Here is a 288,358-nt window from a genome sequence, read left to right on the forward strand (position 1 = left end):
AAAATTAAGTCAGTGATGCAAAGGAAATACTTAGTTTATGAAAATGGATGTAATGTACTAATAGAACCACATGGGAAGGCATCTGTGGTAGGAAAAGTATATAAAGACATAGAGTTAACTTCAGAAGATTATAATGTACAAGGCCTTAATAAAGTAAAAGCACAGAATATTAAAAGAGTAGGGTAGAGTAAAGATGTACTTAGAATCACAACTCATTCATTTATTCAACAGATAAATGTTGAAGGCCCTGGGAATATATGGATAAACAAGACAGCCTTGGTTCATACTTTCATGCCAGTTATAGTTCAATCCATTATAAAGTAAAAAAAAAAAAGATATATATTGAAAAGAAAATGTAATATGTAATGCCTAGCTTGTTATCTAATTATCGGATGTATAACTTATGATTCATGGTATATCCATATATGAGACAAAGATACAATTAGAAAAATCTTATTAGGAGTATCCTTCTTAAATATATTAAATATTTTCCTAACCCAGTGTTTTAGTCTTTTGTTGTTGTTGTCTTGCTGTTACTAAAAGACCTGACCAGAACAATTGTAGAAGACAGGAAAATTTATTTGGGGACACATGGTTTTAGATGTCTCAATCCATAGACAGCTGCTCCATTCCTTGGGGCTACAGGTGCCACTGATCATCAGGACAGAAGAGTGTGATGGAGGGAACTGGCTCACATGATGATCAGGAAGCTGAGAGAGAGAGAGAGACTCCACTCACCATATACAAAATATATACCCCAAAGGCATGCACCAAATAACACCTCCTCCAGCCACACAATACCTGCCTTCAGTTACTACTCAGTTAATACCATCAGGCGTTTAATTTAATGATTGGATTAAGAATCTCATAGCCCTATCATTTCTCCTCTGAAACTCCTTTAGATTGTCTCTATTTTTTCTCTTTATATTGAACCTGTTTCAAGGGATTACATTAAGATATTTAGCCCCTATCTTGGCTTATCTCTGTCAATTCTTGCAACATTTCCCAGAAGATATTTCATATTTCTGGAATTTCTTAATCTTGGGGGTCTCCACTGTACCTTTGGCTTCCTATTCACATCTACATCCATTGCCCAGTCAGAGCAGCCCACAGGGACTTCAACCCTGCTGGACTTTGTCTGGCCTCCCAGGCCTTTATTTGAAATCTCAGAGGAAGTCTCTGTGACCCTCTAATTCCTGCACATAGTAAAATTTTTAGCACCAAAGCTAATGAAAACATTAACTATACATTAAACAAAACAAGGAATACCTATAAATAAATATTTATTTGCCTTCTCAGGTATTTGTCATCTAGGAACTGAAAAAAAATGTACATATACAAACAACATCAAGCATAATCTGTTACTTCACATTATGTGTTGCCGCAGTTTGGGCTGGGCACAGAATCACAAGCCACTCAAGCAGGAACAAAACTTTATTTTGAAAAAGCCGCCGATAATCTCTAGGCGCCGGCAAGCCAACCCGGTCCTCCCACGCGGGCGTCTGCCGGAACTGCGCGTTCCCCGGAACCGGGGGTCCCCCCCCCGGACCTCCCCCGGAATTCCCTCCTACTATCCTTCCCCAACCAATGGGAACTCTCCATGAGTCCCGTAACATGAGTCTGGTAGCAGGCCAAGGTGAACAGCGGGAGTCCAATTTCCATATGAATGTAAATCTTAACATAATCATATCTCAGTGGCTAGCTGGCGTCACTTTACAACCAAAGGTGCCATACATCGTATATTTGCTTGTGGCTCCTAGCATCTGCCCCCTTCTGTTTAATTAAGCAACAAGCAATGTGGCTAGGGACCGTGCCTGGTAGGTTGTCCAATTTAACATATGGTTCTTACCCGTCATGGGAGAACTGACATTTAGGCATCAGCTTCCTGTCTTAGGTTGAATCCACTGTAATCAGATCAACCCGTCACTGACTACCGGTCCAGCATTCAGCCATGCTTGTGGATAGGCCTATGTACCAGTGGGGGGGTGAAGTTCTTGCCTCACCTCTGTTGGCCCCCAAATTTAGACCATCACTAGTAGAAGGGAGGAGGATACAGAAATGCCACGACACCAAGCCAATTGATGGCTCCTTTGGAAAAATTGCGTCACTGGTGACACCATCAGCAAAGATATGCCAGTATTACCACAATAAACATGGGGTGAGCTGGCAAGGAAATTGCATCACTGGTGACACCATCAGCAAAGACATGCCAGCAGTACCACAATTCGGTGCACCAGATGATATTTCACAATGTATGTAACTGATATATAGTCCAGGCAAGTTCTGCAAGCAGTTCAAATTGGAGGAGTCTATCAATATGTCCATTTTCTCCCAAAGTAAATCAAGTCCTTGATTGAGCATTACTTGTTGAGTTATATTCATTGATGCATCAGTTTATACAGTTTACTGTGATAGCTATCATAGAAGCTGTAGTTTGGTTTTATCTCAGTCTTCACCGGAATTGGGATGGAGATGGAAATTCTGGCAATGATGCTAAAGAGACATTATCCTGAACAGAATTATTAAATATAATGAAAAGGAAAGGTGAAAGTAAACAAAAAGATCTGTTAAACTTCTTTAAAAACAATCCTTAACAGCTGTTTACCTAATTTAAATTAGTAAACAAACAGATCTGTTAACCATCTTTAAAAACAATCATTAACAGCTGTTCACCTAATTTAAATTAAACCATATAAATCACGTGAATAAAGAAAAAATTCGGATCCATTTTTTCATGAGCGCTCCTCATATAAGAAATATGGACATACACACATACAGACATACAACACAAAACAGAAGTGTGCACACAACATACAACACATAAGACAATAGTAAATAAAGGCCTTGTAACTATACCTAGGTGAAATCTCCATTGCAATGTTTAAAAACTCCACAGTCAAAAAAAATAAAACACAGTCAAAAAATAAAACTGATCAGAAAAACATTAACCTAGGTTTGTATGAGCTTTAAAATAGAACTTTATGATGTGGGAAAAATGCAATAATAAAATAGATATTGAGAAAAAAAAAAAAAACACCTTGGTTAATCACTGTCGCAGATGTAAGAATAGCCAAGCTGGAACTCTGGATGTCAGCTGTTATGGATTTGAGTCAAATCATCTTCTTTTTCTGTAGAAATTGTTTTAGTTAATCTCTCTGGAATCCAAATCGGTTGCTGTTCATCCTGTGGGAAAACACAGACAGCGCCCCGATTCCAGACTATCACTGGATCCGGGCCTTTCCATTGTCCTGTTAGAATATCTTTCCAAAGTACCTTAGGCTTATGTACATTTTTTGGGTACAAATGTCTTTCCGCAGCACTAAGTCCCGATGAATCCAAATTTAAAAAGTTTAGAGTAAAAAGGGTTATTTTAAGTTTATCTTTGGGGGATATATATCCCTTTCCAATTCCCTCCTTTTGTTTTAATAAGTACATTTTAATAGTTTGATGAGCTCTTTCAACTATGCCTTGTCCTTGTGGATTGTATGGAATTCCTGTTATGTGAGTAATGCCAAATGATGAGCAAAATTGTTTAAAAGAGGTGGAAGTATAACCAGGACCATTGTCCGTTTTTAACTGTTTTGGAACGCCCACAGTGGCAAAATTTTGTAAGCAATGAGCTATAACATCTTTAGTTTTTTCTCCGGCATGAAGGGAGCCCATCAAAAATCCGGAAGAAGTATCAACTGTAACATGTAAATATTTTAATTTTCCAAATTCTGGCAAGGGTGTGACGTCCATCTGCAAAATATGGTTAGGTATCAGTCCTCTAGGATTGACTCCAAGATTAACTTGTGGTAAAAATGTCACACAATTTTGACATTGTTTTATTATATGTCTGGCTTATTCTTTAGTTATTTTAAAATGCTCTTGTAAAGTATTAGCATTGACATGGAATCTTTTATGAAAATTTATAGCTTCTTCTACTGTGGAGAAAATATGTATGTCATGTGTAGATTTATCTGCTAGTTCATTGCCCATACTAAGGGCTCCAGGCAATCCTGTATGTGCCCTGATATGTCCTATAAAGAATGGATCTTTTCGGTCCCAGATTAGACTTTGTATAGCGGAAAACAAAGAGAAAACAGTAGAAGAAGGTGAAATCCTACCAGCATCTTCAAGGGATACTATAGCATTAACTACATACTGACTATCAGAAAATAAATTAAATACAGAATCTTTAAACATCATGAAAGCTTGTAATACTGCATTAAGCTCTACCTTTTGAGCTGATTGTTTGGGTACTAAAAATGTAAAAGTTTGATCAGGAGTAACTACTGCTGCTGTACCATTGTTTGACCCATCAGTGAATATATTTGGAGCATTTATGATAGGGGTTTTTCTTGTCATTTTTGGAAAAATTACAGGATGCAATGACCAAAAAGACAACAAAGGATTAGATGGTAAGTGATTATCAAATGAAACACTAGTTTTACACATGATTATTGCCCAAGTATTTAACTCATTAGCTAACTCATCAATTTGATCCATAGTATATGGAGTAATAATTTTATTGGGAGAAATCCCAAACACTCCCTTTGCTGCTTTTATTCCTTTGAGTATTAATTGTCCTACAGCCTCAGGATATCTAGTAAGAATAGTGTTAGGAGAATAAGATAAATGTATCCACAATAATGGACCTTCCTGCCAAAATACTCCTGTAGGAATATTTTTTGTTGGTAGTACAATAAATAATAAAGGCAAACTTATATCAATTCTATCCAAATGCATATTTTCCATATATGTTTCAATGATTTTTAATGTTTTTCTTGCTTCAGGCGTTAATATGCGGGATGAATTTGGATCTGATGGACCTTTTAGAATGTCAAATAAAGGTCCTAACTCTCCTGTTGGTATGCCTAGATAAGGCCTTATCCAATTTATGTCTCCCAATAACTTTTGAAAGTCATTAAGTGATTTGAGTTGATCTACTCATATTTGAATTTTTGGTGGACGGACCATGGTTGAGGATAATAGAACTCCTAAATAATTAATTGGAAGATTTAATTGTACTTTATCTATTGCTATCTCTAGATTATAATTTTTCAATAAGTTTTGTAAGTGTGGCATAACATTCTAGTAATGTGTTTTTATCTTTATGTGCCAATAGCACATCATCCATATAGTGAAATATTTGTAGTTCAGGATTTTGATTTCTAAGTGGCTGGATTGCTTTATTAACATAAATTTGACACATAGTTGGGCTGTTAGCCATCCCTTGAGGGAGTACTTTCCATTCATATCTCTCATCAGGACCTTCATGATTCAGTGCAGGGATAGTAAATGCAAAATGTGGACTATCCTTGGGATGAATTGGAATTGAAAAGAAACAATCTTTAATATCTATAGCTAAAACATGCCAGGTTTTTGGTAAAGCAGACAATTGAGGAATCCCTGATTGAGCAGGTCCCATAATAACCATCTCATTATTAATGGCTCTTAAATCTTGTAATAATCTCCATTTACCAGATTTCTTTTTAATGACAAAAATGGGAGTATTATGGGGGGATACGGAAGGTTGTATATGTCTTTCCGCTAATTGTTGTCTGACCAAGTCATGGGCTACTTGTATCTTTTCTTTAGTCAGGGGCCACTGAGGAACCCACACTGGTCTTTCTGATTTCCAAGTAATTTTGATTGTCTCAGTGGCCCTTTCTGAAAACCCAATTCATGTCTATTTATTTCTTGATCTATTTGAATAGGTGCTGTCATACCTTGTTCTTGTTCTCTTAATCTTTTTTCTTTCCTAAAGCCTTGTTTAGCCCTAGTAGTGGGTGCATTAGGATTGATGTTATTTGTTAATGTCAATCCTAATTGATCTAGGACATCTCGTCCCCATAAATTTACAGGAAGATGATCCAATACATAGGGCTGTATAGTTCCTTCACATCCTTCAGGATCCCTCCAATCTAATACCATTGCGCTTCTATCGGGATTAGTCGCCACTCCTAGGCCTCGAAGCGTTTGAGTGGCTTGTTGTAATGGCCAATGTTTTGGCCATTCTTGACGAGAGATGACACTAAGGTCAGCTCCTGTGTCCAGCAGCCCATTAAAGTCATGTCCTTGAATATTTAATTTTAGCATTGGGCGAGAATCTAAATTTAAAGACAGCATAGCCCAATCTACACCTGTGGAGCCTAATCCCTTGGAACCTCTTTCTGCATTACAACTGGAAAATTTATCATGCAGGCTGGGTATTATTAATAACTGTGCTATTCTCTCTCCTGGTGAAATTACTGATATACCTCTTGGAGAACTAGCTATAATTTTTATTTCACCCTCATAATCGGGATCAATTACCCCAGGACTTATCATAAGTCCTTTTAGTGTAGAAGAACTGCGTCCCAATAATAAGCCTACTGTTCCCTGGGGAAGAGGTCCTTTTACTCCTGTGGGAATGATTTGAACTCCCATCTCTGGAGTTAGTACTGCTCTGGCAGAGGAGCAGATGTCCAGCTCTAGTTTGTCTGATGAGGGATTTAATGAATAATGCGTCCTGGGCACTACCTTGATGGTGCTGTTGGGTTCCTCCATTGCCCCATATATTTGTGGTTTTGGGCCCCGGGACATTGGGCCCTCTAGTCCGTTTTTTGGCAATGGAGCCTGATACCTTTCTCCACGATATCGTGGGTAAACACTTGGTCCTTGTCCGTTTTTTGATAATGGAATACCCTCTATGGTGGTTTGAGAATGGCATTCATTAGGCCAATGTTTCCCTCTATGGCATTGTGGGCAAATACCCGGTATTCTATTCCTTTGATACCCAGCTTTGTTAAACCCTCCTCTTATGGGGCAACTCCTTTTAAAATGTCCTGTTTGATTACAATTATAGCATGTTTTTGGCCTGGCATCTAAAGCCTGTTGTACTGCTGCTAAGACTTGCCCTTGTTCATTAATGTCTCTACATAATTTAATATATGTGTTTAAATCTTCATGTCTCCATGGTCTAATGACCTCTCTGCAGCAACAATTTGCTTGGTCATTAGCCAGTTGTTTTATAAATGGCATTACCTGTTCTGTATTACCAAATATCCTAGAGGCTGACTGAATAAGTCTATCTACAAATTCAGCGTAAGGTTCATTAGTTCCTTGTATTACCTTAGATAATTGACCTTGTAAGTCTCCATTCCCCTGTAAAGTTTTCCATGCCCTAACTGCATCTACAGCAATTTGTGCGTATACGCCAGGGTCATATTCAATTTGCTGTCTTTGACCCTCATAAGGTCCCTTTCCCAATAGCATATCTATATTTCTTTGAGGGTAACCAGCTTCTGCATTTTGCCTAGCTGTCTCCATGCAAAATTCCTCATTGGCAACTTTCCATAACAAATATTGTCCTCCGTTTAGCACAGATCGACACATGTTAGCCCAATCTGCTGGTGTCATGTCCAAGTTGGTAACAGATTCGACCATGCTTATTGTGAAGGGAGCTTGCGGCCCATAGGTTGTTACAGCCTCCTTTAATTGCTTTATTGTTTTGAAATCTAAAGCAGGGTGAATTCCTTGCCCTCCTGCCTGCTCAAGTACAGGGCATGCTAATCTTTGGGGTTCTGCCTCAGAATTCCGTCCATCAACTACCGGAGTTGAGGGCTGTGCAGCGGTAGATGGAGCTGTTGGTTGAATTACGCCCTCTGGTGATAGAACGGAGTTAGTAGCAACCTCCTGTTGTAATTCTCCACCTGATGGCTGCTTTTCCTCTAAGTTTGCTTTCTTTAAATTTTCCTCTGTCTGACTAGCTTGAGAGACCTTCTCTTTTGCTTGAACTAGCGTTTTTTCTACCATAGTTTGGATTTCTAACAATTTACTTAACAGTTTTTCGGTTTGTTTTTTACTGGATTCTAATCTACTATAAAGGTAACGTAACCCAATAAGATAGGATAAAACAAAGCTGAAACAGAATGAAACAAAAACGGAGCAGAGAATGGTTGTATCGATTTTCTCTTTCTCAGGGCCGAATAACTTCAAACCTTGAGCCAACCATTTTTCCCAGTTCGCCTGAGAAAATTCTAGGGCTAGGGAGCTCGAAATAAAAACAAAATAAATCAAAACAAGAACACATTGTTTTTTGAGATGGTCACCCATCTTGTCGCCTTCCCTCAGGGGCGAGCAATTTTACTCACCTCTAAGCTTCAGGCGTTCCCCGTACGGGCCGCCAAATGCCGCAGTTTTGGCTGGGCACAGAATCACGAGCCACTCAAGCAGGAACAAAACTTTATTTTGAAAAAGCTGCCGATACTCTCTAGGCGCCGGCAAGCCAACCCGGTCCTCCCACGCGGGCGTCTGCCGGAACTGCGCGTTCCCCGGAACCGGGGGTCCCCCCGGACCTCCCCCGGAATTCCCTCCTACTATCCTTCCCCAACCAATGGGAACTCTCCATGAGTCCCGTAACATGAGTCTGGTAGCAGGCCAAGGTGAACAGCGGGAGTCCAATTTCCATATGAATGTAAATCTTAACATAATCATATCTCAGTGGCTAGCTGGCGTCACTTTTCAACCAAAGGTGCCATACATTGTATATTTGCTTGTGGCTCCTAGCAATGTGTGATACAAGAAACTGATTAAACATACTTATTTTCACTTCAAGTCTTGTTGGTGGTGGTTGTGATGGTGGTACTTGAAGGGAAAATCAAGTTTTTTTAACCCAGAAGGCAAAGACATCCAAGCAAAACAATAAATCATAATCTTACCACATGTAAGTGAATATTCAATAAAATCAGAGTTTCCAATTTAACTTTATATGAAAAGTATCATGATTTGTATCTGAAAGTGACTTCAAGAATTTCTACTGGCCTCATACCCAATTTTTTACTATGTTAAGCACAAAACACTAAAATAATATATCCATTCAAATGTCAGAATATTGCTCCCAGTTTTTGGAATTGACTAAACCTTTTCAGTTTAGAGCCTATAGCAGTTAAATATTTCTTGTTAGGTTACAAAATAATCCAGAAAATGAAAGACCTTCCATGAATTCTTGTAATAAATAATAGGAAACTATATAGATTTCACTGTTATTCATGACTAAGGGCTATTTGTTATTAGTGTATTAATTGTGGCATTAATTGTTATTAGTGTATTAATTTAGAGGATTCTAAAAGTTGTTATCCATACACTAAAATTAGTGTTACTAAAGTTTTCTAAAATCTCTAAACCAATATTCTTTCAATATTCCTGGATCCACTTGGACTAGTACTTCCAAATCATATGACTCAGAGGAAGGACTTCAGTGTATATGTGCCTTTTTAAAAGTCAGCCATAGGTCTCTACTTTTTCTGTTCATCTTGAAGGTGTTTTAAGAGATTACATTAAGATTTTTTTGCTTTTAACTTTTTTTCTGTAGTATTTTATGTGCTACAAATTATCTTGCTATTTTCAATCAAGGAAATTATCACTATTCTTTTGTTTTCGTTTACTTGTTTACCCATGTTTAAGGTACAGAATGTTATCTTTGGGTTTATCTGCATAAGCAGATCATGGTCAAAAGCAGCGCTTCTGGAGTGTAAAAAATTTTGTGCAAATGATAGAGATTTCCCTACAAACTATGCCCTCTAATATTTATTATAGAAAAACTTGGCACCCAGTAGTGTCTGCTGTAGAATATGAGTTCTTGGGAAGTTTGCTATTTGCTTGCAGTTATTACCAATCTCAAATTCAAGGATATTTCTTCATAGTAAAAGCCACTAGAGTATACTGTTAGGAACTGTGTCATTACTCTTTGCAGCTTTTTAAAGGATAAATTAGATTACTTTACTCCATGTCAACCCTTTCCAAAGCCCCTCAATGAGTTTTCTTCACAATGAGTATAATGTCTGAAACTCTTGCAAATGCTTGACAAAGTTTAATGTGCCCTGAAACGAGGTGACTCTTAGACTTAGCTCACCATCTACCACTCTTCTGCCTGATTTTCTCTATTCCAACCATACTAGGCTTTTAATCCACAAAACATTTTTGTGCCTTAGGATCAATGACCTTGTAGTCCTATAAGCACTTGTCTTTTATCTTTACATGGCTTGCCTCCAACTTGTTGGGCCAAGACTGCAAAGTTCTGTCTTACAAAAGACCTTGCTGACCTCCATAGAACGAGTACCTTCCCTGTCATATTTTACCCCAACATTCTATTTGCCTTTTCAACATAGTTTAGTTTACTACTTGATTAGATAATGATGTATATTTGTGTTTTCTTTCTCACCGAAGTGTAACCTCCTTAGGGCAGGATCTTTCCTGTATTCAGTACAGTGCCCAGAACCAAGAATACACTCATGAAGCCTAAGCTCAATAAAGGAAGAAATATAGCTTCTGGCATAATGCATACATCTGTAGAATAGTGAAAAATTAAATCTTCTTCTGTCTATTGTTGGAAGCATTCACAGGACCTTTCCATTGTCCCTCATGTTTTACTTAAAAAGCACCTTACTCCTAAAATCATCTTATCTAATTCTTATTAATACCGCTCCCAGATTAGTCCCTATTATTAAATGCAAATGGATTTAATGAGCAGCATTTCTGAGAAGAAAGTGATTCACTCTTACCCAGATCCTTCTGAAAAACATTATGCTATTTATTATTTATTTATTTTTAGTCCATCTTATTCTATACTTTCTTTCTTGAAGGTCAGATTGGTCTCTTTTTAAAAGTATCCTCAATTCCTGCTATCAATACTTCTAAGAGTGTGGTTCCATTTTAATATCAGCTCATGTGAATATCAAATGAGTGTGCATAAGCTTCTCCCACAGCAGAGTTTTGACATTAAGAAAATTAAAATATGCCCTAATCATAGAATGTTTTAACTGTTGTCTGACATTTTAAAGGATTTTCTCATGAATTTCAGAATAGATTATACTCCTGCCTGGCTTCTTGGTTGTAAAAAAAATAATCTTCTAAGTGATTTAAACTTTATTTCTAATTTATAACAGGAAAAGCATGAAAGAAGGTGGGGAAAGAAGCGAGGGAGACAGAGAGAAAAAGAGAGAGAGCCAGATATGTTTATTTAATAGAAAATCTTTATGAAAAAAGCTTTCTTTGTCCATTTGTCTTTTTGTCTCACAGGAGGCCTAAATTTTTCTTTCTAATATGAAATCACATATAGCTTGTTATTACAATTAATGTAAGAGTCCAGCAGGGATATAATAGACTTATTTTAACAGGCACATACTTAGCTCTTTTATAAAGAGCACCAAAGAGAAGAAACTCCTAATTATTTTTTATATCTCTGTAAGAAGCCAGGTACTTAATTATCTTTAGGGCTCTTTTTAATGGGTTGGGGGATTCATATTTTAAACACATTTCTCTGACCAGTGCCAAATAAGACTATTTAAATCTCTAAGTAATGTTTGCTATTTAAAGATCCTAAGCATACATTTCACATACATTTTTTATGTTTTAACATGAGCCTAGGTTTTCCCATCTTATTTACTCAAGATAAATGTATTCCTTATATTCAACATATGGGACCGGAATGGCTTTTGCATAGTTTTTAAAGGGATTGCTCTCTAATCTTTACATTCAAGCTCATATATTCTAGCAGTTCTACAAAATTTGAAGTTTCCAGACCACTATGTGGCCCTTCTTCTGTACCTATTTACACAAAGCATTCTATTCTGTTATGACTTCCAATAAGTATTTATTGAGCATTCATTATTTGCTAGACACTATTTATGATATTTGATGCATATGGCTAATAAAAAATAGTCACTGCTTTTCTCTATATTAAAGTCTTAGGGGTAGGAGACAAATATATTTAAAAATAATGAAAATAATAAATAAATAAATGGTATTGTATGTTAGCTGGTACTAAATACTATAAACTAAATCATGGAAAGGGAGAACAATATCACATAGAGGTGTTTTTTGACGTATTGGGAGGTGGCATCCATTAGCACTGAGTGGCACAGAAGAAAATGATTGAAGAAAATGTAAAAAATGTAAACAAAAGCAGAAAGGACATCATGTCCAAAGATCCTGAGGAATCCTACTTTTACTTTCCTATATAAGGAAAAATAGAGCCCCATCTGAAAGCAAGGAAGCAGTGAGGCAAGGTGGGGGAGCCACGATCAGAGGCTTTGAAAAGAAGCAGTCTGGGAAGAATTTTAGAGCCAAGAGTTTAAGCATTAGTCGAGTTGCTATGCCGAGATTGGAGGCAAAAGTGGAAGCAGGCTATGAAGATGATCTAAGGTGAAAGATGTTGATACCCCAAGCCAGCCTCATAGCAAGATGGCAGCTTCTTTTCCCCTTACAGTCAAACGCAATTTCTCTAATTACTATTCATCCCTTGAGATTCTGCTCTTTCTCATCTGCTTTGCAAAACCTTTTCTGATACTAACACATTAAACCAACATAAATACAAATGGTTTAGTTACTCATTCTGCAAACTTTCATCTTGTCATGTCTTTATCTACTCAAAGTGCAATTTGTTAGAATTTGTTATTTATTTCCCTTCATTTGAATATGATCTCCTGAAAATCAGTTCTTTCTTGTATGTTTTCCTCAACAAAATATTTTTTAAATGTAATAGTTTAAATTAATGTTTGCATTATGCCTTCAATATCCTAATCAGAAATTATATGATGAAAAATTCTTGACAATCATTGATGTATGTTTATTTTTTTAAGAAACCACACTAGTGTGACATATCATTTTTTCTTGGATTACCTCAATTGACCAAATATTAGAATGCCAGTATAAACCTATATAGAATACTTTATTTACCAAGCAAATCATCAACTGTTGTGTTCTTGCCTTTTAACATTATTTTTTCAAATGGCATCTCCTAGAAAGTTTGTAAAATTCTTCAGCATTTCAACTTTATTTCTTATGAAATTCATAATGACAATGACTTGTTTGGCATAATTGAATAATATAAAAATGTAGCAACATACTAAAAGTACTTTAACAATAAGATAAATATCTTTTCTGTTTTAAGAAAACTATATATCACTTAACATTTTAATTTACTTCTAATAAAATTGCATGCATACTTTCCTAGGATATATATGGTGAAAGTAGGAGGGTAGGGAATGTGTATTGTATATGTATGCATGTGCATATACAATATGTTTGTTGTATTTACATGAATGTCATATTATTTGTGAATATTTATGTAAATATGTATAAATATAGTTTGCCTAATGATTTCTGTGTCAAGCTGGAAAGAAATTCTACAAAAATTTAACAAACTGGCTTTTAATTACCACATATTTTATTAATCTTATGTCATGTTAGAAACTAGGGTCCCTCTTTCATTCACCCCTAAGAGGGACCCTAATTTCATTTTTACAAAAGAATTGTCATCTGGATAAAATTGAAATAGTTCTTTAAACAACAAATGCCAATTTTTCAAATACCTAAAAATTTATTTCACAAATTATACTTGCAATAGTTTGTACAAAGGAATTTGTGATTAAGTACTCAAATGACATTTGCAAATAAATTCCTACAGCATACTGTTAATTCTATATTTGAATTCTTTTTTTTTTCTTTTTTGGTACTGGGGATTAAACTCAGGGGCACTTGACCACTGAGACAATCCCCATCCCTATTTTGTACTTTATTTAGAGACAGAGTTTCACTGAGTTGCTTAGCATCTCGCCACTGCTGAGGCTGGCTTTGAACTTGCCATTCTTCTGTCTCAGCCTCATGAACTGCTTGGATTACAGGCATGTGCCACCATGACTTGCTGGTTTAATTCTTAAAATAAGAACAATTTCAGGTTCTGTTTTGGAGTGTTGTATGCTTTATGTAAGAAAATTCTTGGAAAGTGCTAGAAACAGCATCTGAAATATAGTAAGAGTTCAGGAAATTTGAGTGGCCAAATTTAACAATAAATTTTCATTTTTTTGTAGCCCTTTTTAGATAAACTTCTTATATTGAATTTTTTTCAAAAACACTTTTATATTAATTACCATTAAGATTTATATATTTAGTATCAAGTATAGGTATACAATTACCAGCTATGCACATTTCTAAATCTGGTTATGGCTAAAAATGATGCTGCTATACTGATAGGTGTCTATTCATAGTTAATATGAACCTCAAGTAGATTATAATGCTGCTAGACAACTAAACTCCCTAGTTCCTTCACCTATCTGCCTAGCAAAGATTTTATAAGTTGCAATCACATCTGTCCACTTATCTTCATACACACCTCTCTCTGTAAATATGTACAATACCTTCTTTCTTTCTGAGGACCTGTTCATGCTCTGGTTAGGACCACTCCTATATCTGTACACTTGATCACAATCTCTCTAACTGAATCTAGAAAAATACTCTCCCATAGTGTTACCTCAAAATTTCTTAGTCAAGAATTTCTTTCTTACTAACATGACATTATATATCACTTTTCATAGCTTAAGCAAATCGTCCAGCAAATGCCAAAATTCTTTTCATCTCTTTGGAGAAAAATACTGGGAAAGAATTATTTATATTTAGTATCTCCAGTTTCTAGCCTCTTAATCTTTCTTAAACTTTCTTAGATTACTTTTCCCTCCCAACTGCTCAGAAGTAACATCACTTTGATGATATTCAAGCTCTTTCTCAGGGTTCATCTTATTTAATATATTAACAATAATTTACATGTTATTTAACTCCCTCTCTCTTGGTCTTCCTTCTACATTCTGGCTATTCCTCTTAGTTTCCTTTACTGATTCTATATTATCTTCCCAACTTCTAACTATGGGAATTCCCCATCTCTGTATCTCTGCCTCTCCTTTACTATCTACTCTTTTTCTAAGTCTGTTATACAGCTCTGTAATTTTAAACCTTACATATAGGCATAAATGCACAGGTGGATATTAGATATAGATATGTAGGTGATAATAGATGATAGATAATATATAATGAATGAATAGATAGGTAGATATATGGGTAAATTCATATCTCCAGGTGAGACTGTTCCATTGAACTTGATGCATTTATCAAAAAGCCTATATGACAACTTCACTTGGATATTTAATAAGAATCTCAGATCTAACACTCCTAAAATTGATACCTTGTTACTCTATATCAAGATGTTTCTCAAGCCACTCAGTGAGATCCTGTCTCAAAATTTAAAAAAAAAAATATAAACGTCTAGGGAAGTAACACAGTGGTAAGGCACCCTAGGTTCAATCCCCAGTACCAAATAAATAAATAAACCTCATGTTTCTTTTATAGACTTTGGCATCTTAATTAATGGAAAAACCTATCCTCCTTATAGTTCATTGGGCAAAAATCTTGATATCTTTCTTCTCATCCCTCTTATTTCATGGTTAACACCAACTCATTAGTAAATATCATTTGAACCAGCACCAAAATATATCTATCACATACTCATTTCTCATTATCTCCACTGACATCATTTTGGTCCAAGTCACTGTGATCTTACAACTCTTTTATTGCATTAGCTTCAGACAAATCTCCTTGGTTTTTCTTGCCTGTGCCCTCAACACTGCAGTCAGAAATTTTCCAACTGCTTTTATTGTAGCATAATTGACATGAAAATTTACAAATATTTAAAGTCTTCATTTTGATGAGACATGACATATGTATACAGCCTGAAACTATCACTGTAATCAATGGAAGAATCCTTTTCAGACATAAATCACATTCCTTCTATGCTTTCCTATTACATACAGTAAAATTTGGAATCCATTTGAGCCTATTAGGCACTTCGTGATCTGGCCTATTATATCCAATATTTACTATCTTATTCTAGTGCTCTTCCTGTCTTCCACACACTTCTAAGAGTGTGGTCTCAGATCCTTCCTCAGACACAGTCAGGAACACCTCATTCACTCACACCCAATTCCCTTGATATCCCAATTCCTGGAGCATTATTTCCCCCAACTAGAGACTGGAAAGCTTATCTCTCAGTTCCCTCACATCATACAAAGCACCTTCTTACTAATGCCTTCCATGACCTCCAAACTAAGATTTAACAGGCCAACTCATTCCCTGTTTTATGTTTACCCTTAATATTTATCACCATCTATCTTATGACACATTCACTATATTCAATAATTCTCTGTACATTTCTACTACCATATATACTACTCTCATATAGTTTATAATTGCTATTTATTCTATATAACTGGCAGTTCTAACTTTGGAATATAAGGTCCATGGTCTTTTGTAGGTTTTGCTCACTGCGTTATCTGCTGTGCCTTGAATTGAATGTAGCTCACAGGAAGCTCTCCGTCAGTGTGCACTAATGAACTGAACACATATCCCGTAATGTGTGGAGTATTGAATATTATTTCCTTACATGTATTAATAACTATGATACATAGTCTCGATTGTGTTTATTGTTTTATTCTTCTCTATTACTTTCCTGATAATAACCTTTGTCTTGGATTTTATGGGCAGCTTTCCCTGCCTACCACTGCTATAAGCCCCTCTTTGTCATGCTGCTTTTTTCTTCCTCTTTGTTTTATTTCATGCCCCTATATGACTACTGTCCTCAACTGCTATTAAAAACAAGAGTGGGATGAATGGCACACAGCTCTGTCAATAACTCTATATTCATCAAACATCCTAATTATTATGCCATATTGAATATTGGGGACAATTAGAAAATAATCCTTAAGATTTACTACATAATGGCCTTTCCATAATTTGAATCCCATTGTTCTTGAATTACTAATTCTGCACAGAATTTTTGTCAATTCAAAATATATAACATAATTTTAGAACATTTTGGACCACTTTCAAAATCTGCTTTCATTGCTTTGCCTTATGTTGAGGTTCCCTGATTTCAAGCAAATAAATGTTGTAACTCAGAAATTATTTTATAAACTTTCCTAATGTTCCTTAATATATTGAATATTAAATATTCACTTTATGTAATTTATGAGCTGTGAGAAGACGTCATGACACAGTGGACTTTCATTTGGAATTTCATTAAAGTCTAATGGTACTTGTACATGGGCAATACCCCAACTGCAGCCCTTCCTATTATTGGAATGGATGTAAATCAATGGTTAAGACCTTTTACTGTTCTCATTTTGGAGCATCTGTGAAATAGTAAAGTTCACGATAGGCATTTGGAAAATGGTAGGCCATTCCATGGGACTTTCTTTCTTTTTTTTTATTACATTTCACAATTTTACGTCTGAGCTGTTTTACAGTTTATTTGCATGTTCTATAGTCAGAAGACATAATAATTTCCTAAAAACAATTTTCCTGCATCAGAAATGATAAAATGTCTGAAATATTGAAATATTGGCATTTGGTTATTAAGAAGATCTACATGAAACAATTGTAAAGTGGTATATCCAAAAGAGAAGTAGAGTACAAACAATGTGTCTAAGAGGCTAATTTAAATTTAAAAAAAAATGTGTATTACATGTCACGATTTATTTTGCATTTAAAATACACCATCTTATTTTCTACCAAAGAAGTAAGTAGTAAAATAAGAATAAATTATATTACAGTCTGTCTTTGTCAGTTGTAACTGTGGGAAAGAAGCATGAATAGAAGCAGAGGAGACAATACATTAGAGATAAATGCAAATAGAATTCCAAAAGCCTCCCACAGTTAGAAAATATCAGAAAAAAATTCTACAATGAATGTTTCTTCTACCTATTCATTGGAAAGAGCAGGAAGTCTATATGTTTCTGGAATAAAAATACTTATATTTGAGATCTGTTTTTTAAAAATCTCCAAGAAAATTCATTGATGTGGTTTTTGTTTTATTCTGTTAAACCCCAAATCAGAATATTATTTATAATCTATTTAATGCATATATATTTTGGCATGCTGTTGTATTCCTTTCTGCTTATTTGCTGTGTTACGATATATTAAGCCTTCACAGGAGGTCTGATCTTGAACTTTCATACTTCAAAATTGTAGAGTCAAATTAACCTCGTTTATTCATGAAATACCAGCCTCAATTATGACAGAAAAAAGACTCGTGCAGAAAGTTGTTTCCAAAAGTGAGGTCAATTATATAACAATACTTTTAATATCAGGATGTCCAGTTGGGGCCCAGGTCTGAACAAAGAATTAAGCAGGACACACACAAATAACAGGCAAAGTACAGACTTATTAAAGGTGAAGATGGAACTAACACTCCCTTAGGTAGAGCAGAGCAGAGTGGGCTAAGCAAGAGACAGGGGCTCATGACCTAGTCTCAAGAAATTAGTGTCTTATATGCTGAGCTGTGAGTGAGGTAATGTCTTCCCTATATAGACCTGATTGAACACCTTACCCCATTTATCCCATACCTGATTAGAATATTATCCAATTTTCCCCCATTAGTTATTTCAGAAAACATAATTAGAATACTGCCCACTTTATCCCCACTGTTCAAATTTTTGGCAGGAGTTGTCATGGTGATAAGTCCTCAGTGGTGGGAGTTGTAATAGTAACAGGACTTACTGTAAACAGGGACATGCGTCCTCTATCTTGTTCTCCAGCAGCATCCTTCTTGTACTCTGTCTCCACCATCTTGGTATCCCTAAACTCCTACCTAACAATACCTAAAAATATGAAAGCACTTTTGGAGCTAGGTAAGAGAAGTTTTGCAGAATTGGGAAAAGCAGGTCACAATAAGCTCATAATGTTGTACATGAAGCATTGTGTGTTATGGTTTAGATATGAGGTGTTCCGAAAATTCTCACGTGAGAAAATGGAAGAGGGCTGGGGTTGTGGCTCAGTGGTAGAGCACTCGCCTAGCAAGTGAGAGGTCCTGGGTTCCATCCTCAGCATCATATAAAAATAAATAAATAAAGGTACCATGTCCAACTATAATTAAAAAAAATAAGTAAATAATTTTTTTTAAATGGAGGAATGTTCAGAGGTAAATGATAAGATTAGGAAAGGTGTAACCTAATCAGTGGATTGATCCATAGATATTGATTAACTGGGTAGTACTTATAGTTGGTAGTGTGTGGCTGGAGGAAGTAGGACTATGGGGATATAATTTGGGGGTTTATATTTTGTGCCATGAGAAGAACTTTCTGCCTGGTTTCTGATTGTGATATCCTGAACTTCATTCTTCATTGACACCCTTCCACCATCATGTTCTATCTTACCTCAGACTCAGAGCTATGGAGTACACAGACCATGGAATGAACCTTGAAACTATGAGCCCAAATCACCTTTTTTGTATTCTCTGTGTTTTTCTGGGTCTTTTGGTGACAGCAATGAAAAAGCTGATTAAAGCAATGAGTGATTCTGCTGAGTGCTCAGAAGAGAAGGAAACCAATGAAGTTATTTCTGATGGAAATGAGGATTCTAATAGAAATTAAGGTCATTCTTATTACACCATCACAATAAACTTACTGCCTTAAAAGCATGCCTAAAGCACAATGGAATGTCAAATTTTAGATCAACGAACTGGGCTTTTCATAAGCTTGATGCCCAGAGCTGCCTCAGAAAGAGATTTTCTAGTTAAGTGCTAGTTTGTCCAACCATAGTTCAAGTAGTTCCAGGCATGATTTGTACTGAAATAAGCAGCCTGTGAGGCTAGACAGAAGTTTGCTGAAGGGATAGAGCTACAGCAGAGTTTGCACCAGAAGAGTGGCTAGTGTAGCTAAAGGAATACTGTATAGCTAGGACCCTACAATAGAGTCACCTGCAGTGTGCAAACCAGCCTGGGAGTGAAGCTATGGAAATTTTTACTGAAGGGATGAAAACACTGCAGAACCCCCCCCCCCCCCATTATGCCACAGTCTGGCTGGGCACAAATCACAAGCCACTCAAGCAGGAACAAAATTTATTTCTGGGGCTGGGGATGTGGCTCAAGCGGTAGCACGCTCGCCTGGCATGCGTGCGGCCCGGGTTCGATCCTCAGCACCACATACCAACAAAGATGTTGTGTCCGCCGAGAACTAAAAAATAAATATTAAAAATATTCTCTCTCTCTCTCTCTCTCTCTCTCTCTCTCTCTCTCTCTCCTCTCTCACTCTCTCTTTAAAAAAAAAAATTATTTCTGAACTCCACCAGCACACTCCACACACGCGGCTCCTTCAGGAACCATCAACCGGAAACCCTCCCTGTGAGAGCTCAACCAGAACTCAACGGGAACTCTGCGAGAACTCAAAAGTCATCATCTTAATGGCTTGCTGCGTCACCTCTCAACCACTACTTCTGGCAAAAATGCCATGCGTCATCCTGACTCGGCTGTGGCCCTCAACATCATTAGAAAGTGTAAAGGAGTTCTGGGACTGGGACAACCACTCTTGAGGCTCCAGGAAGGCAGAAAAGCATATAATGCCAGTCTGAGAAAGTAGAAGACACCATCATGCGAGGCCAGTTCATGAAAGCAGTGAGATGGTCTATGACCAGCAAATCCATGGGTACCACTCCCTACTGTACCATAAATAGTATGCTGCACTTGGAGCTTTAAAGCTTAGTGTCTTCCCTCCAGGGTTTTGGTCTTTCTGGTGGCTGTGACTCCTTTCTTTTTGCATATGTCTAGGAATTTCTACCCTGGACCTATCCCAACATTATATCTTGAAAGTAAATAAGTTGATAGCTTGCAGTTTGGATTCTAGAGGCTCAAAGCTGGAGTTCACTTTCAGTCTCAGAAGAGATTTTGAACTTGGACTTTTCAGCAATGTTAGAACAAATTAATACTTGAGACTACTGGAGATGGAATGAATGTTTTGCTTAAAGATGTTGGTGGCCAGGGCTGGGGTTATGGCTCAGAAATACAGCACTCGCCTAGCATGTGCAAGGCCCTGGGTTCAATTCTCAGCATCACATAAAAATAAATAAATAAATAAATAAAAGATGTTGGTTACCAAGAGTGGAATGCTATGGTTTGGATGTGACTGAAATGTGTCTCCCAAAGGTTCATGTGGTGATGATGAGAGGCAGTGAATATTTAAGAGGTTGGGCCTACTGGAAGGTAACTAAATCATAGGAAGCACTGTCCCTGGAGGGGTTAATGCTGGGTTTATGAAAAGATTAGTTCTCATAAAAATAGGGTGTTATAAAGGGAAGCCTATCTCAAACTTGTATTTCTTCTCATGCAGCTATTTTCTATTTCTTGATCATGTTGTAATATAGCCAAGAGGGCTTTCACTAGAAACCAGACAAATGTAGTCATCTGATCCTGGAACTTCATCCTTTAAAATTGTGATTTGAATAAAACTCTTTTCTTTTTAAAGTATTCAGCCTCAGGTATTTTCCTATAGCAACAGAAATGTATTAACATATCCTCCCACAAAGAATAATTTTTACTTTTTAAAAATGTTTTTTATCACGCTAGAAATGTAGGGATGTAGCTTAGTGGGTAAGTGCTTGCCTATTATGCATGAGGCTCTGGTTTAATTCCCTGTACTGAAAAAAAAAATGCTTTTTATCCAAAGTATAATCTCATACTTATTAACCAAATAAACACACATAAAAACATTTTTGCAGCATTGTTCTACCTTTTAGTGATAACTAAATTTGGTTTAGCCTAGTCAGAGTCATAAATAAAAAAAAAAGCAACAGAATTTAAGTTGAAAGACAAAATTTATCTAAATATTTCATTAGACCATAATAGACTATGACAAAATATTTGCACAGTCAAGTGAAGTTGGTGAATGTCTTCTATGTGAATTTTCCTCAGATGGTTTATCTATAATTTGTTTTTGCATATTTGTACTACTAAATAATTATGTGTATATATGTTTATGTGCATGTATGTGTATGTATGTGTGTATCTCAAAAATCAGTTGACATAGACAAGCTTCCATAATGCATCCATGGATTCCACATTTGTTATTTCATATACAGCAAACTGGAGAAAACTCAGTCTCTCTTTAGCAGTTAAACAGAAATCCCCTCTGATTTGCTCAAAGCAGTAGCTTTAGGGAACAAAAACTCTTGGTAAGCTTTCAACAGTATTACAAAATTAATAAGATTTCTGACAGTTCTCTGACCATTTTATTCTTTTAATATTTTGATTCAACTATCTAGTTTGAACTATATGAGAACCAGCCAAATAACTTTAATCTCAGGTAATAATCTTTCATTGGAGCCAAACTGGAGTCAGTCATTTGGAGAGATTGAATCTGTCATAATACTGGGCTGCCTTCTTATCAACAAGCCATTTCTTTTAATAGGAGTAGAATCTTAAAATGGATGGAAGCAAATTAAATGAGGTTTATCTGTACTTCCTTCACAATGCTCTTGTGCCATCTTCATTTAGGGAAGATTTCAAAGAGAAAGCAAACAGAATGTGTGTCTGAAGGAAGTAATTAAATCCTCAATTTGACGACAACCATTTATTTGTAATGGTAGCAATTCCAAACTTGATTAATAGTAGGATCTCCTTCTGGTAATTTAACATTCTGCCAAATTTCCTAAAATTGAGGTGCTTATAAAAGAATCCACACATATACCTTCAAAGCTTTAAAAAGAATCTCTCAAGACTTCAAGACTGAGGTGGAAGTAAATAGTTTTATAACTGTAATGTTTCTATGTGTTGGAAGAACAGTAGGATGGCTGGGGTTTGCCTTTTCAATGACAATGAGGGCTGTTCAACACTTTCCCTTTTCCATGTGACTCCTCCCTCTGAGAATACACATCCTACACCTGAATATCAGGAAAAACCGTCTTGATCACATTGTTCAGTCAGAACATGCAAGCAGATACTAGCAGCCTAGAAAAATACAAATATCTGACCTTTGGCTTTAGACCACATCTTAACCTTCTTAGGCTTCTTAATAGGTTTTAAATTGTGTGCCTTCACAATACTTTTATACTAATTAATAAATTTAGTCTTGATAATGACACAAATCCATATTGGAATCCATATTTTAATATAATCTTCATAGAAAAGAGCAGTAATAGAAAAGCACAGAAAGTGGGGCCTCCTGGCACCCATATATAATCCCAGTGGCTCTCGAGGCTGAGGCAGAAGGATCACAAGTTCAAAGCCAGTCTCAGCAAAAGCAAGGCTCTAAGCAACTCAGTAAGACCCTGTCTCTAAATAAAATAGGGCTGGGGATGTGGCTCAGTGGTTGAGTGCCCCTGAGTTCAATCCTCAGTATCGACCCCCACCCTCCCCAAAAAGCACAGAAAGCAGAAAGAGAAAAAAGTAAAATATGAGTGTATAACATATAGAAACAAAGAATAAAGCACACAAAGGGAAGAAAACAAACAAACAAACAAATCAAGAACACATAGTGTAAAAGAATATTGTTCCCAGCATTGACTTTTGTTTCCCTTGAAAAAACAAGAAGTGTAGGTTGTCTAACTCTGACCTATACTGTTGATTTTTACAGTTATGGATGTTATATGATATTTTTCTGATTACAAAGAGTTTCTCTGACTATAAATTCAGCTTCTAAATATTATCTGCGGGTGTTAATGAATTATCACTCTCCTAGTAAAATTATTAAAAAATAATAAATTCAAGGAAGAAAATACTGACACAGAATTTTAGCTACACAAAGCATATATTTTGACATAAACATGTTTGTATAAATACTTTCAAAATAGTTGCTGTAAACTCATGAATATATATTCTATGAATATGGGCTTGCTGTACATTAACAAATATACCTTATTTCTTCTTTTATGATTAAAGGGTAGGCATTTAAATATCTCACCTAATGGCCACCTTCAAAGAGATGTATTTGTTTAAATAAGAATTTAGATATGTAAGAACTGAAATATATACTTTAAAATAAAATTACAGAAAATAAAATCACCAAATATTTAATGTGAGGGAAAATGCCTGATAATCATCATCATTATTCCAATTTTTTGCTTTCAGGTAGCTATGTGGAACTAAGAAAGGAATTAGCTTGTCTGGGATCATGATGTTCTTTCCCTATCTCCAAAATACAATTTTGTATCTGCTTAGTTAACTCTTACTTATCTATACTAACGGAGAAATATATTTCTGTAGATAACATAATTGTTATGTATTCTGATAGGATGTCTCCACATCATCAAAGCTTCAGCTAGAAATAAAGTGAAAGAGGACATTGGAGTTAACCATTGAATTCACACATTTCCTTTCATCTTTTGATACTTGATCTATTTTATTAAATCCATGGAAAACAATGACTTTTCCAGAGAACCAAATGTTATTTTCTTTACAAACAACCAAAAATAATTTTTTAAATAATATTTTTCAAGAATAAAAGGAATCAGATAGTAAAGAAATATGTAATTTAATTGTTTTTATTTCAATTTTTAAAAAATAAGAAATTATGAAGATATTGCAAAAAAATGTTTGCATTCATTTGAGATGAATTTGCTAAAACTATACCTCATAAACGTCTGTATTTCCTACATACAAGCACATTTTTTATGTAACCATAATATAATCCTCAATATAAACAAATTATACTACTATTGCCAATTATTTATAATAGATTTCCTATACTTAAAAAGTCCTCAAACATTGTGACTGTAAACAAATGTATTTCACAATTTCTCTTGATCAGAAATTTGGACATGGCTTTTTGGGTTATGCAGTAGGGTTTACAAGCAATGTCACCCCTCTGTCTGTGATCTCATCTAATGACTCAACTGAGGTGAGCCTTGGGACAGGTTCACTCAATAGGGTGTCGGTAGGATTCAATTGTTCAGAGGTTGCTTGACTGAGGAACTCAATTCCCCACTGACTGTTGCTCAGAGGCTTCCCACACATCATTACACAGAGAATTATTCCATTCCATAGAGCTGTTGGCAACATGGCAGCAACTTTCCATCAAAGTGAGAAAATGAGAGAATAATACAATGTGGGATAAGACAGAAGTGCCTTTCTCTTGTAAATCAAATTTTAGGAGAGGAATTCTACCACTTTTCCAATGTATCATATTTAAAGCTGCTAACTCTAACATCTACTAACTATAATAACTGTAGCTGCTAAATATAATATCCAGTTATAAAATTTAATCCTTGGATTTTTAAATTTTTTTAATTCTACTTTGTTATATATGACAGCAGAATTCATTACAATTCATATTACACATATAGAGCATGATTTTTAATATATCTATATGATATATGAAATGTATACGTTTGAAAAATATACTTTTGTATACAAAGTATATTCACAGCATTCATGTCTTCATACATGTACTCTGGATAATGAAATCAATCTCATTCCACCATCATTTCTAACCCCATGCCCCCACCCTTCCCCTCCCACTCCTTTGCCTTATCTAGAGTTTGTCTATTCTTCCCATGCTCCCCCTCCTTAGCCCACTATGAATCAGTCTCCTTATATCAGATAAAACATTTGGCATTTGTTTTTGGGGGATTGGCTAACTTCACTTAACATTATCTTCTCCAATGCCATCCATTTACCTGCAAATGCCATAATTTTATTCTCTTTTATTGCTGAGTAAAATTCCATTATGTATATATACCACATTTTTTTATCGATTCTTCTTTTGAAGGACATCTAGGTTGTTTCCACAGCTTAGCTATTGTGAATTGTGCTCGTATAAATTTTGATGTGTCTGTGTCCCTGTAGTATGCTGTTTTTAAGTCCTTTGGGTATAGACTAAGGAGAGGGATAGCTTGGAAAAATGGTGGTTCCATTCCCAAATTTCCAAGGAATCTCCATATTGCTTTCCATTTTGGCTGCACCAATTTGCAGTCCCACCAGCAATGTATTAGTGTACCTTTTTCCCCACATCCTCACCAACATTTATTATTGTTTGTCTTCATAATAGCTGCCATTGTGAATGGAGTGAGAGGAAATCTTAGAGTAGTTTTGATTTGCATTTTTCTAATTGCTAGAGATGTTGAACTTTTTTCATATATTTGTTGATTAATTGTATATCCTCTTCTGAGAAGTGTCTGTTCAGTTCCTTGGCCCATTTATTGATTGGGTTTGTTTGTTTGTTTATTTATTTAGGTGTTTAGCTTTTTGAGTTCTTTATATGCCCTAGAGATTAGTGCTCTATCTATTGTGCAAGTGGTAAAAATGTGCTCACAAGCTCTAGACTCTCTATTCACCTTACTGATTTTTTTCTTTTGCTGAGAATAAAGTTTTTAGTTTGAATACATCCCATTTATTGATTCTTGGTTTTAATTCTTGTGCTATAGGAATCTTATTAAGGAAGTTGGGGCCTAATCCAACATGATGTAAGATTAGGGCCTACTTTTTCTTCTATTAGAGTTTCTGGTTTAATTACTAGGTCTTTGATCCACTTTGAGTTGAATTTTATGCATGGTGAGATATAGGATATAGGGGTTTAATTTTATTTTTTGCATATGGATTTCCAGTTTTCCCAGCACCATTTGTTGAAGAGACTTTCTTTTTTAAAATCTTAATTATATTGTTTCTACTAAAATCTTTCCATTAACCTTTTTTTTTAGAGAGAGGGGGGAGGGAGGGAGAGAGAGAGAATTTTTTAATATTTATGCTTTAGTTTTCAGTGGACACAACATCTTTGTTTGTATGTGGTGCTGAGGATCGAACCCGGGCACACACATGCCAGGCGAGCACGCTACTGCTTGAGCCACATCCCCAGCCCCCATTAACCTTTATTCATTGCATTTAAATGGTTCCTTATCTTCTTTAGTCAGTACCATGTCTTCAATCTTGATTTTCACAATCTTGACACTTTTGAGGCTTATATGACAATTATTTTTAATACTATCCATCCATTTGTGTTTATCTAATATTTTTCACTACAAGAGTTTTGTTATGCATTTTTGGCAGGAATATCACAAGAGTAATGGTATATTCTTTTGTACTATTTCTGTCAATTGGATTGCCATAAAATTTTTCCCATTATTGATGATATTCACTGGGATCATTTAAGTTGTATTAGAGACACTTCTCCATTATTCTACCACTTTGTAATAAATGTATTTTTTTAAAATATTTTTTAGTTGTAGATGAACACAATACCTTTATTTATTTTTAATGGTACTGAGGTTTGAATTCAGTGCCTTACATATGCAAGGCAGGTGCTTTACCACTGAGCCACAACCCCAGCCCCAGTAATAAATATTAACAAGAATTTTGTAGAGAACTATTTTGAATCTATAAAAATATCTCTTTCCTCATCAGACTCTCAATTTATTTATTTACTTATTTATATCTGTATAGACTCCTGATTTCCTCTTGTATTCAATGTAAAATAACAAGTTATTGTTACTACTATTAGGAAACTCACATTATACTATTTGGCCACTGGGAACTGAATAAAACCTACTTTAGTATTATTTAGATGTCCTTTTGTTCTGTAAACACTGTTTATTTTGAGTAAAGCAAAATCTTCCAGGCTTATCTTGCACATTTCTTGATATAGTCTTATAATCAGCAAATTATGCAGTAAGTCTTGGTTTTCTTACCCATGAGAACTCATTATTATTAAGATGTAATTTTTCCCAAATCTTCTGAAATATAAGATTTTGTTTGTGTTGGATACAGACACATACACACACACAGACACACAAACACACACGCACATACACACAGAAACACGTATGTGTGTTCATATGTATTCTACAAAGACATATATCCAAAAAATGTATTTATCTAACAAATATGTATGAAAATATGTAACACCATAGTTGTTTTCTAATTTTTTTAATCTTTTTATGATAGAACTTTCTTAGTAAGAGATAAGATTTTTGTTATCCTTATAATATTTGACTATTTGATCAGTTTACCCAGATATAATGAATGACCCATTTCCTTTGTCATCTCTCTCCATGTGGATAGTCCTATCACATCACTTGGATTCAGATATCTTATGTAAGATGATATGGTATGGATATGTTTTGAATGTGTCCCACAAAGATTGATGAGCTGTGAGCTTGGTCTTAATATGGTCCCGTTTGTTACAGGGCATGCACCTTTCTGTGAAAGTGAGACAGTGCAAAGTTCCTGATTCTTGCAAAATAACAGGCATACATTTATTGGAAGGGACAGACCATTTTTATTACATTCTGGCATAGATATTATCTATATTTTTCACATGTTCTTTCAATGATTTTGTGGCTGAATTTAAAGGTGATGTACTAATTTGGAGGAAATTTCAAGGCAGCACAGCATTCAGTCAGTGTTGTGGATAGGGTTAATAGCTTTTATCTAGGTTTACTGTGATAGTGAGGAGCAGAAAGAAAAGTTGGAGTACAACTGGGTCAACTGCCCACCACTAAACCCAGATTTGGCTTCCTGTTCTTCAGTGAAGCACTCTAAGTCTGCCACTGCTACAGCCATGGTTCAAGTAGATAAAGATAATACTCATGACACTGTTCCAAAAGAAGAAAGTGACAGGCTTGGGCAACCATATGGTGCTGATGTATGAGCTAGGAGACTATGACAAATTCCTGCAATATTTCAAAGGAAAGTCTGCAAAGCCAGGCAGAGGTATGCCAAAGGGGTGGAACTATTGCACAGATTCTTCATTAAAATGCCTAGAAAAACTCTGGAAATAAGACCACTGCTCTTAAGATCTTCAAAATATAGAACTATGAAATGCCAAGTTAGAAAAGCAGCAGGTCCTCATATGCAAATCCAACCAATAAGAGCAGCAATATGGGCTGTGCCAAGCACTTTGAGTGTTGGAGCTCCCCAAGACTGTGGGAGTGCATCTCCCTCCACAGTGTACACAGGATGAAGGACTTAAAGACTGAGGAGTTGATATCTGCCCTACTGTGTTTATATACTCCCCCAATTTATCCCTTTCCGAATAGGTGTATCTATCCTATCTATGTCTTACCATTTTTATCTTGGAAGCAGACTTCTTCTATTTTATTGGAAAGGCTCTTAGATAGAAGGAATTTTGCCCTTAGTTTCAGGTTTAAATTTGGATTTGGACTTCTGTATGATGCTGAAATGAGCTAAGACTTTGGAACTATTGGAGAAGGAATGTTTCTACTTTGCACTGGGAGAAGGACATGAATCTTGGGGGACAGGGGTGATTGGAATATCCCCCAAGGTTTTATATGATAGAAATTTGGTCCCCAGTATGGTAGCATTGATGTAGTGGAAACTTGGGTCTTTGGAACACTGCCATGGAGAAGTCCCCTCAGAAGAAACTAAGCTGGTATCATTGAGTGAGCTAGTTCTCATAGGAGCTAGTTATCTTAAAGTAAGATCACCCTATGCCCTTTGCCCCTATAGCACACAACCACTTTCCTTTCTGCTTGTTCTCAATATTGTGAGGTAGCCAGAAAGGCCCTCACCTGGAGCTGGAAAAGATGGGGCTGCTCAGTCTTGTAACTTCAGGCTCCAAAACTGGCCTTCCAAATAAACTTCCTTATTTGAAAAGTTCCAGGCCTCATACTTTCTGTTATAGTAACACAAAACAGACAAAGACATCTTATTAACACTCTTTGTGATTGCTTGCCTCAAACTGTTTGAGGTCTAAATTTCCGTGATGGGTTGGTACATGGACAGTTTCCTTGCTCTGCTTTGAACTCTTTTCTCCTATTCCAGACCACAACACTTGGACACTCTTCTTACTTAGGTTAGACTCTGACATCCACACATAATTCTCTCTGTGAGTCGTGTAACACACAATTTGGAGTTTCTAACACATCACACAGCCTCATCAATGGATGAATGACATTTTTATTCTGTTTGAGCTCTGACTCTTTATGCTGGTCCAAAGCCTCTTTCTTATCACAATCCAAGATCTGAACATGCCACAATTTGCCTCCCCTCTCTGATGAGGTTATGACATTGTATGATAGGCCACTGACCACATACACAGGACTTTATGCACTGTTCTTGTACTCCAGCATCCCAGAACACGTCCCCTCCCCATGCATAAATCTTCCTCACTCTCCCTGGGTATGATGCCTGCAGCCAGGCTGTCTCCTCTTCCTGCTCTGCCTGATTTCGCACACAGCTGCCTACACCTCTGCATGAACATTCTTTCCTCATTCTTTAAGCTCCTGCAGCCTGCTCTTAATTTTTCACTCCTAAGTCATGGACATCTATCTAGTTTTGTTTTTACAAAGTTTCTAGGACTGAGTTGCTCAGGAAGTAAAAGGGAAAAAAAAAGAAAAAGAAAGGCAAGAAAAAAAGACAATCAAGATATTTTTAGTACTATATTTTGTTAGAAAAAAAGACATAAAACCCAGTGATATCACTTAGAAAAGAGGGTCCCCAGAGTACATAAATTTGTAAATAAATAGTGCAGGGAGACATTATTCAAAAGAATTAAATGTTGAGTTTTAAATATTTTTTGTGAGTAAATGCAGATTAAAGTAAAATCCTATAACATTTAAGACTTGTAAGGGAACCTATGGAGAAAATTTTCTGTGAATGTCTCTCTATGATAAGTGATTCCCTGGAGCAATGCTAGTGAATATATTACAAATTATAAATTGACACAAAATATGATTTCAAATAGTTTTTATTTCAAAATTCTCAAGAAGACACAGATATTGTTACAAGATGTTGTACTGCAATTAACTGACTCCAAGGCATGAATTTAACAACTGCCCAATTTCTACACATTACCTACAACAATAAAAAGTCAATGATATATATAGTTTTCTAATCATTTGGATTATAAAATTATTATATTAACTAAATACAATAAATATGGATAATTTATTAAAATTCTCATGTAAACTTACCTTAAATGGTAGCATTTGCTTATGATTTTGTTTGTAGATTAGACAAAAACAGATAATAAATAGGCAAATTTTGTGTGATTATAATAGTAAACAAATCTGTAAGATTTTGCACTAATTTGTGTTTTCCTTTCAAGTGATTATTTCTACCCAACTTGTATCACTTCCTAAATATGCTAATATACCTAGTATCTTTTCTTGTGCCATTTGATTTATACTTTAAATTAATTCAATAAATCATGAGATTTAATATCTGAGTTTGGCCAGGGCCTTTCTGTTCCATGATTGTTGTAATATCACATCCATTACTTGTCTTGGAGGTTATCATTGATTCTATCATGCTAATTTCCTGTGTGTCATACCAGAGTCCCACTACCATCTCTGATAACACTATTTATTTGCTTACCTCTGTGTTGGTTAAGTGAAAGCTAGTGCATAGTCTTAAGAGCATTCTCCCTCCTCAGATTGATACAAATAATTTAGCAAGCTTAAAAAAGGAGTTGGTGGGGACTATGTGATTGGGAAGAAGGTTCAAAAATTAACAGTGAAGTCGTTTAAAAATTTAGGTTTAGTTTTCTTATATTGTAAATTTAGACAACAAAGCTAAAACTGAAAATGAGAGAAGAAATTTCTTAATTAAGGAATACATATGACACTGGTAACCGTGACTATATTGGAAGTTTTATTTCAAATTTATTCTAATCATTTATTATGTTTGTTTCAGTAGGGGGAAAAGGCCTTTATAACAACAAAAATTTCCCTTTTACATAGTTGTTTGATGTAAGTCCAATGATATTTTTGTACATCTGGAAGACTTTGCAAATTTCTAGTATCAAAAGTCAATTCTCTTTCTTTCTTTCTTTCTTTCTTTCTTTCTTTCTTTCTTTCTTTCTTTCTTTCTTTCTTTCTTTTTTCACCCTTTCTTGGTGGCATTACAACAACTCATGGAGCAAAATGGAGGTTTCTTTCTATGTTATCTGAGTCCTGCTTGTGAGGCTACAGGAACACCTATGATAGTTTCTATTAAGGATCCCCTGAAATGAAGTATAGAGCTATATTGGATCAAAAGAAGCAGGTATCATGTGTGAGCTATTTCTTGGTCAAAGAAGTCCCAATCACCATGTAAAGGAAAAGAAAAAAAGCAATTAGTGTCAAGCAATGAGACTATGCAATGTAACAAAAATGATAGATGAAAGCCATAAGCTGAAATTAAGGATCATATCATGAAGCATATTTGATGTTAACCTTGGAGGCAGCTAGAGGATATGATCTGTCAAGGAAGTTATCCATAAGGTTTCACTTGAATCACCACCTGTGTTAGTCAGCCCAGACTGCAATAACAAAATGCTTTAGACTCTGTGACTTAAACAATAAAAATTGATTTCTCACAGTTCGCACTCAATGATCAAAGTTGCAGAAAGATGAGCTTCATTATGGGGTCTCTGGGTTTGCAGGCAGCCCCTATCTTTCTATGTGATCACACGCCCTGTCCTTGGTGCATACACACTCATTCTCTTCCTCTTCTATAAGGTCAGATCCTAAGGATTAGCCCACCCTTCTGCTCCCCCTACTTATGACCTCTTTCAACACTAAGTACCTCTCACAACTCTATCACTAGATATAGTCTTATTGGAGTTTAGACCTCCAAATATGAATTAGTGTTGGGTGACAGTTCAGACCATAGTGCCATATGAGGGAAGAAAGGGTATACTATGAAAGATTTGACCAAAAAAATATTCTAGGGGTAAAAATTACAAAGGTAAGAACTTAGGGCTATGAATCAGCTAAGTATGTTCCATGGATAGGAAGACAGCCAGCTGTGGCTAGAGAAGAAAAATAATAGGGAAAAAAATTGCAAGGGGGTAATACTAAAACATGACCCATCCTTGATTATTCTGGGACAAGTTGTGTGGTTATCAGTATATTTGTATCTTATTCTAGATTGAAGAAGAAATGGGTGGGTTTGATTTAATCTAAGTTACTAGTTTCTGTTTGTTAAATTACTTTGTTTTCTTTGGGGAAATATTTCTCTTAATAGAGTCAGAAAAGCTGCAGAGAATACTAAGAAATCAGAATCGGACTTTTGTATTTGTGGTTAATATTCTTCTACAAATAAATTTTTCCTGGTAATGCATCTTCTGAAATGTGTTTGAACTGAAAATTTACTATAGAAATATAATAACTAGTGTTATCTAGGAATTCATATAGTTATGTAATTTTTTATATGATAACAACTATGTAGCTTGGGGCTAGGTGTCTGTGAATTCATTGTGACAGATACATCAATGTTTTGGGCACCTTCCAACCATATGAATTTTCTGTTAAGTAGCTACATAGGTAGAGCATGTTTAGTATATTAATAGATATGGGCACAACATTCAATAAAAATTCCTCAATTTTAAGTGCAGAGGACTGACTTTGGAGAGAGTATAGGGTCTATAAACCTTCTGTATTTCCTCACTTCCCTAAAGAAATTTGGAATGGTTCTTAACAGGTTCTTCCTTCCAAACACAAAGTAGTAGACTTTGATAATAAATCTCTGAAATCTGTGGTGGTTTTTCTAAAGATAGGTTCAACATCACGCTTCAGTTTGGCTATATAAGAAGAGAATACAGCAGACAAATGAATGTGTTCTATGATGAGAAAGCACAAATAACACGCCTGATTCTCTTGTATTGAAAAGCTAAGAAAAATGGATTTGACCTTCATCTGCCATTCTTTGGTCAGGAACTTGTAAGATGGTTCAGGTCAGATTCTGTGAAAATGGTGAGGACTGAACCCATCTGAGGAAACTAGTGCAATGTAACCATTTAGGAAGCACTCAGAAGATGCAGTCACATCTCCACAGGAACCACAAAGACCAAGGTGGATGCTTTCCAGTCCATCATGTGGGTTTATGAGGACCTCTGTACCGCACACTAATCAAAGACTTAGCCACAAAGTCTATCCCCACTGGAAACATCAAGAAAAGACAATGACCCTGCCTACATGGCTTTTCTGTCACTCAGAAAGTAAATGGTATTCATTACTAGTATTGAAGAACACAAAATGACCTAGATTAGTAGAATAGGATATCTTCTTTCCCTTTTCCATTTCCTCTCAGTGAGATACAAGAAAAAAGTTCTGCAAAAATGGAAAAAAATCAAGAGAATAAACAGCCCCTTCATGGTAGAACCATGTTTCATCTATATAGGGGTAAGAGTGATTGAAAAAAGTGAATGTGAAATTGAAATTTGACTGCACTGAATTCAGATCCAAATTACCTTTAAGAAAGTGGAGTCAAACTGAATTGCATTAAAAGAACTTATTTCTCACCAGCAAAATAGATTTGACATAGCACAGTTATTAATAATTATGAGAAAAACATAAAACATTATATATATATATATATATATATATATATATATATTTCCAATTGGTTGGAACATCTCCATGAATTCAGTTAGAAGAAATTACTAAAATTTGGTTCATTAAATACTAATTGCCCTCCTCATCTTAAGGGCAGCCCTCTGTATTTATCATATTCATCTATTGTGAAATGGCTTTAAGGTATACTGTTGACCTACTTTTGACAGAAATGAACTAACTTAAAAGAAAATAAGTTATTACAGAGAAAAAATGCAGTTTAAAAAGCTTTTGCCTGCTTGTTGAGCAGAAACACAATTGCTCAGTAAGAGGACTTGACGGTTACCATTTAGCCCTCTTGTGGCAGGCAAATCCTTCTGCTCTTGAAAGATTGCGATTCAATTTCTTACACTTCTCTGACATCAGTCACTACAGACACAATGGTGACAACTCCTAGCTCTAAAGGTCCAAAGGAAAGGGGTAATATCTTTTAATCGTTCCTTCTTTCAAAGAGCAGAGCTGTAAGCGGAGGAGGGGAGGCAGAAGGAACAACATAGGGCATTGACATGCAGCTCACACTGCTCTATCAGTAGACTGTAATGCACAAAATCCATCACACAGAAACCTGAAGGCACCTCACCAGGACTGGTCCCTATTAAGTAAGTCCACGTCTTTCAGGAGAGACATAATCAAGAACTCATTAAAGATGCAAAAGTACAACAAGCACACCATCATTTAGATCAAAACAACATAAAGAAAAAATATTGAAAATTAAATAAAAAAACATTTTGAAGTGTTTTACCAAATTTCCTCATTAAACCAATTTGATTTGGGGTTATTTCAATTACAGTTAAAAAACAAACAAAAAAAAAAAAACTAAAGACAGGAAAAAATACATAAAAGAAATCTAACTGCAAGACAAACACTGCTATCTGAAACTTGTAGCTGTGCCAATGAAGCTAAAGAGCATCCAGATCTAACAATGGTTTAGAACATTTATTTTAGGATTCTGAATTACTCCATAATTAAGGCACTAACTCTTGCCAATTCTTTAATGTAATCATATATCCTGAATTTCCTAAAAACTCAGATAAATGCATAAAGACCTACAATGTGTCATTACCAACATTGTCATATTTTATTTCCATAGATCATATTAGCAAGTTCATCATTCCACTAATTATAAATACATTCATTAACTATTCCAAAAAAACTATTCTCAACAATGAGAAGATTAATCTTCTCATTGTTATTAATATCAACAATGGCTACAAGGAAACTTGGATAACTTTCTATATAAAGTAGCTTACAGTTTCTAAACAAAAGAATTAAAGCCCTAGATAGTACCAAAAAATGTTAAATAACAAGATGAGGAGTGAGAAGTGATAGGAAAGATCATTGGGGAGAAAACAAATAAGATTGAATGACTTCCCAGAGTCCATTCAGATTCCTAAAGAAATTGTTTTCAAGGTAATCTTTGGGAAGCAAACTCTGGTAATTTCCTCCGTGTTTTCTGTGACTGCACTCTTCATGTACTAAAGAAAATTTCACCTACTCCAGATGATTTGGGTCAATTAGGTGTTATAAGTTATTTTCTTATTTTCTCCAAATGCCTCAATCCTTCTGACATCCCAACCTTCCGTACCTCTTCTCTCACCTATTTCTAACTGATAAATTCTCTTATTTTTTTCAGTCTAGAGATTCCCCAGGTTTGAACATACAATGTATTCCCAATGCCCTTTCCAAAACTTAGTAAAGAGGAACTATTACTTTCATACTCCCTGATATGATTGCTCTCTGCATGAAGTCACAAATTGTATTAGATTTTGTTGTTGTATAACATTAGATTGTAATGCTTCCCGTGTTCACACATACCTTACTTCAAAGGTGGGATTTCCAGGGACACTAGTTTTCAGTTAATTTATTTTATATGTGCATGAGGGCATCTGTGTGCACCTTCATACTGTTAAAAGGTTAAAATAACTTTAGCTTTTATGTTATATATTATACATAAATGTTTCTAAGAAATAGAACTCTTCTTATAACTTCAGGTGTTCTTTCCAAAACAAAAATGTCAATTAATACACTGCTCAAATCTCATTATGTGGTTAAAAAAATCATATTAAATGCATGCTAATTTCCCTAACTTGCTTTTTTACACATTCAACATCAAAATCTTTTGCTTACATTTATAAATGCTAAAATTATTAGCATTAAATTTTGCAGTTTCCTCAAATAACCTCCAAGTATTTCTTCTTCTCTTTAATAGTTAACATTCCTAAAACAATAATGTTTTGCTGGATTATATTATTTATTAATTATCCAACAAAAAAATCTGCCACTTTGTCTAGCATACATAAGGCCATACACAGAAAAAAACTGTGGCTTATTTTGATCCAGATATTAGATGAGTAATGAGGATACAAAGACAATAAAGATAAAATTTCTACCCTTAACAAGATTAAATTTAGTGAAAAAGTCTCATGAATACCTTATGGTAACTCTTTGAGATATTAATCTGTCTTTTCTCTTGGCACTTGTGAGAAATCTCCATTTGATATAATGCATGTCAGATTACCAAAACCTCAATGATATGAGAAAAAAAAATCTATTTACCATCTCACAGTTTCTGTTGGTCAGAAGTCTGGACATACTGTAGCTGAGATTTTTGGTTAGAATTTCACAAGGGTAAAATCAACTGATCAACCAAGTCATGTTCTCATCTGGAGCTCAGTGTTCTTTTCCAAACTCACTGATTACTGTCAGAATTTATTTCCTTGAAGCTCTGGGGTAAAAATTCATGTTTTCTTGCTAGCCATAGGCTGAAAGTCACTCTCAGATCACACAGACTGCCCACAATTGCCTCTTCTGAGGCCCTCCTTAGAACAAGATCATTTTCTCATTCAAGGTAAACAAAAGAGCAGTTGAGATAAATTAAAAATGTCCATGCTTTCCCCTTTCTTTGACTTCTAGACCATCTTTTAAGAAGTTTCATGTGCTTATACCACTCCCATCCATATCCAATGGGAAGAAGAAATTATGCAAGTTGCTCACTAAGGAAACACTTCTGTTACATTTCCGAGATCAAATATCATGCCATTATGTATGAAAACAGGAAAAAATTATACCTCAACTTGTTAGTGGTTCTAATAAAGGTATGCATAACACACTTGGGAGTACAGAAAGAGGTCTGCTACATAAGAATGAAGCTGGACCTTTTCTCTAAGAAAAAAATAATAATTCTTAGTTTTAAAGATAATAGAGAAAAGAAGAATTCATGGTGGAAGTGGAAGTAGTGAAGTGAGGAAAGGAGTCCAGTTTCCTTACATTTACAGATCTAGATAAAAGGGTTCAAAAAGATGTAGTAGAAAGTCACAGACAAATGCAAAATAGAACTGAATTTTCATGTTTATCAGCTTTTCACAGAAAACTATCCAGAGATAAAATCTACATAAACACATTCCCTTTAACTACATTTTTGAAAAATAATTTGCTTTCTGAGATTTTGAAAGGTTGAAGTTTGAAGGCTTTCAAGTATTTCTTATTAATATGTACCAGTGGGAGAAATTGTCTTATCAATAAACATGTTAATTGGGCTTAGTTGACAGTTGAGAGAGAAAGTTATATAATAGGGGTCACAAACTCAAAAGCCTACAGAGGCCATGCTGTTAACATAAATGAGAGAAAAAACCTAAATCCAAGCACAATGCAAAAGAGCCTGGAGGAGCCTCTGAACTGGGGACCACCTAACCTTTCTAGAGGGGCAGATTCTACTCAGTCCTTGCCAATTACTGACAAGTGGGAAAGCAAAGTTAGCAGAGCTAGGGTTCCTAATTGCTTCTTAGAAAAGCTGCAAATCTAGATTTAAGCATCAGCATTGGGTTGTTGGTTTTCTTTTTAATGCTTTTATATTACAAGCATAGGCAACAAGTCTAAGGGCTGTAAAAGGCTCAGATTCTGCTATAAGTGATATGTGGTTGTATATTATGATATCATATTCATGATTTGGGGTGATAGAAGAGTTTGGGGTAGGGTGAGAAAAGGGGAAGTAGCTTTAGAGAGAGATTGATCAAGAAAAAGGATAGAACAAGAAGTTAACTTTCCAGGCTCTACAAAGCAGGTCTGATGTTGGACCTGCTAAGAAAAAAATTAAAAAAAAATGTTTATCAGACCTTTCAATTTGACCCAAGCTTTCTTCACCAATTTGTCAAAGGATCACATAGCAATTCTGTAGCATAAATGATAGTTAAAACTATTATTCAGTCTCTGATTAAATCTAAACACAGTAATTTCCAATGTGCTTTTGAGGAGCAATCTCTGTCTCTGAAAAGTCTAGGGCTGGGGGTGTATGCATCATAATTGTTTAAATGCCTAGCATTCATTGTGTGGGTAAATGTGCCTGTGTGCTTCTGTGAGATCAATCCCACATGCATGTTTATCTTTGGTTATTAAATTCTCAAATATCTGGCAAATTTTGATCTTCTGCTTATATAAATTTACATAATACACAGCTATGCTATTTACTATGTTGTCATTATCGTCATCACTGGGACAAAGCAAATAATATATATATTTTTTTATTTTATTGTTGGTTGTTCAAAACATTACATAGTTCTTAATATACCATATTTCACAGATTGATTCAAGTGGGTTATGAACTCCCATTTTTACCCCGTATACAGATTGCTGTGTCACATCAGTTACATTTCCATTGATTTACAAATTGCCTTTCTAGTGACTGATGTATTCTGCTGTCTATCCCATTCTCCACTATCCCCCCTCCCCTCCCCTCCCCTCCCCTCCCCTTCTCTCTCTCCACCCCCTCTACTATAAATTGTTTCTTCCACTTATATAATTTTTCTCCTACCCCTCCTTTCCTCTTATATGTAATTGTGTATAACCCTGAGGCTCACCTTCCAATTCCATGCAATTTCCCTTCTCTCTCCCTTTCCCTTCCGCCTATCATCCCTGTTTAATGTTAATCTTCTTCTCAAGCTCTTCGTCTCTACCCTGTCCTTGGTTACTCCCCTTATATCAAAGAAGACATTTGGCATTTGTTTTTTAAGGATTGGCTAGCTTCGCTTAGCATAATCTGCTCTAATGCCATCCATTTCCCTCCAAATTCTATGATTTTGTCATTTCTTATTGCAGAGTAATACTCCATTGTGTATAAATGCCACATTTTTTTAATCCATTCATCTATTGAAGGGCTTCTAGGTTGGTTCCACAATCTTGCTATCGTGAATTGTGCTGCTATGAACATCGATGTAGCAGTGTCCCTGTAGCATGCTCTTGTTAGGTCTTTAGGGAATAGACCGAGAAGGGGAATAGCTGGGTCAAATGGTGGTTCCATTCCCAGCTTTCCAAGAAATCTCCATACTGCTTTCCAAATTGGCTGCACCATTTTGCAGTCCCACCAACAATGAACAAGTGTACCCATTTCCCCGCATCCTCGCCAGCACTTGTTGTCGTTGGACTTCTTAATGGCTGCCAATCTTACTGGAGTGAGATGGTATCTTAGGGTGGTTTTGATTTGCATTTCTCTGACTGCTAGCGATGTTGAGCATTTTTTCATGTACTTGTTAATTGATTGTATGTCCTCCTCTGAGAAGTGTCTGTTCAGGTCCTTGGTCCATTTGTTGATTGGGTTATTTGTTATCTTATTATCTAATTTTTTGAGTTCTTTGTATACTCTGGATACTAGGGCTCTATATGAAGTGTGTGGAGTAAAGATTTGTTCCCAGGATGTAGGCTCCATGTTTATATCTCTTATTGTTTCTTTTGTTGAGAGAAAACTTTTTTAGTTTGAGTAAGTCCCATTTGTTGATTCTAGTTGTTAACTCTTGCGCTATGATAGGTGTCCTACAATATGTTGCCTACAGGAGACACATTTGATAGGAAAAGACATACATAGACTGAAGGTGAAAAGCTGGGAAAAATCATTCCACTCATATGGACTGCAGAAACAAGCAGGAGTGTCCATACTCATATCAAACAAAATAGATTTCAAGCCAAAGTTAATCAAAAAGGATAAAGAGGGACACTGCATACTGCTCAAGGGAACCATACACCAACAAGACATAACAATCATAAATATATATGCCCCAAACAATGGTGCAGCTACGTTCATCAAGCAAACTCTTCTCAAGTGCAAGAGTCTAATAGACCACCATACAATAATCATGCGAGACTTCAACACACCTCTCTCACCACTGGACAGATCTTCCAAACAAAAGTTAAATAAGGAAACTATAGAACTCAACAACACAATTAACAACCTAGACTTAATCGACATATATAGAATATACCACCCAACATCAAGTAGTTACACTTTTTTCTCAGCAGCACATGGATCCTTCACAAAAATAGATCATATATTATGTCACAGGGCAACTCTTAGACAATATAAAGGAGTAGAAATAATACCATGCATCTTATCTGATCATAATGGAATGAAACTGAAAATCAACGTTTAAAAGAAGGAAGGAAAAATCATGCATCACTTGGAGAATGAATAATAGGTTACTGAATGATCAATGGGTTATAGAAGACATTAAGGAGGAAATTAAAAACTTCTTAGAGTTAAATGAAATCACAGACACAACATATCGGAATCTATGGGACACATTGAAAGCAGTTTTAAGAGGAAAATTCATCGCTTGGAGCGCATTCCTTAAAAAAAGAAAAAACCAACAAATAAACGATCTCATATATCATCTCAAAATCCTAGAAAAAGAAGAGCAAAACAACAGCAAAAGAAGTAGAAGGCAAGAAATAATTAAAATCAGAGCTGAAATTAATGAAATCGAAAAAAAAGAAACAATTGAAAAAATTGACAAAACCAAAAGTTGGTTCTTTGAAAAAATAAATAAAATCGACAGACCCTTAGCCATGCTAACGAAGAGAAGAAGCGAGAGAACCCAAATTACTAGCATACCGGATGAAAAAGGCAATATCACAACAGACACTTCAGAAATACAGAAGATAATCAGAACTTACTTTGAATCCTTATACTCCAATAAAATAGAAGATAGTGAAGGCATCGATAAATTTCTTAAGTCATATGATCTGCCCAGATTGAGTCAGGAAGATACAGACAGCCTAAACAGACCAATAACAATAGAGGAAGAAGAAACCATCAAAAGACTACCAACTAAGAAAAGCCCAGGACCGGACGGGTATACAGCAGAGTTTTACAAAACCTTTAAAGAGGAACTAACACCAATACTTTTCAAGCTATTTCAGGAAATAGAAAAAGAGGGAGAACTTCCAAAGACATTCTACGAGGCCAACATCACCCTGATACCTATACCAGACAGAGACACTTCAAAGAAAGAAAACTACAGACCAATATCTCTAATGAACCTAGATGCAAAAATCCTCAATAAAATTCTGGCGAATCGGATTCAAAATCATATCAAAAAAATTATACACCATGATCAAGTAGGATTCATCCCTGGGATGCAAGGCTGGTTCAATATACGGAAATCAATAAATGTTATTCACCACATCAATAGACTTAAAAATAAGAACCATATGATCATCTCGATAGATGCAGAAAAAGCATTCAACAAAGTACAGCATCCCTTTATGTTCAAAACTCTAGAAAAATTAGGGATAACAGGATCATACCTCAACATTGTAAAAGCAATCTATGATAAGCCACAGGCCAGTATCATTCTGAATGGAGAAAAATTGAAGGCATTCCCTCTAAGATCTGGTACAAGACAGGGATGCCCTCTCTCACCACTTCTGTTCAACATAGTCCTCGAAACACTGGCCAGAGCAATTAGACAGATGAAAGAAATTAAAGGCATAAAAATAGGAAAAGAAGAACTTAAATTATCACTATTTGCAGACGATATGATTCTATACCTAACAGACCCAAAAGGGTCTACAAAGAAACTATTAGAGTTAATAAATGAATTCAGCAAAGTGGCAGGATATAAAATCAACACGCATAAATCAAATGCATTCCTGTATATCAGCGACAAATCCTCTGAAACGGAAATGAGGACAACTACTCCATTCACAATATCCCCCCAAAAAATAAAATACTTGGGAATCAACCTAACAAAAGAGGTGAAAGACCTATACAATGAAAACTACAGAACCCTAAAGAGAGATATAGAAATAATATATTTTTTAATTAGAGTAAACTGTGATAGCAGAGTAAAAAAAATTCTATTTCTTTTCTTGTTACAAAGTCATAGAATTGTTTACCTGATTAAAAATAATTCTATAAATTTTAGGCATTAATTTTTTCTTTATGATACTTTATGTCACACTTTTCAGGAAAGTCAGAAAAAGATGATTTCAGAGCTTTCAGGTGCAATACTTGAGAAGACAACATTTGGAGAGTTCCACTTCAGTCACAGAACTTTCTCTCCTTCAAATAAGCCATCTTGCCCTCTACTGCAACTTTACTGCTGCTCCTGGCTTGGATGATGTTCAAATCCTGCCTACTTTACTGCTTTCTTCTCTGGCACCAAATGCTTATGCTTGTAACTGGTAGGTAAGAAAGCAGTCTATTCACCAACATTTTTTAGACAATACTAATTTAATAAAGAATATTTTAAGTATAAAGGGTAGTCTGATGCTGTGGAACTGATTTTGTTAGTGTGTCTTATTTGGGGCAGAGGGAATATTAAAAAGGAAATGATGGGCTGGGGTTGTAGCTAGTAGTAGAATGGGTCCCTCGCACTTGGAAGGCACGGGGTTCGATCCTCAGCACCACATAAAACTAAAACAAAGGTATTGTGTCCATGTACAACTGAAAAAAAAATGAAAAAAAGGAAATGGCTATAAAAGTGACATTTTAATATTAAAATGTTTTAAATAAAGAAATATAAGAAATAAGTTCCTTAAATTAGGTTATTAAAGTTTCTGAGATGAATATTTTTCAAAATATGGAATTTGGACAATTGAAGAGAGACAAAGAGACTCTTGTCTTTAAGAGGAGCCAGGGTTGTGGAGCAACTCAGCTCTTACCTATGTTCAGTGTTTTTTCTTGTCATTTCTTTTTTCTGTTCTTTCTTTTTTTTTTTTTTTGTATGAGGGATTGAACCCATGGGGTGCTTAACCACTTAGCCACACCCCAGCCCTTTTTGTATTTTATTCACAGACAAGGTCTCATTGAGATTCTTAGGGCCTCACTAAATTGTAGAGGCTGGGTTTGAATTCATGACTCTCCTTCCTCAGCCTCTTAAGCCACTGGCATTACAGGCCTGTACCACCTCGCCTGGCAGAAATGATACACCGATAGTTTTGCTGAGGATATAAAAGATGATTTGCTAAGCTTAAAGAGTCTGATAGAAACTGCAGCCCTGAGCAATGATTGCCCTCAGCTATTTCACATCCATCTTACCTGTACAAAAATCCCTGCTCCAGCCAGCACATTCATATCAGTGAAACTAACTTTGGTCACCATAATCTCAAGAGAATCATTTTAATTCCCAATTATGCCAGAAATGACCTCCTGGCCATCCTTTTCTACCTCAGGTCATTCAGTCTAACTGGCCTCAGGCACTAGCCAGCCCTATCTCTTTTAGTTTCTGCTTTTTTCTGATCCCCTAAGATTTTTATCTTATTTTAGTGTGTGGTCTTCTCTTCTTTTTTTAAAAATAACATATCTATTACTGCTATATGCTAAGAGAAAAGGGAAATATTAAAGTTCATTTTAACAGCATCAGTACTAAAAGTTTTATATGTCTTTATGACAAAAAAAAAATCATTTCTTCTATTCTTGTCTTGGAAATTTAAGAACATATCAAGTATGTATGCCTTTCATTTATTAACTATATGTAAGATAGCTCCAGGGAAAATGATCTGTTAAATCTGGGCTCAATTTATAAATAAAAGAATTTGAGGGGCTGGGGATGTGGCTCAAGCGGTTATGCGCTCACCTGGCATGTGCAGGGCACTGGGTTTGATCCTCAGCACCACATAAAAAAATAAAATAAAATAAAGATGTTGTGTCCACTGAAAACTGAAAAATAAATATTAAAAAATTCTCTCTCTCTCTTCTCTCTCTCTCTTTAAAAAAATAAAAATAAAAAAAGAATTTGAACATAGCATGCGGTATTACATATAATACTAAAAATACCAAATTCCACTATGAAGTTTATTTCCACAATATTAATAGAATTACAATTCAGTGTTAGCCATTTAAAAAATTAAAAATGCCCTCTCGCAAATCTACTGTTGCATTAGACTCTTCCTTAATAAAAGAATCCTGTACAGTGTTGGATATCAATGTACTCAGGTAGAAAACTATACCTACAGGCACCCTTGCAAGTCATGGGGGTCACGTGACATAGTTCTAAGAGATGTGACTGCCTGTAAGGCTTCTGGGAAGGCTACTTTTTACCCTGATAAAAGAAAGAGACTCAGGAGCCACCTTTCCCATTTACCCTTTCCCTTCTTTATTTGTGATACATGTCTTGATGCCTGTAGTGTAGCTACCATCTTATGACCATGGGAATAAAAGAGACAGGCTAAGAATAATGGAGAAGAAAGATTAAAGGAGTCTGGGACTCTGAGCAGCAATTCTGGCTGATAATACTTACCTTCCAACTACTTATAACATGAAAAAGACAAACGTAATTACCTATTTGTACCACTATGCCTTTTTCTGTCAGATTTCTTCTCCCAGAAGCTGAACTCTGTCCTAGTTGGCCTATGCCTTTATTGTGGTCCAATACAATAGAGCCAAGCTTTCATTCAATACCCTTTCTTTATGTGCAGTTTATATATACCATGACCAGAGTATCAATTATATATACAGTCATTCCTCAGTGTCATTGAAGAATTGGTTTCAGGATCCCTAAGGGTACCAAAATCTGCAGATGCTCAAGTTCCTTATATAAAATGCATAATTTGTGTATAATCTATACACAGCACACCATTTGCAGTTGGCTGAATCTGCAAAAGTAAAACCCATAGATATGGAGGGCTGACTCTGTAATTACCATTACTATTAAAATAATCAAACATACCTAACTATTTTGGGGGAGGTACCGAGAATTGAACTCAACCACTGAGCCACATCCCCAGCCCTATTTTCTATTTTGTTTACAGACTGAGTCTCACTGAGATGCTTAGTGTTTCATGGTTGTTGAGGCTGGGTAAAACTCATGATCCTCCTGTCTCAGCCTCCAGAGTCACTGTGATTACAGACCTGTGCCACTGCATCCAGCCATACCTAACTTTTATAAATAGGGTATTCAGAACATAGCTCCAAGTAATTACAGAGAAAAACTATCTTCATGAATGTAGGTGCTTTTTTGCCTCTTACAACGTGGTATCAGAGAACTAAGTACCTATTCTTCCCTAGGTATCTTATGAAGCTTACATTAAATTGGAAATTGATCCCTAATGACCTTCTTACACTTTATAATTCCAACTCAGTTCCTGATTCCACAAAGCCCTTTATAATAGTTGGTACTGAGATTGGTCCAAAAAAGCAGGTGAAAAGATGGAGTTTTTGAGATGAATGCTTTACCACCTGGCAGGCCATGAGGACCCCATGACTGGTGAGAGATGGAGCAGAAGCAGCTTCTGGCTCGATGGAGCAATCCAATTGTTAAAATTTTCATCAGTGACAAATTGGGAGGGTATTCTTATGGAAGAGAGGGTACTTGTTTACCTGAGGTGTTAGATGCTTGAAATGTATCAAAAATATAATGCTGGAAGGCTATAGTATGAATAGCTTTTTCTGAGTACTGCTGGTGCTATACCATAGACTATCAGAAAATGGGTATGAGGAATTAAAAAACAGGCTGTAAAAACCACACCTGAAAGCCAGAGGCCATGTTGGTCATACACAAAAGAATGTTATCTATTTTAGTGAGAGGACAGAATACAGAGATACCAACTATACAAAACTGGATTGGAAATAGTTTATTTTTTTTTTAACTTTGGAGCACTCTACCAAAAGGTAATATTTAACAGCATGGCAAAATCTCCTGGGAATGATGTTAATGGATGAGAAGGTGGCTCCTAGATGTGTTGGGAGAAAAAAAGGATGTTTCATTTCACAGAATGAATTGAAAAGGCAGAATTGTCATGGCAAACTATAAGGGATGGGATTTATAACTTTGGGAAATCAGGTGTTTTGAAAGTATACCCTATATTCGGTCAGAGACATTGCATAATTATGACCTACTGAAAGTACCAGAGACCAGAGACCATAGTATTTACCCAGATCATGAGAAGTGTTGTTAGAGAGGCAGCAGTATCAATTACTCAGTTTAGTGGTGTGTTTCCTCTGTAATCTAGGGCTGGTGGCGAACATGATGATCAACTGTCCTACTTTTAGCACTAAAATCTCAATAAATCCCTCAGGTCTGGAAAAATTCAGACAACCGGTTACCCGAGTGGATACTAAAGACTTTAAAAGAACTCAGATTAAAGTTAGCTCTGGGTTGGTAAAAGCCTGAAACAACAGAAACCAAATGAACCATTTTACTTTTAGAAGCTAGGAAGTGCAATCACAATCATTGCAACAAACTACATGGTGAAAATGTCTGCTAAAAAGTTCTGACCCACAGAGATGCGTGAAGATGTTAGAAAACTACAGTGTTCCTTGAGGCAAAATAGATAGGGAGCTGTCATGGGTAACATCCAGCAGGAAAAGGAAGAAGAAGAAGAACAACAACAACAACACAATGAATGAATGATTAGGTGGTTGAGAGCTGTCCTGCAATAAAATGTTATATCATTTGGTTTTTACAGTTGAGTTATTTGAACATCAGGGAATCCATCAATTTATGAGGTAGTTGGGTCCTCAGGAGGAAAGTTTTTAACACAATATGGCAAGTATAAAAGGTTCTGATTCATATAATAATTTTCTAATAGGGATATATAGCCATTTATACAGAGAACTGTGCACTAAGGAAAAGGCAAAATATCCGGACATTGTTAAGAGTGATGGTCCCTGTGTCTGAGGGGAGACTGAGAGCCCAAGATCTGCCATACCACCTGCACAGAGGGATATATATGTATGAGGTCTCCTGACAAAGGTGTATCTTACAGTGTATCCCCTCTTCGACACTTTTTTGGCACCAGGGATTGAATCCAGGGATATTTAAAAACTGAGCCTCATCCCTAGCCTGTTTTTTGTTTTTATGATTTTGATACAGGGTTCACTAAGTTGCTTAGAGCCTCCCTTGTTAATGAGGCAGACTTTGATCCTGTGATCCTCCTTCCTCAGCTTTCCAAGCCACTGGGAATCCCCTTTGTTTTTTAAGACACCTGGTGGTACTTTCCAGGATCTCTCAAAGAATTAATTGTAACAGACATTCTTAGCAATGGGCACAACCCCCACAGTGGACTCTTCCTCTGGAAGGCAAAAGCTATCATAACAGATAAAGTCAAGTGGAAGCCTTTGTATTACTCACATATACCCAAGATGGTAAATCAAAGATAGTAAGTCAAAAGTACTATTATATCCTGGCAACAAGTTTTAGCACAAGTTAGTATCACCCTTAAGGCTACAAAGGACTTATGAATGGAGTCCTTTTTCATGCCTATATTTGATTCTCCAATGTGACCACTGCAGAAACTGATGAACCATGGAGGATGACCACAGACTATTACCAATCCAACCAGGTTGTTGCCTCGACTCCAGCCATTGTTCTAGATGTACTTTTCTTACAACAGGTAAAGAATCTTCAGACACATAGAATAGAATCATTGATTTGGCCACTGAATTCCCATCATTATAAGAAAAGAGTATTAATTTTTGAGCAGTCATGTGAAACAGGCAATAATACACATTTTCAATTTTCCCTAAGGCTGAGCTAATTTTCTGCCCTCTGATATCATATGGTACAATGGGATCCGGGATATCTGAATCTCTCTTAGAAGATCAAATTAATTTTACACTGATGATATTGTGTTGACTGATTAGGATGAGCAAGAATTGAACAGACTGAATGTCAAGACTCACAAGCTCTAGACCCAGGGAAATTAGTCCTCTTAAACCCTATAATCTGTCATTTTCATAAAATGTTTAAGGATGCAGTGTTCAGGAGCAAGGCAAGACACAATCTTCAAAGTAAAAGACAAATTATTGCACCTTGCACTACCTACCAGGAAGAAGGAAGCATCCTTTGCAAGAGTCTGGAGAAGCAACTTAAATTTTAGGACTATCTGTCCTGTTCACCACTCTATCTTCTCAGACTAGAACATCTCTAGCTGCATAGTAGGTATCAAACAATTCTGTTGTTGGTGTTGAAGACATAGATGAATTAATAAAATTTTCTTGAACATGTTCACATCTTTACATTACCAAAGCCATCACTTTAATCCAAATAACTTCCATGTCACCTCCACTACTAACATGTTCTTTTATCCAGGGTCCTTCTTCCTTTATTTCTTCCACATTTTCTATATTTCTTCCAGTAACCCAAGTTACTGACTCCCCCCTTTCAAAACTTTCAAAGTCTTTCTCCTCTCCCTGGTGTTCTGAAAACACACCTCTAACATATGCTATAAAGCCCCAGATAGTCATATTTCTACCTGTTTCTCCAGCCTCATCTTCTCTGTTCCTTATTCTATATTAGTGATTTTCATTTCAGTTCCTGTAAAACACAAGTTCCCACCTGTCAAAACATTTTGTTTCTTAATCAGCCTGTTAACCTCTAATTTGGTTACCTTTCACAAATATTTTCTAATAATTCCCATTAATATAGTTCATTTTCTGAGAAATCCTGAAATACATATAATTTTTTGCATTTTTAAGCTAACACTACTGAATTTTATAGATCATCATGTCTTTCATTATGGAATATCTATGAATATCTCGTTAAAAATTAAAACCTGTGTTCCATTTTTATCTACAGGTCCACACAATTTTCAGTATTATTCAGGATGGAAGAATGTGAATATGATCACATAAAGCCACTTAGAGATCATATCCACTGGATATTTAGAATATGTTTGCTATTCTGATCAGACATCCATCATAAATCTATGTATGTCAGTATAATGAAAAAAGGACTGAAAAGGCATATGTACAAAAAATGCTTATAATGAACTTTTGGGGAAATTTAACTCACATACATTTTTCCTTTTTTTTTTTTTTGTTTGTTTGTGGTACTAGGAATTGAAACCAGGACTATTCTGTCATGAAGCTATATCTCCAGTCCATCTTATATTTTATTTTGAGACAGAGCCTTTCTAAGTTGCTCAGGTTAGCCTTGAACTTATGGTCCTCCTGCCTCAGCCTCTCACATAGCTGGGATTTGAGGTGTGTGTCACCTGGGCCATACAGTTTTCCCTCATTTTCATTACAAATTCTCCTAAAGCCTATTTTGGCATCTTGGCTTCTTCGTTATTTAGCATTGATGTCTTCTCTTTAGGCCCTGAGTCCCTGGAGAATGTAGTGTAGATTTGGATTCCTCAGAGTGACTGAAATCAAGTAAAGAATTATTGATAGTATTGATAAAGTTCAAAACCAAAACTTGGTGCTGACATTTGTGGAAAACTGTTTCCAATATACATGGCGGTTAAAGCTTTTCTATTTTTGGCAGAGGCAAATCATGACATGGTACTTGATGCTCAAAGGAGTTATACATTTTTGCCCTTTAATAGGCTATGAAGGACAGGAAACCCAAGTTTTGAAAACCTTTTCCACTGTAACTAGATTATTATATTTTGATAAACATAATTATTTGTTTATTGAATAATTATTTATTATCTCTGATAAATTATTGTTATTTCTTTGTTAAGAATATTCACAGCAAAGCATCACAGTGTTCATAGTAAAATGAGGCATGAGTAGTGACTTGTGTGTTCTTTGAATCCTTCAATAATTATGAATACTTTTATTTATTATCTCTTTAATCTCCTTTACTTCCTCACACTTTACAACTATTTTCTCTCCTGCATCATTGTCCATTCAAATATTTGAATATTTATCAAGATCTCTTCATGTCATACTGAACATGCTCTATATTCTTCCACAGTAGTCCCGTAGCCATGTATGGTCTTCATTCCTTTCATACACTTAACTTCTTAGCTAAAGATTCACTTACCTAATTGGAGGGGGCAAAAGTACTCATGGTCACAAAGAATCTAGGTTGACAGGTTACAACTCCAATAGTATGACTGAAGTGAGTAAAAAATGGGCCAAAGCAGAAGCACACACTTTTTCTCACATTAGTAAATCTTATTTTTATAACTGATACACATTGGATAAGTACAACTTAGAGTCACATAAGTATTAATATTTTATTACATAAGGGAGTTTCCTTTAGAAGTACTCATTACTTTTAGTAAAGGCTGTGAGATAATTAATTTTGAGGATTTTTAAAAAATTTGTGTAAATCTCAGTACATTTTAAACAAGCTACATAATCAAGTTCAAGAATTAACACTGTGGTCATGATTAAAAACTGCTCAGAATTTGCACTATGAATTGAGGGATTCCTTCCTCTCCTCTGTCTTCCCTTTCCCTGGTCTATCATCTGGAAGAAACAGAAGAGACATCAGGACTAACACTAGGCACACACTGGGGTGGTGGGAGAGACACACCTGCACAGGTGTTTCTACTTAGCTGGCTTTTCAGCTACTGTTTAAATCCAGCCTCACCTATGAATGGGTGGTCAGGAGCTCTGGCTCTGCTGTCTCACTCAGAATCAACCACTCATTTTGAAGGACATTCAGTGATTGTTCTGTCTCTGACATATGAGAAAAGCTTAGGAAATCTTTCCAGGAAGACCCTTGAGTGGGAAGACAAGCAGCTTCATGAAACTAAATAATGTCTGTGTTTCAAGTTAAGCAACTGACCCTCACCCCACATAAAGAAAAGAAGTTCTGGGCCAATGTGATGGAGCACACCTGTACTCCCATTGGCTCGGGAGGCTGTGGCAGGACGATTGTAAATTCAAAGGTGGCCTCAGCAATTTAAGAAGAACCTAAGTAACTTATGAGACCCTGTCTCAAATAAAAAGGGCTGAAGATGTGGCTCAGTGGTTGCATGCCCCTGGTTTCAATTCCTGGTTCCAAAATAAATGAAGTGAAATAAAATAAAATGAAATAAAATAAAATAAAGAAGTTTTGGATATACCTGCAGATGTTGCCAATGAGCAAACTCCAAAGGAAAGGTGACCAATTCCTTTAGTATCAGCATCACTCCTTATATTCCAAAAGTGGTCCTTGGAGACTTTCACATTTTTGTTGATTGATCTAATTTTTACACAGATGTCCTTTCTCTAGTGTCTTTTTCAATTTTTCTCTTTCAGTTTGAAGACCCTTCATTTAATTCTTTCATTGTAAAACAAAACAATTGATTGTAGCTCTTTCCCCAAGGTAAGAACTAAGAGAACATGACGGACACATGTTTCTAATCCTTTCTTAACCTCATCAGTCCTGACCTACTGTCCTCGATCTTGGATCTTGTTGCACAGGAAGTGGATGAATGGGAAAGAAAAGCAAGACTTTATTTTCATATTCCGCAGTATGGACAAAAGTAAACACTTCAACTATAATCGCTCTTACACTTTCTGGGCACAATTCCTATTTGTAAATCATCTCATCTACATTTTTATCATTCTTAGAACAACATATTCTAGGAAGTCTAATTTTCAAGGTAACATAATTTCTACTTCGTTTAGTATTCACAATGTTCATGAATATACCTGTCTTTTCAGTCTTTATAAACCAGAAGTCAAAATAAAATATTTAATCAAATACAAATTAAACTAAAATAATATAAAATAACTTATCCCACTGTATTAAAAATATAGCTGGCAATTTGTTCAAATTTGGGAGGCTTCTTTTTCCTTCCAGCTATTTTAACTGAAATATCTTGGTAATTAAAAATTATATCACCCAAATAATGAATAAATCATTCATTCTTCAGGGTGTATTTCTCCTCTCTTTAAGTGCCAATATGATGGAATAATTTTGAAATTGGTTTTCTTAACACCTATCTGAAAGGAAATATTAATTAGGCTAAAATGGACAATTTCTATGTTAATGACAAGGAACTTAATGTTCTCTATTTCAGAGGTGTTTGTAATGGACTCTTGGAGTCTGGTCATACAGTCAGAGACCTCTAGAAAGACTTACATTAGAAGTTCATACTGGCCAGGTCAGATGGCATACTCCTGTAGTCACAGTGACTTAGGCTTAAGGAGGCTTGGGCAAAGAGGATCATAGATTCAAGACCAGCCTTAGCAACTTAGTGAGAACCTTAGGAGTTTAGCAAAAGCCTGTCTAGAAAATAAATAAATAAGTAAATCCATCCTGTGTGACTTCACTTGTAAGAAATTTTAAATCAGTCAAATTTAAATTAAAAGGAATGTTCTCTATTCACTAACTCTCTTAAGAATAATTGGATTTCTCACAGAAAAACAGAACTGATGACTGAACACACTAACATTGACAATTTACTGAGTATAGTGCTGGTGGTACAAATTACACTGCACTGTTAATAGTGTCCATATTCTCATTTTCATATGAAAATGGCCTTCGTCATAATTAAGTTGCCCCGTAGATGTATGTTTGTGTGATTGTGTTCAGCTTTCTATTATCTTTCTTTCATCTGCTTGTTTATCCTCTGCCTTGAACTCCTGTAACACAAGTTCTCATACTCTGTTCTTCAAAAGCTTCCTAACTATTTTGTCCTTTTTTATTTCTGAATGTTTTACAAACTACTTCTCAAGGATGTTCATGTAAGCTTCACTTATACTACCCCAAGTGCTCATCAGTAACAGAAAGGATAAACTGCAGTATACCTATAGGATGAACTACTACCCAGAACAACAACAAGATAAAGTCACAACATTCATTAATCTCCAATCTTCCAGTATGAACTGGAAACAACAACAAAACTTAGTTTAAAATGTATACCCTGTATCATTCAGTTTGTATAAAGTTTAAGATGTGTCAAAGTACAATTATGGTGGAAAATCAAAATTGGTTATCTTGGGGGGAATAGGGTATGACTTACATTAGGCAATGTTTTATATCTTGTATGAATTTAGTTCTATCCAGTTATGTATATATTTGTCAAAACCCACTGAATGTTCAATTAAAGATTTGGATAAATCATTAGGTATCAGCTTTTCCTAAATAAAAATGTTCATATAAATGAACTCCAGTTAGTAAATTCATGCTAGCTATTTAGGAGAAATAATGCAATGTGTAATTTATTTTCAGATGCATCAAAACAGGATAGAATGGTGACTAGACTGAGAAATGTTTGGATACTTATGTGACTAAACATATATTAATAATAGAATCTAGGTGGTATAAATATGGGTTCCCAATAAAATTCAAATTTAAATTTTTAAAAATGTTTATAATAAACATTGGAAAAGTATTTCGATTTTCTATATATAACTGTAATAGTTTTGGTTAGGTTTAGTGGTTTCTCTAGAAATTTGCCTGTTCCTTAAATTTATAAATACCCTGAGTCATGCATTGAGAAACTCATAATTCCAGGATTTCCAGGAAAAGCGGTTTATACTGCAAAATTATAATTTTGTTACAGCTTTAACTTTCATAATCATCTTGTAAGCTTCTGAAATTATCATAAAGCATATGAAGTGTTTGTTACTTAAAATGCCTTAAAATATTTTATATAAATTGTAGAACAATTACTATTATAAGTGGTATTTAAACTCTAATTCCAAATTCTTGGACACTGAAAATTCTTTCAATTAAAGGTAAAGCCAGTTCTGGTGCTTCATTCCTGTTCATTCCTGTTATTCCAGAGACTCAAGAGGGTAAAGGGAAAGGAGCTAAAAACATGCAATGGAGAAAGGATAGCATCTTCAACAAATGGTGTTGGGAAAACTGGAAATCCATATGCAACAAAATGAAACTGAATCCCCTACTCTCGCCATGCACAAAAGTCAACTCAAAGTGGATAAAGGAGCTAGATATCAAATTAGAGTCTCTCCGTCTGATAGAAGAAAAAGTTGGCTCCGATCTGCAGATTGTGGGGACGGGCTCAAAATTCCTTAACAGGACACCCATAGCACAAGAGTTAATAACAAGAATCAACAAATGGGACTTTCTTAAACTGAAAAGTTTTTTCTCAGCAAGAGAAACAATAAGAGAGGTAAATAGGGAGCCCACATCATGGGAACAAATTTTTACTCCTCACACTTCAGATAGAGCCCTAATATCCAGAGTATACAAAGAACTCAAAAAATTAGACAATAAGAAAACAAATAACCCAATCAACAAATGGGCCAAGGACATGAACAAACACTTCACAGAGCAGGACATACAATCAATCAACAAGTACATGAAAAAATTCTCACCATCTCTAGCAGTCAAGGAAATTCAAATCAAAACCACCCTAAGATACCACCTCACCCCAGTAAGATTGGCAGCCATGACGAAGTCAAACAACAAGGAGTGCTGGCGAGGATATGGGGAAAAGGGTACTCTTGTACACTGCTGGTGGGACTGCAAACGGGTGCGGCCAATTTGGAAAGCAGTTTGGAGATTCCTGGGAAAGCTGGGAATGGAACCACCATTTGACCCAGCTATTGCCCTTCTCAGACTATTTCCTGAAGACCTTAAAAGAGCACACTACAGGGATACTGCCACATCGATGTTCATAGCAGCACAATTCACAATTGCCAGACTGTGGAATCAACCCAGATGCCCTTCAATAGATGAATGGATAAAAAAAATGTGGCATTTATACACCATGGAGTATTACGCAGCACTAAAAAATGACAAAATCACAGAATTTGCAGGGAAATGGATGGCACTAGAGCAGATTATTCTTAGTGAAGCTAGCCAATCCCTAAAAAACAAATACCAAATGTCTTCTTTGATATAATGAGAGCAACTAAGAACAGAACAGGGAGGAAGAGCAGGAAGAAAAGTTTAACATTAAACAGAGACATGAGGCGGGAGGGAAAGGGAAAAAAAAAAAGGAAATCACATGGAAATGGAGGGAGACCCTCATTGTTTTACAAAATTATATATAAGAGGTTATGAGGGGAATGGGATAACAAACATGGAGGGAAATGAATTACAGTAGATGGGGTAGAGAGAGAAGATGCGAGGGGAGGGGAGGGGGGATAGTAGAGGATAGGAAAGGTAGCAGAATACAACAGTCACTAATATGGCAGTATGTAAAAATGTGATGTGTAACCGATGTGATTCTGCAATCTGTATTTGGGGTAAAATGGGAGTTCATAACCCACTTGATTCTAATGTATGAAATATGATTTGTCAAGAGCTTTGTAATGTTGTGAACATCCAATAAAAAAAAAAAGAGGGTAAAGGGGTAAGGATGCAAGTTGGAGGCCAGCTTTATTATTTTACCAAGACCCCTAGCAACTTAGTGAGATTCTGTCACAATAATAAAAGATCAAAAGGACTTAGGATGTATCTTGGTGGTAAAGTGTCCCTGGATTCAGTCCCTAAAATACACACACACACACACACACACACACACACACGTACACAAAATAAGGTAAGTATTTGAGAAGCAGAAACATAAAATACCTTTAAATTTGGAATAGCCATAATTTATTTACTTTTGTGATCGCTAGTTGTGATCAAGATTCAATTTTTAAATTGTAAAGTAAACCCAAATATAAAATTATATTAACAGTAATATGTGCTTAAAGATTTAATATACAAATAAATGTTTCCTTGATGCTTAAATCAAGTCTTTGAGAGTTCTTATATTTAAGATTTTTTAAAGTGGACATTCATCACACAAAATAACCTATTAAAAAAGATTTTTCATCAAGAGCCTAAATGTAATTGAACTTTATGTAGGATGGAAGATACATTTTTGTTTTCTGCTTGTTTTTAGTCTTATAAAAATCAACAGAAAGATACACTGCAGATATTTTATTCCAATTTAAGGAGTAAACTTTTCTCAAATATTCATATTTTTAGATATTTTAATATGTAGTGTAGAAAATATTTGTGAGTTATTAAACATCTATTTTTCTTACTAAGTCACAAAATAGGGATGGTGGAAATAAGAATGAAACATTTGAGTAACTAGAAGATTACACTTAAAATTTCTAAAAATAGCAACCAAATAGTTATTTTTGTCTATGTCGCATGATGCCTGAAACTAGGAACTGGTGATATTTTCTATTACATATTATAATGAAAGTTTTCTTTAATTTAACATAAAAGATCATATTTACAGCAAAATCATTAATAACACCTTATATTGGAGACTTCAATATATTACAAGATTTAAAAACCAAATTTATGATGCCTTAAAACTTATAGATGGATTCTTTGTTTAATGTTAGAGCAATTTATATATTTTTATTTGTTGCAAACTGAAAATTAATTCATGTATTATGTACATAATAAAGTTATTTACAGAAATTCCTTATTTCATTGAGAACCTGATTATGTAGATAATAAAATATGTTGTTATTTTTTGAGCATCTAAAAAACATTTATTGATAAGAATTTGATTCAACAATATGGTTTTGGTGTTCTCTAAAATGTGAGAGTTTTGTTGGTATTGCTTTGTAATATTTCTGGTAAGGGGAAAAGGTTACCCAATGACTAGCATAGATGTGGTCAGAGATGACTAAGGCAGTAGCTTATTGATGGAAAAATTAGCTGTATCTGAGTGGTGACTAAAAATACAGAGTTTAACTAAGGAGACAATTTTATATACAAATCATTAAAACTAAAATCATTTTTATATCATGTTAGTATTTTTGAGATTGTAAACACTAGTGAGTGAATTTTTCCTAAAGAAGTAGAGGGTCCTATTACAAGTAATTATCATCAATTAGCCCTTATTCTGAAACAGAAAAGCAGAATTCACTTTCATATATTAGAGGTGGAAAAAGCTGAATCTTAGTATTTTAAAAGTAATTATTCTGATTCTAATAAATTTAGCCTTCTTCTGGTAAAATCTATAGAAACATAAATTATGAATCTTTAAATATATGCTGGTGATTGGATAATGAAGCATGATAATTCACCAAGTTAAATTTTAACTTGAAAGAGTACGTATCTTCAGCATAAATGTAAGTTTAAAAAAAAAAAAAAACAACTCTTCTAATGCAAGCTGTACTCAAGCTGGAAAGTAGGCTTAGATTTCCAAAGACAGCTCTTACTCATTCCTATTTACAGTAGAAAGTGTTATCTGTATTAGAAAATTTAAAATAGTATTTTAAAATTAATTACAAACTCAAGTAAAAATGAAGTTCTGAGGGTTCAGAAATATTTTAGTTTTATTTGAATATAATATTTATATGTGTATTTTCATATAATGTTATTTAAGTAGATATTACATAGAGTGTGGAGCACAGATTATGCATATGTAAACAGATTGACAATGAACGTGAAGAATTATTTAGTTCTTTAAAGTCTTAAAGTGTATTGAAAATATCCCAACTCATATATTGGTCAATTACATTTGAAAATAAAAGGGTCTTATTTTTAAAACTTAGGTAGCAATGTTTTCAGAGCAAAGTGCCATTATTTTTTAATTTTTATTTTTGTTGTTGTTGTTGTTGTTGTTTAAGGTTTCTTACACAGTATTTAGAGTAAACTCACATACCTGATGCCTAGCGGATGGTGGGCATCAGGAATTTAAATGGCAACATTGAAAACAAAGGACATGCTGGCTCTGACAAGTTGGAAACAAAAGACAACATCTGCTTCTAGTATTTTTCAGTTCCATTTACTCTTTTGTTAATATAATCCTTTACAATATTCATCTCCTTCTAGAAATAGCTTTCACTTGGAATCATTTGCATATTTTCAGGCACAGTCAACACTTTTTACTATTTTTATTCTAAGCATCCTTACTGACACAATGTTCAGTGTGTTACTGTTGTCTTCTAACTGAACAAGTTTACTGGATTAATTTATTCTCCTAATATGCAGTAAGAATGATCCATTCAATACACCATAGAGAAGTTTCATTCTAAAAAAATACTCATTTTTTCCTCTCAGTTTCTACCCATCATCTATTCTCACCATGCCTTGTGAAAACCTCTTCTTTTAATTTTCAGTTTGTCTCCTGAATGGAACCATTGCCTTTACTTCTCTGCTGTCACTCATGTTAAGTTGCTTCTTTTCTCATAATAAACTGTATTAATTGCCTTGTAACTCAATCTTTTCCCTTTTCTAGTCTATCAAATACAGGGCAGGCATATTGGTCTTCTTAAAATATTTTTTTATCACATCACTCCATCTTCATAGATCTTTCTACAAAAAAAGATGATGACGATTTTTTTACTGAATATTTAATTTCTATCACATTGAATAAGTGATTTTCTATATTTTATTCATGCAATCAAAATTTGTTATGATACAATGATGAATTCTGGCTCTTCAAGTTGGAAACAAACAAACAAAGAGACCAGCTGTTTTTCACATTTTTACCATGTACCAAGAGAGACAAATGTATGTAGCATTAATTTTTAGGTTACAGGGCTAGTCCGATAATATAAGTAAATTATTTATGTCTGAAAAAATAGTGAAATATAAAAATATTTAAGTTATAGTTTGGAGACATAGCTAAGTGTTAGAGAGCATGCACAGGATCCACGTTTTAATCCCCAGTAATGGAAAAACATTGAATTAGATTTGTATTTTTACAGTTGGATTATTACATTTTACTAATTCCCTATAAATTACTTAAGTAGCAACTATCCTTTTCCATTCCTTCCTTTAATATACTAACACTTTACTATTAATCACGTCTTCCTTAAACTGGGATAATATTTTCTCCTCTGCCTCTGTGAAAATCACTTCTCCTTCCCCATTTTGTAAACTTGGCAATGGAACTTATACTCACCAACTTCATAGACCCTTGCATTTAATGAATTCTTAATGAAAGATGATTACATTTTCAGAACATAAAATGAGTTCTCTGTGGTTTTAATTTGCATATCTTTTACCAGAATATTTTTTATATGTTTTTATTCTCCCTAAGTATTTTCTTTTTTGAAAGACAAAAATAATTTCTTTATATTGTTTGTCTATTCTTCTTTATTATATCTTCTTATTATTTAGCAATATGGATGCAAAATCTTTGTTAACTATGTATTATCTCTGCATTGGTTTTCCCAACTTCACAAATTTTGGAGTAGTGTTAGAGAATCAGAAGTTCTATTTATTTTATCAGTGTTTTATTTCTTACCTTCTATCTCTTTAAATACTTCTCCCTCATTTTCTTTATTATCTAATTCTGAAATTCTGATTTAATATATGTTTATTCCATATGTTTCAGAATTAGTCTTTGAAATTTTAATCTCATCTTTATCTTTTTTATTTGGAATATTTATTAGATCTATTTTCAAGTCTATGCTTTCCTTTTTTCATCTTTGTTGAATTCCTATTTAGTTTTTGTTAATTTTTAAATTTTAGTGTTTCAATCACTAATAATTCCCTGATCTGAGTTAAGAGGAATAAGTACATTCTGGCCTGTATCTTTTACTAAATACACTTATTAAATGTGGTCTTACACAGAGCTACATTACAAACATAAGAAATAAAGCATAGTAGATACATCAGAAAATACCAGAGTTCAAAGAACGACTAAAGTTGCATAATAATATTAGAAAAAGGGAAAGGTAGAAAGAGAAGAGAGAAAATAAATAAATAAATGATAAATACTGACTCTTCCTGATAGAAAGTATCACCACCAATTTGATGAGAGGACAAATTAGAAAATAATACCACCCTCAGTATAACATTGAAAGCATAAATAGGGATTCTAGTAAGGGTCCAGATTGAGGGAGGGCACTAAATACCTTCAATAAAACAGGAGTCAATAATCTGAGCTGCAAAAACATAAAGATTAATATTTACAAAATGCTTGGAAAGAAGAGTTTATTCTCCATCATTTTACATCTAGTTATCATTTATCAATTTACCATGAAATCCATCTTTGCAGAGATGCACTCTAAGGACAATATTAAAGACAAGACTAAAAATTCAAATGTATCAGAACAACAAAATATGCATAAAGAAATATGAAAACAGAAAATGAATTGAGCAATGAACTTTGTATAGATAAATCTAAATTGGCAATTATAAAATATTAGTAACATGGTAATATGTTTGAAATCTCAATGAATATTGACAAAGTGACCTGGTATATATAAAAAATATCTGAATAAGTATTTTTGATATAGAAGAAACATAATTCAAGAGAAACTATAATAATGAGCTGAAACTAAAAATAGAGCAATAAAATTAGAAAGTTAAATACAAGTAAAGGGTCATGAGAAAAATCACATGCCATTAGACTGGGGCTAGGGGAAAAATGCAGAAAATAGTCCTATTAAAATAAAATATTACCAAAAGAGTTAATGTAAGATTACCACTAGGATGGGAGTCTTGAGGAGATTTCCCAAAAGGAAATCCCAAAAGGGACATCAACCTCTACTTGAGCCATAAGGGTCCTTGACATTGCCACAGAGAGAAATTTGAGAGTGATTCCAAGTGGGACACAGTTGGAGTTTATTGAGAAAAAGAAAAAGTGCAGAGACAGGGTAGAATGCAGGCAATGGAGAGGAACATGCAAGCTGTATCTTAGCTATGCGAATGTATCCACATAAGATCACTAGTACCAAGACTTGATCTAAGAGGGTGTCTTTAGTTCTCCTTTGTGTTGGTAACAGAACAAAGACCATCACCAAGACAGGGTGTCATTGACATGCAGACCATCACTGTGAAGGGGAACAGGGGATTTTCTTCCTTATTTTTGATTCATTCTCTTTTTTTGACCACAGTACTATATTGGTGTAGATGTGAATAAGGTCTAATATTTGATTTAGTAGCAATGTCCGTGATCAATATATATAAAAGTGACTTTAAAATATGGACTTTAAATTCAATTCACTATTGTATTACCCCTCTGCCGCAGTCTGGCTGCAGCAAAATAACTGGGGGGTGACGAACAATTTGTGTACATTGATACAGCAGGAGTGGGAGCCGTTTATTGTAGGACTGGAGGGGTATTTATATATTCCACACAGCTTATCTAATTAACATAAACTAGATACAGCCAGCCGTCAACCAATAAGGAATCTCCACACTTAATGGCTCGCTGGCATTACTTCATAAATCACTCCCTCTGGCAAAATGCTAGGCGCCATCCTGACTTGTTTACAGACTCTAACACCCCTCATATCTCATTTCTACCCATTCTTATGTCTTCCATCCTACCTCAAGATTTTAAACAGAAGTTGCATATAGAGATAATAAAGATTTTAAACAGAAGTTGCATATAGAGATACTAAAGAAAATGAAAATAAAGAGAAAGAAACAAGGCAGGAATTAATAAAATTGAAAATAAATTTCATGTTCAATGAAGAGTGATATATCTAAAAAAATTTATGCAGATACTATATTCAAACTTCTATACTAAAAGTACTACACTTTATGTCTAAAGTCTACAAATGTAACCCAGAGAAAGAAAGTGAGATGTTTATATTTACCAAACAATTTAATTGAAAGAATCAGGCTTGCATCCAATAAGTCATCAACAACATTGCTAGCTACAGGGTGGTGAAATAATAGACTAGAGGGATCAAATGACTAAAGGATGTCTAAAAGCTGCAAATATTGAAACACAACAGTGTCTGTGCAGGAAAAACAGAACAAGGAAATGGTGGAACGAGAAAACAGTACCAAAAAGAACTTCTGACTTTATATAGCTCACATTTCTCCAAATGAGTAATATTCTTGTTGGATGCTGTATTTTCGATAGAAGAAACATAATTCAAGAGAAAATATAATAATGAATGGGAACTTGTTGAATCATGACAATGTTACCCTGGATGTGGTTGAGGTACAAAAGGCAGAAGGGCTGAATAAAAATAATCTCACCAGTATGTACATTTCAGTTTTCAGGGTATTTCTGTGGCAGCAGATGATATAGTTACATTGTAAAATAACCAACAATTGTCTTTCACATTATTTCGGAGAATATCATATATAAACCCAAACACAAAACATTCACCCCAAGACTAATACCAGCCTAAAACATAGCTGTGACTTCACTCTTCCACCAATAACACAGTGCACTGAATCCCAGTTAATTTAGTATTTATTTCAAATAAATCAATGCATAATTTATGTAAAAATCACAAAAGCAAGTAAAGAAAAACTATCTTAGAGGATAAAAAACATAAAAAAAATTGAGAAGATGTAATAAAATCATAAATTTTATACATTGTAATACAATTTAGTTAAATAGAAATATAAAAATCTGACAGCAGAAAAAGCAACATCTTAGAACAGATGACAAACACAAGGAGGTAAATACATGGTGTATTTTCTCAGAAGTATGAGACAAATGAAATAACTCACACAAATGAAACTGAAATTAGAACAAAATTTAAAAATTGAGATTATTGAAAATAAAGTTCATTTCTCAACACATAGCTATCTTAAGATACAGATAAAATTATTAAATGGATGAAGGAGAAACTGAGGGATACATGTAAGGAATATGCATACACAGAAAAGTCAAAGAAGAAAGCAAAACAACAGAATGGAACAACACCGAAGCAAAAGTAAAGAAAGGCAAAGAAAGAGATGAGAATCATTCCGGAAGAGAGGAGTGGTTGATCCATCTAGCCTTAGGTTTCTTTATGGTAATAATGCTTGAAGACAGGAGAGCATTATTTTAAAAAATTTCAACGAACAAGTATATTTGTGTGCTATGGTTTAAAAGTGAAGAGTCCTCTAAAAGCTCTTGTTAATGTAAGAATATTCAGAGGTAAAATGATTGTGCTATGGGTACTGTAGCCTTATCAGTCTGCTCTGGGTTGAGAGGATTAACCGGGTGGTGACTTTGGGCAGGTGGAACTTGACTGCAGGAGGTGAGTCACTGAGGTTCTGAATTGGAAGGGTCGTCCTTCCTGCAGCCTGTCCTCCCACCCCCCTCTTTTTACCTCTGATGGACCCTTCCGGACCTCTAAAACCCTGAGTCCCAAATAAAATTTCCCTCCTCTAAGTTGTTCTTTTCAGTTATTTTTGTTACTGCAATGAAATGTTGACCAAAACACTATCACATACTCTATAACCAAACTATCCTTCTAGCTTAAAATCGAGAGAAAAACAGTGTCAGATATGCAAGAATTCAGTAATGTTGTTCTCATTGAAATGTGTTGAGATTATTACCACAGGAAAAATTTTCGGAGGATTAGTGAAATGTAAGAATACACCAAAGCAAAGAATTATTGATAAGAGCTAACTGTATTCAAAAATAAAACTAAGGGGTAGGGCTCTGTGGGGATTGGGACAGGAGAATAGAGAATCCTGTGTTTAATCTCAATACCAAAAAAAAAAAAAAAAAAAAGCTGAGGGCTAGAGAGACTGGCTAAAATAAGGACATTACTTTAAGAAAGGCCAAGCATAAATCACGAAAAAGAAGACATGTTCAATACCTACTCCCAAAAGGTATAACATTCACCAAAAATCACCTTATAAATTTAACATGATCTGAATAAAAGCATGGACAGTTTTGGAGGTGAGACAGTAGCAAAACAAACTGAAAAAAAAAATTGTTTGAACATCCTAAAACTCGTTAAAAGAAAGGATAAAGGGGAAAGCTTTTCTATTAGTTACAAAGCCTCAACAATTTCAAAAACATCTTAATGGCATATGAATAAACCAGTAGGTCCAAGGAGCAGAGCTGAAAGTCCATAAAAAGCAAATATATATTCTAGCCATTTATATTCAATATATATACCTCAAGTCATTGAAGAAGATGGAATGTTCAATAAATTGTGCTGAGATATTTCATTAGAAGACTGAGGTAAAGTTAAGTACCATATCAATCATCTATGACAGCAGGATATATTCGAAATGGATCAAAATCTTAAATATAAAATACTTCATACAATACTAGAAGAGACCATGCTGGAAAAAAATATTTACAAGCATTATAACCACAAACTTATTTCTCTGACTTTTCTATGTCTACACATTTAAGTAAATGGATGGGTTATTGAGACAGGTTGAAGAAACTAGGGGTGCTGGCCACAAGATATCTGAGAAAACTAGTATCTTGGCATCCACAAGACATTCCAGGGTGCTATAACATTTGGAAAGCTCATTTTGTACTGAACTGAACTTTTGTACTGACTTCCTACTAGTACCTCACTAGAAAAAAGAAAAGAAAAGGAACTTGAATGTATATTTTATAGAAGACTGAATTCACTGTATTTCAGGACAAGAATTAAGATTAAAGATTTTCAATTTATTAACTAATATATTTGCAACTTTCAAAAAAGAGAAGAATTTTAAAAGGTACATCTAATTAAGATTTGAAGAAATCAGCAAGCTGAAAAATGTATGATATAGGATGTTAACATTGAGATTAACATCAATTTGATTTTCTAAATTCAAATATGCCACATATTAATCATATGAGTAGAGACATTTCTGAAAATTGTCTATGCTTTAGTTTTACATTGGTAAATTCCGTTGGTAAATTGGTACATACCTCACAGCGATTTTGTAAATATTTACTAAAATGATATATACAGAGTGCTAAATGAGTACCTAATCAACGAACATAACCTAAAAGTAGTAATGAAACCAATGTTTCATACAAAAAAAAATGAAACAAAATCCTATGAATCATAATAAAACTGTCCTATAGCTCTTCCCAGATTAGAATATAGAGCCTTCAATGTATTCCTTAATTAAATAAAGAAACTTAGAGTCACCTTTATTTATGCATATTTGGAATTAAATATTTAAGTATACTTGAAATGTTGGCCTGATCCTTTGTCAAAGCTCTAACCTACCAATTTACTCCTTACAAATCAGCTTATTTTATTTCTATAGTGAAAGTATTATGAATAAGGTTTCCACTGTAATGTGTGGATATTGTTTTCTTGCATGAAAATTAGAACAATTTTACTATAAATAATTTAACCTTTGTGAATGTGGAAAAGAATATAGAATACCAAGTCTCATTTGTGAGAAGTGTGCATTAACCTATACCATATTGAAATGTTATTTATTTATATCTGCTACTTAAATTGAATGTTATGCACTTACTATATTTTAATTTTTATTCCTTAAAATTGTTATATATATGATGTTATAAATTAAAATATTTAAATTAAAGAAATAAAATGAGAATTAAATTACCTAAAAATTTGGTAATCTATAGAATTATATCTTGATATTTTACCATATATACTTTCATAGTGTTTTCTTCTATGTGTAAGATCGATAAAGAGATAGAGATTATTTTTAAGGTGAAGTATTGCTTTGTTGTTCAGACTGGCCTAGAATCTGTGATCTTCCTGCCTCAGTCTCTCAAGTAGCTGGGATCAAAGATACACATTTCTATGGATGGATTTAATATTTTTAAATGCATAAAGCCTGATGAAATACCCACCTACAATATAACTTCAGCAATTTATCAGATCTTTTCAAAGAACTTTTAATATCCCATTATTTTCTCCTTTTATTTTTATTATAATTCTCAATATAAAAATCATTTAAAAACCCCATTAAGATCATTTTGTTTGATCTGATGTTAATTTAGACACCATCATAGGCATAACTAAGAAGGCCCCAAGATCTCTGATTCATATATACATATATATATATATATATATATATATATATATATATATATATATATACACCTTGTACATGTTTCTTCACTAAGTGGGTCTTATGAATATCCCTTGTTTAATAAGTGCCTTAATTATTCTGTATAAATCTCCTTTGCAGCACATGGGAAACAGTATCTCCTTCTGACCCTGAGGAAGCCACCTGCCATGTTGTAGAGATGACCATGTTGCAAGGAGGAACAGGCGGCCTCTAGGAGTTAAGAACTTGGGTTTTATAGGAGCAAGGATGTGAATTCCATCACCAATCAGTAAGCTTGGAGGAGGATCTAGGGTTCCATTTATGAGACTGAAGCTTGAGTTAAGTCTAAGGAGAACCTGAGCAGTGACCTTCAGAGAAGGGTACATAACTTTGAGAAATCATGTACCAAATCTGGAATTAGAAAATCTAAGTTTGCTTTCCCATACTATGCACTAGGCAAGTGAAAGTCATTTAATTTCTGTGAGACTTCTTTTTCTTCTCTGAAAAATGGAAGTAATAAAATCTACTTACATATACCTTTTAGAAGCATTGAATCAGATCAAATTCATGCAAAAGTAATTTAAATAATATAAAATTCACAGAATAATATATTACAATGAAGAGTTTTGAAAAAATCAAGAGAAAAAATATACTCAAAATAAAGTAAGACCATATGTTATTTTTAATCTGCTTTCTTCCAACTAACTAAAACATGCACATATCATTTAACATAAAGGATTTAATTTTTATTCTTTAAATTTTATTCAGTTATTATAAGTTCCATATGTGATTTTATGACTTCTTATATTTTAACTTGCAAGAATGAGGTATATCAAGTTATATAGGATAATTTGATTCCTGAATCCTGATTACATTAGGGAATTATCTAAAGTTGGACTTTGATAGTAAAATATGAATTGATTTAATCATTTCACACATGAGTTACAAAAACATTTTATTATATATTTTCAAATTATTCAAAAACATTATTCACAAAACTGTAAATGTTCAAATATAAATATCAGCATGTCCTACCATTAAGTTTTATAAATCATGTATTATACAAAAAAATGGGGAATGCAAAAATTACCTGAATGAACTAGAATTGTCGATTTTATTTCACATATATGATGCTATTATAATTTTAAGCATGAATAAATTTGAAGAGACTAACTATAGCATTCTTGTTGAAAAAAAAACTAATCAAATGAATACCAATTTGTGATATTCTAGGAGGCACTATGTTCTAAAAAGGCAAAACTTACATAGCAGATGGCATTTTTTACACCTTTATTTTATTTCTTTATTTTTATGTGGTGCTGAGTATTGAAACCAGTGCCTCACACATGCTAGGCCAGCACTCCACCACTGAGCCATAACCCCAGCCCCATCAGATGGCATTTTGACCACAGAAAAGCAAATAAACAATCACTATAATAATATTGTGACATATATATTCTGAGTAAATACTGAAATTCTTATTAAAAGGATAGAGAATAGTCACTGAGTTAAATAGCTGAAGGCAGATATGGCATTTCTCCAAGAAATATTGTTGTAGATGAGAAGAAATATTGAAGCAGGGACCTAGAGGTCTAATTTCTTTTAATTTAGTTCCCCTCAAGAAAGCAGAGCAATGATTCTAATTTATAGCAATAACCTCTTATATGATTAGCTAATGGTAGATAACTCAGGAGGGTATATAGTTGTTTATGATGCAGATGTGAAACAGAATGAAAAACAGCAAACTTCACAGCCTGTGATGCAAGTTATTCTTAAAACATATTTCTACTATCATTAAATTGTCCTTTTAATATTTGCATATAGAGATTAATTTACAAGAATTAACTGCTACTGGAGTTAAACTATTATTAAAGCTGAAAATTATCTCTCATTAGAAAAAATACCAATAGAATTGTATAAGTAGAATAAAAAGTGTCAATCAAATTATGAAAGGAAATATGGGTACCTTACTGTAGGGTTACCATGCAGCTTGTTGAGTCACATAGATCTCTCATTAAATAAATAAATAACAAGCCCAAAATCCAACCTGAAGGCAGTGCTACTGAATTAGCATTTTTGAGGACAAAGACTAAGCAAACTGTATGAATTCATTGCTGAGTCATAATACGATGGAGAGCTGCCCCCTCAAAGTGGCTCAGACATATGGAAGAACTTATGTGAGCAAGTATATTTGATGTGTTTGTCAAATGAGATTTTGATATTTTTAGCTGCAACAAAATCCACTCTTAACTAAAACATACAGTTAACATTGTATAATTGAAGTAAAATCTCAATTTTTTAAGATAACTGTTTTGATGTGTTTTCTTGAATTTTCTTTCTCACTAGAGGAAGGGTTAAACTGAATTACCTTTGTTAACATGCAAAGCTAACCATTGAATCACTGTGCCACCAAGTAGTCCATATCTTCCTGTGGCTACTGATATCATTTTACCTATTTTCAGTGTCTTCAGTATCTGTACTGTGCTTTATGTCTTCACTGAAAGTGAGAAAGTCAAGGGACAATGATAGCAGGGAGTAGTAGAACTTTGTGCACATGTAGGAATAAATATTGAATTCCCAATATATACCTTTTGCTTCAAATATACTTCTGAAAACTGTTAAGGTGTGATAATTTCATTTTGCTTCCCTCCAACCTGAGGTGCAAGGGGCCTTTATGGGTGGCATAGACTTACAGAGATTTTCTCTGTTCTCTTCCTCATTCATGTCCTCCTTAAATTTATTCTTGCTTCTGTGAAATGTGTTTAGTACCAAGTGTTCAATCATACTTTCTTCCAAAATCTCACTTTTCTCATTAGAAGAGCAGTAACAGAGGGAAGTGAGAGATGTTTCTGTCTTATATATTTGAATTTTTGTAAAATATGATCACTAATTTTGAAAATAACTCTTTTTAGATACATACAAATTTTGTAAGTGAGAAATTATAGCTGTGCCAAATTTTAACCTCTTCAAATTTGAACAGATCAGTCTCTGAATGTCAAAAAAGAACTAGACAAATACATCTAAAGATACTTACAATACTTATGTTTATTATTTCTGTGACATATTGTAAATTATATTTTACATTTCTCTGTCATTTTTCCAAAATATCAAGTCAATTTTATTATGCTCCTAGAGGTAATAATATGCTGTTATCAGTTTAATTTATAATTGTGAATTTTCCAAATTGCCCTTTTCCACATTTTTAATAAATTTATTTTTTAGTCATATTAAAGATTATTATGAACAGTCTGTTTGGAAACTCCATGAGCTTTTGGGGGTTTTGTCATCCAAGGGGTTTCACTCTGGTTTTGTTAATGATTGTGCTATTGTGGCAGATATAGAATGTCTTCCTCTATGAAAGTTTTATCTTCTTCAGAAAAACATCCCCTCCAATCCCTTGCCTTGAAAAGGAGTCATGAGGATTAGGGAAATACTATACCTAGATGGAAGCATTTTGAGAGCATAGCAGCAAAGAAAAACATAATTGTGCATCATTTCTACCTTTCACAAAACCCCTAGCTTTTAAGCCCAGACATACCCATATTCTGTGTATAAAGGAGGACCAAAATCCTTTGGACCACACTTCTAATCAATCAATCCAATCCCCAGAGAATGAACTTCTGAATTTGAGGGTGAAGGAAGAGGTAAGGTGATGTCTTAGCTGCAAGAAAGCAGAGACTTTGGGTTCCAGTCACTCTACATAAAGATATTCAGTTAATGCTACCATGTCTCAGCTCTGTGCCTGATTTCAGTATTCTACGGAACCTGGTATCTCCAGTGACTTGAGGTTATGTGGGCAAATTGGATTGCTTATATCCTGTGTCTACCTCAATAGAAACTATTTTCAAGTTTCACAAAGCTAATCATCCCTTTCCTGCTTTCAAAAATTATTGAAAACTGCCCCTCACATTGTATCATAATTCATACTCTCAGTTCATGTGAATAAATATCTTTTTTTGCCATTTTATTTGTGTTTGTGGAGAACTAAAATAAAGAGGATGATCAATCTCATATGGTATGGGAATCTCAGCTATTTTCATTTATTACTTTTATTTTAGAAAAGAATTCCATTCATTCAGTTGATTTTACACTTTCTCTAGGAGATAAGGAATTTTAGCAAAATTGAAATGTTTTTCTAATTATCTTTATTTTTTTTTTTTATATCAGGTGAATCTTTGCTTCTATCTCCTATTAGTTGTACATTTATCTAACTTTATAATTTTTTCTCAAACAAATTTTTAATTTAACCTTAGTGCTACAATAAGCTGGAATTTATTTTAATATATTAAGAAATAGCAATTTGAATTTATGACTTCATATTCAATGATTTACAGAATAATCTATATACACCTGATAAAAAATTTTGGCCTAAAATATGTATATACTATCAAGATATCTTGTTGATTATCTAAAGTACACAAAATATGCTTACATTCTCTAAGTGTCTTTAAAAATAGATTTTCCCTCAGATTCTGTGATTGAAAGTTAATTTACATGACTTTCTTTTTTATGTTGATAAATAATAATAAAGTTATTTTAATGATTAAAATTTGAAGATAAAATATATTGAAATTTTAATATAGTGTTATACTCAACAGCCTTTTGGCACTGTGACAAAACACCTGAGAAAAACAAGTTAAAGAAGGAAAGATTTATTTTGACTCACAGTTTCAGAGGATTAAATCATGGTCAGCCTGCTTCACTGTTTTGGGTCTGAGGTAAGCCAGAACATCATGTTGAAATGGAATGTTTGAGGACAGCAATTCATATCATGGCAGTGAGGATCAGAGCCAGAACAAGAAACACTCTTCCAGGGCATGGCCCTAGTTCCCTATTTCCTTCAATTCAGATCTACCTCCTAAAGTTTCTACCACCTCCCAATAATGACATCAGCTATGAGCTCCTCAATGGATTAATCCCTCATTAATTGGAACCCTCATGATCCAATCACTGGCCAAGAGCACCACCCATTAACACTGTGGCATTGGAGACCAAAGCTTAAACACATGAGTCTCTGGGGGATATTCCAGATCCAAAACATGTTAACTTTTCTAGTATAGTGCTTGGCATGGTGGTAAACGCCTGTAATACCAACTACTCGCAGGCAGAAATGCAGGCAGGAGGATGACAAGATTGAGGCCAATCTGAACACAATTTTTATTTACTGCCATCAATATACTATCAATACCTAACTTATTTGGAATAATATTGCCCCCCACAAATGTATTTTTAAATGGGCTGTCTTGTTCAGTATACGTTATGTGTTTAATAAATATTAGATAAATGAAAAACTTAAAAAAGAAAATAATAGTGAATGATAATTGAATAAATAAAGATAAAGAGATATTTTCTTTTCTCTCTCAGTCTATTTATTTTTCAGTAGAGAGAACAAAGTATCCCTCAAAAAGACTAGGATTATTGAACACATATAGAAAGGGGATTTATACAGTAGCAATATTTTTTAAGGAGTTAGAAGGAAAGAAAAAACAACATTTTAGCAAGCTCATATAAGGAGTCAGCTTGACCCACATTTCAAAAAGAAAATCTGTTTGTAAAAGAATAAACATGTGCAAAAGTTTTAAAACCAGACTCTGCTTGATGAAATGTAGCTCCAGAGTAATAAGTCTCTGATAACAAGGCATGGGAATATAAGAATTTAAATGTATAATATAGAACTTAAATTTATTCATGTAAAATTTTACAGACACACTCAAAAGTGTTTTTATAATACCCTAATAGGGTGTCTAATCTAGAAATTTCACCATTAGGTATATATAGAACAGAAATACCTGTCTAAGTCTACACTGCAACATAGGAAAATGTCCATCTACTGTGAGATATATAAACTAATTGTACATACTCACACAATAGAATACTACATACTACTGAGAATAAATAGATACTAAAAGCAATATAAATGAAAATCACAACTGGATTATTGAGCAACATAGCTAGACAGAAAAGGGATAATTCCATTTATATATAATCTATGAGACAGAATTGCTACATAATCAAGAGTCAAAATAGAACTACCATTGTAAAGATAGTGATTATGATTTGAGAGTGTAAAGGTTAATTTTATGTACCAAATTGATTGGGCCATTGGATGCTTAGATATCTAAGTAAATGTATTTCTGGGTGTGTCCACATGTTTTTCTTCAAGAAATATTTGAAATAAGTTGCCATTTAAATGTTTGGACTGGATAATACAGATGGTCAACATCTAATACAAGTGAGGATTTGATTGGAAACAAAAGGCAGAGGAATTTGGTTTAGAAATCTCTTTACCTGACTGCTTGAGCAGAACCATAGATTTTCTACCCTTGGCACTCTTCTTTCTCAGGCATTCAGATTTAGAATAGAATCTACACCACCTGTTTCTCAGGTCTGTAAACTAGATTATTATTATTATTCCTGGGTCTCAAGTTTATAGATGTATAGATGGAAGAAATGTGATTTCTTATATCTCCCCTACCTCCACCACCTCTTTTTCTCTTTCTCTGAAGAATACTGATTAATACAGAAAAAAAGAACAATGGGCCCTTCTGGAATGTAGGACAGGTTCTATTTATTCATATGAGTTTTGGTTTCACAGATGTGTTCAATTAATGAAAATTATAATGTATGAATTTTGCATTTTTCATGCTATTCTACAGTAAAACTTTTCAAGTCTAGATATTCATGATGTTTAGCGACATAACATGGAAATAAACAAAAGGCCATAGTTTTAACTGTTATAAAAAGAAAAACATATCTGAATACACTCATTTAAATAAATACACAGACTTTAAACTTGAGTGATGAATGTCTCAGAGTAACATGAGATCAACTAAATGAATTGTTGCTTTTTTCCACTTATTTACCAAATCAGGTTTATAATTCTTTTTACCCTTCATAATTAGCTCAATTTTTACATAAGTAGCTAGAATAATATGGGAACATATGTTTAGATATAATCCTTCTCTTTCCTTAAACATGTATATTGTTTTTCTATACTTGTTTCTCAGAACCTCTGTGCCATCGTGTACTCTAGAGCACAACACTAGAACAGAAAAACAAATACACACACATACACACACACACACACACACACAGAGAGAGAGAGAGAGAGAGAGAGAGAGAGAGAGAGAGAATTTTTGACTTTTGAGTTCAGAAGCCACTGATCCAGAAGTCCATTCTAAAAATCACAAGATATGATAGAGTAAAGGGAGTCACCATGGAGGGTTACTGATGAGATGGGTGTTCAGTTTATCATTCACTGAGCACTATTTTGTTCTCTGCCATGAAGTCCTGTGAAAATAAAAGATGAGTTGCCATTCTTTAGTCCTTCTGGGTAGACCATGTAAATGCTAGCAACTGCCAGCTAGCCAGAAGTCATCAGTCCCTTCAGAACTCCCCCTATCTGACCCAGCCTATGCAATTGGCTTTGCTCAGAACCTTTAAATACTGAATCTGGAGGATGCAGCTCAATTCACCTGTGCAGTTGATGACAACATAAAAGTAAGCCCCTGACAAAATATTACTACAAATAGCTCAGGACTTGTTAGAACAGGAAGAAAACAGAAAGACATCTTGCATATAACTGAATTTTATAAAATATAATTATATATAATATGTGATTAATATATATCAATATATTATCTATAAGTTATAAATATGTATGAATGAAACATCACCAGTTCAGTATGTCTTTCAGGGTTCTACAGATGGTGAATATGATTAAATGATATAATTTTTGTAGCTATCCAGCTCACACAATTGTATATAAATTACAAAAGTAGAATATTTATTTCAACATATTGAAAACTTTGGAAAAAGTAGAATAATTTAATTGATATCAGAGCTTATATCTCTATATAATCATTAATTGACACATCATGCACACTTGATGCATGCTTATTAAATAAGTGAATAAAGAAAAGAAATGAAAAAGAATGAAAAATTAGCTTCTTATCATATTTTTCACAAAGCCACATATAATTATTAGGCTTTTGAGACATGCATTGCATGCTAGGAGATTTGCAGATATGCTATGAGGAATTTACCCTTGTGATGTATTATTACATTACTAAGGCATTTCAAAGCAAATTTAATTTTGATTACCGTACTCACCCAGAAAATAAGGGATAAATGGTGGAAGCTAATGAGTTCAGAGTTTCCATTCAGAATTTTAATAAATGTAAAGAAACTTCTGGGATTGAGCGATTATATTAAACGTTTCATGAAGGAAAATTCTGTTCTGGTGTAGAGAGCCTTGCAGTTCTTTCTCTGGGACTTTTAAAGTAAAAATTATGCTGAGAAACCCACTTGTAACAATGTCACTTGAAATAGTTTCTCTTACATTAAGTCTTCTAAGGTCCCAGGCTAATAAAAAAACAATTGCACTGTTTTGCCATTCTTTGGTTTTTAAACTAGTATAACACACAAGAGATTGTGGAACCAGAGGAAGCATTTTAACTACAATGCACAGGGTAAGTTTTTTAGTGAAAACATAAATCTTGTTATGATATTTCAAGATTTCGTAATAGTATAGTTACGTCTTCTAGAATATTCAAATAGTGGAATGGTTAAAGATAATAATTTTTTTCCCAGAAGAAACATTTTTAAAGGCTTTCTTATTCTTTCAACTTTCATAGATTTCTTTCTTCCCCACTAAGTGTCTTGCACTTCTAACTTTGCCTTGGCATCAGTTTTTCCTATCCTCTGCATGACCCAACTAAATCGGGAGGAAATGTGATAGACTTCACATTTATACATTCTTTGATTCACTTATGGTGTTGAACATATAGATATGGAATTGCCACAAGTAGTAAAAAATGAATAGAATTTGGCATGGAGAAAAATAAATGGTGTTGGACTGGGAAAGGATGGCAACTCGTGGTACAGGTCTTATTCAAACAAATAGGAAGTTCTTGAACAAAAACTTACCAATAGAGAATTTAACGCTGAGTTAAAATGAGCCAGCCCCAGGACTCCACTACACTAGCCCATTGGCTGGGCTCTTCTTAGAAGCATGAAGTTTGGCTCAAATACTTAAGTGCATCCTGTAGATGACAACACATAGAAATAAGTGGAATTCCATGGAGTTGAAGAACAGGCTATATTTAGAAGGAAGATAAAAGTGAGCCAATCCCATGGCTGCCATACCTCCAGGCTAAAAGGTGTCTGTAACTTTGATAATATGTTAAAGTCCTTTCAATATGAACTAAAAAAAAAATAGAAAGAAGTTTACCACATCTGAAATAAACAAGGATTTTTCATACATATGAAAATATTTACTAGAAACATGAATCTTGTTATGAAGTTTCAAGATTTTGTAAAATCTTCTAGAATAATCAAATAGTAGAATTTTTAAAGGCAATAAAGTATTTTTCTAGTAAACCATAGTTTTGTTTTTCCAGAAGAAACGTTTTTAAAGGTTTTCCTCCTCTTTCAACATATGTGTGTGTGTTTGTATAATATATACATTGATAATATGTATATACATATATATATATATGTAAAAGGGAAGCAAGGGATATATATATATATATATATATATATATATATATATATATATATATATATATATATATATATATAAAACAATGTTCCAAATGAGTATTCAAATACACAGTACTTGAATTTTCAAGATTGTTTATTTTTATAATTTGCAATTGATGAAAAACCACAAAAGAGGTACAAAACTTGAAAGGACCTCACTGATGTTGTTTCACAAACTGGGTTGGAGTCTGTCTAAATCACTGTCACAGACCAAACACACATCTGAGCAATGTGTCCCTGAAATATTGAGCTTCACCTGAGAGTCATTGTGTTGATGCAACACATAATACTATTCTTAATCAGTCTGTTCTTAAAGATAAGTAGGTAATTGCCTATAAACAAGACAGAGTACACATGAGCCAGACTTTCTCCCCAACATGAAACAGAAGTTGGACAAAATCCAACAGGAGACTGGGTACAGAATTGTAGTCAATTAATATAATGGAATACTTTTAGGGCACAAAAACAAAAAAAAAATCAATATACACAACAACAAGGATGATTTTATAATATTTATGCTGAGACAAAGAAGTTGTCTACAAAATAGTACCTACTGTATGATTTCATGTACACAATGGTTTGCAACACTCAAACTTAGTCCAGAATGATAGAAACCAGAGGAAATGTTGTATTTGGTGAAGAAAAGGATTGCATGTAAAAGGGAAGCAAGGGACTTCTAATCCTTGATAGATGTGTAGATTATTCAAGTGTATGCATTTGTCAAAAATCAAACTATATATTTAGTATCATTTATGCATTTCAATGGATAAAAATTATACCTCAATTTAAAAACCTGCTTCCAAAATCATCTATTGAATTCCCCGAGAATAGCATTTAAACATTTCACTTTTAATAATAACCATTTTTGTGTAGCACCTAAAATGTTGAATTATTAGGATTATCTGCAATTTTAACTTTAATGTACCATAATAGCACTGACTCCAAAAATTATCTCTGTGTGAATAGTGTCTGTGTTTTATTTCAAATTAACATTTATTATGTAAGTCCAAAAGTATTTCACTATCTGGAATAATGATATTAAAATAATTGTTGATATACATGCAGAATTATTTATCTTTGAGTTACTTGAGTTAATTTTTATTGAGATAGATATTTCTTTAAATATTCTTTAATTGTTCTACCTTTGTTCCTTCTAACTCCTCCCTCTTAATAGCCATTAAAACACTTAAAACTATTTTGAAAACTGAAATGAATGATATACCACTAATAATAACAAAAGGTTATGCCTAGAGACTGGATGACTTCCTAAGAACTCACTGATCAAATGGATGTACAGGAAAACACCACCATAGGCAGGTCGAGAAAACACAGCATCTATGTGCAAATTGAATATCTGTCTTGTGGACAGATTATAGAATTTTCAGAAAAGCAGAGAGCACTGCTAGGTGAATTTAAAATGGCAGTTCTCTTCCTGCTAAATGAAAGGAAGGGTCTCCATTGACAAATGAAACTTTCTGAGAATGAGATCAAGGCTCCAATATTTGCTTGGTAAACACTAAAACTCATTTGTAAAAAGTATGATAATTCTACCAAAAATGCAGAAGTGAAGACATTTACATTGGGTATTGCAGAAATAATTGGACTCCTATGAAGTTTTGGTTTTGTCTGAAATAGATACTTTAACTTTGTAGAAGAGATTCCCTGCAACTAAATTTACAGCTGCTTAAACCATTTGAGCTTTCCAAAAATAAATTGAGACTGCCATGTCCTGAACTACTTTCCTCAACCATGTCCTTCCACCATGATGTTTTGCCTTACCTCAGGCCCAGAACTTTGGAGCCAGCCAAAAATGAACTGAACCTCTGATACCATGAGTGAAAACAAACTTCCCTGCCACTACATTGTTCTTGTCAGGTCTTACACTCTCAGTGATGCAAAAATGAATAAAACAGATTGCAAATTTTTTTTATCTTTTCTACTTCTATTTTTTTCTTTGTTTTTCTGAATATACAGATAGTATGATCAGAAGAATCAGGAAGATCTTGTGCAAGTATTACTATTACATGCCTTCTGGGTGAAGCAGTACAAGTGAAAGCACACATATGTGAGGTGGGGTGTTCTACAATTAATTTTAGAAGACTTGTTAAGGAGGTGTTATCACAGCTAGTCATATCTATATTAACAAAGGCTATCTGAAAACTTATTGGATGATTCAGATCTCAATTATGATTGATGTTTTACCATACTTGTTCTCATGCATCTAGTACTATAAAATTTATTATTAAAGATACCAGAAATAAGGCATTTGGAAACCCTAAAGATGCAAACAATTATCTGGTGCAATGGAAGGAATGAAAAAAGAGCAGTATTTAACTTCCTCCTTCAGTCTCACAGTGTCCTGAGAATTTGGGCTGTGATTGACAGTTGCTTGCATCACGGACTTACGGAATGTGTAACACTTTACACTAAGGTGAATGAAGGCCTTGTGGAGGATGCTGTATTTTATTACAAGAAAAATCTGAACATATACTACCTAATTGTTTTTATTATATGTTATATAATCTGTAATTGATGAAATGCAGCTGTACCTCACCAAAAGAAAATGGGTCACAGTCCAGTGACCTATATGACTAAAAAATTTCCAAAGTTGAAGAGAATGCCTAACTGTTGTCTTCTAGAAGCTGCAATAGTCTATGCCAAATTTAAACTTACTTCTTAGGAATTATAGGAAACTGTCTGAGGATCATGAGAAAGGATTGAATTTAAGTAAACTTTCTTGATATTTAGGAAAACCCTGTGACAAGAAGATAGAAATGATGGTTGCTGGAAGTAAGCATATATGGGGGTAAGACAATCTAAATGGAATGAGAAGAGTATTGATGGCAAGCATCGGTCTACCAGTCTTCCAAGATCTAGAGAGTGGTTCTTTCTAGTCATGGAGCTCAAATGCAATTCATCATCATGGACTATTAATTTTATTTCTTAAATATTCCTCCAATATCTCTAGTTTCTCCCCACTACCTATCGTGTTCTATGTAGTAGAGGATATCACATCTTAATTGAACTCCTGCAATATGCTCATGATTGGTCTTTTCTCAATCAGTTTCCAAACTTTAGCCAGAAAACAAGGTTTCCAAGGGCTGATCATGTCATCCCTTTGTGCCTCCATTTCATCTTCTTTTCCTCCCTCTATTTAAAAGTTTTCTAGTGTTCTCTTACTCCTAGGTACTCTTAGTGATGATATTCCCAACCTCAGGATAGAGCTATCCTATCCACCAGTTCATTGTTTCTTTTATCCTGTTTTTCAGGAGAAGGTCAGCTACTCAACTGAAGACTTTTACTTCAATGATGCTTTAGTCTGCTACAGCTGCTATAACAAAATTACACTGACTGGTAGCTTAAACTATAGAATTTTTTTCATAATTCTGAACGACTGAAGTTCAAAATTAAGTTGTCCACAGATTAGGTTTCTCTAAAGGATTCCCTGCTTGCAGACTCTGCCTTCTCTCTACGCACTATAAAAAATTTTCTCTATGTAGGCATCTCTTATACTCTCTTCCTTTTCTTCAGAAGACACAAGACCTATTGAACTGAGCTTCAACTTTATGGTCTCATTTAATTATAAGGTTATTGAGGCCCAATCTCCAAATATATCTATATATGTGTCAGGACTTAAACTTATGAATTTTTAAGGGATGATATTCAGACCATAGTAGGTAATGCTACAAGTTGGATCTGAAATGGTTGACAAAAGGCCCAAATGTTAAAGGCTTTGTTGGTGATGTTTTGGGAGGTAGTGTGAATCTTCAGGAGCTAAAACCTAGAGACAATAAATTAGGTCATGTCAGGACTGTCTGCAAAGAGGATATTGGGGATCCAACCTCTCTTTTCTCTCTATTCTCTCTGTTTCCTGGCAACCATATAGTGAGCAGGCTTCCTTTGCCCTGTACTCCCTCCATGATGTACTGTAACACCGCAGGCCAAAAATAGCAGAACCAAGTAACCATGACTAAAATCTGTAAAATAAAACTTCTTCCTTTAACATTATTATCTCAAGTATTTTGGCACAGTCATGGAAATCTGAAAAGCTAAGACCCTGTCATGCATTTATTGATAAAGTAGCCTAACAATCTCCCAAATCCCTATCTGGTTACTTTAGCCCCCCCCCAAAAAAAAAACTAAGCAGAGTGTCAAATTGGAGTTTAGTTCGTTAAAAAAAAATATGATGGATCCTCATCACCATTTCTCATCCTTATAAAATCAGGTTGTTTCTAGTTGACCTAGGATCTATCCTATCTCTTCTAATAGCCCTGGCTTCATTTTCAGGAAGATAGATCACCAGTTGACTATCAATGCCGCAGCCTGGCTGGCTGGGCAAAATAACCAGGGGGTGACGAACAATTTGTGTACATTGATACAGCAGGAGTGGGAGCCGTTTATTGTAGGACAGGAGGGGTATATATACATTCCACACAGCTTATCTTAATTAACATAAACTAGATACAGCAGTCAACCAATAAGGAATCTCCACACTTAATGGCTCGCTGGCACCACCTCACAAACCACTCCCCCTGGCAAAATGCCAGGCACCATCCTGACTTGTTTACATACTCTAACATATCAACATATGTAAATCACTTGTTATATATGTACAATGGCATTCTGTAATTATTAAAAATTTATAAAAGTTTGATGTTGCCAATCCTTAGATTATAGCACTTGTTCTTTACATTTAAAATAATGTTATTTGGGAGATTTTATTTATCATGTGTATAAACTAGGAAATTTTGGGAGAAATAAATGACATTCTCAAACATTTTCTGCATTTTCTAGTATACTTTTATGTAATTTTCTATTGCTTTGCTTTTCTAGTTAGAATTTAACTTTTTGCAAGAAAATTTGTAGCTTTATGATATCCTTCAGTGCCATTTAGCAAAATTCTATAAAATGTTAATGAAATAATTAGTAAAAATACCTATTAAGAATTAAAGACCATGATTATTTTAAGTTACAATTTCAAATATTTTAATTGCAAATATAATTTGGTTACTGCCAATGTTGAAACCCTCTCATATAATATTTCAAGGAGATGTTTTATTATTTGATTTGATAGAAAAAGGACACAAACATAGCTGTCTAGTGTTAGTAAAGCAATTTAAAACTTTTCTCATTCTCTTGACTCTGCAGTATAGCTTGAGCAAGGATTGCTATTTCCAATTTTACAGAAGATGTAACTGAGGCTCTTGGGGAAGGAAGTAAACAAACTTCTCAATATTATGTTGGAAATAAGGGGTAAGGTCCCTATTCAAACATGAGTTTTCTGGCTCCAAATCTACACTTGTCACCAGAATTTGAAACATAGATGTTGAAACAAAGGTCTCTTGGAACCTCAAGAAAAAGGATAGATGAGTACTTTTTTGTTGATTCAATAAAACATACTGAAAATAAAAATCTATAGAGAGTAATATTTGACTTAAAAAGTCAGCATTTGAATGTATTTCAGAGAGGAGAAAAACTTGACTAATACATTTGCATGGCTTTACAAACATTAAGTAATGGGAAACACATTTAAATTTGAACCATTTGGAAGTTAAATATTTTTGGAAATCTAGATGTCTGAGCACTATTGTCCTCTTATACCCAGAATTGCTTTGACTAATATTTAAACATGGTTAAGCACCTATTATGTCAGATGCTACCATAGTTGGAGAAACAAACAAGCAAACAAACATTCCAGTAGGGCCAGCACAAATTATGATTTTAGATAATAAAAAAAAAACCTAAGGAAAACAAAATGAAGTGTATAAAGAAGAATAAAAAGGGAGTACCTCTGGAATTTCTAGTTTATTATTTGATAACTGCTGCACCCCTCCCCTGACTCAGGCAATGGCAAGGCCATACTGAGGTGGATGTCACAAGGCGTCTTTCCTCTGGAGGAGCTCAGTATGTTTCTGGGAATGGGCTGGTTTGTTTTTGTATTCCTTTAATAAGTAGAGTTGCGATTTCTCATATGACCATTATGTATGAAGGAAAAAATTAAAATCTAGAGAAGAATAATTAATGTTAAGAAGACAGATTAGTGCTTAGTACTGGGCAACTTGTTCTTGTTCCTGTGCACAATGGTTTGGTGCTCTTGCTCTTGTTTGATTAAAATTAGTAGCCTCTCTTTTCAAGTTAACCACTTGCCATAATCGTGGTGCCAATTCTAGTCAGGTAAGTCAAGAAAGAATAGTCAAGGTATAGGCCAATAGTCTGGGACATTTCTAACTATTATTAAAAGCGAACTAAGCAGAAATAGCTCAAAGCAAAACACGAACTGAAAGTAAAAACGCTTGCTTATGCATAAGCCAAGATACATTCTTCTTGTAGCTACGTAATATTTTGTTTTTTTGAATAATGATTCCTGTTTTGTAACCACAAAGTACTGTGAGCCTGCCAAAATGAAAAGTATATATGATCAACTTCACAAGTAAAGATTGGGATTCAGCACCTTCACTTTTGTGTCTGTGTTGTTTCTCCACCCCCTTCGCAGACTCCTCACCATCCATCTCCTAAGACCCCCTGTTGGAGCTGGACTCCGACAGATAACTATGTAAACATAATTTTTTATTGGCTTAAACAGATTTCTTATTTAACTAGTCTAAGTAAAATTCTCAAAACCCCCTATTTTGGCATATAACATCAAAAATCTCTCTTACACTGGAAATAAGCAATAGCAACTTGGAAACACTGTTTAAGTATATCAAATTATTTAGCCAGTTGTCTAGCAAAACACAGAATAATACAGAAAAGTAGGTGTTTTTGATTAGGAAATGTCTAAACACTAATAAGGAAACAATGAATCACTTGGCATTTGTTGATAGTGCCATACAAATGGAATAAGAAAAAATAGTGCCACCTTTCTCTTATAAAATTATTTTTGAACCAGAAAGCTGAGTCCCTTTCTAGAAGTCCAGCCTGCATAAGCATGTAGATTTATCATGGCATCCTCAAATGCTCTTTTAAACTCTGTGGCATAGGTTATGTAAAATAGCACATTTATTAATGTTTCTATTTAAGCTTGTCACATCATTGTTTAACATTTTACAAAACAGAAAAAGTCAAAAATAGTGTGTTATTCAAACCACTGGGTATTTCATTGTCATTGAATTGTTTACCTAAAGTCATGCATAGTACATGATGAGGTGTACAGTAAAGAAAAAGTAAATTATCTCTAGGGATTATTGTAAATCAAAATTGTTTGCATTTTGCCCAGAAATCGCTAGTTTGAGGAAAATGTTAGCATTCTGAAGGAAATGGTGCATAAAATATTTTATGAATCTGGTATTCACTATTTAATCTAACTCATGGGGAAAAATTAAGGCATTAAACAGACTGAAGGTATGTGATTGTCATTTTTACTAGGATAAAAGCAATTAAGGCATTTTTAATGAACGACTTAATCAGACACACATAATTATAAATATTTCAGAGAAAAAAGTACAAAACTGAAGTTTTTATAATGAAAATAATGATCCTTTTAAGCTATAATCAAAAATTTTAGAAGATTCAGCAAAGAATTTCTTAAAGGGATAACTCTAATCTCTAATTTAGTAAGAACAATTAACTCCTACAAACAGTTCTAGTGAATAAATAATTTCAGAATATATATATATATATATATATATATTTTAAATGAAGTAGTTTTCCCCTAAAGAAAAAGATAGAAAATACATTAATTTACATACTTTAAAATGGCAGATCACATGAAATTTTTGGAAAATTTCATAATGCATTTTATGGATTTCTACATGATCACAATGAGAATATAGGTGTTGGAAAAGTATTATTTTATGGTCCACATGTGTAAAAAGTAAAAATATTTTCAAAAAAAGCAATTACATATATATCATGAAAACTAAAATTAAAACCTGAAACTCACAAGAGTATTACTCTTGTTGCCAATAATATTATTAAAGAAAAAATAATAAATGAAAACCCATGTGATGTTAAACAATTGTCTTTTTATTTCTTTATAATACTATGAAAACATAGGGAAAATATGTGAAGAGAAACTCCAATGTTGACTATGAACCTGAGGGAAAAAATTAAATCAATGTTTTCTGTATTGAGTAAGTTTCTTATTTTCATTTCAATGAAAACAAATAACTTTGTGGGTAGTAACACAGCTCAAATAAACACCAAATGTAATTTGGATGAAATAGATTTCAGGAATTTAGAGGTTTCACATCCTCTCAGTTTTGTAAGTGGAAAAATCAGAGTGTGATATACCTAGCTCCGTTCATAAGACAATTTGTTACAGTCACACTAGAAATAAATGAATCTCGTTTTATGTGAATGTTTCCAATGTCTTTGAGTTTTACAGGTGTAAATACATTGTTAGGATTTGGGTTGGAGAAATTATTGTAATGAGATTAAATTTTTAAGATATGGATTTCAATATAATCTTATTTTAGGGCAGAATGCACTAAGAACTTTACCAGTTGCTTATTGGTATATAATTTAAACAATTTCTCTGAATAAATTTGGAGAGAAGTGTAAAAACAAACCAATACAAACATTCAGAAATGGATTGGAAACAAATGCATACTCTGAAGATTTGGGGTTATGCAATGTGTTGAACTTAGAAAAATAATCAGTAATGGAGGAGAAAACGACTAAGGTGTTCAGAACACAGTAAAATCACACCTGATAAAATTTCCAGGAAAAAAAAATAGCAAAGTAGGAATGAAAGAAAACATTTTGAGGAGTTGGCATCTGGGGATATACCCTGAATGAAACCCACATGGGAAGATAAGCCACACATAACAAACATGAAAGTATTATTACTGTGTTCAAAGACACATACATGTATATGTGTACATAAGTAATTATTATGTTTAAATGCATGTATGTATTTGTCTGTGTTTCTATCTCTTAACCTCTTTTAACTTGTAGTTATCTGTTTTACAGAAAACATAAAAGGCTATTCATACAGAGATACCAAAATACTTAAAATGTAGGAAGTAATGCCAGTCACATTAGTTTGGACTAAGAAATGTATAGGTGTATCATCGATTTATAAGTACATAGTTATATTTTCATAATGCATCTATAAATATCAAATGCTCTTGTAAAATTCCATAACGTTTTATAAAATAATATTTTTTCAATTAACGTTATTGTACTCTTACTTTTCAGAGGAGTAAATTTCTCTTATAAATAAAATTCAGATCATTACTGAACAATGACCTTACTTGCTTTAAGCTACTTAATTCCTCACTGGAAGTGATTTAAAAGCACAAATATATAAAGCTTGACAGGAATGAATAAATAAGAAAAATCATGTTGTCCATGTTCTCCTTGCTTAAACAAATGAAATCACATTAAAAAGAATGTAATATAAGAATAGGCTGTTCTCTGAAAAAAAAAAATCTAGAAAGGATGGAGTCTTCTGCTGTAATGATGGTGGTTATATGTTTGTATGAGCTTTTGGTTTGTTTAGTCCTGGAATGAAGATTCTCAAATTTACAATTTACTTCCTTAGTCCCAAAAGACTATTTTTAAAAGAGAATTTTCCTAGATTATGGTGTCCAGGAGACTCATCACACACACATACACACACATAAATGAGGACATAGGACATGCATTTGTCAGCATGCAAAGCTACATCAAGTTACCTCCATGTTTGTTGTCCTTGCTATGGTTTGGATATGGTCTGAGTGTGTTCCCCAGGTATTGAAAGCTCTATCCCCAGTGTGTTGGTATGGTATGAGAGGTGTTGAAACTTATAAGTGGTGAGGTCTAGAGCAAGGTCCTTAGGTCATGGGGTACCACCCTTGGAATAAAATATTGCTCTTCTGCAGTGACCTCATGTGAGAGAAAATTGTTACAAAGCCATAGCATGACCTTTGAATAACTCTCTTTCTGTCTAGCCTCTTGATCTCTTGTACATGCTCCTGCCCTTATGATGCCATCTGCTGTTTGACTCTTGCCAAAGGCCAAACATATGGAGCCACCACATGTTGGACTTCCAGCCTCTAAAACTGTTAGCTAAAGTGCCCTCTTCTCTGTGTAAAGTAGCCTGCCTAAGATATTCCATTATGGTAGCACAAAACAAACTGCAATATAATGTAAACTTCCTAAGGTTACTTACATTGAAACTTCTTGAAGTATCTTTTTTATTTTGCTTCAATATAAAGATTAATTTGGATTATATGTTCTATGTTTTACACTAGAATTAGATTTTAGAATTCAGGGTTATTTTGATTAAATCACAATAAATCATAAACATAAAAAAGCTTGCCATTTTACCTACTAGATTGACATGGGGTCACACAGAAATCAACAAAGCAGAGATTTTCAGAGTATTACAGTGATTCCTCAAATTACTACTAAGAGATTCAGCAGACATAATAGTTCCCTCTGAGTTTTGATATAATTTACTCCATAATCTTGACCTTGAATAGCTTACTTGTTTTTTTTCTTATTTCATAGTTTTCTCAATAAATTAAAAAGAAAAGAATAAATGGAAAAAGGATTACTAAGTCTTATCATTCTATAACATTATGGAGGGCATTAAGAAACTGAGTTGGTAGCACTATTTGCTGATGATATGATTCTATACCTAGAAGACCCAAAAAAACTCTACCAAGAAACTTCTAGAACTAGTAAATGAATTCAGCAAAGTGTCAGGATATAAAATAACACCCATAAATCAAATTTATTCCTGTATATCAGAGAAAAATCCTCTGAAAAGAAATGAGGAAAACTACCCCATTCACATTATCCTTAAAAAAATAAAATACTTGGGAATCAGCTTTTACAAAAGAGGTGAAAGATCTATACAATGAAAACTATAGAACCCTAAAGAGAAAAATAGAAGAAGACCTTAGAAGATGGAAAGATCTACCTTTCTCATGGATAGGCAGAATTAATATTATTAAAATGACCATATTACCAAAAGCACTATACAGATTCAATGCAATTCTGATCAAAATCACATTGGCATTCCTCAAAGAAATAGAAAAAGCAATTATGGAATTCATCTGGAAAAATAAGAGACCCAGACTAGCTACAGAAATTCTAAGCAGGAAGAGTGAAACAGGTGATATCTCTATACCAGATCTTAAACTATACTACAGAGCAATAGTAACAAAAACAGCATGGTACTGGCATCAAAACAGGCTGGTTATCCAATGGTACAGGATAGAGGACACAGAGACTAACCCACAAAACTACAACCAGCTTATATTAGACAAAGGTGCTAAAAGCATGCACTGGAGAAAGGATAGCATCTTCAACAAATGGTGCTGGGAAAACTGGAAATCCATATGCAACAAAATGAAATTGAATCCCTATCTCTCACCATGCACAAAAGTTAACTCAAAATGGGTCAAGGATCTAGGACTTAAACCAGAGATCCTGCATCAAATTGAAGAAAAAGTAGGCCCTAATCTCCAACATGTGGGGCTAGGCCCCAATTTCCTTAATAAGACACCTATAGCACAAGAATTAAAACCGAGAATCAACAAATGGGATGAATTCAAACTAAAAAGTTTTTTTTTTTTTTCTCAGCAAGAGAAATAATATGTGAGGTGAATAGGGAGCCTACATCCTGGTAACAAATTTTTACCCCTCACACATCAGATAGAACTCTAATCTCTAGAGTGTACAAAGAACTCAAAAAGCTAAACACCAAAATAAATAAATAAATAAATGATCCAATAAAAAAAAATGGGCCAAGGACCTGAACAGACACTTTTCAGAAGGGGATATACAATCAATCAACAAATATATGAAAAAAATGCTTATCATCTCTAGCAATCAGAGAAATGCAAATTAAAACTACTCTAAGATACCATCTCACTCCAGTAAGAATGGCAGCCATTATGAAGACAAACAACAACAAGTGCTGGAGAGGATGCAGGGAAAAAGGTACACTCATGCACTGCTGGTGAGACTGCAAATTGGTGCAGCCAATTTGGAAAGCACTACGGAGATTCCTTGGAAATCTGGGAATGGAACCACCATTTGACCCAGCTATTCCTATTCTCAGATTTTACCCAAAAGACCTAAAAACAGCATACTACAGGGACACAACCACATCAATTTTTATAGCAGCACAATTCACAATAGCTAGGTTGTGGAGCCAATCTAGATACCCTTCAATGGATGAATGGACAAAAAAAATGTGGCATATATACACAATGGAATATTACTCAGCACTAAAAAATAATAAGATCATGGCATTTGCAGGGAAATGGATGGCATTAAAGCAGATTATGCTAAGTGAAGTTAGCCAATCCCCAAAAAAACAAATGCCAAATGTCTTCTCTGATATAAGGGAGGTGACTCAAAATGGGGAAGAGAGGAAGAGTATGAGAAGAAGATTAACCTCTACATAGGGAAGAGGGGTGGGAGGGAAAGGGAGGGAGAAAGGGAATTGCATGGATGGTGGAAGGAGACCCTCATTGTTATACAAAATACATGTATGAAAATGTGAGAAAAAAAAAGAATAGCATTACCCTAGATTAGGTAGAGAGAAGTGATGGCGGGGGTGGGGAGATAGGAAGGATAGTAGAATGAAACAGACATTATTATTACTGTGTGTATATATGTGACTGCATGAGCAATGTGATTCTGCAACCTGTATACTCAGAAAAATGAGAAATTATATCCCATCTGATTCAAATGTATGATATGTCAAGGTCATTGTACTGTCATGTGTAAGTAATTAAAACAAATAAAAATAATTTTTTTAAAAAAAGAAACTGAGTTGGAACTCATCATGCCTTTTACAGAAAAACTCTGTGAAGACTTGGTATGTCCTGTTTTATCCATGGAATTTTCCCTTTGCTGTTGTTTTGGGACTCTTTTGAGCATAGATCTGCATGATTAGCAATTTGTTTGGTACATGGGTGATTTCTGGAATCACTAGACTTCCTATTTGTAAGTCAATATAAGTAAATGTGACCTTCAGGTCTTAGGAGATGAAAAGAGACAGCCTTAAAGTTAATTCACTGTGTCACCTAACCTCTTTCCCCTTCAGGTAGAAAAAGATATTGAGTCTCACATCTCAGTGAATTTAAATGTGTGACAAATAAATGACTTTTTGCATAACACCAAATGCATTTTCAATGGAACTTTAATTCTACTAAATTTAAGTAATATTGTATGCTCCAAAAAGAACTTTTTGATAAAGAACAGATTGAATATATGAAATTAATATGATTATACACAGGCACAAACTTGAAGAATATGTATCATTACTGAGATGATTTTTGAATAAAATCCTTATCACATCAAGCAGTAATGAGGCATGACATTTAATCCTCAACTATTTAAAAAGCACCTCAAAACTGAAACATAGTGATATCTTTGACAAAATTATATATGAGGGAAAAGGTGATACTAAGTATATATAAGTGATTTATTTATGCTGACCCAGTCAATCTATCCTTTTCTAATGTACACTATCAAATTGCTACCGAATTTGATCTTCATTAGATATGTTAGCATTAGCAATTTGGATAAATAGAAGGGAGGGATTAGTTAGTCTCCACAGAATACATTGTAATAATGCAATAAGCAGGTAATGAAATTCTAATAGAAATGCACGTTATTCTAATGTATGTAGGTAATAATAGAAATTAAAAATTAAAAATTAATTATCATGGCTTAAGGAATTACACATACCAGTACTTTTTACATAGTATCCTTGATTTGAAGAAGGTAATTCAGAAAGCATAATGTGCCTTTTACATAATTTAAAGAGTATATGTTAGGTAAAATATTTTGATGATATAGTGATGAAAATGATTGTACATGGAGCACAATTGCACTAAGAACATTTGGATGCATCAACACAATTTATTATAAATACAAATCCTTGGTTGAGTTTTCACTCTTTCTCTTTCATAATGAGAAAACCCATGCTCAAAGAAATCTGTTATTTATCAAGATCATAGAGCAAGTTTAAAATTAAGCCAGGATTTAAAATCAAATTATACCTGCTCTAGGTTCTCTTTCCACTAAGCAACACTGCTTATAAACTTAAGTTTTATTTATAGGAACTTTTGTCATTAAATCAGAAATTCATACAGATAGTTATGAATTTCACTAGTTATCAAAAAAAGTAAACTGCAGCTTGAAATTAGACTCTTGTTTAAATCTTACTGTGTTATTTGATATATTGTATTTTGATTTCTGAACATCTTAGTCATGTCATTCTTTTTGTAGGAATAGGTAGTCCAACTTCATATGAAGTTGGCTACTTTTTGTAAGTTACAATAAGGAAAATTGCCTAAGTCTATATATGATATAAAGAGTAATTACTTATCAAGTTATTTCCTAAACACATTTTTGTCAACCTAAATCTTCTAATTTTTATTCCTTAGCTTACATAATACTGTGTATCTCTCCATATGGTCCACTTAAAAGTAATTATTCATGTATATTAAAATAATCACTTTGAATAATTCAGAGGTCGATATTTTCAAATAATAATCCAGTAATACTCTTGAGATAACAGTATAGCTGAAATTACTGATACATACACGTTTGGTCAATTGAGTAGATTGTCTCAATAAACAAAAGGAAAGATAGAGTTCTCCAATCTTTAAATCACAAATGATCTGTGGAAATGGGTTATTTTGTTTCATTGTGTTTTATTTTCCCTGAGAAAACTGATTGGTTGAAAGGCATTAAGGAGGGCAGTTTGCCCTTGGACAGATTGTATTAGGGAGAGTAATTCCAGGATGTGTTTCCTAAGAAAGTGTTGATTTTAGCCAGAAAGTAAATGTGACATGCTCTTTGGCTAGACATAAAGTTTGCTATCATCCTCTGAAGGTCAATTCCATTTAATCTAGACCTGAACCACGGCCCTGACTATAATTTGTCCAAGTATGTAGTTTTGGTGGAAGACCAAACTTCCCATAGCATTCTCCCAAATGCCCAACCCACTAAGTAGATTTTTTTCTTTTTTCAGAAGATAGGACTCCCTGAGTTAAGATGCACAGGTTAATCACCCAATTCAAAACTTACTTAAGACATCCTATAAAGAGATTTTAAATCATATTACTAGTGGGTATTTTATTAGCACCAACTGATTTTTTGCCTTGCATCTAATACTGCTGTAATCCACAGGCAAGTCCTGAGGAATAAAGCACTGGTTAACATTTTTATCAGAGATTACCTCCTGTTTTTATATTCAGACCCAAGACATATATATCTCATTGTAACAAGTTTCACCCAGTTTTTATAAATGTATATAAGTTAATATGCTAGCAAAACCTTTAGTAACATTCCAGACAAAATTGTTAGAATATAAGAATAACATGTAATTTTTAAATCACCAGATGTCATCAAAGTAGGTATATTACTAGCACTAAGAGAGACCACATGTTATATACAAAGCAAAGTTTGTTGATGGAAATACTCACTCATGATCGGGAAGTGATCATTTAAGCTTACCGCTTCTAACATCAAGAAGCTTTCTCTATTACTGTCTTTAAGTTGACAGATCTACTTTCTTTATTATGAGGCTCTTTAGAGAAGAATCATAATCCAAAATTAGAGATTCTTAACACTTGCTATCAGTTGAAAAAGCAAAGCACTCCCAGAGAAGCTGGGGCAAAACACATCACCCTGTACGATTGTCATGCCAAGGAATACCTGGCAAGCCCAGTTTTGCAGACCCAGGGGGGCCTTTTTACCATGTGGCACTATTTTATTGAGTTCTGAACATATGGAACTTTCAAAATATTCTAAGAAAAACAAGGTGTGAGGTCATTTGCTTTTTGAGATAATATATAAAAGTTAAAAGAAATAGAACAAAATTCTCTATATCTTAAAAGACCATGAAAAATGTTGTAAATGTTCGATTTCATAATTATTCAACTAGACCATAGAAGAAGGCTAAACCCTTGTATCCAAATAAAGAAACATCAGATCCCATTTCTATCATGTTTTGGGTACATATAAAGAAAGCAAGTCATCCTAAACACAAAGACATACTATTATAGTTACTAGTCACAGATTTTGACCATGTATGACCACATTTTATTTGCATTCTTTTATCAGGGTAAGTAATGAGGAGGAGGATCCCAGTGATTTCTCACACCCAAAAATCAGTTCTAAAAAAGGCAGCTTGCCAGCAAAGTGCTGATTAACACATAGTATTACCATGAGTACAAAATAAAAGGACATTGAAGAAAAATCCTTCTAGCTGATGTGTGTCACTGAAAGTTTTAATAACATTATTCACTGTCATATAATAAGAATCTACTCATTAATTTGTGAATTGGAAGTGAATAAGAATTCTCCCTTGATATTTTATCAAAATGTCTCTAAAAAGTTGGGTAAATTAAGACAATCATTCCCTGAAGTATTCTGAATAATTAGGAAGTCTAAAGAAAATAAGAATGAGTAAACACAGCAAATAGTTTATTCCAAAGATATTTATTGAATATCTTTAATATAAATGGTACAGTGGGGATAATCTTCTGTAATACTTACAGCCCCGGCTAACATTCTGGAGAACCACACTTCAGTATGGCAACTACAACCTGTTTTCTCATCTTTTAATTCACTATTTATTTGTATATTTTCTGCTCCTATTTTCTTTATTAAAGAAACAAGCAGTATAACATTTCCCACCAAGACAAAAAAACATGGAAATAACCAGACAAACAGGAAGTAAGAAAATGTGAATTAATATGTGGGGAAAAAGAGCATCTAAATGACAACATCATCAAGTACTTCTAAAGGAAATCTCTGGATGGTGAAGTTAAGGATGATCATTATTTTCTTTATACATATTGAACAAAATAATATGCTTACATATAATATGCACTGCCTCTGTAGTCCTTAATATTGTATAAAAGCATAATTCTTTTAATTTTAAAGAAAAATAAGGCAACATAAATTTGGAAAATAAATAATAGAAAATGAAAGAAAAGTGCAATTTGTTTTACTATATTTTTATAATTCTTATAAAATCCTCAAAATTCTTTAGCCAATTATTTTAGTTTGTATTATTTCAAAATATTTAGTTCATAATATTAAGTTCAAGAATTTCAATTATTAAGAAATAATCAATTTAATAAATTATATTCACCTAGCAAACACTCATGACAAATTCATTTTCTTCCTTGTGTTCTCCCAATATATTTACATTTATAATGTTAAATAATAATTTTCAAAGATAAAAAATCATATTGGGGATGAATAAACACTTCTTAAAATGATAACTCAGCTTATATTGAAAACTAACTCATCCTGACTTAAGAAAATCATGTATGTTTTCAGACTATAATAATACTAGCCTTTGAATTAGAATTATATGTCACAATAAGCTGTAGTATTAATCAAGGAATTTTGATGCAGTAATAATTACAATCATGATGTTAAAATAATAACCACTGCATTTTCCTGGATTTCTATTGAATTTACCATCTATCTGTTCTACTTACTTAAGCAAATTTATACTGCAATGTTGTTCAAAACTTAATGTAACTAGAAATTAATTATATTGTAAAGTTTCACAAAAATCCTATTGGATAATATAGTTTCACTAAGTACTAGATTATATAAGTTACCATCTAAGGCATTATTTACTGATAGTACTAAATTGTGAATTTGCTGCATATACCAAAACCTAAAAACACTTTGAAGCTGAAATCTATATTTTCTCATTAATAGAGATAATTTAGTTTATAATTAGTGAAGTTTTCATAATGTTTAAAATGGCATGGTACAGGTCCTTGGCCCATTTGTTGATTGAGTTATTGTTTTTTTTTTTTGTTTTTGTTTTTGTTTTTGTTTTTGGTGTTTAGTTTTTTGAGTTCTTTATATACCCTAGGGATTAGTGCTCTATCTGATATGTGAGGGGTAAAAATTTTCTCCCAGGATGCAGGCTCTCTGTTCACCTCATAGATTGTTTCTTTTGCTGAGAAGAAACTTTTTAGTTTGATTCCATCCCATTTATTGATTCTTGGTTTTAATTCTTGTGCTATAGGAGTCTTATTAAGGAAGTTGGGGCCTAATCCCACATAATGAAGATTAGGGCATACTTTTTCTTCTATTAGATGCAGAGTCTCTGGTTTAATTCCTAAGTCCTTGATCCATTTTGAGTTAAGTTTTGTACATGGTAAGAGATAGGGGTTTAATTTCATTTTGTTGCCTATGGATTTCTAGTTTTCCCAGCACCATTTGTTGAAGATGCTATCTGTTCTCCAGTGCATATTTCTGGCACCTTTGTCTAGTGTAAGTTAATTGTAATTTTATGGGTTAGTCTCTGCTATACAATCAATCAACAAATATATGAAAAAAATGCTCATCATCTCTAGCAATCAGAGAAATGCAAATCAAAACTACTCTAAGATATCATCTCACTCCAGTCAGAATGGCAGCTATTATATAGACAAAAAACAATAAGTATTGGCAGGGATGTGGGAAAAAAGGTACACTCATACACTGCTGGTGGGACTGCAAATTGGTACGACTGCAAATTGGTGCAGCCAATATGGAAAGCAATATGGAGATTCCTTGGAAATCTGGGAATGGAACCACCATTTGACCCAGCCATTCCTCTCGTCAGACTATACTCAAAGGACTTTAAAATAGCATACTTCAGGGACACAGCCACATCAATGTTTATAGCAGCACAATTCACAATAGTAAACTGTGGAGCCAACCTAGATGTCCTTCAGTAGATGAATGGATAAAAAAAATGTGATACACACACACACACACACACACACACAATAGAATTTTACTCAGCATTAAAAAAAGAACAAAATCATGGCATTTGCAGGTAAATGTATGGTGTTGGAGAAGATGAGGCTAAGTGAAGTTAGCCAATTCCAGGAAAACAAATGCCAAATGTTTTCTCTGATATAAGGAGGCTGACTCATGGTGGGGTAGGAAGCAAGAGCATGGGAGGAATAAATGAATTCTAGATAGGGCAGAGGGGTGGAAGGGAAAGGGAGGGGGCAGGGGATCAGCAAGGATAGTGGACTGTGATGGACATTGTTTTACAAAGTACATGTATGAAGACTTGAATTGAGTGTAAACATACTCTATATACAAACAGAGATATGAAAAATTGTGGTGTATATATGTATTGAGAATTGTAATGCAAAAAAATAAAAACCAAAGTACATTTATAAAGGCGTGAGTTGGTGTAAACATATTTTATATACAGATACATGAAAAATTGTGTTCTATATGTGTAATAAGAATTGTAATGAATTCCACTGCTGTCATGTATTTTTAAAAAATAAAATCAATAAAAAAGATTAAACAAGTATATAAATAAATAAATAAGTTAAAGGAAGGTCTTAAAATTATGCTACTCAGGAGGCAGATGCAGGAAGATCATAAATTCAAAGCTAACCTCAGCAACTTGGTGAAATCTTGACTCAAAATAAAACAAACAAACAACAAAAAAAAAGAACTGGAGATGCAGTCCAGTGGTAGAGTCGCCCTGAAGGCAATCTCCAGTACCAAAACTAAAAGATTATATTTCAGAGTGGGAAAATGTAGAGAATTTTTTTTTCATTTGCATTTTTCACCAAAAGCAATTTTACAATGTGCCATATGGAGAAGAGTAAGGTGAGAAGTTGGATTTTCACATTGAGGTAGAGTAGTTACATTATATATGTGCAGCTAGCCAGCTGAGAAGTTCTTCCAAATCCAGAAATTTGCAAATTGCTTTTTAAATACAATGAACTACAGTGAAGACTTGAAATTGAATGCCTGAAATCTTTTATTTTCATGTGTAACTTTTGTCATTGTTAAAGAGAAAGATGAAGTAGCTAATTAACCTTTGAAAGAGTTTTTAATCCATTCCTAGTGAACAGTGCTGACTGTATTCTGATTATAATGTTTTCCTAGTTTGTGGAAAATGATGTTCAGAAGTTTAACTGTGATACTGGGTTTGAGTGTGGCTGACTTTGATACTGAGTTTGTATTTTTCTTGTGACATTCCATCATATGTTGGATGATAGCTTTTTATCAGCAGTTCCTCTCAAGTCAACTCACATCACATCCTTACTTCTATTAGAAACTCTCTCAGCTGAACATAATGAAAACACTTCTGTCATGCCAATGGATTTCTTTTTTCTTATTTCCGTGTTTAAAAAGTGTAGACAAGATTTGTTTTGCTTTGTTTTGTTTTGACAACCTTCCTATAATTGTTAAAAAAAAAAAAAAAAAAAACAAAGGCTGCTATAAGGAAGCAATGCTGAATAAGGTTGTTTGGATTTATTAGTTCTTCTGGTTGGCTAAAATGAAAGCCCATAAGGTGAGTTGCTTATGAATAACAGAAATTTATTTAGCAAAGTTCTGGATGATGATAAGGACCAAGGCACCAGACCAAGTGGGCTCACAGAGGGTCCACTTTTTCATAGCACCTTCTTGTTTTTCTTCCCTGGAGGAAGGGACTAACCAGATCTCAACATTCTTCTTTATAAGAGTGCTTTTCAGAAATATGGTTCATTACCCACTAAAGACCCTGCTTATAATAAAATCACACTAGTGGTTAGGAATTAACACATAAATTTTAGAGGGACACATTCTGAAGATAGCAGTGATACCCCTCTCCCTCTCCTAACAGTCCTGGGGATGGAACCTAGGGCAGGGCCTTACTTAGGCTAGCCAAATGTTGTATCACTTAGCTACACACCCAGCCCAGCAGTGGCTTCTAAAAAATGTTTTCTACCCTCTATTTGTTTCCCTGTTATTTGATGCCATGTCTTAGCATGTTTAAGTCAATAAGAGTATCAATAAGAGCATTAGAAATTATGACTGTTAAGTACCCTCTTTTTAACCAAAAAGATAGTAAGGCTTTAAGATATGAATTACTTGCACAAAAGCAACAAGAAGTTGATGGAAAAAGACTAGAGGCTGGCCTCAGTGTTCCAAGAATAGTGCTTTCTTCATCCTGAAATAATTACAACAGTGAAACTGATTAGATGCAAGACTGTTTCTCTCCCCCAAAACACTATAATTAAGAGCTGCCCTCAATATGGAAATATACAAGAATGCCTAAATATTCAAAGACATTTTCCTTCATAAGCACACAAAATGTCCCCCTTAACACAATAGTAAATTGCATTTTCTATTTCTTCCCCTATTTTAAACCTTCTTTTGTTATGATTATTGCTATCTCACTGTTCTATAACATTGACTGTTCCACTTCACTGAATCTTTTATTGCAGTTGTATTAACTGCATTTATTTTTAACACTTTTTTTAATCTGAGGAGGAAAATATTATTGTCCTCTTCTCAATCAGTTAATCAGAACGCCTACACTTAAAGAGGTCTTTGAAGAGACTTTATTTCTACAGATTTCCCTTAGCTTTAATGTCAAAGGCAGTGAATGAAGATTTTTCTTTTCAGTAAAACACATTTTCTTTGTATATTTTTAAAAGCCATTTTAACTCACCTTTAAGGGGAAAAAGAAATGTCTTTATGTTCCAATAGAATTCTCTTGTCTTCATTTATTCATCATTAGGCCAAGTGCTGGAAGGAAATCCTTTGTGATTTATTCATTTTGAAATCATATTTTATTAATTAAGGTGGAAGTACATTTACAACAATCACTGGTAAATGATGTGAAAAAATATTTAGCCCACTCTGCTTGATTGTAGTATATTTGTTGAAGACTTTTCAGTGTTCAAATTGGCATTTAGAAACTTCACTTGATTTAAGTGATGAATATTTTGCTTGATTTAATAATGTAAGTATAACCTTGTGCATTCCTAAGGCAAATGGCCCTCTACCCATTTCAGTGTCATTTTTCTTTTCTTTTCTTTTCTTTTTCTTTTTTTTTTCCACTTTGTGCTGCTCGCTTACTTCTTGACTATGAAAAAAGAGTCACGGTGGCATTTCCCTGATATCAGGCAGAGGAGCATTAGAAAGCCTGAGTTCCAACTTCAATAATTAGCAGTCAACTAAATAGCCTCTCTAGATCCCCTGTGTATATTTGCCTTATTAGTTGATGTGAATCAGGTCTCATAACCTTCAAATTTATGCTATGCACCCAAACTCATTGTCTGCTGCCACTGAGATATAAAGGTTGCAAGAAACCTTGATTTTTGTCTCTCCAACTTAGCACGCATCCATGGTAGAGACAGAGGAGAGTATTGGGCCATGAGCAGGAATATCCAGTAATGCAAAAAGATACTTATTTAAAATATTAGAAACAGTTGCCTCAGTTGACTTTTACCTAATAAGCAACTAATCTATTATTATAACTATTCAGTGGGGGCACCCAAAATTTTAAATGAAGTATATTTACCTAAATAATCAGATAACATGCAATTTACTGTTGTTAGTATGCTACATTTTGTATGCTTATGAAGGAAAATCTCTCAGAATATTTGGACATTCCTATATATTTTCATGTTGGGGGAACTAATTAAAGTCAATATTTTACAGAAGAGAAATAGTATATGCATCTTTATAGTGGTCAGTGCTATGACTAACAGAAGGTGAAGAGAACACTATTCTTGAAATACTGAGATCAAGCTCTAGTTTTTGCCCATTAGCACTGTTGAACTTGAAAAACTTGCTGCCCAAATCTTCATTGTCTCAGATAACTTCTTGCTGTCCATGATATTCATATTTTTTCATCTGATATAAAGGTCATAGGTAGGATGAAAGTGATCAATACAGTTTCTACCAGAGTCAGTTAGTGCAGCTAAAATCATGTGGGATTTTTTTAAATGCTAAATCATAGCATTTCGGTAAGGAAAAGATTATAAGTCTACTATGAAAAATTGATTTTTACCTCAATTTGTCTAAAGCAGTTTGTTATCGCAGTGGAAGCAGTACCTAAACTTAAAAAGCAGGACCAGAAAAGGATTTAAATAAAGTGTCATAATTTTTCATCACAAATTTTAATAAGGGTTAAAAAACAATGACAGTGTCCACCAATTATCTGCAGAAATATGTCCTCAGACCCCTATTGTATATGTGAAACAGCAAATCATGGCAAATTATACATACACTATACTTTTATTTATTTCCATACATACATGCCTATGATGAGGCATAATCTATAGAGTTAGAATAACAAAAGATTTCAGAATAATGAAACACAATAATTACAACAATATACCTAGTAAAGATTACATGAATGTGATGTTTTTCTCTCTCTCTTAAAATATCTTCCTTTCTCTGATCTCTGTAGTAATATTTTTGGACCAGGGTTGATCATGGGTGATTGAACAATGGAAAGCAAAACCTAGGACAGGAAGGGACTGCTCTCTGTAAATCACACTGCTTTCAAGTTTACAATTTCAATATGATTTATGCTCATTCTCTTATAAATGTGTATTTTAAATGAGCAATAGTGTAATCAATGTTGTAAAATTGCAGTGTTCCCATCACTTTATTTAAATTTGCTGAGGCTCTGCTAAAATGATTTAATTTTTCATTTTAACGTATTTCTTTCTCCTATCTCAATGTTCCTTAAACTATTCAAGAATTTAAGAAGAGGACTTTAGAATATATGTGATTCTTCAGAAAATATTTAATATATTGAAAACATAACTTTCTTCTATATCAAATATATTTTTGTTAATAAATCAATAAAATCTTTGTGACAGGATATTTGAGATTTTGTGTCTTATATAAAAATAAAACAGTAATATAGCCCACTTTCTTGGCTCTGCTGTATATTCCCCAGTTGAATTGAGGATAATTTCCCAATAGTTTGTATAGCATCAAGGGCCAGGCTGTTGGGTATTAATACAAGAGATTTTTTTTTTCTTCTAACACCATTTTGCTTCATGGAGAGATAAGTACAGAGTCTTTCTCACTTAAAAAAAATAAATTGGTCACAATCTGAGTTCAGGAAATCATTTTGCAACTTCTTCTGTTCTTTTTCTTTACAGTTTTTTCAAAAAAAAAAGAGCTTCATATTCTGTACTCTGATGTTTTTGTATCCAAGTGTTCCTTAGGCAGGGTTATTAGAAATAAAGATGCATTTGGCAATTAAGGAAATGATTTTATTCAGGGTGTTTCAATAGGGAGAGGTTTCATTAAGAAGGGCCTTCTCAAAGAAACAGAATAGAGACTGAGGCTTTATAGAGTCAAGTAAAAACAGAAAGTATGGTCAGGAAATCTCAAAGGAGACACAAAGAAGGGTAGAGAAGGAATAGATGGTGAATCCTGGCACATGCAGGGAAGCTTTTGCCATTAGCAATTTCTCATAATACAAAAGAGTGCAATATTTCTTCACCATTCCAGCTTCCCAGCAGCACAGGGCACAAGTAAACTTCCAGAGAGATACTCCTTACTTTTCCTAAAAATGAATATCACTTGTAGCTGAAAATATCAGATATGGTACCAATCTTCCTAGTAAAGGGGACAGCAGTCTCTAAGAAATTCCTAGAAGATTTGTGGAGTTTTTTTTTTTTTAATACCAAATCAGTCAAGCTATTTTTTGAGAAGTGATAACAAAACTCAGTTTACTTATAGTCCTGAAAAGAAAGCATTTTTGAAAAAGGATACTTAAGATGAAAAAGAAAAAAAAGACATTAATATAAAATATTGGGTTACTGTAAAGGGCTAGGAGTTGAACTCTGAGAGTAACCAGTTCTGTGTGTTCCAAGAGGTTGGTAAAAAAAAAATATATATATATATATATATATATATATATATATATTCATTTATGCTTCTGTTTAAGCTCTTACTGAAAGATAATGGTGTACTTGTTGTTGTTGCACAGAGCCTTGGCTTTTTATCATCTCAGAGCATGCATTATCCAACATCCTTCCTAAAATTTTTAAAGTCGTTCAGATTGCAATTGTCCAGGAAAAGTTCTCTTTTATTCCCTGTCTGTTGTGGCCATGTTTCCTTTGAGATTTATCTAAAGTCATCAGATTTAGTTCACAGATTTTCTTTTGTTTCTAGGGAAAGGAAACAGTTGAAAGGGAATGTATTATACTGATAAGGATCTAGACAGTCAGATTTTATTGCTCAATGGTTCCAACTCAGGAGAGAGGGAAAAAAAATTGAAAATGTTAGTCTAGAGGGTTATAGGCAAATACCAAAGAAACATGAAAAAAAAATTGAAAATTGGATCAAGAATAAGGCAGTATGATCCAGTCCAACTTTTATTATTACAATGCTAATCGTTTGTTAATTGGGGTTCTCTGTTGCAACAGAACCAATAGAATGGTTCTGTCTCCCCATATTTATATATATAGGAAAGAGAGACAGAGACAGAGATTATATGAGATTCGCTCATCCAATTGTGGAGACTGAGAATTCCCACAGTCTGCCAATCTGCCATCTGCAAGCTAGAGACCAAGGAAAGCCATTCTGACTCTGAATGCCTGAAAGTTAGACAAACTGAGGCCCACCCAAAACAGAGGGTCTTGAAAGATAGAAGACTAATGTCCCAGCTCAACCAATAGAACAGGAAGAGGTGAATTCTTCTTCCCCCCGCCCCTCTCTCTATTTTTATAATATCCTCACTGGATTGAATGATGCCTGATCCCAACCAGGGGCATGGCAATCTAAGTCCCCAGATTCAACTTTTATTTTCAACCAGGTACACTTTTACAGAAACACCAAAAATGATGTTCAGTCTGAATATCCCTTGATCAGTCACTTTGATGCATAAAAAAATAATATTCTGTTCCAAAGTAAGCTTTTTGTTATTGTTTTAATTTTTTTATTTGTTTGTTTTATACATGACAATAGAATGTATTTTGACATATCATATGTACATTGGCTATAACTTCCCATTTTTGTGATTGTACATGATGGCATTACCCTGATCATGTATTTGTTTAGGAACATAGGAAATTTAAGTCTGATTTATTCTATTATCTTTTCCATTCCCATCCAGCTCCCTACCCAACACTCCCCTCTGTCCAATCCAGTGAACCTCCACTACTCTCACCCACCCTCCCACATATTGTGTGTCAGCATCAGCATATCAAAGACAACATTTGGCCTTTGTTTTCTTGGGATTGACTTATTTCCCTTAGCAGGATAGTCTCCAGTTCCAACCATTACCAGCATATGTAGTAATTTCATTATTCTTTATATGTGGTATATAAACACACTCCATTGTGTTTATATACCACATTTTCTTTACCCATCCATCTTTTGAAGGGCACCTGGTTTCATAGCTTATCTATTGTGAATTGAGCTGCTATAAGCATTGATGTGGTTGTATTACTGTAGGATGCTGATTTTTAAGTTCTTTGGGTTTATACCTAGGAGTTGGATATCTGGGTCAAATGGTGGTTCCATTCCAAGTTTTCTGAAGAATCTCCATACTGATTTCCAGAGTTGTTGCCCCAATTTTCAGTTGCACCACCAATTTATGAGTGCACCTTTTCCCCCATTTTTTGCCAAAATTTATTCTTGCTTGTATTCTTTTTTTATTTGTTCTAATTAGTTATGCATGACAGTAGAATGCACTTTTACACATTATACATAAATGGAGAATAATTTCTCATTCTTCTGGTTGCACATGATATAAAATCACACTAGTTGTGTAGTCATATATGTACACAGGGTAATAATGTCAGATTCATTCTACTATCCTTCTTACCCCTACAACCCTCCCTCCTTTCACTCTCCTCTACCCAATACAATATAACTATTCTTCCCTAGCCCTCCCCCCACTCTTATTGCGAATTGACATCCCCAAATCAAAGAAAACATTCTGCCTTTGGTTTTGGGAATTAGTTTATTTCTCTTAGCCTGATAGTGTTGAACTATATTTATTTACTGTCAAATGCCATAATTTTATTTTTTAGACAGAGTAATATTTCATTGTGTATATATACTACATTTTCTTTGTCTACTCATCTGTTGAAGGACACCTAGGTTAGTTCCATAGTTCAGCTGTTGTGAATTGAGCTGCTATTAAACATTGATGTGGCTACATTACTGTTGAATGCTGAATTTAAGTCATTTGGGTATAAACTGAGAGTTGATAACTAGGTCAAATGGTGGTTCCATTCCAAGTTTTCTGAGGAATCTCCATCCACTTTCAATAATGTTTGCACCAATTTGCAATCCCCCCAGCAATATATGAGTGTACTTTTCTCCCCACATCCTTGACAACATTTTGTTTGCTTGTATTCTTTTTTTAAATTATTTTTTAGGTGTAGATGAACACAGCAAAATGCTTCATTTTATTATTATTATTTTTAATGTGGTGCTGAGGATGGAACCTGGGTCCTGCCCGTGCTAGGCACATGCTGAGCCACAATCCCAGCCCTGCTTGTATTCTTGATAATTGCCATTCTTACTGGAGTGAGATGAAATCTCACTATAGTTTTAACTTGCATTTATCTAATTGCTGTTTATGTGTAACATTTTTTCACATATTTTTTTGACAAATTGTCTTTCTTTTTCTCTGAGTGTCTGTTTAGTTCCTTACCACATTTACTGTTTGGGTTATTTGCGGGGCAGTGGGGGGGGGGAGTTGAGTTCTTTATATATCCTGGAGATTCTTGCTCCATCTGAGGTGCATGTGGTAAGATTTCCTCCCATTCTGTAAGCTCTCCTTTCATGTCATTGATTGTTTCCTTTGCTGAGAAGACACATATAAGAAAATTAAACTAAACCTGTATCTTTCACCCTGCACAAAACTTAACTCAAACTGGATCAAAGAATTAAGCACTAGATCAGGGACCTTGTTCCTAATAGAAGAAAAAAAGTAGGCCCAACTCTTCAACATGTTGGTGTAGGATATGACTTCCTAAAAAAAGTAAAAAGTAAATTCAAGAATCAATGTATGTGATGGTGTTTGTATCCTTGATATTTGCCATTTACTTTGGAGTGCAATGAAATCTCAACATAGTTTTAATTTTCATTTCTCTAATTGGTAATGATGTTAATTTTTTTCATCTATTTGTTGACTAAATATATTTTGGGAAGTGTTTGTTTAGTTCCTTTTCTCATTTATTGATTGTGTTATGTTTTATTGGTATTAAATTTTTTGAGTTCTCTATATATCCTGGAATTTAATGCCTTAGCTGAGATGTAGTGGCAAAGATTTTCTCCCATTCTGTGGGTTCTATCTTCACATTCTTGATTGTTTCCTTTTCTGTGAAGAAGCTTTTTAGTTTGATTGCATCCCATTTATTGATTCTTGATTTTACTTTTACACTGTAACATTCTTGTTGAGGAATTTGGTTCCTAATCTGTTATGATAGAGAATTGATCCTACCTTTTCTTTCTAGTGTGTACTAGGTCTCTGGTATCATGCCTAGGTCTTTGAGTTTATGTGGTGTGAGAGACAAGGTATAATTTCATTTTGTTACATATGGAATTACTGTTTTCCCAGCACCATTTGTTGAAGAGGCTATCTTTTCTCCAATGTATACTTATGGTTTTGTCTAATATGAGATAACTTTATATATGTGAGTTTGTTTCTGTGTCTTCTGTTCTGTGTTGTTGATGAACAATTCACTTAAGAATGAAGTGTCCTTCATTGTCCATTCTGATTAACTTTGGCTTGAAGTCCACTTTATATGATGTGAGGATAGAAACCTGTGCTTGTTTACAAGATCTATGTGAGTGATATCATTTTTCCCATTCTTTCACTTTCAGTCTGTTGTTGTCTTTGCCTATGAGGTGGGTCTCTTAGAGACAGCATATTGTTGGGTCTTGTTTTTTAATTCATTCTGCCAATCTACATTATTTGATTGATGAGTTTAGGCCACTAATATTCAAGGTTATTATTAAGGTATGATTTGTATTCCTTATTATTTTGGTTTATTTCTCATTTTTAATTTGAATTATTTTCTTGTTTGTTTGACTATTCCTTTAGTGTATTCTCTCCTTTTGCTGTTTTTTACTTTTTTTTCATTTTATCTTCATGGAATATTTCATTGAGAATGTTCTGTAGTTCAGACTTTCTAAATGTAAATTCTGTTAACTTTGTATATCATGGCAAGTTTTTAATTCATCTTCAAATCTGAAGCTTAATTTTGTTGGATATAAACTCTGGTTGGCATCAATTTTCTTTCAGAGGTTGGTATATAATATTCCAAGAACTCCTAGATTTGAGGGTCTGGGTTTAAAAATCAGCTGAGACCTGGATTGGTTTCCTTCTAATTATGACTTGGCACGTTTTTCGAAGTTTTCAAAATTCTATTTTTTTCATGTATGTTAGACATTTTTATAACAATGTGCTTGGTGTGAGTCTATTATAATTTTGTATATTTGGGGTAAGGTAAGTCTTCTGTATCTGACTTTTCATTTCATTTTTTGAGTTTTGGACATCTTTTTGATATCATTTCATTGAAAATATTGTTCATTTCTTGGTTTGTATCTCAAGCTTTCCTCTAATCTGATAAATCTTAAATTTGGTCTTTTAGGATATTCCATGTCTTGGAAGTTCTGTTCAGGGTAACTAACATCTTTTCTCCATGTTCAACTTTATTTTCAAGATTATATATTCTGTCTTCATTTCCTGAAATTGTGTAATCCAAGGGGTCTGTTGTGGTGGTGAAGCTTTCCATTTAATTTTTAATTTGGTCTATTGATTCCTTTATTTGAAGGATTTCCACTTCTTTTTCAAAATCTGTCTTTATTTATATGATATTTCACTTCCTGTAGTTCTTCTCTGATATCACTCCTTTTGTTGTCCTTAATCTTTTGATCAGTGTAATAACATATGTTCTAAATTCATTCTCTGACATTTCTTCCACTGTGGTAGTGATGAATTCTGTTATCAAAATATATCTGTTAGTTTGGGGTGATTTTTTCCTTGTTTTTTCATGTTGCTTGTGTGTCTACCCATCTAATAGTATGTATTGGAGTAAAATTTCTACCCTTTTACTTATAGTGTCTTCAAAGGTTTCCAGTACCTCATCTTTTATGGGGATACAATAACAACAACCAATGCAAACAATATATAACATTAAGCCAAACATTTCCTGTTATGGTGTCTACAATATTATCACAATAAAAAGAAACGATATGGTCAGTTATTGTTTACAATAAAAATAGTAAGTTTGCTAACGGTTTACAATTTTGAATAGTGAACAGGGAAAAAACAGAGGTGATGTAGGATGCAATGATTTTGAGGGAGGAGAAGAGAAAATAGAAGTAAAAAAATAAAGAGTAAAAGAGAACATAAGATTAGCTGTTAGCAGAAGAAGTGAGAGAGAGATTCAAGGAAAACAGGTAAGTGAGAGGAAAAATATATAAAGTAAGTATTTTTAAAATGTAAAAATAAAATAGTAAAAAAATACAAACAAAACTTAAATACAATAATCATACTTTCTAGTCCTCAAAAAAATGGATCCATGAAAAATAACTGGTTTCAAAACTGCAACAAATGTCAAAAGAAGAAAAAATGAATATGAACCATTAAGGTTACAATTAAGCAGGGAAATAAAAAATGAAAAAATATCTAAATGAAAAGTTAAAGAATTGTTTCCTCTAGAGTTCAAAAGAGACTCAGCTCCTTTCTCAGCAGTTAGGTGGGTTGTCTGGGGCATAATGCTTACTCCAACATGAGAGTGGGGTTGGTAGGTTTCCAGCAATAACCCCATAGGTGGAACTCCTGGATTGGAGGTTTAGGCTTAGGTATGCTCCAGGCTCTTCAATGGGATCCAATTGGTCAAGAGATTCTAAATCAGCACACTTCCAGGACCCAGCAATTGCAGGTCAATGATGGAAGACTGCACCCCATAGGTATCCCTTGGGTTCTACTCATGTGGTGGAGGAGCCAATTGTCCCCTATGACCTATAGACCCCAAGTTTCCTGGTCTCAAGTTCTCCAAATTCGATTTCTCCTGCCCCAACCTTTCAGATTGTACATCACACCTCTCAATTTAGTTGGGCAGCGTCTTTGATCTCTAAACTCTGTACCTAAAAACACAGATTCCTTTAATTCCCTTATACTTCTAATGTACTCACTGAGGGACCAATCTTTGACCATGGCAGCAGCTATGGTGCTAGAGATTTCTTCCCTATTTTATTATATCCAATTTCCTGAGTCCCTGATCTGCTTTGAGTGTCCAGTATTAAATTCCAGTTAGGTCCTTCCCTGCCTTTTTGTTGTTGTTGTTGTTCACTCATCTTGCTGAGAAGCTGCCCATCAAATTTCTTGGTTTCATGCCATGGAGTAACCAGGAAAGCAACCTGCTCTTATACCACCATTTTAAAATCTCTTGTTGTTCTGAAGGGGCCCCTGCAGGGGGTGGGGGGAATAAGAGAAGGGATATGGTATAAACTGAACACCCACTAGAAAAGACATTTAGTACATATGCTAACAATTAGAAATTTATAATCAGAGGCTAAAAGAATGCAAAGAAAATGAGCAAGGCAGGAAATTGTGGAAATGTGTGCTCTAGAAGATTCAGTTTTCCATTGAAACACAAAATTTTTCTCTACTGTGAATGTCTATTTGATAAAAACAAACAAAAATATTTCTAAGAAAAACTATTCTATTCTTTATTATAGAAAAAGGCTGATATCAATAACTTTGGTCTAGTTGTTAACATCAGCACAGTAAGAATTGTATCACAAAAGCCTGCTTTGCTTGCTCTTTTAGAGGTCCTCATAGAAAAATCAGATGGACGTAATTCTTCTTAAGTCCATGAAGCAAACCTAAAAATTTTTTACCAGATTTTATCTGTATTAATTATGAATTTGGGCAAAGTTGCCTCTTTTTGACAATTATCAAATATCTTAAAATCCCTAGAACTCCTAGCAGTGACTTTCCTTACTCAAATAAATTAGTGACTTACCTTTTTAGCTTATTCATTTTAAGTGAGAGACTAGGCCCATTTTTCCAAAATTTTTATAAATGTTGCTTTTTCAAAGTCAGTGCTAGTTCCTGAAAAACTTCTGGTTATATCTTATTAGGTGAATAGCATTTTCAAATATGGCATTCCCATCACAGTCTTGGATGCATAGCCAATGTTTCCCATCATGTTTTCTTAATAAGAAAGATAAATTCTTATTGAACCCATGAAAATTTATGGTATCAACATGAAAATAAAAACACTTACCATGCATTTGAAATCCTGGAGGGATTAGGCTGGTAGAACATAGTTTATACATAGTTCATTTTTATTTATTAAAGAGAATCCAATAAATTATTATGATTTGCAGATCACCTAAGGGGAAAAAAGGGTTCTTATATGTCCAGAATATAGAAAATTAAAACAGCAAACCTATTCTATTTTTTAAAAATCACATGCACTCTTCACTTGATTATTTCTAACTAATTAATTCTGGCTTCATTAAATTCTGGGTTGGTACTTGAATGAACCTATCTGCTTCTCCAGTTAGATTTCTGGAAATCTAACTCAATATTCTGAGGTAGCCTTTAAAACACTATGTACTAAACGTATATGGTACAGTCATTTCCTTTGGAGATTTGAGATGAACTTTTTTTTTTTTAACTGAAGATGAAATATTCAGCTCTGTAGCTGAAATTTAAGGAAAGTGTTAGAATAAAGCAAAAAAAAATGCCCTTTATATTATAGAAGATTTAAAATATCCATATTTAGTTTATAATTAATTATTTTCAAATATCAAACATCCGAAAAGAGCTTATTTCACAAATCATCAAGAATAACACAAACAACAAGGAAATTTGGATTATTTCTGTGGCACACATACAAAACAATATAATAAAGTCAAACAAAAAAATCAGGGTAGATACCTATACATATGTTTAGCTCTACTTTCAAAGATAGTGAATACTATATATCATCTTTTAAAATACTTAAACATAACTTGTGTAGAGGGAAAAAAAACCTTCATTAACAGCATGTAATAATCCTGAGACAAAATGCACTACGCATACTTCAAGCATAGAGTACACTAAAAATGTCTGATCACGTAAGTTGATTCTTTAAGTTTAAATTAAGTTGTAAACATTTGTATTTTTAACCAACTCCATGGCAAATGATGTAAATCACCAACTTAAAACCACTGTCTCAAATGATGCTAGATTGAAATGAAAGAAGAAAATTTACAGCCAAGTTAGTGACTTTTTAAAAAATATCAGAAAGTATGACTGAGATCACTATATTGTTTTTGTCATAACAATCACAGTAACACCAGAAATACATAATTAGAAACATATTACTAACAATGAAGTCATTGAGAAATTTATAGGAACTCTCCTCGAGTTTCTGAAATGTTTGATATCTTACCCATATAAATTTAACCTAGAGGAGACTAACATTACTAGATTTGATAACTCCTCCCTTGAAACTCATCCTAAATCTTACATCAAATAAACCAATTTTAAACACCTCAAATTTCATAAAGTTAAAGAATAAGTTCATGCAATTCTTCCAGGGGACCTTGGGGAAGATTCAAAATTGTAGGACAAAAGATATTTTTTTTAGGATTCAACTTCAGGAAGGCAATATATCAGAAGTCATAAGAATATTGGCTACTTGATTTCAAGAGTACATTATATTCCCCAGGCTGCCACAAAAACATGACTACCAATGTGCGGCTTAAAACAACAGAAATTTTTCTCTCAGTTTAGAAGAAGTCCAAATCTAGATGTTTATATGATAATCCTTCCTCTGATGTTGGGAAAGGCAAAGGATAGATATCTTCGTTCTGTAAGGTAGAGATTGGAAGGAATAAGGGGGTCTCTTGCTCTTCTATTCAAACATGATGCATCCATAAATTATTTTCTGTTATGTGATCAAATACCTGGAAGGTCCTTATAGTGGTTTCCTCCACTACTAGAGGTCTCCTTGGACCTCTTTGGGGTGACAGTCCCAAAATCTTTTTATTTCTTAAGGATGCCATAAAAAAAGTGCCATCAACTTGGTGGCTTAAACAAACAGAACTATATCTTGTCAAAGTTCAGGAGGATAGAAGTTTGAAATCAGGGTCTCTAAAGGATCTCAGGGAGAATTTTTTCTTTAATCTTTCTAGTCCCTAATGGCTCTCAGCAATCCTTGGCATTCTTTAACTTGTGGATGCAGCACTCCAATCTCTGTCTTTTTTATTTTATTTTTTTACTTGTAGGTTTATTTCCTATGTGTTTCTCTGTGTGGTCTCTTATATTTTATGAGGACACAAGTCATAATATTTATAGCTCAACCAACACCACATGACCTCCTCTTAATTATATCTACAATGACCTTATTTTCAAAGAAGTGCACATTCTGAGGTTCAGGTGGACACAAATTTTTGAGGGCCACTATTCAACTGGCTACAAGTAGTATTCCAAGTGATCAAGAAATAATTGTAATCTATTTAGTCATAGACAGGAATTAAAAAAAAACATGGGAGTTAATATGATTTGTAAGAGACAACTTTTTTAAAGTAAGACTTTGCTTTCTTAAAAAAAATCAAGGCCGTGATAAAATGAACATTAAAATATAGACAATTACTCTGATGAAACCGGAATCCTCTTTTCTACTCTCTTTCTCAAGGCATGAGAAAGAACCTACACTTGCCAAATAACCTGTTAAATAATCAGTGATTCAAATCACTTCTCTCAGGTTTTAGTTTAAAAACTTAACAGATCTAGTGTTGGTTTAAATTGTGTATTTGGATGACTTTGAATCTTTCGAGTTTTTTCCTTCTTAAGTGGACATCTGGTTATTTGAAGGGGTTTTATTGTGTGCATATGAATTCAGGGAGCTATGTGCTTTTCTCTGGATCCTTTGTGGTCTTTTTCTACTTAAACTGGTCAGTTCCATGGAGGTTGCTCAATAATGTCTTTATGCTTGTTTGGTTTCTTCCATTTCCACTGGTTTCATACCTCTTCCATTCTAATGCCAACCCTTCTGCTAGTCCATTACAGACTGAATATCTCCATGTTGCTTCACTAGAAGAGGAAAAGACTCACCACACACAAGAGGGACAAGGAGAGCTGGCTCAGGCTTATTTACCATTTAGCTTTCCTTTACTATGTTCAGTTATGAGAAATGACATACATAGCCCAACTTATATAACTTGATGGCACACAAATCAGAGATGAAGCAATTTCTCTGCAACAAATATAAGATGCTGGGGAAGTGCCACACCCTTTTGTTGATTAAAGTATCATAAGCACACCTGTAGAGACTTTGAGTCTTCTGAGTTACCTGGACAGCACAGTTGTTGCACTATAACTTCACCTATTAATTATAGGATTAAAAATCCACAAAAAAAAACCCAAAAATGAACATATAGCTCAAACCCATCAAATCAGATTTTTAAGTATTTGCTAAGAAACAGAAATGTTCTTTCTTTCTTTGAAATTATCTAGGAATAATGTATTCCTGGAATCATTTGAAGCAGTGCTCTTCTCTTCTTCACCCCAATGGAATTTATCAGTAGCAAGAAAGGATAACAAAATGATAAATTCCAAAGGATTCATAATGAGACAGAGACCCCTAATTCTTCAAGCTAGTTCTTCTGATGGACTCCCAAATTATTTGAGCAACAAATTCCTATATATGCTTTCACAGTAGGAGCAGTATATGTCAGATTTAACAGAAAAACTATGACTAATATGGTATTTAATGACAAAGTATATATTTTGTTTATTTATGTATTCCTATTTTTATTATGATGCTTAACATATTTAAAAATACATTTAAAACTAAAGCATAAAACTAATGAATCTTAGATTCAATTTTGTACAGTTGTAGATTGCAATGATCTAATGTCACAATATCAGTACATGAAAGTTGGCTGAAGTATGAAAATTTTGGATGCTGTTTGCTAATAATCCTTGATTTTTTTTTCCAGTTTCATTGTCTTTTATGGACTCACACTGCTTTAAACACTAAGTACCTAGAATCAAAAGAAAGTTGTTTTTATTGCAGTCCATTTTCCTTTAAAATTGCAATATCAGAAATGAACTTAGAGTTTCCCCCACAGTATATCTAGTATGTGTGACTCATAATTTCTCAGTCATTACCACATTTCGTAACCCAGAAAAAACTACAATCATGAAAATACCTCCATCCTGTTAGGGTATCAGGCATGATATTAAACCTCAATCTTAAAATGCAAGGTACGATTTTGAAACTTTCAGAATTGTCTCCATTAAATTTTTCTCTCTTGATTTATGTACAGAGGGAAGCAAATCCATCCCAACAGCAAATTTAGATCTCCTTAAAAAACTTACTTAAAAAAGTCTCCAATGTCCACATGATTTTATACTTAATGTGCAGGAGGGGATTTAACATGACAACATTAAATTTTATGATCTCTTTTGTCCGTAATGCTGTTTCCATCAACTACTTGGCTCTTGAGTTTCACTAGAATATTTCACTTAAATATGATGATGATATATCACTAGAAACAGTAGATACACAAAAACCCTGTTTCACTAAATGTTTAGAATCCCAGTTTCTGGGAGGAGATGGCATGATTTCAAATTTCACTTCTGCCACTTTTATCAGATTTGTGATGTCTCTAAGTAGTTTCAAAACTCAAAACCTCAGTTTTTTATCTCAAAAATATTGAGTACTACAGCACATGCATCATCACTGGTAATATAAATGATTAAATGTATTATAAAAAACAATATATGTACAACATGGTAAATTTACAACAAATGTCAATTAAATAATTATTAATCACTAAAATTCTCTTCATGTTTCTATTTGTAGCTATCATCAAGTATACCTTAATTTAAATATCATTTTACTGAAAACTCTATGAAGGAATTCAACTAAAAGAACACTACCATTGTTCACAGTAATACATTTGATACAGTAATATATTTATGTGATATATGAACATATGCTTACTCCATTTTCATCTTTCTGTTTCCATTTTCTACCCTCTAGTTCTGTTACATTATTTTAAATTTTCCCTTTTTGTTCTTCCAATTTTTATTTTCCTTCTCTTTTTTCCCTAGTCTCTTATAAGCTTTGTGTTCATAAAAAAAATTCTCCAGCTTTATAAAAGTTATTAACAAATACTCATAATTTGAAATTAGTAAAATTTTTAATGAATTAAAAATGTCAAGCTGGATGCAGTGGCACACACCTTTAATCCCAGCAGCTTGGGAGATTGATGCAGCAGGATCACAAGTTCAAAGCCAGCCTCAGCATCTCAGTGAGGTCCTAAGCAAATCAAAACCCTGTTTTCTAATAAAATACAAAAAATAGGGCTGGGGATGTGGCTCACTGGGTATGTGCCCCTGAGTTTAATTCCTGGTACAAAAAAAAAAAAAAAGAAAGAAAGGAAAGAACCTGTGAATTTTGTCTAAGTAACATGGTTGTTTACAAATTAAACTCATCAGCTATTGATAAAAAGGAAAATTGTCACAATTCAATCTCTGATAGAAAATCCATAAAGAAAGGCAGATCTTCATGTAACCGCGATTTCAATTTATTTCATAGAGGATCTAACACATAGTGTCTATCTCTGAAAGCTGTCTGAATTGATCACAATAAATGGAGAGAAGATTTGCAGAACAAATATCTTTTATAATCAAGTGTTACATGGGTGTTGGAGTAAGGTGATAACTTCCTGTTCTATTCTGTTTTATAAGAAAAGGAAAAATTACATGGATGAGAGTGGATCTGGAGCTTATTCCCTTTAGTTCTTCTAAATGTCTTACACTTAAGTAGGGTATAAGACAAAGAGAAGAAGAAAAATCAAGTTAGACACAACATTGAAAGCATGGCATATTAAAATAAAAGTTACTTATGATCAAAGCTGAAGAAAATTTTGCAGACAAGATGTAAGGAAATAAATGATCAAGTATTTTAATAGGGTTTCAAAATTTATGTTCCCCAAGGCTTGACGAGGAAGAGACTGTACAATGTTTTTCCTTCCATTGAAAAATAGAATAAAGGAGCTGGGGATGTGGCTCAAGCGGTAGCACGCTTGCCTGACATGCGTGCGGCCCGGGTTCGATCCTCAGCACCACATACCAACAAGGATGTTGTGTCCGCCGAGAACTAAAAAATAAATATTAAAAATTCTCTCTCTCTCTCTCTCTCTCTCTCTCTCCTCTCTCACTCTCTCTTTAAAAAAAAAAAGAAAAATAGAATAAAATTTATCTTTTACCTAAACTATCCCTGCCCCACTTCTTCAATACCAAAATCTTACTTTCAACTGCTTCCATTCATCAACCTGTCCCTATGGGATTTTTTTAGTAAAATATTTTACAGTTCAAATAAATACACATAGGCCAATTTAAGAGACAACAATCTGAAAAGTTCTGCAATAAGAAATGTGTAAGAAATAACTTGCCAATACAGTTGTTACATTTCCCACTCATATTCCACTGATAATGATCACTTTTTATATTAATATTTATTTGTATTATCCAAAAAGTAAAAACGTGATTTATAACCACAATGACTATTTTTTTCCCAATCCCCCCCCACACACACACACTTTCTGGGAATGATGTAGTAGCAGCCAGATGGACAGGGCTGTGTAAAGTGCTCCGTACTGAAAAGGAGTAAACAAAATTTCTGAACTTATTATCTCTTTTTGAGGGAGGAAGAAATAAATCAATGTGCTTGATGGGAACACATTCCTTTGAGGAAAATAAGTTGTAGAACCCTGAGTTCTTACCTTTGAGAATATAAATTCATCTCTGGGGAAAGATATGACAAGTTTTGACAGCTTTTGACCCCTGGAATATTTCCATGATTCTAGATTTTATTCCCCTCTAATATTTAAAAAAAAAAAAACATACATCTAGGAGTGTAAAATCTTTTCTATTTGTTCAGTCTTCTCTTAGGTCTAGGGCTTCTCCTCTAATTCATGTCCTAGTTTCTTTTGTTTCTGTTTTGTTTTTACCCTGAAAATCCTAACCATGCAGAAAGATGAAAATATTTTCTAGATAGTATCACAGGCATCATATATCATATTCTGCTATTTTACAAAAGAAACATTTGTGTTATGAGCTTTTTTTTAAGAGAGAGAGAGAGGGAGAGAGAGAAAGAGAGAGGGAGAGAGAGAGAGAGAGAGAGAGAGAGAGAGAGAGAGAGAGAATTTTTAACATTTTTTTTTTTTAGTTTTCGTTGGACACATCTTTATTTGTATGTGGTGCTGAGGATCGAACCCAGTGCCCTGTGCATGCCAGGTAAGCGTGCTACCGCTTGAGCCATATCCCCAGCCCTTGTGTTATGAGCTTTAAAAAAATAAGTTCTCCCCCACCCACAGCAAAGCATTCACTTTATATTGATCAAAAAGATAACTTTTCATTGAAGATGTCCATAGTCTTTGTAAAACCTCTAACATTTATGTGTGTTATATATGGGAATGAATAGGGTTTTTGGTCATTCTTATGAAATCAGAGAGAAAGGTATTGAAGATATCAAGTTAAATAGAAAAAGATGAGAGTAAAGGTAGACCATAGGCCACACAATAAAACTAACCTCAAAGCTTTATCTGGCCAATGATAAAAGTGGAGGTACAGGGGTGAAGTCATCTGTTCAGTTTTGCTTTTTGGGGTACAATGCTATTACAAATTTTATTGTGAGTTTCCAGTGGCATCCTTACACATAGGATCTTAATTTCAGGAACTATCTCAGTAGGATAGATAATCTCAAATTCAAAACAACCCAGTCATAAAATTTAGAGGCTATAACCAGTAAAAATATTTACTCCAAATCACCTAAAGGATGAGAAAAGATATTATACCATGGGTTAAGGATATGGTCTCTACTGTAGTGACTCTAAAGTCTGGTGTACTCTTCTCCTGCATAGTAAAAGGAATCAGCACCTTGAACCCACATGGACACTGTGTGTGTCACACTTTCCCAGTGGTCATTAATATACACTTTATCCTGGGGAGTGTCCATATGACACTATGCACTGTTATTTGTGGTATCTTTCTATACACACTAATTCTCCTACGCTAAGAGTTTCCAAACACTCTTTCTAGACATGAATATTCATTATAATATTAGTGAATACTTCTGAAATGCTAAGCATGGTTCTGAGAACTTTATATCATTAACATATTTTAACATTTTCAACAACTGTATTGTTATCCCTATTTACAGTTAAGGTTCAGATACTGAGTAACTTGCTCTGTCACTGAAATAGTAAACGCTAGGATTGGTTTGAGATCAGGTTCTGTGCCTTCACTGTCCACATTTTTCACTAGGCCATGCTAGAACTCATGAAATTAAATTCCCCACATTATTTCTATAAATACATTATATCAATTCTTACCAAGACATAGGACAACTAAAAAAGAGTTCTAATACTAGGGATTTCCATAAGTAATGATTTGTAAATTTAATAATATGACTTCAGTTCCTAAATTGGTCATTACATTTTTTTCAGTTGCTAGTGAAATGGCAGTCACTCACAGAAAGCCACTTATCTGGGGGAAAAGAGCCCATAATTTCAACACATTAAGGTCACATTGTAAGAAAAAAGATCAATGTTTATTTGTTTTCCCACCTCTCCCTATATGACCTATGTGATCCATTACTTAAAATAATGTTAATATTTAACTCACTAGTAAATTACTTACAGTAAATTCTGTAAGTATTTTTGAGAGACATCCACTGACATTCATATCTGGGCTGTTTATAAGGTATTCATACAGAAAAAAAACAGCCCCTGTCTGATGACCAGGTAGCTATATAAGTTTAATGACAGAGCTAAAAGTCTTTCTATAATTTTATCGAGCATATTTTAGAAGAAATTTTAATACAAAATTAGCAGTTATTTGCGTGCAAAGAATACTCATTCACCCATCCATCTATTTATTTCCTTCAAATATATTAAGAAAGTAGCTCTTATGTATAAGCCTAGGTCTTGGGAATACAAGGCTAAAAAAAAACAATAAAATCTCTGCCATCATGGTGACTATATGGTGAATGAGTGCGGAAATAACCAGAAAAAGTTGCTGAAGGAAAATTTTTAAAAAGTGAAATTGAAAGAGAAGAGTCAAATTGTGGTATTATATTCAGAGCCAAGTCAATAAATTTGGATACCATATTGACTAAGGAAAAAGATAAGTAACATATATTCTGTCTTGGAATTTAAATCTGACTGCTGATAATGCTGGAATGAGTGCATTGTCCCATGTTTTTTTAAGAGTTTGTTTTTTCAATACACTTTTGACCCTCAAGAGCCAGTTATCATGAAACCTCCATAAATTGGCTCCAGAATGCACAGCCTCTGACATATATCGTTAACAAAGAAAGGTACTATCAATTTATGAACTGATTTAGCTTAGGCTATAAGAAATAATCTACTCCCATGGAGGTAAAAATACGAATAAAAATGCTGCTAAATTATCTGGACCAAGTAATACTACTAAATGAAAATGTAACAGTGTACTAGGCAGAGTTTTACCTTCTCTGTCATAAGCACTGCTGCTGGCCACCTTTTCTGTTCACCTGTCCACTTCAAATAGAAGAGGATTAAATACCCATGTTATCAGTGTTTTCTCACACCACTGTTATAAAATAGCAAAAGACCATCTTGGCTTGGGGAAAAACTTTTTTCAACAGCTCACATCATGGGATAGGTGAATATGGCTGAAACATATATTAGAGCACATAGGAAGGATGAAGTCAGTAAAATAACAAAGTCTATACCATAAGACACACACAAAACAAAAAAAAAAAAATTGAAAGACATGGCGTTTCTATGGTTTGATGAGATAAATTCCACTTTTTTCTCTTTTTTTCAGATACCAATGAATGAACTCAAGGGTACTCAAACACTGAGCCACATCCCCAGCTTTATTTTGTATTTTATTTGGAGATACGGTCTCACTGAGTTGCTTAGTGCCTTGCTTTTGGCTGGCTTCGAATTCATGGTCCTCCTGTCTCAGCCTCCCAAGCTGGTGGGATTACATGTGTGAACCATCATGCCCGGCCAAAATATATTTTGTAATGTTTTACTTTGAAATGTGCTAGGAGCCACAAGCAAATAATATGATGCATGGCACTTTTGGTTGTAAGGTGACCCAGCTAGCCATTGAGATGATATGATTATGTTAAGATTTACATTCATATGGAAATTGGACTCCTGCTGTTCACCTTGGCCTGCTACAGGACTCATGTTATGGGACTCCTGGAGAGTTCCCATTGGTTGGGGAAGGATAGTAGGAGGGAATTCCGGGGGAGGTCCAGGCCCCCCGGTTCTGGTAGACGCGCGCGTGGGTGGACCGGTTTTTGGCTTGCCTGCGCATCCGGAGTATTGGCGGCTTTTTCAAAAATAAAGTTTTGTTCCTGCTTGAGTGGCTCGTGATTCTGTGCCCAGCCAGACTGAGGCAGAAATGATTTTAAATTTTCAGAAGAATTGCATAAATAGTACAGAGGATTCCATATGCCCTTTACCCAAATAAGTTAAAAAAGTATTAACATTTTACCTGCTTTATGGTCTCTTTCTATCTCAGTCTCTCTTTTTTTTTTTGTCTTTCATAATGCAGGCACTTTTAGGTATTGCAGAATAGGGTATTTTGGGGAGCAGTTCCAATAACTTGATTTGAATTTATCTAAAGTTTCCTCATGATAAGTTTCGCTAAAGAATTTTTGACAGAAATACTGTTCATGGTGTTTTTACTACCTCTCACTATTCTTTATACACAGACATCCACTCACACACACCCAACTCCACTAGTGAGTTACTTTAGATATCACATCACTTTATATATGAGTTTCTTCTAAAACCTAAACAGAATTTAAAGATGTATTCATATGTAATTATAGAGCCATAACATCAGTTATGGTTCATTTAGTTTCTATAATTTTCCCAAAAATATCCTTTATGGTAACTTTTTGGTGATCCAGAATTTAATACAGGGCCACACATTTTATGTAGTAATATCTCATGAAGCTGATAATAAAGGAAAAACAAAAATTGAAAAATTGAAAAAAAAGAGAATTCCCACATGGATAATAAAGATATAAGATAAGGGGAAATGTCTTTGTTGCATTAAAGTGTCCACTAAAAACTGTGAAGAACAGTTATAACATCATTTTGCAACCACCAGTGTAACAACTGATCCAGACAAGAATCATCAATGACTACTAAACCTCCAGGAAAAATTTGAAGATGAACACAATATTTAAATAATTTAGAAGTATTCTCCATAGATTACATATTAATTGGAAAAAGAAAATCATAATATTAGAATGTAAAACCTGGTGAACACATTTAACCAGGTAATCAAAATTGACTTCACCAACAATGATGTGATGTGCCTTTAGAATATGCTGAACTGAGAACATAGCCTCACTTACAATTTATTTCTGCCAAAATACATAATCTGATTCCAGTCATGAGGAAATATATGTAGGCATTGGCCTAGGGGGATAAAATGAGAAACCAGACAGTTAAAATCTCTGCCCTAATGGAGCCCACATTCTAGTGGATGTTGGAAGAATATTGAAAAGAGGCTTAAGAAACATAAAAATGAAATTCAAAAGTAAAAAATATGGTATTACATTCAGAGTCAAGTGAATAGTTTGATACAATGTATCAAGGGAGAAACATAAATGAAAGCTATGCTGTGTTGGTACAAGTCTTATGGTTGATATTAAAAAATTGATTGTCAAATGATATTTCATTGAAATTATTTGTCCTCATACTTGCTAAATACCTGGGCATTCTATTGCATCACTGATGATGATATTTTTGTTGTCATTTGGAGACAGACCCAGAGGTTGATCTTGGAGGTCAGGAAATGTGTTGGACCCACCTTGCCACCACCCACAATTCAGATATAGAAATTTAATCTCTCTGGGATCAAATATGGTAGAAGTGACTGGTGTCAGATGAAGCTGGATTCCAGATTTCCAAAGAAAGTCGCATCTTGGCCTCTTCCAAGCCAAATGCCAGACACTTATCACAATAAGTTTGACAAATACAATTTGGGGGATATTCTACGAAACCATGGCATATGTGCATTCAAAAAATGTCAATATCCAGATAATTACAGAAGACTGAGAGTTTTACTCTTTTGTTCATCAAATTTAGTTTTAACTACAATGCTCAAAAAAGTTTAAATAGAAATAAATTCATAATGAGTAAAACTTTCTTAGAAATAACCATTTTAAAAGTAAATTTCAATTAAAACAGGTATGCACTGAGCATACCCACAGTTCAATATCAAGGTTTTGATGTCATTATAAATGTATTCACAGTTTGTTCTGTATTGTAATAACATTTTATGATACTTTAATGGATTATAATCCTGGTGATTTTGATTTGTCTAATTACATATAATTATCAGACACTGAATTATTTCAGTAGAAATGTACTAATTGACAGATTCTATTTATGTACATTAGAATAGTAAATTATAATAGTTGAGAAGAGAGAATATTAGAAAGTTATTTATGTTTAAGATATAAAATATAAATAATTGCATGTATAAGGAATACAGCTGTATTTCTAAGAATTTGATTTATACATATCTAATAAAATGGTTTTTGCTAGGGCTAGAGACATATCTCTGAAATCCCAGATAGTTTAGAGGCTGAGACAGGATTGCAAATTCAAGGATGACCTAGGAAATTTAGCAAGATCTGGTCTCAAAACAAAAAATAAAGGACTGGGGATGCAGCTCAGTGGTAGAATTCCCCTGGGTTCCATCCCTAGTACCCTCTCCAATGAAGGCTTTTATTCAGTAAATAATGTAATACATATCTTTGAAAATTATATGATTTCTATATACCAAATGTATCAAAATTGGTGAACTCTTTGAGACAATTCATTAAACAGCCATTTTTCCTAGTCTTAAACTCTTTAAGAAAGTTACAAACTCCCTAACTTACAAAAAAAGTATAGTCCATATTTTTAGGTAACAAATGCATAATAGTCACTTCCAAGAATTTAACCAAAAATGTGTTTCCAGGAAACATAATATCAATATTGAGGAGGTATTTTGGTAGTTTTCGATATTAATTTTGGTTGCCGCAATTGGTATAGGTACAGGAATTTCAAATAATCTAAGTATTCATGTGGATATGAAAACTGTTTACACAATTTGCACTGTATTTAGTTCAGAACTTTATCAAGTATCATGTAAATCATGACAGTATCAATGCTGCTAATAGTACCAGTACATATTTGGATGCATACTTGTCTAAATTTTCATTTAATATTATTTAATTCACAATCGCTTCATTTATACAATAAATATCTGATTATTCAACTATGTATTCTAGTGCAGGGAACAGCAAGCTATGACCCTGTGGACTCTCATGCATCTGAATTTTCAAACGAAGTTTTATTGGAACCAAGTTATGACCATTCATACATATTATCCATGGCTTTCTTTAGTGCAACTGACTGAGTTGGGATGAGGAGTTGAGCATAATACAAGTTTTTAAATTGATATAAAAACACAATAGTTAAATTTCTCCTCAATGATTTTATAGTGTTTATAATAGCTATTAATATTCTACTCTATAGTATTATTAACTAAATATGCATTGTTACACAACAGATCTCTAGAGCTTTTTCATCTTTTGCAACTATGCCCACACAATAGCAAATACCCATTTCCCACTTACCACAGCCCTGGGCAACACCAATCCATTTTGTCTCAATGAGTTTAATTACTGTAGATGCCTTATATAAATAAAAGCTTGCAATATTTGTCTGTTTGTGATTGGCTTATTTTTCTAGATAATGTCATCAAAGTTATTTCATATTATAGCAGGTTATAATGTATCCTCTTTGTAAAGGCTGAATAATATTCATATATATATCACATTTTTTTTTAATTCGGTATTCTGGTGATGAACATTTAAGATGTTCCCATGTGTTGGCTGCAGGAACTATATATTTTAAAAAATGTTTTTTTAAAAAACTATGTTTTCAATTCTTTCAGATATGTGCCTAGAATTTGGATTGCTGTATCATATGGTAGTTTGAGTTTAAAGTTTTTGAGGAAACTCCATGCTGGTTTTCACAATGGCTTCATTTTACAATCCCACCATCAGAGCTTCAAGAGTTCAAATGTATCAATATCTTTGCGAGTGTGTGTGTGTGTGTGTGTGTGTGTGTGTGTGTGTATTTGTGTGTGGCAGGGGGAATGTATGTAATTGCAGCCATTATAATACTTATGAGGTGATATCACAGAGTACTTTTGATTTCTTTTTGCTGATGATTAGTTACAGTGAACATATCTTCATATGTTTGTTGGTCAATTTCATGTCCATGGTGGAGAAATGTTTTTCATGCTCATAAACTATTCTGATTTCATTGGCATTCTGAATCCATGGAGTCAAATGCCAGTGATTCAACATCCCTCTTAAAATCTAGAATTGAATAAATATTCTATTCTCATTTTTCCCTGAGAGAGCAGACATGAGCTGTGCTGAACAGTACTGCCTTTGGAGAGTGGCAATCATAGATAAAAAATTATTATTATTTTACCCATTTCATGTGGCTTCTCAGTTTTAAGATCGCCTCTAATACTGCACCTTTTGAAATGGTTTCTGGAGTTGTTGGTCCCTATATGGTTGTTAGCATAGTGTCTCCATGGAGAATGGGTATTGGGACTTCCTAATTCACCATTTTACTGATATAACTCCTCCCAAATAATAAAATTTTAATTGTGAAATTCCTTTGGTGTTACGCAAAGCACAAACTTTTTCTCACTCATGGTACGTTGTCCGTTATAATTCCTGGGTAGAAGAAATATGGGGAATTTTTCTTCCTTATTTTTAACATGTTTTCTTGGTATCTTATTATTGCAAAAGAAAATTGCTTTTGATATATCTAACATTAGATTGTGTGCCAAATTCAATTCCAGATCTTTTTCTCCCCTCTCCCAAATATGAGAGCATATCCTCAAAGTCTTCTAACATAAGTTCCCCCTATACTTTCAGTGGTCAAGTCAGAGGTTACAGTTATCATTAAAACATTGACTTCTCTTACTATTCATACCCTGTTTATCAGGGAATAATATTAACTCTAAATTTATAATGTCACAAGAATACAACCATTTTACATCTTTTCCACTGCTGCCACTTTGATCCAAATCAGCATAAACTTTGACCTTTATGGGAATAAACTCAAAAGAGGATTCCATGAGGTGATTCTTGCCCTCTCAGCAACAATGAATGCATTCATAAAGAAATTCTGAATTGCTACAGGGCTTGCAACTTCTTTGTCTAGAATCCTTTTTGATTCTGTACATTGATACAGCAGGAGTGGGAGCCGTTTATTGTAGGACAACAGAGGTATTTATACATTCCACACAGCTTATCTAATTAACATAAACTAGATACAGCAGTCAACCAATAAGGAATCTCCACACTTAATGGCTTGCTGGAGTTACTCCACAAACCACTCCCTCTGGCAAAATGCCAGGTGCCATCTAGACTTGTTTACAGACTCTAACATTTGCCAGGCGCCATCCTGACTTGTTTACACACCTTAACAGACTGTAGACAAAGTCTTTGTAGTGTTCTTCAAGCCCCAACATGATCTAGGAAGATCTCCTTTTTCTTAATGTATATCCTCTCACACTCTGGCCTTTTTCCTTCTCTTATTCCTTGACCATGCCAGAAACTTTTTTCTAGCTGTTCTCTGTGCTAAGATGTTTTTCATTATATAACCCATTCACTGACTTCCTAACCTTCTTCAAGTCTTTGTTTAGATCTCACCTTCTCATTGAGGCTGACAAATATCACTATATAATATATATATATTTCTGCAAACTTCCCCCTTCTCAGGACTTCTCAACTTTATTGATCAAATTTATTTTCTCTTCATTTCACAGCCAAAGTCAACTTACTTTATTAATGCTGATGAAAGAAAGTGACACATTTTATAGGTAATCCTACCCTGAACTTTGAATTTAATTGCATTATTTAAGAAGCAAATTAAATTTGTTAGTTTGTTAATGATGTTCTATTTTGACTAATAATAAATTAGTTTGTAATTATTACAGGCATCACACCCTGTAATGAAACAGTGTGTACCTACATCTGCTGCAGAATAGCATGGAAAAGAGCCAAACAGAATAGGTGTTACTTTAAACAGCCATTAAGTTTTATACCAATGGCAATAGGCCAAGGATCCTCCTGTTATAAGAAAATTCTAGTGGATGATTTAAAATCTCCTTCCTGATACTCTACCACAAAGAAAATCATTTACATATAAATATTTATTTTTAAATATATTACACTTTATTTTTTTTAAAGAGAGAGTGAGAGAGGAGAGAGAGAGGGAGAGAGAGAGAGAGAGAGAGAGAGCGAGAGAGAGAGAGAGAGAGAGAATTTTTAATATTTATTTTTTAGTTCTCAGCGGACACAACATCTTTGTTGGTATGTGGTGCTGAGGATCGAACCCGGGCTGCACGCATGCCTCTTGGGCTACCTCTTGAGCCACATCCCCAGCCCTATATTACACTTTATTCTTATCAATTCATCACAGTGCCTTGAAAACCTAGATCTCACAAACACTTTGAATCTTATTCCTGTGATGCAAAATAGATATGTTCCAATTTATGAAATAAAGAAAAGATATGTGCAGCAAATATCTAAACATTCATTCATTCTTTGAATAATGCACTTAAAAAATCCAATGTGTACCTAGTATGTGATACACTGAAGGACTGGAATTGAAACTACTGAGACAAATGAATTTACTTGATCAATTAGAACATGGATGGCAGAGGGACAGATGAATACAAAATTGATCTCAAAGTAAAAAGCATTCTATGCTAACAATGTAAATAAGGAAGTAAGGGAACCCAACGTGGATACATGATAGTATAATTATATGGACATATGAACATTTCAGATTTTCTCACAAGATCTGAAGCAAAGCATTGATTATGAACATCTGTGTGTGCACTGTATTATAGTCATCTTCTTTCCCCCTAGATTTGACTTCTCAATTAGATGCTAGTTTATGTTGACTATTTCATAACCATAAAAAGCAAGAATGTCATTTACTGGCCAAAGGAGGTATTGATCGAAATACAAGAGAATATTAGTCCTAATTATCAAGAAAATGTGGGCATTTTAACAGTGTTGTTAACTAGAAAATCAATAGATCTCTCATCTCTTGGTATTTTGGTACTTGGGCAATATGTATGACTGCGCACGGCTTCCATAGACTGAATATTTTGCTGAACCCCGAGCACCACAAATTCAAGATGACAGCCCTGTATTTACCCTGTCAAAAATTTCACGTTCAATATCTGGCTCACTTAGTAACTTCATATTACTGCTTGTGTGATATGATAGGCAACTGAAAATGGCATATGGTAAAATACTAATGCTTCTTGAGGGGGAATATTCACCAAAATATGAGTTTTAAGAGTATATTCTGCAAAGTAGGGAAAGAGGAATGCTGTTTGATAGATTATTTTAATATAAATTAACTAATCTAATTTTAAAAGACTTTTCTTTGTTAATTAAAAGAAAAATATAACAATTTGACTAATGATGAAAATAAAATGAAGCAATGTTTTGAAAGTCCCAGTTTGGCTATACCTTATCAAATTTATTCCTGTAGAATAATAGAGGTAATAAAACCCTGTGTGCCCTCAACTTTCAGAACTGGACTCTCAAATATTTTATTTATGCTTTATCTTATGCATTCTGTGATCATATCCAAACTTTCATCTAGACCCAAAACAAGTATGTTTTTTTTCCTTCTTTTTTTTTTCTTGCAAGACTCTGTAAAATAATGCAAGTAAGATTATAGAGGCAACCCACTGCTGGGTAATCAACATATGGATATGGATTACAATTCAATTACTAATTTTCCCAGAATGTAAGTCATTTTAAAAATGAATATCCAAGTATTAATTATTCAAAAATATTCCATATAAGTCACTTATTACAAAACAAAGAGGACTTCCTATGTGCTATGTCCTTAAGCTCTATGCCAACTGTTAATAGCTAAAATGTTAAATTCTAAAAGACCTACACTGCCTAAGGTGGTGTCTAATGGCTTCAAAACATCACTGGAGATTAATACAGGCTTTTTTAAAATTAGCAATTAAAACTCTCCAATTATATCATCAGCATGCTGCCTACCAAGTCAGAACATTTTCTATATTCTATATGACAAGAGACCATAGCAAAAGAAATTTCTAATCAAAAAGGTCAGGAGAGTTTAAATGGAGGCTACTTACAGCATATTAAATTCCATATTTTACAAAGACTTCCTCTACATTCAAATGCTGTTTTTAACTTAAATTTTATGTTGAAATAATATAGTATTGTTTCCTGTAAAAAAAATTTAAATGAGTTTTAATTTTTGGAAATTTATTTAGGCAAAATATATAATATTTCAGGATCATTTTTTGGGGGGTTTATTTTGCTGTGGTTTTTCCATTTTATAAATGAAGTATTATCTTTAATTGGATTATAACCCACTTACATTACTAACCACACTGCTTTATATTATGTTTTAGAACTTCTATCCATAACTAAATTCTACCAAAATCTCATGTATTTGTGTGTGTATGTCTCTGGGTGTGTTCATATGTATATACACATATAAATAACTATTATCATATATAATTATAATTATATTATGTTGTATAATTATATAACAATTATATAAAAGTGAAAACATTCCTTCTTAAGCCACTTTTACATGTTTTACTTGAGGACTTTAATTAAAGTTTAGGAGTATCTTTCAGTTTCTCATGGTTTGATAAGCACATGTTCATCTATATTCATTTATTTTATACTAAAACTGTTTTGTTTTTCTTTTAAAACATATTTTGCCACAAGATAAGTTTGTTCAATAATTATAGGCATTAGTTTTTTTAGACTTATTATTATAATGACTAAAAAAGGATAGACTCCAATGTAAAAGAATTTTATTGCAACAGTAAAAGTAGAAGTTGAAACTTTTAAGAGAAATGAATTACAGTAGATGGGGTAGAGAGAGAAGATGGGAGGGGAAGGGAGGGGGAATAGTAGGGGATAGGAAAGGTAGCTGAATACAACAATTACTAATAGGGCATTATGTAAAATTGTGGATGTGTAACCGACGTGATTCTGCAATCTGCATTTGGGGTAAAATTGGGGGTTCATAACCCACTTCAATCTAATGTATGAAATATGATATGTCAAGAGCTTTGTAATGTTGTGAACAACCAATAAAAAAATAAAAAAAGAGTAAATACAAGTTTATCATTCTTCTTAGTTTATTTTATCTGAATGTATATTTCAATTTTATTCACCACCCAGAAAAAAATTGTCATAAGTTTTAAATAAAAGATATCAGGTTGGGCTGGGGATGTGGCTCAAGCGGTAGCGCGCTCGCCTGGCGTGCGTGCGGCCCGGGTTCGATCCTCAGCACCACATACCAACAAAGATGTTGTGTCCGCCAAGAACTAAGAAAAAATAAATAAAAATTAAAATTCTCTCTCTCTCTCTGTCCCCCTCTCTCTCTCTCATTCTCTCTTTAAAAAAAAAAAAAAGATATCAGGTTTTCTGTTCAAGATAGTATTTCTTCAAAGAGCCATGTAGTATAACAGCTTGCCTTAATTGAGTGAGAGATAAATATTATACAGTTTATTTGTAAAATCTGACAAATCACTAAGAAAAATAAAATTCCTGAGACCAACGTTCTGGAAAATATTTTGTTTGAATCTCCAGGATAATTTTTATTCATAATTTTCCTTATTTAACATTTTAGTATCTTCTTATTTAACATTTTAGTATCTTATAAATATCTTATAAGATATTTTAGTATCTTATAAGAACCTTAAAGTTTCTTTCTTTTTCTTATGAAAGATATTTTAGGTAGTTATGAGTTACTTGAGCAATAGAAAAAACAGAATCACAAATACGATAACCTAAACTGAATGCAGGTATAGTGGAGGCACCTTTATAATTGTTAATTGTCAAATTAGCATTGCACATCTTGGTAAATAAGTAGATGGTAACATTTTAGAAATCTCAAAACTGTAAGATCTACTTCATAGTTTATTAGAGTTTTAATCCGCTTTTTCACTGCTGTGACTAAAAGATCTTGTCAGAACAATTTTAGGAGGAAAAGTTTATTAAGAGTTTCAGAGGTCTCATCCACAGATAGCAAGCTCCATTCCTCAGGGCTTGTGATGAAGTTGAATATCATGGTGAAACAGTGTGGAAGAGGGAAACAGTTCACATGGTTATGAGGAAGGAGAGAGAGAGAGAGAGAGAGAGAGAGAGAGAGAGAGAGAGAGAGAGGGAGGGGGGGGAGGTGTTCCACTGGCTAGATACAAACACATTTGTAGACCTATAAGGCATGCCCCAATTCCCACCTCCTCCAGCCACACCCTACCACTTCAGTTACCACTCAGTTAATCCTTATCAGGGAATTAATTCATTGATTGGGTTGACTCTTAAAACCCAATCATTTCATTGTATAAGTCTTTCACCTCTTTTGTTAGGTTGATTCCCAAGTATTTTATTTATTTTTTTTTTGAGGATATTGTGAATGGAGTGGTTGTCCTCATTTCCATTTCAGAGGATGTGTCACTGATATACAGGAATAACTTTGATTTATGCATGTTGATTTTATATCCTGCCACTTTGCTGAATTCATTTATTAGCTCTAATAGTTTCTTTGTAGACCCTTTTGGGTCTGCTAGGTATAGAATCATGTCATCTGCAAATAGTGATAATTTAAGTTCTTCTTTTCCTATTTTTATGCCTTTAATTTCTTTCATCTGTCTAATTGCTCTGGCCAGTGTTTCGAGAACTATGTTGAACAGAAGTGGTGAGAGAGGGCATCCCTGTCTTGTTCCAGATTTTAGAGGGAATGCCTTCAATTTTTCTCCATTCAGAATGATGCTAGCCTGAGGCTTAGCATAGATTGCTTTTACAATGTTGAGGTATGTTCCTGTTATCCCTAGTTTTTCTAGAGTTTTGAACATAAAGGGATGCTGTACTTTGTCGAATGCTTTTTCCGCATCTATCGAGATGATCATATGGTTCTTATTTTTAAGTCTATTGATGTGGTGAATAACATTTATTGATTTCCATATATTGAACCAGCCTTGCATCCCAGGGATGAATCCTACTTGATCATGGTGCACAATTTTTTTGATATGTTTTTGAATCCGATTCGCCAGAATTTTATTGAGGATTTTTGCATCCAGGTTTATTAGAGATATTGGTCTGTAGTTTTCTTTCTTTGAAATGTCTTTGTCTGGTTTAGGAATCAGGGTGATGTTGGCCTTGTAGAATGAATTTGGAAGTTCTCCCTCTTTTTCTATTTCCTGAAATAGTTTGAAAAGTATTGGTATTAGTTCCTCTTTAAAGATTTTGTAAAACTCTGCTGTATACCCATCCATTCCTGGGCTTTTCTTAGTTGGTAGTCTTTTGATGGTTTCTTCTATTTCCTCAATTGATATTGGTCTGTTTAGGTTGTCCATATCCTCCTGACTCAATCTGGGCAGATCATATGACTTAAGAAAACTACAGAACCCTAAAGAGAAAAATAGAAGAAGATCTTAGAAGATGGAAAAATATACCCTGTTCATGGATAGGCAAAACTAACATCATCAAAATGGCGATATTACCCAAAGTTCTCTGTAGGTTTAATGCAATGCCAATCAAAATCCCAACAGCATTTCTTGTAGAAATAGAGAAAGCAATCATGAAATTCATATGGAAAAATAAAAGACCCAGAATAGCAAACAACAATGCTAAGCAGAAAGTGTGAATCAGGCAGTATATCGATACCAGACTTCAAAATATACTACAGAGCAATAGTAACAAAAACAGCATGGAACTGGTACCAAAACAGGCGGGTGGACCAATGGTACAGAATAGAGGACACAGAAACCAATCCAGAAAACTACAACTATCTTATATTTGATAAAGGGGCTAAAAGCATGCAATGGAGGAAGGATAGCATCTTCAACAAATGGTGCTGGGAAAACTGGAAATCCATATGCAACAAAATGAAACTGAATCCCTTTCTCTCGCCATGCACAAAAGTTAACTCAAAATGGATCAAGGACCTTGATATCAAATCAGAGACTCTGCGTCTGATAGAAGAAAAAGTTGGCTACGATCTACATACTGTGGGGTCGGGCTCCAAATTCCTCAATAGGACACCCATAGCACAAGAGTTAATAACTAGAATCAACAAATGGGACTTCCTTAAACTAAAAAGTTTTTTCTCAGCAAGAGAAACAATAAGAGAGGTAAATAGGGAGCCTACATCCTGGGAACAAATCTTTACTCCTCACACTTCAGATAGAGCCCTAATATCCAGAGTATACAAAGAACTCAAAAAAATTAGACAATAAGATAACAAATAACCCAATCAACAAATGGACCAAGGACCTGAACAGACACTTCTCAGAGGAGGACATACAATCAATTAACAAGTACATGAAAAAATGCTCAACATCTCTAGCAGTCAGAGAAATGCAAATCAAAACCACCCTAAGATACCATCTCACTCCAGTAAGATTGGCAGCCATTATGAAGTCAAACAACAACAAGTGCTGGCGAGGATGTGGGGAAAAGGGTACACTTGTACATTGTTGATGGGACTGCAAATTGGTGCAGCCAATTTGGAAAGCAGTATGGAGATTTCTTGGAAAGCTGGGAATGGAACCACCATTTGACCCAGCTATTCCCCTTCTCGATCTATTCCCTAAAGACCTAAAAAGAGCATGCTACAGGGACAGTGCTACACCGATGTTCATAGCAGCACAATTCACAATAGCAACACTGTAGAACCAACCTAGATGCCCTTCAATCGACGAATGGATAAAAAAAAATGTAGCATTTATACACAATGGAGTATTACTCTGCATTAGAAAATGACAAAATCATAGAATTTGGAGGGAAATGGATGGCATTAGAGCAGATTATGCTAAGTGAAGCTAGCCAATCCCTAAAAAACAAATGCCAAATGTCTTCTTTGATATAAGGAGATTAACTAAGAACAGAGTAGGGACAAAGAGCATGAGAAGAAGATTAACATTAAACAGGGATGAGAGGTGGGAGGGAAAGGGAGAGAGAACGGAAATTGCATGGAAATGGAAGGAGACCCTCAGGGCTATACAAAATTACATACAAGAGGAAGTGAGGGGAAAGGGAAAAATAATACAAGGGGGGAGAAATGAATTACAGTAGAGGGGGTAGAGAGAGAGAAGAGGGGAGGGGAGGGGAGGGGGATAGTAGAGGATAGGAAAGGCAGCAGAATACAACAGACACTAGTATGGCAATATGTAAATCAAGGGAAGTGTAACAGATGTGATTCTGCAATCTGTATATGGGGTAAAAATGGGAGTTCATAACCCACTTGAATCAAAGTGTGAAATATGATATATCAAGAACTATGTAATGTTTTGAACAACCAACAATAAAAAAAAAAAACCCAATCATTTCTCCTCCAAACCTTCTTGCATTGTCTCACACTTAAGCTTTTGGGGAATATAATATCTAAACCACAACAATTAGTATGATAGATTTTTAACCATGGGACTCAAACAAGAATGCAAGTGTTCTCTAGAACGGTGCTCCAAGCCAGCAGCTACATGGGGGACCAAGGTTTGTTTCTACACAACTTCATATCAAATATCTACATAATTCTTCTACCTCCATTTACTCTGATATGATTTCCTTTTAAAATAATACATTTATTTTCCATATGACTTTGAAAATGAATAGTATGAATCAAGCAATAAGATTTCTAACCTGCTGATTTAGTCATATAACCATTAGCTGTAATTAACTACACACATTCATAAGCTCTTATGGTATGACTCTGCTTTAAGACCTTAGTTTTTTCTCTTTTTTATTAGTGTATTATATATATATATATATACATAATATTGGGATTCATTTTGGCATAATTATATAAACAAATATAATTTGCTCCAATTCAATTCCCAATATTTCCTCTTTCTTTCCACTTCTCACTCCCCCATTACCCTTCTTTAAATCTATTAATAATTGTTCTTTTAGTTCGTTTTTTTTAATTTTTGCATTGTGAATATACATAAGTTTAAAATTCTTTGAGGTGTATTCACACGTGTACATAGAGAAGCTTGATTAGATTGATTTCACTGTTCTACTCTTTCCCATCCTCCCTCCTTTACATTTAAGGAATGATTAACAACTGAACAGTCAACAAATATAGTGTAGCATTTTAAATGTTAGGATGCACTAAAAAGAAATAATGCAAATTAGGAAAAGGGGAGAATTTTAAGGATAGATAGATTTGCACTATTTTTTAAAATCCAGGAAGACCTGTTTTAAGTGCTGATATAGACCAGGAACAAAATGAAGTGAGGAGCAGAGAACTGAACAAACAAACCAAAAACTGGAAGAAATTTTAAGGAAAAGGAAAATCAAGGTCATAAAATCAAAATTTGTAAACGTATCATGTTTGAGATACTGAAGAATACTGGACATAGATGAAAGACAAATAGGTGAGAGTGAGAAGTCACTAGTTGGAAAGGTGCACAGTTCAATTAAAGAAAGAACATAATAAATATATTTTGGAATTCAGAATTTACTCATTATTGGGAAAATTGTAGAGTTTAAATTAAAAAGTGATATGAATTTGTGTGTGTGTGTGTTTGTGTGTGTGTGTGTTTGTAAAAGGGTAGAATTTATTCGAATTAGAAGAAAAAAGAGTTCTTACATGGTGAGAGAGGACCCTCAGGTGGTGAGAGGTTCTTACATGGTGAGAGGTTGCCCTCAGGTGATTTTTTTTAAGTTGAATTATCTATTAGTTATTCAAGTGAAATATAAATAAATCAGAAAATCTCAATCTTGGAGTAGTTTCACAAATCCTAATCTAAATAGTTCGAAAATAATTAAATTTGAGTTTCAAAAAGAAAGAGAAAGGAACATGCTAATGAGACACAGCACCATGTTTTACAAATTAAAGTAAACTTATTTTGCTATACTCTCAAATGATTCTATAGGTCTTGGGAATTTTGAGTCATCTCATTGATATTACAAACATGAATGAGTTTTGGACATTGCAATTTCATTATTTTGTTTGGAATTCTTTTAAAGTAATTAATTTTGTGTCACTTTCTAAAATAATTCTTTTCTTTCTGTACAGCCAGATGGAATTAGTATTCTATTTGTCCAAGAGTGATCTACTTAGAATATTTTATTTCCCTCCTAAGTGAATGCAAAATATATCTATTTTTTATAGTCCACAGTTTTCACTTAGCAATATGATGATCCATGATTTTCCACAAAAAATAGAGAAATGCTTTTCTTTATTAAAAAAGTGAAATCTTTGAAGAGTGTTACAGTATTTTATAATATAATAGTTCACTATATTACTGGGCATTTCCACATTTTTGAAAATCAAGGGCAAATAAAACTTAGCTAAATTGACTAAATATATGATGTTATTCTTTCCTACAAGTCACCATGTATAAGTGCTAAATCAGTTCAATGTGTCATGGCATCGACAAAGGGAGCTTGGTGAGGCAAAAACAACAGTGTGCTGTTTCCAGCTAATGTCTATGTTCACATTTACTGTGCCATCACTTTCACACATACAAACTTTAGTTTTTCTATAGAAGAAGAAAACTTATTGGGGAACAGACTGAATGTCAAATGTAGGCTGATTCTTTGTTTTGAATTGCATAAGATAAATGACCTTGGAAAAGTCACGTAACCTTGGTGAGACTGTCTTGCACTATGCAGTGATGAAGCACAACGTGTGCTTGTTCTGTAGCAACACAATGAATACTTAATTATTCAAAATAATGAGATGTTAATGAGATTATGAACAGGGTGAGAAATAAATTCTGAAGTTACTCAATGCATATTATTAAGTACCTATGTATTTTTGTGCATATTTTTGGCATGTAGTTGTAGCACAGAAGAAGTGAAACAATTTCTGCCCTCACTGTCTTTGTACTACAGAGGGAGAAATAAACAAAAAAGAAATAAGAAGAATGTCAGTTGATGATGAATGCCAGGAGAGAAAATAAAAGACGGGGGAGAGGCAGTATGGGCAGTTGTGTGACTTTTCAAGGTTAATAGTGTAGTCTGGCAGATCTCACATATAGGACAATAGTTGAGCAGAAACCTAATACAAGTGAGGGAATAAACCATACAGAGGACCCTAAGGGGGAGCATTCTTCCAATTCAAAGGAGCACGGGAGAAGTCGGAGTTGCTAAATACAGTGAGATGAAGCTGCAGAGAAATTGGGGCTCCTGGACATACAAAGACCTTATGAGTTCATTCTGAAGACTTACGATTTTTGCTCTGAATGAATCAGCAATCAATATGAGAGTGAGAGAAAAAGTGACCTGGTCTCACTTTCATTTTAATGTTTTCTGAAATAATTCAAAATGTTGATGTGTGAAAAATAGTGGTAACTATAATAGGAAGAACAGAGTTTTTACAGACTTCTTTAGATATCTCTTATTTTTCATTGCTGTTATACTTTCAAATTGTCAGAAGAAATGTAGCTTCATGAAGTGTTTCATGGATCCTCTGAGGTTCATAGCCTGGACCTATTTGCTGCCCTGTACTTTTTCCAGTCTTCATATTAAGTGTCTCTGCCTTGTTTAATCATTGTTTGAATATCACTGCTTAGAGTCCACTCAAAGCATTGGTTGCTTCCTTTGGAAATGCATCAATTTTTGTTTTTTTGCCTCTTAAACTGTCATACAAAATCAAACACAGTTCCATCTGGGTTCTGACAGCAGATCATCTGAGCAGAGCAGAATTATCACTTCCTCACCAATTATTACTAATAATTCTAAGCTCGTGTCATTTCAGCAACCAGATCTCCCTGCTGGCTCACATTTACTTCCCAGTCAGACATCCTACAAATATATTTATATGTGTATACACTGGCCTCTCACATACTCTTGTATACCTAGATTCTTTGGATTAAAATCTAATATTAAATCTATTTCTATTAAACATTTTTTGTTAAATTAAATCTGGTATCATATCTTTGACATCTTTTTGATTGCTTCATCTACCATTAACCCTGACTACTATGATTCATAACAAAGTCTCTACTTTCTTTATAAATGACCTTTACATAAAATAATCCGCTATTTAAACTATGGCCCTTTGGAAAAGAATCCCAATAGCTCAAAAATTTGAAGTTCTCCCTCAACTGTTACGTGCCTTATTAACTAGAATCCAGAACTTTTATATTCATAGCATAGGATAAAATTTAAGACCTAAGGTACATTTCCAGTTTTATAGCTACATTTCTGCTAAAGAATAAAACATGTTACAAAGTTCTCTTAAACTAGGAAACAAAAACTTTAAAGGAGGAAAAAAGAATGAGGCAAACACATTATATATTTAATATAATGAAAATAAGTTGGTTGAAATTGAAAATTAAGAATCAATTTCAGCAATTTTGAGGGTCAGATAGGTCTTTATGTATCATCTTACAGATAGAACAACATTTAATGCAATTTTAAGAGAAAAGCTAGTTTTAGTTCTTAAGTCACTTCTGTGTCAGAACTCTTAATTTGAGGATCATATTTAAGTCTTTAACAATACAGTACAGTTAAGTCATTCTTAGTTGTTAGTTACAGAATAATCACAGATTTTCAGTTTCTGACTTCTCTGCATAATTTCTTCACATCAGGATGTTTTACATATTCTTTTCATATATTTAGATTAACAGCAATGTTTATTTGTTTCCTTAATACTCTACCTCTAGAATTTTGAACTTTTTATGAAATAATCGTTTAATTCTCTCTGCATTAACAATTATTTGTATGTTCCAAGTGACCACCTGCTATTAGGGTATGGTCTGTTTTTAGCATAAATCTTTATGAACTTCTAGAAACTTTTCCTTGATCTTTGTTTTATAACTAGCCTTTATTTTTGAGTTTTCAAATTATGTAAAATGAACCCCATGTCCCTCCAGGGCAGGAAATTCTCTTTATTGGTGTTATTCATTACGTACCACTAAGGAGGAATAGCTGCTTTAGAATGACCTACTACATATTTGCTCCAGGATCTAGGAAGTCCTTGCATTCTCTGGACACTGGGCCAAGATGCTCTCCTCAGTTTAGAGCCCCTTGAATTGACTGACACTGATGCCAAGCTCTCGAAATCGAGCAGTTCCTTTCTATGAAAAGATTTCTCTTTCAGATCTCGTGCTTCCTCTTCTGGGGAAGCTCATCCTCTGATCTTCACTTGAATATGTGTTGACCTCCAGGTCTCCTAGGTGGATCTACCTCCATTTGCTGTTAGTTTTCTTCTGGTGTGATGTTGCTTTTATCACATTTTCAGAAAAAGGCGAGTTTTTCATCTTCCTTTTCTCTGCTGAATGTGTCAGATCCCAGAAATATTTCCCTGAAGGATTGTTACTGAGACCTCTGGTGCTGCCATCTCATCCTGAATGACCATAGAAAGGGAATGTTTCTTTTTTGTCTACAAGAGCTGAATTAAGTTATTTTAAAACCAACACCTGAACGTGTAGGAAAATATTATGTCAACTGAGGTACAAGTAAAATAGAGAGCATGTCATAAATTCCTATGATCAGGAGAGTAGCATATGGTCCCACAATTTTGAAGAAATCACCAGAAATAGGATCTTAGAGGCATTACAGCCACAAGAGGATTTCTACTTAGGATGGCAATGCATCCAAAGATTAGAGATACAATGAGTCTCAGAATTCCTAATAGTAAAACTCTCTCTCTCCTCTAGAACTATTTCCAGAAGTCACTGAGAGGAGTTGTTGCACTGTATTATATGAAAGATGTATTTTTTCTTTTTGCTGGTTCAAAATAAGATGTTTTCTTTATTCTATGAAAACTTGCATAAATAGTATGACCAAAATTAAATGAAACAAAAAAAGAAAAAATCTCTTTATTCCTTTATTTTCTAACTTAAACTTCAATTTTACTTCTTAAAGCAAATTTCTTTCTGTGATGTCTCTCTCCTCTACTTCTGTCATCCAATCAGTCCTCAGATTTGCCAATTTAATCTCAAAATGCCTCTCTTCTGTACTGATATTCTCTTAGCAAGTTATCAATGAATCTGAAAGCAACGAGAAATTAAAAACTTAAATGAATCAATGAGACTATTATCCAGAAAAATTCTGAAAAATTTTGTGCATTTTTTAAAAATTGGGAATGGAACCAGGGGCTTTCCCAATTGAGCCACATCCTCAGTCCTTTTATATTTTATTTTGAGATAGGAACAGGGCCTCACTAATTTGCAGAGACTGGCAATCCTCCTGCTTCAGCCTCCTGAGTTGCTGGTATTACAGGTATGCACCACCATGCCTGCCTTGTGCACTTTAATATTTACACACATTTTTAAAGTGAGAAAAGGATAAAGAGATCAAGAAAAGTCTTAATAATATTTTCTAACATAAGCATTTAAGTTGCCAGAGGATAAAGAGTAGCTATATTATACTAAGCCTCCTCTTTGTTTTTTTTCTTTCAAGAAGAATTAACTTTGAGAACATTATTTTAAAAAGGAATTATAAGTTAACCTATGTAAGAGGTAGAATGTGTGCACCTAGATTTTCATAAGATAAGCTTTTCAGTAAGAATGAATCAATCTATGTAATTCATAGGTAATTCATAGGAGCAATGTATCACTAACTTCTGGGGATACTTGAAGAAGAGCCAGAGAATAGTCTTCCCTTATACCATATCTCAATAAATGACACTGCCATTCACCCAGAGCATCAAGTCCATCTAGTGAGCTGTTTCTTTTGCATGCCTAGTAAATCCACTCGACAAATTTGTCCTGGTAATTTCACTTCCAAATATTGCACACAAATTCTTTCTGACACTTCAACAACAATAGCCTTATTCACTAGAGACTGCAATAGTGTAATATATTTTTGTTTAACAAGCAATTATTGGGTATCCACTAATGTACCAGTCACTGCTTTGGTAGTGCTTTATATACAGTAGGGGAAAACTTATATACAGTAGGGGAAAACTTACCAAATTAGTGCATTGTCTTGGAGCTTCAGAGTACTTTTTCTTCTTTAGTCTTGTATCTCCCACTAACCCTTCAACACTACAATCAGAGTTATCCCTGCCCAACTTAACATCAACTTACTATGATACCTATGACTCTTTAAAATTGTGAATATTGTAGAATGAGGATTTGACATCATTTAAAACTCTACACTAAAAATAAAAAATAAAAACAAACAACAAACAACAACAACTCTTAAGAGTTTGGCACATTCATATTCAATTTAGGAAAAATGATCATGGTGGAAACTTTCAAATTTATCTTCTGCAAAATATTCTAAAAAGACAGTGTGTGAAGTGCAGTGGCTGAGATTGTGGATCCCTGATTGCTTGATGGCTGTGGGGTGCCTGCTGCCTGGGAATGTTTCTGTGCAAGGGTACAGGATTGCAGTTGCTATGGTGATGTTCTACTCAAAGAGTCTCTGTGCAAGAGTCTCCACCTTCATCTCAGTTACATACCTCCTATGGAATGAGGAGTCCTGAGGATGACAAGACAACTACAGTGTTTCACCAGCACTGCTACTTCTGAGCATGTCAGCTTAAGAGTTAGATAACCAGTAACTTTAGACAATGGGCTTCCTGAGTGTTACAGGAAGCTCCAAGCATTACAACAGTGAAATAGCTATAAAAATGTTTCTAACCATGTAACTTTCTAGTGCACGAAAATCAATGCCTCTATAGTCCTTTACTTCTTGATTATGAGACCCTATGTATATAAACTTGCTGGGCCAATTCATTAGTCACTGTTTCTCCATCAGAGAGCAGTGACCCACCTGATCCCAATCTTTTATCTTTATATCTTTGTGTTTGTGTGTATTTTTCTTAATTGCTCATAAACCTTTGCTGGTACCTTGGGTTTAGCTGTGCAGGTTGTGGCAATAATGTGCTTACAATTTCAAAAAAATATTATTAAAATAATAAGAATATTATGAAAAATTGTTCCTTTTTAAATAATCTGATATATAATTATTTCTCCAGTGATAGTTTTCTTCAGTATACAACATTTATGTGCTGAGTTAAAATTTCTTTGTTTTTAGGCCTCTATTTCTTCCTAGTTTAGACATACACTAACAAAATACACAATATGCTTTCTTATAATTTTTAGTTACAAAAATCTGACCTATAAATTTTAGAGTCTTTGAGTAGAGGAATAATATCTAATTCACAGGAGCCTGCTCAGTAGGTAGCCAGTATGTAGCTTTATTGTATTGTATAGATACATAACTCATTTTGGTGGAAAAAATAAGGGAATGAACAAATTCAACTAGCAAACACTTACTGCTTCATCTTCAGTCTTAAAAATATGTCAACTGTTATTAAATCTCCAAGTTTACCAGGGTAAATTTATTGTGATAAATCATTTACAAATATATTATTTTAAATGCTTAATTTTAATATCTAGACACAAACTATCAAGGTAATAGTTTATTTGTTGGCAATAGATGCATAAAGTGAAACTATCTATGTTAAGAATTAATAAGATATTTTCTTCATTTGCTGGTCTTTGGAACGTGATGAAAAATGACAGCCAAACTTACTTTTTTTAAAGTATTAGAGATAATCTCATTAGATAGCCCAATTTAAGATAAAAACTCTTGGTACACAAATAGCTTATTACTGGTTATAAAAGTTCAAAAATGTTTTCATTAAATTGTGTGACTAAATCTTGAAGAATTTGAAGAAACTTATTCATATACAATATATTTACATTCTCAGGATATTAAACTGAGAAGTTTCTTATACAATTATTTCAGCTCAAATATTTAGGTTTTTGCCTTAGATTTTCTAAATTTTATTTTTTTTAATTTTTAATATTTATTTATTTTTTAAATTTTCGGCAGACACATCTTTATTTGTATGTGGTGCTGAGGATCGAACCCATGCCGCACGCCTGCCAGGCTAGTGCGCTACCGCTTGAGCCACATCCCCAGCCCCTTATTTATTTGTTTTTAGTAAAAATATATTCAAGAAGAAGTTTCATTCAAGAATTACAGACGCTTCAGAAATACAGAAAACAATTAGAAATTATTTTGAAAACCTATATTCCAATAAAATAGAAGAAAGTGAAGACATCGATAAATTCCTTAAGTCATGTGATTTGCCCAGACTGAGTCAGAAGGAAACTCACAACTTAAACAGACGAATATCAATAGATGAAATAGAAGAAGCAATTAAAAAACTTCCAACCAAGAAAAGCCCAGGACCGGATGGGTATACAGCGAAGTTCTACAAAACCTTTAAAGAAGAATTAATACCAATACTTTTCAAGTTATTTCAGGAAATAGAAAAAGAGGGAGCTCTTCCAAATTCATTCTATGAGGCCAACATCACCCTGATTCCGAAACCAGACAAAGACACCTCAAAGAAAGAAAACTACAGACCAATATCTCTAATGAACCTAGATGCAAAAATCCTCAATAAAATTCTGGCGAATCGGATACAAAGGCATATCAAAAAAATTGTGCACCATGATCAAGTAGGATTCATCCCTGGGATGCAAGGATGGTTCATTATACGGAAATCAATAAATGTTATTCACCACATCAATAGGCTTAAAGATAAGAACCATATGATCATCTCAATAGACGCAGAGAAAGCATTTGACAAAGTACAGCATCCCTTTTTGTTCAAAACGTTAGAAAAAATAGGGATAACAGGAACTTACCTCGACATTGTAAAAGCTATCTATGCCAAACCTCAGGCTAGCATCATTCTGAATGGAGAAAAATTGAAGGCATTCCCTCTAAAATCTGGAACAAGACAGGGATGCCCCCTATCACCACTTCTATTCAATATAGTTCTCGAAACACTGGCCAGAGCAATTAGACAAACAAAAGAAATTAAAGGCATAAAAATAGGAAAAGAAGAACTTAAATTATCACTATTTGCGGATGACATGATTCTATACCTAGAAGACCCAAAAGGGTCTACAAAAAAACTACTAGAACTAATAAATGAATTCAGCAAAGTGGCAGGATATAAAATCAACACACATAAATCAAAGGCATTTCTGTATATCAGCGACAAAACTTCTGAAATGGAAATGAGGAAAAACACTCCATTCACAATATCCTCCAAAAAAAATAAAATACTTGGGAATCAACCTAACAAAAGAGGTGAAAGACCTATACAATGAAAACTACAGAACCCTAAAGAAAGAAATAGAAGAGGATCTTAGAAGATGGAAAAATATACCCTGTTCATGGATAGGCAGAACTAACATCATCAAAATGGCGATATTACCAAAAGTTCTCTATAGGTTCAATGCAATGCCAATCAAAATCCCAATGGCATTTCTTGTAGAAATATATAAGGCAATCATGAAATTCATATGGAAAAATAAAAGACCCAGAATAGCAAAAACAATTCTAAGCAGGAAGTGTGAATCAGGTGGTATAGCGATACCAGATTTCAAACTATATTACAGAGCAATAGTAATAAAAACAGCATGGTACTGGTACCAGAACAGGCGGGTGGACCAATGGTACAGAAGAGAGGACACAGAGACTAATCCACAAAGCTACAACTATCTTATATTTGATAAAGGAGCTAAAAACATGCAATGGAGAAAGGATAGCATCTTCAACAAATGGTGTTGGGAAAACTGGAAATCCATATGCAACAAAATGAAACTGAATCCCCTCCTCTCGCCATGCACAAAAGTCAACTCAAAGTGGATCAAGGAGCTAGATATCAAATCAGAGACTCTGCACCTGATAGAAGAAAAAGTTAATAACAAGAATCAACAAATGGGACTTTCTTAAACTGAAAAGTTTTTTCTCAGCAAGAGAAACAATAAGAGAGGTAAATAGGGAGCCTACATCCTGGGAACAAATTTTTACTCCTCACACTTCAGATAGAGCCTTAATATCCAGAGTATACAAAGAACTCAAAAAATTAGACAATAAGAAAACAAACAACCCAATCAACAAATGGGCCAAGGACATGAACAAACACTTCACAGAGGAGGACATACAATCAATCAACAAGTACATGAAAAAATGCTCACCATCTCTAGCAGTCAAGGAAATGCAAATCAAAACCACCCTAAGATACCACCTCACCCCAGTAAGATTGGCAGCCATGATGAAGTCAAACAACAATGAGTGCTGGCGAGGATGTGGGGAAAAGGGTACTCTTGTACACTGCTGGTGGGACTGCAAACGGGTGTGGCCAATTTGGAAAGCAGTATGGAGATTCCTGGGAAAGCTGGGAATGGAACCACCATTTGACCCAGCTATTGCCCTTCTCGGACTATTTCCTGAAGACCTTAAAAGAGCACACTACAGGGATACTGCCACATCGATGTTCATTGCAGCACAATTCACAATTGCTAGACTGTGGAATCAACCCAGATGCCCTTCAATAGATGAATGGATAAAAATAATGTGGCATTTATACACCATGGAGTATTACGCAGCACTAAAAATGACAAAATCACGGAATTTGCAGGGAAATGGATGGCACTAGAGCAGATTATGCTTAGTGAAGCCAGCCAATCCCTAAAAAACAAATACCAACTGTCTTCTTTGATATAATGAGAGCAACTAAGAACAGAACAGGGAGGCTGAGCAGGAAGAAAAGATTAGCATTAAACAGAGACATGAGGTGGGAGGGAAAGGGAGAAAAAAAGGGAAATCACATGGAAATGGAGGGAGACCCTCATTGTTATACAAAATTACATATAAGAGTTTACGAGGGGAATGGGATAACAAACATGGAGGGAAATGATTTACAGTAGATGGGGTAGAGAGAGAAGATGGGAGGGAAGGGGAGGGGGGATATTAGAGGATAGGAAAGGTAGCAGAATACAACAGTCACTAATATGGCAGTATGTAAAAATGTGATGTGTAACCGATGTGATTCTGCAATCTGTATTTGGGGTAAAATGGGAGTTCATAACCCAATTGATTCTAATCTATGAAATATGATTTGTCATGAGCTTTGTAATGTTGTGAACATCCAATAAAAAAAATCAAAAAAAAAATCAAAAAAAAAGAAGAAGAAGTTTCATTCAAGAATTACACATTTCTTTTGGAAAATATTAATTAAATATTGTTATAAATATTCTAATATGTTAAGGAATTTGTTCCTGTTTGTAATTATGTTATTAATCACTAATGAAACTTAAATCCATGCTATATCTATATAAAAAGGGAAGATAAGTAAATTAAAACCATTTTAATTGGAGGGGAAAAAACCTATGAAACCAAACCATACAAATAAAAATTTAAAAAAAATCAATCACCATGTTTATATTATTTCAACACAAATATATGTGGTTTCTCTTGTTTTCAATAAATGAATGAATGATATGGAGGCTGTTTGATATTAAAGAGGGCTAAACTATATGAAGAATTGCTTCAATAACATTCCATAAACACACACACAAACTCTTGGGCATGTGTGTGCACACATTTTTTATGGCATTTTCAAATTTAGGTTTTTTTGGAAGTATGAGGAAACTAAGTCTGCACTTAGACCACACTACTGACATTTTTGATTCAGGATTTTCCTAGGTTATAGATAATCATAGAATTAATTTTCAATTGTCACATTATGAGGTGACAGCATACAATACAGAAACTAGCTCCACTCTTTAAGAAGGGCGATGCTATTCCTTTTTGGAGTCATTTTAATTCATACAATCCACAAGGGGCCCATGTAACCACTGTGAAACATAATCAGTACAGTTAAAATAGGATGGCTTGATCCATTATAACCTCACTTCACTTCATCCTAATAATTACCTGAGGTATTTGGGGGATGGTACTATATATGGAAATATTTCCTTACCAGTTTCTTGTTCAGTGTGATGTGCTATGAAGTCCATTAAAATCACAGCAGAGATTTAAATGCAATAATCATGTATGGGAATTTTTTTTTCTTTTTCCTTTTTTTTTCTCTAAAATAAAAAGGCATGTGTGAGAAATAGAAAGAGAGGGGAAGAGAAAAAGAGGGTGAAAGAGAAAGAGAGAGATAGGGAAAGGGATATGATATTATTGTGGCCATATCCAGATAACTAACATTTGTTTTTCCACATGTAATGGTGATAGAATCCAGTACACAATAGTGTTTTAAAAACACTGATAATTGATATTTCTGCCTCGCAAGTTGAGTTTTATGTTCTGAAATTAGAAAATTAGTTCCAATTAGTGAAGGTAGGAAGATTCCTTCTAAAGTTTCAGAGCTAAGCTACAGACTTTGAGGATTAAAAGTTACTATATTTATGACACAACACAAAACTAGTCGCATAATAGTTTTTAGAACTACAGTTAAATATTAGTATCTGCCATTTTCCTCTTTACCAGCTTTGTCTCTACTGTTTTATATATAAAATAATTTCATTGCATCCTATTATGCAATTAAAAAAAAGAAAACAAAATTCTAGCAACTAAAATTACATTTCTATTTTTAGGAGTTTCAATTTTAAGATAATGAAACTAACTTTGTCTAAATATCTCTACAAAAGAAATTTCTAATTTCTCCCTCTTGACATATTAAAATCCACGGAAACCAGTATTAACAAATGACATATAATTGAAACTTTACAGTATCTAATATAAACTGAAAATGAACTGATTAAATAAACCCTGTAACTAAAATTATTGAGTGGTAAAAGTGACCAATAAATCTTGTACATTGAGTTAATTGGCCATGAGTGCATATGCACTTCTTAGGGAGTTATTTAACATAATATACTCTATTATTTTGAGAGACAGTTTTTGATATGCTTAAAGAACATCTGCATTTTATGTCGATGTTTATCTTGATAGTTCTTTCTTAAAATGAGAGGGGAAGGAAGAAAATATACAGAAATCAAACCCCAGTTTTGATTTTTTTATTTCTCTTTTATTATCTGATTTTTCACTAAAGGTTCTGCAGAAAGTGAAAGAGAATAAGACAAAAAAAAAATTGAAAAGTACCCATGGTAAGAAGAATGATAATTAAGACTTTGATGAAGCTTTCAAGATTTAAAAACAAAAGTTAATTTTCATTCAGGATATGAGAAAGTAAGTCCAACCTGTGAGGAGATTATGTTGGATATTTAAGTAATTAGTAAGAAGTATAGAAAAATGAAAATAGAAAATATCGTCTCTCTAATTTCCTGACTTTGGTACAATGAATCATTCCAGAAAGCTATTGTAGCAATGATATAGTTACCAGATTAGTATTATAATAGCAAAAATTCATGAAAAGAAATAAATCAAGATAGTGAAAAAGCACTAACAACCTAGATTTTAAAATAGGTATCATTCTTTTACTATCCTACTACTCATATTCTCTGTATCTGCTGATCACCTTTTCCTCCATTATGTTCCCTTTGAACTTCTCCAATTTTATCCTGATGGCTTATTTCACTTGCATAATCTCCACTTAACCTTTAATATTGCACATCCAAAATGAAATCAACATCAGTCAATTTGTCCAAGGGAACAAAGGAAAGACTGAGCAGAAAACATGCTGAGGAAATTCAAGTTAAGAATATGATAATTGAACAGATGTTAAACTACATCAGAAACGATCAAAATGTATTAATAAATCAACTAAACCGAAGTCATCAAGACAGAAAGCAAAAAGATATTGTTTCAACTGGGTAAACATGCTTTTTTTCTTTCCTTTTTATTTCTACTATTAAATACACACAGCTTCTTAAAATTTATGAATTTCTTAAGTGATATATTCACACAACAACTGGTTTCCTGATAATACGTAAGATACTAAATAAAAGTCAATGACAACAAAAATAATTATCTCCTAAGCCAGTGAATATGACCAGCAGAGACTGTAACAATTATTAAAATATTCATATATTTTTCTGTGGTTGATTTGCATAGTATTGCCCACAAAGGCAGCTGATGGACCTTCCAGAGATGCTGCCAGCAATCATTAATTGCATTGAGATGACAAGTGGCATGGATGCATGCATATCCTATGTCCACTCATTACACCAAAGGAGCTCACTTTAGTACAGGCAGTGGAGCAAAGGACAAAACAGGACTTTTTTTGAAACCATAATCCACAGTGACCATGGTCTCTCTGAGTTAGGCCATTATGGGAAGCACTGACACAAGGCATGCCCCATCCTGGACAGGTGGCAATACACCTGGTCGCCCTCTGGCTGCAACAATGTGCCAAATTCTGGGAAAATCAGAGGGTTACTACTTTGTAATTCTTTTTGACAGATCATAGATCAGATGAAAATGTATTTTATCTAATGATGTCACTTCAAACAAATTTGGAACATCAACAAAGCTTTTGGAAATTATTAGAAGCATTTGATGAATAATTTGCACTCTGATATACATCTTTTTCATTAAATTTATAAGATAAATACTTCAGCCTTTCAGAGTATGTTGTTTTATAAAGAAGTCACCAATTGTATGATAATATTTAAATTCCAATTTAAATTTAGTTTAAATAAAATTAAAATCTATTTTGTCAGTCATATTAGCTCAATTTCAAGTATTCTATAATCACATATTGTAGTAGCTACCATATTATGCCATTAAGAAACATTTTCATAATTGCAAACAACTCTTAGAAAGTACTGATTTAAAGACTAAAATATTATTTAATATAATAAATGCATATTACTTTATATTACAATCAGTTATTAAATATATCAGTACATCCTTAGGATATAATTAACAAGTCATTATAAATAAGCAATGGCACCCCTTCAAGGTGAAAAAATTGATTATAGTTTTTATATTGTCTAATTATATTTTCAGTAGTTTCTTACTATGCTAAATAAATGTATCTATAAAATCTGTATGCATTGACACAATCTTACGAATGATACATTGGAAATATAAGTGTCTGCATATATTTGACAAAAAAAAAATAGCTTCAAAGGCTTATTGCTTAATTGTTCTTATCATTGAAATAAAAAACCAACTTAAAGCCATTGACCTTCATGGTAGTCTGAATATAAAAGTTTTTAAAAATGAAAAAAAAATGTGCTTTACAATTATTGTCACTTGATAAACCAGTTAACGTAGAATGCTTTAGCTTATAACTAAAAAAATTCTATAGCTTTATTTGAGGGAAAACTAGAATCTGAAATTTCCTGCTCTAAATTTATTTTATAGATCTAATTTATAAGTATAGCAATACACAAATATCACCTATAATGTGATTATTGTTCCATGTAAATATTAATAAGTTACATATTATTCAAGTTAATTACTCTTTTTTCAGATATAATAATAATCTATAAACTTCAGTGAGCACATTATCCAAATATACAGACTTTTGTCTTCATAAATTTTTTTCTTTATTAGTAAATAGAAATAATTGCTCTTTTTATAGTTCAAAGGAATTTTTTCATTTTTATACATAGCACACAGGATAGTTGTTGCATAAGTTAATATTATAATGTGAATGTTTATATTTTTAAAATCTAAATTCTATTTTTATCAATTTTTGTTTTTGAAATTTTTTATTTTCCCAAGTATTTCTTTAATCCTTTTTTTTTTCAGATCAAGTTATACTTACCCTCGACTAAGTACACATCATTATGTGTTTTTCAAAGTCATAGGGAGACAAACATAGTGAAGTAGAGGAAGGCTAGACTTCCCGGCTGTACTGCTGCTGATAAATGAAGAACAGGGATACAGCTTCTTATCAAATAGACAACTGGGGGAATTCACTGAAAATTGGTGTTTTGTCAGAGGAAGAGTAAATACATCTGACAATATTGGTGACTTTGTTGGTGCCTGGTTACCAGAGACAGGAGGGCTAAAACAGAAAGAGAGGAACAGAGTAGATGAATATTCCAAGGAATCACCTGTAGAATAGAAAAGAAGTTTGATGCTAGCAGATTCAGAGGCTAACCTGTGAGCTTCTGTGTGAACAGTGCTCCATGTTTCTCAACTCATCAGTGGAGAGCTGAGGCAGGGAATGGTATTGTTAAGGTCAGACTTCAATTTGCTCCTGGGGGAATGTGGAAGATCATAGCAAATATCCCCCACACTGTCCTGACCAGTGCCAACCATGTGACCTAGAATATACCGGAGAAAACATGACTGAAACAGGCACAGAGATGATTACTCCCAGGGGAATTTAGGTCACAATTGTGGATATTGAAACTCTCTTTCAGAGACCAGATGAACAGGATAGGGAAACTGCAGAGGCAGACATGATTATATTCAATTATGAAGACTTAGAAACCTATATTCATTAGTGGTGGAGTACAAAAGACCTTCTATGCCCACTTCTTGCAGCGCAGTTGTTTTCTCTGCCCTAGGAGTAGGTACCTGAGATCTGTATGCCCAGCAGAGATTGGTATCTGTGTGGCTCATTTAGAATGCTGCAGATACTCCATTGTATTGGGAGTCCACCCACCCATTCTAACTGGACAAAAATCCAAAAGAGGATGCTTCCCATCCACCCTACCATTTACTGGTGAGCAGTGAAGCTCAGAAACATTTCAACCAGCTTTGGTCCCCAGCCCAAAATGGCAGCTTGGGGAGCAACACAACAGGAAGAAGCATTTAATAACCTCATCCTTTGCTCTCTATAAGGGGCACATACCCCAAGAAGAAACAGCAAGAAAGGCATTCTGGCTTAAAGAGTGAATATCCTTCATTTTCCTCAATATTGACCACTTTTGGTTCTCAATATTTACTGACTTATTTGCATGCAGGTGCATGCACACACACACACACACACTTTCTTTTTTATCATATTTTGTATTTTGAATATCTTTTTGTTATCTTGGTTTTTTTTGGGGGGGTTGATTAGTGTTTTTTTATTTTACACTTGTTTTTTGGTTGATATTTTTCTCCTTTCATCTCTTTTTTAATAGTCTAGTCTCTTGTTGCCTCTCTCTTTCTACATCTTCTTATTTCAATATTTCTTTCTCCTTCTTTACAGCCTCCACTTGCTAAATCCATTTTGCTCTTTCTTTTTCACCTTTCTATTATTCTTACTGTTCTTTTGTCTTCCAATCCTATTTTTTTCATTAGTGTAGTTCAGTACTATATGTCTATCATCAAACTAATTAGTTTATATCATAATCTGCTTCACCATTCATGTTCTTGTGCTTATTGGTATTGTGGATGTCACAGTTGACAGCTGAAGTTTAGAATAATTTGGAAAACCTAAAAAATGAACAAATATCTCGATATGACCTACCAAAATTGAATCAAAAGGATATAGAAAGCCTAAGCACACCAATAATAAGCAATGAGATTAAAACAGTAATAAAAAGTCACTCAACAAAATCAGTCCCAGGATTAGATGGATTCTTAGCTGAATTCTATCAGAATTTAAAAAATAATAATAATTCCATGCTCCTTAAATTATTTCATGAAATAAAATGGGGGACTATCAAATTTATTCTATGAATCCAGTATCACTCTTATATCAATAATAAATAAGGACACTACAAGGAAAGAAAGCTACAGACCAATATCTTTGATTAACAAAGATGCAAAAATCCTTAATAAAAATTGTCTTCAAAAACATGTTAAATATATGGCATATCATTAGCAAGTTATTTTCATTCCAAGGATGGAAATATGGTTCAACATATGCAAATTAATAAATGTAACTCATTGCACAAATAAAATTATGGCCAATAATCATATAGTAGTCTTAGAGATGTGGAGAAAGTCTTTGACCAAATTCAGCTTCCATTCATGATAAAAATACAAAAGAAACTAGGGATAGAAGGAACTTCAATAGCACAATCAATAAGTGGGCAAATGAATTAAATAGACATTTCTCAAAGGAAGAAATATGAGTGGTTAAAAAATATGTTGAAAAGATGTTCAACATCTTTAGCAAGCAAGAGAATACAAATCAGAACTATACTGAGATTTTATCTCACCAGATAAAATGGCAATCGTCAAGAATACAAATTATATAAATGCTGGCGAAGGTGTGAGGAAAAGGAATACTACTATACTTTTGGGACTGTAAATTAGTACAGCTACTATGGAAATCAATATTTAGCTTGCTCAAAAGATGAGGACTAGGACAACTATTAATACCCAGCTATGCCATTCCTTGGTTTTTATTCTGAGGAATTAAATTCAATATACTATAGCAATATATGCTTTATAGCAAGACAATTCCCAAGAGTCAAGTTGTGGAACCAGCTTAGGTGTCTATCAAATAAATAGTTAAAGAAAATGTACCATCCATATGTAATGGAGTTTTATTCAGACATAAAGAATGAAATTTTTTTCATTTTCAGGAAAATGGATGAAACTACAGAGCATTATGTTAATTGAAACAAGTCAGATTCCAAAATTCAAATTGGCTTATGTTTTCTCTCATATGTCGAAGCTAAAGAGGAAAAAAATAAAACAAAAAGGGACTTCCTAAACACAAAATGGACACCAGTAGAGCAGAGGAAAGGATCCAGGAGAGGGAAGAGAGGGAAAGGGGAGGGACTTGGGAATAAAATTGACCAAAGTATATTATACGCATACACAAATGTCATAATGAATTTCATCATCATGTACAATTATAATGCACCAATTAAAAAAAACAAGAAAACCATGATCATTAGCAATGCAATCAATAATGAGTTATCTGTGAGATAGATAATCTAGTTGGGAAAATACGTATTTTCTTCTGTCTCTTTTCATCTTGATTTTTACCAAAATTAGTATTTGCAGTGAAGGATTAGCAGTCAAAAATGGAGATAACATTCCAAGTAAATTTTGTAAATTATTTTAAAATTTCAAATTGAAGGGAATCAGCAATACCAAATATGTAATGTTTTGTATGTTTGCTACATTAAAGTCTCTGTCAACTTCATATAGATTATGTGGAGGTCTTAGATACTGCAACATAGTTTCTTCTCAACTTGGTATATTAAAACACTGAGGCTCAGACAGTGATGCTAAGAAATAAACCCAGGTTAACAGAGCAAATATGGCAAAACCAGGATCTTCACTTCAAAGCCTGCTTCTTTCCCAACTGAGAGGATCCTGGGCATTTGTATATAATTGCATGATTTAATGTAATTCTGTTAGGACACATTTAAAGTGATGCTTCTGTGAGCACATAAGAAATTTTTAGTTGTCTTCTGCAAAATCAGAAAACTCTGATATAAAAAAGAAATATAAGAATTAATTACTGCCTTTAATGAGCATATGACATGGCAACAGGAAATTAAGTGTGACACTTTCTACTGTAGTTCAGGCTGAAAGCACAGGGGCAGCACATTCTGTACTCTTAAGAAAACATGCCTTATAAAATATTCTAATGAAACTAGCTGAGAATCAGACTTCAAACCCTTATCCACATTGAGGATATTGGTGGAATGGAATGTAAAAAGAAGAACAGAGGAGATATGTTAAAGAATGGCTTTGTAGAAAGTTGCTGCTAACTCCACTCAGCGGGAGAAGGTGAAGGTGTTTTGTTTATCTCACAATAAAAGAGACTGGCCTTAAGCAGATAAAAGAGTTTAATATTTATCCCATTCAGTTTGAGGAATCAGAGGGGACACACATAAATCTGCTCTCTGACTTCTTTCTGAGATATCCAAGGACAAGAAGATGTGCTGCTAGGTCCAGTTGAGTCAAGAAGAGGTGGCCCACTGGGATCTGCCTGCACCCTAAGATTTGTAGGCAATTCTGTGAGTATTAATCACTTAATACTATGCCACACTGAGCACCCTGGCATGGGTTTGTCTTAGGAACTGTGCAATAGGACCAATAAAGCACTTATACAACAAGCAAAGGCTAAAGTTAACATTAGCTTTTCCATGCTAATAGAGAGGTATTATCCCTTAGTGTAGATATTTGTAAAAATGTATCTAACAGTCCCAACTGTTGTGAAACCATCTGGTAAAGTAAAATAATTTTCTATTTCGCTTTCTTTTATTCTCTTTTCCAACTTTAACTCTGAAGAGCTGGGAAAGTAATGACTCTGTCAATTCATAAGCAAATAATCAGGTTGCTGAACTTTTGGCATGAGAATAGATATATGGATCAACAACTTAGAATTGAAAGCTGAGAAGTAAACTCTTCCATTAAAGGTCAAGTGATTTCCAACTATGATGCAAATACAATTTAATGGGGGAAGAATAGGTTTTGAACAAATGATGCACAACTGGATATGAATGTGATATGAATATGCAAAAAAATGCCTTTGTGGGAGGAGAAGGAATAGCTATAATTTTAAATAAAGTTGGGAACATTAATGTTAACAGAGAACATTCCTCAAGAAGGTAACTGAAATTATCATTATAAAATAAAATTATTTTTATTAGATTTAGTACTTTTCACTTAAGAATAATAGGGAAAAAATGTGGAATACATGGTTTTTCACCCATAGTGAGTAAATATCCCATACTAAAGAAATTTTAAAGGAACATTGGAAAACAAAGTAGAATTGCTTTCTGATTAAATTCTATAATTCATATGTATTTAAGCTATAAGTTCTAACATAATATTCTATATTTCCATGTTACCAATTTCTAAAACAATGCTAGATTTATTAGAAATAAGAAAGTAACATAGAAATCATCTTTATTACCTAAGATTGTATTTTCTGTTTTTGTTTGTTTTTCGATTTTTGGTCTTACTGGTATGTGAGCAAATTGCTTTCAAGTCATGCTGCCAAGCAAATTCTGTTTTCAAAAAACTGTACTCACTATGAATATTTTCATGTTTCTGCATGGGCAGAGATGAATGATTAAATGGAAAGCATGATTTGGAAGAGGAGGATTATGTATTGCTCTGGAGACATTTGCTAACATTTGTAGGAGGACCTACCCTATCTTCTTTAGAAAGAATTTGCTTACATTTTAGAGCAAACAAGCTACACACCCATCTCTGGAGATATAGATGTTCCAGTCACCCTATATGTATTCCTTGAGTCTCCTTATTATGTGAGTCTGTTCCTGTGGTGCAATTCGTACTGCACATGCATATGCCATCTGCCTCTCATTGTCTTGCCCCATGGGAAACTGCAGCATGGGGCTCAATGACTTCCAAGATCTCTCTATGAGTTAATAAGTCTGTTCCATGGTTCAGAAGTCCATGGTTCTAATGGGGAAAGAGACAAAAGAAAACACTGTTAGGCTAACTTGAGATCTTGAAAGTAGGGTAATAGCTCAGATTCTAGATACCTTTGGACTTAGCATCCCTACACTAATATTTTTAACTATGTCTTCAAGTCAGTTTTGTAGGCAAACTCAACTGAGTACTCACTCCAATTCTATAAATCTGAAAGCATTGTATTTACTCTCCTAAGTTTTTTAAACTCCTTTTCATTTTCCCTTAAAATCATTTGCCATGTAACAATGTTTTGGTCAATAATAGAAAACATTTACTTCAGTGGTCCTATTAGATTATAATGATGGGCTGGGGATGTGGCTCAACCGGTAGCGCGTTCGACTGGCATGCGTGTGGCCCGGGTTCGATCCTCAGCACCACATACCAACAAAGATGTTGTGTCCACTGAGAACTAAAAAATAAATATTAAAAATTCTCTCTCTCTCTCTCTCTCTCTCTCTCTCTCTCTCTCTCTCTCTCTCCTCTCTCACTCTCTCTTTTAAAAAAAAAAAGATTATAATGAAATTGAAAATTTCCTGTTGCCTAGTGATGATCCTTACTTCATAGCACAAACATTGTGTGGTTGTATTGATACTGGTGTAAATATACCTACTACACTGCCTTTATAAATGTATAGCACTTACAATGATGTGTAGGACATTGTACTTAATAATAAGGAAAAACAACTCTGTTACTGGTTAATGTCGTTACTGAGCTTTAGTTTTTTATTGTTATCTTAGAGAGTATTTTTATATATAAAATGTTTAGTGTAAAACAATATGCCCTGTTATGCCTACACAACCTTACACATTTACTGTGTCTCCTTATATATTTACTGTGACTCTTGTGTTCAATTTGATCTTGTGTTTTTGTAGGCATAACTCTGTGATATTCACATAGCAATGGAATCAACTACTGACACATTTCTCAAATGTATCCATGGTTGAGTAATATGTGGTGTGTTTTCCACAAATGGTGTCTCCAAGCTGTGCTGTTTTAAGCATACTATGTCTGCTCCCCGTAACTAATATCGGAAATGAGAAAATCAGCTGAAAATATTTCTGCCTTTTTTGAACAATTAATGAATATGCTTGACTGTTGAAAGAGGAAAAAGAAGAGAGACTGACATGATTTTTGTCCCAAAGGATGGGGGGAGGACAGATTAAGAGTTGATAACATGTATTACAACTTAATATGATTTAAAATACTAGCTATTGCCATCTTTTAGGTGTCCCCTTGCTGATTATCCTGAAGTTGCTTGGGATTCATAGAGCAAGGAATACTGAAGAAAAATATGACAGTGCTGGATTTCTCTGGCTAACGCTTAAACATCTTCAGAATAGACCAATTAAGCCAGTCACATATGACTTAGAACTGAAGTGCCAATTTCTGTGCGCAACTAACTGGTAGATCACATAGGCTGGCCTCTAGTCCCAACTTCCCTGCCAGCACAACCCCTAATGTGCCTCTGTTTTCTCATATGTTAGAATAAGAGATTGGATATGACTGGGCTTCTTAATAGCTTCAAGAGGGCTGGGGATGTGGCTCAGGCGGTAGCGCGCTCGCCTGGCATGCCTGCGGCCCGAGTTCGATCCTCAGCACCACATACCAACAAAGATGTTGTGTCCGCCGAGAACTAAAAAACAATAAATATTAAAAATTCTCTCTCACACTCTCTCTCCTCTCTCACACTCTCTTAAAAAAAAAAAACACATTTAAAAAAAATAGCTTCAAGAAACACAGCCAGACTTTTAGGTGATCTTAGTTGTTTCTTTAAGAAAAAAAAATGTATCCAAAGCTTCTTAAGATTGTATAGGCATAGGTTTGTTTTTGTTTCTGTTTGTTGTTTACTCTGAAATTCATTCATGTGAATTGTTTTCTTCTATCTGTAAATTCTCATACCATTTCATCAAGAAAAACTGTGGGGTCTTGTCCACTGCTGATGTCTTTATACTATCTTTTTGAATACTTATTTTTTTTCTTTCTTTTTTTTTCAATCATGCAATGAAGCATAACTTGTTACTTTATTAAATGAAGTTCAGCTGCTGGGAAGTAAACTAGATATGGAGGCATTAAGCAGAACTTCTTCATTGAGAAACTGTATAACATCTTTCCAATTTCCATCTTACATTTTAATGTTATTTTTTAGGCTTTAAATTCTACATTCTTTGAATGACATGTTTCCCATAATTGCAAAGATGACCAGTTTATGGACACTGTTTTATATTATTTTGGGTTCAAAATATTGATTTCTGTAGTTATCATTTAGGGAAATATGAAGCTACAGCACAATTTGAGCAGAAGTGAATGCCAGATGTGTGATCTTTTCCTACTTCATTAGCATACATTCACCTGTGACTTCAGCCAAAATCCATATTAGTGAAGATTTCCCAGATTCCTGCAGTGGATGAAGGTTAGTGAAGCAGTAAAGCAGAAGGCACCAGGAGCTGATTCCTCCCTAGGCAACAGCCTCAGGATACTTTTGCTTTTGTACCTCAGGATTTTCATGAGGTACAAAAAATATTGTGAACAAAGGGAATTTGAGAAACAAAGAAGAAAACAATATCCTACCTGTGATCAGCATGTGCATTTAGAGCTATTCTTTTTCAAGTATATTTTTCTTGAATAAATAAAAAAAATCCTTCATAATTTCTAGGCATTAATTATATTGTCTGGAATATTTGTACTCCAACTCCTTTCCATTGTCCTTGAGTGAACTGAATTCATATGACAGTGTCTTGTGAAGCTGACTTTTCCCTGCTTACACATCATTCCTGTAATGTCTAAATTAGAGTGCAGAGTTCAGTAAAAGGCCACATTGAGAAGCTGCAAAGAACAGTCTATGTTGTTCCAAAAAAAGAAACAATCAAAAATATTATTCTGTCATAAGACTGCAGGTCTGTCTTTAATGTCTTTCATCATTTTGCTATAATTCTTAGTGAAGAGGCTGATGTCTTGAAAATCACTCTAAATCTCTAAAGTTAAGATGGCTCAAAGCCATTGCCATTATCTGTGCCTATGATAGGGTCTGACTCTATGTCCGCTTTGATTAGGTTATTGGCTAGATTAGGAAAAGAATAAAAATGTGTGTGTAGCAATTGAATTATTTGCAGATGGATTCACAAGTAAGTCATTCCTTATAATTTTAAGTTCAAAATGGTTTAAACTTGGGTCATTAGGCAATGAAAGCATAACACTAGGTTGTACTCTTTAGTATAAAGATACAGCTGAGGAACACTTATAGAATTCAGATAAGTAACTGATTATAAACAATAATAAATACAAAACAGCTTATTTTGCAGCAATTATTTCAAGTGAGCTTAAAGTGTTTTCTCTTAAAGAAAGCGTAGTGAATATGTTTTTGCAGCAATTATCAATAGAAAAAGCCTATGCTTAAATATTTTTCCATTTAATTACTTACTCATATGAATTTTTAAATGGTTTTACTGTACATTTTCTAGGTAAGAATGAACTACAGATTAGTTTTTTAAAAGGATTTTTCATATTGCCATTTGCTATTCATTTCATCTTTGTTCTCTCACTGTATATCATTGTGATTATATTAGTGAGAATATAGTTGGATTCTCTAATGCATACATTGGGCATGACATGTTACCTACATTGTTTTCATTTGAATACTTAAATCTAAATATGTAATTAGCAAAAATACCCCTTATAAATTTTAACTGAGATCACATTGCTTATTGAATGCTAAATTATTCAAGTAAAATTGAAAACGTTCTGTCAGGAAATTTAATATAAAATATCTAAGAATATTTGCTTGTACAAAAAAAATGCATTGTTTATGCTTATTAAAAATTAATAATATATTTTAGAGTGTAGAGGTTTGCTGCTTCTGCATATATATATTTTTAAATGAATGAAGAACCAGTGGTGCTCGTGGGAACTAAGGAAGAATTAAAAATGTTCTTCTTGCTCTATGACTCAGTTTCTACATCTGTGAAGTTTATTTTATATCCCTGGAATGCCACAATTGTTTCAAGATTTCAATATTCAACATCCATGCTTAGGAAATATTGATTAGAATTTATTTGAGTCATCATTCTAAAGCATATATAAAATATTTTCCTGATCAGTGAACAAATTTTTAATTATCTTCATTGTAAATTGCAAGTTAGATGAGCAGACTTTTCCAAGATTGTGCCAAGTATGCAATTCACTACAGGAAGCAGTGCTGAAATAAAAACACCCCAGAGCTCTCTCACAGATTTTTTTGAGTTTCACAGACCTAGGTGTAATTTCCAGCTTTGAGCCTTAGAGAGGACAGAAGCAAAATGTTAAACATTGCAGTTGATACTTCACAAGTTCCAAAAATCAAAAATAAGAAAAAGAAAACAGTTCCCTCTCTTCTTCTGTCAATTTTCTCATTTTGTCATAGGTGTACTTTCTTTGATCACATCCGGTGCTCAACCCATACCTCCAGCTCTAGAATGGATGTTTTGTTGTTGTTATTTTCTCTGTTTATCTGTGTGCTATGACTTAGATATGTGGTGTTCCCCAAAGTCCACGTGTGAGACAATCCAAGAAGGTTCAGAGGTGAGCTGATTGTGTTATGAGAGCCTTAGCCTAATCAGTCCATTAATCCCCTGATAGGGATCAACTGGGTGGTAACCATATGGAGGAAGGGTGTGGCTGGAGGAGGTAAGTCCTTATGGGCATGGCTTTGGAATTTACATTTTATCCACATTGAGTGGAACTTTCTCTCTCTCTCTGCTTCCCAGTCATGTGGGGCCCTGCTTTCCTCTATCACACTCTTCTGCCATTGGGTTCTGCCTCTAGATGGGCCCAGAACAATGGAGCCAGCTATCTATAGACTGAGACCTCTGAAACTATGAGTTTCAAAAGAAATTTTCCTCCTTTAATTTTTCTTATCAGTTCTTTAGGCCACAGAGGGGGAAAAAAAAAAAACTGACTAAAAGACAGTTAAAGAAAAAAGTCAATTAAAAGAAAAGATATGATATTTTCTTCAGTCTGTCTCCACATTGTCAGCCTGGAAGTTGTTAAATATTTATCCAAAAGTAGATATTAGATACCTTTGAAATGACAAGGCAGAAGGGATAGCAAAAGAGAGGAAAAAAATGGGTCCCACAGATTGAGGTATCATGACGGTTACCTAATCATATCTGAAGAGTATTTCTTTAAAAAATAAATAAACAAACATAACGCTGTTTATCACATTTTTATCCTAAAATTTTAGTCCATTTATAATTTATTCCAATTTAATTTCCTATGCTCTTGAATGATTGTTGTCCAAAATTTAGTCTTATAATTTAATTTAATGTTACAAATACATATTTTGGTGCAGTAATTTATTTATTTATTTTTTTTATTGTTGTTTTTGTTTTTGTTTTGTGTATGATGTGAGATATGGATCAAAGTTCAGGTGTTGATATATTGATATCTGTTGATATATTTGCATATTGATATCTAGTTGGTCCATGAAATTTGTTTAAAAGACTCTTCTTTCTCCAACTGACTATTTATAGAAGTAAGACTATTTATATAAGTGCATCTGTTTCTGGATGTTCTATTCTTTTCCATTGATCTATTTGTCCATCTTTTTTTTTATTGGTTGTTCAAAACATTACAAAGCTCTTGACATATCATATTTCATACATTAGATTCAAGTGGGTTATGAACTCCCATTTTTACCCCAAATACAGATTGCAGAATCACATTGGTTACACATCCACATTTTTATATAATGCCATATTAGTAACTGTTGTATTCTGCTACCTTTCCTATCCTCTACTATCCCCCTCTCCGCCCCTCCCATCTTCTCTCTCTACCCCATCTACTGTAATTCATTTCTCTCCTTGTTTATTTTCCCATTCCCCTCACAACCTCTTATATGTAATTTTGTATAACAATGAGGGTCTCCTTCCATTTCCATGCAATTTCCCTTTGGTGCAGTAATTTAATTAATAATTTACTTAACATTAACAAGTTCCCTTTTGGAAGCCTTAGGGTTTGGGTTAATTTTTAATGTTGTCTTTTTGTCTTTGGTGTTTGTTTTTTACAAATAATGTTGCCACAGATATGCTTGCAAAGACCATAATATCATTAGATTGACCAAGAAGTGCAAAAAATGTGAATTTAATATAAAGTTTAGTAAGTTATGGTTGTATAACTTTTACCATAACTAAAAGGATAATTATGTAATTAAAAAACATAAATAAAAAATCCAATTTTAAGAATGGACAAAGGATTTGAATAGCTATTTATCTGAAGAAGATATATAAATATCAATGTATACATGGGAAGGAGTTCAACATAATTTATAAATGGGAAAATGAAAATTAAAATCATTACTATATACCTATTTACATCCATTAGGATGACTACTATATGAATATATAAATATACAAAAACAAAAAGTAACAAATTTTTATGAAAACATGGGGCCTTTGTATATTGCAATGGGGAATATAAAATGATGCAGCGGCTCTGAAAAATGGAATGGTCATTTCTTAAAAATCAAACAAAGGGGTTGGAACATGGCCGCCGAGGAGGAAGCAGGGACTCTGATGTCTCTGCACTAACGGGATCAAAAAGACCCTTTGGAACAGCGGCAGTCTTCACACTGAGGAACTTCTAGCAGAATTCCATGAAGAGGGGTCCTGCAGGGATCTGGTAGGTCTATAAGAAGTGTCGGTGTGTGGCCGCCGGGACTCGGGCCTGGGGACTGTGATACTTGCCGGAGTCAGGCCGTCGCCTCCCCGGCCCCGGGCGCCACGAGCCATAAAGACACGGACTGGGCCGCGGTGCAGCTAGAAGCCGGGAACGCCGGGGGCGGAAAGAGCGAACAGGGCAGCGCCGGCTGTAGAAACCGCAGCGGAGAGAGGCGCGGGAGCTCGAAGCAGAGACACACCGGAGAGAGTGAGCCAGCACCCCGCCATCATCCCGAAATAGCGAGAGGAGAAAGTTGGCGGCGGGAAGTGAGTAAGCCCCTCTTGTTCCGTGCCCCGCACCACCGCGTCTGAAAAGCTGAGACAGACAGCTGCGACTCAGCATTAAGCTATCCGGCTGAGGCGGCTGGTCAGCGCTTCTCATTCCCCGGAGGTGGATGCCTGCCGGGCCTTCGTGGGTAGTGGCCGCAGGGTCCAGGCGGGGCTTGGGAGACAGTGGGGACCCGCTCGAGGCATTGGTCGCCCGGCAGGGGGAGGCGAACTGCAGCCGTTTGCTGAGGACACCACTGTGACAGAGGGCTGGCGTGGCAGGACTGCGGCGGAGGAGATAAATTCATTGAAGCCTGCTGCAGCAGGTGTGTGGTCTCCTGGTTCTCCCTCCCCACGCATCAGGGAAACCTTAAGAGCCCCTCCCAGCTCTCCCGAGAGTGCTACAGCCAGCCCAAGGGAGTCAGAGGTGCTGCGGGACTGCCGCTCCCTCCAGGGATGGCTGTTGAGGTCTCTTGCACCAGCTACGGGGGTGTGGCTACAGGAGGGCAAGCAAAATTCGCTGAGGATTCTCAGCACCAAGCTCTACAAGCTTAGGGTCTGAGGGAATGGCAATCTGGAGGAGTGAGCCCAGTCGTTCATGAAAACAGGGCTCCCGGGAGCAGAAGACCCGGCCTGTAGCCAGTATTGTGGTGAGAGGGGCCTGGCTAGAGGAAAAGTGGAAGTGTTTGGACACAAGAGGAGGCCCTAGGCACTCAGGATTGGAGACTCGCCCAGTCTGGGAGGAGCTGCTGCACAGTGATTGGTTCCCGCGTACTGACGGGAAAGACTTGACCTGGGGGGCACAGCGCCACCTAGTGGAAGAGAAGTTAATCAAACTATAAGACGGCATTTATTAGTCTTTTTTATTGTTTTTTTTTTTGATTGATTGGGGTTTTTCTTTCATCTTCATTTTTCAATCTTGTTTTTTCTTTCTTTTCTCTTTTTTTCTCCTTCTTTCTCTTCTAATCTCAATTTTATTTATTTTTTTAAATTATTATTAATATTTTTTTAAATTTTTGTTCTTTTTTAGTTCCTATTTCTTTCTTCTTTTGTCTTTTCATTTTTCTTATCCCCCCTTCCTTGAATTCTACCTGCCTACTCTCATTCTCCTTAGTGACTCCTTCCCTTCCCTTCTAATACCTTTCCTCCCTAGCATCAAATAAATTTATAGGAAAATAACAGTAACCCAGCAGTCAACCAGAACAAGAAGCAACATGAGCAGCTTCAAGAAGCAAGGAAGAAGAGGAGTACAAGCAATGCAGGACAGCCTAAATACTCAGGAGGACCTAGAGTCATCAGAAAAATGGTCATATAAAGACCTCAAGGAACACCTTAGACAGATGGAATGGAACCTCAAAGAGGATACGAGACAGCAAATTCAAGCAGCGAAAGAACACATTGAGAATGAGTTACATAAACAGCTAAAAGAAGAAGTTAAGCATCTTTATAAGGAGATAGAGATTATAAAAAATAATCAAACAGTAATTCTAGAAATGAAGGAAACGATAAACCAAATTAAAAACTCAATCGAGAGTATCACTAACAGAGTGGAGCAAGTAGAAGCCAGAACGTCAGATAATGAAGACAAAATATATCAACTTGAAAAGAGTCTAGCCAACTCAGATAGGCTGGTTAAGAATCACGAGAAAAACATCCAAGAGATTTTGGATAACTTAAAAAAACCAAACTTACGAGTCATCGGGATAGAGGAAGGCACAGAGATTCATGCCAAGGGAATGAATAACCTGCTGAATGAGATAATTACAGAAAACTTTCCAGAAATAAAAAAGGAAACAGATATACAAATTGTAGATGCATACAGGACACCGAGCACACAAAATCACAGTAGACCAACGCCAAGACACATTGTTATGAAGCTATCCAATATACAGAACAAGGAGAAAATATTAAAAGCTACAAGAGAAAAGAGACAGATTACATTTAGGGGTAAACCAATAAGGTTGACAACGGATTTTTCATCACAGACACTGAAAGCGAGAAGATCCTGGAACAACGTATTTCAAACACTGAAAGACAATGGATGCCAACCAAGAATTCTGTATCCAGCAAAATTAAGCTTCAGATACGACAACGAAATAAAAATCTTTCATGATAAACAAAAGCTAAAAGAATTTGCAGCCAGAAAACCTGCATTGCAAAGCATTTTGAGCAAAACACTACACGAGGAAGAGATGAAAAACAATAACCAAAACCATCAGTGGGAAGTGCCTCAGTAAAGACAGAGGGCGAGGGGAAAGATAATCACGGAGAAACAAACTAAATATTTAAAAAAAAAAAAAAAGGATAAACATTCAAACATGGATGGAAGTTCAAACCATATATCAATAGTAACTCTGAATGTTAACGGCCTAAACTCTCCAATAAAGCGACATAGGCTGGTATCATGGATTAAAAAAACAAATCCAACAATATGCTGCCTCCAGGAGACACATCTGATTGGAAGAGACATACACAGGCTGAAGGTGAAAGGATGGGAAAAAATATACCACGCACACAGTTCTCGTAAGCAAGCAGGAGTGGCCATCCTCATATCGAATAAAATCGACTTCAAGACTAAGTTAATCAAAAGGGATAAAGAAGGTCATTATATACTGTTAAAAGGAACCATTCACCAACAAGACATAACAATTATCAATATTTATGCACCAAACAATGGTGCTGCGACATTCATAAAACAAACTCTCCTCAAGTTCAAGAATCAAATAGACCACAACACAATAATTATGGGTGACTTCAACACACCTCTTTCACCGTTGGACAGATCCTCCAAACAAAAATTGAATAAAGAAACTATAGAACTCAATATCACAATCAACAACCTAGACTTAACTGACATATATAGAATATATCAACCATCATCAAATGGATATACTTTTTTCTCAGCAGCACATGGATCCTTCTCAAAAATAGACCATATATTATGCCATAGGGCAACCCTCAGTAAATATAAAGGGGTGGAGATAATACCATGCATTTTATCTGATCATAATGGAATGAAACTGGAAATCAATGATAAAAGAAGGAAGGAAAAACCCTACATCACATGGAAAATGAACAATATGTTACTGAATGATCAATGGGTTACAGAAGACATAAAGGAGGAAATTAAAAAATTCTTAGAGATAAATGAAAATACAGACACAACATATCGGAATCTATGGGACACAATGAAAGCAGTTTTAAGAGGAAAATTCATCGCCTGGTGGTCATTCCTCAAAAAAAGAAGAAACCAACAAATAAATGAGCTCACACTTCACCTCAAAGCCCTAGAAAAGGAAGAGCAAAACAACAGCAAATGTAGCAGAAGGCTAGAAATAATTAAAATTAGAGCGGAAATCAATGAAATTGAAACAAAGAAACTATTGAAAAAATTAACAAAACTAAAAGTTGGTTCTTCGAAAAAATAAATAAGATCGACAGACCTTTAGCCATGCTAACGAAGAGAAGAAGAGAGAGAACTCAAATTACTAACATACGGGATGAAAAAGGCAATATTACAACAGATCCTACAGAAATACAGAAGACAATTAGAAATTATTTTGAAAACCTATATTCCAACAAAATAGAAGATAGTGAAGACATCGATAAATTTCTTAAGTCATATGATTTGCCCAGACTGAGTCAGGAGGATACACACAATTTGAACAGACCAATATCAATGGATGAAATTGAAGAAGCCATCAAAAGACTACCAACCAAGAAAAGCCCAGGACCGGATGGATATACAGCGGAGTTTTACAAAACCTTTAAAGAAGAATTAAAACCAATACTTTTCAAGTTATTTCAGGAAATAGAAAAAGAGGGAGCTCTTCCAAACTCATTCTATGAGGCCAACATCACCCTGATTCCGAAACCAGACAAAGACACCTCAAAGAAAGAAAACTACAGACCAATATCTCTAATGAACCTAGATGCAAAAATCCTCAATAAAATTCTGGCGAATCGAATACAAAAACACATCAAAAAAATTGTGCACCATGACCAAGTAGGATTCATCCCTGGGATGCAAGGATGGTTCAACATACGGAAATCAATAAATGTTATTCACCACATCAATAGACTTAAAGATAAGAACCATATGATCATCTCAATAGATGCAGAGAAAGCATTTGACAAAGTACAGCATCCCTTTATGTTCAAAACATTAGAAAAATTAGGGATAACAGGAACCTACCTTGACATTGTAAAAGCTATCTATGCTAAGCCTCAGGCCAGCATCATTCTGAATGGACAAAAGTTGAAGGCATTCCCTCTAAAATCCGGAACAAGACAGGGATGCCCTCTATCTCCACTTCTATTCAATATAGTTCTCGAAACACTGGCCAGAGCAATTAGACAGACGAAAGAAATTAAAGGCATAAAAATTAGAAAAGAAGAACTTAAATTATCACTATTTGCAGATGACATGATTCTATACCTAGAAGACCCAAAAGAGTCTACAAAGAAACTACTGGAACTAATAAATGAATTCAGCAAAGTGTCAGGATATAAAATCAACACGCATAAATCAAAGGCATTTCTGTATATCAGCGACAAATCTTCGGAAACGGAAATGAGGAAAAACACTCCATTCAAGATATCCTCAAAAAAAATAAAATACTTGGGAATTAACCTAACAAAAGAGGTGAAAGATTTATATAATGAAAACTACAGAACCCTAAAGAGAGAAGTTGATGAAGATCTTAGAAGATGGAAAAACATACCCTGTTCATGGATAGGCAGAACTAACATCATCAAAATGGCGATATTACCAAAAGTTCTCTATAGGTTTAATGCAATGCCAATCAAAATCCCAACGGCATTTCTTGTAGAAATTGACAAAGCAATCATGAAATTTATATGGAAAAATAAAAGACCCAGAATAGCAAAAGCAATTCTAAACAGGAAGTGTGAATCAGGCGGTATAGCGATACCAGATTTCAAACTATATTACAAAGCAATAGTGACAAAAACAGCATGGTACTGGTACCAAAACAGGCGGGTGGACCAATGGTTTAGAATAGAGGACACAGAGACTGATCCACAAAGTTACAACTATCTTATATTTGATAAAGGGGCTAAAAGCATGCAATGGAGGAAGGATAGCATCTTCAACAAATGGTGTTGGGAAAACTGGAAATCCATATGCAACAAAATGAAACTGAACCCCTTTCTCTCGCCATGCACAAAAGTTAACTCAAAATGGATCAAGGAACTTGATATCAAACCAGAGACTCTGCATCTGATAGAAGACAAAGTTGGATCCGATCTACAAATTGTGGGGTCGGGCTCCAAATTCCTTAATAGGACACCCATAGCACAAGAGTTAACAACAAGAATCAACAAATGGGACTTAATTAAACTTAAAAGTTTTTTCTCAGCAAGAGAAAAAATAAGAGAGGTAAACAGGGAGCCTACATCCTGGGAACAAATCTTTACTCCTCACACTTCAGATAGAGCCCTAATATCCAGAGTATACAAAGAACTCAAAAAATTAGACAATAAGACAACAAATAACCCAATCAACAAATGGGCCAAGGACCTGAACAGACACTTCTCAGAGGAGGATATACAATCAATCAATAAGTACATGAAAAAATGCTCACCATCTCTAGCAGTCAGAGAAATGCAAATCAAAACCACCCTAAGATACCATTTCACTCCAGTAAGATTGGCAGCCACTATGAAGTCAAACAACAATAAGTGCTGGAGAGGCTGTGGAGAAAAGGGTACACTTGTACATTGCTGGTGGGACTGCAAATTGGTGCGGCCAATTTGGAAAGCAGTTTGGAGATTCCTGGGAAAGATGGGAATGGAACCACCATTTGACCCTGCTATTGCCCTTCTTGGACTATTCCCTGAAGACCTTAAAAGAGCATGCTACAGGGATACTGCCACATCGATATTCATAGCAGCACAATTCACAATTGCTAGACTGTGGAACCAACCCAGATGCCCCTCAGTAGATGAATGGATAAAAAAAATGTGGCATCTATACACAATGGAGTACTATGCAGCAATAAAAAATGACAAAATCATAGAATTTTCAGGGAAATGGATGGCACTAGAGCAGATTATGCTTAGTGAAGCTAGCCAATCCCTAAAAAACAAATACCAAATGTCGTCTTTGATATAATGAGAGCAACTATGAACAGAGCAGGGAGGAAGAGTAGGAAGAAAAGATTAACATTAAACAGAGACATGAGATGGGAGGGAAAGGGTGAGAAAAGGGAAATTGCATGGAAATGAAGGGAGACCCTCATTGCTATACAAAATTACATACAAGAGGTTGTGAGGGAATGGGAAAATAAACAAGGAGAGAAATGAATTACAGTAGATGGGGTAGAGAGAGAAGCTGGGAGGGGAGTGGAGGGGGGATAGTAGGGGATAGGAAAGGTAGCAGAATACAACAATTACCAATAGGACATTATGTAAAAATGTGGAGGTGTAACCGATGTGACTCTGCAAGCTGCATTTGGGGTAAAATTGGGGGTTCATAACCCACTTCAGTCCAATGTATGAAGTGGGTTATGTCAAGAGCTTTGTAATGTTGTGAACAACCAATAAAAAAAAAAAAAGAAAAGAAAAGAAAAAAAAAATCAAACAAAGAATTACTGTATAATCTAGTAATTCCACTTTTGGGTACATGTCCCTCAGAGCCGAAAACAAGAGCATGACCTGTTATTTGTGGATATATGTTAATGGTATCATAGTAGCCAAATGGTGGAAGTAACCCGAATATCCATGGAAGGATGAGTGGACAAGCAAAATTTACTATGACAGATGGAAGATTTTTTTACCTTTAAAAAAGAAGGAAATTCTCCTGTTACAACATGAATGAACCTTGGGGACCATATCAACTGAAATTAGCCAGTTACAAACAGACAAATAATGCATTCTTCCACGTATATGAGGCATACAGAGACTACAAATCAGAAGTAAGTTAGAGGTGAGATTGCATCGTTCCCCACCTCCTTCCTGCCAGGTTCTTGCTCTCCATCCTGGGTTAAAACTTGTGTCTCTGCCAGCTCCTTTGGACATGTAGGATAATAGTTTAGCTTGAAGGATTATGTGTTATTAAAATTTTCTTACACTTCAGGTACTTCACAGTGGGAAGTGGTGAAGAGCCGAGTCATGAAATTTGTATAAATTTGCTTCTTCTCTGCATCCTTTTATTTGAATCACTCTTTATAATTAAACTAGAAGAAATAGGCTGCCTAAAATGATTTATAAAACAGCTAGTATAAAATGAACACTATGTTGTTACAATAATAATTTATTCTCAGTGCTTTTGGTATTTACCTATATTTTTTATTTAATCTTGTTTTCAGAATACATATTACAAGTCAGCATATTGGAAGGAACAGCAGAATGTGAGAAAATTCCTGGGCATAGAATAAATAAACACTTCTTATCCTTAGTAAGTTTATTTCATTTAAAGCAACTCTACTTTGCATTGATCCTTACAAAAACCTGAGTTGATATTTTCTGCAGAAACACCCCTACATTCTAATTTTTATTCTATTAGTAAAGCTTTATGACTTTCTATTCTCTGCTATGGTTTAGATGAGGCATCTCCCAAAAGCTCATGTTTGAGACAAGGAAAGAATGTTAGAAGTGAAATGATATGAGATATGTAACTTAATTAGTGGATTAACCTATAGAAATGGATTACCTGGGCGGTGACTATAGGCAGGTAGGGTGCAGTACAGGAGGTAGGTTATTAGGAGTGTGCCTTTGGGATTCATCAGTTGTCCCTGCTGAGTAGAATTCTTTATTTCTGCTTCCTGAATGTAATGAACTGAGGAATTTTTGTCCACCATGACCTTCCAGCATGGTGTTCTGCCTCCCCTTAGGTCCAGAGCTATGAAGTTGGCCAACTGTGGCCAATTCTGAAACTATGAGCCAAATTAAAACATTTCTTCCTCTGTGTTGTTCTGTTTGGTATTTTGATCAAACTAACTATAACAGTTTCTACAAACAATTTGTGTCCCATATACTTAAATAATTTAGTGGAGCCAACATACATATTCATTTTTCCATAAAAATATGCCTTCCCACTGCTCATCCTCCAGTATTCACCATGTCTCATCTTCAATACTCTTAATGCTTTCCTCTTGTTTACTTGCATTTATTTGGTGTTCATTCCGCTTTAAATAAACTTTCTAACTAATTCACCCATGACTAATTCGAAAAAGATACTAATAGACTAATAGCTACTAATCTTCCCTGGTCACATTTTAACTCTGTAGCCAGGTGTTTGTTTCTTTTCCTGAATACTCAACACCTTCATACATAAAAGCTCACTTTCTGGCAGAATGGTAAAGCAACCCCACTTGACTGTTGCACTGAGAGAAGGGGTAGCCCTCAACACAGGGTGGCCCTTGGGCAGCCAACACAATTTTGCTTCCCATTCGGAAGCTCATAAGAGGACTAGCATTAATATTCTTCTGGAAAAATAATGATCACCCTCCACCAATATAACATACGAACTTGCCATCTTTACTATTCTGAGCCTGTAACATTACACACCTTGGGCACCTGTAAGACAGCTCACCTTCCCACATTGAGGAATGAATCAAATTCAGTGTATAGAGGTGATTATCCTTTTCTATTTTTTGCTCCACTATCATTTAAGTCTAAGGCCATCACATTTCCTCCCTGTCATTTTTATGTAGGAAATCCTCAGTGATAAGGTGACAGAGTTTGACAACCCATTTACCTCCCTGGTTACTATCACTCATTCTACTGAATGCTTTATCTTTATTGTGGAGATATATAGGTAATTGCCTCTTTCTTGAAGATTTTGCAGGATAATCTTGTAGACATTGGACAAAAATTCACAATTAAGATTGCTAGTCCTAAACCTCTGTTCTTTTAATGTTATTTCAGAATTACTTATCCCTTATATACATATGGCTTTCTTATATTTGTGATATTAAATGCAAATGTAGACTAATTCACGAGGTCTTCACAAAATTTAAAAAAAGTCACATTTAATTCATTTGCAACTTTAGATTTTTGAAAAACCAAAAATAATCACTGTATTCAAGAAAGAGTTATTGAATTTATCCTTATCATCATCATTTCTTAAGTATACTTATATGTCAATAAAGCAAGAAATTTCCTAAGCTTTATTGACATCTCTTATTGTAAAGTATTTATCTTTACAACATATATTACATATTGTAGATATATCTACAATATAGATTTAAAAGTGATTTATTCTTATTATAATGTCAAATAATAAATATCTACATATTCAAATAAGATGACATGTTTTAATTATAAAGCTTGAAGATAAAACTAGGATGTTTGTATAGCTTTCTCTTTCTTTTTTCTTTGTTGTGCTGGGAGTGGAACTCAGGGCCTCACATATTTTAGCCAAGCATTCTGCCATGAGCTACATAACCAGTCCTTAATTATTTTAACAATTTAATTATGCTATATTTCTATACTTAGATCTTTATTGCAAGTCACATTGAATTTGTATCTATTCATATAACAATCATATGATTGGACTAATGCTTCTTTTGCCTGAATTAACTGATAATTAAAATAATTGAATGTTAAAATGTTCAAATCAATTGTGAAAAAAAATAAAACCCATAGTTAACATAATTAAATTTAAAAAACCATCTCACTATCAACAAAGATTGAGTTCATAGGATTTGTTTTGGCAATTAGGTACATACAAATAAGATTTAAAATGTTTATAATATTTGTGTTTTCTATAGACTTAAATATTTTTCCAATTCCTTGAAGATAATGATATCATAAAATTTCCATTAACATATCTCAGGGTCTTATTCAGCTACTGTCCTCTGTTTTGAAAATTGTCCAAATACCTGATAACCTGATGCCAGCCTCTATGTCTATAATGTGCAACCCACATGTCTTTTTCTCCTCCCCCCCCCACCCACAGCCATGCAATCATAGTTAATTTGATAGGAACAAGAATCAAGATGGCCATTTAGTGGTCACTTTATGTAAAGTGAGACTTGGAATCCTAACACTTGATGCTAGAACCTGTAAGTGAAAAATCAGAAGGTAGTTAATAATTTGGGACATAGTCATATAGAAAAGAAGTCAAAAATTAAAAAGTAAATTATTATTATGCAACTATGTGAAGAAATTTAAAAAAGCAACCCTGGATACAAACAGAATTGTTCATAGTTCCTGAATGTGTCTCCTTCTACTAATTTCTGCTACATGACCAGCGCGAGCTTCGATGCATAAGAGATTGCTAGTGAGTTTTAAATTAAAGAGAAAGACTCTCATTACCTTTAACACAGCTCTGAGAAGGCTTCTCCTAGCTCCGGTTTACAGAAGAGACTAGCGAGAGAGGGAGAGCACGCCAGGGAGTGAGCTTTTATTGGGGAACAAAAAATTCAAGGGAAAATCCCATCCAATGAAGCTTAAGGGGGGGCCAGCATCCCAAGGTCAGGGCCGGCAATTGGGTCTTCAGGTTAATGGCCAGGCACACCTCTGCACGGACAAGCCCTTGGACCTGGGAAACGGTGGGGAATGCTTTTTAACACCGCTGTGTTTAAGCACCTCTCACCCAGCCAGGGAGGTAACTCAAATCACGTGCGAGGATGGCCTCCACACTAATTCCCATTTTATAGGTAGACATTTTAAAATTTATATTCTAAGTATTTTGCAAAAATGTAAGTTTAGTTACTATTTTATAATAATTTACCTGAGCTCAAATTTATTGGTAATGATTACATAAATTATAATCTTGACAGTTTTTTTTATTGGTTGTTCACAACATTACAAAGCTCTTGACATATCATATTTCATACATTAGAATCAAGTGGGTTATGAACTCCCATTTTTACCCCAAATACAGATTGCAGAATCACATCGGTTACACATCACATTTTTACATACTGCGATATTAGTGACTGTTGTATTCTGCTACCTTTCCTATCCTCTACTATCCCCCTCCCCTCCCCTCCCATCTTCTCTCTCTACCCCATCAACTGTAATTCATTTCCCTCCATGTTTGTTATCCCATTCCCCTCACAACCTCTTATATGTAATTTTGTATAACAATGAGGGTCTCCCTCCATTTCCGTGTGATTTCCCTTTTTTCTCCCTTTCCCTCCCACCTCATGTCTCTGTTTAATGTTAATCTTTTCTTCCTGCTCTTCCTCCCTGTTCTGTTCTTAGTTGCTCTCATTATATCAAAGAAGACATTTGGTATTTGTTTTTTAGGGATTGGCTAGCTTCACTAAGCATAACCTGCTCTAGTGCCAATCATTTCCCTGCAAATTCCTTGATTTTGTCATTTTTTAGTGCTGCGTAATACTCCACGGTGTATAAATGCCACATTTTTTTTTTATCCATTCATCTACTGAAGGGCATCTGGGTTGATTCCACAGTCTAGCAATTGTGAATTGTGCTGCTATGAACATCGATGTGGCAGTATCCCTGTAGTGTGCTCATTTAAGTTCTTCAGGAAATAGTCCGAGAAGGGCACTAGCTGGGTCAAATGGTGGTTCCATTCCCAGCTTTCCCAGGAATCTCCATACTGCTTTCCAAATTGGCCGCACCCATTTGCAGTCCCACCAGCAGTGTACAAGAGTACCCTTTTCCCCACATCCTCGCCAGCACTCATTGTTGTTTGACTTCATCATGGCTGCCAATCTTACTGGGGTGAGGTGGTATCTTAGGGTGGTTTTGATTTGCATTTCCTTGACTGCTAGAGATGGTGAGCATTTTTTCATGTACTTGTTGATTGATTGTATGTCCTCCTCTGTGAAGTGTTTGTTCATGTCCTTGGCCCATTTGTTGATTGGGTTATTTGTTTTCTTATTGTCTAATTTTTTGAGTTCTTTGTATACTCTGGATATTAAGGCTCTATCTGAAGTGTGAGGAGTAAAAATTTGTTCCCAGGATGTAGGCTCCCTATTTACCTCTCTTATTGTTTCTCTTGCTGAGAAAAAACTTTTCAGTTTAAGACAGTCCCATTTGTTGATTCTTGTTATTAACTTTTTCTTCTATCAGGCGCAGAGTCTCTGATTTTATATCTAGCTCCTTGATCCACTTTGAGTTGACTTTTGTGCATGGCGAGAGGAGGGGATTCAGTTTCATTTTGTTGCATATGGATTTCCAGTTTTCCCAACACCATTTGTTGAAGATGCTATCCTTTCTCCGTTGCATGTTTTTAGCTCTTTTATCAAATATAAGATAGTTGTAGCTTTGTGGATTAGTCTCTGTGTCCTCTTTTCTGTACCATTGGTCCACCCGCCTATTCTGGTACCAGTACCATGCTGTTTTTATTACTATTGCTCTGTAATATAGTTTGAAATCTGGTATCGCTATACCACCTGATTCACACTTCCTGCTTAGAATTGTTTTTGCTATTCTGGGTCTTTTATTTTTCCATATGAATTTCACGATTGCTTTATCTATTTCTACAAGAAATGCCATTGGGATTTTGATTGGCATTGCATTAAACCTATAGAGAACTTTGGGTAATATCGCCATTTTGATGATGTTAGTTCTGCCTATCCATGAACAAGGTATATTTTTCCATCTTCTAAGATCCTCTTTTATTTCTCTCTTTAGGGTTCTGTAGTTTTCATTGTATAGGTCTTTCACCTCTTTTGTTAGGTTGATTCCCAAGTATTTTATTTTTTTGGAGGATATTGTGAATGGAGTGTTTTTCCTCATTTCCGTTTCAGAAGTTTTGTCGGTGATATACAGAAATGCCTTTGATTTATGTGTGTTGATTTTATATCCTGCCACTTTGCTGAATTCATTTATTAGTTTTAGTAGTTTCTTTGTAGACCCTTTTGGGTCTTCTAGATATAGAATCATGTCATCCGCAAATAGTGATAATTTAAGTTTTTCTTTTCCTATTTTTATGCCTTTAATTTTTTCGTCTGTCTAATTGCTCTGGCCAGTGTTTCGAGAACTATATTGAATAGAAGTGGTGATAGGGGGCATCCCTGTCTTGTTCCAGATTTTAGAGGGAATGCCTTCAATTTTTCTCCATTCAGAATGATGCTAGCCTGAGGCTTAGCATAGATAGCTTTTACAATGTTGAGGTAAGTTCCTGTTATCCCTAGTTTTTCTAATGTTTTGAACATAAAGGGATGCTGTACTTTGTCAAATGCTTTTTCTGCGTCTATTGAGATTATCATATGGTTCTTATCTTTAAGTCTATTGATGTGGTGAATAACATTTATTGATTTCCGTATATTGAACCATCCTTGCATCCCAGGGATGAATTCTACTTGATCATGGTGCACAATTTTTTTGATGTGCCTTTGTATCCTATTCGCCAGAATTTTATTGAGGATTTTTGCATCTAGGTTCATTAGAGATATTGGTCTGTAGTTTTCTTTCTTTGAGGTGTCTTTGTCTGGTTTCGGAATCAGGGTGATGTTGGCCTCATAGAATGAATTTGGAAGAGCTCCCTCTTTTTCTATTTCCTGAAATAACTTGAAAAGTATTGGTATTAATTCTTCTTTAAAGGTTTTGTAAAACTCTGCTATATACCCATCCGGTCCTGGGCTTTTCTTGGTTGGAAGTCTTTTGATTGCTTCTTCTATTTCATCTATTGATATTGGTCTGTTTAAGTTGTGAGTATCCTCCTGACTCAGTCTGGGCAAATCATATGACTTAAGGAATTTATCGATGTCTTCACTGTCTTCTATTTTATTGGAATATAGGTTTTCAAAATAATTTCTAATTGTCTTCTGTATTTCTGTAGCGTCTGTTGTAATATTGCCTTTTTCATCCCATATGTTAGTAATTTGAGTTCTCTCTCTTCTACTCTTCGTTACTATGGCTATGGGTCTGTCGATCTTATTTATTTTTTCAAAGAACCAACTTTTTGTTTTGTTAATTTTTTCAATAGTTTCTTTTGTTTCAATTTCATTGATTTCTGCTCTGATTTTAATTAATTCTTGCCTTCTGCTACATTTGCTGTTGTTTTGCTCTTCCTTTTCTAGGGCTTTGAGATGAAGTGTGAGCTCATTTATTTGTTGTTTTTTTCTTTTTTTAGGAATGACCTCCAGGCGATGAATTTCCCTCTTAAAACTGCTTTCATTGTGTCCCATAGATTCCGATATGTTGTGTCTGTATTTTCATTTATCTCTAAGAATTTTTTGATTTCCTCCTTTATGTCTTCTGTAACCCATTGATCATTCAGTAACATTGTTCATTGTCCATGTGATGTAGGATTTTTCCTTCCTTCTTTTATCATTGATTTCTAGTTTCATTCCATTATGATCTGATAAAGTGCATGGTATTATCTCCACCCCTTTATATTTACTGAGGGTTGCCCTATGGCATAATATATGGTCTATTTTTGAGAAGGATCCATGTGCTGCTGAGAAAAAAGTATATCCACTTGATGATGGTTGATATATTCTATATATGTCAGTTAAGTCTAGGTTATTGATTGTGATATTGAGGTCAATAGTTTCTTTATTCAACTTTTGTTTGGAGGATCTGTCCAATGGTGAGAGAGGTGTGTTGAAGTCACCCATGATTATTGTGTTGTAGTATATTTGATTCTTGAACTTGAGGAGAGTTTGTTTTATGAACATCGCAGCGCCATTATTTGGTGCATAAATATTGATAATTGTTATGTCTTGTTGGTGAATGGTTCCTTTTAACAGTATATAATGTCCTTCCTTATCCCTTTTGATTAACTTATTCTTGAAGTCGATTTTATTCGATATGAGAATGGCCACCCCTGCTTGCTTACGAGGACCGTGTGCGTGGTATATTTTTTCCCAACCTTTTACCTTGAGCTTGTGTTTGTCTTTTCCAATCAGATGTGTCTCCTGGAGGCAGCATATTGTTGGATTTGTTTTTTTAATCCATGTTACCAGCCTATGTCGCTTTATTGGAGAGTTTAAGCCATTAACGTTTAGAGTTACTATTGATATATGGTTTGTACTTCCTGCCATGTTTGATTATTTATCTCTTTTTTTTCTAATTAGTTTGTTTCTCCATGATTAGCTTTCCCCCCGTCTTCTGTCTTTACCAAGGCACTTCCCGCTGATGGTTTTGGTTATTGTTTTTCATTTCTTCCTCGTGTAGAGTTTTGCTCAAGACGCTTTGCAATGCTGGTTTTCTGGCTACAAATTCTTTTAGCTTTTGTTTATCATGAAAGATTTTTATTTCGTTGTCGTATCTGAAGCTTAATTTTGCTGGATACAGAATTCTTGGTTGGCATCCCTTGTCTTTCAGTGTTTGAAATACGTTGTTCCAGGATCTTCTCACTTTCAGCATCTGTGATGAAAAATCCATTTTTAACCTTATTGGTTTACCCCTAAATGTAATCTGCCTCTTTTCTCTTGTAGCTTTTAATATTTTCTCTTTGTTCTGTATATTGGATATTTTCATAACAATGTGTCTTGGCGTTGGTCTACTGTGATTTTGTGTGCTCGGTGTCCTGTATGCATCTACAATTTGTATATCTGTTTCCTTTTTTATTTCTGGAAAGTTTTCTGTAATTATTTCATTCAGCAAGTTACTCATTCCCTTGGCATGATTCTCTGTGCCTTCCTCTATCCTGATGACTCGTAAGTTTGGTTTTTTTAAGTTATCCCAAATATCTTGGATGTTTTTCTCATGATTTTTTACCAGCCTATCTGAGTTGGCTAGACTCTTTTCAAGATGATATATTTTGTCTTCATTATCTGACGTTCTGGCTTCTACTTGCTCCCCTCTGTTAGTGATACTCTCGATTGAGTTTTTAATTTGGTTTATCGTTTCCTTCATTTCTAGAATTATTGTTTGATTTTTTTATAATCTCTATCTCCTGATAAAGATGCTTAACTTCTTTTATCTGTTTATGTAATTCATTTTCAATGTGATCTTTAAGGTTCCTTTCCATCTGAATCTTGACCGTTTTTGATCTATTTGATCACTTTATTTAATTTTCAAACTATCACTATTTGTCAAATAATCATTCATTCACGTCAGCATTTTTCCTTATGCCATTTCTCCTAACCTCCAGCCTAATGGTAACATAAAGACAAAGGATACTGACTTAGTAACCTAGCACTTAAAAAAAAAAAATCAGTCCAGTTCTCAAAATTGTTCCATATTTGGAATTTCCATGTAATCTGCTCATTCTTACATAATTTCTGAGTTATTTCCAACTCTATAGATTGAAGATTAAAATTGTGTGCAGACTTTTGGTTGTACATCATAAACACACACTTTGTACTTTCCTTACACAGAATTGGGTATTTGCAAATCCAAAGCACTTTGAATTTCAGGAATATTGACCCTGTTATGATTTTCAAAATGTTGTTTTGACACTATTCTCAACAAGATCAGTTTGCTCTTGAAAGTAGTGCTTATATGATTCTATAGTTGCTGCCTAAATTATCAATGGAATGATAGTGTTATGAGAAAACCAAGGGAATGGGAAATATTTCAAATAATATCTCAAAAGTTATTTTCTTAATATTGCCATTGAAAATTAAAATATATTCATCAAAATGCACAGGACCTGGTACAAAATGGTAAACATTAAATGTCTACTCATGGGCTGGTGTCATAGACAAATAATTGAATGAACTGAAGCATACACAAATATCTGAAAATGCTATATAAGTTCAAATAATTCAACAATTTTAATAATGATATAATAAAGAATGAGTATTTTGTATGTAAAGAGTAATAGATCAAAATATGAAAAAAAATGGGATACAGTAGAAATAAGCTGATCCAATATGTCACCATTCCTGGTTAAGAAAAAAAATAGCTTAAAAGTCCATTTTCAAATGTTAAACAAGTTCATCCCAAGTATGCAAGGTTGGTTCAACACATGGAAATCAATAAACATAATTCATCACATCAATACATTTAAAAACAAGAATCATATGATCATCTCAACAGGTGTAGTGAAAGCATTGACAAAATACAGCACCTCTTCATGTTCAACATACTAGAAAAACTAGGGATAGTGGGAATATACCTTGACATTGTAAAAGTTAAACATGCTAAACCCAAGGCCAACATTCATTCTAAATGGAGAAAAAATTGAAAGCATCTCTTCCAAAAACTGAAACAAGACAAGGATGGACCCTCTCTCCACTTCTGTTCAAAATTGTCATTGAAATTTTAGCCAGAGCAATTAGAGAGGAGAAAAAAAATTAAAGGGATATGCAGAGGAAAAGAAGAACTCAAACTATCACTATTTGCCAATGACATGATTCTATATTTAGAAGAACCAAAAGCTCCACAAGAAAACTCCTAAAAATCATAAATTAATTCTGCAAAGTAGCAGATTATAATATCAACACCCACAAATCACACTTGTTCCTATACTTCAGTGACAAAGCTACTGGGAGAGAAATTAGGAAAACTACCCCATTCACAATAGCTTCAAAAAAATAAAAATAAATAAATAAATAGAATACTTGGGAATCAATTCAATCTAGCAAAAGAGGGAAAGACCTCTACAATGAAAATCAAACAACACTAAAGAAAGAAATTGAAGAAGACCTCAGAAGATGGAAAGACCTGCCATGCTTCTGGATAGGCAGAATTAATATTGTCAAAATGGCCCTACTGCCAAAAGCATTATACAGATTTAATTCAATTTCAATTAAAAATCCCAATTGCATTCTTCATAGAACTAGAATAAATAAAATTTATTTAAAATAAAATAAAACTCACTTGAAAAATAAAAAACCCAAAATAACCAAAGCAATTCTTAGCAAGAAGAGTAAAGCAGTAGGCATCACAATATCAGAACTCGAACTGTAATACAGTGCTATAGTAACAAAACTGGTGTAGTATTGGCACCCAAACAGACATGTAGACCAATTGTACAAAATATAAAGCACAGCAACAAACCCATAGAAATTCAGTTACCTCATATTAGAAAAAGGCGCCCAAAACATTCACTGGGATATGTGGGAATAACTCTTGGTTTGTAGCCAGCAGCTAGCAGCAGGCACACCTGCAGGATGAGGCGCTCTGCTCTGGGGAGCCTTTGAGGTAAAAACCACTTCCTCAGTAATTGACATCAATATTGCTAGGCAACCCAGAGGCAAGAGCCTCAGCGTCCAATCTTCCTTAATTTAAGGACCCCTTCATAGGAGTAAGGACCCTTCCTGACAGCCTTCTACTAAGTGGCAGATTTTAGAGCTTCCTCATAGTGCAGTTAAAATTGATCATAAGATGACTGGTTTCTAAATGTTAGGTAACCTGCTTGCTTATGTATGATTGGAGGATGCGCCCTATATCAGTTGTAACCTCTTCCACAATAAAGGAGTTTGCTGGAGGTCTGCCACCTGCCTGCTCTCACCAGCTCCTGGTGTCTGTATCTTGACTCCACTGTCCCTGCTGCGTCCCTGCCCATGAGCATCCTGGTGATCAAGGAAAAGACCAATGACTACAGATAGCCCATTCAATAAATGGTGCTGGGAAAATTGGAAAACTACATGTAAGGAAATAAAAATCAACTCAATGTGGATCAAAGACTTAAGGTACTAGACCAGAGACCCTGTGCCTAACAGAAGAAAGAGTAGGCTCAAATCTCAAACATGTCAGCTTAGGATCTGACTTCCTTAACAAGATTCCCAAAGCACAAGAAGTAAATTCGAGAATCAATAAATGGGATGGACTCAAACTTAAAAGCTTCTTATGAGCAAAGGAAACAATTAATAATGTGAACAGAGAGTCTACAGAATGGGAGAAAATCTTTAAAACAAGAACCTCAGATAGAGCATTAATCTCCATGATATTAAAGGACTCAAAAAATTGACACCAAAAAACAAATAACCTAATCAATAAATGAACTAAGAAACTGAACAGACAATTCACAGAAGAAAAAATACAATCAATCAAAAAACATATGAAAAAAATGTTCAATATTTTTAGCTATTAGAGAAATGAAAATCAAAACTACTCTGACCAGCAATGCTAATTGGTGCAACTATTATAGAAAGTGGTATGGAGATTCCTCAGAAAATGTGGAAAGAAACCACCATTTGACCCAGGTATCCCACTTCTCAGTTTATACCCAAAGGACTTAAAATAAGAATATTACAGTGATGCAGCCACATCAATGTTTATAGCAGCTCAATTCACAATAGCTAAACTATGCAACCAACCTAGGTTCCCTTCCACAGATGAATGGATAAAAAAATGTGGTACATATACACAATGGAATTTTACTCAGCCTTAAGGAAGAATGAAATCATGGTATGTACTGGTAAATAAATGGAGTTAGAGAATATCATGCTAAGGGAAATAAGCCAATCCCAAATAAAACAAACCTAAATGTTTTCTCTGATATGCCAATGCTAATTCACAATGAGTGGGGCTAGGGAAGAATAGAGTTACTTTAGATTAGGGAGAGTGGAGTGAAGGGAGGAGAGGGGTTATGGGAGTAGGAAAGCCAACAGAATGAATCAGACATCATTACCCTATGTACATATATAAATATGCAACCAGTGAGATTCTACATTATGTACAATCAGAAAAATGAGAAATTACCATCCATTGTATATGATATATCAAAGTGCATTCTACTGTCACGTATAACTAATTAAAATAAATAAATTTTTTTTAAAAAGTAGACAATTGCAGGTATATATATATATATATATATATATATATATATATATATATATATATTTTATATATGGGTAAATCTATTTCCTAGGTCATACTCCTAGGTTGTATGTGTTCAGAGCTATTTATTTTATCCTTTTTGCAAATAAAACAAAACATTATGAACACACACACAGAGGAAGAGAGAGAGAGAGAGAGAGAGAGAGAGAGAGAGAGAGAGAGATAAAAGGAAATAGAGTAGGAAACATAATTTGATTTAAAGAATGCCCTGTTTGAACTAAATAGTTTTCAAATCCCTTCTAATTTTGACAGTTTATTTTTGAATGGTGTTTCTCCTTTGGGAAAACAGGACACAAATATAAAAGAGATGTAAATCTTAATGCCTTGAGTTTTAATCATACCAAATATGTTAGTTTTTTTTTTTTAAGAGAGAGTGAGAAAGGAGAGAGAGAGAGAGAGAGAGAGATAATTTTTTTTTAATATTTATTTTTTAGTTCTCGGCGGACACAACATCTTTGTTGGTATGTGGTACTGAGGATCGAACCCCGGGCCGCACGCATGCCAGGCGAGCACGCTACCGCTTGAGCCACATCCCCAGCCCATATGTTAGTTTTTTAAATGCATTCAGCTTTATAAAATAAAGTACTAGTTGGTGGTGGATATACACATGAAAACTATCATGGAGAGAAATAATATTGACAATATAGGTGACACAAGGAAATAAGACTTACAATATTGTTTTCTTTTGCCATTCCTTAGTAACATTAACATGTCATTTGCTCTAAAAGAACAAATAACCATTTCCCTCTTCTTTTCATAAATTCATCGTGCAGAAAGATACTTTCAGGCCACATTGTTTGTTCCCTGTCATCCCAGCAGCATGATGCATTATAAAACTAGAGAAATTACATCACACTGAGAAGAGTCTCCAGATACTTGCATATTAAAAGAGGAGGCTGAACATATTGTGAGCCTATGGTTAGGTGTCTGGGGGCTTTCATTACTGAAGCAGCTGTGAGACTGCTGTGAACAGCAAGCACCAAGCATTGCCAGGTCTGTCGTTTAGATATGTACACCATCACTGAAGCGAAGGCTCTAATTTTTAAAAAGATGTTTATGTTTTGAAGCATGCTTACTCTTACTGGTAAACAACTGGATAAGAAAGGTTATGTCTGTAAAATCTAAGTATACAGAAAACCAGATACTTCCCAGACTTTTTTGGTTTCCAATTACAAAGTAAATTTCCACCTGTCCTCTTTCTGAATATTGAAACAGCAAAGTGTATTTTATAGGATGTGGATTGCATTGAAAGTCACTATGTCCTATAGTTTAGTATAATACAAGTTTGTAATAAATTATTTTTCAAAGAAATTTATTTACTGGAAGAAAATTTACCCATGTGATAATATGAACCCAAGTCCTCTGTTTCTGGAATGAAATAGAAAATGGTCTTGTAAATGGGTGAAATATTTATGCAAAATTATTAAACAAGAAATTATCGTTCCTTATTCTTCATTCAATTTCTCTTTGACTTGTTTTCATTTTCCTTTAAAAATGTCTGGTTTCCATCATTAATTTCTGTTAATGTATTCTAGATGAGTGGTGCCACTCATACAAAACTTAAAAGAACACAAAAATTTGAGAGACTTTTGTATTAAATGCTCATAATTAGAAAACTCATAAATGTTGAAAAATAAACTGTTTTTTTTTAATATAAGTTTTTATTTTAGTCAGCTTTTTCACCACTGTGACCAAAAGTCCTGGCAAGGACAATTTCAGAGAAGAAAATTATTTGGGACTCATAGTTTCAGAGGCCTCAGTCCACAGACAGCAGTTTCCATTGCTGTGTGTCACATCAAGGCATCAGGAACATCAAGGCTGAGGGGCTTGATGGAGGAAAGCAGCTCAGGATATGACAATCAGAATGTTCCACTCACCAGGGACAAAATATCAATCCTAAAGATATACCCCCAGTAACCCACCTTCTCTAGCCAACACCTATTCACCTATAGACACCACCCAGTTAATCCATTCAAGGGATTAAAATATTGATTAGGTTAATGCTTTATAAACCCAATCAGTTCACCTATGAACTTTCTTACATTGATTCATATGAGCTTTTAGAGGACATATTATATTTAAACCATAACAGTTTTATATTTGTATAAATATATTAGTAAATATACAAATATTATATATGAATAATAATTAGCTGCAAATATATTATAAAATATATGCTTAAAATATAAACATAACATCAATATTTATTAAAATAAATATTTTAATATATTATAAATATATTAACATATATGCTCTATATTTATTTTATCCTTCATAATATATTATGCTTATAGTGAATACATCTACATATTTAATCCATTTCCATATCTATACATTTTTGATAGATAAATTGTAATTTATATTATATATTAATAATGTTTAATATACATATAAAAACCCTTTCTAAAAAAGCAGTGCATTTTTCCATACTTATAGGTTTCTCAATTGTGGTCATTTAATATTTCTTATAAATTTACATGTAGTATATAAACATTAGCATATATGTATTTATATAAATGAAATGCTAAAGGAGATCAAATCCAATAGGAAAACTTATCTAAATTATTCACCTTCTCCCTTGCTTTTGTTTTTGTTTTTGTTTTTTAAGAGAGAGAGAAAGAGAATTTTTTAAATATTTATTTTTTAGTTTTCAGTGGACACAACATTTTTGTTTTATTCTTATGTGGTGCTGAGGATCGAACCCAGCGCCCCGCGCTTGCCAGGCAAGGGCCCTACTGCTTGGCCACATCCCCAGCCCTCTCTTGCTTTTTTTGTTCAGTAGAGTTAACAATCTTTTGTAATGCTTTGTTAATCAGGTTTCCCAATTGTAATGAATTGAAATGATATGTTTAAGGCCACTGAGCATATATAAAGGAATCAGGGGCTGGAGATATAGCTCAGTTGGTAGAGTGATTGCCTTGGATGCACAAGGCCCTGGGTTCAATCCTCAGCACCACAAAAAAAAAAAAAAAAAAAAAATCAGTAACAGTTATAAGACTATAATTGTTGTAAACAAAAAGAAAACTAGAGTGTCCAACACATGATACATTGATAACGATTCTCCATATCTATTAAATTAGGGAGTTTAATATGACTTCTTATGTTTTGTATTTTGGTTATTGTAAGAACCCTTGAATGGGCAAATTGAATACAAAATTTAGCAGAATCAAATATTAAGTAGTCCAACTCCTACTGCTTAATATACATATGAAAAAAAGTATTAACAAGAGTCAAGATTTTTCTTTGCACTTTTATTTTGCTTTTCTCCTTTTGTAGCATTGTAATAAAACTAGATTTCCTTCATTCCACTGACAGTGAGTGTACCTGTGCATATAAATAGAACAACCACTTAAATGGTTTCGCAATGGTAAAGCATTAAATTGGCATCTTCTTGTGAAAAGAAGTTACAGCGCACAGAGCAGCTGAAATAGTCTCAGACTGCCCACCAAGTTCCTTGTGTGTGTAAATGCATAAATAATACCGCTAATTTTTAAGATGGTTGAAGCTACTGCTGTGGCTTTCAAAATATGATATATCATTTTAAAGGTAATAGGAAAGACATTTTATTATTTTAAATTAAAAGCATTTATAAAGTATATTATTCTATTCTTTTACCAAGGTTATTTGGTACAAATACATTCTTGGTATTATTAGAAAACAATAGTTGTACTCTTTTGCATTTGCTTTGATCCCATTGAGCTACCTGTTTTAGCAATCATGCTTTCTTGAATCTCATTATTTGATGATGTGATTGCGATATTGGATTTCACTGAGAAAATCAACATAAACATGACTGGAATTTATTCATACTTTAAATGCCTGCTGTTTTTTAAATGTCATAAAAATAAAAATTTTTCTTACACTATGATGATGTCTCATTTAAAAGCAAACCAATATCAGGCACTTTTGAAACTTTTATGAAATAATTTAAAAACTCTTTTTCCCTCACAATCAATCAGGATCTATTGTAAATTCTGTAGAAATATAAGGTTATATAAGATATATTGTGCTCTGTATTACAGTTGATTAAATTCATGCATATGTCATGACAACAAATCACAGTTGAAAATTAACTAGATTTGTCACTTCATTTTGCTCAATAAGTGTCAAGCTGAAATTTTATACATTTAGACGTGGGCATGCAATAAATTTCAGTTTCCCTCTTATCACCTATTGTAGAATACCACAAAGATATATTTTAAAACTTTGGCAGCTATTATATTTATCATGTTTGGTTGTGTGAATTCCCCTCTATCTTAATAAGAGATGTCAAGTGAACAATCTGAAATAATGCTAATTTTGTATATGTAGTATCTAGATATCTACAAATACTCCATAGAATTTTTAACATGGAAGCTTCCCCAATCCCCTCTCCCCACAGTGAATTTGGTGCAACTTGATTCAGTGCTTCATTTACTTCCATGCCACAATTTTTTCTTAGAGTCCAATTCCAGAGAAAAGGCAATTGGGAACTTCCTTCCTATTGGTCTGTGGAATTCCTTCCATGGCCAAGAGATGGGGACAGAGAAGAGTGATAGACTGTTGGGCATGGTATATGAAATGGAATCACCAAGTTTAGAACGTAAAGCATCCACTAGTTATAAATGCCCACTAGAAAAAATACGTCTCTTTTCTATAATATGAACAATAGAACCACAAGAGCATATTCCTGTGTGAGATTTCTATGGGATTTGGTGATGAGCAGTCTAACAAAGTGACTAATGAACTGGGTTCACTGAGTGTTCCTTAAATTTTGAATAATCCCTGGTCTGCTAGAGGCCTCTCTGCTGCATGATCCCTGATGCTGCCTCAGCTTCATCCCTGTGTCAGCCTGGTTTTGAAACAGCTGCCTCTCCACAAGAAATCCAATCACCTCAAGAATGTTTTAGGAACACTGAAGGTTTAGGAAACAGCAGGGAGGAATCCCTGGGGTAACAGTCTGCATTCTGTCATCTGGCTCTCTTCTCCAAATCTTGGTCTGTTTCCTAAACCCCTACCTGCCCCATACCCCAGGTGCTAATTCCTCCATTTTATTATGCAGAGTTTCTTCTTTCTTGCCTGGAATCCTGGCAGTCAGCCATAACCTGAGCTCTATATTTCACACCACAGGCCAAGAAAGGTTATTAAGATGGAGTCCCAACAGTGGCAGGTGCCTCCCTCAAAGAAAGTATCAAGGCAGCTGACTAGGAAACATAATTTTGCTCCACTCTTTATAAAATAAATATTGGATTCAAAGTATGTCTAAAATCTGAGCTCTTCTTGAAATTTCTATATTATCATATTAGCCCTAGTTAACTTCTTTTATCCGTCCTGAATGACTATAATCATCTATGCATCTCCTAAGTGTTTTGTTTGCTTCTTCACTTGCCCCAGAAATACACAGCAACCTGAGGGAGCCATACAAGATGGAAGACAAGGTTTGTCCCTGTTATGCTCACCATGTGACTGAAGTGTACCTCATACTAAAGAAAGCATCTTCTCTGTCCTCATACTTCTGTGTCTTCACCCTGGCCAAAGCCTCTGCAACCTCTTTATGCTCCCCTCAAACACATCTAAACTGCCCTCACCTCAGGGTCATTGAATTTGCTGTTCTGTTGCCCCAAATGCCTTTATTCAAGATAGCTGTATAAATCACTCCTTTTCTAATTTGTTTCATGCCTCACTTCTTATGTCATCTTAATAGTGATGGCTCCAAAAAACTAGCAAGTAATCTCCATCATCCCCCATTGCCAGTAAATACACACACACACACCAATTTTCCTGAGTCCATCTTATTATTCTCCATGATACCACATATTCTCTCCTCATAACTGGTATCTTAACAAAGGCCAGTTAAATACTCAATTAAGTCTCAAATTTACTTCTTTTGTATATAAAACATAAATCATTCTTGTAACATGTGAGTAATGTGAACTTCATTTTTTTATTCATTTCTATTGCAAGTATCTTAGATTTTGTTTGCCTCAATTTATTCACCTACAAAATACAAAAAAAAAAAAACAAATACATCTTAGAGTGCTTTAAGAAATATACATTCAGATGTTATATTTAAATAATCATAGTAATGCCTGGCATAGAGAAAATACCCATAAATAATAACTACAGATATTGGAATTTTCTTGAGGACAAACAATAATAAATAGATAAATAGATAGAAAGATAAATAAATAATATCCCTGTTTCTATAAGATATTTTGAGAGCTTAGGTATAGTTCTCAAGATGTATAGCCTGAGATAGGGACTCTTATTGATTAGCTGCACCCAGTTTCCCACACCAATATCCCAGTGGCTCTGGAGGATGACGAAGAAGAATTGCAAATTCAAAGCTAGCCTCAGTAATTTAGCGAGGCCCTGAATAACTTAGCAAGACTCTCTCTCTAAATAAAATATAAAAAGAGCTGGGGATGTGGCTCCGTGGTTAAGTGTCTCTGGGTTAAACAAGAGAGAGAGATTAATTAGAAGAATATTTCCAGGAGAAAAGAGCAAGGAAAGCAGGTTAATGGAGGATGGGGAACCTCAACAAGAATGTAATCTCTGCTGCAGAATTTCTCAAGCCTGATGCCTACATCAGTTATATTCTAGAGTGCCCCTAGAGGCAAGGGATCCAAACTGTCATGTCTCAGGGACAGTCAGAAATGGCCATGGGGGACCTCCCAGAGGCCTCCTGACAAAGCAAGCCCCATTGGCTTCAAGTAGATTCTCTTGAGAACATGTAACTCTAAGTTGAAAGCAAACCATATTTCCAACTGCTAAGGATAGGTCCATCCTGGAAATGAGATCTGGGTAGGGCTCTAACAGTATTCACTACAACTTCCAAAATGTTATCACAACTTGGGAAGTTTAAACATACTGGTTGCAGAGACTGAAAATCATTTACAAATGGATATATATATATATATATATATATATATATATATATATATATATATACACACACACACACATATGTATTGATATATATACACATATACATAAATATATACACACACACACACAAACATACACATATACAAATAAATGTATTTAAATATTGATAGCTCATGTTTTTTCTATTCTCTTTCTACCTTGTAATTGAACTGCAATTTTAGATTGGTGATCACACTCAATTTTGCTGCCTCCTAGGAATCCCTGAAATTCCGAGAGCATGCTGTGGGGTTATGATTGATTTCTTTCAGTTTGTTTATCTGAAATTTCAAGGAGATTAACAGATGGAATGTCAGATTCAAATAAAACCTATTGCTTCAGGAGAAGCACTGGCAATTAGATTGTTGTCTAAGTGGATTAACACGATGAAACTACCTTTTCAAAGTAGTCAAACCACTGGGACATGCAACTATAGATTCTAAGCAGCCAGATATTCTAAACCATTCATAAAACTTGATATCCTTGAATTATATTTTTGTTGGTTTCATCTGCCAATAACAATAGCTTCTTGGTTACTTATTACCCAAATACATGCTGAATGGAATACATTTTAAAGATTTTGGTGCTCCATAATAAAATATGATGACATGAGAAACATTTAATGATTAAAATGTCAGCATATACAAAGCAGATCATAAAGCAACTCACATGGTAAATAAATTATAGGAATAGTCCTTGGGTTATTGAGATTTCAGGACTATTTTAAGTCTATTTTTAAAAATTTAAGGTCCACTAAAAGTTAGCACCTTGTGAAATTCTTCCTGACTCAATATTAGTACTTCAATTTTACTATTACTAATATGATGCAGCAAAAAAGGTTTTACTGCCAAACACACAATAATACAAACTCCTACATATTTTAAATCTTTTTCAAATAAAAGGCAATTTTTCTTTTGATTTATTGGTCATAAGTTTAAAGTAAAGAAATCTACAATATCCTCCTATCAAATCTCACATGAGACCAATAGTGAAAGAAACAACCAAAGGACACATGAAAACAATTATATATGCTCACATGATAGAGTTAAAAATCAATATTTAATTTAATGATAAATGGCTAATAATATGCTAAACTTTACAGTGCAGTTTCTCAAACTTGGTCCTTGTTAGCATTTTGGCCAGATGGTTCTTTACTATGGGAGACTCTACTATGTATTATAGCATTTTCTGTCATCTTTCACCTCCACCCACTAGGTGAGAACAAACAAAAATATCTCCAGATATTAAATCGAGTTTTGACAACCAAAAATATTCCCACATACTTTCAAATGTCCTATGGGAGGTGGGGTGCAAAAAAATGCTCATGATTTGAGAACCACTGCCTTATTATATGTTGTATCTGGTAATAGATAAAAAAAAATCATGTTAAAATTAGAAATTCAAAGGATTCAAAAGGGCAACTCTGGCACTCAATAATATTCGTATTTATTAAAAGCCAGTGAGAGAGTCTTTGGACAGCTAAAGGTATGGTCTCAGGGCAAGTGAACAGCCAAAGGATTTTAGTTGTGAAGGTAACACATGACAGGAAGGAAGTTGTTGAGTCTACACTCTCCTGGGCCTGACAGTGTTCTCGTCCCTCAGAATTGCCTCTGTGTCAGAGAAAATAGGAAGACGACCTATGTTCATAGGATTTGCTCTTACATTATGAGCAATATACAGACAGATATGAAAGTAGTCTTTATTGTCTTTTATGAATGAGCACAGTATCACTGTCTTTCCACTGCTCCTGTGTAGATGACAGTCAGTTTGGACAATGGTTTGTGAGCACATAACTCTTAATTGTTCCACATACTATAGAACCCCCAACTTAGCTATTCTAATATACTTACATTACCCATTAGATGCCTAAATGCCATTTTATTTTCCTACACACTTGTCCTAACTTCTGGTATACCTCGTCTATATGCCAGTTTTTATATATATATATATATATATAAAATTAAGTTACAGAAGATGGAATGCTGATTTTTCTCTCCCAATATTCCATCAAATTGCTGAATTGCATCCCTTAACAGTTGTAGAAATCAAAACTGTTAGGAGACAATTCTCCATGGGTCTGGCCCATTTCTATGTGTCTTGCTGACAGAAGTGCTGATTATCTTTATTCTGGACTTGATTTTTATAAGTGTATTTTTTTTTCAGCAAAAATCCTTGAAAGGGAGTGATAATATTTTTCACTCAGAGTCAAGGGTAAGTACACTAACTGACTAATGTAATAAAAAATACTGTTTTCCTCTGGAGTAATATCAACTGGAATTTTTTGCTTGCTTAAAAGACTTAGTTCTCCTTACGAGGCGTTATTATGCTACTTAACTTCAAAATATACTACAATTCTGCAGCATTGGCATAAATACAGACAAATAGACCAATAGAACATAATGACTCTTGCATGTATAGACAACTGATTGTCAGTGAAGGTGCCACGAACATACATATGACAAAGAGAGTATTTTCAATAAATGGTGCTAGGAAAATTGATAACCACAGGCAGAGTGATAAATAGACCCTCTCACCGGTTACAAAAATCGATTGAAAGTGTTTAAAGACTTAAATACCTGAAACCATGAATTTACTGAAAGAAAACAGGGGATATGCTTCAGGACATTGGAATATGCAAAGATTCTTAAGACAAGGCTTCCACCCCCCCCCCCCAAAGCACAAGAAGCAAGATCAAAAAGAGACAAATGGAATTAAATGAAACCAAAACCTTCTGCACAACAAAAGATAACCATCAATAAAGTGCAGAAACAACCCACAGAATAGAAGAAAATATTAAAAAATAATACATCTGTCAAGGGGTTGACATCAAGAATGCATAAGGAACTCCAGAAACCCAATAGCAAAAAAAAAAAAAGAAAAAAAAATCAAATAGTCCAATTTAAAAATGGGCAATGGTTCTAAATAAACCTTTTTCAAAAGCAGAAATACAAAAGATCTACAGATAAATGCAAAATTCTCAGTATTTTTGAGTATTACTATTCATCAGAGAAATCAAATCAAAACCACAATGAGATGGTTTTTACCTTATCCTGGTAAGAATGCTATTATCAAAAAGACTAAAAATAATAAGTGCTGACAAAAACATGGAAAAAAGAGAATGTTTGTACACTGTTGTCAGAAATGTTAATTAGTATAGGCTTTGTAGAAAACAGTATGGAGGTTCCTCAAAATAATTAAAAATGGAACCACTAAATAATTGAACAATTTGACTACTGGGTATACATACAAAAGAAATAAAATGTCTAAAAGACAGTTGCACCATCTTGCTCACCATAGCACTAATCACAGTGGCCAAGAAATGGAAACAGACGTAGTATCTATCAACTGATGAATGGATAAAGAATGTGGGACATACTCACAATGGAATACTACCAGCAAAAAAAGCAGAATGAAATGCTACCATAGGCTATAACATGGATGTAACTGGAGATCTTACGTTAAGTAAAATAATGCAGGCACAATAAGACAAGAACCACATGAGCTCACTCCTATGTGGAGTCTTAAATAGTTGACCTCCTAGACCTTGAAAACAGAAACGAAATTACCAGATGCTGGAGAATGGAATGGGGAATAGGAAAGTTTGATCAGTGTATACTAAGTTACCATTAGATAATAGCAAAAAGTCCCAGTGCTATTGCACAGTAGGATGATTACAGATAAAAAATAAATGTATTTAAATAGTAAGATTGAAGTACTATACATTTCCAAAAAGTAAAAGAAAGAAATTTAAAAATTTTATCCATAAATAAATAAAAAAAATATTTGAGGAGATGTACATGATTAACCTGGTTTAAGCATTAAGCATTGTACATTTGTATGTCAGAACATTACTTGGTTCTCCAGTGATGTGCATAATTTATGTTTCCATGTATCAGTTAAAATAAATTTAACAATATCTGGGTTATCCAAGCTCAGAGTTTCTTTTCTGTTGCAAAGAAACTCTTATATCTTTTTCTATCACTCTATAGGGTTTGGGACTTGGGGTAAGCACAAGAAAACCCCATATTCTGACTAAGACCTTTGTCTCTGACCCAAGAATATTGTCTTCTTCTATCATATGTGAAACTGTAGCAGGCAAACTCACATTTTATTTTCCTCCATGCTTATTCTCTTTGAACATTCTTTCTTCATGAAAATAATATACATATAGAAGCCATCCATCCCAATTTGTCTAGGCTTTCCTGGTTTAAGCATTGAAAATTCCATATCTACGGGAACCGCTGGATCCTAGAGGAACAAAAAAAGTTAGTCACCCTGCAACATCTGTGAAAACTTTTTTCTTCTGCCTCTGTCTTTATTTTTCTTCTCCCTCTCTCTTCCCCTCCCTTCATTTCCCTCCTTCTTTGTTCCCTTCCTTCCTTTGTTCTATTCTACCATTATTTGCTTTCAATTTGAAAGCTATGCATTTGGTACATTTGTTTTCTGTAATTAATTAGGAAAGTGATAGAAACCAATTCTTGGTGTTTAAATGGTTTAAACCCTTATTAACTACTATTAAAGATAACTTTTAAAAAATATGCTGTGGTTTTAGATTCTGAAATTGACTCTATAGTGGTTTTCAAATACTTACTACCTACCCTTCCTCTTCCTGGGGTTTGTTCCTTATCTCATTCTTCAGGCCCAGCCCTGTGCTCCTCTCCGTGCTGTGCCAGGATGGAGAGATGCCCCACCAAAATCAGGCCACCTTCATGGTCTAATTTAGCCAACCAAGTTAAAGTGAGCAGAATACCACCTATCTTTAAATAGAGAACTTTCAAGAGCCAGCGGGCAGTCTCGCCATTGTCCTTTGGCATTTCCTGCCATATTGACAATGTCCCATATAGGGCTGATCTAAAACCTGAATCAGATTATCTGTCTGTCTTGTACATTGATGCAATCACACAAAACAATGAATATATTTTCCCTTTTGCTAGTGTCTTTACCACTCAATCCATGTTACTTTAAGAAAGGTAGCACACTAGCTACATATAAGGAAATTAGAAAGTGTGGCTGATTAATTAGCTAGTACAGATCTGTAACATTTAGGGCAAGAAACAGTCTAGGTATGCGAAAGCTCTTTCTAGGACCGTAGCTGTAGCTCAGCTGGTAGACTGCTTGCCTTGCATGCACAAGGCCCTGGGTTCACTTTCCAGCACCACCACCAAAAACAAAAATAGAGGGGAAAGTTTTTTCTAGACTGTGAGACATAATTTTTCCCTAATTCATGCATTTTCAGGAGCCCTGGACTCTCAGCCATACAAAAACATAGAAAACAGAGATAGTTGATGGTAAGTGATGAAATTTAAATGGAAAAAGTTTTAAGAGAATCTTCCCAGATTGACTTCTCTAACTAATTATCTGCTTGATTGTGTATAGGTCACAATAGCTTTCTGTATTAATTTCCTCAGTGAAAAGTGAAGAGATGGGTTGGGTCTAAGTTTCCTTTATTTCTGATATTTAATGAACTCTCTCCAGAGTGTTATTGACATTTATGATAGTAATTTTCCAATTTTATGAAGGAAATATTTTATGATATCATGTTATGTGGGATAACCTCAATTACATAGCCCCATATAATTAAGGTATCCCTTCTTCTCTAGGACACTTGAATGTTCTAGTTTACTATTATGTACAAGTGCTCTTTACTCTGTATGCAAAATATACAATTTAGGATTCTTTCCAATAATACTAGTGTTAAACCTGTAGATAAAGACAAATTACCTGAAAATGTACTTGCCAAATATTTTTCTTAATAAATAATTGTAGATAACACATTCATACAGGATTCAAGCTCTACTATCACTAATGTTTAAGATTGGATGAAGAAGCATGGGAATTCAATAGGATTCATCCTATGTCATTTCTGGAGGAACAGAGTTGTCACGAGTCAACATTTGAGTCAATACTAATTAATGCTCAAATTACCACCTTTCTAAATGGCATGCTGGCTCTCCATGGGAAGTAACAATAGGCTGTATAAATGAGTCAATTTGATTTGTACTTTATATGCTGTGAATCATTCTTACTGTAAAAGAAATTTGCAGATAAATTAGGATACACTTAGTTCCTTCGTCGGCTCTTGGATTTCTGAAGGCTCCAAATGTGTTTCTCCAAAGGTTGGAAAGTTGTGGAAGAATTTCAGTCTGCTATTGAATCTGAAAAAATTCAACATAAATTAATGAGATTAGCCATCTGCAGAAGTGACCCATTCTAACAGATGGTTTCTAAATGTGAAAATGATTACACAAGGGTGATGCTCAAATCTCATTAAAGAGACTAAAATAAAGCCAGTGTAAGATAAACTGTGACCTAATTAATTGTTACCTCTTATATGTAATGTCAGCAGACTGCTAAGGCATGCCTGAAATCTAGTAGGGAAGAATGAGAGAGAGAGAACACCAAGAGCTGAGAATTTGACATTGGCATGCCTTCGTGTGAAATTTATTGAGCACATACTTATGAGCCAAGCATTATATAATATGTTGGCTGGTACTTCAAGAATAAGAAAGGCAAATGTTTGAAATTGTTTGTCAAATATTTCTTTTTAGTATAGAGGGTTGAATCAAACTACAAGATTTTATTAATATTATTCATAAAAACTGTCTATATTTCTCTGGTCAGTTTTTTTTATTAATTTTAAAATCATTAACCAGTATAAATATTAACTCTATTTTTTATTTCAAGGTTCAATTAGATTATTATTGAGAAAATGATAAATGGAAGACTATTCTGCAAGAAGAAATATATTATTTTTTGCCTTCAAAGTGCACACCCAAAGGGGAAATAAAATCTAAGGAACATAGCTACAGTATTAAGTAAAGGTATATAGAAAAGAGATAATAATTATTTGTTTGGCATTTGGAAACAGAAGGTGGGCTTAAAGAAGTTTTTATGAATGAGTAACAAGAGCTGGCCCTGAAAAGATTTGAACAGCTCAACACTTTAATTGAAGGATATAATGTAGGTGGCTGATTCATAAAAACAGGACAATGTAAAGCTGGAAAATTTTCTGGAATGTAACAGGAATGGATGGGAATAACAGGAGGTCAGTATAGAAAAATATTTACAATAAGGTCATCCTCTATTATCTGCTAAGATAAATATATTAGACTTAATTCTGTAGAATGTAGGAATCCACAGCAACTTTGAGTGACTATACAAAAAAAGAGAATGGTTAAACATCTGAATGTCTCCATGTACAACTATAAAATTGCTTTCTGACTTTCAAATTAGCCTATTGTTATTTTAATGAATATGCTAAAGTATGAACATCCCTAGATAGACAGATAAAATCAATATCCAGATTTTAAAACATTGAGAACCAGACTCCAGTCCCATGACATAAATGTATCATGAAGTCATAAAATAGCAAAAAGTTGTTGATAGATGTTTTACCTATCCTTTTTTTCACCTAGACGATGATAAGACTCAAAATTCTAAAGCTAAATTATCACTGAATTAAAAACTAAACTTAGCTAAACTATGATACATTTAGTGAAATAATAATTCTTCATTAAAAGGAAGAAACTTTTTTCCCTCAAAGTTACTAATAGTAGATAATTACTTTATTGTACATTTATTCTCCTTAGAATTGAAATTTCACATACTTTGATACTGGAACATTATTTCAGTGATCTCTTTCCTAATGAAAAACCTATCTTCTGAGAGTAAGGTTTTCAAATATATTTTAATTTGTACTTCAAGTCAGAGATTATAGTTTTAAAGTACTTCTCTATTTAAGTTTTGATCAATGAGGAATTTTTAACATCATTGACATTAATAATTCTAGAGAACTGCTTTGCTTTTTCTAATGTATCCATGGATTAGATCAGAGCCCACAGTGTTTAACTACATATTCCCAAAGGAGGCCATTTTTGAGAATGTTATTATAAACACTGGAAAAATAAAAACAATCACTTTATTTGCTAACTATGCTATAAATAGCATAATTTTTATTTTATTTATTTAATTCTATTCTCAGAGAAATGTCTACTTATTCTCACAAATTTTAATACAAGATGATACTGAGACAATCACTTTGTGCTTACATTTCACCAGAAATCATGTCATCAACAGTACGTGCACGGTAACACTTCAGTTTTTTAATTTCCTAGGGAGATGATACTGGTATATGACTTTTCTAGATAAATCAATGTATATAACCATAGATATCTCCATGGAAAGAAGCAATAAGAACCAAAATTTTAAAACTGGAAATTACTTCCATACCACCACAAAATGAAAGAAAAAAAACATTCCATCATGGGACCATGTACCATTAGGATTCTAGAATGGTGTTAAAGCTGTGATTCTACATAAATTTCCACTCACATCAGACAAAGAACTAGTTCAAAATTCATGTCCTCCAGTAGCCCTCTGCTAATCTTCATGTGTGGGTTTCTGTGGCTCCCTACTATCAATTTCCAACCATGGTGCCACTTCCTTTATGTGACACCCAAAAGCAGTGGAGGTGGGGGATATTTACCCTCATCACTTATACCAATGGTACTTGTACCATTCCCCACATGCCATGCTGGACATCAGGCAGTCTTCAAAGGACAGTGTTAGGATTAAATTTTGTCTCTCAAAAAATGTTGAAGTCCTAACCTCTAGTACTTTAATTGTGACCTTGTTTGGTAATATGAACTGTGCAGAATATCAACTTTACCCTGAAGTTTTTAGAGTGGCCATTTATATACCATGACTGTGTCCTTTCCATCAAAGTTATGACTTCAAACCTCTCCCAGGTGGATCTTAAACCCTCTAGACAAGACACAGAGATTCTTGCCTACTTTTCCTTCTGATGATATCTATTAAAGATACAGGTACAGTTAAAATTTAAAAATGCCCTAAGAACACAGTGGTTATGACCTGAAGAATTTTTAGAGGAGATGCTTTTTGAAGATGTATGATTCCATGATAATGCTATAAAATAATTTTAATGGTCCAATTAACATGGCCCCCCAAATTAATTATTGTACATTTTCACATTTCCCTGTATACTCTGAATAAGACTTAATTATCCTCAATAATACACAGCAACAATCTTTGAGAGGGTCAATGGGAGCCAGCATTCATGGGCAGCATGATGTATGATAAAATTAGCAAGACATGGTGTATCTGAAAATCAGAGAACACAAGGATAATATTCCTGGACCTGAATAAAAAGAGATGATACTAGACACTAACAAGAATATTCACACAATTAATTGGCCAATAAATACACGACTGCCCCATTTATAGCCATTATTCTAAATCTTCATCAATAAATTTCTGTGCTTCACAATGGCTTATAAATTCCTCACAGTTTTTCTAACCTGCTTATTGATATAGCAATGGTGTTTAGAAATGAGTGTTGGTATTAAGCAAGAGAGGGGGAAGTATTTCTCCAGAAAGAGGGACAGATGTTAATAGATGAAAGAACCAAATTATAAGAACAAGTTACTGCATAGAAACTACTCCAGGTATCCTCAACTGTCATCATATCCATTCTCTCACCATACTTTGCTCTTCACTTCACAGCAAGGCACCAAATTCCTGATGGCTTAATTTTCCTAGCTCTAGCCTCAGTTTGTTGGTGTCTTATTGTGGATTTACCAACAATAGGCTCTGTGGAAAACTGGAGGGCTGATCACAAAAAATACAGGATGTTTCTGTCATGCTTTCATCCTCAGGTCCTCAAGAGGCTTCTCTGGCCAAGGCTGCATCTTGTTTGTGATGCCAGATCATATCAAACAAGCCCTTTATGCATCTATCCCACCTTCCCCCAGGTCTCCAGTAATACCTCTATTCTGTTTCTCTAGGCTAAGGGTAATTGTGGGCAGGCAAAATATAATGACTTCAGATGCAAATCTCTGGAGAACTCTCAGCTTTTTCACATATCAGTTCTTCAATATGTATATAGCCAATTTCCTGCAAAAGTTCATCCAATATAAAGACTTGAGGCAGCTTCCTTTGTCAGGTTAGACCATTAGGGAGTCACCACCTTGGGAACCGAAGGTTATTGCTATGATTTGAATGATAGTTTCTTCTATTAATTTGATGTTGAAACTTCATATCCATTGCAACTATATTAAGAAGTTTATCTTTTGAGAGGTGATTACATATTGAGGAGGGACCTTTTGTGAATGGAATGCCCACTATTATAAAAGTTCTCAAGGTTAAAATAAGTATCCCTTTGTCCTGCCTTCTGCCTTATAAGCTTACATGTCCATCCTCTCTAGAGAATGCAGCAACCACCCATCAACACTCTTCACCAGACACCAAAACTGCCAGGGCCTTGATCTTGGATCTCTCAACCTCCAAAATTGTGAAAAGCAAATGTCTGTTCTTTGTAAGTTACCTAGTGTCAGATCATTAGTTAGAGCATCAAAAAGAGAACTGAGATGGTCATCATACACCTAAAGTAGGAAATTGTCATGACTGATTTTATTCAAAGCTTGTGAGGTTAATTATGAGAAAAATAGCAATTCCTTGGCTGGCATTAAATATACAAATTGAATAAGAATTTTTTTGTAGCATCAAGCTCCTTACCATGTTTCATTCCAGTAGCTCTCCCCAGGCTACTGGAATCCTTATTTTGCAAAAAGGATAAAAAAGATATACTTTTATGTTTAAAATGAAAATATTTAAAAAGAAATCAATTCAAAGCAAGGATAAAAATACTTTTGAAATTTCTTATTCACATTCCAAATAATATTAGTATCTCCTCTATGAAATAAGCAAAGCTAACCACAATAAGATGACAAAACAGCTAATGTAGAGAGATCACTTCTCCCCCACCCACCCCACTCTTCCTTTATTTGGGGATAGTGGCTATGAATGGTCCTTTGCTCTAATTTTGGAACATTCTATACTTTTCAGAGTTGAACTAAACATTCTGTGTTGTGCTGCTCAGAGAGGAAATATTCTGCACTTTGGCTGCATTTTGTTTGTTTTACTCCTGTTTTTACATTTCTATTTCAGGATCAAATGGTGGTGGTGGAGCAGATCCAACCAAAGTTAATGTGTTTTCACAGCACATTGGGTTGCTGCTCATGGCACCCCAGGGTTTCACAGTCTCTCCTTTTAAATTCAGTGGTTTAATGATACATTTTTGCAGTCTGTATCACTATTCTTTAATCCAGCAATTGAAATCATTCATAAATAATGATCAGCATGGGCTGCAGAATATCTGCTCAATATTAAAATTATCTCAACTTTAGACCTATGAAAACTGTGCCTGATATGTCTGTCAACTGGAATCTGAAGGCTCATTTTTTTGAACATACTTTATATAAACAATCTGGTTGTGAAGACAAGGCCTTTTTCATCATAAATCAATACATACACTAGATATTTTTCTGCGTCAACAGTCAGTGGTTATAAGGCACATCTTGCTTTTTAAGAACCTCAGAGAATAGTTCATTCTGTCTTGTATTTATTCACCAGAAGAGAATTGTGCTCAAATGAAGTCTCAGAAACATATAGTCTTTTAATATTGCAAAGATAACCCTTGCAAGGGTAACCACAGATATCAACAGCTCTGAGATCATTGACTCCTGTGGGAGTCTGACCCTAGAACCTGAGTTGGACACTCCCTTGCTTATCATCCAGTGCTTTTATTTGCTGTTTCTGGTAATTCAGCCAATCTATCAGCACGTATTTACTGTGCTTCTACTGACACAAAACTGAGGTAAGAAAGGTAGGGGGGGCTGGGGATGTGGCTCAAGCGGTAGCGCGCTCGCCTGGCATGCGTGCGGCCCGGGTTCAATCCTCAGCACCACATACCAACAAAGATGTTGTGTCTCCCGAGAACTAAAAAATAAATAATAAAAATTCTCTCTCTCTCTCTCTCTCTCTCTCTCTCTCTCTCTCTCTCTCTCTCCCCTCTCTCACTCTCTCTAAAAAAAAAAAAAAAAAAAAAAAAGAAAGGTAGGGAATCTAAGAAAAAATACCAGGTATAACCCTGACCCTCAGGTAATCTATGAGAAATCTCATTGGCTCCCTCTATCTTCCATCACCAATTTAGATAAGACTGTTTCAGTGATGGCAGAGACTATATTCATACATATTCATATATAAGTGAAATCTTTTCAAGTATTTCTTATATATTCTTTTTATAATAATTAATGTCTACAGTCATAGTGAATCAGTTGTCCAAAAGCACCTATAATTATATAACCACTGGAAATGGCACAAACAAAACCAACTCAGGCAAAAAAACAAAAAACAAAAAAAAGGCATGCCAGGAGAGATTTTATAAATTTGTCTTCCATTTTATCTTCTTTTCCTAGCATCATATCTGACTCCCTATAACTAAGTAGTCAATTTTTTCTAAATTACTGCTAGGTAACTGGTAAATTATGATATATAATGGATGGAATGTCTCTAAGAATTAGTCATGATGTTCCTAGATAATGACCGATGAACTTAAACCACATGCATGTTTGTGGTAGATGGAAGGATGACACCTCAGAGCTGTTTACATCATAGTCTCCAGAACAAGTGAGGATGTTACCCTACATGTCAAAAGGGACTGTACAGACATGATTAAGTTAAGGATCATGAGATAAGGAGTTAATCCTGGTTACTCACATGGGCTCAATGTGATCACAACATCATAATAAAAAAAAGACAAAGATGGAGGCAGGAGAATCAGAGCAGGAAATATGAAAACTAAGCAGAACTTGGAGTGATGCAGCTGTATTTAAGAAACATGAGCAGCCGTGAGAAAATAAAAAAGGCAAGCACTGGATTTCTTCTTCAACCTCCACAAGGAACATAGTCTAGCTAATACCTTGAGTGTAGGCCCACAAGACCCCTTTCCTGACCTTTTATCTCCAAACTGTAATATTACACATTTGACCAAATTTGTGATAATTTGTTAAAGCAATAATAGTAAGTTAATACAATCTGAATGAAGAAAATCATGCTTTTTTTTTCCAGATTTTTAGATCATTGTGACCGATGTGCATGAAGAGAACAATATAAAGGAGGAAAAATTTTATTTTAGCTCACAGTTTCAGAGGTTCAGCTCATGGTCAGCTGACTCTAGCTCTGAGCCCATTGTGAGGTAGAATATCAAGGACAAAGGGCATGGCAATAAGGCAGCAGAGGGAGCATTGTTCTCCAGGGACAAAACATGACTCCCAAAGGCATACTATGACCTACTTCCTCCATCCACTCTCTACCTGCCTGAAGGTACAAACCATTAAGCCATATCAGTGAATTAATTCACTGATTAGGTTACAACTCTTACTCATTTCACCTCTGAAAATTCTTGTGTTGTCTCACACATGAGTGCATGTGGGAAGCCTCATATTTAAACATCATGTTAGAGGATTTTAGTTCATGTTTGCAGAAGGAGCAACCATATCAGCCCTCTGTTCTGCCCTAAACCTTACTGCAATAAATTATAAAATGTCCCTAAAATCTTATAACATCGAGGAAAATATACAACTGAAACTGTAGCATAGCAGGGTGAGGAACACATAGAATATAGCTGGGGTGGAGCATCAACATGCAAATGGTGTTAAAATATTTCTAACAGGTTGAAAAATTAAGACATACATATTAAGGAAATAATCAGAAAAGTATCAGCTGCCATCCAGTACAAGCACATGAGAAGGCAAGAAGAGAGATAGCAGGGTATTTTTTTAAAAACTCACAGATTTGGAACACATAATTTTTTGAGAGTGAGAGTAGTAGAGGGGCAGAAAATGGTTTGATCTTTTAAAGGGTCTTCTTGCAGTAAAAATGTCTTGATCAGCCGGCCCTGCATATTTTCCACCCCCAACCCAGTTTATACAGTGCTTCAGTCTGGGATGTTTTGCTAAAGGCAAAAACTGGAACTATTTCTGGAGATGGCATGGTGAGGAGAGATGAAGTTTTCTAAGATTATGCTGTCACTTCAGAGTCTTTTCATCTCACATCCGATGAACATGAGAGTATGTGGACACCAGCTTGCCTTTCTTTGGTCTCTACATTCACTTATGTAAGCTTGCCTGCAAATCTCACAGCTCTTGCAATACCTGCAGCAGCCAGTTGGTCTTATCAGGAGCAGAGATCTTTTGACAAACTGTGCCTCATTAGGTAGTTTGAGTTCAGGTTTCCTTGTCCCAATGATAGAGGAATCCCAACACACCTCTATATATTGATCAACATGCACATGCTATTAAAATACTACTGATAGATTGAAAATTGGGAATACATACTGAAAAAATCAGTTCAAACACAAGTTGTAATAAAACTAAACTCTTGTTCAGAAATAGTAACAAAAAATCAAGGTCACCAGGTCTTTGAGATATCATTGCTACAGATAACAAGAAGAAAACTGAAGAAATGATTACATAGAGTAAGTTTGATTCCCCACAGTTGTTTGGTAAGTTATTAAAGCGAAAGACAATTTTATTGTGACAAAAAAGAAAAGTGGGCAGAGAATAGAAAAGAAAATTAAAAATTTTGAAAACATAATTGTAATACTTAATGATTAAAGAACATTGTGCCAGAGGGCGGCAAAGAGGAAAACAATAGAAAAAACGGCCAGAGAGAGAATTTGCCCAGGTGCTATTTGTTAAACTAACAAAAGAAATGAAAAGAGAAAGTAAAAATGGGGAAAATAGCCCCCGGATATTATATAATTCTTTCAAATGGATGAGGACCACCAAGAACTTGGAGAATTATGTAAAAGAGACTTAAACTTGGATGCAGCATCATACAAAACAGAAGATTCAGGACAGAAGAATCTTAAAACCACCTGGTTCATAGTAATAGAGATTGCTATGGAGATTCAACCTGGTATGAAATATTTCTACAGTTCACTTGCAAGAAATTTAAAAATGATTATTAGTGAATTTTTTAAGTTATTGAAAGTAGCACTCCAATAACATTTAAATAAGTTACACAGTTTTCTAAGCAATTGTTATTAATATTTTCCAACTAAATACCTCTCCATAACACTTGGCCATGTGTCTTCACTTCTTTGCAATCTGCCTCAGCTAACAATCTGGTTCTCAAATAGAATGTTGTCTCTCACTTACCATCTAGTTCTGTCCCTCTGAACGTGGCATTTATATGGGTTATTCAGCAGGCTCCTGGCTCCTGTCAGTGTCTTTGGCTCAATTTCACACACTGATCTTCCCAATCGTGGACCACTTCTGAGAGCACATACCCTCTCAAATCCTGCCAGCCCAATAGCTAGCCAGAAAATCCTCTACAATCGGAGAATGGGAATGTCTCATCTTTTCTGCTTGAAATGTCCGTACTCATTTTAGTATCCATTGGGTGGAGGCGAAAGAATTTTGTGGGGAGCAAGTTATTATTGTTCCTGTTGTTTTGATTCTAGTTTATTTCTGTCGTTATTGAAGTGATATACAATTTCTCCTTGTAGTATTTCTGTCAATTTTCCTCCAGTCATTCAAAGTTAGCTCACTATAAAGTATGTTCCTGAGCCATCTGTAGCTACAATTCACAGCCCATTTATGTCCAGATCAGCAAAACATATTTCAGTAGACATAAGTTGAATGATGATGGATTCAGAAGTGACACTAATGGAAATGCTCAAAATATAAGATTTGCTGCCTGTCACATAGCCCAAAATTACAACCATATTGAAAATTAGGTATGCATGCAGCATGAGGCCACAAAGCCTGAGGAGACTTTTTTTTTTTTAATCCTAATGTGGTTACTGAGAAAATTCTACATGGTTTCAAAAATGCAATAAAGAAAGAACATAGGCAAGAAGCCGACTGTGACAACTATTATGTGCAGTGTTATGTGTAACCATAGCAGTCCCTTCTTACTATGAGGTATTAGAAGCCTCCCCAAGAATAGTTCCTGAAAGGACCTGAAACCTAAAATCAATGTTTATCCATGTTTTTAATAGCACTTTGCTTTCAACATTGATTTAGTCTATTGAAAACTCCCACTGGTCATTTTTAAATATCAAGTTAAATGGAAAGTTCCCAATGGTGTTATTGAAACCTGCAACTAGTGGGCACCCTTGGTTTTTCAGGAAGTCAATGACCCTGACTCTCATTGGTTGCTTAAATCCTGTGGCAAGCAGCCACAGGATTTCTGAAATTAGCTGCTTTCCTGGCCTGTTTTCATTGAATTAAAAAAAAAGGGTTTATGGAAAGTAATTACAAAGTCTTTATATTAATTCTAGTAATTAAATGTGACTACACCTATTATTATTAGCCCCTGTTCTTTTCTGCAATACTAGAGAGACCAGCCTAAGAGTTTATGCCTAGTTGGACATGAATTGTTTTAATCAAATAAATGGACAAATTATAAATGTGTTCTATTTGAAGAACTTGGAGAAAAAGGAAGAATTTTATTTTGAGTGGTAGGAGGTGTTCTTTTCACAATGAAAATAAAGTTGTAGGATCAGGTCAAAGAACACTAAAATGACAAAATCTAATTTTCTCCCTCAATTTTTTAAGGATAAAAACAGTATTGGAAATAGCAGGTGTTCAGAGACTGGCAGGATTAGATTCACTTTCCTAAATTGTCTCTACCATAATTTGGAAACATGAATTTCGGAGAAAAAGAATGAAAAGCACCTTCCCCTTGTACACTTCATGTGTTTTTTACTAATGCCCACACACAAAAGAATGTCTTCCAGCTCCAACCCAGTTTAGCAGAAGAATGGCTAAAGAGAGGATTTGTAAAATTTCTTTATTTGACCCTTTTTATAAATACTTTCATATCAAATTAATATTTGGATAGTAATTTTCTTTCTATGACATCTATAAATTCAGTATAGAAAACATGAGAAAATAACTTAGTATCTCCTCTCCTACCTTCAAGTTATTTAAAGATCATAAAGAGACAGTAAAAGGTTAATAGTCATGGATAAATGTTGATTTCCTTCTTAATTCATTGCCACTCTTCACTCTTTACCATTGCCCTTGGTTGTCTTTGGTGGTGGTTGTTTGTTTCTCTTTGCTTGTTTATTTCCAGTGATGGGATCAAACCCAGGGCACTACACCAGTCAGCTACATCCTTGGTCCCAGCTCTAATTTTTAACTCTGTTCCAGAAATGTTAATGAAACTTCCATCCAGGTAATTATGCATGTATCATTCAATGTGTCAATCATCACAAAGCATTCTCTGACCACAATAATGCTTCAAGATATTATTTAAGCTTGCCCAATCAGAGGTAACCATAGAAATTCCACTCAAAATTCTGACATATTTACTCTCTCCTTTCAGGATGATCTATTAGATGATAATCTTTATGATCATGCCAGCATTAGGAAGAACTGATACATGGAGAGGGCAGAGTCTTGGCATCCCATGAAGTAATAGAGATGGAGCAAAAATTAAGTCAGTCCTGGGCCCCACAATTTGGGGTGACATTTTTTTAAAAGTTTGAACTCCCATTTAAATCAACTTAAGTTTGCTTGAGCTCTTATAACCATGATCCCTGACTATTATTATAATACAAAGGGATAAGGAAAAAGAGGAAATTAGTTATTTGACAGATTAACAAAACATTTTTATGTCTAAAAAGAAGTGGAGTTAAAAAATTCTACAATGTACTAGTTCTTAATCAGAATACCAGTGCAGTGATGAACTCCAAGCCCTCCACAGTCATATCAACAAATTTTAGCTAATACAAATCATGCATATTTGATAAAACTGAATATACTCATTGTTTTGATGACTTCACTTAAAATGCAAGTATTGTACTAGACAGATTATATTACCTCTAGGCTTAGTCACTTATACTAATCAGGAAATTGAATTCTAAGGGTGTTCAGTTATAATTAAATTTAGAAAATCTAAACCTGGGTGTAACTACTAAAAGCACTTTTACTATCCATATTTCAAACCACACTAAGGACTTTTCCAAATCGCATAATGAATCTTAGAAATATGCTTCAATTGGTGAAATTAATGGCTTGTTAATCATTATAAATGAATATTAGTAACAGGCTCTCAGTAAAATTAATAGTATTCAAATATGTAAATTGGCTAAAGTATTTAAGAGTCACTTCTCATCGTTGCATAATCAGAGCATAAAATTCTTGAAAAGCTTCATCATTACATGGTCTTGTGTCCAGTCATTGGGTTCAAGAATTTCTAATTATCTGCTATCAGTTAAAAGGGAAATGGAATCCTCTCTTCAGAATATTAGCATGTCTGCCTTACATGTATCTTTCATTCAACGTGTGGGTTGAAGCATTAAAAGGTCACACAGCTAGAGTTTCACTGAGTTTACAAAATAGTGTCAATAATTATTTTATGTCTACTTAATGTCTGTTAATGTTTATTTAATAAATATCTATGCATATGATAGGATTTATATAAAAGGTTTTTTACTTTCAAGCTTAAACAACAAGACTATGAGGTAGACAAAATCTTCAACTATGTCAAAATTCTCTGGACATTATCATCCTGGAAAAGACAAAACCTGTGCATTGTATATAATCAAAATGGCTTGGATCATTTTATACTTCTTATGCAGTGTTATTCAGAAAAAAACATTGTAGTACATGCATTCCAATGATTTAAAATGAGACCTACCGTGCTTGTGAGCTTTATGTTGCTGTAACCAATATGCCTAAAAAGAAGGACTTAGAGGAAGAAACATTTATTTTGGCTGATGATTTCAGAGGTTCAGTCCATGGTTGGCTGACTACAACACTCTGGGCTCAAGATGAGGGAGAACATCATGAAAGTGGCAAAGGAAAGCACCTCTGTACATGTGACCCAGGAAGCAGAGAAAGGTTGAGTTCAAGGAATCAGGTATATTATAATCCCCAGGGGCACACCCACAGTAATCTACTTCCTCCAGCCACACCCAACTTGCCTATAATGAATACCTACTTATCCATTCAAAGTAATCCACTACTTAGGTTACAAGTCTCATGATCTAATCATTTCATCTCTGAACAATTCTGCATAAGATTTTGGGGGCCACTTCATATGCAAACCATAATATGAAATTTTTTTAAAAGATATAAGAATTATAATTCTATCAAGTTCAGGTAGAGATTAAAATAATTATATTACAATGCAGACATATCTAAATGGTAAATAAAGAAAGTTAAGCCTAGAATCACTCTATTCTTTCAAACCTATTATTGGATTTATTTTAAGTTGAATTTTAAACTAAAATTTTAAATGTAGAATTATTATAGAACATTTTTCCTGAGAAAATATTGAATTGTTAGAATAAGAATAAAGTACCTACAATTATTGTTTTTAATCACTACTAATTTTAGTCTTTTTATTGGTTTCTGAATATTGTGCAGCTCCCAGTATTGTTTCCTATGTATTTACTAATTAAACATGTCATGGAAATATATAATACTTTTTAGGAAGGAGGAAGAAAAAATCATAGAAATGTTATTTTTAAAATTAATATCATCTTGGCAAAGTATTACATATTAATTCAATTTTCTTGTGGTTTTTGGCTGTATTGAAAATCAAGTCCCAGGGACTGGCACCTACTAGGCAATTGCTCTACCACAGAGCCACATTCCCCTCCCCAATTTATTGTTTTTGTCTTAGTCTCATTTAATATTTATTTAACTTTTTTCTACATTGAAAATGTTTGTCACTTCACTACAAATACTGCTGTGAGTGCCGTGTGATTTCTTTCTGTGAAAATATGAGTATTCTGATAGCCTAAATTCTAAAAGTTAGAAGTAGAATTGCTAAGATATAGATATAGATATAGATATAAGTTAGAGTCCTTAAAGTGCTCCTGCCTGTAGATGAGAAGTCGTCTTCCATTCACAGACTTCCCTATCAATACATGATATTACCATGTTCTAAACATTTGCTAATCTGATGAACTTCGCCTCCTGTTTATGTTTCAATTAATTATTTTCTGGTTATTTTCAAGGCTAAAACAGTTTCATTAGTGCATTAAGTGGTTGGGATTTCCTTTTCTATAAATATCCTATTCATATTTTTAGCCCAGAAATGCTTCCATGAGTATTAATAATCCTTACTGTACAGCATTAGTAATTTGCAATGATTTCCAACTTTCTTGGTGTCTTCATGCTTTTAATGCCTAAATGGTATCATATGCCAAAAATCTAGTGTTTTAAGTAGCTATAAAGATTACTGTGAATCAGTGCTAAAATTTAATAAATAAGCATGTGTAGATTCATGTACCTAGTATAAAAGTGTACAACTTCCTTAAAGAGGGAGTTATAAGAAGAAATCACTAACATTTTATTTCTTAATTTTTCTACTTCATTTTAGAAACACACACACAATAAAGTGATAGTAACTTCATACTTAAGTTCCAAACAACAAATCATATGTATGGAAAGCTTCTTTTTCAGATAAAATAGAAGTTTCGTATTTGGATGTCAAGAAAGACACACTTTATTGCCTCAAATTAAAACTCTACCAACAATATTCAATGAATTTCATTTTATCAATGGTACAGCAGCATTACTATAATGCTACAGAGTATTTGATAACTATTTTTAAATATTTACAATGTTAGTTCTATTTTTTTCTTTTATAATTTAAACAAATATTTAACCTATCTGGTTCTCATTGATTTCATTTGCAAAATGGGAAAATATTTACTAATATTGTTGTCATAAACTAATCTATTAAGGATGTGAACAAATTAAGCACTACGGAAACAGTTTCAATGGAACTGAAAGTGTAAGCAAATACTTTTCTTGTTATATAAAAGAGTTAAAGACAAATATAAGGAGATATACCTTAGGGAAATGAAAACAAAAGAACATATTATTTCTTGAGTTTATCTTCCCCCAAAAACAATCTGGATAAAATTTAACTATAAAATTCAGATTTTCTTTTCAAGTGGATTTAAGATATTCTAGCACATCTTTTTTTAAAAAAAAAACCTATTTTTTAATTTTTTTAGTTGTAGGTGGACACAATATCTTTATTTTATATTTACGTGGTGTTGAGGACTGAACCCAGTGCCTCGCACATGCCAGGCAAGCGCGCTACCACTTGAGCCAAATCCCAGCCCTCTAGCACATCTTATACTAACATTTTCTTAAGGTACTTGCCTGGAATCTTCTTAGAAGAGTCCACAAAAAGACATGACTATTACTCCAATGTCCTATGGATTTTTATAAAAATTTAAATTTAAGGCTTTATCATAAGCTGTTTTTTTAAAAAAAAAAAATTTAACGTGTTTCTAGTGTTTCTTCTTTCTTTTATGAACAACATCATTTTCTTTTTTAAAAAAAAAACAGATTATTTTTATTATCCAACACAAAAAACCCACTTCTAACTTTGTACTTTTGTAGTCTCTTAAAGTAACTGTCTCCATATTTATTGGTTTTTATTATGCAATTAGGTACTCTGACAAGGAATGCATCTTTTTTTCCTTTTAAATGAAGTCTTTTTTTTTTTTTAAAGAGAGAGTGAAAGAGAAGAGAGAGAGAGAGAGAGAGAGAGAGAATTTTTTAATATTTATTATTTTTTAGTTCTCGGCGGACACAACATCTTTGTTGGTATGTGGTGCTGAGGATCGAACCCGGGCCTCACGCATGCCAGGCGAGCGGGCTACCGCTTGAGCCACATCCCCAGCCCTTAAATGAAGTCTTTATTGTAGTTTTAGCCTATAAATTATCCCCTCACTTCTGTAGTATTATTTTTATGCTAACAATTCTGTACTTATGATTATTACAATGAAAGGTAATACTGTAGCTCTAGGGTCATTGACTTATCAAATCATTCAACCATTTTTTATAATGAGGATCTCAGGCTGTTTAGGGTGATTTTCTGGTAAGTTCACTGCTTTAGAACTGTTTTCAACAATATAAATTAAAGTGCCATTCTATGGATCAATATACAAAGCTGGTATTGCTGTAGGATTTCAGAAAAAAATGATTGAAGATTTGTAAAAGCAATTTAAGTTATTCTTCCCTCTTTTGTACTTTTGTCTAACTAATACATCAGGCTGGAAAATTTTTACTATGCCCAAAACTCATGTAATGAGCTATGAAAGTTACACAAGAGATTTTGAATTTGACATGGAAAATACTGTTGTGAATTCATTGATTACCTTTTAGTTTAACTTAATTTAATAGAAAGTAAATACCTATGGGAAAATCATACCCTAATTGTTCCATAAATGAATATCAAATTATTAGGGAAAATTTAAACATATGATGATGTCTTCATTCTTTATAACCAGTAGGCATGCATAGTGTCCTAAAAACACACTATGTTGCGCTATCAGTAGGGCCCTCATCAGAAAGTACTGCTTTTTTGAAAGTTCTTTTAGGTCCAGGAATGGTGGTTCATTAATTCTGGAGAGAAGTTTTATTGGACAACAAGGCTATAAAAGATAATGTGCTACCTCATCAAAATATCTGACTGAGGAAGAATGACTAGCTAATGTTTTAGACAATGTGAAATAGCCTTCTCTAATGTTATGTGTGAATTGTTCTTTCCAATATAGGACATTAAAAAAGAAAAAAATAAAGTAAAAAAACTACTGTTACTGCTCCCTCTATCACTGAGTTTTTTTTAAGTGCACACGGTATTTTCCCCAAAGATGAGTGCATTTTCTTTCAAGTTCCTAACCTTTTAAAATTTTTCTTTTAAATGTTATTTTTACAGGAGTTATAACCTGGGAAGGATGCATACTAGAAACTGATATGTTTACAAAATTGTTTGTTATTCAGAAATAAAGGGAAAAAAACATACTATTTTTCCAGATGTTTAAGTATAATTTTGATGAGAGCAACCTATATTTTTTCTTTTCCTTATTTTCTAATCCTCACTTTTTTTTCTTATCCTTACAGGACCTAGGAAGTAAAGGAAAAACTGAAATAGAAAATATTGATGAAGAGAGTGATCTATATGATTTATACTTTTTAAAATTACAGAGATTAGTAAAAATTATATAATTCTTAATTTTGTCTTCTGTTTGAATTCAGAAAGATGATAACAATTAAGATATATCCGCCTGGAGGCATAAGAGACAACAACAACAGAAAATATCAAAAGCCAAATCTGACTTAAAATGACACTTTTGTGATTTATTTCAGTCAACCTGCTTCATATTTTAGGTTTTTTTTTAAGAGTTATTTATATAACATGTAAAAAGTTTCTTTCTGAAGACTAAAGTTCTTTAGTATGTTGCTTTTCAGAATGGTGCTTCCCCCACCCCCACCCCAAACTGTCCATCATATCACAGGAAAAAAGAATACAATTGTTCATTTTTTAATATTTATTTTTTTAGTTGTAGTTGGATACAATACCTTTACTTATTTATTTTTATGTAGTGCTGAGGATTGAACCCAGGGCCTTGTAAATTCTAGGTGAGTATTCTACTGCTGAGCCACAACCCCAGCCCTACAATTGTTCATTTTAAAAGTCCATGTATTCCAACCTGAGGTATTTTAAGGTAAAAATAAAAGATCTTTGGGGAATAAAATGAAATTCAGTCAATCACTTATTATCTCATAAGAGTCCTATATTAAGTTGCGAGGGAACAAGGCCCATCAGAGTGCACCCAATCTAATGGAATCCAACAAATAAAAAACAGACATATAAGCATGTCATATTAATATTATGTTAAGTTTTAATCTAGTTCTGTTTCAAAAACAGTTATGAAGACACAATGAAAAAAACAACTTTATCTCTGAGTGGAAACAATGCAATATGACTTCATGGAAAGGATGCTTTCCACATTGTACCTTGAAGGGGAGTAGCAAATGCGGAGGGAATATGATAGGTATATTAGATAGAGGAAGGAGTGAGACCAAACAGATTTAGGAACATCATGTATTTGGGGGACCAGCTTCTGTGGAGAGAAGCTGTAGTAAATAAGGTAAGATTGTGAACTAGGACAATGATTAGCAACATAAAATGGCATGTTATGACAAATGATAATCTCTATTAATGTTGGAGACATCCAAGAAGCAAGGAGGTCATTAGGCAAACAATGAAATAATCTCAGAAAGAGATGATATAGATCAAATAAGGGCAATTAGAATTAGAAGGAAAATGAATCTTTGGAGGGATGTGAGACATTAATTGATAGGACTTGGGGTATAATCTCTTCTAAATAGTGACAAAAAGGAATTAGAAATTACAGGTGTGTATGTTTTTGGTTCCTGGATAGATGAGACTAAGTTACATTAACTACAATAAGGAGTTCAGGGAAAGAAATTTTGACAACAAGAAAAAAAAAAAAATGACCTCCCAGTTGCCCAAGACAATGCATGCACAGGCAGACACAGTTTGGGTAGCAAATACACAACTAGGTTTCACGAAAGTGTTTATTTCTGTAGCCAGTGCTTTTGGAGTCTTTAACATATTGGCAACAACTGAAAAGATGTAAAATTAAGTATTAATACTTAATTAATTAATACAACTGAAAGCTTGGGGCCTTTCCATGATTCTGCTCTTACATAAATCAACTATTCCCATAGTCCTAATGGGAGGAGTTTACTGAAAACTTGCTTAGCTTTTCAGCCACCTGATGGCTGCCTTTACACTGATTTCTTTGAATCAAACCCTCAAATATGTACCACTGTCTTCAGATATTGACCTTCAAATTCTCACTGTGGCCTTAAAGCTAATATTTTTCTATTCACCTCTATGAGTACCATAGGCTTTAGGCTGCTACTTCCTCTAGAGCAACTCTGTCCCTTGCTCTGAGAAAACAAATCTCTCAAGAGGGACAGTATAAGAATAATCCAGATACCCTCAACTGATTTCTCTTCTCTTTGGAATATTGAACCCTGAATGATTAATTTTTTTTCTCCTTATGATAACTTCAACCAGTGTTTGTTGTAGTAGGATGATGACTCTGGTAACAGGCAGACTTGAATTCTACCCATATTATCTAAAATGTGGCTCCACTAACAGCATAACTGCAGCAGGATTTAATTATTTATAAATTCTTTTCTCCAAATGGACTTACAGACAGGGAAATGCTATTTTTTATTTTATTTTTTATTCCCTGAACTTAGTATCTGACATCAATAAGTGATGTGTGGATATGTAATGAGCCTTTAAAAACTGTGCAATTTTGTTAGAGCTGTAAGGGAAGGAAATCATTTGTCCCTGAAGAGTGAAAGGAGCTCTCTTCATATCCACCTCTATGGAATGTATCTGACTCCCTTTCACTTCCCCTGCCCATCATTCTGAACTTCTTGACAGCTCTTACCACCCCACTGCACGGTGCATCACTTCTCCTCATCTTTCCCACACACATCATCAATATGCAATCATCTCTTCTGCTTTGCCTTATCTCTTTATGAAACTCCTTTTCACTCTTTAAAGCAGCACACCCTCAATGAAAGGTTCCTGATTCTCCTCGCTTTCTTATGCTGTTTCAATATTTTGCAGATTTTGTTACTCCCTTATTCTTTGCTTCTGTTCCCTCATTTTCCCTGGAGATCACTGAATACAGAGTCTACGTATAAACATTTTTTAAACCCCTACACTAGTTGCCAATCTTCACGGAGGAACTGTGGACAAGAACTGTCTTGCATTTTTGACCTTTAATCATCACCAACCTCCTCCACACACATACACAATGTTATGATTAGTTCCATTTTATGTATGAAAAAACTGAGGTTAAAATAGGGAAGTTAAGAAAATTATTAAAATCTATAATGATAGTGCTATGTAGTATGTATGTTTTTGTCTTTCCCCAAACCCTTTTGTTCAAATCTAACCCACAACACAATGGTGTTAGGAGGTGGGGTCTTTTGGAGGTGATAGAACCATGAGGGAAAGGCACTAGTGATAGAGTCTGTTTGTCCTTTCCCACACATGAAGACAGAGAGACAGAGAACCATCTACAAATCACAAGAGTGAACCCTGATCACACAACAAATATTCTGGCACCTTGATCTTGAACTTCCCAGCCTCTATGACTTTTGAGAAGTCAATCTCTGTAGTAGAGCTACAACATCTATGCTATTTTCTTATAGCATCCAAATGCACTAAGATATAAAGCGACATAAAAGACCAAATAGTCTAAATGTTCCCCCAAGATTTTGTTTTTAATTTTCATTAAATTTGATGATCATGATGATGCCCATCACAGTATCTTCATGGGATGGGCATTATATAAAACTTGTGATGCACAATAGAATTACTGTAAAATATATTGTGTTACTGCATTATACTGCATCTCATTGCATTGACATTTAGGAAGTCACAATTATTCATCTTCAAGGTTAAGCATTTGTAGGTTAATCATGGAGAAAAATCTGATTCATCTTCAATTATTTCAAGCATAATGACAAAAAGACAGCAATGAATCATTCACTCAAAAAAGTAAACTGGATGCAAAAAAATATTGTAATAAGATAATTATGTTGATCCATTTTGTTTCTCTTAAAATTATAGAACTTCCAGGAAAAGAGAATATGTTAATAAATTTTTTTTTGTTTTGATAAATTGTGTAAAGGAAAATTATAAGTAGGCTTTATCTGTAATTCAGTAAATGTTCCATTATTGAACTAATGTAAATATGACTATTTGTGACAATATATGATCATAGATAAGAGACTAGAGCAGGGTATCCTGAATTATTTCTTGAGAGACAATCAAAGTTAAGTAGAGGAAACACTTTTCTTTCCCTGAAGACTGGGATAAGAGTTGTATTACTATCAATGAGCTCAACAGGAAGAATCAATTCAGAAAGTGTTATTATCTTTATGAAAAATCTACTATATTTAATCATTTATTTTGTACTAAAATGTAACTTTAGTACATCCTACAAAGGATACTAAAGAGCTATGGAATTTCTACAACCTCTTTTTACAATGGTTAATTGTGATAATATTGTGCACATATTAAAAAAAGAGTGGTAATACATGATATTTCAGGATATGAATTGTGAAAAATCATCACTTTGTATATCTGATTTATCTTTTGTACTGTGACCTATCACTTACTTAGATTGTCTTGTTCCCTATCTCTTTGTGGATATTGAACTAATGGGAAGTACTTTTAATCATTCAAAGAGCAAGTTGACTCAAGTAAATAATACAGTGCTTTCAAAAATAAATAACAAGTAGCCTTCTCACTGAGTCCCAAATATTATATTCTTATGAATGAATCTATAGTTGGGCATTATAAAGTATTTAGTAAGCTACAGATCAACACTCTGTCAAGCTTCCGTACTCACACACCACAAGTTTGTTTTTAAAGTTGGTTATTGGGTGAGATTAAACCATTCAAATGGGATAGATCAAGAAAATAGCTCTTTTACATAGATTTTCAAAGTGCACTCACTTTTTTCACTAGTGGAAATTCATATACTTGCATATATACAATAGACTCCTAGCATAGACCAGCCATCATTGTACATTACATTAAGAGAGAGGCAGTGGGGTAGGGTTTTGGCTCAGTGGTAGAGCACTTGCCTAGCACTGGGTTCGATTCTCAGAACCACATAAAAATAAATAAAATAAAGGTATGGATCCATCTGCATCTGCAACTAAACAAATAAAATAAAAGAGGGAGTTAGGACAGGTATTAAGAAATAATATAATAATTTTAATTAGTAATTTGGATTTTTCATCACTACAGGATAAAAATAATTTATTAAGTTCATCACTTTTGCATAAAAGATAGTTCACCAACATCAGGGTGTTTTGTGATATATGATAAAAGAAAATATCAAAATGTCAATATTTCAACTATAAAACAAATATATATTTTCTTTTGCTTCTGGGTTTGTTATAAAGGACATTACAAAGAATACAAATGAAGACATGCATAGGGCTAGGTGTGTTGGGAAGGGATGCAGAATTTCCATGTCCTCTCTGGGTGTGCCATTCACCAAAATCTCCACACATTAGCTATCCATAATTTCCAGATTTTTTCAATGTTGTTCTTCATATCTTTGTTGCAAAAAAGGTGATTACTAAACTCTCGAAGAAAGTGATAGGGCAGATATACAGAGAGATATTATCTATCTATTCTGTGTCTTTGAGATAAATTACTTTTATTTTAACACATCTCAATCAGTATTTTCTTTATCAAAACTCTGAATATGCCAGAATATAAAATCACCCAAGAATATGAAATCACCAATTGTCTTATCTCAAAACTACTCCTAGTGATGTTAGTTTAAAACACAATGTCACCATAATGTTTGCTAAGGAACTATAATATATATAGAGAGAGAGTTGTCATTTTTACTCTAGTTCAAACTCCTAGGGGAAGGGACTTCTGGTTTTCTTGAAAAATTCTCAGTTCAGGGATGTCACTGGCTCTTGCCAAAAAACCACCACTAGACAAATGTTAAAACCAAAACTAGGGACAAATGTTAAAATCAATTTAAAAAAATAAGTCTGGCACAAAGACTATAGTAATCAAGGTATCTTTCTTCCTTCCAGATTTCCATCCTCAACTGATATTGGTCATAGTACTAAGGTTCCCATACAAATATTATATGTTTTAGGTATAACAGCTTTACAAGAAAATTTATTATAAATATTTTTCAAGTACAGAATAAGGTCCCTAAAATTCACGTATAGTTTTTAATGCCTCTAGTGACTCTTATCATAAACAAACAAACAAACAAAATATATAAAATAATATCATTCCATTATAAGTGAGGTTGTGTAAAATGGAACATATAGTATGACATGAAAGTGAAAATGTCTTATTTTGGCAACCTATTTTCACTATTGCTTTAAAATTTTTCTCTGAGTTTTTGCCTATATGGACACTTTTCATTGTTCTTCCTACTTTCTTTGGAATTTCATGGTAAAAATATTTAATACGATCACAAAGAATATTTTAACAAAGGTCGTGACTATATATCTGTGCTCCTAAATTTTCCATATACATATTCTTAAAGGTCTAAAAAATGATAAGATGTTAGAAATACCTTTACAAGCTATATTTAATCATATCTTACTGCACACGTGTCATACAATGTTTTAGGTTTTCCACACATATTAACACACTGAAGCCTAGTAATGACCATATGAAACAGACAATGCTATCCCTTCATTTTTATAGAGCATTTTGTCTAAATTCATACAGCAGTGAATATAACTGAACCTAGGTAGGCTAGTTGCAAAATCACCTTAGTTATTACCATTTATTTCGTATATACTCTAAATTCATCTGCTTGATTATATTTTCCCTTTTATTCTTTATAACATAACAATTTTTCAAATTTAAGCATTGAAGTTTAGAGAGATAAAGTACAAGTGATTTGTTAAAAGTTCCGGTGACAATCCCATTTAGTGAAAACTAGCAGATTTTGTTGTTTTGTTGTTGTTACTTAACAACTAAATGAATAAATGTATTCATGCATTTTTAAAGATTCAAGTTCTGCTAGTTTCACCCCAGGTAGTCTCCCTAACTCAGGTAAGGAATTATTGACAGCTTTTACTTTCTAGGCCCTTTTAATCTGAAGGAACAAATATATATATATATATTGCTATTGACATGAAAAGTCTTTTTTATGTTAAATGGCTAAATCTAAATTCTTTAGTCTTTTTCTTTATACTTTCAAAAATCCATATAGACTATTGCAGAGGAAGGATGACCGTAAAGAACTACAAGAACACATCAGCATTCTGTGAATGGATACATGGGGACATTTTCAAAGATTTGAACTGTTACATAGACTGTATTGTAATAAAATTATATATAGTGAAGTGCCTAAGAGCCTGGATATTCAACAGTAAGGGCATATTTGATAGACAGACAGACAAAACTGTAACCTGCTAGGAAAGTAGCATGAGTCACAATTTAAATGTCGCTAGATTTCACCTATGCCAAATTATTAAAGATGGATTATGTTGGGGAGGCATATAACTGTAAGGGAGAAGTAACTAATGTTAACATGAGTTACATATATTTAGGGACAATACCTAAAATAATGTCCTAGCAGGTTAATATCATTATAAAATATAAAAGGAAAGTGGTAGTACAAAAGACCCCTATGCTGTTTGATAATTAAACACCAGAGAGAGAAGGAATAAAGTTATTTATAACATATTCATTAGACATTAAAATTATAGACTGGAAAAATTGCTCAAGTTTAAAAATAAAGTCACAAAGCACAATGGATGAGAACTGAAACATCATGCTGTTTTTTTCCTTAATTCCCCAGGATCCCTTTCTCAAGGAAAATTGGCATCACACAAAAGATTCATCTACAAGTAAATCTTGTAATAGTCTATGGATAGGTCAGTGTGCAGACAGTATTACGCATGATCTTAAAGTCAATATAATTTCCCAGAGACTAGGTAGGTGATTTTTCTAGATATAGATTTAAAATTCAGTTCTAGTTTATCTTTTCTGAAAACCAAAATAATAAATCCAGATTTCTACAATATATTTCATAGATCACAAGAAAGATGATGAACATCTTACCAAGTACACAACTGATAGTTTGAACACCAAAGTAAAATCTCAAGGCAGACTCATTTACTGACACATTTAATCAGGATGATTATCTGATTCTAATCCAAAAAAAAAAAAAAAGAAAATTGTGTTTGACACAGTGTATGGATATGCTACATACACATATACTTTTTACAATGAATATTATTTAGGTAATTTAAATGTGTTTGTTTAATTCTGGGAAACAATTTCTTTGCATGTAAAAAATATAGCACATACAACATTTTTCTATATATTTTACTAAAAAAGACTACCATGTTGTAGATTTCCAACTTCACATTTTATAATCACCGAGTATGACTAATACTCAGAGTGCTTAGACCTTTCCTATGGAAGTTAAAGGTGTGATATACATTAGAATTAAGAATGTGGAACCCACATTAATATTAATTACTTAACATTAATCAAAATTAATTGATATTAATTATATTAATTATAAATCTTTAATTTTCCTTCTTATTTTTATAGAAGATACACATACACACACTATATATATGTATATATGCACATTTATATATATATATATGCTTACATATGTATACATACAGTAGAAAAATGTTTGGAAAATATGTGAGAGGTCTTCAAATTTATTTTTTTACAAAAGCAAATTACAACTCATGGGGGGAGTTGTGTGCGTAACATGCTATTTCTCTGGGTTATAAATTACTCATTAATTGTATTTTCAAAATACAAGACCTATGAAAAAACTTCTGTCTTTGGATTCACATTTTTAAAAAATCATATTTCCTTGATAAATAGTAAACATAATCATAAATTTAACATTACCTATATAAATCACTTGGATAAATTATTTATTCAAATATAATACATTATGTTCAAAATATCCTGTTAGCTATTCTACAAGTAAGTGGCTAATTTTTCTTTTTAAGTGCAGCTCATGTTTTAATATACTTACTTTTATTTATCTAAAGTAATTCTTGACATGGAAACATATATTTTATTCTGAAAACTTTGATTTTCCCATTAAATATTACTTATAATTTTCCTAAATAAAATATGAGAACAATAGTAAACTAAAGTTTGTTATTTTCACCAAAGCTTGTAATTAGCATTTCAAAATAAAGTGAATATGAGCACATCTTACAATATTATACTACAATAAACATTAAGAGTATTGTGAGTTTAATTTTGTTCTTCTATTTTATTTTATTTAGTCCACACTTATGCTAGTATGTAAACTGAAATAAAGCTTAAACTATTTTTTCTCTTTTATTTAAAAGTCTTTATTTGTTAGTCAAATTAAAATATAAATTATGCAAAATTTTAGCAGTTCTGTTACAAATCTTTATCACATGATTTATTTTTTTTCAATGGTTATTGTTTTAACTACTCTATAATTAAATTTCTTAACTGAATGTATGACATTAAAATGGTACCTTTTATACAAAAATGAGAGACTACATGGCCAGATAATGCTTTTCTGTAGTTGTTTCCTCTAATAAGTTGACAGAATAAAAGAAGTTTCATTATTTGCTTTTTAGTTAAAATTCTATTAGTATAAAGATATTTTCTACAGTATGCTCATGTATAAGAAGTCATTTCACTAACCAAATTCTGAATAAACTGCTATTTTTTTAACAATAGCTTTTATTTCAAAAATTTTTGGCAGGATATATATTTCTGGTTTTATATTTTGTTTTGTTTTAATATACTACAGAGATAAGCTTCAGTTTCTCAACAACACTCTCTCTTCCTATAACTCACTATTTCAATCAGATATCTTAAATACCCTTAAAATAGCTAAGAATATCCTTTAGTCTATTGTCTCCTGAATATTCTGGTGGAGTACAGCTTGTCCACTACGTTTAGAAGTGGATATAAGTTGATGGGCTTCCCAAGTCCTCTTTTGAAATAGATTTTCCAGAAATATCTTTGCTCCTTTTGGAGTAACAGCATATCACTTTTCTTCTAAATTACTCCAATTCTTTCACATATCATACATTGAACTACTGTGCACATAAATAGTTGCTTTTTTAATGAAAATTCTGGACACTAAATAAATTTAAAACTCGATTACCTTCTGCAATAGTACCATAGCAATCAAAATGATGTAATCTAGACAAGTATATCAGAACAAATGAGTGTGACAGTTACAAATTGCCACCCAACATGCTTAGTTCACACATAATGCAGAGATTTCCCAGGAAGAGACAATATTCACTCGCTGGATTTTGAATAATCCCATTCCTATCTCCTACAAGATCATGTAAAGGTAGAAGTTTATGTCTCTGAACCCTGGTCTAATTTAGCATGGAAGGATCTAATTGACACACATATGTCAAAGTAGGCACTGTATTTTTAATCCTTTGATACAAATTCCTTTTCTAATAGAGAAAAATAGTATACAATATCATGAAAGAAAAAGGCAGAAACTTCAATTTATGTAACAGTGCCTATTACTGCAAAAAGGATAGATAAAGGGAAAGTGACTAGTGAAGTGAAAACGCTTTGCTCTGTTCACTGTAGCCCTGGAGTTCATTCATTCTGTTTTGCAAGCTGTGCTTTACAAACTAAGCATGCTTTCAGAAAATGAGTGTAAACACATGGACAGCCAAAAGGAAGGAGCATGAAGGAATAAGTAGATAAGATAAAAGTAATGAAACCACTCTAAAATGAAGTTAACAAATTGGAGGTGGTCATAGCTGTTTAGAAGAAAGCAAAACAGCCTCATTTCCAATATGTCTCAAGTAATTTTAAAAAATGGCATTCTTTTAAATCTCTTTTTCTGACTCTCCAGAGACTAATATTACATCTGCTATCTCAATTTGGAATGATGTAGGATCCAACAGAATATCTTCACACACACTGATCATCAACCAGTCCCAAGTAGCCAAGAACCTTAAATTGCATCTTTGTTTGGATGTTACTTTCATTTTTTTTTTCTTTTTATAAGGAACACACCGATGAAGTAACAAGTCAATATGGTCAACAAAGAAAATCTGTTGCATAACATGCTTTACTATTAAAAATTGTTAGTTGAAGTATCTTTGCTATCAGTATAATACTACATATTGAGTGAATAAGTATTTCAGAAAATGGTAAAAGTTAATCTGAGAATCTAGAAATAGAGAATTAGCCAGACAAAGAATTCATGGAGCCCACTCATAATGAAAGTAGAGAGGGAAGAGATTGAAAATGGAGCTACTAATCTTCCTTCCAACTCTAGTAAACACTGTTCCTCAAATTAATAGCAGTTCCTAACTTGAACACATTCATTTCAAACAAGCAAAAATCCTATATTTCTTGTTTGTCCTCCCTCATATCCCATTCTTCATTTGCTGAATATTGGCTTAGTCTTTAACACCTTTATGAAAACTTACTAAGGTAACAAATGGTTACCTAAATAATTCTAGTTATTTTCTTTCTTAAATTTTCCAGGATGTCTACAGCTTTCACCTTGAAGCACTTTCTTCCCTCCACTCTATATCTTCTGTTGTTTTTTTTTTTTTAAATACATTTCTTACTGTTCTGAACTCTCCTCAGTACTCTCTGTGGGTTTCTAGTCTACAACACATCCCATAAAAGATGTTGGTCCCTGATTTCTGCTATTGGCTTTCCTACCTGTCACTGTGAATGTTCTTATCAACCTTAACCATGGTCACAATTATAAATACTGTGGTGACTTCCTATAGAATATCTTCACTCTACTTAGTAACAGCACATATAATTCAACTGTCAATGACTTAAATTAAAACTAGATACTAATTTTTCACAAGACTCTATCTCCCCTGAAGTTCTTAATTTTGGTAGAAGATTCCATGATTAATTTCATTGTTCAGTGCAAAAACATGGGTGTCAGAGATTCATCCATTTCCTTTAACATTTATTTCTGAGTTCTTAAGTTCCCAGGATTTTTAAAAATTTATTTCTCCTTTACCAGTATCATCATCTTTGTTAGAATATTACAATGTTCTCTAGAAAAAATTCAGGTTTCATATGTTTTAATTTTAATATGCTCTTTAGTTTATTCACCAATATACCATGTCATAGCCAGAGGCATATTTGTAAAACTTATAATTATGATGTTTCTCTACTTTAAGTTTCTTCAACCTTATAATTGCATATAGGATAAAGTCTAAAGACCTTCTCATAAAATAAATTTTAACTATGAAGTACATGTATTAAATCATTTGCAGAATTTTGTCCAATTTTATTTTTATTTTTGAATGAATATGAGGGTGGAAATGAGAAAAATGGGGCTTCCCTGGAGATGAAAGAGTCTTGGGATACACAAAATGGTATAAGCACTTACAGAAACAAGAAAAATACAAAGTACAAATCAAAAGGAGCAATGCAATCAGAAAGCAAACACAGACCCTGAGTAGATGTGCCTGAGTAAAGAAAGAAAGTGAAAATAGATTTACAGTCACAATTGCAAGCACAAAGAAGCCATGCATTAGGAACCTGCTCTTAAGGTTTTATAACCTGATACATGAATGATTTCTGATTTGACTTATAGGATTGTCTAGGATATAATGTGATCAGTAATCCCCTTGATCAGATAAATCAAATGAACACGAACTAAATATTTTGTAAAATGCCAAGCTCATTGTCTACAATATTTATAGTTTCCTTGAACCAAACTCACTACATTAATTTTTTTAAGTTGGACAAAATAGCAGAAATTTAGTAAAAAAAAAAACTATTACTTATTTATTTTTCCACATTTCCTAGTTTTAGGAGTCCTGGTGCAGCAAAATTGGATCCTCTTCTCATGGTTTCATAAGGCTAACCTTCACAAGGGGTGGGCTGGATTCTCACCAGAGGGTTGCATGGGAAAAAGTTACAAAATTCCCTCAGGTTGTTGTTATTGGGTCAGACTTTATGTTCTTGCAGTTGAAAAGATTTTCTTCCAGAGTGCTCATCTTTTTTATTAGCTCATCCTTTGATTAGCATTCTGATTAAAATAATTTTTACTAATTTAAAGTCTATTGATATGGGACTTTAATACATACATAAAATATTTTCACTTTGGCATATTTGATTGGGTAAAAGGTATGACCACTCCTGTCCACATAAATGGGAATAGATTTATATACACAAGGTGTGAATTCCTGGAGAACATCTTAGAATTGTTGCTACCTAACTGTATCTATCTGCAGAGGTGGACTAGGCAATGAACATAAGGTAGTTACATCTCCATATGTTTTAATCAAAGAGCCACTATCCTGGGTCATAAAGCTGGGAGCAACAACAAAACATAGTCTAGTTTATAGACAAATTCAAATAACTCTAGTCTTGAACATTTCTAGACTGAAGAGTTCAAAACTTCCTATCTCTAATACCTAGATCATAGAACTCAACTTTATTAATATTCTAGTCATTATATTCTGGCTTTCAAGGTAGTAAGAAACATACTCAGCATTATCATAAAGCAATCTCTTATGTACTGCAGCTTCAAATACTCTAGAAACACCAATTGTGTGTGTGTGTGTGTGTGTGTGTGTGTGTACCCACAGAGAGAGAGTTTTCCAATTTTTTTTTTTTTATTGTTCATGGCCTTTTCTAATTTACTTTCAGTTTTCTTTTTGGTTAATATTGTTTAGAGGTTTTGTTTTGTTGTATTATTTTATTTATTTATGTTTATTTTGCTGTGGTAGAGTTTAAAACCCAGGGCCTCACACATGCTAGGCAAGCACTCTACCACTTAGCTACAACTCAGCTCCTGATATCCAGTTTTCAAAATGTGATTTAGATTGAGTCATCTGCTGAAAGGAAGACAAAGAGAATTTAATATATCAGTTAGTATATACAAATACATTTCTTGGTTTTAAAAACAGCATATAGTGTTAATATAGTTTTAATTTATTTTCCACTGAAGGAGTGAAAATGTATATACTGCCCTGCTAGTGTAAATTATTTTCCAATTTGTTCCTTTTAAATATTGGCTTATATTGTATTAAATGCTTTCCTATTTTCTCCTGGCCATTTTATTCTAATATTTTACAATAATTTAGTATGCTACCCCTAGCCTTAGTGAAAGAATATAGTTCCCATGTTGTTATCTAGGTCATAAATGAGATTGTTATACAGAACTGGGCCAAGTCTCTGTAGAGCATTTTTTATAATGTCTTCCATTCTCACCCTGCACTACTGATAATGATATATCAGATCAGCCACCAACATACTCATCCTACTATTAATGGTGAGTATAACAATTCAGATGAACATTTGTCATTTTCCCAATATATTGATGGATATATCATGTGTAACAGCATCAAAAGTTTGCTAATATGAAGATTGAATGTATTTATTATTTTTATTATAACCTCCAAAGCCATTATTATGGCATAACAAGATATTTTTAATCTTTGAAAAAAAATCCAGTGACATATATTTCTCTACCCTTTAGATAATGCTTTTGTTTTTATGTTAAGCACCAGCACAATATATAAATTATAGTTTTTAGCTTAACATTTTCATTATTTTTTCTTTTAACCACAAAAAGTCTTCAAATATCTTGTTGATGCTCACTGAATTGTAAGAAACAATGTTTGCTTGCTTCTTTTATTATTCAAATCATCTGTGCCTAACAGGATTAACAAATTCAGAATCTATAAACTTGTGTAATCTCTTTAAATTCTAGTCCGTTCTCTATTCCATCTACATGGGTTTGTTTGGCTGTTTTTGAATTTATTTTATTGATTCCAATTTTAATTAAAGACATGATCAAATAAGCAACATTAGAAATATTTGCATTTGTTAGTGTCACCTGGCTTTATCTAGTTTCCATCACCTGTTATCCAGGCCTACTATATAACAATGTTTTACAATTCCCTTTATGTCATGTGTAATCGTGCTACATTTTTTTAAATTTATTTTTTATTTCATTTCCAAATATTCCACAATATTCTTACTTTTTGATATATTAGTAGTTTGCTTCCCTTTATGGCAAATTTCATGAGTTAAACTTCTAGACTATGAACTTAATCAAATACATTTATTATATCATCTTAAAGATATAAGGAGTGAGTCCATAGCGTTCATGTCTTTCTTAATAATAATGGTTGTTTGGACTGAAGAATTTTCCCAACATTAGAGAGAAGGGAGAAAGAAATATATTTTAACTTGGAAAGAAACGGGTTGATAACAATAATAACACAGAATGAATTTTATTTTTCCTACAAGTAACTTCAACAAAATCAAATAATGAAAGTATACCAAAAAAGTTTTGTTTATGAGGTGTTTCTTTGCCATAAAAGGATACTTTCATACATAATTCAACTTGTTCAAAATGTAAGTCATCTTTTTTTCTGCATTAGTCTGGCTTAGGATTTTTAAATTTTGTTAATATATTCAGAATAACTCCAAACATGTAAAATCAAATTTTTTTAAAAAAGATACTGCAATGTATGACAGGTAAAGAAATGGTCTTCAGGGGTTATTGTGAACAATTATACAACAAACTGGACAACATAGTAGAAATTGGTAAATTCCTAGAAACAACTTGACAAAACTGATTCAAGAAGAAACTGTGAAAGAGACTGATAAAAGATAACTGGATGACATTAGTAACCATATACTTCCCAATATTAAAAAAAAAAACAGAGCCAGAGAGCTTCAACATTAATACTATTATATATTCAATGAAGAATTTATATCAATATTTCTTAAAAGGAGAAATACTTTCAAAATCGTTTTATGAAACCTCCATCATACTAATAAAAGATACTCCCAAAAGCAAAAACTATAGGTAAATATCCCTGATTAACATATATGCAAGAATCCTGAGTTAAATAGTAGTAAATTTAATTCAAAAACACCATGACCAAGTAGAATTTATCCTGGAAAGTAAATACAGTTCAAAATACACAAATGAGTCAATCTGGTATACCACATTAACAAAATGAAAGATAAAACCCACATCATCCTCTGAACATAGAAAAATATTTCACAAAATTCAACATTCATTCATAATAAATGCTAGGAGCCACAAGCAAATAATATGATGCATGGCACTTTCGGTTGTAAGGTGATGCCAGCTAGCCATTGAGATGATATGATTATGTTAAGATTTACATTCATATGGAAATTGGACTCCTGCTGTTCACCTTGGCCTGCTACGGGACTCATGTTACGGGACTCCTGGAGAGTTCCCATTGGTTGGGGAAGGATAGTAGGAGGGAATTCCGGGGGAGGTCGGGGGAGGGGGGGGACGTTCCGGTAGACTCGCTGTGGGTGGACCGGTTTTGGCTTGCTGGCGCGTACGGAGTATTGGCGGTTTTTTCAAAAATAAAGTTTTGTTCCTGCTTGAGTGGCTCGTGATTCTGTGCCCAGCCAGACTGAGGCAATTGGTGGCCCGGACAGGGAACGCCTGAAACTTAGAGGTGAGTAAAATTGCTCGCCCCTTAGGGAATGCAACAGAATGGGTGACCATATCAAAAAACAATGTGTTCTTGCTTTGATTTATTTTGTTTTTATTTCAAGCTCCTTAGCCCTAGAATTTTCTCAGGCGAACTGGGAAAAATGGTTGGCTCAAGGTTTGAAGTTATTCGGCCCTGAGAAAGAGAAATTGATACAACCATTCTCTGCTCCATTTTTGCTTCATTCTGCTTCGGCTTTGTTTTATCCTATCTTATTGGGTTACGTTACCTTTATAGTAGATTAGAATCTAGTAAAAAACAAACTGAAAAACTGTTAAGTAAATTGTTAGAGGTCCAAACTATGGTAGAAAAAACGCTAGGTCAAGCAAAAGAGAAGGTCTCTCAAGCTAGTCAGACAGAGGAAAATTGAAAGAAAGAAAGCTTAGAGGAAAAACAGCCATCAGGTGGAGAATTACAACAGGAGGCTGCTACTAACTGTTCTATCACCAGAGGGCGTAATTCAACCAACAGTTCCATCTACAGCTGAGCGGCCCTCAACTCCCGTAGTTGATGGACGGAATTCTGAGGCAGGACCCCAAAGATTAGCATGCCCTGTACTTGAGCAGGCAGGAGGGCAATGAATTCACCGTGCTTTAGATTTCAAAACAGTAAAGCAATTAAAAGAGGCTGTAACAACCTATGGGCCACAAGCTCCCTTCATGGTAAGCATGGTCGAATCTGTTACCAACTTGGACATGACACCAGCAGATTAGGCTAACATGTGTCGATCTGTGATAAATGAAGGACAATATTTGTTATGGAAGGTTGCCAATGACGAATTTTGCATGGAGACAGCTAGGGAAAGTGCAGAAGCCGGTTACCCTCAAAGAAATCTAGATATGTTATTAGGAAAGGGACCTTATGAGGGTCAAAGACAGCAAATTGAATATGACCCTGGCGTATACGCACAAATTGCTGTAGATGCGGTTAGGGCATGGAAAACTTTACAGGGGCATGGAGATTTACAAGGTCAATTATCTAAGGTAATACAAGGAACTAATGAACCTTACACTGAATTTGTAGATAGGCTTATTCAGACAGCCTCTAGACTATTTGGAAATACAGAACAGGCAATGCCATTTATAAAAGAACTGGCTTATGACCAAGCAAATCATTGCTGCAGAGAGGTCATTAGACCATGGGGACATGAAGATTTAAACACATATATTAAATTATGTAGAGACATTAATGAACAAGGGCAAGTCTTAGCAGCAGTACAACAGGCTTTAGATGCCAGGCCAAAAACATGCTATAATTGTAATCAAACAGGACATTTTAAAAGGAGTTGCCCCATAAGAGGAGGGTTTAACAAAACTAGGAATCAAAGGAATAGAATACCGGGTATTTGCCCACGATGCCATAGAGGGAAACATTGGGCTAATGAATGCCGTTCTCAAACCACCATAGAGGGTATTCCATTATCAAAAAGCGGAAAAGGACCAAGTGTTTACCCACGATATCCTGGAGAAAGGTATCAGGCTCCATTGCCAAAAAAATGGACTAGAGGGCCCAATGCCCCAGGGCCCAAAACCACAAATATACGGGGCAATGGAGGAACCCAGCAGCACCATCAAGGTAGTGCCCAGGACACATTATCCATTAAATCCCTCATCAGACAAACTAGAGGGAGCGCAGGGTTGGACATCTGCGCCTCTGCCAGAGCAGTACTAACTCCAGAGATGGGAGTTCAAATCATTCCCACAGGAGTAAAAGGACCTCTTCCCCAGGGAACAGTAGGCTTATTATTGGGACGCAGTTCTTCTACACTAAAAGGACTTATGATAAGTCCTGGGGTAATTGATCCCGATTATGAGGGTGAAATAAAAATTATAGCTAGTTCTCCAAGAGGTATATCAGTAATTTCACCAGGAGATAGAATAGCACAGTTATTAATAATACCCAACCTGCATGATAAATTTTCCAGTTGTAATGTAGAAAGAGGTTCCAAGGGATTAGGTTCCACAGGTTTAGATTGGGCTATGCTGTCTTTAAATTTAGATTCTCGCCCAATGCTAAAATTAAATATTCAAGGACATGACTTTAATGGGCTGCTGGACACAGGTGCTGACCTCAGCATCATATCTCGTCAAGAATGGCCAAAACATTGGCCATTACAACAAGCCACTCAAACGCTTCGAGGCCTAGGAGTGGCAACAAATCCCCATAGAAGTGCTATGGTATTAGATTGGAGGGATCCTGAAGGATGTGAAGGAACTATACAGCCCTATGTATTGGATCATCTTCCCGTAAATTTATGGGGACGAGATGTCCTAGATCAATTAGGATTGACATTAACAAATAACATCAATCCTAATGTGCCCACTACTAGGGCTAAACAAGGCTTTAGGAAAGAAAAAAGATTAAGAGAACAAGAACAAGGTATGACAGCACCTATTCAAATAGATCAAGAAATAAATAGACATGGATTGGGTTTTTAGAAAGGGCCACTGAGACCATCAAAATTACCTGGAAATCAGAAAGACCAGTGTGGGTTCCTCAGTGGCCCCTGACTAAAGAAAAGATACAAGTAGCCCATGACTTGGTCAGACAACAATTAGTGGAAGGACATATACAACCTTCCGTATCACCCAATAATACTCCCATTTTTGTCATTAAAAAGAAATCTGGTAAATGGAGATTATTACAAGACTTAAGAGCCATTAATAATGAGATGGTTATTATGGGACCTGCTCAATCAGCGATTCCCCAATTGTCTGCTTTACCAAAAACCTGGCATGTTTTAGCTATAGATATTAAAGATTGTTTCTTTTCAATTCCAATTCATCCCGAGGATAGTCCACATTTTGCATTTACTATCCCTGCACTGAATCATGAAGGTCCTGATCAGAGATATGAATGGAAAGTACTCCCTCAAGGGATGGCTAACAGCCCAACTATGTGTCAAATTTATGTTAATAAAGCAATCCAGCCACTTAGAAACCAAAATCCTGAACTACAAATATTTCACTATATGGATGATGTGTTATTGGCACATAAAGATAAAAACACATTGCTAGAATGTTATGCCACACTTACAAACTTATTGAAAAATTATAATCTAGAGATAGCAATAGATAAAGTACAATTAAATTTTCCAATTAATTATTTAGGAGTTCTATTATCCTCAACCATGGTCCGTCCACCAAAAATTCAAATACGAGTAGATCAACTCAAATCACTTAATGACTTTCAAAAGTTATTGGGAGACATAAATTGGATAAGGCCTTATCTAGGCATACCAACAGGAGAGTTGGGACCTTTATTTGATATTCTAAAAGGTCCATCAGATCCAAATTCACCCCGCATGTTAACGCCTGAAGCAAGAAAAGCATTAAAAATCATTGAAACATATATGGAAAATATGCATTTGGATAGAATTGATATAAGTTTGCCTTTATTATTTATTGTACTACCAACGAAACATATTCCTACAGGAGTATTTTGGCAAGAAGGTCCATTATTATGGATACATTTATCTTATTCTCCTAACACTATTCTTACTAGGTATCCTGAGGCCGTAGGACAATTAATACTCAAAGGAATAAAAAAAGCAAAGGGAGTATTTGGAATTTCTCCCAATAAAATTATTACTCCATATACTATGAATCAAATTGATGAATTAGCTAATGAGTTAAATACTTGGGCAATAATCATGTGCAAATCTAATGTTTTGTTTGATAATCACTTACCATCTAATCCTTTATTGTCTTTTTGGTCATTGCATCCTGTAATTTTTCCAAAAATGACAAGAAAAACCCCTATCATAAATGCTCCAAATATATTCACTGATGGGTCAAACAATGGTACAGCAGCAGTAGTTACTCCTGATCAAACTTTTACATTTTTAGTACCCAAACAATCAGCTCAAAAGGTAGAGCTTGATGCAGTATTACAAGCTTTTATGATGTTTAAAGATTCTGTATTTAATTTATTTTCTGATAGTCAGTATGTAGTTAATGCTATAGTATCCCTTGAAGATGCTGGTAGGATTTCACCTTCTTCTACTGTTTTCTCTTTGTTTTCCGCTATACAAAGTCTAATCTGGGACAGAAAAGATCCATTCTTTATAGGACATATCAGGGCACATACAGGATTGCCTGGAGCCCTTAGTATGGGCAATGAACTAGCAGATAAATCTACACATGACATACATATTTTCTCCACAATAGAAGAAGCTATAAATTTTCATAAAAGGTTCCATGTCAATGCTAATGCTTTACAAAAGTGTTTTAAAATAACTAAAGAACAAGCCAGACATATAATAAAACAATGTCAAAATTGTGTGACATTTTTACCACAAGTTAATCTTGGAGTCAATCCTAGAGGACTGATACCTAACCATATTTTGCAGATGGACGTCACACACTTGCCAGAATTTGGAAAATTAAAATATTTACATGTTACAGTTGATACTTCTTCCGGATTTTTGATGGGCTCCCTTCATGCCGAGGAAAAACTAAAGATGTTATAGCTCATTGCTTACAAAATGTTGCCACTGTGGGCGTTCCAAAACAGTTAAAAACGGACAATGGTCCTGGTTATAGTTCCACCTCTTTTAAACAATTTTGCTCATCATTTGGCATTACTCACATAACAGGAATTCCATACAATCCACAAGGACAAGGCATAGTTGAAAGAGCTCATCAAACTATTAAAATGTACTTATTAAAACAAAAGGAGGGAATTGGAAAGGGGTATATATCCCCCAAAGATAAACTTAAAATAACCCTTTTTACTCTAAACTTTTTAAATTTGGATTCATCGGGACTTAGTGCTGTGGAAAGACATTTGTATCCAAAAAAATGTACATAAGCCTAAGGTACTTTGGAAAGATATTCTAACAGGACAATGGAAAGGTCCGGATCCAGTGATAGTCTGGAGTCGGGGCTCTGTCTGTGTTTTTCCACAGGAAGAACAGCAGCCGATTTGGATTCCAGAGAGATTAACCAAAACAATTTCTACAGAAAAAGAAGATGATTTGACTCAAATCCATAACAGTTGATATCCAGAACTCCAGCTTGGCTATTCTTACATCTTCGACAGTGATCAACCAGGATGCTTTTTTCAATATCTATTTTATTATTGCTTTTCCCACATCATAAAGTTCCATTTTATTTTTGAGCTCATACAGACATAAATTAATGTTTTTTCTGATCAGTTTTATTTTTTGACTATGGAGTTTTTAAACATTGCAATGGAGATTTCACCTAGGTAATCTACAAGGCCTTTACTATTGTCTTATATGTTGTATGTTACGTGTGCACATTTCGGTTTTGTGTTGTATGTCTGTATGTGCGTATGTCCATATATCATATATGAGGAGCGCTCATAAATATATGGATCCCAAATTTTTTTATTATTCACGTGATTTTAATGGTTTAATTTAATTTGGGTAAACAGCTGTTGAAGACTGTTTTAATATGTGTACAAATAAGCAGGTTAACAGATCTGTTTGTTTACTTTCACCTTTCCTTTTCATTATATTTAATAATTCTGTTCAGGATAATGTAAATTGTTCTAAAAATTGTTTTCTTAATACCTGTTGAAATGTTACATTTTTTTTTCTCTTTTCTTAACATCATAGTCAATCCCTATTTTCATCCCAGTGTTGGTGAAGACAAAGATGAAACCAAACTACAACTTCTTCAATAATTATCACAACAAACTGTATAAACTGATGCATCAATGAATAATAACTCAACAAGTAATGCTCAATCACTGAGTTGATTTATTTTGGGAGGAAATGGACATATTGATAGATTCCTCCACTTTGAACTGCTTACAAAACTTGCCTGGACTATGTATCACTTGTATGCATTGTGCTCTATCTGTTGATGTAGCGAGTTATGGTAGTGCTGGCGTATCTTTGCTGATGTGTCACCAGTGATGCAATTTTTCCTAAAGAGCCGTCTATTGACTTGATGTCGTGGCATTTCTGTATCCTCCTCCCTTCTACTAGTGATGGTCTAATTTTGGGGGCCAACTGAGGTGAGGCAAAGAACTTCACCCCCCCACCGGCACCAAGGTCAAATTTGGGGGCCAACAGAGGTGAGGCAAAGAACCTCACCCCCCCACTGGTGCATAGGCCTATCCACAGGTATGGCTATATACTGGACCGGTAGTCAGTGACGGGTATGATTCAGTTGCAGTGGTATCAACCTAAGACAGGAGGCTGACCCCTAGAGGTCAGTTTTCCGATGATGGGTAAGAACCATATGTTGAATTGGACATACTTACCAGGCACAGTCCCTAGCCACATTGCCTGTTGCTTAATTAAACAGAAGGGGGCAATAAAAATAAAAATTTCAACAAAATAGGCATAAAATAAACTTACCTCAAAACAATTTAAACCATACATTTAAAACCCACAAATAATATCTTAATCAATGAGGAAAATCAGAAGGATTTTCTCTAACACTCAGCACAGGACAGGTTTACCCACTCCAAAACACTTTGGTTCAACTGAGTACATTATGAAGAGCCAGAAAAATTAGACAAGGATATAAAACAAAATGCATCTAAATCAGAAAAAAATGAGTAAAATTATCTTTGCAGATAGCATGAACTTATATGTAGAAAGCCCTAAAGATTCCATAAAAAAATATTCAGTATGAAGCCTGGGAAAAAAGAACAGTCAGTGTAGGTAATGAATGTTTGGATCAGGAAGATGAAGGATGATTCAAAAGGAAATAAAATGCTAATACCTCCAGAGCACTTCCTCCTCCTCCAATCTGTTGCCATGATTACATGCCTCCAGGAAATTGTTCCTCCCTGCAAGGAGTTGTTAATCAATGTCCCCTGGTGTCTCCCTTCCTGCCTGTACCCCTGGGTGGCTTTATTCCTGCCCTTGGATCACTCCACTTTTTGAGTCACATAGGCAGGATGAGAGAAGGAGGGGACACAAGAAGAAAATAAATCTAAAATCTATAAAAGGGGCAAGACACCCCCACTCCCTCAGGCACCAACTTGGACCCCCTCCTCTGTGGAAGAGCGCTCTCTCTCTCTCTCTCTCTCTCTCTCTCTCTCTCTCTCTCTCTCTCTCTCTCTCTCTTCTCTGTTCTATTCTTTAATTAATACTTTTTTGCTCTTGACTTGGTGACTTGCAGGTGTTCAATCTTCAGCACCAAGAGAATAAGGCTCAAACCTGATTCTCAACAGCAGCAGCACTTATCTCATGCCCAATGTAAAAATTAATTTTAAAAGGATGTAAGATTCAACTTAAGGTGTGAAACTGTAAAACAACTAGGAGAAAACAATACAGGCTTTTGTCTTGACTTTGGGAAATGATTGTATGTGACACAAAAAATACAGGCATCAAAAGCAAAAATAAGCAAGTGGGGTTTACATTCAGCTAAAGAACTTTGTCCCAGCAAAGGAAACAGTAAGCAGAGTGCAAAGGGAGTCCATTGAATGGGGGAAATTTTTTTCAAACATTATACCTGTGTTTAATCTCCAAAACAGACAAAGAACTCAACCCAATAGAAAAAACAAAGAACTTTATTTAAAATGAGTAAAGGACTCAATAAACACTTATTCAAAGCAGAAACACAAATGTCTAATAGCTATATGAAAAGTTACTAAATGGGATGAATCATCAGAGAAGTATAATAAAACACAGGGAGATCTCACCTCACACATTTGAATGACTGTCATCAAAATTACAAAAGATAGCAAGTGCTAACTGGGATGTACCAAAGAAAGGGAATCCTAGTACACTGTGATAGTGTTGTAAAGTGACATGGAAAAGAGTGTGGAGTTGCCTTAAAAAACTGAAAAGCAAACTGCCATTTGATTCAGCAACCCCATTTCTGGGCATATATAGAAAGAAAAGAAAATTTGTATCTTGATGAGATATCTCCATTCCTAGGTTCATTAAAGCATTATTCACAAGAGTCAAGACATGCAAACAATCTAAATATCTATCAATGGATGAATGAAGAACATTTAGCATATGTGTACAATGAAACAGTATCCAACCTAAGAAAGGAGTAAAACCTAACATTTGCTTTACTGTGGATGAACCTAGGGAACAGAATTATAAGTGAAATAAGTCTTACACAAAGCAATAAATTCTGCATGATCTCACTTACATATGCACTTTAAACTGGTCAAACGCATAAGAATAGAGCAGAGTGGTAGTTACCAGAATTGACGGTTGTGGAAAATAGAGACTCGTCAAAGAATAATGCTTCAGTTATATATGATGAATAAATTCTTGAGATCTAACCTACCTAGAGCATTGTGATTATAATTAATGATATTTTACTTGTAATTTGTTAAGGGTATATCTTCAGTATCCTAACCACGTGCACACACATCAAAAGGCAACTATGTAAGGTGATGAAAATGATAACTAGCTTGTTTGAGGTGAGAATTTCTCAATCTACACATACAACAATCCATGAAGTTTACAAGCTAAACATGTATAGTTTTTAATTTGTCAATTATACTAAAAAGAAGGCAGAAAAAAAGGAAAAGTAATTGTAAGGAAGTGAAAAATAAATTAGTGTCTTTCTATACTAAATATTTTATAACACCACCCTCTCTAAGATAACTTGCTATCTAGTATATTACAGCAATAGAATGTTAATGTTGTTTACATGAAGACATCCCAAAATTTACAAAGAAAATTAGTATCAAAGTAATACCACATCAGTCATGAAAAGTGTATTGATGAATAAATAATTCATGACTGTTGAATTGATCACATTCAACCAGATATCACTGCTTGTTGCCTATAAACACTAGTGAATATTGTATAATCTACTTAACCTATGAAAAAAATAAAAGAAGATTTTATATTTCTTAGCTACTGTGGAGTAAAATATCTTCTACTGATTACACTTGAAAATTACAGTTTTCTGAGTCTTTGCAGGTTCATCTTTTGTTTCCATATCAATATATTGGAGATGAGCTATAGACAGATAATCTGTTCACATTTAGCTCTGAGCCATTATTCGAAGTTCATTGACCATACATTTGTCTATTCTTTAGATTTATAATAATTTTTGTCACATAGTGAATGTTTCATAAGTTTATATTAACTAAAACATTGCAATGATGATGGACACTAACAAAACAGAAAAGCTGATTATAAAAGAAAGGTTTAATGAACGTGGAACAACAAGAATTCTTACATGCTACTGTGGGAATACAATTTGCTAAAAGCACTCTGGGTACCTGTTTAATAGAAATGACTAAAGCAAATCATGTGACCCAGGAATCCTACTCCTTGGTCCATACAAAACAGAAATGCATATATGTATGCACAAAAGGCTAATTTAAATATAATCCAAGAGGAATTATCTATTATAATCAAAGATAAGAACTAACAAAATGACCATCAATATGAAATAGACAAAGAAAACATGATGTATTCATTCAGTGCTATTGTAAAAGCAACAAAAAAATATTACATAATCACATTAGGAAAATCTCACAAATGTAATTTTGAACAATGAAAGCCAGGTTTGTAAAAGTATACACACTATGATTTCAATTACAAAATTTTGAAAAGAGGCAAAAGTAAGCTTTGATTAGAATTAAGAATAGTAGTTTCTTTTGAGGAGGACAGTGTGAGGACCTAATTGAAGCAGGCAAGAGAGAGGCTTCTGGATGCTGAGAATAGGCTTGGTTACATGAATATATACACACACACATACACACACATATATGTATATGTGTATATATATATGTGTGTGTCCTGCCAAACAGCATTGAATGTACAGTTTCCTGTATTTGTAATTTATTTTTAAACTGAATTTTCTAACTATTTATTGCTTGCATGTACACAATTGCCTTTTGTTTATTGGCTTTGTATTGTATCCACAGACTGACACTTTTTTTATTCTGATTTTATTGTATATAGAAGCTATACCTCATAAACATTGCACTTGCAGTTACAGACCACCTCAATAAAGCAAACGCTGCAATAAAGCAAGTCACAAGATTTTTGGTTCTCACCACACATGAAAGTTATGTTTACACTACATTGTACTTTATTAAGTATTCAAAAGTATTACCTCTAAAGATGTACATGGGTTAATTAATTTTTTTTTTGCTAAAAATATCTTACATTCGTATGAGCTTTCAGTGAGTCATAACATTATTCCTGGGATAAGGTAGTATCTCAGCATTGATGGCTGCAGGCTGAACAGAGTGGGAATTGATGAAGGTCGGGTGTCTAGGTCAGTTTCTTAAAATAAGAGGACAATGAAGTTTGCTGTGTTGATTGACTCTTCCTTAATGAAAGTTTTCTCTGTAGTATGCAATGCTATGTGATAGCATTTCACGCACAGCAGAACTTCTCAAAGCTGGCAACAATCCTCTCAAATCTTGGCACTGCTTTATCATCTAAGTTTATGTAATAGTCTAAACATTTTGTTGTCATTTTGACTGTGTTCACAGCATCTTCACCAGAAATAGATTCTTCTCAAGAAAACACTTTGCATATCCATAAGAAAAATTCCTCATCCACTGAAGCTTAATCAGGAGATTGAAGCAATTCAGTCACATTTTCAGACTTCACTTTGAATTCTAGTTCTCTTGCTTCTATTCTATTTCTACCACATCTGTAGTTACTTCTTCTACTGGTTTAGAACCCCTCAAAAGAATCCAGAAAGTTTGGAGTCAACTTCTTCCATAATTGTGTTAATGTGGGTATTCAGACCTCTCATGAAACATAAGTGTTCATAATGGCATCTAAAATGGGGAAACATTTATGGGGATTGTCTGTTTACTTTGTCCTCAGCTATCAGAAAAATCACTATAAATTCTAGTTGTAGTTTTATGAAATGCATTTCTTAAATAATAAAACTTGAAAGTTGAAATTACTCGATTCTCCTGATCCACAAGCTGCAGAATGGACGTTTTGTTAGCAGGCATGAGAACAATGTTAACCTATTTTTTTATCTCCATCAGAGCTCTTGGATGATCAGCTGAATTTTCAATAAATTGTAATATTTTAAAATAAAAAAAATATTTAACCTGTCAGTAGATTTCAACAAAGAACTTAAATATTCAACTAACCATGTTGTCATTCATGTTCTGTTTTTTTCAATTTACAGAGCACAGGCAGAGTAGATTTAATATAATTTTTAAGGGCCCTAGATCTTTTCGAAAGGAATGAACACTGTCCTCAAATTGATGCTAATAAAATTATCTTCAAATTAATATTTCATTAGCCCTGAATAAGAGAATCAGCCTATCCTTTGAAATCTTGAACCAGGCATTGACTTCTCTCTAGTTATGGATTCCAAGAAGGGTCTGTTTCATCTACATTGAATAGCTGTTACATAGAGAACCCACCTTCATCTATTATCTTAGCTGGATGTGCTGGCCTAGGCTCCTACCTTTGCACTTGCTGTTTCACCTGTGCTTTTGTTATTTTATAAAGATGGCTTGTTTCCTTAAATATTATATATTAACCTCTGAAAGCTTCATGTTTTTCTTCTACAGCTTCTTCACCACCTTCAGCATTCAAAGAAACAAAGAGAGTGAGGTCTTAACCCTGGATCAGGCTTTTGCTTAAGGGAATGATGTGGCTGCTTTGATCTTCTCATCCAGACCACTAAAACTTTCTCCATATCAGCAGATAATCTGTTCTGCTTTCTTATAACCCTTCCTTGTGTTCAGGAGTAGTAATTTTAATTTCCTTTGAGAACATTTCCTTTGCATTTGGTTTATTTATATTATTTATTTAGGTCATTTATATATTTACAGATAAATGAATTTGTCCTCTAATTTCAGTTCATATAATATTCTTGAAAGTTTTTAATATCAATTATATTACCTTCATAAAATTGTCAGCTTGTCACTTTTTCTGTTCTTCACAAAATACTATATAACATAGGGAATATTTCTTCCTTGGACATTTGATAGAATTGGCTGATAAAATCATGTAGAGTAGCTAGGCATGATGGTCCATGCTTGTAAATGCAGTAACAGCCTGAAGTGGAAGATAGCAAGTTGAAGGTCAGCCCCAGAAATATAGTGACACCCTGTCTCAAAATAAAAAAAATAAAAAACAAAACAAAACAAAAAAAAGTGTGCTGGGGATGTAGCTTGGTGGTAGATTACCTGTGGAAACAACTCCAAATAATGAAAAAAAAGTAAAGAAAAGAAAGAAAGATAAAGAAAAAGTAATCTGGGACTGATGTTTATATTTACAAGAAAAATGTGCTTTTTTTACAATTTATTCAATTTATATAGTTATGTATCTATCTGGTTATTCTCTTCTATCAATCTTTGAATCCAAACTTTTTAAAAATTGTTCAATGTTCTGTATTTTCAGATGTATCAATGTAATATATTTTACATTATTTTCCCGGGAACTTATAGTATTTATTGCTAGTTACTTTGTTTATTTCATGTACACAATAAGGTTAATGTTAATTGTTTTAAAATGTTACTTAGGATTAATTATTTAATATTAATTGGTTTTGTTATTTTCTCATTTTATCTCCTGAATTTCTTCTCTAATTTTCATTTTTTCATCTACTTTCATTAAGCTTACTGTATTAGTTTTTTAATACCTTTATTTGATTTACTTACTTTTTTGTGGTGATGAGGATTGAACCCAGGGCTATGCAAGCGCTCTACTGCTGAGCCACAACCCCAGCCCCTGTATTAGTTTTTAATATGAGGTTGAGCAAAGTCATTCAATTATGATCATTGTAGCAATGTGTTAATTTAAAATTCAATATGGATAATATTTTTGAAATTTACTAAATTCTTCATTATGCATTTGTAAGAATATATAAGAAAGAAGAGCAAACAAACATTTGGAAATGAAATGTAACCTGAGACGTCTTGATGCAAGGGCAAGACACTTCTGGGGAGGGTAATAGTGAGCAGAAATACTCTGTCTCCAGTTAAGCACTTCACATCATCTGTAAAGAAAAGAGTACTCATGAATAATTGTTTTGCTGATCACTACCAGCTGGTAAAAGCACACACCCAACATGGTATAGATTATATCTTCAAAACATTCACCAAGTATCAAGAAAAATAAAAGGTGAATTGGTAAATAGACAAAAGAATAAAAGGAAAACTAGATTAAATTGAATATTTATTACATTTATATAAAGAAATTTCTAAACTCAAACATTATTGACAGTCAGATCAATGTTGTTTGATTATAGAATAATTTTAATATTTGTTTGTAAAAAGTAAATAGCCATTTGCCACAAAATTACAGAGAAAGGCTTATAATTGTAATATGACTGGCACTAATATGGATATACAAGAAAAATATTAATAAGTTATAGGTCAAATAGACCCTAACCCTAACTTAGATACAGATAAGCTTCATAATAAATGCAAATAGGAAACAAATATATGGAAAATGTTTATCTAATTTAGTAACCAAACATTTTAACAAAGTTCAAAGGATATTAAAACTCAAATTTGACAAATGTGGGACAAACAACAGTTTTGAAAATCAATAGAGTAAGGTAAATTAAGAGAACACATTTAGAAAACATTCAAGATAGAAACAAATAGGTAGATATGACTGGTACATATAATCTAATGAAATTAATATATATTTATTTATATATCTTGAATTTGTAAAATTATTTAAAGAAATTAAAATATTAATATATTTTCAGATTATATATTACACTTAAAATATCCACATAATTTGATTTAGCAAATATAACTATAAATACATGCTAAGGGCATAAAGTTAAATATAGTACTTGGAAATTTTATTTCAAGTACAGACTCAGGCAAAATAGTTAAAAAAAACTGAATAAAGAAAGAGTTACTTGGAAATTTTATTTCAAGTACAGACTCAGGCAAAATAGTTAAAAAAAAACTGAATAAAGAAAGAGTTAATTAAGAATCCCCATCAGAGAAAAATAGAGAAATATAATGATGTTTTAGAATTTAGGATAGGTAACAACAAAAAATATTATAAAATGGGGACAGATTTTAAAACTTGGAAGAGTTTATACTTAATATTTTAAAAATTAATAAATATATTTGCAGGAAAAGAATACTTCTTGCAATGGCTCACACTTCTAATCCCCGTGGCTCGCGAGGCTGAGGCAGGAAGATGGCAAATTCAAAGTCAGCCTCAGCAATGGCAAGGCGCTAAGCAACTCAGTGAGACCCTTCTCTAAATAAAATACAAAAAAATTGGGTTGGGAATGTGGCTCACTGGTTGAATGCCCATGAGTTCAATCCCTGGCACCTCCCCCAGAAAAAGAATACTCCATGTTGTTTTGAGTCATCTTTAGATATCAGTCTCTAACATTAGAGTACAAACAGGTTAGTAGGCAAATCATATAGTTGCTTATGTGCCAAATTTGACTTTTTCCCCACATTGTTTTGCTATTTGAGATACTTATGGACTTTAGACCTGAACTGTCAATTTCTAAAAGAAATCCTATTGGAATTTTAATTCACATTGTTTTCTATCTATGAATCAATACAGAACAGCATTTTAGCAATGTTTAGTGTTCTGATCTGTGGAGACAGTTACCTCTAATTTCTATGTTCTTTAATTTCTCTCAATAATATTTTATAGTTTTTAGTATAAAAGTCCTACTCATCTTTGGGGGGATATATACCTAAATGTTATCACCTTAACATATATGGCGCAATATTTTGAAAACTTGCTAATCTCACATGATGTCTAGCAGTCTTGTATACATTATATTAGATTTTTGCATAAACAATCTTATTATCTGAGAATGAAGACAGTTTTAGTACCACATTTTTGATCTAGAGGCATTTTAATTCTTTTCCTTGCCATGTTGAATGGTGAAGACCTCTGGAAAGTGGAAAGAAGACATTTCAAGGTTGAAAGATGCCAAAAATGTGTTTGCTATTTGTAGAGAGAGCATGAGATATTAGCTAGAGTTAGGCACTACTATGAAAGTGACAAATATCACATTAGTAAAAACACTAAGATAAAACTAAAGCCACCGTATTTTACCTTTCAATATGAAGACACTTTGTGTAAGCTTGGGATTTTCACAGCTGAGCTGATTTCTTGAAAAGAAGTGTGAATGATAATAATGTCTTTAAATCAGTACATTTAAAAAAACATAAGAAGCTAAGCTCCTAATTCTTGCTCTAACTTTGTTGACTAAAATATCAACCTTATGGAATTTAGATCAATGAAGGAACCTTAAAATTAAGCCATTTTACAATCCATTTAATGTTTAAATTCCCGTAACAAGAGTTTGACTATCTTTCTTGGCCAATAAATTGCTATTTTCTAGAGTAGTACATTCTACTTTTGGATTTTACTGTTTGTTCACTTAACCATTATTCAATCGTCAGCTGAATTCTGTATCTCAGTATGTTTACCCATTAGTGCTTTCTTTAGTCTTTTCTTTCTCTGAGACATTTTTCTCAATGATGAACATCATTAGTGGCATCAAAAATTCTCACACTGTAACTCCATATTCTCTATCCCAATTTCTATTCTCTGAATATAATTCAACTTTTATGAATCCATAGTAAAAGTACCATATACAAAACTAATTTTTTCAGGAGTTCTCTCATCAATGTTCCTAATTATATGGGATTTTTCCCACATTTTTAACTGGGAAAACATTGATGCATTATGATTATACATAATGGTGAGATTTATTGTTACATATTCATATGAGCACACAATATAATAGAAAATTTGGCCAATATCATTCTCCAGTATTTCCCTTTTCCCTCTTTTCCTGATCCCTTTCCACTATTCTATTAATCTCCCTTCAATTTTTATAAGACTCACCCCCACCTTTCCTTTTCTTCTTCTCTAGTTTCCATATATGAGAAAAAAACATACAATTCTTGACTTTCTGAGTTTAACTTATTTCATGTTCTCAAGTTCCATCCATTTTCCTCTAAATGCCATAATTTTATTTTTCTTTATGACTGACATTTTCTTTTCATCCATCAGTGGACCCCTAGGCTGGTTCCATCATTTGGTTATTGTGCATTGTTCTGCTATAAACATGAGAATGCATGTATCATCACAGTATGATGACTTTAATTCTTTAGAAAAAATACTGAGGAGTTGGATAGCTGTGTCGTAAGATGCTTCTATGCCTAATATTTTGAGGAACCTCTACACTGCTATCCATAGTGGTTATACTAATTTACAATCCTACCAATTATAAATGTGTTCCTTTTTCCCCATATCCTCTCCAGAATTTATTACTGCCAAACACAACATTTTGCTAGCTGGACTGAGATGACATTCATTTTTTGGGGGGGGGGGGTGCAAAGCCCACTGTTTCAAATACAATCAATCATTCCTTTTGCATATGAAAAATAAAGTGGCATGAGTTTTTTAAAACAGAATACCAATTTGACTCATACATTTTCTATAGCAACTTCTTTCCATATATGTTCCTTTCGATAAAAAATAAATCTTCCCTATACTAGGATATTCAGTTCAAGTTACAGAAAATAATAATTTCTTCTTTGGCTAATTTTTATTGGAATGATGTTTCTTATCTCATTCGTTCTCTCATCAAATATGTAGCATTCTAATATTGAACAGTCTCTGGGCTATGTAATGGAATCACCAAAAGAAGAAATCAAAGTTTATGCCCTTAGAGATTTGCAAAACAGGGGCTTCTATATTACAATGTAATAAGTGCTATAAATAAGTATAAGATGAGTAATGAATATATGAGGGATTATTAACTCTCTCTCAGGGAACCTGAAATATGAAGGGATATTTCATCTGAAAAATGCATGGGAATGATGAGAAATAATCTAGCTGAAAAGGAACAAAGTGTCCACAGGTCACAGTAGCTGCATAGAAAAAGCGAAGGAGGTATGATAACTTCAAGGGTTAAACAAGCTGAAAGCTGAACTCCTCTTCTTACATTTCTCATATTTGGATTTGCAGGTTTCTATTTTTATTTGCCTGTTTTTTTTTTTTTTGCATATTACTGAGTCTCTTTCTTTGTAAAGTACTTGCAGGATTAGCAGTTTTTGAAGATATTGGAGAAAAACAGATAAAAACATCTTTCCACTTTTATCTATGGATTAACATATGGAGGAAGTGGGATAATTGTGGTTTTGTCCCAGTAAGAATAGCCTATTTTCAAGATTTTGTAAATGTTCTTCACTAATAGGATGTACAAAATGGGGACAGTGAGGTGACTGGATTTTCATTCCACTAGAAAAATAATAAGAACGAAAAACTGAACCAATCTGTGATACTAGCAAGGGCCTCATGGTATTTTAATTGAGATGGGCAGTGTCACTGAATTGATAAAACATGTCAGCACAATTTTATATTAATAAAGATAAAATCCTTTGTAAAAGCCTTAGCATTAGTACTTTTAGCAGCAACAGCTGTCTTTGCTTTAGCAGCTGTTTCATGTAGGTGACAGGATGACAGGAGAACAATCAGGGGTTTATTTCTGGTTGAATTTTAGTTTCTTCTTTCATTTGTGGGTTATTGTTTGAGAAAAGTATACCCATATTCTCTGCTTTGTCATCAGTCTTTCTTTACATTTTTTGAAGTTTGTTACAGATAGCTAAGAAACTGAACTTTTAAAAGCTATCATTATATGTACATAATGTCCTTTATGACTTTGAGTTTGAAATAAGTAAAATGAAGTTATCCATGCTTAAAAATTGGTTTTGCACATATATGTGTGTGTGTGTGTATGCGTGTGGGTGTGTATATACACACACACACACACAGAGAGAGAAAGAGAGAGAGAGAGAGAGAGAGAGAGAGATAAGATATCTATCTATACACACACACACACACATATGGGGGGGAGTGTATAAACTAGGTTATACCTATTTTAACCTGCATAATTACTGGTGTTGTAGAATTGTGTCACTCTATCTCACTGGTGCATTTCTGGCACTCAGTGATTGTTGAAACAAAGCAGAACAATGGGCTTTCAACTCTAAAGAGAGTCAAATAATTCTATTGTTTTGAAAGAGTGAATTACTTTAAGCGTAAGATATTAATCCCACATTATTATCAGTTGGTGAATTTTATGAATTTTACTGGGGAAGTAAAGGAAGACATTTTTTAAGCCACTTTAACACTCAGGGTCTAGGATACTGACTAGCTCACTACTAAAGGACTTTCTCAAATGATACCAGAGAACAAAAATTGTTAATATCACAGCTAATCACCTTTGGAAGAAAAACTCCAACAGATGATTCTGGATATTGTGCACAAACTAAAGCAGTAATAATTGAAAACTAAACAATATAGCCAATAGAAGTTACTTCATAAGGCAGTGATGATAGGTAGTCACTCCTTTTAAAGCAACAGAAAGTGCAAGTCAAATGCTAGATGAATTTTACAGCTCTATGTACATGGCAAAGAAGGGACTGTAATCATATTACATAATGCAAATCATCGCATAGAGTTTCAAAAACAAAACGTACATACACTCTTTTCTGCAATAATGGGCAGGATGCTTCTAATGTCTTTGAAATGATGTTTATTGAATGTCTTTCATATAGAATTCATATATCGTTTTAAATGCATCATTATATTTAATTTTCACAAGAAATATGGCAAGGTAAGAAATCATTATCTTCATTTAATAAATAATTTGTTTCGCAGGGAGGCTAAATAATCTAAGATGGATAGCAGCTATGTTCAATGTTCTGTATTACATTATTATGAGGGCAAAACTATGCTGAACATATGGTTCATGAAGCTACATAAATTCATAGTGTTATTTGGTTAAGAATATGCTTGTCAATGTGTTCATATGAATATGGCATAGTAAATCTCATTATTAAGTATAATTTTGATGAAATGATAAAAAGATGAAAAGGATTATATTTTTTGCTTGTACTTTTTTTAAGTTTTATGCAACTATCAAACATTATTGTGTAAAGTTATATTTGTTGATAGAACAAGTTTCAAAATTAAAGTAAATTATATGATCATATAATCCCCAGAGATATGTAACCAAAGTAGAATATCATTTTAGGACAGCTAAGTTTTCAATGAATGTGTATAGTGGGGGCTTAGATAAGAAAGAAGTGGGGTATTTAAATTTTTTTAGACTGTAAATTGATGATGCATATTTTCATGATAGTACTATTCAGAGAATGGGTTTATTTAAGCAAATTTTTGGTTTTATTTTATACAGCATTCAAACATTAAATTATTAAGAATGTTTTACTATGCTACTTTCCACATACAATCTTCTCCTTTTTAGCCATAAGAACAGTCATAAATATTATTAAATTGGGCTGAAAGTAAGAATAGCAAATGATGTTTTTAAAATGTAACTATTATAAATGTGAGTAAAAACAAATACTATAGTATATATATATATATATATATATAGATATATATATAGATATAGATATAGATATATATAGATATAGATATATAGATATATAAATATAGAACAAAAGAACAAAAGCAAGAAGAAATGCTATTTTAAGAGATGCAATGCATATTAATTTAATATAGTTAGTTAAAATAGAAATGTATAAATCAGGAATATTATAAAGATAATCTGAATAACATTGAACTCTATGTCTTCCATCCTTCACTCATGCTTTCAAAACTACTTGTAGAGAAGCTATAATATGGAAGTACTTTACTAGGAATATATTCTGACCCTCAAGTGTAGCACATCATACTGACAAATCCAGGCTCAATAAATTAATGAGTACTTGGATAAAACTGCTGTAAGACTTGGGAGTGTGTAGGTTGAGATTCTAACCAACACTTTCATTCCATAAAAAGCTTTGCAGAACAAGTGATGCTAGAACTAAGACCTGGGGGATGTTAACTCTGGGAAGGGTTCAGTGTGGGGACAGGAGAAGATAGAAATATTTTTTAAAAATAAATAAATATATACATAAATAGCACTGTAGAGACATTTAGAGATGAGAGAAAGGTATGTTCAAGAAAGTTAAAAGACAAGTTCAGTTTTTGTAGCAAAGTTTTCTACAAGAGGAAAGAAATTAGAGTGGAGAGATAAATATGAGAAAAGTTTACAAAGAGCTTTTAAATCATAAGAATTTAGTTTTATCTTTAAAACAATGGGGAATCAGAACTAATAGGCAATATCTGATTTTTATTTCAGAGACATTGTGTCAGAGCACACAAAGCAGTGGACATTATAACACCTAGGAAACTTCAGCAGTGATTCAAGTCAGAGACTAACTGTCCTGAACTAGGTTGAGGATGAAGGGCATAGAAAGTGGATAGATTGGAGAGCTTTTGTGGTTTAGAGAGAACCCATTAACAAAACACAAGGAGAAAGAAAGTAAAGAAGAATGAGTTTCTGGTTTGAGCAAAAAGATGAATGAAGTAAGCATTGGCTGGAAGCAGTCTTCCAGGAGAAAAATCAGATTTGATAAGGAAGATGATGAATTCAATTTTAAAAATGGTGTGTTTGACGTTTTGGAAGTATACTCCGTGCATCAGTTTGCTAAGGCTGCCACAACAGTATGCACTGTCAGCTTATGACAACTTTCTATCAATTCTGGAGTTTAAGAAGTCTGAGATGAAGATGTTGGCAATGTTGTGTGTTTCCGGAAGCCTCTCTCCATGGCTTGTAGATGGCCATTTCCTTTCTGTGTCTTCAAGTGCTCTTTTGTGTAGATGTATGTCCTTGTTTCCTCCTCTTCTGTCACACATGTCATATAGGGTAATGGGGCCCTCAATAACCTCATTTAACCTGAATTCCTTGGTGAAGGCCCCATCTCCAGGCAGTCAAAAAGTCTGGGGGTTAAGAGGATAGGGAACACAATTCAGGTGGACCGTTGGCAATATGAGTCTGATATTCAGAGAACCCAAGCATGACTATCATCATTATCAATTCTCTTATAAGAATTAGTCAAGAAAAATGAGTAAAGAATAAGGTCCAGAATATATTCTATTTAATATATCCATCAAATTTTAAATATCAAATTTTTATTTTCCCTTGTCTTCTATTATAACTTTAATAGAGCCTCACTCAATTCTTTGATGTTCAATAAATATACCAAATAATGTTGTTTTCAGGGTCTTTGCACTTGCTTTTCCTTCTACCTTGAGCATTCTTCTTCATGATACCTACATACCTGTTCCATTCCTTTCTTAAAAATGTCTGTTCAAATATTTCCTTTCTAGAGACATTTTCTTCAGACAACCTTATATATCTTCATAGTACTTTTCACACAATGACCTCATATAGTTATTTGTTTATATTCTTCATATTTATATAATTTATAACTCTAAGATAAAACACATTTTGATTATTGTATTCATTGCTCTACCCATATGTTTAGAACAATGCTTGACTCTATGTAGGAACTCTATAAATATTTGTTGAATGAATTAATGCAAAATACATTTACCATCTATTGTATAGATGATTTCATAAAATATTATTAATCAATTAAATTTAAAATGAAGCACCTAAAAATTAAATTTTGACATCTTAAATTTTTTTTCTTTATATATTATTATTTGTTGGTTTGAGAGATAAGGAAGAATCAAACTATTTATTTAAAATGTAGAACAACCCTTTAATATGTATACATCAAAAAATCAGCCTAATTCCACTGCCAAATCATTTTATCATGTTCACTTGTTATAATGTGAAGCTTTAGTTCTGATTTCTCAGCTGTGTTTCATGTATCTCCTCTCTGTAAGAAACTCCAAGGTCTGTTCCTGTTTATTTATTCAGATTTTATGCACAAGGATAAGTTATAACTCCTTGAGACAGAGCATCTCATTTTCCAAGACACCCCACAGATATCAGCAATTACACTGCTATACAAAAGGTTTCCATCCAAGCAAATAATTTGTTTTCTAGTGAAAAATAAAGGATATCTCACCTCTGAAGAGAGAATTTTTTTTGTTGTTTCTTTCATAACTGTGAATGACCTATGAGACCCATCTGGTCTTTCCACAAATGAAAGAAAGAAAATCCTTCAAGGGTAAAATATTACTTATTCTATGAGAAAACAATTTTAAATTAAAAAAAGAAAGTGTTTGGCTTGTATCACGGCATGTGTTTGACTTGAATCACTTTCAGCTAGTACTGTTGTATCCACTTAAAATATTTTTGTTGTATAATACATATGTAGATGGAAGAAAATATTTTATCTCAAGCATTTGTAATAAGTATGAAAATCATTCTCACATTATCAAAATAAATGAAATATTGTGCATGAATATTTTATAGCTTACTGACAAATAAAAAAATATCTTTGCATTATATGTATTTTTTCCATAAAAAATTCCAAACTTATAGTGAAATATATCTCTACCTCATGTGCAAGAAGAAAATAGCACTGCCATCTTGTAGCATGAATAAAGTAATTGAATTTGACAATATACTATGTAATTCACCCATGATTATGGAAACCATAGGGTTGTTTTGTTTTGTTTGTTCTGGGGATTGAACTCAAGGACACTGGACCACTGAGCCACATCCCCAGCCATATTTTGTATTTTACTAGAAACAGGGTCTCACTAAGTTGCTGAAGCTGGGTTTGACCTTGCAATCCTCCTACCTCAGCCTCTCAAGCTGGGATTACAGGCGTGCACCACCGTGCCCAGCCAGAAAACAGTGTTTTAATTATCTTAATTTTTTAAAACTGTCTTTCACTATATTATGTAGATATTAATCAATTTCTCAAGTACTATTTCAATTAATTTTAAGAGGATTCAATATTCTAGTTTACATAGTATAAATTAAAAGACATTCGACCAAACTTTATGCTTAAGTATTTATCTTTCTTTCCTGTGGTTCCTTCCTTGAATCAAGTCTTCACTGTATTCCATCTGGATCTTTTGATAATCTACCAATTTATCTTATTACCAATAATTTCAATTCCACATTTATTCAAGTCTGAATTAAGATGGAAAGAGGAATACTGAACCAAAGATCTATGTTAAGGGGCTGGGGTTCTGGCTCAGTGGTAGAGCACTTGCCTAGCATATGTGAGGCTCTGGGTTTGATTTTCAGCGCCACATATAAATAAATTCTTAAAAAGGTCCATTGACAACTAAACAAACACTTTTTAAAAAAAATCTATGTTAAATATTAGAAAATTTTGCAGGAGACATCACCTTAGATAAATCAATTAAGCTCTCTTATACAGAGTCTTTGTGTATAAACTGCAGATACTATCAGATCTAGAGGTCTGTGAAAAAAAAATGTTTTAAATTTAAGATTTGGTAGGAAGCATTTCAGTTGAACATGGCAAGTGCTGAATGAATGCTAATTCTCTTTCTTTTTCCTGGAACAACAACGCAAGCCTCCTCATTGGTGCATTTCCATCTTCTTCATGATTAACTCCAAAATTACTAAGACATGCAAAATATACATAACCTGTTCACATTTCCACAATAATTCTCACCATGCTTTCCCAAAAGTATTCTGATGTTGCAAAAATGGGTCAGGCTGTGTAATTACACAAAATAGTACTTTATAAAAATAAATATCCATAAGTTCTTCATGGAGACACATCATATTTTGCCACTGAAAATACTTCTGAATTCAAATTTTATTGCCATTTCCAATTGTCTAAAAATTTTCCCCTTAAATTTACTTTTTATTTTATTATTTAATTTAATTTATTATTATTATTATTATTATTATTATTATTATTATTATTACACAGGGAATTGAACTCAGGACCTTGCAAATGCTAGGAAAGCACTCTACCACTGAACTACATTCCCCCCTTAAATTTATACTTGAATTATTTGCATGTATTTTCAAGGCACCCTTACTATTTTGAAAACAGCACATTTAAATAAGAGACCCATGGTATTCTCTTCAAAGATAATATAGAACAATTAATGCTAGAACAACAATTATAAAATGTCAAAGGAATGATATTAGATTTATGAAAAATCAGATCTAAGTTTAAACAATGCAATTAAACTATTTCATTACTAATTTTCTCTACAAAAGATAATCAAAGCTTAAATTATGAGATAGATAATTTAGTAAATTTCCTTATATTAGGTTGATTAGAAACACTACTTCCATACTCAACTTTCTTCTTATTTCCAAGCCATTTTCAATGATATTTCAAATCATTTAATCAACAGACAAAGTGTATTTTCCTTCTTGAATATGACCTAGGTTTGTGACTTTTGTCTGGACCAATGTAATGTTTGTATGGAATTCCAAACATGGATCTCCAATTCCACTGGGAACCTGGCCACTGCCATTTGAATAATTCCAAGAGTGCCTGCTGAAGGATTAGAGATAATATGGGGAGGAGTATAGTTGTCTCCAAGAGAAAGAATCATAGACCAACCTAAAGATATTTAATACACCTGTCCTTTCAAAATTAGCACAGCTGCCAACCAAAGTCAGTATTGGCCACAGACTGATTAGTGGACTTAGCCAAGTCATGAAGAGCAAACCAGTTGACTCATACTTTCCAGAACATTAGTAAATGAAAAAATTTAAACTTCTATACTTTTGCATGGCAACTATTTATCTCTATATTCACTTGTTTAATATTTTTAAGCCAGGCCATGTATCATATTATACTACAAGTACTGTAATAAGAGAAAAAAATGTGAAGAACATATATATTTTTTGTAGATATTTTTCACATATGTGTATTCACAAACACACACTTATATTTCTCTATATGTGTCAATTTTAAATGTCTGAGTTCTATGTTTACAGTATTAATTCTTTATTATAATTTGTCTTTCTTTATACTATTGTTATATAGACCTTCAGTATTTATTTCACACTGAATATGGAAATAAATTCCTTAGTTGTAATTGTAATTTACTTAAGATATATTGAGTCTTTGCTTAGACCAAATACAGCCTACTCAACACCAGGAGGGGAAGTGTTAAATAGTAACTTCCTAAGATACTTGGCTAATGATGATATTTAGTCAAGCTACCCAAGGAGTGTTTATTGTCAGTAGCTTTGGCAAAAGGGGCGACCATTTTTTTTTAAATTTTAGATACCAATAAGACAATTCCATTTCATATTTAAAAAAAAAACTAACAACATCCTCCTGTTCCAAATTATCTTATAGAAGTAAATATCTGAAAATGACAGAACACACCACTTCAGAAAATCACAGATTGAAAAACAATGAACAATACAGTAGCTCCAGCAACTGTTTCCAGTATATAAAAACAAAGAGAGCACTTAGCCATTTGAAGTGTAAAATGTAGGGAAAATAAGGGGATTCTAACAATAGTGTTGATGAACATTCAATATTTAAATTAAACTTAAAGTAAATATATTTGAAAAGACTTTAAAAAAAGAGTTCTTTGACATATTAATAAGGATCTTGATACAGTGAAATGTGACCCTAGTGTAAAACTCATAAAGACAGAGTTAAAGCTTAGAGACTTCCAGAAAGGACACTATTTATTATTTGAGAACATCACTATTTTAGCCTGAAGAGGTTAAAAATTTACAAAAAAAAACAAATCATACTAGTGGATATGTGGGAAAGTTGTGTTTGTACAGAATCTATAATTTGTTGTAGTTTTGTGTAAATTAACAAGGTAGTAAGAATATATTACATACAAGATAAAACTCTGTGACTTCAGAGTACAATATGATTATTTTGGTCTTTTGTGACATTAAGTTCCAAGTCAAATTAAGTATCCATATAAATTCTAGGTATGTATACTAGTTGGACTCTAGTTGTGAAAGCAATTATTGAGAGCACAGCTTAGGAAATGGTATTCAGGAAAGGTTGTTTGTTGATGTGTTTCTGTGTATGAGGCTTCACATGCTACATAAACCACATGCTAGGCAATGGTGGGAAAAAAAATGATTAGCCAGCACAATACCCGGCATTGAGAATCTCACAATCTACCCTCAAATTTCAATATTACTGCTTTCTCAGTTGAAATAGGCATTACAATTCGGAAAGAATTAGAATGCTGATGGTATTAAAAATAGTTATCACTTTATACTACTTCCTATACCCTGATTCAAGTTGAAGTATTTTACCGGTGTAAGCTCACTGGATTATCAAAACAAATCTAGGAGCTAGGAATCATTACAAAGCTTATTTTACAATAATTGTTTTAAAAAATGTGGAGCAAAACTTAGTAATTGCCATGGATAATCTGCTAGTTCATTTCTGTGGATGAATGTAGATGAACTAGGATTTGAAGTCTCCAATCTGGTTCCAGTATGTGTGCTCTTAACTATAAAATTTCTTTATATGGTACTGCATACTGCACTTACTATAAAATTCCTTTATATGATATTGCATACTGCACTTTGTACTATAATAGCACTTCTGAAGCACTTTGAAAAGCCATTATTTCCTACAACTTGTTTCATGTCCTGTCTGACTAATACCTGCATATCTTATAGCCTATGTTGTTAGTTCCAGTTTTGAAGCAAAATAAAGTGGATTTCTAATGCTGAATTTGCAAATCCACACCTGCAACACATTGCATAATTCACATCTGTCCTTTTAACTATTGGAATTTTCTGGACTCTACATTTTGGGTTATAAAATACTCCTTTAGGTCAATTTGATTTCAGCGCAGCAATGATGGACAGTTCCCTGCGTACAACTCCCTTCCCACTTTGGCAAACTTGAGTCTTTTTCCAAGGAAAAGTGTGATACTGTGAGTACACATGTGCTCTTTGATGATACAGGGGAACCCCCTACCAATAACACGCTTTCACTTCTCTTCCTTTTGGACAGACTATTCTAATGTACATTCTGCTGAGCTGCTCACAATATCTCTCACGGCACTGAACTTCAATTTTTCCCGCTGTAGTAAACATTCAATACTCACCTTTATTCACATTTCTTTATTCCCTAGTGTACTTTCCTTTCTCCATCACTTTCCCTCCCTGTAACCTCCTACAACCTGCACAGAAGATTGTGTCTCAGGTGCTGTGTTAGATTCAGAGATGAAAGACAGGAGGATTAAAGGAGATAGTCCTTGTGAAGTGCTCAGTTACATAAGTAATATTAAATATATTTATGTTTTCAAGAATGATCAAATAACAACATTGTTATCTTCTCTGAATTATCTACATTGTTTGGAAACAGAATTTTTCAAGTTTTTAACATATATTTCCCGAAGTAAAGAAAGCCATGAAAAAAAAGTAAAATAAAAACAGAAGAAATGAAATCATGAGTGAAAGAGATTACAGCAACATGAATAAAAGAAATGAAGAACAATGATACACGAGGAAATCCCATTGTGTCTTAATGAACCTTAATAACAATACTAACTAAAACACAAGATAATCTGAAAGTCTCAAGTAATTTTCATCATATTGTGGTATAGTAAACTTGACGTTCAATGAATTTGATTTGAGAAAGAAAAAAAGAGACCTCAGTCTAAGAGATTTTTTTCTTATTTATTCACACAACTTATGTCAGCATTAGTTACCAAGCATATTTTATGTGGAAGTTAAGCATAGAAAAAATAGTCTCAATGTATGTATGTATGCAGTCTGAATAAGACAGTATTTTTCTTAATTGATTCTAAAACTGAATTTAAGAGTGTGTGAAGTTTAATGAGGCTATTTTCTATTTTAAACCACATTTTGTATCCTGAATTGGAAACATGTGATCACATGCTAAGAACACTTTCTTATTTCCCTGTATGTTTTGACTGTTTTTCTCCTCAGTTAGTTTCTTTCCTGTTCTGCTTTTTTTCTCAGACTAGCTTTTGCATGCCTTCAAAAACCTTTTCTGATTTAAATAATTATAATCTGTTTTAGAAGATCAAGAACACTAAAAACAATATAAAACATAGGCTTTCAGAGAATACTTCCTGTTATAGAAATTGAGAAGAAACCAAAGTACAATGAAGTAATAATTAATGAGAAAGTAGTGTTCATTGATCACCAAAGTATTGTGATGCAGTTAAATATATAAAAGGTTAAAAATCCAACTGGAAGACAACTAGTAAATAAAGGAAAATGTTGTTTCTGTTTACCTGGAAACAACTGTTTGCTCTGTGAAAAATGACTCCTAGGATTGTATTCATAGAATAGAGTCAGACTACTAAAAGCCATGAAGAGTATTTCATAGAATTAGAGGCCAACTTTTGGATGGTTTAAATTTTTAACTACATTAATTAAAAAAAAATCTGTACACCCAGAAAAATGAGAAATTATACCCCATCTGATTCAAATGTATGATATGTCACGATCATTGTAATGTCATGTGTAACTAATTAAAACAAGTAAACAAATAAAAAAATCTTTACATATACAAGGTATATAAATTTATTGATTTATGTAAAATTATTATATTAAAATAAATGATAAATTTTACATCCATATGTAATATATATTAATAGAAAATAAGCATAAACTCAAAGTAAATGGATATAAAATACATATAGATTAATTTAATAACACTTATACATTATATATAAATGTCAATAAATAAAAACAACTATATCATGCACACCATAAAATATGCACACATATACATTCAAAATCAATGTAACAAATGTGATGAATAATATTCTTTAATTTTTTATTTGTCCTTATATTAGTTGTACATGACAGCAGAATGTATTTTGACATATTATACATATATGGAGTATAACTTCTCATGCTTCTGGTTGTACATGATGCAGAATGACATTGGTTGTATATATATATATATATATATATATATATATATATACATATATATATGTATATATATATATATATATATGTATATGTATATGTATACATATATATATATATAAAAGTGATGTCCAATTCATCCTAGTATCTTTCCTATTCTCACTCTTACTCCCTACCCTTCTTTTTAAATGTAAAATTATGTATGAGGCTAACATTAGCTAAAGCCCTGTGACAAGGAAAACACTTAGAGCAATGTTTGTGGTTGTAAACTGTATTCAATAAATCTGGATAATTGCATTTTTTGGCTAATTTTCTGTCAGATCTCGTTCTCTTTTTACTTTTTCTCTTTTATTTTTATATCACCAACATTTCTTAAAGAAATGGACTCAGAACAAAACATGGGGCAGAGAAGTATGAAACAGAAAATACAAATGTAAGTTGTTTTGTTAACTGTTTTATAACCATAACAAACTAGTCCAGAGAAGGTCTGGATACAATACAATGAAGTTTCAAAGATTGAAGTGCTCTCCTGACAAGACTCAAGATTCTGGCTTCTAGGGCTTGGAATTTAGACTGTAGTCCTTCTTTTTGGATGTATCACTGGGTGTGGGGCACAGTCCATGCTTTTAGCCAGATCAAACAGAAAACTGGCCAAAGGTACCAGGTAAAGATATCCACAGAGAGTGAAAGATTGGGAAAAACATACCACTCATATGGACTGTAGAAAAAAGCAGGGGTTTTCAATCCTCATATCAAATAAAGTAGACTTTAAGCCAAAGTTAATCAAAAGAGATAAAGAAGGACATTTCATACTGCTTAAGGGAACCATACATCAACAAGACATAACAGTTATAAATATATATGCCCCCAAAATGGAGCATCTACATTAATCAAAGAAACTCTTCTCAAGTTCAAGAGACAAATAGACCAAAACACAATAATTCCGGGTGACTTTAACACACTTCTTTTACCATTGGATAGATAGTCCAAACAAAAGCTAAACAAAAAAACTATAGAACTCAATAATACATTCAATAACTTAGACTTAAGAGAATATATAGAATATTTCATCCATTTGCGAGTGAATACACTTTCTCTAAAACAGACCGTATATTATGCCACAAAGCAACTCTTAACAAATACAAAAAGTGGAGTTACTAGCCTGCATTTTAGATTATAATGGAATTAAACTAGAAATCAACAATGAAATAAAAAATAGAAGCTACTCTAACACCTGGAGACTGGATAATATGCTATTGAATGAACTGTGAGTTGCAGAAGATATCAAGGAGGAGATTAAAAAATTCTTAGAGGTGAATGAGAACACAGATACAACATTGAAATCTCTGGGACACCATGATTGCAGTACTAAGAGGAAAGTTCATTGCATGGAGGTCATTCCTTAAAAAAAAAAAAAAGAAAAAGAAAAAGTCAACAAATAAATGATTTAACATTACATCTCAAAGCCCTAGATAAAGAAGAACAAATCAACACCAAAGGCAGCAGAAGACAGGAAATAATTAAAATCAGAGCTGAAATCAATGAAATTGAAACAAAAGAAACAATTGAAACAATTGAAGCAACAAAACTTGGTTCTTTGCAAAAATAAATAAAACTGATAAACCCTTAGCCATGCTAATGAAGAGAAGAAGAGAGAAAACTCAAATTACTAACATCTGTGATGAAAAAGGAAATACCATGATGGACACTACAGAAATACAGAAGATAATTAGAAATTACTTTGAAAAATTGTACTCCAATAAAAAAAAGAAATATAGATGAAGCCTTTTGTTTCATGTGTCACATAAAAACTAAAGTTCCTCCCTATTGTGCAGCATCCATGGGGTGTCATTCCTGTCAATCTTTTCTTGAAATGGGCGATAATGCATCCTCTGTATTTTTCTTGTGCCCATGAAGTGCAGTCCAGGGAGTCCTGTTGAATCTCTTCTCAGATACCACGTATCTGTTCACCTTTTCATTGCACATGACTTCCATGTAGCAAGGGTTGGCCAACTGGAACAGTTATAGGAGAGGTGCCGGTGTGGCTCAGGAAGTCCCTGAATGCTACCTAAGGCATGGCACATCTTCGTTGTCTTCTTAAAATATGTATTAACAACATACAGGGCTGTGTATACAAATAATTCTAGGTAAAATTTTAGTTTTATTTCTTGTTCAGCTCTTCAGATTCAATTTGCTGCTTCTCTACATGAGCAATTTTAAATGTCTTCTATGATTTGATGATAATTTCATTAAAATTAGATAATGTAAACTTAAAAGCCATTAATTGGACACATGTAAATAAAAATACATGTGAACACAAATCAAACAACAGGGTGAAGTTATCACTGTCAATCCCCCTATAATGTAAAAACCTCAACCCCTCCTCCTCAGGATACCTTTGAAATCTCATGTGAGACATGCATCAAAATCATTGTGTATGTAATTTACTAATAAGAAATAATGATCCATTTTAAGTGAAAATGTTAACATAAACATAAATCCTTATTTTTCCCCATTATCAATGAAGATAGAATGGGTAATCAGGATTTAATGCATCCAACTTTAGCATCAAACCTTAGGAAGACACAATATAAAATCTGCAGGAGTCTACTGTTTCAGACAACAGAGAATAATTATGAGAAATTGAAAAGGAAATGACTTTCCCTTTTTAAAAATAAATTTAGAAAACATGGTTTGAATAAGTCGTTATTCTGCTTTCTACACTGCAACACAAATATTCATTTTAGCTCATGGTTTCACATGTTTCAGCCCATTGTCACTTGACTACATTGTTTCTGGGCCTATGGTGAGGCAGTACATCATGGCAAGAGTAGGGGGGAGAAAAACTGCTCACCTAATGGCAACTGAGGAGCAAGGAGAGAGAGGTTTAGGAAGGAGCTGGATCCAATACACTTCAAAGCCTTGCCCCCAGTAACCTATTTCCTCCAATTAGACCTACTCCCTACCTCTACCATCATCCCCCAAGCCTTCAACCCATGAGCCTTTGAGAACATTACAGGAGAAATATCTGGCATAGAAATACTCAGGAAGTAGAAAAATCTAATTAAGAAGGATGATTGGCTATTGATTCCTACCTGACTCTACTTCTCTTTTCATTATTACATTTCAGTTGTTTGTTTGGGCTTTTGTTTTGTTTTGTTTTGTTTGTATTTTCATAGGATTGTGACACCATGATAGCATCTTCCACATTTATAAGGGTTATGGTACCCCATTTTAAATTTAGCCCAGGATCACAAAGTATAAATGCTTTCCAGAAGGCAAAGCAGATAGCAGCTGAGTAAGATTATCCGGAGATCCTCTCTCCAGAGACATAAGTTGAACAGATAAATACATACCAAAGTTCCTTTACAAGTGCTAAGTAAACCAAGTGAGGGATCATAGTGCTTGTTATTAGTATAGCAAAATGAAAAGATGCATTGAAGAAGACGGGAAGGAAGGAGCTGCCTACCTCACCCTTCACTCAAGTTCAAGCATATCGTCATAGAGACAGATGCCTCCAAATGGCAAAAGGAGCAGAAACTAAGTCCACATCCACCATGATGAAACCAAGTGCTGGGAAAGTGCCCACAAGACCAATAGCCATGAGATGAACCACCAGAACTATACTAGCCATGTAGAAAAAAAAAAAAACTGTTTCTATCACCCCTTTCTCCCAACCTACATTAGCAAAGCAGAGAGGAAGACTCCATCCACTGGGGATCAGATCAAAAAGTGAGCTAAAACTTTTGTTGTAGAGCTAGATCCAGGGTTACCATGGTGACGTCTAGCACCTGTTAGAGATCAAAGGCCCTGGACACTGGCCAGAGTTCAGAGATAGAACTTCTAGAAGTTCCCTAGCATCAGGCAGGGACCTGTGTGCCAGTGGATCAGACTCAAGTTTTAGCCTGAATTACTGCCAGTTTGGGAGTGGACACAAACTGGAGCATACACTCCCTCCTCCTGAGACTGTATAGGCGGCTATACCTGTGACACTCAGATGTGACCTAGCTTAACCTCAAACTATGTGACCAAGGAACTATTTCCATCATCCCACCTCCAAGCTCTGGTAGCATAGTTATCACCAAACCAGCATAGATGATACTCCAAAACTTTCCCAGAATAAGGCAGAGACCTGCACCCAGTGAGGTGGTCTGAAATTTTAGCTTGTGTAACTGCCCATTGTTGCATGTGCCCCAGATCCTTATGACAGTGAGATTCAGGTAGCACGTAGGTAAGCACCAACCTAGGGTTGCCAAGGGACTGCCAGCACCAATACTACTCCAACCCCATTCACTGAGGATAGGACAGGATAGTAAGCTTAAGACTGTAAAAGAATTTAGTGCTAGAATGGTGAAACTTAACATTGGATAGATCCTAGCAGTCTCTACATCCAGGTCTTCATATAGAAGCAAACTCTGAATAACCCAATTTCCAGATAAAGATATGATACCCTAGTCTATCAGAATTCTATTCCAGCAGTATCACCTGTGATATGTCACAGCAGTCTTGGGCCATAAGTCCACCTCAGCCATAAGAAGAAAGTCACAACATCATGGGCCCTGGTCCTTCCCTAGTGTTGTATTTGTCTTGGCAAGCTGTGGGCACAAAATGCAATGTATCTTGGTAGAATCAGTGGCCATGGACTGGGTATAGGAATGCTGGATCTGGTACATTAATGGTGATTCTGCCCAGGAGCAGGCAGAACCCTGCAGTTTCTGAACACAGGCCTGTGACTGTGGATGGGGAATCTGGGCTTATTCAGGCTCTGGGGTAGATTGGCAATGACAGAATAGACTTTGTAGGTATCACTGTGCTTTATTCTGATCAACACACTAACTTTGGATTTGAGTCAAGCCTCATCTTGGATCATCCTCTAGTGTTAAGTGACAATATATCAACTGAAGACAGCTAGAAAACCTTGACCTAGGTGACATCCAGTTCTAAAATAGTGGAAAAGATTACAGGCTCAGAGAAAACAAGAAGCCTGCTTAGAATTTATGGAAAAACAGGCACAAACTAAGAGAGGAAGGAAGACTGGAATGAATACCTAGTTCTTGGATGCCTAGACAATGTTGATGCCAAGAAGCATCAAGGGCTTTCAGGAAACAATGGTCTCACTTAACACTAAAAATAAAGTGTCAGAAAGGGACTGACCAGGTAGTAATCACTATGGGGAAACTCTGACAGAAAATTCAAAACAGCTATTTTAAAAATTCAATGAGCTTGAAGAAAACATGCAGAAATATTTCAATAGTCTAACAGAGAAACTTAATGATGAGATGGAAGCAATTTAAAATATCAAACAGAAATCCTTAGGCTGAAAAATACATTCAGCAAAATTAAAAATGCAGTGGAATATATACTCAGCAAAATTAAATACATTCAATAGCAGGTAGATCAAACAGAAGAAAGAATTACTGAGCTCGAAGATTGGCTATTTGCAAATATACAGAAGAGAAAAAAATAAATGGGAGTATGGAAAACTTACAGAAACTTTGTGGTAGTATTAAAAGAACAAAGATTTAAGCTATTTGAGTTTGAAAGAAACTTGAGAAAGTCAAAGGGGTAAAGAGCTTATTCAAAGAATTAATACCATAAAATTTCCCCAAACTAGAGAAGGAAAGAAATAAAGTACAGGAAGATCAAAAATTACCACTCAAATTTAACTCAGGCGAGTCTACTCCAGCACATCCTATAATCAAACTTTTAATGGTGAAAGACACAGAGAAGATTTTCAAGACTATAAATGGAAAGACACAAATAGCACATATGGGAACCCCAATTTGGAGGATAGCAGAACTAGCTGTAGAAACCTTACAGGTCAGAAGAAAATTGCATGAAATTTTCACAGGACTAAAGGAAAAACCTTCCAATCACAAATACTGTTCCAAGCAAAGATTATCTTTGAAAATGAAGCAAACATAAATACATTCCCAGGCCATTAATAAAACTTACCAATGAAATATTTATATAGACAAATTCAGAATGCTCTAATATTGCAAACCTGGTACAAAAATAATTCACTTCTTTTACATAAAGAATACAAAAAGCAATTTTAAAATACTAACTACAATGATATGGTCCAGCTATGCAATACAGAAAACTTAGAGGAAATTTGTAAAAACATACTCCTCATTTAGAAATAGTTGCAAGAATGCCTTACCTAGCAATAATTATTCTGATTGTAAATGAATTAAGTTCTCCAATTAAAAGACAAAGGGTGATTGAATGGTTAAAGGAAAAAGATAACCTGTGTTAATGGATTTGAAGAAACAATATTGTTAAAATATCTTTATTACCCAAGATGATCTACAAATTCAGTGCAATTCCTAACAAAATAATCCTAAAATTTTTATGAAACCACAGAAGTCCTAAAATAGCCAAAGACATACTGAGTAAAAAGAATAAAACAGGGGACCCTATATAACATGACTTCAAAATATTCTATAAAGGTGTGATAAGCAAAACTGCATGATATGTGCATCAATATACACAAATGGAACAGGATATAAAACCTACAAGTAAACCAATGTCTCCAGAACCAAATTTTCACAAAGGTACAAAGAGCAAACACTTGAGAAAGAACAATATTTTAAATAAATAGTGCTGAGAAAATCATATATTTGCATGCAAAAGAATGAAATAGACCCTTAAATCTTACCAATTAAAAAAAAATTACCTTAAAATGAATGGAAGACAAATGTAAGACCAAAACTATGAAATCTACAGAAGAAATCATAGATTAAATGCTTCAGAACATTGCAAAGTGCAAAGATATTTTAGAGAAGCCCTCAAAATCACAGAAAACAAAACCAGAAACAGAAGTTGTGATTACATCAAACTCTAAAGCCTCTGCACAGTAAAATAAATCAACAGAGTGAAGAAAACCTGAGTCTGCGGCGCACACTGGGAAGCGGCGAGGTGCCAGAGCGGGAGTGCAGCGATGTGGATTCTGGGGGCTCCTGCCAGTGGTGCAATGGCCGTGCTTAGTGCTGAGTTCTGGCTTTGAGACAGAGAAGAGAAGCGGTCCAGTTCGGTTCTCGACACCGGTTGGACCACGGAGGAGGACAGCAGCCGCCATCTTGGAGAGCTGATGTAATCATCCCTGTTTTCTACTGATCTCAGCTCATTCAGCTACAGAACAGGTGATTTCAGGCTGGTATTTGCCTGCATCTCGCAGAAAGATCGCTCAAGCTGGGGGCTGGAGAACCTGTGAAGAATACTCCTTGGGGCTCGCTCCTAGCAAGGCATGCACCGGGCTCTGAGCGGCCGGATTCTGGTTCCCAGGGCTGCTTTGGCCCAGGGCTGGGGAACCTGCGGAGACTGCGTGTTTTGGCCAGCTACAAGTGGAGCGTGTGCTGAGCTCGGGGCGGCTGGGCCCTGACTCCCGGAACAGTTTTGGCCTGGGGCTGGGGAACCCGCGGGGGTCGCTCCTTGGAGCCTGCTCTTAGCAGATCGTGGCTGGGATTGGAGAGGCCGGGTTCTGGCTCCCGAAGCTGCTTTGGCCCAGGGCTGGGGAACCTGCGGTGACTGCTTCTCGGTCCGGGTTCTGCTGGGTGCTGTGGGGGCCAGGGGGGCAGAGTGGAGCTGCCGCCTGCACCCAGAACAGGCCAAGTGACCCGCCGGCGTGGTATCACGTCACCCCAACTGCAGCTGGGGCCGAAGAGAGTAGCCGCCCACGCCTAGAACAGGACCAGCGACCCGACGGTGCGGTAGACAAGTCACCCCATTTGGAGTAGGGGCTGGGCAGAGCCGCCATCTGAGCTTGCAAGGTAGGCAGTCCTGCGACCCACTGGCAGGACAGGCCCGGCAGCCTGCCAGCGTGGTGGACAAGTAGCACCTAGGCAGTCACCTCACACTGGTTGGAGTGGGGGTGGAGCAGAGCCGACGCCCGTGTCCGGAAAAGGCCCAGCGACCCATTGGAGAGGCAGTCAGGTACCCCCACTGGGAGTGGGGGCTGAGCAGAACTGCCGCCCAACCCCGCAAGGTAGGCAGACCTGCGACCCACCAGCGGAACAGGCCTATAGGCCTGCCAGCGTGGTAGACACTTCACACCAATTGGAGTAGGGGCTGAGCAGAGCCGCTGCCCACATCCAGATCAGGACCAACGACCTGAGGGCGTGGTAGTTACGTCACCACAATTGGAGTGGGGGCAGAGCAGAGCCACCACCCGCGCCCGCAGGGTGGGCAGACCTGCGACCGACCAGCGTGGTAGACAGATAGCCCTAATTAGAGGAGGAGCACAGCCACTACCCGCCCTGCAAGGGAGATTTCCCAACTATACAAGAGCAATATAAATAAATAGGGGGAAAATTTCAAAAACACAACAGTTTCACCAAGCAGAAAGAAACGCGAGCAGTATGAAAAGACAAGGAAAGAAAGGACCACAAGCAATGCAGGTCAACTCAACTTTAGAAGAAGTAATAGCTGCAACAGATGGAATGTCAGATAAAGAGTTCAGGATATACATGCTTCAGATTATCTGGAGTCTCAAGGAAGACATGAGACAGCAAAATCAGACAAAGAAAGATCACTTTGACAAGGAACTACATAAACAAATCCAGGAAGTAAAAGATCAATTTCACAGGGAGATAGAGGTAATAAAAAACAAACAAATAGAAATCCTAGAAATGCAGGAAGCAATAAACCAACTTAAAAACTCAATTGAGAATACTACCAGCAGAGTAGATCACTTAGAAGATAGAACATCAGACAATGAAGACAAAGTATTTCAACTTGAAAAGAACATAGACAGCTCAGCAAGTCTGCTAAGAAACCATGAGCAGAACATCCAAGAAATATGGGATAACATTAAAAGACCAAACTTAAGAGTCATTGGGATACAGGAAGGCACAGAGCTCAAAACCAAATAATAAACAATCTATTCAATGAAATAATACGAGAAAACTTCCCAGACTTGAAGAATGAAACAGAATCCCAAATCCTAGAAGCCTACAGGACGCCGAATGTGCAAAATCATAAGAGATCCACACCTAGACACATTATAATGAAGATGTCCAACATACAGAATAAGGAGAGAATTTTAAAAGCTACAAGAGAAAGGAAGCAGATTACATTTAGGGGTAAACCAATCAGGATAACAGCTGATCTCTCAACACAGACTCTGAAAGCTAGAAAATCCTAGAATAACATATTTCAAACACTGAAAGAAAATGGGTTCCAACCAAGAATCGTGTATCCGGCGAAATTAAGCTTCAGGATGGGAGATGAAATTAAAACCTTCCACGATAAACAAAAGTTAAAAGAATTTGCAGCTAGAAAACCATCTCTTCAAAAAATCCTTGGCAAAACACTACAGGAAGAGGAAATGGAAATAACATTGAAAACCAACAGTGGGAGGTAGGACAATAAAGGGGGGAAAGTAATCAAAGAGGAAAACAAATCAGGTTTAGTAACATTAATAAACAAATATGGCTGGAAGAACACACCATATCTCAATAATAACCCTAAATGTTAATGGCTTAAACTCACCAATTAAGAGACACAGGCTAGTTGAATGGATCACAAAACAAGACCCAACAATATGCTGCCTACAGGAGACGCATTTGATAGGAAAAGATATACATAGACTGAAGGTGAAAGGTTGGGAAAAATCATACCACTCATATGGACTGCGGAAACAAGCAGGAGTGTCCATACTCATATCTAATAAAATAGATTTCAAGCCAAAGTTAATCAAAAGGGATAAAGAGGGACACTACATACTGCTCAAGGGAACCATACACCAACAAGACATAACAATCATAAATATATATGCCCCAAACAATGGTGCAGCTATGTTCATCAAACAAACTCTTCTCAAGTTCAAGAGTCTAATAGATCACCATACAATAATCATGGGAGACTTCAACACACCTCTCTCACCACTGGACAGATCTTCCAAACAAAAGTTAAATAAGGAAACTATAGAACTCAATAACACAATTAACAACCTAGACTTAATTGACATATATAGAATATACCACCCAACATCAAGTAGTTACACTTTTTTTCTCAGCAGCACATGGATCCTTCTCAAAAATAGATCATATATTATGTCACAGGGCAACTCTTAGACAATATAAAGGAGTAGAGATAATACCATGCATCTTATCTGATCATAATGGAATGAAACTAAATTCAATGATAAAAGAAGGAAGGAAAAATCATGCATCACTTGGAGAATGAACAATAGGTTACTGAATGATCAATGGGTTTTAGAAGACATCAAGGATGAAATTAAAAACTTCTTAGAGTTAAATGAAAACACAGACACAACATATCGGAATCTATGGGACACATTGAAAGCAGTTCTAAGAGGAAAATTCATTGCTTGGAGTTCATTCCTTAAAAAAAGAAAAAAAAACAACAACAAATAAATGATCTCATACTTCATCTCAAAATCCTAGAAAAAGAAGAGCAAAACAACAGCAAAAGAAGTAGAAGACAAGAAATAATTAAAATCAGAGCTGAAATTAATGAAATCGAAACAAAAGAAACAATTGAAAAAATTGACAAAACTAAAAGTTGGTTCTTTGAAAAAATAAATAAAATCGACAGACCCTTAGCCATGTTAACGAAGAGAAGAAGAGAGAGAACCCAAATTACTAGCATACGAGATGAAAAAGGCAATATCACAACAGACACTTCAGAAATACAGAAGATAATCAGAAATTATTTTGAATCCTTATACTCCAATAAAATAGAAGATAGTGAAGGCATAGATAAATTTCATAAGTCATATGATCTGCCCAGATTGAGTCAGGAGGATATAGACAACCTAAACAGACCAATAACAATATAGGAAATGGAAGAAACCATCAAAAGAATACCAACTAAGAAAAGCCCAGGACCGGATGGGTATACAGCAGAGTTTTACAAAACCTTTAAAGAGGAACTAACACCAATACTTTTCAAGCTATTTCAGGAAATAGAAAAAGAGGGAGAACTTCCAAATACATTCTACGAGGCCAACATCACTCTGATTCCTAAACCAGACAAAGACACTTCAAAGAAAAAAAACTACAGACCAATATCTCTAATGAACCTAGATGCAAAAATCCTCAATAAAATTCTGGCAAATCGGATTCAAAAACATATCAAAAAAATTATACACCATGATCAAGTAGGATTCATCCCTGGGATGCAAGGCTGGCTCAATATACGGAAATCAATAAATGTTATTCACCACATCAATAGACTTAAAATTAAGAACCATATGATCATCTCGATAGATGCAGAAAAAGCATTCGACAAAGTACAGCATCCCTTTATGTTCAAAACTCTAGAAAAATTAGGGATAACAGGATCATACCTCAACATTGTAAAAGCAATCTATGATAAGCCACAGGCCAGCATCATTCTGAATGGAGAAAAATTGAAGGCATTCCCTCTAAGATCTGGTACAAGACAGGGATGCCCTCTCTCACCACTTCTGTTCAACATAGTCCTCGAAACACTGGCCAGAGCAATTAGACAGATGAAAGAAATTAAAGGCATAAAAATAGGAAAAGAAGAACTTAAATTATCACTATATGCAGATGACATGATTCTATACCTAGCAGACCCAAAAGGGTCTACAAAGAAACTATTAGAGCTAATAAATGAATTCAGCAAAGTGGCAGGATATAAAATCAACATGCATAAATCAAATGCATTCCTGTATATCAGTGACAAATCCTCTGAAATGGAAATGAGGACAACTACTCCATTCACAATATCCCCTCAAAAAATAAAATACTTGGGAATCAACCTAATAAAAGAGGTGAAAGACTTATACAATGAAAACTACAGAACCCCAAAGATAGATATAGAAGACCTCAGAAGATGGAAAAATAGACCCTGTTCATGGATAGGCAGAACTAACATCATCAAAATGGCGATATTACCAAAAGTTCTCTATAAGTTCAATGCAATGCCAATCAAAATTCCAACAGCATTTCTTGTAGAAATAGATAAAACAATCATGAAATTTATATGGAATAATAAAAGACCCAGAATAGCAAAAACAATGTTAAGCAGGAAGTGTGAATCAGGCGGTATAGCGATACCAGACTTCAAACTATACTACAGAGCAATAGTAACAAAAACAGCATGGTACTGGTACCAAAACAGGCGGGTGGACCAATGGTACAGAATAGAGGACACAGAAACCAATCCACAAAACTACAACTATCTTATATTTGATAAATGGGCTAAAAGCATGCAATGGAGGAAGGATAGCATCTTCAACAAATGGTGCTGGGAAAACTGGAAATCCATTTGCATCAAAATGAAACTGAATCCCTTTCTCTCGCCATGCACAAAAGTTAACTCAAAATGGATCAAGGACCTTGATATTAAATCAGAGACACAGCGTCTGATAGAAGAAAAAGTTGGCTATGATCTACATACTGTGGGGTCGGGCTCCAAATTTCTCAATAGGACACCCATAGCGCAAGAGTTAATAACTAGAATCAACAAATGGGACTTACTCAAACTAAAAAGTTTTTTCTCAGCAAAAGAAACAATAAGAGAGATAAACAGGGAGCCTACATCCTGGGAATAAATCTTTACTCCACACACTTCAGATAGAGCCCTAACATCCAGAGTATACAAAGAACTCAAAAAATTAGACAATAAGATAACAAATAACCCAATCAACAAATGGGCCAAGGACCTGAACAGACACTTCTCAGAGGAGGACATACAATCAATCAATAAGTACATGAAAAAATGCTCACCATCTCTAGCAGTCAGAGAAATGCAAATCAATACCACCCTAAGATACCATCTCACTCCAGTAAGATTGGCAGCCATTATGAAGTCCAACAACAACAAGTGCTGGAGAGGATGCAGTGAAAAGGGTACACTTGTTCATTGTTGGTGGGACTGCAAATTGGTGCAGCCAATTTGGAAAGCAGTATGGAGATTTCTTGGAAAGCTGGGAATGGAACCACCATTTGACCCAGGTATTCCCCTTCTCGGTCTATTCCCTAAAGACCTAATAAGAGCATGCTACAGGGACACTGCTACATCGATGTTCATAGCAGCACAATTCATGATAGCAAGACTGTGGAACCAACCTAGATGCCCTTCAATAGATGAATGGATAAAAAAATGTGGCATTTATACACAATGGAGTATTACTCTGCATTAAAAAATGACAATCATAGAATTTGGAGGGAAATGGATGGCATTAGAGCAGATTATGCTAAGTGAAGCCAGCCAATCCCTAAAAAACAAATGCCAAATGTCTTCTTTGGTATAAGGAAAGTAACTAAGAACAGAGTAGGGAAGAAGAGCATGAGAAGATGACTAACATTAAACAGGGATGAGAGGTGGGAGGGACAGGGAGAGAGAAGGGAAATTGCTTGGAAATGGAAGGAGACCCTTAGGGTTATACAAAATTACATACAAGAGGAAGTGAGGGGAAAGGGAAAAATAATACAAGGGGGAGAAATGAATTACAGTAGAGGGGGTAGAGAGAGAAGAGGGGAGGGGAGGGGAGGGGAGGGGGGATAGTAGAGGATAGGAAAGGCAGCAAAATACAACAGACATGAGTATGTCAATATGTAAATCAGTGGAAGTGTAACTGATGTGACTCTGCAATCTATATACGGGGTAAAAATGGGAGTTCATAACCCACTTGAATCAAACTGTGAAATATGATATATTAAGAACTATGTAATGTTTTGAACGACCAACAATAAAAATAAATAAATAAATAAATAAATAAATAAATAAATAAATGTTTTCCCTTAAAAAAAAAAGAAATCTAATACAATAAAAATTTTAATTTATACAAAAAAGAAAACCTATAGAATAGGAGATAATAGTTGCGAGTTATATATCTAATAAGAAGTTGATTCCAGAACAGGGCACCAAAACATAGCAAAAATAAGAAAACCAATCAAGCAAGCAACAAACAAAAAAACCTCAATAAACCAATCTCAATTTAAAAACAAATAAGCATCCTAAATATAAATTTCTCACAAGAAGACATACCATAACAAATCACAATATGTATAGCCTCACGTCAGTTAGAATGGAAATTTAAAAAGACTAAAAATAGTGTTGGAAGGATGTAGAGAAAAGAGAACCTGCACATGCTGTTGGTGAGAATGTAAATGTACAGTCATTATGGAAAATATTATGGAAGTTCCTGAAAAAAGTAAAAAAAGAGCTACCATATAATACAGCAGTCCAACTTCTGGTTATATATCCAAAGGAAATGAAGTCAGTATGTCAAAGAGATCTCTATACTCTCATGTTCATAGCAGCACTATTCACAATAGCCAAGAAATGAAAACAATGTAAGTGTCCATCAACTGAAGAATGGATACAGAAAATGTGGTACATATATACTATTAAATATCATTCAACCATAAAAGAAAACAAAAAACTGCCATTTTCCATAACATGGATGGAACTGTAGATCATTATGCTAAATAAAATAAGCCAGGCACTGAAAATAAGTACCACATAACCTTACTCATATTTTAAATCTAAAAATATTGATCTCATATAAGTTTAGAATAAATAGCGGTTACCAGAAATTAGGGAGAAAAATGGAGAAGGAGATACAGGGAAATGCTTCATGTTCTCAATGGCTACTAAGAAATAGTCATACAGAAGCACGAAGTTCTAATGGGCTCTTATATAGTAGGGTGACTATATTAACAATAATTTACTGTATATTACAAAAACCTAGAAGAATGAATTTTCAACATTCCTGCCATTCATCTGTTGAGAGGTACCTAGGCTGATTTTGTATCTTAGCTATTAAAAATCATACCACAATAAACACCAGTATGCAGGTATCTCTTTTGTATGCTTACTCCATTATTCATTCACAAAGAAAAATAAAATACTGTGATTTGCAGCAAAATGGATAGAACTGGAGGTCATTATCATAAGTGAAATGTACTAGACACAGAAAGATAAGTATCATATGTTATCTCTCATATATGGAGATTAAAAATATAATAATCAAACATAAAATTTGAGAAGTTGACCTAAAATTGACCTGATTGCTAGGGACATGGGAGGGTGCCATAAGGGAAGGGGACAAAAAAAAATGGAAAAAGAGTGGTTGGATATGATGAAGGCATGCTGTATGCACATATGAAAATATCACAGTAAATCACATTAATACATACAATTAATATGTGTTAATGAAAATGTATGTGGTTAAAAAAGGTTTTACCATAACAAATGATGAGAAGATTTTTATGTTTCACCTGATTTAAACACTAGACATGTATATATGTAGTAAAACACCATATTTACCCCATTAGTAAGTACCATTTTTAGTTTTTATAAACTGATTATAAAAAATATGTAATTAATAAATAATGCCTTCTATTTGATACACCCTATAAATTATAGTAAAATATATTTAAAACTATAACCTACAAGGACCAAACTGAAAAATGATCTAGATGCAGAAAACAGTGTTGTTTGGGCTATGCCAAATAACATTGGCTGTAAGTCAAAATGGTGTATTAGCTTCCCTCCTTTCCTTGAGTGAAAAAAAAAAAAAAAAGATGAAATGTTAGGGAGGAAGAAAGTCATGAGTGTGGAGCCAAGGTCTTTTTCTCTAAATGGAAAAATTTAGAGAATACACAAAAAGAGGGTTCAGGGGAGCTATAAATCAATACAAGATCTCTAAATGCGCTGCACAGGTAAAAGAGGAATAAAAGCTAAATCAAAATAGGAGGGAAAAATCTGTAGATTCGGGACCTAGACCAGACAATCTATAAGACCTGGCTAAGAATTAGATGTTGGTCACATTGATATGATTATTAAATTAAGGATCCTTTCATCAATAAGTGAAGTCTTATTCCTCTCTAGTTGATGACTTGCTTTACCAATAGAATTTGGCAGATGTGATTTTTCCGGGGCTGCTAATACTAGGTAATAAGAAGCATTGCAGGTTCTGCCTGGCTCCCCTAGCATACTCCACTGGACCCCAGCTGCAATGTTGGGAACACATGCAGCTCCATGGAGAGACTCATATAGAGAGAAACTGAAGCTTCCAACTAACAGCCCCAGCTGAGCTCCAAATTGACAGCCAGCATCAATTTGACAGTCAGATCAGTAAGTATAGTATAAAATAGTTCTGTCAGCCAAAATGAGTCTCTCTAGCATATGGCTTCAGATAGAAGCAAGACTCTCATTGGGTCTTATCAGAATTACATATCTGTGAACAAAATAATGAATATTATTGATATAAGCCACTAAATTCAGGGATTGTTTGTAATAGCCCAAAACAATGGGTCTTGGGTTCAAATAGATGGTATTTTAACTTTCTCAGAATTGCAAGTTGATTACCTCACCGGAAAAATCCTAAAGATATTTTAGGGATTGACTAAATCTAAAAAGAAAATAGCTGAGCAAACAATGTTCAGGAATTAACAATTAGTGAAAATCAATGAAAACAAAATTGTTGGCCACAGAAAATTAATGAGATCTATGAATGTGACCCTTGTATTAGTCAAAAGAATTCAAAATTGCTAAGAGCCACAGCCAAGTAATATAATGCATGGCATTTTTGGTTGAAAGGTGACACCAACTAGCCATTGAGATGATATAATTATGTTAAGATTTGCATTCATATGGATATTGGACTCCTGCTGTCCACCTCGGCCTGCTACGGGACTCCTGGAGAGTTCCCATTGGTTGGGGAAGTACAGTAGGAGGGAATTCCGGGGGAGGAACTTCCTCTGGATTGTTCCCGGGGGCCAACGGGGCATTGGCGGCATTTTCAAATAATAAAGTTTGTTCCTGCTTGAGTGGCTCGTGATTTTGTGTCTAGCCAGACTGCGGCAAAAAATAAAAATATTTTTGGGTGGTACACGCATGTAATCCCAGTGACTCTGGAAGCTGAGACAGGAGGATCGAAAGTTCAAGGCCAGCCTCAACAATTTAGTGAGACCTTGTCCTCTCTCAAAATAAAAATAAAATAAAAAGGGCAGGAGATGTGGCTCCACGTTAAAGTGCACCCGGGTTAGATCCCCCCAATACAAAAACTAAATAAATATAAATAAATAATATTTTTTTCAAAATAGGTCAGGAATATTAGATGGCCTATGCTTAACACCTAAGAATGAATGTAATGCTATGCTCAAAAGCATATTTCACTAACCGATAGATTCCACAAAAAAAGAGAAATACTTTTTCAATTACTTCAAGTCCCAACACGAATATCTCACCTTCAAAGGAGTTAAAGGAAAAATTATTCAATGGTACTTGTCAAAGCTTAAGCTTAGTAATGAAGGTAAAAAAGACATTTTCAGGACCATCTTAATAAAAGCCTTTAAAATTAGATCTTGTTCTATCAAATGTCATCATTTTTTAAATCTTATTTTTTTAAAGATAAACATGTAGTTCATAAAATCAGATGCTACTGATAAATGTAAAATCAAGATATAGTTGAAAATTCTTAACACAGCAAAGTATAAAATATTTTTCAAGCGTATACTTATCCTTACTAGTGATGATGATTATTTCAAGGAAGAATTTCCCACCTTAAAATTTGGTTATTTTATACAGGTACTTTGGATTAGACAGAGGGGAGTGAAGGGAGGGGAAGGGGTAGGGATGATAGTAGAATGACTTGGAGATATTTACCCTGTGTGCATATATGATTACAAAGCTACATAAATCTACATCATGTACAACCAGAAGAATGAGAGTTATACTTCATGTATGTATGATGTGTCAAAATGCATTATATTATTATGTCTAATTAGAACAAATAAATTTTAAAAAGAAATGAGAAAAGTTGGTTATTTTAAAGTGCATTGAAAGCATACTTTAAGATATGTATATATGCAGTATTCAAGAAAAGCCATATTATAGATAATATTCTAGACTATCCTAGCCCTACTCTTTTGCTTCTCCATTCCAAATATTGATTAAAAACAATTAATTGAAAGTCCTTCACATGACTGTTATTCAAAATGTAGTTCATGCTGCCTTAATAAAATGTGAAATAAATTCAGTAGTAAAACCTGCTTATTGGATTACTCTTGCTAATATTATTTAAATATAGAATAGAGTGATTATAGTATCTGCATGCAAGGCTTCATGACACTTTTTCCTCACCTGTGTGTGCCCATTACATCTGTAGAAATAAATTTACTGGCGTTGATAACATTCCATAAAATTTGAAAGAGATGAAGTCATAGAGGGATAGACTAAACTTGGTGTTCTCTCTGCTCTTAGACTATTGGGTCAAACCCAAGAATTCATTGAATGGAGACAAGCTGATGTTTCTTCTCAAGTTTCTTGGTCTTAGAAGCACAGTGGTCACTTATTTTTAAGCATGATTTAGTCTCATCATGCTACTTATGTACCTCCTATACTTAAAGAGGATATTTTCAGTCTTGCTTTGAAATTGAGTCACATCTTCAATTCAGTAGTCTTTAGATTAGTTATAAAGTCCTTGTAAGTGTAATAATTCCTCAAGTGTTTTCACCACTCTCATGATTGAAGTCACTCACTAGACATATCTCCAGGGCCCAAAGGAAGGGAGAGGCAAGAAAGACATCTCAGATTTTACTTGAGTGTTATGGAATACTTTAGCTCATTCAATATTTCTTCTTTTTTTTGCTTTGCAAAGGCAAAAAATTAAACAGAGAGAAGGAATTTGCATTTTTGACACGAGAAACAAGTTTTAGAGAAAGGCAAATCAGTTATTCATGAGAGTTATCTCATGAAGTATATGGAAAGGAATTTGTAAAAGAACAGAAGTCAATAAATATGGATAATCTTATAATTTAGAGTGATATATGCAGACACTGAAATAAATGTTAAATTAAAAGATAGAGCTGGGTATATAGTTCTGTTGGTAGTGTGCTTGCCTCACATGCACAAGGCCATGGGTTCAATCACCAGCACCAAACACACAAAAGAAAGAGGTAAGATTTGAGGAAAACATAATAGTTAACGTCTGTGATCACACATTTACTTTTTACTCAACCAATATTAAAGATTAATATTGGTTATTATGAATATTATGAAAGTCCCTGAAGAGAGGATAAAGATGAAAATTCTAACATTAAGGAAGAAATGCTTTGATAGAAATCATTTAGATATTTGAGCCAGATGCACATAAAACCAACAAAGCCTCGCTAACTACAGTCCAGTCAGAGCCAAGGTAACATTCAAAGGAATGCCAATCAGTCCCATAGACAGGAAGCATCTGAAAAACTTTATTTTTTACTGTTTTATATAAACACAAAAATATTTTGTAATACATTCCATTTTCCATTTCAGCATAGGTAATAGAAACAGATAAAATCTCTGTTCTCTCTTTCTATAAAGCATTAAAACTTTCTCCTGAACCAAACACATTTGAGATTCCAATCTTCACTCTTCCTCTCACCTTTAGATCTCTGCATTGATCTTCTGAGGAGAAGCTTTCTGTTGTTGCTTGTTTAAATTTGCAAGGATGGTGCCTCCTATCAAGTACCTCTGTTCTGTAAAACATACCAGTAGGATTTAAGCCGACAACATAGATATTCCTAATAATCAGGGGTCAAAGGTAAAAATATAAATATTTACAGGATTACCCCCTTATCTATGGTTTTTCAGATTTCAAAGTTGCTCAAGGTTCACTGCAGTCTAAAAATATTAAATTTAAAAAATCCAAGGATAAACAATTAGTAACTTTTGAATAACTTTTATTACAGTGTATTATTACAATTTTTTGATTTTATTATTCATTTTTGTTACTGATCTGTTACCATGTCTAATTATAACTTAAACTTTATCACAGGTATATGAGTAGGAAAACACATAGTGGAATCTATCCCTCATGGATGAAGGAGCACTGCCATTTGTATATTTTCTATCGCTTCAAAATTAAGGAAAATTTTATTTAAAAAACTAAAAATGTTATCTACCAATATAAACAAAGAGTACCAGAGATAAAAAGAGGATTGAGAGAAAGACAATTCAATTTTAGTGCCAGATGTATCAAGATAAGTCATTGGTAAGGTTTAAAATGGATATATCCATTGAAGATCTTCAAATATTAGTTAGAAACCTCAGAGAGATACCATGATTGAGATAAAATATTTATACATGTAAGGATAATATAAATGTTAACAACACAGTTGTATGAGGTTGCAAAGAGAGTTTTTTCTCATAAACAGTCAAATCTTAGGTCAGATTCCTGGGACAACTTTATTAAGCAACTAAGACAAAAAAAATGAGCTGGTTACCAAGGCAAGGAGAAAAGATGTCTCCGAATAATTCTGTTTGATAATAAAAGAGAGAAATAATGTATAGCAAAGAGATAAAACATTTCAGTGGTATATAGTGTTAATTTTGTTTATATACTATGAGATTGTTCATGTGCAATGGGTAAAATTTTCTTTGATATTTAAAAGAAGTAGTTTTAGAAATTATTCATTTTTTCTAAAATATAAATAGCAATTTAGATATCTATTCATAAATGATCCTAAAATATTAACTGAATAGAAAATAAAATTTAAAATCTAGGAATACATACAATCTATGTACATATTTGGTGGCATTTTTATTTAATTGCTTGTTTGTTTGTTTTATTTATTTTAAAAATCAAGATTGGACATCAAAGAATGGAAGCTGCGAAACTATGCCTAAGTATGTTGGCTTGGGAGATAACATAAAGGACCATAGCTTAACTTAGAGAATGTTTTCTGGAAAAGAATGAAAGAATCATGTTGTGTCTTTTTTTTTTTTTTTTCCTTTCGGTTGGCTAGAAAGAATAATGTACAAATACCTGTTATTCTGCCCCCCTTTTACCTACCATCATCCTTTATTATAAAATAAGACATACTTGAAATTATTAAAGTACTGTGTACTGTATCGTACATAATTTTTGTTTATTATAACTTATGAAACAATCAATTTAAGCAACAAAATATTTTTCTCTGAAAATATCACTTCTCTGACCTCTTAATACATACGACCCCTTAAGGTCATCAGAGGAACATACAGAAAGTAAACTTAGCTGAGCAACTCACATCAGATGTCTAACAGTTAAGGAATAAAAAATGCCATTTCTTTAATATCCGTCATTATTGGAAGAAAATTATAAGGTCAATGATGAAGGTGGAAAATAAGGAATAATTTTTCTTAAACTAAGTTAACCTAAGTTCCTACAAACCTTAGAAATTATTAGAACAAAGAGTTTCTATTTCTTTTTTTCTTATATCCATATTTATGTTTACTTTTATTATTTTACCATTTTCTATCTTTCTATATTGGTTATTTAGTTATTTTATTTGGCCTGAATACATTTTTAAATTTTAGTCGTAAACTGTAGTCATAAACTGAAGAGTTAACTCAAAAATATCTACCCTTGATAAAGGGAGAAGCCATTAGAAAGTAAAAATTTCACAATACTGGTCAGAAAAAATACGCTCAGCAATAATTCCTTTTTTTTTTTTTTTTTTTTGGTATTGAGGATTTAACCTGAGGGTGCTCAATCCCTGAGCCACATACCCACCCCGTTTTTATAATTTATTTAAAGACAGGTTCTTGCTGAGCTGCTAAGTGCCTCGCTAAGTTACTGAGGCCAGCTTCGAACTCTCAATTCTCCTGCCTAAGACTCCCGAGCTGCTGCTTAGAGGCATGCACCACAGCACCTGGCCTGTAATGACTCTTTTATGCTAAAAAAAAAAAAAAAAAAAATGGCTAATCTTTTTATTATCTGGGCTCTTTTGTGTGGTGTTATTTGTATTTATATAAAGTTAAAAATTAAAAATAAATGGTGTGTTTATGTATTTATAGGCAAAATGTTTACAGAGTAATATCTCAGAGCTTAGTGTTTAATTTTAAGAACATCATCTCTCAATTACTTCTTCATTCTTCTCTTTTGAATCCTTGCTCTTAACATTTGTAGCTTTTTAGCTCCTTCATTTTTACTTTTGGCTCTATTTGCTCCTCCTAAACTTTTGGTTTTGCCTCAGTGGGATTCAACCTTTCCTAGTTTACACCTATCTTGCTGCTTGAACCTTAAAAAGCTTCCTGCATTCTTTTGGAGATCAGAGTGTCAACTGTGACTGCAGTTTACAATGTATTCACTTCTACTTACACCATTCTGCTTCAGTAATTACTCTCCTGTTTCACTTAAAATTTTTTTTCTAAGAATTAACTGAAATAGAAATGATTGAGACAACTGTGTTCAAACAGCAATAGTTTGAATCACTGTTTTCCCTCATCATAATTTTAGCAAGATTGTGTAGCTATTCTTAAAGGTATAAAAATGCATTCCATGTATCTTTAATGATTTTAGATTTAAAATTTAGATGGAATAACAGCCAACCAACTTTATTAGAAATTCTTTTTTATTGAATCCATATCTACTTACTTTGCCAATTGTCCTTTTAGTGAGCATGAAGGCACTGCTTTACTTTCAAATACTGTTTGTTATATCTTTTGATTTCATTCATTGATTCAAACAATAAAAAACAATTTATGTTCAACTAACACATCATCTTACTACTAACAGAATTAAAATTGTGAATTTAACTTTTTAAAAAATGACAAGAAATAATAGATAATAAGAAATTTGCTACATATGGGGGCTGGGGATGTGGCTCAAGCGGTAGCGCACTCACCTGGCATAAGTGCGGTCCGGGTTATCCTGAGCACCACATACAAACAAAAATGTTGTGTCCGTCGAAAACTAAAAAATAAATATTAAAAAACTCTCTCTCTCTCTCTCTCTCTCTCTCTCTCTCTCTCCCTCTCTCTCTCCCTCTCTCTTAAAAAAAATTGCTACATATGAAACTTATGCTAAAAAGCCCAAATGTCTTACTTTCCTAGATGAATTATAAAGGTAAACAATGGAATAAGGAAAAATAGAACTGGTTATTCATAATTCATTCATTCATTCATTCATTCACTTATTCAGAAAATTGTTTTAAGCATTTCCATATAATGTAACAAGTAAATGTGCAATCACACACTGAAAAAAATGATGCTTCTATGAGACATTTTTTAGATCTTGATTCATTTTGAGAGGAGAATGAGAAAATCATCTCAAAAATTGATGGTGGGACTGGATATGGGGAGTGAGTTTACCACTGTAGCAAAATTATCTCAATTGCATTTCCTTTCACAAAAAGCATAATTGTAATATTTCAAAGAATCTGTAGTGAAAATACGAGCAGGGGAGGTTAATAACATTATATATCTCAGCATTCTTTCAGTTGTAACAATGAGAACACAATTCAGATTAGGCTAAGAATAATAGAATGTTAGTGGCCAAAATCAGGCTATAGAATCAAGTCCAAAATTAGTATGCTGACTCCTCCTGTGACATCCTGAATTATCTATATGCTGTGATATACATATAGGTATGTATTGTCTCACCCAGATCCCAGGGTGTACAGGCTTTAGCCTGAATTATCAGTGCCTTCCAGAATTGCCCCAGCTGCAGAGATCCAGCTCAGGTATGAATACACCCTCTTCCCAAGATAGTCCACATCTAAGAAGTGATTGAACGGCTGTAAAGAATCATTACCTTGCTTCAACAGGATATCTTTGAGGTACTATTATATCACAGGTGCTCCCAAATGTTCTTCCAGAACTGTCCAGTAGGCTTGACTGCTTGATTTCTGTCTCCTCTCACCACTGTTTAGTTTTCTTCCTTTTCATAAGCATTAGTGTCGAATACACTATTCAATAATAGTATTATATGTATGATATAATACATAAAATATGTGTTATATCATACATATAATACTATTTTTAGTATATTATTATCCTGTATGATAACTTCTATGTTAGAATTTGCTTCCTGGAAAATCCAACTGTGACACCCTCGCTGATTTCCTGTTTTCTCATCTGTAAGAAGGAAATAATAGAAATTCTCTTGCTTGCTAATTCATTACGAAATTCAACTGAGAATATTTACAGAAAATTCTCAGTCTGGTGACTTATCAATAATAAGTTATTGTGTAGTGATGATGATGATTATAGTGTTTGGAAAGGAGAAATTAGTATAAACAACTATGGTTTAAATTCAGGATTATGACAGCAGTCATTTCAGTCTATCCCTTTATTGCTCTCTTCGTTTATGTTTCATATGATCAGCCACAGCTTTTCTCAGTCAGCTATGTGGGTTTGCATAATTGCTCTTACTATCAATAGCTTCTTCCAAGTGGCAAGGGAAGACCAGACTTCACCGGGATTGTTCTTTTTTCTCCTTTCAGGAGGAATAAGTTTTAGGAATGTACTTTGATTTTAAGGTCAGACCTGGATCATATAATGTTACTTATTACCTGCTAACTTTTATCTACCCTTCAGGCCAAATCTACTTGGTCTATTTGAAGTGGCCAAATTTTACTTAAATTTAAAGCTTTGGTTCTTTTAAAAAGCTCATCTTCCAGAAAGAATTAATTCTTTATACACTTTAAAAGATTAAAGAAACTTTATTTCTTTCACAGATATTTCCTGAGTGTAGACATAGACAGGGTAAAGAAGAAAGAAATGGACGGCAACATACAGTAAGGTTGAGAATTGTGAAAAGAAAAAAAAAAGACTTAGAACTTTAAAACTCCTAATGATACATGCATGCCTTCTAATCCTATCACATAGTCAATATAAATATTTGGTCATAAATCTATCCTTCCTTGTTATTAACATCAAAATTGATATTAATACCAGACAGTGTGGTAATTCTTAACCTACTCAATATGTTTATACAACTATCTTTTAGCTATTTGGAGAATAGCAATAATATAAAAGATGAAAGAAAACTAAAAACTATTTATAAACCCTTTTACTGCCCACTATGTAAGAACTCAAGGACCCTATATTGACTTCTCCCATGAGACTGAGGACCCAGTGGAGAACTCCACACTGTTGAAGGATAAGGGTTTCCTACAAGCCTTGCCTGTTTTGAGGAGAAGTAAAGCACACGCTTTGGCTAGATGAAGTCAAATTTGCCCCAACAATTTTTATGAAATCAAAAACTCCTAACTTACAAATTATTTTAATCATTAACAATGGTTTCTTTTCTTTCCACCTGAGTAAATTATGAAATTTAGCTGAGCAGAATACAGCAGCCTCAGAGAAAGTGTCCTGATGCCACACACTCTCAGCTCTGAGCAACCACATTTCCTCAATTAGCTTTCAGCGTTTTTCTTCTGTCTGAACATTCAATCCACTTAGATAGATGTCTGCCTTTCTTGTTTTTAATTTATTTCTTCCTTATTTTTAATTATAAGAACTGCTAAACATAATTAGGACCCTGGAAGAAAATGATTAAAGTAATTATAATCCAAACACCTTACTATAACCCTTTCTATCAGTACAGTATATTGTTTCCTCGTCATTTTATCCTCCAGTGAGATTGCTGCTGTCACTGTATGACATTTTGCATGAAGCTTTTTTCACTTAACATCTTATAATCAACCGTTAACATCATAACATTATGATGTTTAGCATCTTAGCATTTACCTATATGTTTACAAGTCTTCATAATCATTTTTAATGGTTGCAAGTATTCCAAAAAGTAAATGAATTATTATCTTCCTCATTTGTTATTATTGGATGGTATGATTTCTTCCCAAATATACTATTGCCTTTGCTACAGGCCTGGTAACTTTTTATATATGCACAGTTTTTTTCTTTGTTTTGTATTATTTTTTTAGGAAAAAAATTCTAATAAGGTATTGTTAAAAAAAAAAAGAAAGAAAGAAAGCATTGTTCAAACTTGACAGTGAACTGGAAGAGAAAAATTGTGTAAATGTAGATGTTTCTAAATTTTAGGTCACATTTCTTTTCTTTGTGTTTTTATTGGTGCATTTTAATTATATCTAATAATGGGGTTCATTGTAATATATTCATATAAGCTCATTATTTGCTCCATTTTCTTCCCCAGTACTTCCCTTTTCCCTTCCCTGTTCCCTCTCCCATCCTCTTCCTATACCCTGCTGATCTCTCTTCTATTTATGTACATATTTTTGTTGTATACATTGTAATTACACATATACATAGCTATTTTAAAATAAATTTATTTTAAAATGTCATGTTAAATATGGCTTCTTTAGGAGTCCAAAGACTAAATTCTCTGTAGAATTTTCCCAAAGGTATGCAATTTGTTGGCTGGGTCCTGGCTTACTTCATTGTGGTAAAGAAAAGACAATTACATTTGGTCAGCATTTCCACTTGCAAATGAGAAAGGGTCTGGACACTGCTCTTTCCCGCTGTATAATTCAAGAACCTGCCTCCTGAAGTCTTAGAGTCAGTAATTTATCTTTGGTAACAATGCAGTTCTACTCTCCGTGGACTAATCTCTCACCAAAGGACTGGCTTTGAATCCCAGGATAATTGCCAGATATATTAAACACCACTTTCTGACTAGAAATGCGGTTGTGAGAAAGAAAGAAATAATCCAAAATTCAATTTCAAGCATTTGCAAAGGTCTGTGTTATTGAGTATTAAATAACTCTGTCTGTGGGACTTAACAATACAACCTATATTTTATTGCATCAAGTTCTGTTCTGCTTCTGTTTGTTTTTCTCCAGGCATGAGTTAAAAAGCAAGTGTGACTCTATGTCTTCTGCTGGTCTCTCCATGTCAATGCTCAAATAGCTACACAGAACACTGAACAGATGTGCATAACAGTCATGTATTAATACTGCACTAATCACATCTTAAAAGAATTTTTTCAGGTATGGGAAGGAATTGTATGATTTCATATTTAAGAACATGTGTGTACACCAAGAATATAATGTGTGGAATGAGACTTGCTTTAAAAAATACAACAGATTTACACTACTGAACTGAACCTTACCTCTTAGGAGGATCCTTTATTATTATTTAAATTTTAGATTAACTTAATTGAAACAATCACTCAATGGTTTTTTCAAAAAACAGAAAGATAATCAAATCCAAAATCAAATTTAAATCCCCACTCATAGACAGCAGAAACTGCTTTCAAATTAATCTTGAAGTTTTTCTTTCATACTTTTGAATGCTATTCTAGGCCTTTCAAAATGAATAATAGCAATACCACAATTTATAATCATGCCCTGCTATATTGATGCTTTTCCATACTGATATCTAAGAAATGTGAAGTTTAATATTATGAGACACTGGAAACATTAATTAAAGGTGATGAAAGAAGCATAATTTCAAAAATGAGTATTGAGTATTTCAACATCACTTATCTTTCAAAGGTGAGACTTACCCTTATCATTTGAGAACTGATTGGGATAAGCATCATTTTAGGTTCTGTGTGTAGCTTAAGAGTTCCAATGAAAAATTTAAAGCAGATAAAATTTAGTTATACCCAACCCAAACCTTGCTGCCACATTACAATAAAATACATATCAGACCAAAGTTCCCCACACATTTATTTTACCATATTTAGTTCAAACCTTTTAAAAAAGCATGCATCACATATTCCTAATATCATTATGCAATAACAGTTTTTTTCACTTGTTGTACTCCAACTAAGTAAGCATATTATAAAATATTTAATTTTACTATTAATCTAAAGATAGTTTTGAAGGCATTCTTTTTAAATGAAAATATTTTAAAACAATATTAACTCTCAATCCAAAGCAAAAGACAAATACTGTCAGTTTAAAGTAAATATTTTATTCAAAATCTAAAGATGAAGAAAGGAAAACTCCAAATCATAAAACATAGATTTTTCAAATCTGCAAAGACTATTCATGTGTATATTAAAGTTTATCAAAGGAAAGTAAAAATGCTGATTTACTGTTGGCATTATCCATATTTAGGTATATTGTGTGTGCGTATGTATGTGTAGAAAGAGAGAGATTCCTTTTGGTCCATTTCCATATAGAAATAACAATTGTACCAGTACTTTCCCTCTCATTCTCCCAAAGCAATTACAATCATTTCCTTTTGTTTAAAATAATGTAATTGTGATATTTGCCAGTTTATTTTTTCCCTAGATGGTTTGCAGTTAAGTTTTGAATTTGGATCCATGATTCATTTTTTGTTAATTTCTGTGTATAATGCAATTTACAGAAGTTCACTTTTTCTTTAAATATAAATATTCAATTGTTTCAAAACATTTGTTGAAAATTTTGACTTTATCCTGTAAATTATATTTGCAATTTTTTTTCAAAAATATATTTGTAGATCTATATTTGAACACTCTACACATTTCCCATTAACTTAATTGCCAATTTTGATACAAACACACACTTTGATTGTTTTAACTTAAGTTGCATCTTGTAATTAGGTAAAGTAAGGCCTCAAACTTTGTTTCAATGTTGTTTTACTTGTTTTAGGTCCTTATGATTCAAGATGAATTTTAGAATCAGTTTGTCAATTTTTACCAAATCACTACAGTGTTTGATGAAATATATCCCCATTTATTTGGGCATCCTTAATTTTTCCAAAAAACATTTTAAAGTTTTCAACATTCAGATTTGCATATATTTTATCAGATTTATTTGAATATATTTCATACTGTTGATGCTGATACTAATTTTAGTGAATTTTTAGTTCTAATTTTCAGGTGTATATTGATAATACATAATCTTTACATTGGTCTTTTCCCCACTAAAATTATAATTTTATACCTTTAGGAATACTAAAGCACTTGATTAGTTTTAGTAGCGTTTTTCTTGATTCCATAGAATTGTTACATAGGAGATTTTCTGAAATAAAGATAATTTTAATACTTTTAAGCAATCAGAATGGCTTATATTTTTTGCTTGCTCTTTTTTATTGCAATACTGACTAGAAATTGTGAGAACAAATATTCCTCTTGTTTTTAATTTTACATGAAAAGCACTCAGTCTTTCACGATTAATATGGTATTAAGTTTTTACACTGATGCTCTTTATAAGACTGAGACTGGTTTTATTTCAAAATAAGTACCTTTTGGTATTTCTCAATCACTTTTTTTTTTGCCTCTGGTGAAATAAGCATAAGCTTTTTGGTTTTTATTTTTTGAAAAACAAACCAACTTTGCATTGCTGAGATAAACCACATTTAGCTGGGATATAAATAAGTTTTGAGTATTATTGTATTAAATTTGTTAATTTTTGAAATGATTAAAGTGTATTATTTTAAATTGACACCATAATTGTACAAACTCATATGATACAATGTAAAGGTTCAATATATGTATTTCTGTGTATTGTCAAATTGGAGTAATTAGTACATCCATTACCTCAAACATTCATCATTTCTTTGTGGTAAAGCATTCAATGTCTTCTAGCTACTTCAAAATACACAATGCATTATTTGGATGTAAAAAAAGCCACTATCATAGAAGTAGAAACTATAATAATGGTGATGAAAGGCTGGAGGGGGTAAATAAACTTTATTTCTGGAGGAGAGCTGGCAAGAGGTTGGTGGATGGGTAGGACATTAAAGTCAAATAGGAGATTTGTTTTTGCCACAACCAGACCAGCACAGCTAATGAGGGGATAAAGAAAAGACAAATAGACACACATAGAGAAAAAAACCTAGGGCCCAGTGAGAAAGCCAAGCTGTGGTGCGGCTTGACTAAAACCAGAGTTAGCTCAGCACTTTGTTATACAGCTTTTGTCCTCAGGTTATTTGTGAGAAAATGTTAGCAAAACAGGAGGTCTGAAGAATCCAGTGAAACTTGTGAGACATCCAGTTCATCTTGTAATCCCAGGAATTCTCTAACCTCATGAGTTAGCAAGTGAATAAAGGTTCTGACAGAGCCTCAAGTCTTCCCAGGTCCCACCCCTAGCTGCGTTACCATAGCAACTGGAGCATCATGATCTGCACTTTTGCCTAGTCAGCAGCCATAAGGGAATCAGAGACCAGGTTCAAGTCACTGCTCTCTCCAGCTTCTGATGATATATTGTACAGCTGGATAACCACAGTCAATAACAATTTGTTAAATATTCATTTAAAAGTATTATTCCTGTGTTCAGGAGGGATATTGATCTCTAGTTTTCTTAAAATGTCATTGTATTGTTTTGGCATAATTTAATTCTATTTCCAAAGTTTGATTTGGAAAGTATTTTATCCTTTGCAATTTCCTTTCAAGAGTTGGTTTACACATTTTTTTTTATGTTTCTTTCATAACATCTTCCATGTAACTATTTGACTTTAAATTTCATCATCCAGTAGAAAAATTGCCTGTGTTTCTTGTTCTTATATATTTAGAAGTTAAAAGAATACTGGCTGTGTAATAGGAGCCCAATAAATATTTATGCAATCTCTGAAAGATTAAAAGAACAAAAAAAAACTATATTTCTAGTCTTTTTCTATTTTTTTGCTATTGATTCAGAAAGTCTTAACATATTTTCTCTTCTTAGTATTAATTCAAAATTCCATTCCTAATTAACTTCAAAAGAGTAGGCAAGAGGTCTAATTTTGTTTACATGTCCATTTTCTGTTCTCTTTTTGTTTTAGGCAGAGTTTTTTCTGAATTTAGTGATGAAATTATTTATTATAAGTAATTAGAAACTTCCATATGTGGGTGTATAAATAAAATTCCTATCATCTTTCCTGTCTTTAAAGAGAACAATATTAGTTTAGTTTTCATAATTACATCTTATTAAAAGAAACATAATATTTTTAAATGCTTAAATATTTTTTATTGCATGTACCAAAGAACAAGTGGCTTTAAAAGTGTTTTCTCAATTCTGTTTGTAGCTCAACAACATCCAATGTTTCTGTTCAATTTCACTACTGAGTATAAATTTGCAACTTAAACCTAGTATTTACTAATTATCTACCACACTGACATCTAATTTTTAAAAATAATTTGAATTTCTAAATCACTTCAAAACCTAATGGAACTCAAATGCTATTACAGCTGAAACCACTTAATAGGGCCTTGTTAATAAAGACAATCTAGTCAAATTAGGCACTTTCGGTGAACATATTTTATCTTATCTCTGGTTTAAACATTTCTCTATTTCTGCTTTCAGACAAAGTGAATCCACAGAAAATGAATTTAATCCCTCACCTTAAACAAATAAAAAGAGTAAGTATTGGCTTTCAAGCAATTCCACAACAATAGTTTTTGAGAGACTTAGAAAACAAGTAGATTGAGTATTGTGATGGCTCTATCTTACTTCCTGGAGAGAATTTACAAACCACAATACAAAAGGGGAACACCGGTAAAGACTTTGGTCTCCCTGAAGTAAGAAGATGGGGTTGAGTGTTCACCAAGGCTTCTTTGGCTGAATTTGGGTGATAGCATAACAGAGAAAAGATTTGCTCAGGGATCTGCAGATCTCTTTAGAGTCTTCAATCTAGTACTTATTAGTGCATGTGTGTAAGAAAACTATTTGAGAATTCCCTTAAAAGAGCATGTGGAACTATTTCTGGAACTCACATTGGGCTGGGAATCTTTTGATTCCCACTAGCAAGAGTGGAAAATTTTTTCGGCCGTAAGGGACTTGTGTAAAGTGCTCATAATGACATTTTCTCCATAAGGAGACCATAGAAAGGTCTTATTTTCTAAGGTCTCCTTATGGAGACTGCTCTGGTTCTACCTATCAAAGTTTAAACGCAAATATCAAAAAGGCAAACATGTTTTCCAATCACTTAAGATTGCTTTCAAATCACTTAACCTATTGATGGGAATGAAAAATAGTGTGGCAGTTATGGAATGTGGTATGGAGGCTTCTTAAAGAATAAAAATAGAATTACCATGTAATCTAACATCCTATTTCTTGGTTTATATCCAAATGAATATAAATCAGGATTCAAATAGATATATTCACTTCAATGTTCATTAGAGCATTATTCACATTAGCCAACATATATAAATAAACCAACTGTCCATTCACAATTAAACAGTTAAGGAAAATATCATATATAAATCTAAGGGAATACTAAGTATTAAAATAGGAAATCCTGCTATCATGACAATATGGATTAATATGGGGGACATTATGCTAATTAAAATAAGCCAGTCAGAGAAGGACAATTACTGCATGATTTCCACCTACATAGGGAAATCTACAAAAGTCACACTCATAGAAATAGAGAATACGGTAGTGGTTTCCAAGGGCAGGAAATGTGGAATTGTTGTTCTGTGAAGTTTCAGTTGTTCTGAATAAGATAAATAAGTTCTAGAAATCTACTGCACAACATAGTGCATATAGTTGACAATTTGTTATTATACACTTTAAAATTTAGAGGCAGAGGTCATGTTAAGTGTTCTTACTACAAAAAAGGGAGACTCAAGGAAACTTTAGAAGGTGTTGAAAATATACATTATCTGGATGGTGGTGTGGTATCATAGATTGTTGCTTACGTCTGAATTCACAAAAACATACACATTAAATACAAAATTTTTTTTTGTATATCAATTATACCCCAATAAAACTTAGTTACTCTAAATGGATAAATAAATTTTTAAACAAAAATTACCTATCATAAAAGAATAAAAATTATGATCTATGATTCACAATGATGAGAAAAAAATTAGCTAATATTGACCCAGAAATGATACAGATTAGATGGCTTCACTGGTGAATTCTATCATATTTGGAAAAAATAAATAATACTAATTCTATACAAATTTTAAAAAGAAGATAGAATAAAAGAAGAAAGAATTAAAGAACAAATAGTCAAGCAAAGAACAAAATGGTAAAACTAATCCCCAAAATATGAATTATTATAAATCAAAACATAAGCTAAAACTATAGAACTTCTGGAATAAAACATAGAAGAAAATTTAAGTCACCTTGATTTTAGTAAGCATTTCTTAAATATAATAAGAAAAAATAATACAATCAATTAAATATAGCTAAGTCATGCTTTTCAAAATATTGCTACAATAAGAAAAACACAAGCCATAATCTTGGGGAAATTACAAACCATATATCTGGAATTAGACTTATAAATGTGTACATCAAATGTGCTCAATAAAAATGAATAAATAATGCAATGAAAAAGACACAATATTTGAATAGACAATTCATCAAGGAAGTATAACTGGCAAGCATGTTCAATTATGCTCTAAACCATTACATTAAAACCTCTTGAAATACCAATAAAATCACCAAAAATGGCTCAAATAAGAATGACTAAACACTATTAAGATACATGCAATGATGTTCAGTATCACTGATCATTAGTAAATTAATGTGAAACCACATTTAAACAATGGTGAGCATTTAGAGCAGCTGAAAAATCTTATGCTTCTGCTGGGAATTTAAAATGTTAAAAACACTGGAAAATTCTTTGGCAATTTATTAAAAACTTAAACATGTACCTTCTATAGTGCCTAATCATTCCAATGTTAGTCATTTACTCAATTGAAACCAAAGTATGTGTTCTCATAAAGTTGTGTACTTAAACATTTACATGAATATTTGTCTCAACAGTTAAATGTATAAGCAAATTGGGGTATATGTGATGGAATACTGCCAACCAAAAAGATGAATGAGCTATTAAAATATAAAATTGCAGAAAAAAAGCCAGGTTAAGGGGCTGGGGATGTGGCTCAAGCGGTAGCGCGCTCGCCTGGCATGCGTGCAGCCCGGGTTCGATCCTCAGCACCACATACAAACAAAGATGTTGTGTCCGCCGAGAACTAAAAAATAAATATTAAAAATTCTCTCTCTCTCTCTCTCTCTCTCTCTCTCTCTCTCTCTCTCTCTCTCCTCTCTATCACTCTCTCTAAAAAAAAAAAAGCCAGGTTAAAAATTGTACTAGTATATGATTCAATTAATTTAAATTTCTAGACAGTGGAAATAAATCTATGGTGAACAAATACATATCAACTTATAAATACATACAAATACATATCAACTTATAAAAAGGAGTGGGTGGAGAGTTAATGAAGAAATGTATTACAAAGGGGCATAAAGAATCTTTGTGGGATGTTAGATATACTCACTATGTTGAATTTTTGAATGTTTCCATTGAGATAAATATATGTCAAAATTCATGAACTTTTATATATTTATAACTCAGTGTACTTTAAAAACTAAGTCTATTGGCTAAAAAGCAAAATAAAACAACAACAAAATAAATCTTTGCTTGTCCTCTGCTTTCCTGAATAAAACTTCACAAATGAAACTACCTGAAGAAGTAGTCAGAAATGTAGAAATTACACATAGAAACATGTGTACAGTACCATTCATCACAATGATAATATGAATTGCATGAACCCAAGCAATTAGTTTTTAAACAGAACTGCCTAATAGGGAAAAGTTTAGTAGTTCAGAATAACTTACAGTAAGGAAGAGAAAGCATGGAAAACTAGAATCTTGGGTGGGTAAATATTAGGAATCCTACAGAATGACAATTAGAAAGTGATATGAATGGCTATGTCAAGACTTACAGGAAGAGATTAAATACAGTTCAGACACTTGGGTTTGCACAGAATCCGACTCAAATTGGTGTAGTTACAGAAAGAAACAAATAAATTAATTTATTGACTCACAATTTACAGTGAAGTGTTTGGCAAATCAATGCTTGGCCCAGAAATCCAAATGATGTCTTTAGACAGGGTTTCTTTCCATTGTTTTGTTTCTCTTTTCTTTAACTTTCTTCATTTTTCTTCCCCCATTGTTATTAAGATAATCCAAAAGAAGTTTTCATTCTGTATCTTCTAAGATGTAAATCCAGTGGGGCAAAGTCTATGCATCTTTTCCAACAGTCTTATCAAACATTATTTGACTCTCCACAGCTTTAACTGGATTGCCATCCATGAACTAATTATTCAGGCCAAAAAAATAAAATGATCTGATTGATTTGCACAGCAGTCATAGAGCCACCCTTATCATTATGAGGTTGTGGAAAGATGTGGTTGCACACACACACACACACACAAATTGATAATGTTGGCAGCAAATTTTAAATGAAATGCAAATGGCAGAAAATTTGAAGGGAAGAGTAAAAGTTGTCTATAAGGGAGAAAAGTAATGAGTGCATATATAAAGATACCTGTAGTAACAGAGGTAACTAACTGGGATTTCCTTGTCTCAGTGTCCTCTAGGAAGTAAAGATGATAAATATTGTCTCCAAAATATTTATTGAGTGCCCACTGAGACCTCATCATTTTGCTAGTCACTAAAAATACTAAGTCAAACGAGATATGTTTCCTATCTTCAATAAAATTATAGCTTTAGGGTATGATATAAGCAGGTGTGTTAAGTGCTATAAAGAAAACTTGAAAGGGTCATAGGATCCCAGGAGAAGGACATTAAAACCATTTTGGAAGTTTCAGTTGATTTTGCTTGAGGGAAATTTGGATAAATCAGGTTTAGCAAAATGAGATAATATTATAGGAGTGTGGCTAATGATGATATTATAGCAGATGAATCAACAGTAAAGGGAACATGGAAATGGGAAAACTCCTGACACATCTTGACACTATAGAGAACAGTGAACTGTGGAATCATGAAAGTAAATAAAAATAGATACATAGACAAGGAACAAATCAATATGGATCTTCTGTGCTAAGAAGTTTGAAGTTTATATGTAAAATATTGTAGACTTACCAGATTATCAAAGATAAGAAAAAGATGCAATTAAAACATTAGGAAAAAAACCTATTCTGGCAAAGGGAAGGAAGATAGATTGAAGGAGGTCCAGAGGGTCACCATGGAGACTCCCTACTAGATATTGGTCATAATTAAGATAGGTAGCAAGAAAGCCAGGAAAATGGAAATGCACCAGGTAAATAGGCATTAAATTAAAATTATCTTCCAAAGGAAAATTTAAGCTTAGTTAAGCAGGAGTCACATCATCCAGCTATATATTGTTCTACTGAAGTATTCTGAGAAGCAAGGATTACAAATTATGATGATTAAATTAACAGGTATAATGTTCCACATTTTGGCAAACAAAGCCTTGTATTAGTCTCCCTGGAAAGAAATCTATTGGAAAAAATCTTTGTGCTCTGGTTGACTGCCAAATCAATATGAGCCCAGCAGATGATATGGCAGCAAATGCAACATGAGCCGGATA

Source organism: Spermophilus citellus, assembly GCF_964194105.1.
Source record: "Spermophilus citellus genome assembly, chromosome: 7".
Taxonomy (NCBI): domain Eukaryota; kingdom Metazoa; phylum Chordata; class Mammalia; order Rodentia; family Sciuridae; genus Spermophilus; species Spermophilus citellus.